At 39.7% G+C, this 208,695-nt stretch overlaps 1 protein-coding gene and 2 long non-coding RNA genes across 13 annotated transcripts; 1 reads left to right on the top strand and 2 right to left on the bottom strand.

Moving 5' to 3' along the window:
* Positions 1-9,800: 9,800 nt before the first annotated feature.
* LOC135305019 (uncharacterized) lies at positions 9,801-16,400 on the bottom strand. The gene is made up of 3 exons (XR_010366295.1): positions 16,039-16,400; positions 11,422-15,436; positions 9,801-10,103 (listed from the first exon to the last, which is right to left on the bottom strand). It is a non-coding gene; the product is annotated as an uncharacterized LOC135305019 (long non-coding RNA).
* A 4,825-nt stretch (positions 16,401-21,225) lies between these two features.
* Positions 21,226-191,223, bottom strand: FBXL7 (F-box and leucine rich repeat protein 7). 11 transcript variants are annotated; one of them, XM_064428119.1, is made up of 4 exons: positions 190,621-191,223; positions 152,176-152,265; positions 28,765-29,376; positions 21,226-24,224 (listed from the first exon to the last, which is right to left on the bottom strand). In XM_064428119.1, the coding sequence occupies exons 1-4, from the start codon at positions 190,655-190,657 to the stop codon at positions 23,488-23,490; spliced, it is 1,476 nt and encodes a 491-aa protein (XP_064284189.1). In that variant the 5' UTR covers positions 190,658-191,223; the 3' UTR covers positions 21,226-23,487. The 11 variants fall into 11 exon arrangements, with proteins under 11 accessions (XP_064284189.1, XP_064284207.1, XP_064284214.1 ...); XM_064428137.1 differs by lacking the exon at positions 190,621-191,223 and adding an exon at positions 169,236-169,262; XM_064428144.1 differs by lacking the exon at positions 190,621-191,223 and adding an exon at positions 168,875-168,912.
* On the top strand, positions 108,241-113,231 carry LOC135288601 (uncharacterized). Its single transcript, XR_010351659.1, has 3 exons — positions 108,241-108,465; positions 111,937-112,073; positions 113,100-113,231. It is a non-coding gene; the product is annotated as an uncharacterized LOC135288601 (long non-coding RNA).
* Positions 191,224-208,695: the final 17,472 nt, after the last annotated feature.

The following is a 208,695-nucleotide window of genomic DNA, read 5'->3' on the forward strand; positions in this document are numbered from 1 at the left end:
TAAGCCTCACAACACTTTCAAAAAACCCTAGTGACTTATCAATTACTAGAAATACCTCTTGTATAAGAGGAGATAAAATAGTGTTCAGGACTGAATTGACTACCTTAAAGAGGACACCAAAAATACATTAAAAAACCAGTAATATTTGGATTTTATGTATCAAAATTAGAAAATAAGTTTTGGTTCTTTACACATTCAGAAATTTGTCAGGTGGGTAATAACATTCCCCCTAGATTTAAGGAGAGACATTTATAATGCACTGTAGAGTGCAACCACAGTCTGTGTTAAAGGTAATGCATACATTAAAAGCAGTCATATGGCAAAAAAAGAAAAAGGAAACACTAGGAAACAGGCCCCTGAGAAGCATAACACCTTTCAAAGATCACCTGCAGATAACAGGAAAAAAGGAATCATTAGCATAATTTCCTCCTGCTGTGTCCAGTCAGCCATCCTGCAGGTTTATAGAAACCCATGAACATCCTCCTGCTTAATGAGTTCCCTCCTGACAGACCAAAGCTATCCTTTCCCCTGGAGCCTCCTCATGTACAAACTCTGGCTGCATCTGACTCTGACATGTCACTATTTGCTCCCTTGCTTTAGAAGCAGTGGGCTTGAGGGCCTGTCCTCTGAACAACAGAAGACCTCTCAGCTGGCCAAAAATTCATAAAAGCCTCACAAAATGACATTTTCAGCAGGAAGCAGCTGGCTGCAGCCAACCACAGAGCTTGTTTGATCACCAGACCAAGCAAAGTGTACTGACCTAGATCCATGCCTGCAAGTCTGTCTGAATGCCAGAATTTGGGATCAGTCATGGGCAGAGGTCAGAAATGGCAGCAAGGTCACCAGAGGAGGAAGAGTTAAGGTGAATGAAAGGGACAATGGTGGCATAGTGACCCGAACGGCTTTCTTCAGTGTCCACTGCTCCTTCCTAGTCCAAAACCTCGCTTTGTCTTACACATGAAACTGGAAAAGGAACTGCCAAACTTCTGAAATCAAAAATTATGTTGAATAATTTATCCAAAGGTCCTGTTTTTCAGGCCTGATCAGCACTAGTTCTTGAGGAAAGAGTACTTCCCTGTTACGACCTGCCACCAGAAGGTGAGAGTAACTCAAGTTCTTGTTAATGGATCCCTTGGGACAGATTAGTGTGATGTGACACTGAGTGCTCAGTGTTAACAAATATATATATACATATATGTTTATTTTAGAACAATTTGATTGCAATGGAAAACAGGTATGTAGTCCTTTTAGTTGTTATTATTTATAGTAATATAGCATATAAAAGCCCAGACACCACATAGGAACCCAAGCAAGAAAGACAGTTTTACCATCGGGCACAAACATACAAACTCCTCTGTGTAGGTGCACAGACACACTTGGATTTGTTTCTCTAATGCAACTGGTCGAAACAAATAGTAGCTTGAGTGTGGTTCAGGGAAAGAAACTCAGTGCCAGCTGCATTTCTCCTGTCCAGAAGCACCCCTAAGTAAAACTCTTCTATGTCTCTAATAAAGAAGGCAATTAAACCCAGAAGAGGCACAAAAAATTTTAGTACAATGTGCTTTGTGCTCCTGATCTACTGGACAAGGACATCTATCATCCAGACACAGACTGGCTCCAGCTGGGTTGTGCAATTTGTTAGACTTTGCTATCTCTTGTCCCAGGCAGATTCAGCTTGTATTCATGAATTTCAGAATGAGTTTTTACACTTTGAAATTGAAGGTTTTCAGTACATGGGCTGACTTTAACAATACATTTCAAGCTACATTCAGTGCACACTGGGGTGGGACATTTGTTCCCACTGAACACATCTGGGCTATTACTCACTCCCAGACATTAAGGTAATTTATCCACATCCCACTTTGCCACTGATGACAGCTTGGCATTCATCCATGAAACAAGAGTATCTGAGAGGCCTGTTCAATATTTATCCTCACATCAAGTGTTTATCACCTTCGTAGGATATTAATTTGGGTATTACATATTTAATAAACCCCCCATTTACTCCAGATGAAAAAAAGGGTACTTCATTTTGTTTATCAATTAAAAGACTTCTTAAAAAATGCAAACACTGTCTCTGTAAGTAACAGCCCCTAATGACCTATCCACCATTTCTAGTCGTTCATAAGGATAAATGAGATTTCCTGTTCTCTTCCCAAATTCTCATGCTTTCTGCAACAGTTTCTAACCTGTCACTCAAGCAAAGCCCTGGGCACCTGATGCCTCACACACTGAAATGTGTATTCTTCACGTGACAGGACAGCCCTAAACTCACCATTTAGGTCAAACTAGCTTTCAGCTCTGCTCTGTCACCCTGCCAGTAGAAATTGTAGGGGTCAGTCTCTTCCCAAGCACCCCCTGGACAGGTTAAATTCCGTAGTTAGGGAGCTGTGTGTCAGCATTTGCCTGCTTCCCCAGCTGACATGAACTCAGCTCATGCCACAGCAACCTCAAGAGCTGGGACAAAAACCATCAGAGACCAGCAGCTGTCCCCTCACGTGCTCTGAAAACACAACCACACACTGCACAGTTCAGCTGACAGGCCTCATTCTTTTGCTACATCTCTCTGTTCTGTGTTTACCTTCTCATCAGCACGCCTTGCTCCTCTTGCCCCAGGCATGGACAGACGTAGTGGCCACGCTAGAAGGGAGAAGGGAGCAGATTTGTTAGAGATAGAAGCTGTACTCTTCTGTGCCCAGGCCCACTGCCTTGTGCTGTCCCTCGCTGCAGCAGCAGCAGTGAGAGCTGTGATGGCTGCAGGGCTGCATCCTCTCACTGCTGCGCTCTGGGAGCCCAAAGCCAGCCCTCCCTCAGGAGAGGCACCGCATGCAAATCCCAGTCCTCTGCGTGCTGCTGGACCTGACTGAGCCACTGCCACCAGCCAGAGACAGGCACACTCTGCAAACAGGGACATACTGAGCTCCTGGCAGTGGGCAGACAGCTTTCTTACCCCATCAGTGACTTCACGCCTAAGGATGCCCAAATATTCCTCACTTGCTCCATGCACAGGCCAGCAAGTGGACAGTGTGAATCCGCTGGTTTGAGAAATCACAGATTAAGGCCAAAGGCCCTTCAGTTGAGTTGGTAAGTGGCCAAGGTAGAGCAGAAAAAACAAAGTTACTAATGGAAAGGGACAGAGACAGGAACTTAGGCTTTCACCCTGGCTCTAGTGAGGACTTTTCACTCACTTTGCTCCTCTGTGCCTGTATTCCCCTCATCCTTTATGTAGTTAGAGTAGACTTTAGATTCTTAGATCTTTTTATTTTTATATACAGCTGCCTCTTTCTGCATACATAGCATATCACAAGGAGCCTCTGCTCTTCAGCAGGGCCTTTTAAAGTCTACCTAAAAAGAACATAATGTAATGTCATATGACAGCATCATCACTCAAAACCGTCTGGATAATACCAAACTTGTACTAAATACAAATACAGAATTTTATGCTGGCTTGAATTAAACTAATTTGATAAATAAAGATATGGTGTAGAAAAAAATGCGCAGATCCAGTAATACAGATTTTCAGTTATACATATTTACAGTTTCAAGGGAAATATTTACAGTAGCACATCTTTTGAAGCTGTGGTTCTAATGCACACATTCAACTGCCATAGTTTTGATTGACAGGGAATTTTGAAAGAAAATATACAACCAGGGATTGAGATTTTGGGGATTGATTTAGCAAGGAGAAAATCCCAAATATTTTTATAGAGCCTTTCTTTATAAGAGGAAGGCATATATCTGAAAAAATGATCATCTGGATCTTGCAAAGAAACTTTAGACCCTGTAGCATGTTAGCTTTAGTTAGCTTGAGCCTCTCTGCTTACATGAAGTCTTTTTCAAACTGAGCTGCCATTTGCTCTTTCTGATTTGTTTTTTCCTTTTGTCCAGTTCAATTCCAATTCTCAGGTGGTTTCACAATGACGGAACAGTTCTACTCAGCCAAAGTGGAAGACAGCCAAAATACCCAGATGAAGAGATTTTCAGATGAGCTGGGGGAAATTCATTATGCTGAAGGTACATCATTATTTTCAGTAGCATTTGGTAAAGTGGAACAGGCAGTAGGTGATTATTAATCATAGAAACATTAGCACTTTGCCTCCTCTATGCAGCCTTTCTTCCTCTGCTTTGGTTTCTCTGAAGTCACACTTGCTCTGGGCTATAAAAGCAAGTTGGGCTAATTTGGGCTAATGTTGTATCTACTGCCTCAGCATCAGCAGTGATGGAGAAGTTTCCTCTGCAAAGTTAAAGCCAGAGATGCTGCTGTTATATAAAAGCAATCAATAATGCTATTTAACCCAGAGCACTGAGACTGCTATAGCACACACAGCAAAAGCATGCCATGATTACATATTTTTTTCCATTCATATTAAAAAAAAAAAAATATATATATATATATATATAGACTAGCTTGGGCTGGAAGGGATCTTAGAGGTCATCTAGTTCTAATCCCACTGCCATGGACAGGGACACCTTTCACTAGGTTGCTCAAAGCCACATCCAGCTTGGCCTTGAACACTCCCAGGGATGGGACATTCACAGTTTTTCTGGGAAATCCATTGACACTTAAAGTCTAACCTTTCCTTGGCCTCATCTGCAAGTTAGATAAGGCAGCTTGATGGTAGCTGGCAAAATAAATACAGAAACCCACCTCTAGGATCCTGAACTCAGAGCCAGACCCTGATTATGAGAAAAGAAGAACAAAAGCATGTAGTGAAAATTTCTCTATGTGCATATTGCAGATCCACCAGCTGGCTGTTGTTTTGAAAGAAGCTAAAAGATTGAAAAACCTAAATGGTGGCATGTACCAGAAAGGCAAAAGTGACAGGACACAACTCTGTCTTATTTAACCCAGATAAGGCTCCTGTGAGGCTTACTTAGAAAAAAAACCCCATGTAAATGTCAGAGAGAGCATCAGTTGACCTTGTTGCAATGAACTTGGATCTTAACAACATTTACCAAGCATTTAACAGCTGCAAAATTGGGACAGTAAAATACTTGTGCTACATCAGCTATACTATGCTTTTTAGGTTGTTTGAACTTACCTACATTCAATCTATAGAAGTCAAGATTATTAGATACAGATTGTAATTGATTTTCTGGTACAGGAATTCTATTCTTTTTTCATGCACAGTGGTCAGAGACTGATTCATCCTGATGGAGCTCACATTTCAGTAGAGGAAGAGACAAACTAGCAGGCAGCAATGTATGACAATGTGATAAGAGATGTGCTGTGACCTTCCTTCCCTGTTGCCATAAACCATTTCAAACAGACCTGTGAACTCCAGGTGGTGTAGAGAGGAGTTTTGCTGCAGATGACAGGAGAATGACTGGAGCACAAAGGAACTCAATTCAGTAATGTTATCTCTGAATCAAAGCTCAAGCTTTGCAGTCTGCAAGCAGATCAAGTTACCTGATGACTAAGGGGTTCCTCATGAAGTCTGGACTGGGTTCCCAGTGTACATGCCCACATTTGTTTATTCCTGAAATCTGAAAAATAAACTAATCTCAATAAACCACAGTATTGAGACACATGCCACAGCCATTGTCTGAAAAGAAGAATTCTGTCATTATTGGCATGACAAGAACCACAGAAGCAGCATCAAGAAGCAGCACCAGGTGATGTGGTCCATAAAGTAAAGGAAAGCATGTGTGTCAAGCTGCTGCATAATGCTGGGCTGGAACAAATGTAGATTTAGACTTTGTCAAATCACAGCAGGATTGTCTCAGTTAAGACATAGAATTAATTCCCTGTAATCAAGAGGAGAAAAGGATATATTTTTTCCCCTGGTGATGCTTCTGGATGGCAGCAGTGTCTCTCTCTCCACTGTAAGAATGAAGCAATAAATAATGATGCAAAGACCTGTAAAAAGACAGCTCCCTTTTCCTCTGCATTCCCCATTTCTGTTTCATTTCAGAAGTAGGCAAAGTGACACCCAATTTGTCCAATAGGTGTTTTCTCCTACAGAGCTGGACATAAATGGATTTGGATGCACAAGAAAGCCCACTGTCTAAATTGCATGCAGTTTGTTCTTAAAAAAAAAATTGAATTATGATGTTGTGCAATGCCCTCTTCACATTAGGTTAATTAAGGCAGTACCACACGGGGATGAGATGTTTTGTGCCCTGAATAAGCAAGGCTGGAAGACTTGGGTCTTGTATCTTCTTGGGATGATCAGTTAGAGATGAAAGATCACAAAGGCAGTGAGTGCTTGTCTGCTGTGACTGAGCTTAGCTTGACAGCTGGCCAGCCTAATGCTAAATGTGCTAATCACGATAAAAGCAGGGTAATTAATCAGAGCACAGCAAGGACATGCCCGTTAACAGTGCTGAAAGCAAGCAGAGGAAACCTTCCCACGTTACAATACATACTTCTCTTCCCTAGAGAGCTTTTGGGATACCTATTATGGAAATGTTTACCTCGGTAAGGCTGAGGGGGAAATGGTGTAGTGACGCTGCTGATGGTGATAGCCTTGAGGTTTTACAAAGGAAGCCAGCAGTCATCTCCACAGAGGGACAACAGCAAAAGGATTTCCTACCTGCTCTGTGATGGGTCTCATAAGGAAACTTACACCAGAAAATACACAGTACAATTCAGAAACCGACCTGCTCTAGCTAGGGAGGACCTTCTCCTATTACAGTCAGAGTGAATTGCATGTGGTTAATAATCAAGAGACACCTTTTGGTCAGATGCAATAATCCATGGAGTTAAAAAGGATTGCTCTTAAGGCGCAAGAGATTCCTGCTAATACTTCAGGTAAAAAGCTACCACATTTTTACATTGACCAAGGCTGCTTACCAGGATTTCATTGTAATTTTTGGTAGAAATACAGTATCTATTTTAAGGAATAAAAAAACTCTTGAAACAAAGGCCTGGAAATCCTCTGTTCAGCATCCATCTCTTGAGTAAGTCACCAAATGGTGAGGAACATCTGGGTGGAAACTCAAGATGTGCTGCAGCCCCTCACACAGCCCCCAGAGCAAACCCTGCCTCGGTCCCTCCATGCACACGTGGAGCTCTGTCCCAGGCACTGGATGAGCAGGAGGAGCAGCATGGCTTCCTAGAAAAGGGGCAGGGATTCTGCCTGCCTCAGTGTTGAGGGCTGGCTGTACTCTGCTGGCACAGCACTGGCTAGGAAAGGATGTGTTTGAAAACCGATCACTCTGTGAGCAACCCATTGTGCTGGTTCTGGGTTTTGCTGCCTGTGGCTGTGTGGACTCTGACATGATAGGTTTGTTGTTTTTCTGACAAAAAAGTTACACAGACTGAGACAGAGCAAATGACAGGACTGTTTCATGTTTCACCACGAGTCAGTGGACCTTGGGCTCTTGCTAAACCATTTGCCAAGCTATAGGAGGATTTCTGTGCGAAGAATCACTGGATTCATAGCCTCTAAGGCCCAAAGGAATCATTTTCACAAGCCAAGAGGGTATCCTTTAAATCCTAGACTGCAAAATGCATGACATGTGTGTGGACCTTGAACAAAATGTTCTCTCTTTTATCAATAAGGAACTGAGCTTGGATCTTCTACAGAAAAAATAAATCCCAGTAAGACCACGCAACAATAATGGTAATGGATGGGATCTTCATTAGCTGATGAGAGAAATAGCAGGTAACAGCTATGGAATGGAAGTCTCTGTCCCCAGAAATAAAACAACACTGTTTTCATAATGGCAGAAGATAACCCAGCTACCTGTGAGCTACATTTCTCCTTTTCTGAACAGAGGGTTTGCACTTAGCCATATGTTAACTCAGAAGATGACAACTCACAGAAAAATGGCATGAGGTAGTAAAAAAAAAAAAAACAAAACAGTAACAGGGAACTGCCTGCTGAATTGTTATGAAGAATTGTGAGAAAATGTTCATTCTGCTAGGCATTTCCAGGAACATCAACATTCAGCTGCTCTCCCGTTGTAAAACTATCTAGGAATGCCAGCTGCCACCTTTGCTAAGTGGTGTTGGAACAGATTCAGCCATGGCAGGGGTCATGTACAGAAAGCATGTTCCTTCTCACAGATACGACACCAAATGCCTGTGCTTTGCATATATGGCAACAGGAAATGTTAAAAAAAAATAGAAGAGTGGTAATGCAGTTGGAAAGAAAGAAGAACAGAATAATTCTGATGCATCATACTTATGCCGGTTATCTGAGTATCACACATGAAATGCTCAGATAACCTGCATAAGTACTGGTTACAGGCAAGCCCTAAAGATGTAGTTACTTAACCTCACAGAAAAGAAAATCCTTACCCCACCAGCATCACTGCTGCAGCCAGGCTTGCTCTGCTCACTACTGGAACATGCACTCAGAGTTAGTTTTCCTGGGTGGGATTTGCAGGCAAGACGTCTTAGCCCAATAGTAATTCCCAGCGCATTTGGAGAGGAGAAGCCCTGAGGCTTTCCTCTTTGTTCCAGAAGGGAAGATGCCCTGGGCAGGGATGGATGCGGGTCCTTTCCCGCAGATGGAGCCCTTGCCCCAGCGAGCAGCCGCTCCTGGGCTGAGCCCCAGCCCGGGGAATTCCGGGCTGCAGCACAGGCGGGTTTCAGCTGCTCCTTCTCTCGGTTTTATCAGACTGAGATTTTATGTTCACTCCGGGATATTTGCAGCAAATGAGCTGGTTTTATTAGCCAGTTCCAGGAGAAGCCAGGATGGTGGGGCACTGTAGAGAGGGCAGCTCAGTACCAGCCTAACAGAGGATCAGGATCACAGGGGGAATTGAAAAGAAGTATCAAAACGAAGATGTCAAGTTACTCTGTTTGCTGGGGCTTTTTGGTTGGTTGGTTGGGTTTTTTTCCCCAGAAAAAAATTCCATTCTGCAGGAATTGTAAAATCTGACGGTGGTTTGGTCCCTTTTCCTGCTGTTGCCTGTAATTAGCCCCTAACCATCCTGCGAGACTCCTTTATGGATAACTCTGTACTTGCCCAGGTGAGAGGAGTGGGGTGTATATGCCATTCATGCAAGCAGGAAAACTGAGTGGTTGATTCCAGCAAGCCATGATTCCTGGAAAAGCCCAACACAAATCTGCAAATGAATTTTTCCCTAAAACACTCCAGGTTTCAAATTTTGCTTTGACCTCAATTAGGAAAAAACAATTTTTAAATGTGCTCACAGAGTAGAGCTATACATCCAAATGAATCACACTAAATCCAGTAAAATGATTCATGCTGATGAACTCCAAATGTTTTATTTGGAAGCTGATATCATTTCACTGAATTGTTTTTAAGTGGTTTTGTTCAAAGAGTGAATGGAGACATTTTTTGGAGGGAAGTTGGTCAGGCTGGTCAGGAGACAGGTCAGACTTGGAAGGAAGGGAACATAATACAGGTTTTATCCAAGCCAAAATGAAAGCTTCAGCATTTAAAAAAAAAAGTTTTAAAATAATTTCAAAAATATTTTGGTTCTGTGACAGTGATCTAATTTCACAATTCACAGGGAATTAAATAGTTTCATCTGAAAAAAAATTTTTCAAGAACAAACCCAGCAATATTTTTGATCCCAAAACACCACATTTTTTGGCTGCCAGTGCAGTAGAGAACTAGATTATAGTACTGAGACAGATGTTATCAATAATAGTAGGCCAAGAAGTAACTACATGTCTCAGTACAAGCGAGTCCTCAGTATTCTGAACCTCATCAGGCTATGAGGGAAAACAAGAGCATTTCCAGGGGAATCCAGAGCAGTGACATTAGGTAATGTCACTACTCAGAGAACATGATGAAGTTAAATGCATGTACTGAATGCACTGCTTTCTCACTGGGTGAGCAATGAGCCCCCACAACTGTAAAACTTTGTATGATGTTTTAAAAATGTTTAATTATGTTACAGAACAACAAACTTCATCCATTTGGAACTGAGCCTCTCAGATTCTCACCCAAACCTTGTCTTGAGTGAATCTGACAAAACCCAGGTACTCCTTTCCTTGAAAAGCCAAAGAATTCCAGCAAACCACTGTATGCCTTCTGTAGCAAAGTTGTTCAGACTGCAAGGATCTGCTCAAGGACCACTGTCTCCAGACAGCAAGTCTTTGGAAGAAGTCTTCCTTGCCCTCAGAGGCGCTGCTTTTCTCAGCAAGACACAGCTGGCAGAAGGTCCTCAGACCAATTCTGCAAGATAAAAGAAATATGCAGAGTCTAATTGTCAAAATTGTCAAATTGTCATTTGACAATTGTCTAATTGTCAAAATTGCAGTGAACACTTATGTGCCATGCAACCAGAACACTTCTTATATCTATTAAATTTGCTATTTGACATTTGTATAATTCTGCATTTTAAATATAAAGAATCTTTTCATAGCTGACATTATTTTTCCTAATGATTCATGAGAATGGACTTTTAAATGCACCATAGCTTTTACCCTTACACTGTTGTGACAATATGCGGCTTTATTTAGGGTAGTATCTATTACTTAAGTGAAATATAAATTTAATCACATTGTTCATTGAGATAATTTAATCTTATTGGAAAGGATGAAGAAAGAAAGATGGGAAATTTGCTCTGCAGAATAAACTCATTAATACCATATTCTTACTCCAGGATAATCTTTCTGCATGGTATGACGATGGAAAAGGCATTTCTAACCTCTTATTTTAATAGGCAGTGTTGTTAGCAATGAGAGCTAATACTGCCTTCAATGAGTATCCTGAACACCGCAAGTCAGCAGAAACATTTATCATTTTCACATGAATTGTTCAACTTGGGTAGTGATCCAGGATGACTCTTCTGCAGTAAAACATTCATGCACAAAACTAAATTAAGTTTATGCTGTCATCAGCTGCCAGATTTTTCCATACAAACCAGCTTTTACTTGCAAAGGGTCTATCAACTGGTTTAGCTACCAGAAAAAAAAAATCATTTGGGAGATAACATTTGGGGGATAGCTTTCAGCATTTAATAGTCTGAAATCATGGAAAGCAAGCTCCTCTTTTATATATGCAATTAATGTTTTATATTAAAATCTTCCTAGTTAGGCCTTTTGAGTCAAAAATTTTAAAAAAAAAAAAAAAAAGAAGGATTTCTGAGAGACCTTGAGGGTATCTCCTAGGTGGAGAGAAAATTTTAAATCAAAATGAAGCAGGTAGGGTGTAAAAGTCATCACAGAAGCAGGAAAAATGAGGTAGGAAAAAAAAACAACTAAGCAAAAATACATAGGAAACAAACAACAGTCAGAACGAAGAAACTATTTAATAGCAAATTCTTTAGTACTGAAAAACAGGCAGCAGTGTAAATTGCCATTACCTTGTAAAACATCACTCAGGAATAGAAACCCACGATAACACTTGCAGCTGCTTAAAGGTAAGTTTATGTCTGAGTGAGCTGCAAACAGATGTTATGCAGCTGCTGGAACCTGCACTGCAGTCCCTGCTTCAAGAACTCAGCTGGGCTTCGGGTTTTCATCCCTCCCTCCCTCTGGTTGCCACTCACCTGGGATGTGCAGAAGAGGAAAGGGAGGAAGGAGGGGACACAAAGACCTCCCGCAGTTCACATGTGGACATCTCCAGCTGTGGGATGAGGTTGGGCTGTCCCACAGCAGGCTCTGGGACAAGCCCTGCAGGTGTTGCCTGACACCCATCGCTTCCAGCACCCGTGGCAAGGCACACTGGGCTGCCCACCATCCCCTGCACGGGGCTGGGCTGTGGAGGAGCCCGGCTCTAACCACCAAGCGTGGCTGGTTCCCTGTGGCCTCCTGCAGCCCTCAGGCCACACCAGGGGCTGTTTCTTCAGCAGCTAAAGGGCAGAACCAAAAGAAGAGCAGGGTTATATCCTGACAACTACTTTAGTATTAGTATGTTCACAGTGATTTCTAGACTGTGACTCTACATCTGTGCTCCTTCAGCTGGGGATGAAACCAGTGGCATGGCTTGAGGTGACTTCACCTTTCAAATCCCAGAGACCTTCAGCAAAGCCCAGGCAGTAAGAGCTAAGATGTCTCAATTTTTTTCTTTTTTAATTTTCCTTTTAAACATCAGAGACATTTTGGTTTTGAAAAGGAAGCCCAAACTGTCTTTTCTTCAAGAATAAATATTTGCACAAAAATTGTGGCAGGCAGCAATACAAAATGATCACATCCTCACATGACACTCATTTCTATGCTTGCTTGCATAGTCAATCATTTGTGGTTCATTTTTTGTGTGTTTGTGGCCCAGTCTGTCTGGCCTTAGCCACGAACATTTTCCCCATAAGTTTCGGAAGCATCTTTGCCCAAGGAAGGGCAACTAAAAGCATTTGAAATGCCTGATGGCATCTGCCTGGCCTCCCTCTGCCCATGCAAATGGGCACAAATCTTCCTCAGGGACTGTCATGCCAACCAGTCCTCCATGGATATCTCAGATACCCTTGTGCATCTCTAATGGCATCCAGCACCGCTGTTTTGTTAACTAAATTGAGCGTTTCTGTGGCATTCACATTCTCTGAAAAAATCCCTTCACCCAGGATTTTTCTCCTGGGAAGCTGAGAAGCCTCAGGGAAAAGGGGAACAATTCTTATTTCATTTGCTTCTCCTCTGTTTTGCTCATGTGGAATGTGTTTGGAGATTGTTCACCCACAGGTGATTGTTTCATTGGATTCCGGTGTGAGTTGTTTTGGCTCATTTGCCAATCAGTGCCAAGTTGTGTTGGGACTCTGGAAAGACTCATGAGTTTTCATTATTATCTTTTTAGCATTCAGTAAATATCCTTTCTCTATTCTTTAGTATAGTATAGTACAGTATTCTTTAACATAATATAGTATTATGAAGTAATAAATTAGCCTTCTGAGAACATGGAGTCAGATTCATCATTCCTCCCTGCCACGAGGGTCCCTGCAAATACAATACCATTGGTGTAACACTTATCCCAAAACTCTGGCCTTCATTAATGTAAATAAAGAATGAATGTAAACCTGCAAATATGTCACAGATCCAAAAAAGCATAGATTACTTCACAGTAACAAGTCTCCCTGCAAACAGCTGCTCCGCACTGATATGAGTTTCCCCAATATGAGTCTACATTTACGTTAATCTTAATGGTGTTATTGGCAGAACTCCTTATTAAAAAAAGAAAGGCAGGCTGAGATTACACAACAAGAAGTAACTATTGATGACCCCAGAGAAGAATCAGAATATAGCTAAATATTACTGGTATTTTTTCTAACTTTTCTTCATGCACTAAATGGGCAAATAAAGCAAAGTTCTTAAAAACATGAAGTATTGCCACCCTGTAGGGAAATTCTGTGGAGAAAATTAAGTGAAGCCCAGGAGTGTTTCAGGTAGTGTCTCAATACTCCAAAGTCAATACAATAATTCTGTATGCACTTTTTTCATTTTCTTGGTATACCATGGGTGACTTCAGTCCTTGTTCAAAGCAAGGACTTGATCCTCTCATACTGCCATAGTTTCTTGTTTTTCTCCATGTTTCTCTAAAAAAAAACTACCAAGGAAAGAGTTAAGTTCTCCAACACTCAGGTTTTGGTTCAATTGTGCATTTACATGGGCGCATTTGGGGCATTTGTCTGAAAACCTGAGTGTACCTTGACATTCAGCCATGAGGAGAACGGACTAATTTTTTCCAATCTTGGCAAGACGAGCACACTTAAATCAAAACAACTTAGTCATATTATGAAAGCTGAGACCCTTGCAAATTTATATTCCTCACTGTGTTTGAGTATTTGTGTGGGCCCAAGGCCAGAAGTAGGCAAAGGGTTTGAAGGAGCAGAGAAAGGTCTCTGTGTTGCTGATTTGGAGATAATTTCTGCCTCCTCCAGATGAGTTTGTGAAACATATGAGCTGGCACTTGGTGACAATACAGTTTCTGTCAAGTGTGTATTCATTAGTTGTGTCCTGCCATCTAGGCATCTAAGGGAGACTTAATTCTGATGCCAAACATCACAGCCAGTTTGACCTGACTGAGTGGTCAACTGCCCTGATACAGCTGCTTTTGTCTGACACATGGCAGACCTTGCTAAAAATGAATGAAGGGACACAGAGATGCTGAGATGCTTAAACTTCTTTGACTGAGCAGAGGCTCTGGGCAAATTCTGGTCTTGATTATAAAGATGCAATCTTACAGAAATCAAGAGGTATCTTGATTTACAGAATTCTCCCTGTAGATGAAAGGGGTGAGAGAGACCTGGAAAATCCGTGTGTCTGTGACCAGCTTCCCAAATTGCAGGAGGTGGAAAGAGCACAAAATGCTTTCCTTCCCCTGCTCTCTCCTAAATGCAGACATGCTCTCATTGCAGCCTGCAGCAAAAGGGCTTAAATATGCAGAGTACCAAGCCCTCAGCAAAATTTCAAGTGCCTACTTCCATGAGAATCAATAGATGAGAATCTTAGCTCCTGAGTGGATTGGGTTTTCCAGTCTGAAGCACAAGGATTTCAGAAAAGGTGAAAAAAATATTTGATTTGGAGAACCTCGAGCAACTCTAAATAAGGGCATTGCAAACAACAAATGAATATGTGTTCTGTGTCAAGGATCTGCTCAGACAGATACCGAAACACGAAAACAGCTGCTGACAAAAAGGTCCATGTAGCTGAACGGTCTGGCTGGCTGTAGCCAAAACCCGACGCCTAGAGAAGCAGAAGAACAGAGCAAGCATATTTTCCCGGCACAGCCTGCCAGGCTCCAAGACTTGGTGCCTCAGGCATTTCCTGAGCCAGAGGTTGTCTGTTGTATTTAATAGCTGCACAGACTTTTCCTCCACAAACTCATCCAGTCTCTTCTTAAATGATGTGAACATTTAGCACCCACAACACCCCACGGCAGGGGTCTAAGGCTTTAAAAAACGGCAAACAAAGAACTGCTCTAATTTGCTGTGGATCTCTTACCTACTGGTTTCACTTGATGTCCCAAACTTCTTTTTTCCCCCACTATTATTCATGGTAAACATTCAGCCCCTTCATCCATTCAGCCATCCACGATTACATGACCTTTGTCACATGTGTCTCCTCTCACCATGGTTAACTCTTTTCCAGACAAAGCATCTTAGCCACACTGGGATGCCAGACACAGAAACCATTCTCAAAACGTTTTTGGTGCCCCCAGCTCCACAGCCTGACAGGTCCTCTTTGTATTTATTAACCCTTTGGATTTCTTGTAGAAAAGCTGTGTTGATTCTTCCCTACAGCCTCATTTATCCATGTGCTCACTTCATGTAATCTTTATGATAATTTCAATTTACCCTTCAGCTTCACAGTACCACATCTGACTCACACAGGAGAAAATACCTTATAAGCAAGAGATTACACATTACTACTTCCAATTCAGTGTTCAGTCCTGAATTCCTTTGCTCTCTTTATTGGGATTTTGATGCAATTTTTCTTTTTCTTTTCTTTTTCTTTTCTTTTTCTTTTTTTTTGGCAGGGAAAGGGGCTGCTTTGTCATGCTCTCAAATCTAACCTGCCAGAGATTTATGAACTCCAAAGTTCAGACTGCAAGGCCGTCTTGTGTCTTCATCAATTTGCCTTACAAAAAAAGTAGACCAGTGCTAAGAAATCAGACACCCCTCTGATCTGAAGATAAGCCAGTCTCAGTGGTTTTGGATGAGGTTCCCCTACAAAGGGTAAATACCAAGCAACTCTAAAAGGCCACTACTTAAAAAACCAAAACTAACAAAAAACACCCTTCCCTTCTCATTTTACAAAAATAAATTTAAGAGCCTGGAGCCTCTCTTAACATGTCTCTGTGTTGCATCTTCAACAACCTCCCCTGAACTTATCAGAACACGGTTGCCTTGGCCTTGTCTCAGCTCCCTTTGCTGCTTCTGAGCAGTCCCTGCTCTGTGCAAACTCTTTGGAGAAAAATCTATCCGGGTTGGATACCAGGAAAGCCCCTTCTCCAAAATGCACATTTCTAGAAGGAGCTCCTGACCCCTTTGTCTCGTTTCTGTCCTGGGTTTATAACAGGGCTCCAACAGTATGGACACCCCATCAAGAAGACTTTCCTCTTGTAACTCCAGCATCTAAGGAATGGCATTGGAGTGACCCATGTGCCAAACCCCTGACATGAGGCCCAGCACACCCCAGGGCACTCCAGAGTCCCTCCTGACTGGCCTGAGCTTCTGTACCTCTCCAGCCTGGATCCACAGGGAAGGACGGCATTTTGTTTTCCTTTCCACATGTGGGATGTTAACAGTGGGGTTGTTGCTTTAGAACTGCAGGTTCCCCTGCACACACAACCGTGCAAGTTCTGGGAATGCCCCAGCAGGAAGAATGTACTGCAGCTAAACATTTGCCAGGTTTTCCACTGCATGTCAGGCTGTTTCAAGCAGATATATTTCTGGGATATTCTCCATCCTAAGAGATCATGTGACCCTGCATGGCTCTGTGATTACTGGCAATTTGCTTGCTTGCTTGAACTTTCCTTTCCTTCTGGTTCTCTGGAAAATGCAGCAGGTCCCACCACAGTGGCACCACTGCTCTCCTGCCTGTGTGAAAGGAGAGCTATTTGTGGTGAGCAAATATCAAGGAATGGAAAAGGGAGAAGCAACCACATTTCAGAGGGAACAATAGCAGGTATTCAGGTTTCAGCACTGAGAGAAGCTGTCAGCATAGCTGGGGAGGTGACAGCACCAGAGATGATACCCTTGGCCACTTCCCACAAAGAGGTGGCTGGTGGGATGGATCTCCAGCATGTCAGCTGCTGAGAGAGAGAGAGGGAGGACAGGAAGTTGTTGGAGATTAAAAAGCAAAACACCAAAAGTTCACAGTCACTTGGGGCACAGATACAGAAAGACTGGGCAATTTCTCTGCTGTTCAGTACAGGAGTACAATGCCAGAGAGTAAAAAAACCCAGTGGTGCTGCCCCAGCAGCGTCACTGAGGTGTGACCTGACCACACACATCATGGTAGATGTGTGCATCAGAAAATCAAGCCAGAAATTTAATGGCTTGATTATGCAGACCACTTTCCCGCAGATGATTCACGTTGTAGTTCCACATCATTTCCTTAAGAAAAAGCATCAGAAAGCATCATATTTACTGACATTTGTGCATGGACTTCCCACCTCCACTGAGAAACATCAGTAAGACTTGGCCACTGAGTAACTAGTAGTCAATCCCCTCAGTTAATCACCTGGATTGCCTGCCAAGTAAATGGCCTTACTCATCCTATTAATACTGAGACATCCATCATTTGAATTACCAGGATTGTGGAGGCAGAATACATCAGACTGTCACAGAAACTCATTCAACCCTATGAGGACAGAAGAAAAAAGATAAGGACATAATGGAGGAAAGGTCATGACTCTATTACCTCAAAGCAGGTGTCATAGTACCAATTTGGTCCTGTCATTGATGCCAGATAAAACAGAAGATGCTTCATGTAGTCAAGGAATAAATCACTACAAATACTGACACTGTTATGGGTGGGTATTTTAAGACCCACAGCAGCCACCACCCATGCAAATGCAGGCTCTGACAGCTGCTATGTCACATACACCATGTGCTAGTCCATTCTATTTCCATGCTGAAATGCAGGTAGTCACTCTGCAGTGTCATGCCACAAAAGACCCATCAACAATGGTGATACCACATGAGATACATGACCATAGAGCAATCAAAGAGAATGTAATTCAAGTCCAGAAATAAGCCCTTGTTTAAGTTCTTGAAAGTATTTTCACAGCATACAACAAACCAGGAACAGAGAAATAGGGCAAAGTTGGGGTGTCAGAAAAATAGAATTGTTTCTAAATTCTTAGAAATGTTTTTGCACTGTCTTGATAAAGTCTTGGGATATATCCTTTATAGGACAAGTGATTAGGATGTGAAAAAACTTGATAATGTTTAAATTAAATGAAATTATAAATTATACATTAGCTACAATTATTTTTCATAGCTAAAAATTCAGTTTTTCCAAAGCTCTGACGTCTGTCTGCTGAGGCAACTGTGTGAATGGAGTATATTGAAGAAGTAACAAAAGATCTCAAGAATAGCCATTTACTTGTTTTTAAAAAAAACTATTTTAAGGGCCATCAAAGATAGACAATGAAACATGAAACTGTTAAAAATATTCATTCCTTTTGGCACAGATCCCTCTCTGCATTCTTTCTCCACTTTGCAAGATGACTTATTCCATTTCTACCATTTGTGTGAGCTTGAGGCTACAGCATGCAATGTTTCTTTAAAAAACTAAGGAAAACTAATCTATTCTAATCCAAAGAACGCAGTAGCTTTAGTGCTAGAAGGAATGGTTAAGATTTCTGTTCTGCATTAAAAGTACCAGAGTAATTTATAAAAGCCTGAGGGGGGGGGGTGGTTATTTGTATTAAAAGATCACTCCTTCTGGTTCCTCTGGTTCTTCCTCCAATGCCTGTTTAGTAACTTTTATATTGGCTTAATATGACATATCTGTGGCCAAATGGATTGTTGAACTCATCATATTTTTAAAATTTGCATTAACAGAGGCTACTTGGAAAATATTTCTATTGACTAGTTTAAATCTCAGTTGTGCCCCTGTGATCATCCAGAGGACAAGGGAATAATGACCTGATGTTTCTATCCAGTTTTCCCAGAAGACAAAGATGGAGGAAAAACCTGCTTGGAATCTGTGTGGCAGGGTGCATGAAAATAAATATCCCTCAGCTATTTCATGGAGAAAATTGATTTAATCTGTTTAATAGCATTCAATAATGCTGTTCAGTCAAACGTATTTTTGTTAGGCTAAGTTTGAATTCTGATGTCTGCTGCCTGGCAGTAACTTCAATCCTTGATTATTATGCCCTTTAACAGTCCACAAAAATGGCATGAGTTTGGGTCCACACTAGTGGCTACACCTTAGCAAAGCTGAGCAGCTGGTGCTGCTGAAATGCAGCTCCAAAGATGAACAGACCTTACAAAACTGCCTTATTTGTTCTTCTCACCAGGCTACTTCACACAAAGGTGTAAAGACAAGTAACAGACGATGCTGACATCTCCCACACATTCATATACTGGTAAAAGCTATACACATCTGCTGGTAAAGACTTTCTGGCCTCAGGGAAAAAAAAATGCATAAAGGTAGATATTGGATGCAGTAGATGCAAAATTACTACTTTATTTTTGGTTTCAACCTTGAGGCATCCTCTCTGAAACAATCTGTAAGCTCTTCTCAGAGCCTGTGCACCCTGCCGCACAGTGTACTGTAGTTAAATGAAGTTCAATTAATTTTATTCATGTTTCTCTTCCTACCCCAAACTTCATTCTTCACTATTAACTTCCTCTGGCCCAACTCTCCCTGCTCAACCAGTCATACAAACCCATCTCTAACCCCAGTCCTAGTTTCTTTGCTGAAAATCATTCAATATCTTGTCATCTCAGTCCCAGTCCCCCTTGCGCAGGAAATCTCCTTCATCCTTCTTGTCCCAGTTCTCAAAACCCCATCTTTCAACCCTGTCCTGACTTTCCAGGCAGCTTCCATGTAATTCAGGTCATTTCCTCCTTCACACTGCCAGAGTGATAAACGCCTCTTAGCTTTGCCAAATCTCGGCCTTGCCAGACTACAAGCTCCAAAAGATCTGAGCATGTCCCTTTTCTCCCTGGTTACAGAGTTGGAGATATTCAAAGACATGTAATGCAGCTAAATTTAGGTGAAACTTACTGGGAGATCAGGAAGACACATCCTTGTCCCAAAGCTGACCTCCTGGCAAGGCTCACGCTTTCACTCTGAAGGCCTTAGAGGAGATGAAGAGCAATGGACCATTTTCAAAGGAAAGGTCACCTGGAGTTTAACATGAGCAAAATGACATTTCCTCCAGCTTTATTTACAGAACCAGATGAACCATTTCAACTAACATTTTCAAAGCCCAGCATGGGAAGTTTCAGCATGAATAGCTAAACTGACAAAATTACAAAAAAACTGAGGGTAGGTTAGTTTCCTGGGGAACCCTGGGGGAAGAGGAGCCATGCACCAACTCTGCCAGGGAACTTTTCCCCTCTAAACTAACCCTGGCAGCTAAGGGGCAGCCAGCCTGCAGTCCAAACAACCACTGTGTTTCTTTTTAATAAGAGTCTGGACCTGCTTCAAGCCTAGTGCTAAAATTAGATATTTTACTAGCTTTTTAATTTTTCAGTTCAAAGTCTAGAAGTTTTGAGAAACCACATAAACCACTACTGAAGGTTTCCGTCTGGACCACGGTTCTGAGTTCAAGACATCCAACAGAAGCTGTTTTGCATTCTGTAGGAAGCCAGATGAGCACAGCTTGAACAGGCAAAAGTGTTGCACTTCTCATCAGTTTCATGACGATAATATGAAAAATACAGTTCTACTTTTTACAAAAGCCAAGGGAAGGATGAATACCTAGACACAGAGTTTTGGCTATAATCACAGTGCACGGTAGTTTAGATGTGCCTTTTCTAAGAGACTCCTCTCCAGAGGACACAAATGATTCCGAAGACATAAACAACATGCCAGCCTGACTGATGTGATTCATTGCTGCCTTCCTTTGATGAGATCACCATATGCTATTGCAGAGCAGAAGAAGCCTTGGTGCCTGAGCCTGAATTTTATGGTTCAAGAATCACCTATGTTTTCACTCAGGAAATTTATAGTCTTTGCTAACCCTAAACTAGAAGACACATCAGTCACACATTGCAACTTTTCCAGCAAACTCAGTTCCACATGCACTGTTTCAGTTTTTTCCAGTGCAGTTTTTTTCCAGTATTTTCTGGTTCTGTCATTTTGGAAGTAGACATAGGAAAAAAGGTTAAAAGTCAAATCAGGCAAGCTGCATCAATAAGTTAAGCTCAAATTGTCTTGAAATAAGTAGCAGTCTCAGAGTACCAACTCAGATCATGTAAGACTATGTACTTAAAAATATTTGGCTTAGAAAAATTACCTTTATTGACTTTCCACCAGTGCCCCCCTGAGAAGGGTTTCTACAGCATGCAAAAGGAAACACTGCTCCAGTAAGTGCTCTATCCTTTCAGTCATTCCATTTTACTTTTCTCATCAAATATGTTAACATGCCTTTAAACCAATGCAGAGGCCCTCCTGAAATTTTTATACATTTTTTTAATATGTTGGTTTTTTCTTTTACTTCCAGTTTCTGATTATGTTTCAGGGTCAAGAAGAACCACATGAGGAAAATCAAATTTTAGAGAGATAGGTGAGGTCATAATCCATAATAATTTTTTTTCCCTCTTTTCACAGTCATTTACCTACCTGATGGGTTGATACACTCAATCACTCACCTATTTTTTGAGTTTTATAAACAGTTAATTTTTTCTTTTTCACTAGCAATTAATCACTTAGTGCAAATGACGCTGCATGCTCATCAGTTACCAATATATTGCTTTATTTCTTGGTAGCAAATTAAGGCTTTATAGTGAGATTTGTACAGTACAGGCCAAATTGAAACATTAGAAACTTTAAAAACCACGTAGCACTATTCACTCACTTCAACATAGCCAGAAAAGTAGCTTTTTTTTTTTTTTAATAAACAATTAAATGTTACTAGTGAGGCCTTATATTTCATGAGTGCAAATGGCTCAAAATCCCACCATCCTCAGGGCTCAACATTTAAATTTCTTGAGGCCATTTTTAGATAAAGGATAAACAGAAAGTATAGCTGGCTCAGATAAAATATACTGTATTACTTGCTGGAGAAGAATCTCTTATTTTAGAAATATGGAAAGGAAAACCAAAATGAAATTAACTGTCCAAGGGATGGGATCACCTCATATTAGTCACTGACCAGTAGCAGTAGCAATGACAAATTCATTTTCCATGGCCCTCTTTGTCTTAGTATAACTTAATTTATAATTCAGAGCTGATGCCATCCTGTATATTAAAAAATCCAAATTTGGAGGAAGATACATAAGTTACAGAAATTTTTGCAGGGGTACGACAAGTTCCCTCTCCAGGGATATGTCCAAACCATTGCCCTTTTTTTTTTTTTTTAATTTGAGAGAGCATTGCTATAAGCATTTCCTCAGCAGTTACGTGTTTTTCTTAGGCATATTGATTTTCACTTCATAGCACTGATTTTATTAGTGTTGTCTGGAGATGATGGAACTACTGCTTATGAAAACCAGACACAGCGCTTCCCTTATGAGACACAGTGTTTGAGCTGAGCATATGAATTCACCTGTCAGTCAGGCGCAGGGGGCCTACCTGAAAATATCATCACCCTTCACCCTTCACGTGTCTGGCTTTCAGATCTGAGCATGACACGTGAAAATGCAGAGGAACAGCTGCCAGAAAATTGTGAAGAAAGTAACCATGAATCAACCACATGCTCTGGGGAAGGAGCCAACGAGATGTGGGACTTCCAAAAACTCCTGTTCATGCAAGAGCAAGAGTGACCATGAGGAGCTCCCAGTGTCACAGGGCAACTCTGCTATTTAATTCTTTGTTGAACACAGCTGCATCTCCAGCCTAAGGGAACACACAGAGCCAAAGTCTCAAAGAATCTAAATCTAATGTGAATAACACTCCAAGGCTCTCTGTCCCTAGGGGTGTTATCTAACATCAGGTCTTTGAAGTCTTGAGATCAGCCATCTATCCTTTGAACTGGAAGGCCACAGAGAAGGGTCAGGTTTCCAAGTGTGTTAAGGCACATACTAGCTTGACCTAAACTCAAGTCCCTGCTTTGCTCAGGGAACATCCACTACAGTGGTGCTGAAAAGGTACAGCAAAGGGACAAAGCCAGACTTTCTGGTGACAGCCACGCAGCACAGCAATTGGGACTGCCCCGTGCAAGCTGCTTCACAATGCCTCAGAGCCTCTCTGCTGTCCTACAGTACTATCTCAGCTTGTTGCAGACTTACAGCAGCTTCTCAGGCTGGCTTGCTGGCTTTTCCTTTTGCCAGGCCACCAATATCTCATTTGTTCTCCTTCACTCAGGTGAATACATCAGTTCTCTACTACCAGAGGATGGTACTATACACGCTGGAGAGGACAAATTTAGAAATGAAGGCAAGTAGCGATGATGCATGAGTGACCTGGAGGTGGGCTTCCCAAGAGAATCCATGCATGGGCACAATCTCCAGATTCACTCAGCAGAAGTGCTCAGCAATGGCCAGCAGGTCTTACTCTGCTTCAAATGGATATGTTTAAGAACATTACCCAGTATCTCCTGAGGGATTACAATGGATGACTATCAGCCATATTGGAAAAAGTTGGGGAACACAGACACAATATTGCATAGTCAGCTTCATGAGCACAGCTAGAATTCAGACGTATTTGACACAGCTTAGTAGCATTTCCAAAGGAGGGATTATGTGCTATTTCCTTTGGAGGCAGCTACTGTAGCCTGGGACAAGATCATGGCTCTTATGGAAATGACACCCCACCGGGGATGCTGAGCACTCATTGCTTTTGCATTAAGGCGGCCTCTCCACGGAGACCCACGGCACCTTAAAAAGTGATCATACAAAAAGCAAACAAAATAGTCTTCTAGAAAACCCCTCACCCATAAGGTACAAGAAAAACTGACTCCCGTGAGCGACAGAAAAGACAGCATTACTGAATATGGGAGCATGTGTTTATACATCAGTGTTTTTAAAACTGCATTGCAATGACAGGTGTGGAGTGTCCCTTCAGAAGAAAGCAGGGTTGGTGTGCTCTATAATACAGCGCTTGCAATGTCGTTTAACGAATCGCAGAGCATCCACAGAGACTTCGCAGTCCTGCACGTTCAACATCTGCAGGTCAAAACAGTTGGCAGCTACAATCTGCAAGCCCTGCCCAGTGATGCTCTCGCAGGATTTCAGGCTCAGGCGCTTTAGGTTGAAGCAGTTGAGGGCTAGAAACTCCAGGCCGGTGTCTGAGACCAGAGGGCACTTGCCAATGTCCAGCGATTTGAGTTTTGTGCAATTCTTGGCGAGGTACTCCACGCCGTGGTCCGTGATGCCCTCGCAGCCCCGCGCGTTGAGGTAGCGCAGCTTGCTGCAGTATTTGGCGATGTATCGGATGCCCACGTCCGTGATGCGGCCGCAGTGAGCGATGCTCAGGTATCGGAGACGCGACTCCAGCTTGGCGATCTCCCGCATGCCGAAGTCGCTGACGAAGCGGCAGTCGCTCACGCTCAGTTCCTTGATGGATGTGCAGTAAATCATCAGGTAGCGCAGACCCTCGTCGGTGATGCGGACGCAGCGGCGCAGGTACAGGTGGGTCAGCTGAGTGCAGTGGGCGGCAATGGTGTGCAGTCCTTCGTCCTCCAGGACGAAGCAGTCTGTCATGTCCAAGTAGCGGATGGAGATTTGCTTCCCGTGCAAGGGAGACAGCTTGATGGAGGCCTCGCGAGTCAGACTGATGCACGTTACTTTGGAGCAGCCTAAGTGGAAAAACACAGTGAGTTTAAGCAAGCAGTAAAAACAAAGCACACTGCAGGACTAGAAAGGTGGATGTGGCGTGCTGGACATGATGAAGGTATCCTCATGTTGCAAGAGTGGAATCATCCTGACTGACTGCTCTGATTTGCTGGGCTGAGTCCCCACACCAGAGGAAACAATAAACTCCATGGAGTCAGTGAGGTTACTTTGAGATTGTGAGCCCTGGAAAGCAACGGACTGGTTTTGTCCATATCCTACATGTAAAATGGTGCTCCTGGGCTTATCTGGGTACAGCCTATGATCTGTTACTGCAATATAAACCCAGTGACAGTCAGAGAAAAGGATACTACATGACAACCAATGCAGTTTTTTGATCAGTCTCGTTGCTGACTGGCTGAATTTGCAAACATCAGAGGCTCTTTCACCATCCAAACTCATTATAGAAAACACAACCCAGCTCCCTTTTCCCTCCTCCCCTGCCCCGAGCATTTGGAGAACAGATGTGAATCCAGGCCCAAGCCTGCAATGTGGGAAGGATGCAAAACTATGGCCCAACTCTGTGCTTGCAGAAGGGTGGAGATTTGGATAACCTAAGGAGGATGGAGCAAACTGGTAGGAGCCAACAGACTAATAAGGGCATACGAGGACACGGACAGACAAAGAAAAGGATTGTGTTCAATGAGAAAGTCTGGCCATGAGTGGAGGTAACTAGACTGGAGGAGAAACACCAGACCTTGCAAGGAAAGACAAAGAACTAGATTAAAGGGAAAAATACACACAGACTTTCCCCATTTTTAACCTCAACTCATTGCATAGTGGAGAGCGAAAGCTTTTTTTGGAAAGTGTGGTTTCTGCTGCACTGCAAACTGGCAGTCTTCGGCTTCTTAGGAAAATTCTTAAACTGTGCCAAGTTTAGCTGGGCACTTTGCATTAGCATAGCTAGAAACAGCTGCAAGAAATGAGAGTCTACCCATTAGTGATTAAGGCCCAACAGTTTTAGCCATAAATGGCTACTCAGAGAATTTCTGCAGGTTATGCTCAAAGAGGTGCCCCCAGGTAGAAATAAAAACACCTTTTCTTTATTGCTGGAACGCTGGCCAAGCAGTATGAAGTGACTCATAAAAAGTGATGACCTTACAGCTCGGTGTATCAGAAACTCTGCAAAATACTGTAGTGTGGAATTAGAGAGCATGATGATGTATGGAGACTGCCTCAAAAACTTACATGACCCAAAGCTATACCACTTGCTATTAGAGGTTGTCATTCAGAGGCTTAGTGGAAGGTATGAACATGCTTCAGTTCTTAAAAGCAAAAAGGAAAAATATCACTTGAGATAACCGTGTGGACTCACACAAATGCTGTAAGAAATGTGGGATATAGACTTGAAACATTTTGCCACCTGCAACTAGATTTCAACATTCATCATTAAAATTTATGCTAGATCTTTAATTTGGATTTCAAATTTAGTTGAACAGATGCAAAGTTTACTTTAGACCTCACACAATTAAATGAGCAAATTGTGCACAGATCATGTGGAAGAAAGACCTTGAAGTAAAACACTCCGTTCAACAAACATCTTAAAACTGATTGCTATTTTGTCTTCATACTGTTTCAGATCCATCGCTCTGGAGCAATCTCTGGAAACACTTTTGCCTTCAGGTAAGTACTATATACACACTCAGTAACACAAAGGATTGTTTTGAAGGGAACCAGAACAATACTAATGGTGTAAAAAATTCACCACTAGTATATTCTTTGAAGTAGGTGATACAAAATGCATGGAAAGAGTTTCACCGAAGAAGCTGGCACCTAGGCAGAGTTATGCTGCACCTGATGTAGCTGCTGCTGTTGCATTTGGCTGAGAAGGTTGCTGGATTAAGAAGTCGGTCTGGATATTTTATATTCTGACGAGAATTCAAATTTAAAACCAGCTTAATGAGAATGATGCATCCACGAGGCCAAGGAGAACATTTTGTCTGCTGAGAGTCCAAGAAGGTTTAATGACTGTAATTAGAAAGTGAACGGGTCAGAAGTCTCTCAGCAGGGCTGGAGTCACATACATCAGTTGTGTGATCATGGTTTTGTCAAGCTCAGCACTGCCATGTCTAGTTACTTTGGCTACACTGTAAAACATTTCATGGGAAGGATATTCAAAACAGTTTCACCAGAAAAATGAGTCCATGCTGATACAGAAGTGACTGATTTTTAGGCAAAATGTCAGGTTCCTGGGTCCGCAACAATCTTCCTGTCCTAAATAATACAAAGTGTAAAAATAAAGCTCTTGTGACAGGATTTTCCATAAAGTATAACTGATTTCTAAAAAGGAGGAGAAACGTCCAAACAGACCGAAAAACATATTGGCTGGAGTATTAGACAATAACTTGCAGTCAAGCTCAACCAACTTCAAGCAATATCTCAGACCTGTCCACAAAGTGGATGCTGACAGTGACAGAACTTATATTGTGGAAAGCTCCTAAAATTAATACAAACATCTGGTTTTGACATTAAAGATTTTGGTACATTTTTGCTGCCAAGTAGCCATCCAAAGGGGAAAAGGATTCAACTAGATGTACAACTGTGAACTGGGATTTAATTAACTAGCAACTAGCATCACCCCCCAACACACACACCCACATCCTCTTGCTCAGTATGGAACCAAACCAGTGGAACACTTCAGTCCCGAGAATTTCCTCAACATGTAGGTGCAAGCCTTGTCCTCAAACTACAGAGAGCAGAATGGGAAAATGAAATCCTCTTTCCAAAACATCCTCCAAAATTACCCACATTACAATGGAAAAAAGTGGACTCAAAACAAGGGCTTGGAGACTGATTATCCTCAATTCATATGGTACATGCAGCAAAAGCTATATGTGAACCCAAACACCCTGACTTCTAAGCATATTCAAAAGCAGGATTTTCCCCTCACATGCTCCAAACAAAAAGAACAACTTAGGAAAAAACAAAATTAAAATTACTTTTCTCTCTCTTTGATGAGACAAAATTGAAGGAATACAGGAATTTTATTCGACCCCTGTACACTTTATACCAAACTGATGAGCTCTTGGGGACAGACACTACCTTCTGGGTATGAGAGTAAGAGGGATGGGAAAACCACAAATGAAGACAGACCCCAAAAGAACCCACTGCAAAACCTGGTATCATCTTTTCCTTTTCCCTGCCTTTGAAAAAGTCACCTTTGTTCTACAGCACATCCATATATAAGAGCTGTGGACCAAAGCATTTTCAACCCCCTACATGCCCCCAGAGTGTGAGCTTCAAAGCTCTAGGTCTAAATCAAATAGCTACCTACATTTTTTCAAGAACACTGGAGATCCTTCAACCCGAATGTGTGATTAACAATCCAGAACTAATGCCAGTGTGTACCAACAACAAGTAATTCATATATAAGGTCACTGTGAATAGACTCCTGTGGAGTTCCATAGACTCCTTATTGCCTTGTGTTTCAGAAAGCAATCACGAAAAGGGCATAATTCTGATTTATTGATATTTGTTATGATGCCTTCCATGACATTCTGTCATCCTAGGAATGGAGTGAGAGAACTGGGTAAATCAGCTTAAAAAAATAAAAAGGCAGAGAAAAGAATGCAAATCAGTGTACTCCAGATAGGTAGCCTTGGAAAAAGCATCTGGTACCAGTGACTCAACAGCTTCACTTTCTATCCCCTGCTGTTTAATCCCGTCTTCATCATTCTTGTTGCCACTGGTGCCTCTGCAATGGCAAGTCTGGTTCGACTGATTTATGATGGCATTAGACTGATAACAGATGAGATCACAAAGTAAATGTTGAGCAGCAAATTTACTTCAGTGCTCTGCTTGGCTGCATCCTTTCCATTAAGTGCCAACCTATTTGCAAGAGGAAATACTGTGCAGCTGACCTTGGGAAAAAAACATCTTGTTTGCCCAGAGCAAGTTTGAAGAAAATTGTCTAAAATATTTCTGCTGATCTAAACAGCTTTAAAAAAAAAAAAGGGGGAAGAAAAGAGAAAAAAGTTCAAGTGCATAAGTCTTGTTAAAATAGCAATGGAAACAAGGGGACCTTGGAGTTTAGCTGGGGATGACAACAGATATTAATACTCAGAAAAAAGGCCTAGCACTTATTCTGAGCTCCTCCTCAAGTCACTTACCAGATTACAGATGTATTGACTACCGATATATAATCTACACATACATGTGTGTGAAAAAGATAAACAAATTTTGCTGAAGTAACTAGGCTTCACCACTTGATGTAGCACTGACCTCAGTGTTGGCCCTTCTATGGCTTTGTGCCAAAATCTGTAATAACTCCTTGTGCCATTTGAACAGGCCACCTCTGCTAGCTCACTTCCTTTGGAAGAGGCCCTGGCCACTCCAGAGATGTTGCTGGCATTAGGGGCACTGAGAGTTTAGTGGTGCCTGTCTCACAGGGGCTCTGCTAGGAGACAGTCATTCCTACTTTGAAAGGCAACACTGAAAGGATAAGCGTGTGCAGTTATGGAGTTTGACAAACTTCAAAAGCACCTGTATTGGAACATTCCCTGTTACCTGACACATCCAGGTGTTCCAGGTTTGGGCACAGTGACACGACATCAAAGACTGCCTCATTGGAGATGTTGTAACAGCCAGACACCTCCAGCCTCCGCAGTTCTGGACAGCACTGGGCAATGGTGTAGAGTCCTCTGTCTGTGAGCCGCCTGCAGCCACTAACAATTACCGTCTCCAACATGAGACATACGTTGGGAGTATCCTGACAAAGCCTCCGGGTCAGCACTTTGAGAGCCCTGTCTACGTTGATTGTCTCGCCAGTCAGGCGAATTGTCCTCCAAAGCCGCGGGTCCCAGGCCAGGTTGTACCAGCGGCGGCACACGCGGGCACAGCGGCACAGCTGGTTGGTGGGCAGGAAGGAGAAGATCTGGATCATGGCGTGGTCAGGCAGCCGGTCTATGTTGGCCTGCTCCTTCTGGTGCTTGGATGCCAGCCGGATGAGAGGATGGGTGAGACGGGTGGGAGGCGGCGAATGGACCATGGCAACGGTTTCCCCAGTGACTGAGGATGAGGACGTCGACGAACCTCTGCCATTTTGGAACCCAGGGGAATTCGGTGGAAATATTAATGCTGGACTGGGTGTGCTGAGCGTTCGCATGCTCAGGTCGGAATCTGGAAGATAGAACACACAATTTCAGTGAGCACTGGACAAAGAGCTCTCTGCATAGCCCAGCACCCTGCTACCCCATTTGCTAATGGAGTATGATGGACTTGAGGTTTGTTGGGGGTTAAGCAGTCACTTCTACCAGTCAGAGTGAGAAAACGTATTTCAAAAGCCATGTGAGCAAAGGAGATGATGCAGTTCTGAGTTCTGAAGAGGAGACAGCAGTGGAAGGATTTTTTTAAAATCCAAGGATTTTTATTCTTTATACTCTTAATTAAACATGGAATTGAATTATTATTATGTTTGAGTCTCAGCCTTTTTTTGGCAGAAAGTAACTGTCCATAACCTTGACAGCTGTGAGCTCTTTGGGGCAGAGAATGCCGCAGTCCTTCATCTCTCAGCTCCTTCAGCCATTCAGCAGGAGGCCAAAAAAGAGCTCTGCTTCCTTCACCAGATCTGGGCAGATGGGAAAAGCTCAATGCATACAATTATTTTCAATGTGTCATCAGAGAAGTTAATATCTCAGTCATGGAAACTGAAACTCAGAAGTTCATCCAAGAGCCCAGTGACTAGTTCTTCATGTGCACACAAAAAACACTCCTTTCCAATGGACTAAAGTGAACTTCAGTTGGAAAAAAAAAAAGCCCAAAAAAGTGACTGATGAAGAAACAGCATGCCCAGAAAGTTGTTGGAGAATTGTTATACAATATTTACATACTTATTTCTAGGCCTATTTGTCACACTGGAAAGCAGTCAACTCAACTCCCCCAAAAAATTTGCTACTTCTTTACCTTCTTTAGTTCATTTTAGTTGCCAAAATCAAGCACAAAAATTGAGATTTTTTTTTTTTGCTACTAAGAAAAGTTACCTTTGCTGTAAGGTTATTTCAACTGTTTTCCCTGTGTGCTGACATTGCCTACAAGTATTTTCCACTCGTCCTCCCAGTTTCTCCATGGAAACCAAGTCAAAGACTGGAAGACAACTAAAATATAACTTTGATAGTCAAGCAAATGCCCTGGACAGTACATTTAGAGGCTCTAAGGATATTTTAGCAGTATGATACACAAGATACAACGAGTGTATGAGGGATGCATGCTGCTGCTGAGCACACTCCCTCCACCTTGGTACTGATCTCAACAGAAACTCTTTATAAAGGAAAGCAGAAATTAATACAGTAACCACAACTTAGTTACCAGCAGAATAACAAGTTTTACAGACAGACAATATTTTCAGAGGGCCATGATTTTCTCCACATCACATGTCCTGCTGTCACATCAATGTTCAGGCCTGTCAGGGAAGTGTACAAAGGCCACCCCTTAAGTAACACTGACTCTGCAGCTGTGTGACTGTGACAGCACAGATAAGGGACAAGCAAGAGACAGCCAGAAATGCATTCCACAAACACGTCCATACCTGGATTGGGCAGAGTTTTTAAATTAAGTACATTTTTGGTGAATTTGATCGTTACACATAAACTTCCCCATGAAGCTTTTACTTAGTCCAGCACAGGCCTGCTCTGATCTCACTACCTACAACAACAGCAACCACAGGCGTGTATTTTCACAGTGTGTCTGCAAGTAAAAGAGGCACAAATATTTAGCTGAAGAACCCAAGACACAAAGTTCAATGGCTTGCTCAAGATCACCTAATTGAGTTGCAGAGACCTCAAAATCATCTTCTCACACCGTGGAGGAAAAACCTATACTACCCAGCTCCTTCCCTCTTCCTCTTCTGCATCTTGTTTTACTTAGAAATTCACTGTTTCAGCAAATGAAAGAACATTTTCCCCAAGGCTTCTGAGTCCATGCTATGGCTATGTGGTCCTAACACAGGGATTTGTGTATTTATAAGCAAGAACAGTATCTTCATGCTGAGTGGGTTTTGCAGACACTCTGCTCCCTTTGAGAGCTCCTAATACCCCCCTGGCAGCTTTTGCAAATAATTGCATCGAAGAGTGTTATTTGGTAAGCATCTGGTATATGCTGGTATTTTTAAAATGAGATTTACAGCTGGAGAGAAAAATCCAACCAGCAGCAGCCAGGCTCCTGCAGACAAGCACTGACTCCACAGGCCTCTTAGGCAACAGTCTCTGAGATTAATTTTTGAAAGGACTTACCATATGTTTGACCTCCTTCACATTATCACCAAAACCAGTGACAGTGCCTGAAGCTAAACATGTGCAGAATATGTGGCAGTCTTTACTTTTTGCTCCTTTTTTTAGATTTTAATACAAGAATGTTTCTAATATAAATGAATATACACTTTTTTTTCCAAGTGCTGGATGTATTTTCTACTACTACTTGTATTTGATATTGTCAATTCCTCTCGTTTTACTTTTTCATTTGCTTTGGGCCTTTTTCTTGGTTGACTGTTGGTTGTTTGTTTTACACAAACCAGAACAAAAAGGAAAACAAAATGATATAAATAAAAAACCACAGAAGAAACACTTGTTTCTATTCCACAAAACAGAACTAAAATCAAAAGCAAAAAGTTAAAATTATTTACATCTGCTTTAAACAATTTTTAGTCCTGTGGGAATGAGTACCTTCTGTAAGACACAGCATATTTGGAAAACATACATTTTTAGTCAGTTATCACTAAAAACACCTTGAAATTTCTGTAGGGTCTTCGTTAGTTCTACAGTCTTCATTAGTTTCCATTTCTACTTAAGCATAAAAAAGCCTTTCATACTCCATGATTTTCCCCCTTCCCCTGCTGAGCAATGCTCCAGGATAATGCGGCTAATCTCCACTACTTTTGGATCAGAAGTGGCATTCCTTCATCACTCCTGGGCACTGTGAATAATCAATACCTTAGACATTCTGGGTGTGTAATGAATACTAATATGTGTTTTTTAACTTAGACTTTGAGCTAAAAAAGGCCTGACCTTCTGTTTTACGTGTATGCTCTGTGCTCTCTGCTCTCTTAATTCTCTCATTAGTATAGCAGTTCCAGATGTGCATCCTGTATTTCCTTTCCCTTCAGTCCTGAAGGTGCATCGTGTAAAACTTGCTCCCTCCATCCTCGGGGCGCGGGCTTCCAGACAGACACATACACATGCACCCTGTGTCCCCACCACAAAGTATTGTGGAAAAAGACCATAGTGGTGTCACTGTGTTTAAAAAAGTGAGTTGTGAACACATTACTGCTCTGTTGAGCCCATAATGCAATATGCTCTCAGACAGGAATTTTGCTGGTAGCTCAGCTGAACTCCACAGAGGTATTTCTGCTTACTGTTCGCTGTACACCCCCTAAGGGGAAACAAAAAATAAAAAAAAAATAGCAGGTGAGTCCAGGAGCCTTACTGCCAGGAAAAACTTGGAAAGCTTTTTGCTAGCATTTAAAACTTCAGCAAAACACTTGGTCTACTGTACATTTTCCAGACTTTTCTAATGTTGTTGGGAGGGGCTTCCTGTAGCACTATCTCAACCTCTAGGAGTTTCCTTAGAATTTTGTTCTTCACCATTTACTGAGTGCTAGCCAACAGGCTGGGGCAGTCTGAGAAAAGAGCAACTTAAAGACCATGTAACATTAATAAACACAAACCTGCAAGTACAAATGAAGTTGCTGATTACAGTTCTCAGTACACATCTTTATACACTCACGCGCCCTATACAAGCATTTATCTTGTAAACACAATTGAAATGTGACTTTAATTTTGGTGATCTTAGAAAGTAAAAGCAAATTAGAAAGCAGCCCTGCACTTCTCTCCCTACAACCTCTTTTGCCCCTTTACCTCCAATCTTCTATGCAAGATACCTTTTATTAAAGCTTTGATCAAACTCTGAAAGTTGTTTGTTGATGTAAGAGAAAATTTCTTAACAATCTTTAAAGAAATCTCAAAAGATGCGTGCCAGAAACAGAACCATAAAAGCTGACACAGAGGGAGAAAATGCACTAGAAGGAGTTTCCTTATTCCACTAGGAATCTGGTTTATTTCAAAGGATTTTTTCTCCCCAGTTTGTTTCCCAATTAATAGATATGTATGGTAACAAAAAACCTTTAAATATATAAGATTTCAGCCAAGATCTAACCTCCATTCCTTCTGGCATCGACAACAATATGATTTCAGAACCAGAGAGAGAAAACAGTGTTGAATTTCCATTACTCCAGTAATGCACACTAACATGGGACACTTGATGTCCAGGTCCCAGCATAGACTTTTTAAGATTGAACCATTTTCCATTATTAAGGCATGACTCCATTCATTCACACCTTCCACTACAATATTGTGAATGAGTCTTTTTTGAAATGAATGCCATAATGAGTTCTAGAAGCTGACAAAATTAAAATGAAAATTTTGCAAATATCAATCAAACTTAAGATTATCTGACAAGTGAAAAGGATCCTCCATGTTGACCTTATGTCACCACTGACATTTTTAGCAAAACTAAGACAAAAAAAAACCAAAACTGTGTTCAAGCTCTGAGAAAGTCAGTATAGGTGAGAAAAATAAAAAGTAATTGTCTCATTTTTGTAAACATTAGCTGCAGAGTAATGTGCACAAAGAAGCATTTACACAGCGTGCCAAAACGTTACTGACTTAGCATCTCTTTAATAAGCATTGTGTAGATATTACATATTTTATTAAGTGCAATATGGGCTATAGACTTCACATTTTTACCATCAACCTCAGGCATGCCAAGTAAGTACTTCTTTTACAGAGACTGGGGGAAAATGGGAACTAAATGGTTGCAGCAGCGACAATCAACAGTGCAAAGGGGAACAGAGGCTTCTACGGGGGATACAAGGTGGGCTGATTCAAGGAGAGACTTGTGAATTTGACAGATTTCAAACATGGCTGTGTGCCCTTGGATGAGGGTAGGAAAGGGAGTTAGCTAGGACAGCAGGCTACAACCCAGCCATTTTCTTTCCAAGGCCCTGGGTATGGACAAAGTTCCATAAAAAGTGCTACCTACAAAAAATTAAAGAGCTCTTCCACATTGCAAACATCTTCACAGGCATTTTTCTCAGGATAAGTTACCCTACTGACCTCGGTTCCTCCCAGTCCCAGGAGGCTGGGAGGAACTGGAGACTCTGAGATAGCAAAGAGGCAGCTGGAACAAAACTCACATGCAAACTTGTGTGGGGCTGCAGCAGTCAAGAATGCCAGAAGGAAAGGGTTGCCCAGTGGAGATAGCTACATGATTTTGCAACCTTTTACAATGAAGAACATACAGAATAAGTTGGATGAGCTCTCTCAAATCTCTCCAAAAACACTAAGTACACCTAAACCATCTCTGACGCGCATGTCTGCCCTGTTTTTAACTGCTAGGGGCAGCTATTACTCAGCTCACTGAGGTGCCTGTTCCAGTGTTGACACTGTATCAAGTTTCTAAGTTTTTTCCTCTTATTTGGCTCATATAAGAAGCTGTTTCTTGCCCCTCTCCTTGTGCTTGTGAAGAATGAGAGGTCTTCACTCTCCCTGTAAGGATTTCTTACATGCATTTGCCTTTCTTTTTATTAGTCATGTTACTAATATTCCCTGTTTCCTCTATCTTTTCCTTTACCTTTTCTCCTATCTGTGTGTTTTTCTCTTGAAGCACAATGCTCTGAACTAAGCACCACGCACCACCCAACCTCACCAGCAGTGGTGAAAGTGGAGTCCTTTGCACCCTATTTCACGGAAACCACATTTTCAACCTTCCAGATTTCAACAGTCCCAAAAGGCTGATGTATTTTCACTATGTGACTCAAGATATTGCTGGGATTCCCATGTGCCATACAGCACCTAGATATTTATTTTCCTCACCTGTGTTTATAGAATCCATTCATCTTCCCTACACCTGTCTGCTTGGTTTTCTCTCTCCTTAATCTACTTTTTCAAGAGTATTTTGAGCACTGAGAAACCTTCTCAGAGTGTTAGTTTCCAATTTTCCAAATACCTTGCAGCTCCAGGGCCATAAATTTTAACCCATTTCTCTAGATATTAGTAATTTTATGCCTCAATTCAATTGAAAAGGATGGTTCCTAGAGAGAAATGGAAAGTCTGCTCACAAAAATTGCAATCCATTGCAGATGAGGCCAGCTCTGTTGGTCAGAGCATGGTGCTGGTAACCATAAAGTTGTGGATTTAAACTCTCTGAGGGCCATTCACTCAAGAGCTGGACTCAATAGTCTTTGTGGGTCCCTTCCAAATCAGCATATTCTGTGATTTCTAAAGGGTTCTTCCTGAAACAGCATCACAGCTGACAAATAGTGATATTCCCTTCAGTACCTACTTTATCTTATAATGATTTTGTTTACTTTGTATTTCACCAGTTTGTTTCCAATACACACATGCAAAAGTCCAAATAAACCTGAGATGGCTTACAGCTACTGCTTCCCTTACACCAGACAGTATTTTTTTGTGCCAAACCAGAAAATTACATGGAAAACTGAGGTCAAAGGAACATGAACACTTTGGCAAAGGTGAAAACTAATTTTTTATCCTGTGAGATCTTGTCAGTCATGCAATTCCTGTGTTAAGAGCAAAGACCTGCAGCAGAGCTTGATTTGTCAGTGTAAGAATAAGCAACCTTGGAGCTCACAAAGTAATCACATCCACATGGTCTTGGAAGGAACAGTTCCACAGAACTTGAAATAACCTTTTATGGTTTTTAAAAACCTGCTTTAGAATGTAATAAGAAACTGTACCTATTGTATAAGACTAGAGGCTTTGTGGAAGAGGGATATGTTAACTAATATCTGTAGCTGTTCATAGCAGTTTCTGTGTAACACTTTACACCTTGGATTATACTGGTGTAGCTTCCCTGAGACGCTGAGCTCCAGTTTTCTTTAGCCTATAAACTCTTCTATACACATTTGGAGACCTGATCTTGCATTCCTGGCATATTCACAATAGATGCCTAAAGTCAAAGAACATTGCAAGTGAAGTAATAATTATAGTTTTATTAAGCAAATAATTCTTCCTTACAATGTATTTGTGGAAAGCTGGAACTAATTTCCCCCCTACTGACTTTGTCCCCTGCCACTTGGCAGGAATTCATTTTATCCCCCTATTTTTGAACGAAGCTAAAAATACAAAGACTGAGGGGGAGGAAAAGCAAAGAAGTAATTCACTATTAATTTAGGAAGTCAGAGCACCTTAATTTAGCCTTCTGTACCACTGATGATACTAGCACATCAGCTCTGAGAAAAGGGTTTCACAGTACAGCATTGCAGGGAAGTATATAGAGATGGATTGGAAGGTGCATTTTTTCCATGTTCTGTAAATATGTATCCCAAAATGAATTCCACACATGCTTAAGTAAAAGCTCTGCTCAAATCTTTCAGTCAGATGCTCTCCCAACTCTTTATGGTATGCCAGGGAGCTCCTCCAGCTGAGCTAGTTTATATTTACATTAGCAAGGAGTGCAGCCCAGAAAGAGGAGTTCTGTGGAGCAAAACTAATATTGCTGAAAACCCAACATCCACAGGCCTGGGAAGTGGCTGTTATTTTTTTGCCAATATTTAATTTAATCCCCAACCCTGAATGCTCAGTAGGGGTTGCCTTTGGTGCTTTAGGTGTACTGCCAGAACATATTTTTTGGCTTTAGTTTTGCTTGAGTGTAACTGGGTTCATACACCTTGTGGTGGTTACTAAAACAGAGTAAGAAGGAGAGGCATTTAAAAAGCAAGCTTTGGACTTGAACAAAAATGCTAATGTAGATAAACTCACTGGTCAGAAAAAGCCCCTGTCTACCTCCTCAAAACCATGAGTTATCATCACCCATCCTATTCCATACCACTCTGAGGAGAGGCATCCTGTGCCCTGCTGGATTTTCAAGGCTGGATTATCAATGGACAAGACACACTGCATTTCATCAGCCCCCATTTTTGGGATTATCACACTTGTGAGGATCCATGCATTGCTCTGAAATGTGCAAACCAAATGTAGTTAAAACAAAAGCAATAATTTTACAAAATGCTTCTAAATAAGCACCTTCAACATATTTCAATATAAAGGTTTAAATAAAACAACAAAAATACAGCAAGTTTGCTTGATTTCAAATCATACTAAAAGTCTGCCATCAGCTCTCTCTCTTCTGGTAAGTTTGACAGCCTCAATTAACCCAGAAACCCCATCCTGGTGTATACAAAAAACCTTCCCAATTTATCCAGAGAATGACTTGTTTCAGTGAAACAGGCTTACAACTATAACCTGCCTTTTCTTTGAATTACTCTAACATGCTCCAAGGTCAAAATTTTGTCAGGTAAAACATTTTTCCATCTGACTAGACAACATCTACATTACTGTGTTCCACTTTTAGAATCCACTATTCTTTATTTTTCATTTAAGACCAAGTTTAAATAAATGTAGAGAAGATGAGTACACACTTCTTGATAGTGGCTCTCAAGCTACACACATAGGGCCAGAATCAGTCACTTACAATAACACTGAGATGGGACAAACACATCCTCCTCTATCTTTGAATGATAAACACTCAATTTGTGTTGATGCAAATGTATCTTTGCAATTTATATAGAAAACTGGAACAACTGCTTAATGGCTCCCAAATCCAGTGAGCTGCTCCAGACAATTGTAGCTGTGCTACTATTTTACCTTCCAAAAATGCGAGAATTTGGAATAAAATATGTATCAGTTTGCATTATTACAAAACTTCAAGACAAGTTGCTGGAATAGATTTATGGAAGAGAAATATTTTCAAAATCCCCAGTTCACGTGGATAAAAACCATGGGGACCTACAGAACTCTGAAATGTAGTTCTGGTAGATGTGCGTGACTCTAAGTGGAAAGTAATATACAAAGCAGAGGAATGTTTACCTCTGGGAAAAGCTGACAATATAATCACTTTGTTGTGTAAGCAAGAGGACTTGCATCCAGTTGGTAGCAAATGCTGCAGTAGACAAATAATTCCCCCAAGAATGGCTGATTCCAGCATATTCACCATAAGCAAATTATTTGTATAAAAGAACATTGTCTCATAATCAACTGTTGGCATTTTAAAAGCATGCGGCTCTCAGAAATTACTGACTTTTAAATTAACAGGGGATCCAGGATTTGACCTTCAAAACTGGAGAAACAAATGCTAAGCAGTATGCTAAACAGAAGAATAAACAGTAATGAGAGATTTAAAGCCATAAAATTGTGCTTCTCTCCTATCATCAAGTTTAGATTACAGAATCACAGAAGGTTGATGGGTTGAAAGAGACTTTAAAGATATCTAGATCCAATCCTCTGGCTGTGGGTGGGACAACTTCTACTAGAACAGATTGCTCAGAGTTCCATCCAACCTGTCTTTGATCACTTCCAGGGATGGGACATCTACAACTTCTCTGGGCAACCTGTTCCATTGCCTCACTACCCTGACAGTAAAGACTTTATTCCATATATGTAATTTAAACCAACTCCTTTTTCACTTTGAAGCCATTTCCCCTTGTCCTGTCTATACACGCTCTTCTAAACAGTCTCTCTCCAGATGTTAATGATGCATTAAATCAATGTAATTTACAATAGTACAAATATGCTTCCTAAAATAAATTCAGGCTCTGAAAACATAGTCTTTGGAAAAGATAAACCTGCAAATTATGGGACAGAGTTGCACACAGCACAAGAAGAGGCCTCTAGATTAAAAATGAAAAGACAAACTCAAAACCCAATTGGTAAAGCCAATCCCAACTCAGCTTGGCTCAGTCCAGGTTGTTATGGATTGTCCATGAGATACCTGCAAGTGCCTGCTTGGTGTCCCAGCTGATGAGTCATATGTCAGAGCAGTAAACACATCCCTCTACCAGCTAAACTACCAGTAAGTGAGTGATAATGAAACAGCAAAAAAAATGCTGCCAACAAACAAGAGAACATAACTTTCATATTAAAAACTGCTTAATAAGTTACCGTGCTCACTCCAAGGTGAGTTGGGTGAGCTGTTTTCAGTCCCCTAGGAGAATCACACTGAGGCAGTAACAGTTTTTCTGACTTTAGAAAGGAGATGTGTTTATTCCCAGACTAATGGTTTTGCAGACTAGGAGCCCTGCCTACATCCATCTGTATGATGCCTATAAATTACAGAAATTCAGTTGAACTGTGCAAAGTGTAACTAAAGGTTGACCTGCAACACCTGCTCCTGATCAGTTCAGATCCATTTACACCTCAGTTTTCAAAGTTTATTTTCTTTTCCAGGAATGAGATTCCTTCAAAAGCACCTGCTAGTATCCTGGCAAGCACTCCCATGTTTTGCGGGCAAATACCTTGTTTCTAGGGTTGCATCCCTCCTCCCTTCTGACACATGGCCAAGCTGAGAAAAACAAAGCTGGTCTCCAGGGCTTTTTAAAGGAATGGTAGAAAACTTCACTTAATCCACATTTTTGCATTTCTTACAAACCCAAAGTGTTGCCACTACATGTACAGACAAAGAAATGCATTCAGCAAAGAGCTGGCCAAAGCCAATTCCCTATCAAATCACCTTTGGGACCTGGGTGAGTGGAACACTCTGGAGAGGATGAAAGCAAAGAAACATGGGCCTCCAAAGCAGAAACCCACAACACCAGCTCAATCTAACTCATCCAGCGTCTCTTCAACAAAGATACATAAACCGAGGCTTTTTCATAATAAACACGTCACGTTATGAGAGCCCTGGAGTGGCAGTGAGCAGTCCCCTCTTGTTACAAACACACACAATACACACACAACAACGCACTGAGCAAGCACGCAGCGCTTACTCAGAACCACAAGGATTAAAATTTTGTTTATGGGAAATTTGGGAGTTAAGCTGGGAAAGAGACATGGCCATTGGCAGCTTTCTTCTACTAGAAGAAACTGGCTCAAGCCCAGCTGCACTATGTTACATGGATTCCTGGCCACCAGTGTGAAGCAGTCCCAGACTGTGTCAAAACAGATGGTACTTACGACTGCAAAAGCATTCAGAGGGCATTAGCCACCCTCTGAAACCCAGCCCTGCCGTCTGAGGTCCCAATTGCTGTGTCTGTGACTTGTGCTGTATAAATTGAAGATTGCTCTTTATACGCAACAGCATACAGTACTCTGACATTTGAGGAGTATCAGATACACATACATGCAAGTAAATAAAAAATTCAGCACTCAGTATTTATGGCAACTTCAATAACTTCCCAGTCTACTGAACACCACAATAAATAACTGCTTTATTGTGCAGAAAATATGAACTGACTGTAATTATTATTTTTGAATTCATTGTGATTTCAATTTACTGAAATGAGATAAACAAAATTATTCACTGACTCTTTCAATGTCACTTCAATTTCATTAAGTAAAAATCAATGTGCAAAAAAAGAAAATGTGAAGTTTATGTCTACACATAATTGCTGAGTTATTATTCAAAGCAAGGACTCTGGCACTATCTAAATTTTTCAGCCTGCTTCATGTTAACCTAAGCTAATTGTTTAAAACATCATCACTAGCTCTATATGGAATTCTTCATTTTTCCTCAGATTTATTATCACCAGCTTATGGCAGTATCTCAGGCTTAAATACAGGACAGCAGCAAAAGCATTCTTGATTTGGAATCAAGAAATATTAGACATCTTGAAAAAGTAAGAGGAAGATGAAGAGAAAGGCCCTTATCTTCACAAAGTCCAAGGAAAATGGGAACCTCCAGGGTTGTCTAATGAATATGTATATATACCTGATGGGAAGGTGGACAGGAAGGGACCTTCTAAATATAATTATTCTGTGTTTACCAATTCAATTGAACTTAACAATGCTCCTCTTTTTGAGGCCCTGCACAGAAGAACAAACCCTGCCTAATTAAAGCAAATCAAACCCTTGTGAAAATGTCATAATAAATGTTCTAATTCCCAAACTCTGAGTGGAAAAGTTAAGTGATCTTGACCTGCACAGCTGGAGATCAAAAAGCATATGCTAATATGTACCATGACCCCCAATGTATGCAGTGAGAGGAGGGAAGTGATGGAAAGGTTACTGTACTTGCAGAGCCACCTAAGAAGGAGCAGTAGCCAAGTTTCACTAAGACACAACAGGGTTAAACAGGGTTAACAAGGGTTAAAAATTTTGACACAGTACACAAACAGATCAAGGCATACGCTGAGTGGGTTAGGATTGATATCTAGAGCTTACTAGGAAGCAGCAAAATTAAAAAAAAACAACAAAACAAACAAAACACAACACTAGATGAATTAATCTATGAAGAAAATTCTACTTTAAGATGTTGTTTACACAAGGTGACTCAAGAGCTTTCCCACCCTTTATCATCAACCAGCACTGATTTGTTAGCCATCCTGGTCTTTCTAAAGCAGGGAAGTAAAACTCTTACTGAAAGAATTTGTCAGGGACATGAAAAATGAAGGAATAACTGATGCTTATTTTCATCATTGGCACGGATACACATTTGGGGCTGAGAAGCAATGTCCTCACTATAGCTTTTTCAAAGTTGTTTCAGTACACACTTTTACAGATATTTTTACTCTGTTCATAAAATACAGACCATTCTCCATTTTGAGACGAAAGAGGGTGAAGTTCACTGCAGTGCACATGGTCCACAGGAGCATATTAAACCCTGCTCATGCAGACTCTGATAAGTGTCCTGAACTTCAGTGAAAATCCTCAAGATTTTTTTTTTCCGCAAAATACAGTGAATATACCAAAGATCCTTGTAACTTACAACTAGAGTTTGAGACTCAGCACTCACTGGCCTCATTTTTGAGACTCCTGAGCAGCACACTCCATTGCCAGTCTTCCTCCTTGCTGCAGAAAAATTAGCATGTCCTCTCCTTTTGACAGAGTTGATGCTACAGCTTTCTTGGCGGGATGCACTATGCTATGCTTGGAGACAAGGACTACCAGAACTACTAAACTGGTACTGAAATCCTAGTGAATTCACCCTCAGACCACCTCCAGCTGAACTGATGCTTATTCTTCTAAGACCTGCTTCAGAAGTAAGGCAGATGGACACAAAACACAGGGAAATGTTATAATCTTTCAGACAGAGAAAAGCACTGTCCAACTGTTGTACTACCATTATTTTTAATGAGTGTAAATACAATGTTGTATTTACAGGATGTGTGATGTAAATTAAGGTAGATGTAATGAGGCTCTGGTTCCAGAAAAGACCTTTAACACCCTGCTACAGTTCCACTAGGTACTGAGGCTTCAGGTGGAGAAATTACAGTAATGACTTACTTCATCATCTCCCTCCTAATTGCACAAGACTTCAAGTAGAACACTGCTGCAAACAACAACAACAAAAATATAAAAATGTATTCCTAGCATTCTTCAGTACAATTTGGAAACATGGAACACGGCCAATAAAGAGAGATCACAAAGTTGCATTTAAAAACTTTTAATGAGAAGGTAAAAAGAATTTTTATTAGGAAACATTTAGAAGCATGTAGTGACTTCACATTTTCCAGCTCACTGAATTTACAAGCAAAGAGGCTGATGCTGTAGTACCTGGATGCCAAGTAGTTCCTAGGATGTGCAGAGTACCAGAGGCTACTGTAAGTTCAGAGCAGCCAGCATCTCACAGGATCACAACTCCCTTCACTACACACCAAAACTGAAATACTGCCAGGTTACTTCACTCTCTTCTCTTCTATTTGTGGCAAAGAGACTTTTATAACATCAGTAATTGGCTGGAAAGCATTGCCCTCATTTCATCATACTAAGTTACACTGCACTCATGCTGTATTCATTACTATTTATAGCATGAACCGTGTATAGGAAAATGACACTGCAAAAGTGTCACTATGAGAAATGCTAAAGAAGTGAGATGAGATTACAAACACTGGGCCACTAATCTCCTCTAATCCAGTTATGGATTTACTTGCTCCATCACTTTAATTCCATTTACAGAACACAAGAACCGTACGCAAGGCACTGATACTACTGGTATTACACACAGTTCCCGAAAATACTTCTGTAGCCCTGAAGGTGATTCAAAAAGTAGTAAAAAATGTTAAAGTTTTCACTATTTAGTATATTATCCAGTCTGGGAGACAGCAAAATCTGTTGCCAATTCCTGAACACCCTGCAGTTTGTGTCTATCACAACACATCCCTCTTGTTCAGTTTGGGGAGACATGACAAAAGGAAGGAAACAGAGGTGGCAAAAGCACTGAAGTAGAACATTTTCAATGACATGAGTGCATGTGGCTGCTTATGTCTACAGAGGTATCTCTATACAATGGCACTGAAGTCCTGCCATTTGAATCTCAGGAATTAAAATCCTCCCTAGGACCATCTCCATAACACAGACAGAGGTCTTTTGTTCTCTACCTGCTGAAATGGGATGTCTGTACATCAACCTGGAGATGGAAAACAAACTGTCCACCAACCTTCTTCTCATGTGACTTTTACAGTACTGGAATTCAGCCACTGCAGAGTCACACTGTGATGTAAGTCATCAAATCCTGGCACAAAAGTATACCTGGCACATACCTTACAGAAAGGTATCTGTTCCCAAGAGTTGAAGAGCAGAGCGCAAGGACAGACTGTACAGCTCACATGGAGCATTACCCCTTCACCATTCCACCTTTAAAAGGAAAGCCCTTACAAAGCTTTGAGTTTACTGAAATGGTGTATCAAAAACACATGCTGCTGAAGTGATATTTTGACTTGCAAGGCTTTTATGTTGAATGGCCTCTGTTATTTAGCAATTCCTATTTCATAAGCTCTGGAAGGCGACAATACATTCCCAAGTGATCTGCTATGTTATAAACCAGCCAGAAACCATTTGAACACCATGAGAAGAAAAGGCTTCAGAGAGGCCACAATGCCTCCAGCCATGAGGGCTGACCATTAGGCAAGGACATCCATCTTTTCCTTGCTCCAAAACACAGGTGGGATGCCTGCTTTGGGACTGAGCCATGGCTCCTGCACACCTCAATGAAGCAGCCACTTCTCTTCATTACCTCCTATATCTACAGCACTTACCAGTGATGCTACTGAGTCTTCTTTACTGACTATAATGAATTTCATGCAAGTGAAGCCATATCTGGAGAACAATTCAGGCAGAATAAGTTATTTTAGCTGAGACTACAGCTGGCAGAGCCTGCCCCTTAGGCAAATTGCCTTGTAACACAACAAAGCTTCATCTGTCTGCAGTACAGTGCAGCAAGCTTGCAAGCCTTTCTCTGAACAGATATTTACTCCTTGAAGGGAATTCAGATTCTTGTTTATTGAAAACCTTCAAACTCTCAAGAGCAAAAAGCAATCTTACCACACTTGAACTGCATTTAGCAGCCTTTCTGTACACAAAGGTACGGGTGAAGGGTGTGATTCTATGCCCTGCCGATGAAGCAGAAGATTACTGAAGAAAACAAAGTGAGATGTAGGAACAGATGGTGATGGCATGGCCTAACCTTGGCAAATGGTCGGAGACACCACCTTTTAAGACAGAAACATGAGTGAATCACTGGTATGTGCAGGTGTAGAAAATGCATAAAATCAGGGTGTGCTTCCCAACACTGATCATACTAAAATGCACAAAACCAGTCACCTTAATAATAAAGAAAATCATCATCACCAGACAGAGCAGCTCCCCAGTCAGAGGAAGGAGCTGCCTGCTTTCAGGCAGGCTGCTGCAGGCAAAGACCCACAGCTCATGGGGTGCACCTGAGTTTGTGGGTGCTGCCTCACCAGCACTGTGTCCCAGGAGATGAGAGCACCCACACCTCCTGCAGGATATGGGTGCACTTCAGATAGGGAAAGGGGGGTGCTGTAATCCACACGTGCCGGCAGAGCATGTGAGTGTACTTGTGGAAGAGAGTGTATAACTTTTGGGGATTAGTTAAATCTGTTTAATATGTTTTCTGTAAGTGCTTATTAACATTAATTCAGTGCTCAGAGTTGTAATTTATCTGTGGCATTACTGGTACTGATCCCAAATGAGCAGTTCATTGACTACTGATTAAATTCACATCAGTATTAAATTGCTTTGATCCTAATTTTAGTTTAAGCTATGTGAACTGAATAGCACTCCACTGCAGCACATGTGATTCATCACTCGCTGCTGTTTGTTTCTGTTATACTTTTAAGGATGAGAAAACTGATTTATATCAGGCGTTGACAAGAATTTCAAAATAAAGCTAGGGATTAAAGAGTGTTGTTTAACCAGCTGCAACAAGCCATTGCTTAGAAAAGGTGTGGACAAACTCCAAAAGCAACCTAGATGTCACTGTGGATTTGTAGAGCACTGGTAGTGCTGCATAGTGGAGCAACACTCCAAGGGAGATGCTAAACACCTGCAATGAGGGATCATGTTCTGTCTTGGCAAGGACTGCAGCTGATTCAGACTCTAGTTTCTCCTGCAGGGAATCACAACCTTGGTATAATCTAATTATCTCTCCATACATATATGTGCATTATTTCCATAAAGAGCTACATTTGGCTGTACCTATAGGCAGTTTACGATAATTACAGATGGACAGAAATGAAACAGCGGCTTTGAATTTTCTTCGTAAGTATGGAAAGTAATGGAAACCACAGAAGTGCTACAGCTGAATAAAAAGCTCACCTTTCATTTATAAAAGTGTGTGCCAGGGAAAACTTAATAATATATACCTAATATAATTAGGAAACCAAATTAAAGGTAATTAAATAATTTAAAACATTTTTTCTAGGAAAAGGTATCAAATTCCTTACGAGTAATATTCTAATCATACGATTAAGCAATAATGATTTTACCCTATTAACTTTCTCTCTTTTCTTGTTTTTTTTTTTGTTAAAATATGTAAGATCAGGAATTAGCATATTGCAATGGAGGAGTATGAAAAAAAGCCACGCACCCAGTGGCACAGTGGTAAGGACTATTTTTAAATTTAGCTTATTATGTTAAAATTGATTAAAAATTAATCAGGCAAGCCACAGAATATAGCTTGACAATAAAGTGCATTTGCAGAGGCTTCATCTGCTTTGTTTAAAATGAAGACACTTCATGATAGCACAGCTCAGAAAACAGATGGGCATAAGCTGTAAACTTTAAGATAAGCTACCAAGATATTGTAGTTTTAAGTTAAGTTTACATTGAAAAGAAAACAGCTTTTAGTGTGTGTCCAGCACATCCTTGGAACTCAACCAGGCAATGGCCCTTCTCACTTTCTGGGAGTAATGCTACCTTGAGCATAGTAATTTATGAGAGACACAGCTGCAGTACAACAAGCTCTTTTCAGACTTGTACCAACTTTTTAATCAAATTCTCGCTTATTAAACACTTACTCTCCTCTTTCAGCAGACTGGTAAAAGAATAGATACAACAGACCATGAGAATGACTTTGGGCTGTACCAGGTCTTCAGGTGAGCTCCAGTGCATCCCATGAGATCATGCATCCTGGGGATGCACCAAAGAAGGAGCACCCGACTGTGGAAAACACGGAGCACGGCCCAGGGCTGGGGACAGCTGCAACTCTGGGAAATATGCTGGGGAATCATTCCCAAATCATGGGAAGCACCATGGTTTCAGACGATATGAGCACTGAGTTGTTGTCAGCTATGATGGTGTAAAAAGTGCTGTTGTTCCTTTTTAGAGAGTGCACTCTTTTCCCTTTTTTACATCCTCTGTTAAAACCCATAATTCCACTGCACAACACACTGTCAAAAATGTCATACAGATAATGATGAGTGGAGCCAGAGGATAAAGCCAGACGTTTATTCTTATGTTATAACCAATATAAACTGGATTAGGAAATTCAGTTTATATTTAATTGTATATTTTAAAATAAGACATAATAACCATTGCACTAACATACAGGGAATTCAGAAGCTATTGGATGTCTTGGCAACCTTGATGTAAATTCATATCCTGCTTCTTTTAAAAGACTGTATCCAAAAGAAACACTGCATCAAATATATTGTTGAGACTTTCCTCAGCACATGTTTTGACATCTAGGCAAATCTTATGAGTCAGGGTGGTTGAGAAGCTCAAGGAACAGACCTGATGCTGCTGCATCTGACAGGTTCACCACTGGGAGAAAGTAAATTGCCTTTCTTCTTTTGACAGCTGAACAGGAGATCTCAGCCACTTGGCTTCATACTCCCCATCCGTACACTCCAAGCTCTCCAGCTTCAGCATGTGGCCAGCCAGGCATGCAGCAGGGCTGAGCAGCCTCCTCTGCAGCTGGCACTGAGGGGTTCCTGCTGACACGGACAGAGCTCTGAAGGAGCTTCAGGGCACTTTGAGACACCCATCATCTCAAAGCAGCTGACAGGCACCTAAACTCCCTCAGTCACCTGAGGCACACTATTACCTGCCCCCTGTGCTCCTCAAAAAAGCACTGGCTGCTTACTTCTGTCACATCTAATTAGTCACCAGGAGTCATTCAGCAGCCTGAGAGCAAGCCCAACCTGGTCACAGAACAGGTCTGCCTCCTTGCAATTGCACATTCTGGTACCAGAGCGTTAAAGGCAAGCGAGGTTCACAGAAAGGCAGAAAATATTCTTTTTTCACACTGGCACAACCACATGGTGCACCAACCTGTGTTAGGCATCCCATGAAGATCATGCAGAATATGACAGACTGCAACACATCTAATATTTGTGCTCACTCAGCCATGCATCTTTGTTTGCCCCGAGGTCCTTCCACTACTCTGAGCATTCAGGTACAGTTGCTGAAATGCAACTGTTGTTTGTTTCCCAGTACCAGTAGTAAAGCCCCTGCAGCCAGGGCCAGGTGTCACTTCTTCACCATCACAGGGAATAGCTGCAGTAGACAAAATCTGAATACACAAAGTGCTCTAGTTCAAGGGGGAAAAAAGTAAAGCAAAAGTAAGCAGACTACAGATGCTCAGGACAGAAGCTAATGCATCATACAACAAAAACTTCATTAACACCTCAAGTTAGAGGTGGGAACAGACTTGAAATACAGCCCTCTGGACACACCACCACACATGCACAGTGTGGAATCACCAGATTCCTGCATGCAACCATGAGAAACCTGGCAATCCTAAGGTTCATTATTTGAAACAGTTTAAATTTTCAGTTCAAGTTTTATTTACCTGTATGACAGAATATATCCAAGCTCAGACATGCTGTGAGGATTCTCCTAGCAAGTCAATAATCACAACGAAAGTCTGTTTAATAGGAATACTGTTTCACATTCATTCATTAACAGTTTGTAAATCTTCTGAAAAAAATTTAAAAAAAAAAGAGAGAGAGAGAGAGAGAGGGAAATCAAAGCAGGTACAAATTAACCAGCCTTCCTTAAGCCATGGAGTCAACTATTGCTAGAGGCTGTGGTAAGGTTAAAGCCTTTATCATTGATTTCTACCACCTGGCAAATACATGACACACTTATGTTTTCTATATACTGTACTATAAACAGACTCTAGATTTAGGCTTTTTAGGTGAACCTTCTACCTGCCAACCCCAAAATATCATGTTGCCCACCACAACAGAGAGCTGCCACTTGCAGGATGGTTTGGTTTTGCCTCCAACTGCTCTCAGTCACAGCACCCTCCCACTCCCAGGGCAGTGCAGAGGAACTCCCAGAGCTCGCTCCTCTTGCAGATATCAGCACTCAGCACAGCCCTGCTAGCAAGGAAACTTGGCAGAGGCTCACAAAATACACAACGTAACAATCAAGGGCCTTGTTGAGTTGGACCTTTTATTGAACACAACTCTGGCCCTTGTCTCCTCTCTCTGTTTATAAGGCTTACCAAGTATATAAACTATTGCTCTTAAATTATGAGGACCCACATTTATGAGAGCAATTATCCTTTGTTTGTTTAGAAAAGCTATTTGTCTTTCTCCTGTCTTTTACATGCCTCCCTGCCTCCTTTGCCCAAAATAAAGCAAAATGTTTGGATTTTTATTTGAGGGTGGGCTCCATCTGAAGTTCACTTAATAGAGGAAATCTCTTCTATAACTATTGGATGGGGGAAGGAGCTGGAAGAGGAGATCAAGCCTTGCTTCAATTCAGATGAAAGTTAGGCAAGGGAATTGTCTGGAGGAATAGATAGTTTTTGCTCTTATACATCTATAAAACTAATTATGAAGTTGAGGTGGCTTGGCTTTAAAAATATAATTTAAAACTCACAGTACACATCAGGTAGTAAGTACCTTGCTGTCACTGTGCACTCTAGAGGAGGGTAGGGTTTGAACATTGGTCAGGCCCTTCCACAGCCTGTTCAGATGAGATGAAAAGTAAAAACCCACTGCTGGGGCTTTAAGACCACCATGTTATCTCTGGAAAATGGATTAAACTGTATCTTCCAAAAGTCTAAAATATGTCTTTGTAAGACTGCTCTATTCAGAACCAATACTGCCAATGAGACACGTTTGAGCTCTGTGAGCGAGCACACTTGGCTGCCTGACAGTGCTTCCCAGAGAGCTGTCAAGTACCAAGCATAGATGGACTTCCTTTAACAGTTTCAGAAAAATGATCCCACATATCAGCTCTGTCATTCCTGTAGCTCCAACTAGAATCTAAGACCTGAACAGCCCGGGGGCCTGCAGCCAGGCAGCTATTACCCTGAGGACCTCTGTTCTTCCTTCCTCTCCAGAATTTGCAACACGTGCCCTCTGCTAGCAAAGGCAACACCCAGACTGAGCCTTTGAAATCATGGAAAAGAAAGCTTTCTTGCCTGGAAACCACAGCAGCAGTAGGGAAAGGAAACAGGCATGTGATGTAGCTCCACCTTTCCTCAGGCACACACCTCCTCACTGTGAGTAACACTGAAACTCTTCTGTTGTAAGAAATGCCCCCAGTAGGGGAAATCCTCCAGGGTTCTTTCCAGTGTGAAACCATACAGGTCCTTCTGAGAGATGAGGATGGGACAGATCTAGAGCAGCTGAGCTTCATCTTGGAGAATAATTGAAAAAAAATTTGAAAAGGATGATATTTTTGAAACAAGTGCTGCAGAACTGTCCGCAGAAGAGAACACAGGGCTGGCAGGTGCAAGGAAGGATGCACATGGGCAGAGTCATTGCACAACCTACAGCTGCTACAGAACAGAAGTGAGCACAGAAAAACCTTCCAGGAAAGTGGCTGTTGTTTTGTTCAACAAAGGTGATCAGAAGATACTTCAGAAGTGAAGTGCATTTTCTAATTTAGGGATTCTTAACCCTCTGACAGGAAAAGCACTTTGTCTAAAGTTCAGTGGTTGTTCTGCTCTCCAGGTACAAGGCACCCACCCCCTTAGGTGACTTTTATTAACTGAAATTCAATGTTTCACTGCAGAAAGCAGATGCACCAGAGACTTGCAGGCTGAAAGTACATTTTTCTGTTTACCAACAAGTCACCAACACTCCCCATCACAGCTTCCGTATCTAGATATGATGAGAAGGGATCTTTAAATGGGACTCATCAACACTTACAGAGTTATAATAGGAGGTTATTTTTCATGTTGCAGGATGTATTACACTCTCAACAATGCAGCTCTGAAATAAAATCACAAGTTTCTGTTCTTGTAGAACCTACTTTCAAGGTTAAATGAACACAGTTATCTTTAGGCAGAAATATGAAATACTATAGAATCACAGAACTATTTAGGTTGGAAAAGACCTCTCTAGGATCATCAAGTTCAAGCACAAACCTAACACTGTCAAGTCCACTACTAAACCATGTCTCCAAGTACCACATCTACATGTCTTTTAAATCCTCCAGGGATGGGGACTCCACTTCCCTGTGCAGCCTGTTCCACTGACTGACAACCCTTTTGATGGAGAAATTTTTTCTAAACCTCCTCTGGTGCAACTTCAGACCATTTCCTTTTGTCCATTCACTGGTTGCCAGAGAGAAGAGACTGATCCCCACCTAGTTACAACCTCCTTTCAGGCAGTTGTAGAGAGTAATAAGAGAGAAATCCCTTTCTCCAGTCTAAACACCCCCTAGCTCCCTCAGCCATTCCTAAGACTCATTCTCTTAATTATTTATAAAAGGCATAAATATGAGCTCATGCAAGAGTGAAATGCCATTCTATGTCCCAGAAGCAGATTTTTTTCTCTTAAATTCTTTTTTTGTTTTGTGTTTTAATTTTTGTTGTTGTTGTTTTAAACCATCAACAGCCATTTTTAGTAAGGTTGTTGCATGTCCTAAATATGAATTTTATAGAAAGCTTTTGCTGTAAAAGAGTTGTCTGATTTGATTAATAGTCATCTTGAACAGGAGATATTTGCATAATGCAAATACATATTGGATACAGATCTGGCTCACAGCAGGTCTATTGTGCTGCAGAGACTAACCTGGAACTGTTCCTACTGATACTGCTTTAAAGAATCCTGGACTGCCAAGTGTGGATACCAACATCTCCTTCTGCAGGTTTTAAGCTATCCAGCTGGAGAGGGGAATTTACCCAAGTTCCACCAGATACCGATGAAGAGGAGAAACCACCTAATTTCTGAGCTGTATAACTTGGCCTTTCAGTCAGAAAGCCTCTAAACTCTATTACATGGCTCAGATTGCACACTTAGAGAACTCAGAATAGAAGACCAAAATATGGAAAAAACTAAGGTTACTTGTTAGCTGGCAAACAAAACCACTGCAAGCAGCAGCCTCAATGAAAAAGAAAAGTACCAAAGGACAGAGGAAGATCTGTTGGCTATAGTTCACTTGTGTTTCCAGAAGATAATTAATGTCTGCATTGAACGTCTCGAAAGAAACCCTGCAGCCAAAACAAGCGTGAAGGTCTCAAAGGTGAACTCCTTATTTTTCAGAACGGGAAACAAAGTAGGAGTTATCAGTCACTTGTCATTCATGGAAAGATCCAGAGAGTTTGATAGGCTCACATGTAATCTAGACCATGTGTTTAATAGGAAAACAATAAGTATGATGGTTGATAGATTAAATTATTCAAGGAGCTGGAGAACTGGAGAAAAGTCTTAATTGCACTCTGCTATTGGACATCACATTGTCAAATAATTTAATCTAGGTACAAATAAAACTCATTTGGATAAACTTTTCACAAAATTAGGCAATTTTCCACATAAAGTGAAAGAGTTTGAGCTGACCATAACTATTGACAAGTAAGATCTTAGGATTGCAATAGACAGTTACACACCATAGTTCCAAGTATACATAGTCTCAAACAAAAAAAAGAAGGGCAAAATGAAAACTCTCACAAAGGAATAAAGAACAGGAAAAGAGCAATATTACCACAGAGGAAAAAAAAAAACAATTCAAGTTCTGCATGCAGTCCTGGTCTCCTCCTCTCAAACACTTTACTATAAGCAGAAGCAGTTCAGAGGAGGATGTTGAGGACAAGCAAAAATAAGAAACACTTTTTGAATGGCAAACATTCTTCAGCCAGAAGAAGAGACAATTGAAAAAGAATATGATGGAGACCTATACAGTCACAAGAGGCTTAAAAAAGCTATACCTCACTTATTTTCTTGCACAAGAGAACAGATGATAGAAATCAAACTAACCATTGACAGGCTCAAACCAAACAGACACGAGAGGGCAATGATCTGTAGCTGGAGGACAGCAGCATCCTATCAAATCACCTAGAAATCATAGAAATCACCTCCTATCATATTCATAATGCTTATAGTTCTTATCCAGCTCCATCAGCATTTAAAATCTCACTCCTTCCTCTCCCATGTGGATTTTTAAATCCTGTAAGAGTGCCATATAAGCACTTCCAATAAATATAGGACTGAAAACACATTATATTGCAAAGTGTTAAGAGCCGCCATCTCTTCCATATAGAGTATTGCAAACATGATTGAAATTGATGAGTGTTTTCAAGCCCTAAGGCTGACTGGAAGGTGCAATTAAATGCCTCCTTTTATAAGAACAGCTGGAGCCAAATGATGGTTAAAAACTGGTGAGGGCCAGAAGTCAAGAAAGTAAGCTGTGAACCAGGTCAAGAAAAGGTTAAGTTGCAAACAGGCAGTCTGGCACTGATGACTAAAAAATTAATGTGGGGCCAATTGCTTAAGTGTGTAAATATTAGACTTCCAAATAAACATGTCTGAATATAAGGGAAGGAAAAAACACAGCAGAAGATGGGCATTTTCTGTCAATAGCCTTGCAAAGGTAACGTAGACCTAGGTAACACACACAGGAGCAGCAATTTAACTCAAAAGAATTGGGTGCTGTGCATAAGCAAGCCCCTCAGCTTGCTAATACCATAACACTCTGCAAGTCTCTCTACAACTCCCCAATAAGACCTGAGATAATTCTAAGTGATTCTATGATAACTGCCTTCTTGAAGTTCACAGAACCATGAGAATAATTCTAAGTTTTGAAATTTTGAAAACAACCTTCCCAGTTCCCATAAAATGGACAATGGCTCAAGCTAGCAATACTGCAAGTAACTTTTGAGTTTTGCAAAGTTTGACAGCATTTTGTCATCAGTTGGTTTTGGTTTTGGTTTTTTGGTTTTTTTTTTACATTTCAGTCAAATACCACCTGTAAAACCTCATAGAGAAGAGCTGTGATCTACACCTGACCACCTGTAGTATTATACATGAATTCTGGTTATAAAAAGAAAAAAAATTATTTCCCCAGAAGGTCCTACAGGACAAAAACATCCAGAAAATGGTTGGTATTTGGCAATACTTCTATTGAAATCTAGTCAAGGAAGAAAGGAGAAAACTTTCCCAGCTATCCAAATCTCAAGATGGTAAACAGAACCATAGCAGGTATATGGCAAGAAAAGACATTTAATACTATCAGGATCAAAAAGCTATTGCTTGTTTTTGTCAGAGATAAAAAAAGTAATACAAAAGAAATAGCTCCCCTCTTCAGGGAGCTATTTTTGCCTCTCATGCCCTCTCAGGGCATGAGAGGCAACAGAAGCTGAGGAACAGGCTCACACAAGTAGCTCATTTACAGAAATCCCACCCTGGGAATGCCTGATGTGCATAAAGCAATCCATTTCCAGTGAATGAAGCAGCAAAAGCTGCAGTTGTCTCCCAAAGGAAAGGGAACAGGGTACTGGTGTGGGAAGGAAGAGTGATCCTCAGTGTTCGCGCACAGTTTACAGATAACCATGCAGTGGCATTTTCCCCAAATATATTTTTCCTCCATCAGCATCTCTCCATTCATGCACAGACCTGGGCTTCTGCAGTAATTAGAGACACCCCTGTAAGGCCCAGAATGGCATGGAAAGGCTCCCAGGCAATTCTGTGGCTTGAAGTGATCTGTATTGCACACACCAAACAGTGTCCAGCCAAAGCGTGATTAATCCTCCTCGAGTATTCTTCTGCCACTGGGTCCTTTATTCACAAGTAATTACAACATCAAGCAGCCCTAAGAAGGGCCCAAGTGCAGCAGCAAGCAGCTTTTTCTGCTTCCCAGCTGTGAGTGCTGCTTTGGATCAGAGCTGGGTTGCTAATAAGCAGCATAAGGGCTGAGGGTGTGCCGGGAGCCAGGGGAGTGCATGCCTGCACAAATGCTTTCATGCTTCCAGGAAGGAAGAAGTCAACTTGAAGTGAAGCTTCAGTGAATTGTTCCTGCTGACCTTCCAGACTGCCCTAATTTTGCCAGTGCAAAAAGGTCACCTTTGCAACAACGAGCAACTCTATCAAAATCATTATTTTAACAGCAGTGTTGAGAACACAGAAGGTCTATAATTAATAAAACAAGGAAACTCCACCAAGGTGTTTTTAAAGGGTTTGGTTAGAGGAAGAAGGTAAGAAAACAACTTAATGAAAAAGCAGCAAAACAAAAGACTTAATGCAGAGAGTTCACTGGAGTTCAGTTGTCATATATTTAATACATTTTTTTCAACACTATTGCTGTTTCTAAAATAGTCTGCTGCACCTCAGGAACAATGAAGAGGCACATAAATAAGCTAAGAGCTAGGTTCCCTTAGGGTATTTGAAAAGGAACAGGTATCATCTGACAACTTTATTACAGGTTTTGAAGTGAAATAAACACCTGTAGGGAACAGCAAGAGCATTAAGAAACAGGGAAGTGAACCAAGCAGGAACAAAGACATTCATGACAGTATCAGGACAGGAATTACAAATATATTTCAATGCTTAGTCTGAATTACTAGATACACAGTATTTGTAGTAAGGGGGCACTTTGCCACAACAAGTAAAAATCACCAAAACCCACTCCCTTCAATGATTTGTATAATAAATTATCAGTGAGGCAAATCACCATGGTTGGGCTGACAACTGTAGTGTTACCAACACTCAAAGAACAGCTGTACATTGAAGAAAGACCTTTGCTGCTGTCAGGGGAGGTATACTGAGCATGAAAATATTAATCAACTTATCTGTAGTAAAAAATAAAAGTAGCTTTACTGAATCCTATTTTTTTCTCATGCAAACCTTCTGAAGAAAAGCTTCTCCACCATGACTTTAAGAGCTGTGGTGTCCAGCCTGCAGAGGCATTCAGCTCCCTAGCAGAGCAGGCAGAACCTAGCCAGCCCCATCCTGTAGGTTGGCCCTTCTTAGTTTCAAGGGTGGATGTAACCCATGCAGTCCTACATGTGATAGCAAATATCACGGCCAACACACCAGAAGTATAAGCACAGAAGGATCTAGAATATATCTTTATCTACCTCAGAGAAGAATGTCACAAGTTTACCTGCCATTAATTAATTACAGAAAAAAAAAAAAATCAGTGCTGAGAAGTTCCCTCTCATCTCTGAGTCACTCTTTTCCTTTAGCCCCATCCCTTCAGTTTAAGGCACTGGTCATCTTTATTCTGCATAGCTATTTATAAATAGTTCTCCATTCAGTCTGTTTATCGTGGCTTGCTTCATTGGACTAGTTTCATCTTTTAAGCTTCATGCTACTTCTTCTGGCAGTTCTGAAAGACTGCTGTCTACTTGACCACCCAGTTTAAATTCCTATGCAAGAGAGTACCCTAATGGTGTGCTTATTAATAAAACTCTGCTCAGTACTATTTGATTTCCATCCCTTCTTCTCCGTGACCATCCCTTCTTCTTCAGTACATCTTCTGAAAGATCTCACACTAAGCAGTTCTTGCCTATTGTCTTCATTTTCTGTAGTGTTTTCCACAATATTCGTCACTTTTCATAGCACCACTAAGACCTCTGCTTCAGAATATTTATGTGAGATGCTTACCATACCTTTAGTTCCTGGTTGAGAATGGATTATGGAATAGTAAGCAACACTGTCTAATTTCTTTTGAGGGTTACAGATGCTGAATGCCATTGTTACTGCTGTAGTGTTATCTCTTTCTTTGTGCAGCAGGTAGGTCATCAAGCTTCTCTCATGCTCTCCCCCAATTTCTGAGGTAGTTTCTGCTACCTCATGCAAAGTCCTATCCTCCTTTTAGCATTTATAATTTTAATTCTTCTCTGAATCCAGGCCTCCTAGCTCATGGAGACTAACCAATTCACAATTCAGGGAAAGATGTTACTCTCCATCATTAGCAATCCCTCAGATCGAAAGGAGATTTGTACTGCTGCTTTATATTCTCCCTCCTCTACACTCTAATAGGCTTTTTATAGCCTCCATCACCTTTGCACATTCAGGAAAGAAACAGCACATAACAGACTGGAGAAACAAAAATACTGAAGAAAAAAGCAGATGCTTCCCCAGCTTATGCTTTTAACAGCTCTACAAACCCTGGAATGGCTTGAGTGAAATTATGAACCAGTTTTAAATGAATGAAAAATGAAAAAAAATTATGAAGGGGGAAAAAAGCCACCCTAAAACACTCTCAGTCTGGAAAACATTTTCCTTGTCAGACAAAAAAAGAAAGAAAAACAAAGACAAAAGGTGTGTGACTGAAGTGCTGGATTCAAAATCAAAAGCTGTATCTAACCAAGACACTCCACACAATGCCATGCCAGCTCCTGGAGTCTGACTCTTCTGCATACCTCTTAGCAGTAAGAGATGGTGATACACAACAATTCTGGTCAGCTCTATTCTTATTTTAATAATGTCTTTGAAGAGGCATGCTTAGAGTTTTAGGTGTCAGCATCAAAATATATTTTTTTAACAAGTCATTGTATAAAAGAAAGAAAATATGGAAGAATCAAGAGCTTGAAGTTGAGAAGAGCTAATTTTTTTTTTAAGAATAAAACCCAGGAACCTAGAAGTAGAACCTCAAAAACTTATCAACAGCTCAAAATTTAGACGTTGTGTTGCTTTATATGATGCATCTTCAAATAATTCAGACTCAAGCTTTATGCGATAACCTAAAAGAAGTATTTATATAGAAATATTTAGTAAGTTTTTAAAATTTTTATATATTTGCACAAGAGCAACCCAATGCCAATGTAAACATGTTTTAATCTGGATCTCAATATTTGTACTTCCAAATTGTTCAAATTCCGTTATTTACATACATATTGCAGAGCATTCTGAAAGCATCGCTGTACTAAAGAGTGGCAAAACTATCCTATTGTCACTCTATTTTGATATGACTATGACGTTTTCCTGAACTTAAGCCTTCGCTCCAATACAGGAACTTTTCATCTTCATAAAAATGCAGTTGAGGAGAGGAAAGGACTCTAACACATAATTGCCTTAATCCAGCTAGACCAGCATTTAAAATCTTATATATTTTACTTAAACAAAATGTAAGTGACTCTAGGGAAAGCAGCATTAATAAACATGATCATATAAACTTTGCAGTGAAAATTCAATTTTACCTTTAATAGCGTCTCTCAAACAGTAAACTTTATTATAAGACCAACAACTTAATCATATCCTAACACCAGAATCAGGTGTTTCATTTTCAATTTTTAGTGTTTATTCAATTGCTTCTTGGAATATTTCATGCCCTAAATAAGACAGAAAATGCCAATGAAAATGTCAGATTCTGCTGGAAGCTGGACTGATGCCTCCACTCTCCTCAGTTCCAGGGGAATAGTTCTTGACCAAGGAAAGCATTCCTCTTTGGTTACTGCAAGATTCCATATCTGAATGCAAGAGATGAAATACTAAAATTTGTCCAGAATGCTATTCTAAAACTTGGGTTAGTGGCAATTTCAGAGTCACACTGCTCTGAGATGATGGCACAAATTATGTCCAATGGCAAAAAGAAAACTATTGTGGTACAACCTGATCATAGATTTTATATTTCTTTGGCTGCTTTAAGTCTTCAAAATGCTCTGCACTTTTCTCCTACACACTATCACACCCAGGACTTATTCCTAGTATTTCCACTGAAATTTCCAGAAATGCTCTGAGGCATTTTCCTCCTTGCCCTCATCACAGCATTTGCAGCACACAAATAAGCACAGCCTGGCTTGTCCCTTAAGTATACTTTCTGTTTAAAGACACTATTGTTCTTTACATGCAAATATATAATTTGCCAGACACTAATTTCTTTCTCAAGCCATAATGTCTTTAGCATATTTAAAGGCAACTCCACAAACTTTATATGCTAGGCTAGCGCATCATTAACTTTTTCAGGGATGCTATTTACATCCCTTTCCTAAGAACACATGGAAGAGCTTTTGCCCATTTGGAAATTCTGTGTGGAGCCAAGCTTTCCACACTTAGTGGAAGCTCTCAGGTTTCTGGGAGCCTCCAGTTCTGCATGCTCAGTTTGAGTGATTACACCCAGACTTGCCATAAACAGTTGCTTCAGCTTCTGCAGTGGGGCATGGGGAAGAGAATGAGTGTATCCATAATCTGCTCTGACATTGCAACGTTTCCATCAACATGTGAAAAAACAGAAATCTTGACTTTCAACTGGAACTTTGTGTAGCTGAAGAGTGTAATGAAAGACAGCAACTCAAGGTCGGCAAGCGCAGTTTGAAGACAACTTTGCTGCAAAAGCAAAAAGAACTCCCCTGCCCTTACAGAGTCCAGGCTGATCATGAGCACTACATATAAAGGACAAGAGAGAAGAGGTGTTCCAGTTCTGTATGGTTAAGATTTTGCCAAAATACATAAATACTGGAAGCTGATGTTTATATGCAAGGTTAATCTTCGCAGTTCTATGGATTGTCATTAAATAACTGTGGACAAGAAACTCAGAGGGAACATCATTTTATTACTGCATCTTCTGCACTTTTGTCTCTCTACTTGTTCTAGAAGTGTTGAAAAAGAGTCTTACAGACTGACATTGGTGCAGCTGCACCCATCAGCCTGCCCTAAATTCTGTACCTATCCTATAGAAAATCTAATTTATGTGCAAAGATGCATGGTGGCTATAAAATACGTACATTTTTGTAATGTCATAAAATTATCCTTTCATGTACATTTCACCCAAGCACAACAACTACTGAAAATTTTTAATTACTATAATGAATTTTTTACTTATAAAGGGGAAAAATGCAAATCAACTGCATCCTCCTTCTCTAAAAGCTAAACAGTTCTAAAAGCAGGCAAAATACAATTCTTTGTGCACAAGATCTTGTATTGAGGGGCTGATCTTGCAAGTATACAGCACAGGCACAAGCCAACTCTTTGCACATCCTCTGGAAAGAAAAACATTAAATTCCTCCACTCCATTACCTGAGTTTCTGGATGACTCAGACATATGTTTCCAGTGCTTCCAATAACTCGACAGGCTTGCAGGTTTCTGCATTCTTTTAAGATTAGGAAAACCATATGACAAGTTGAAGGAATTGCAACAGCATTGCTTTGGGACACATGGGGACAGAAAGGCTCTCCAGAAACAGGAGCATTAAGGAACGGAAAGTAATTACTCTAAGAGAAAGCAACTCTGTAGGATTCAACCCAAGCTCCAAGGGACAGAGGAGGTGAAATGTTCCAGGGGATTTCTCGCTATTTGCAGAACACTTAATTACTTCAAGGACAGCTTGTTTCTGCTCTTCTGGATGCTGCAAACCTGTCACACCCCAGGACAGATTTACAAGATGTATTTCCTTCAGTGCCCAGCCAGATGCAGGAGGTTCCACCCTGTCAGCTGGCTTGATTTGACTCCACATGTAACCCCATCTTCCCCAGGACTGCCGAAATGCTGCGGTGGTTGGAGTCTCCCACTGTGTGACAGCCCTGCACGGCTCGCGCAGCTGCGCCCAGCCTCTCCACAGCCTGGCTCTGCTCACGCCTGGGGAAGGCAGCACCACAGTCTCTTCTCTTGCGTGCCAGAAGACATGGATCGGTGAACCCCAGGTGGGATGTGCTGTGCAGCAGCCAAAACGAGGCCAGTTTTAAGAGGCCAAAAGCAGCCCTTTGAAGCGTCAATAGATGTAATGCTCTGCATCATGTCACAGTTTTCTGCCATGAATCACAAGGAAACCCAAGGTTTGCTGCAGAAAGATGAGGTCCGTAACTCTGCTGTCACGAGCTCAAGCAAGCTATGACAGCCATTGTGCCTTCCTCATGAGGGAGACATGCTGCAGTTGGGATATACGAAGGAAGAATGAGAAAAGACACAAGACACAACTCAAACACCTGAAGAGACCTTTGGAAAGCAAACTTATGACAATGAAACTGTTAACATGAGGGTACTTGCGGACATCTGGCAAAGGCTTTCCAGTGCTTAACCTCTGCTTTCAAAAACAGAATATGCAGACACTGGGAAAGAGATGAAGGTATAGGTTTTGAACCACTCTCAGCCTCTGCAGGCCTGTTAGATATATGAAATAATATATTTTTCTTCCCCAGCAAATGTCTTTTAAATGAATAGTGTAGAGCCACTGCAAACTATCCACAGGGAGAAATACCTAAGTAGTCATTCTGTTGCCATGTATCCACTCCAGACTCCTCACTACTCACAGAAAAATTCAATTGTTTAGTGAGTTTAGATGACTGTTAGAAGGAATAATTTCTGCCATCTTTTTCTTAATCTTAATAAAGTCTTTTCCCTCTTGCCTCCTTCTCATTTTAGTATAAAATATATTCCCATGCTAAATGTGACTACAAAGAAAATTACATGATTTACAACAGAATTCAAGTCACACTCATAATCTTTAAATTCTGTTTCTTGAAACTTGGTATATAAAATCCCAATTGCTTCTGAGAATTAAGAGAAAATGTACATAAAAAAGCTCAGTACAAAATGCTTAAATCCAATCGTATTTAGCAAGCACATGTTCTACACTGTTGAATGCGTTCCAGAATGAAGCTTCGCATTATTTCCAAATAATCTTCACATTATTTCCAAATAATCTTTACTGTCCTATAAAGCACTCCATTGTATGAACTTTTTGGATTGGACACGTAAGCAGATAACATAGACATATTTATTTAATGCTGCAACTGAAGCCAGGCCTGTATTCAGTATAAAACTTACCCCAAGGATCAAGGATTGACAAATGCCTAGGTCAATGAAATGAGAAAATGGGGCAAAATACTGGGAATCCTGGGTAAACTGGACCTGAAGGCACCCACCCTGCAAGGCACAGGATGTACCAAACTATATCTTAACACAATTCTTCCAACTCTGAATGGAGCTTCAAGACATGAAATCACATTTTGTCCTGTTACTGACAGGTCAATCTCACCAGCCTTCCTTAAAGATGCTGCAGAATAATGCAGGACCTGTGCCAAACAGTTCTGCATGTTTGGTGCTGTGAAGAAGGCTCTGTTGCATCCATTGTCCTTTTCTTGGTCAATAAGACCAACTAACTTTAGGTACAGCATCATCAGATCAAAAAGAAGAAAGCAAAAAAAAGTGGATGTTCCACCCTCAAGTCCATCAAACAACTGAACTACCTGTGTGCAAAAATGGGGGCTACTACCCTGTCATTCAAGCGCTCCATCAGTCTTCTGCCTATAGTGTGGTGTAAGGCACAACCCACCTGGGTCAGATTAGTTCCTGTTCTTTATGAGAGGTAAGTCACATGCTTGATCACTGCTAAGGGTACCTGGAATGCTACTTCATAAATCAAAGTACCTAGCTTGCTTATTTATCACAAAGAGTGACATTTTACCTTCCTGTTAAGCAGAAGACAGAAAAGCACCTATGTGCATTGTATTGCTAAAAAAAATGGCCTAAATTTGCTCATGAAAGTACTGGCACAGTCCCTACACAACCCAAAGGAGGTGGTGGCCAAGCAGAAGCAGATTGGACATCTGACCCCTGACTGGCAAAGTAGTGATGTACCACCAGTTCACTTCAGCTAAGTCCAACTACAACAAACAATCCTGGCCTCAAACCTTTCCCCATCTCTAACAACACTTTGAATCAAGCCTTTGGTTTGCTATATTCATACATCAGAAATCTATTAATGCTTTTAAACTTTATGTGTCAAAAAGGAACTAAACACCTCCTGGGCTAACATTTTTTTCCAAAACACTTTTGTGTTTTACCATGACACTAAATCCCACTTGCAACACAATCAGAAACATGACAAGAGCAGAGGCTTGCACCTCCCAAAAAGCAGTACATGTCATCTAGTGGGCAAAATGCCCTCTGGGAAACTGGGGTAGGAAACCCCAGCCAGTAGATGTCTGAATGAACACACAGTTGATAAAGGCCAAAAATATCCAATTTCCAGAGGGAAAAAAACCCCAAACAACCTAGTGATTGCTCAGTCTGGAGAGAAGCTGGAAATAAAAATTCATATGTGTTCCACTGGACACCAAAACAAAAAGCAAAAATACCCCTACAGACTCAACAGGAACAATGATCTTAAGGTATTTCCAACTCCTTCTCCCTCTTCCAGAAAGCCTCTCCACAATCCACAGGCAGTATAGATTTCAGGTAGTGCTGTTTAACATACAGCTCTGTATTTGTCCACTTCCCCTCCTACTTTAGTCACTCATCACTCCTGCTGTCAGGTGGCTGGACCAACAAGCTCTAGCTACACTCCAAACAGTTAAAATGTTAATGAAGTGTGAAGACTGCTACAGGCTATTTTGGATCTACAGAACAGCTTGTGCATCTAGAAACATGTATTCCTCCCACCCATTAATATTATTTGCTCCAAAAATTAAAATTATTTGCTCCTCACCAATCCCTCCTGTGAAACTTCCAGCACACTGCCCACAGAAATGTGGGTGCTGCAAAGCTGCATCAGGAAGACACTGCTCAGTGTCGCCCTCCAAGCCAGCAGCAGCCTCACCTCCATTTGCTGACAGGGACTTCTAATTGTTTTCCATCCCTGACTACTTAGCGCTGCCAGGCAGGCCCTGCTCAGCTCCATGTACTTTACTTGAGCAATGCTATGATTCATCCTGCACAAGGTCTTTAAGTAATGTGGGTTATTTTCCATGCTTGTATTGACATTAAAAATTTCTCAATTGTATTTCCTTTCACAGACCCCAAGCTGTTTATTAGGGCATCAAGTATCATCAGTGTCCTCCAGGCTGGTGGTGCTCTTGGCTAACCATACTGATCAGACCATGGCCAAACTGTGACTGAACTGTCAAATAAGTCAGTGGTAAGAAAGATTTTAAATCCTGTTGGGAGATACAGCTTATCCAAAAAATGCAATAAATATGGGGTTTATTTTTATCTTTTTTAATGTATTATGTGGTTGCTTAGTTTCACTTAAACTTTTAAAAAACAATTTGGTGGTTTAAGGAAAGAAAAACTGATGTATTCTGCCAATTCTCCCTCATTCATCTATTTCCTTGTTCTATTGGGTTCCAAGTGTCTGTTTCACTTGTTAACAATTAAGCTCAGAATTTCTATGTTTTTAGATGCCTATGCACTGAGGTAGTATCCACATACACCAGGAGAGAGTGAATTGTACTGTGACAGCAAGTGAGGCAGTTCCCAGCTGGCAAAACTCATATAAGCCATTTCTCAGGTGCTGCAAGTCTTTCAAGGCCCAAATGAGGTAAAGTTGAGGTGCTGCCCCTGATCCAACTCAGGAACTTGAGATCTGACCTTCGCTCACCTCTGTCCTGGAGTCTGTGCAGTGCAGGTGCGAGTGAGTGCAACTGCCTGTTCCAGCTGGTCAAAACCAAAAATGTTTCTAAAAGGTGTAAATGAAATTAAGTGCTGCCTGCAGTTGCCTTCACGTGGAACATGAAAACATCACATACCAGCATGCTCTCTGATATGTAGGAAAAAACACTGATTTTAATTCTGAAAGTTCCCTGTCTCTGTCATCACACAAGGTATCAGGTGTTGAAAGGGGCCTCATAAAGATTCAAGATCCATTACCTCTCATATATTGTAACACCCTTCTTGGGATGCCCATGTAATACAATCCAGTAAGGAAGCCCTGCAAATATCCTTACATGACACATACATGACAAGCATCTTTTACATACACAAATTCAGGGTATCTGCTGTTCAACTAGAAGGCAATTGCAAAGGTACTAAGTTTTTATCCCTGTTTTGTGGGGGGAAAAGTATATAGCCCAATATTATCATCTTCCATGAATAACCCCAACAGAGTTGTGGTTTGTTAAGTGGATAAGGAAACACCAGGCAGGAAGAAAACACTGTCTCTATTGGCACTAACATAAACTCAGCTAGCATACCACTCTGTTCTGCAGTGCACAACACAAATTGTATGGAAAAACTGGCGAGTTCAGTAAGAGCCACAAGAATGATTAAAACTTATTTCAGTAGACTAGGAAATTCAAGCAGCTGAGGATATTTATCTTACCAAGGCGGTCCAGGATAACTGCTTGTAAGTGCCAGTAGGAAAAGATAGATTTGATTGATAGATTTAAGACCACTCAACTTTGGATATAAAACGTATAATTATGTATAACATTTGGAAATTGCAGTAGACATTCTTATTGGGAAAAAAAAATTATAAGAAAACCCCATAAAATCCAATGAAGCTCTGGAACAACTTATGAGATTGATTCCCTCTAGTCATTTCTTGTAGCTGATTTTGAGAGTTCTAAAAACTGTTAGAATTCTAAAACTGTTTAAAACTCTAAAACAGTCTTGTGCTCTTACATAAGGAAGTAAAGGTGTGTGTTTCCTGTCCATGCACTCATTACAGACCCTTCTGCAGTGAGAAATTACTAAATTCATAGAAACTTGAAAGATATTTTGCAACCTCTTCAAAGAGTTATTCTTATTTTAGAATTACTACCAGTGAGGTCTGGAAGTAATTAACATTATGCTGATATTCTGTTTCAACTTTTTAAGAAAAATTATTCTGCCACCATCTTTCCAACCACTTAAGCAATGTCCCTGAGTAACTACAAAGAATGAAAGAGGAATGACAGAGAGGGGAAAAGAAAGCAATATATTATTATTCAACTGCCAAATGCAAGAGCTAGCATACAAGGAGGGCATCTCCCATTTAATTTATTAGCTTTAAAAAAAAAAAAAAGGAATGAGTGCTATTTAATTTGCATTATAGTTCAGTAACACTTGGAGCATTTGGTTGCAGGGGCCAAAACATTCCTAACAGATCACAGAATCATTAAATCATTTAGGTTGGAAATGGCCTCCAAAATCATTAAAAGTCCAAGTTTTGACCTGATAACGCCAAGCCTACTAAACCATATAATGGAATGCAATGTCTGTCAGTTTTTAGAACACTTCCAGGGATGGTGACTTCATTACTTCCCTGGGCAGCCTGTTCCACTGCTTAACTACACTTTCAGTGAATAAATTTTTCAGAATACTCTATCTAAACCTCCCCTGGCACAGTTTGAGGCCATTTCCCCTTGTCCTGTTACTTAGCTGCCTGGGAGAAGAGACTGACCCCCACCTCACCACAACATCTATTCAGGTATGTGTAGAGGGCAATAATGCCTCCCCTGAGCCTCCTTTTCTGCAGACAGAACAACACTACTACCTTCAGATGCTCCCCAAAGAACTTATGTTCCAGACCCTTTGCCAGCTCTGCTGCCCTTCTCTGGACAGGCTCCAGCACCTCAAGGTCTGTCATGTAGTGAGGAGCCCAGAAAGGAGCAGAGGATTTCAAGTGTGCCCTCACCAGTGCCAAGTACAGAGGAACAATCACTGCCCTGGTCTGCTGGCCACATCATTGCTGGTGCAGGCCAGGGTGCCATTGACCTTCTTGCCCACCTGGGCACACGCTTGCTCCTGTTCAGCTGCTGTCAACCAGCACCCCCAGGTCCTTTGCCACTGGGCTACTTTCCAGCCACTCTTTGCCTAGGGTTGCTGTGACAGAAACCAGCACTTCACCTTGTTCAACCTCATACCACTGGCCTCAACCCATCACTCCAGCCTGTTCAGAACTCTCTGCAGGGCCTTCCTGCTCTCCAGCAGATCAACACTCCCATCCAACTTGGTGTTGTCTGTGAGCTTACTGAAGGTGAAACTCAATACCCTTGTCCAGATCATGGATAAAGGGTATTAGACAGTATAGCACTGGCCCCAGAAGTGGAAAACACCCTTGGTGACTGGCCACCAACTGGATATAATTCCATTAATCCCACCTCTCTGAGCTCAGCCATCCAGCCTGTTTTTCACGCAGCAAAGAACATGCCAGCTGCTCTTCAGCCAATATGCATCCTCTCATCTCACTGTGCAGAGCTCTGCCTTCCCCTCTGTGAGTGCAGGGTTGCCATTCTGGAATATCTGAAGAGCTGTGGCTGCTCACACACCCTACACTCCCCCAGGGCCATCACTCACACACAGAAAAGGGGGCTGTTCTTCTGGACTGTCCTCCTTCAACCACGCCACAGCCGGCCAATGGGCTCCCTCATCCACGGTCTGAGATGTCACTGTGATGTGTGTGTGGCACAGGACCAGCTCACCACAGCCTCTGGCAGGGAAGGGAATCATACCGCTGCTAAAAGAGGTTTCCTAGGGGCTGGGCAGCTCCCAACAGGGTGCCCCTGCCACAGCATAAATCCCTGAGCAAATGCAGCAACTCCAGTCCCTACAGCACATGACTGCTGAAAGGAAGCTATTGTCACATGGTACCTCATCAGTCTCCTGTCAGATCTTAACAGAATATCCTGGCAAAACCCAGAGGGGTCACCAACAGCCCAGAGAGCTGATTTTTATTATATTTATTTATATGTATTGATATTGTTAAATTATTAAATATATAAATACATTATTACATGTCTGTAAAACATGTTTTATTAATTATTGTCACAAAAGTTACTGAAAAGGAATAGACAAATACCTAATTACCTTCTAGTTCTTGAACTAGTTGGCCTTTAAATCTAGTTTGTGTGAGGTTTTTCTGGCTCTTTAATCAAGTGTGAAGTTTTATTTTAAATTATATTTATAACATATAATGCATGATAAAATTATAATATAATAAACATATCAAATATTACAGTTGCAGTATTATACAAAACATATTCCTTATAAAATATAAAAATAAGATCCACGGGACTTCCTTTACAGCAACAAATTTATTAATTACAGTACCCAAGATATCAAATTAACCTAATGAAAATTTTGAAATCTAATTATGACAGAAAGGAGCATGGGGAAAAACAGTGAAAATGCTTTGCACAATGCACATTCCCTGACAGGCTGCAACTGCTGCTTCCATTCTTCCCAACACCTGGGGAAAGCACCCAGCCTGGGACCCCTTTCCACTCTGGGGAGCTTTGCTCAGGTACAAGAAAGGACTCAGCATCACTCAGCAAGGCTGGCTGTGATGAAGGCACTGAAGGCACTCACAGTCACATGAACTAAAAGGAGACTCCACTCATGCCGTGCAAAGCCAGAAGGAGCCATGTGAAGCCAGCTCCCTGCCAGAACAACATGGCCCACAACCCAGCACCACTGACTGAGCAAAGCAGGAGTCTGGAAGAGACTAGAGAGGCTGAGCATACTGCTGGCTAGTCACTGGCTTAGAGTTCCACTTGTTAATTTACTTGTAGGAATCCAGAAGGGAAAAGCAGGCTCATGTGTAAAGGCATGAACCATCTGCATGTGGAAATTACTTCACCTACTCAGAATCCAGGGGACAGATTGAAGAATCCAAACTTTAAAAAAAAAAAAAAAAGAAAGAAAAAATAAGACTATGAAATAATCTGGCAACTTTCTGCTCAGGAAAGAGCTGGGGGAAACATATCCCTGCTGATTATGTGTCTAATAGTTCCAAAAGCTGTGCTCTGTATCAAACAAATCTGTACAGCACAAGCCTGTTTGCAAAAGGGAGGGCAGGTCTTTAATTGACCACTTTCAGAATGATGTAAGAGTTTTACAAAGGACCAAGAAAAAAGAAATAACACGCAGCCCAATTCATGAAATTAAGACCTTGCAGCTCAATAATATAAAAATATCCATGCTGTTAAAGCCTAGGCCTGTTCCTGTGCCACAGAACTTACATGTGCCAAAGTTTGAGACTGTATGTGATACTGTAGAGCCATGTCAGGAAAAAAAATTGTGCCACCAAACCCAAAAATATGACAAGAACAATGGATGTTTCCCTATTATTGCCCAAGAGACTGCTGTGTTAAGGAAATTACTGACCAAGGTCAAAGGCATCAGAATTTACTCTGATAGGATAATCAGCAAAAAGCCAGAAACATTTATTCTAATCCCAGATCTGATAAAGCCCACTTGGCATTTAAATAGCTTGATTAGCATTATACTGTCTAAAGCCTGGTGACAAATCAGAATTTATATCATATATATATATATGAATATATATATATGTTTATCTAGATTTGCCTTAGAAGTCAGCCATAAACATCTAGCGTTTGAAGATATAAGAGGTTAATTTTTTTCTCCCACTGACTTAAAATACTATAAAATACAGAAACTCAATGTCTCCAAGAAAAGTATGCGATAAAAGAAAGACAAGTTTTTGTGAGTTTAAACTTCAGCTTTTTCCATATTTTAACAAGATATAAAAATATTCTCTAAATATAGTGGTCTGAAAATAATTTTTTATATTTTCTAATTTTGATAATGTACTAGAGCATAAAGCAATAAAATCCATATAGATTTTTCAGAACAAAACCAATTTTGTGTGTTGCAAGTATTGTTAAAAATTTTTTTCTAGTGTGGTTAGAAACTTATTTACATTTGCTTCCCAAATTAAAGCAAGATGTGGGGAAGCATCAGCACTTTGTGCTGCCCCTCGGTTCAAAGGGAGCAGCATTCTCCAACAGGGAAGGGGTCTATCAGTGGGAACAGCACTTCAGAGGAACATGTGGTTTGCTCCTGAGCAGGATGAGAAGGCCTCAGGGCTTAGGAAGACGAAGACAAAGACAACAAAGATGAAGACGAAGAAGAAGGAGAAGAAGATGAAGAAGATGAAGAAGCCCTGCTCACCTCAGTGTGCTGCTCATACTCACACCACATGTCTGGGCACTATCAGCAGTGCAAATACACCTGACTAGGGAAGAAGCAACTGGGCCTTTTGCACACAAAGGCACACCCAAAATCCTTTCAAATCAACAAGCAGTTGTTTCCTACAGCCCCTGGAGTATCAGCAAGTTGCCAACGTCAGTCGATCAACGGACCTGCTGTTCTGCTCCAGGTGGATTCTGGTCAGCTGGAATGAGATGGCAGATTTTAATCTGGATCCCTAAATCAGCTGGCAGGGAAGCACAACCCACAGTGTTACAGCAACTGAGTTGATATTCTTTCCTTGGTGCTACTACCAAGTTGCAAAACAAAAATAATAAAAATATCAAAGTAAAAGCTGTATTTTTGTGCCCTGCTCCTGATGTACACTTTTTGATGTTGGTAACTACAGACTTGACCCAGGGGCTGTCCAAGCCACAAGGTGGGATGGTGCATTTGGTGCAGTGCAGCAGTATTGCCAAGTATGTAAGCGGAGTAAATGTGTACTCCCAGCTCCCCTCACCTCTGCAGGTCCCACAGTTTTGGATGTGTTTTGGGAGACCAGCTGTTTCAAACAAATTTCAGAACCAGTCTGTGAGTAGCAGTCACCAGCTGGATCAAATGTAACCATCTACCTGTATGTGGGCACTGCTGCAAAGAAAGGCTGCTGTGATGGAATGAAACAAAGGAACTTCAGCAGGAAGGCTCCAGACTAAGCTGAAATAATGAGCAGAAAGATTTGTATGTCTGTTCATCATCAGATCTTTGATGAATGAGCACCAAAATCTCCATGTTTTGAATATTTCCATGAGCAAGCCAGCAGTTAAACTATGCTAAATGAAGTGACTCCAGTTACGAGTTCTATTAAATATTTTTTGTCTACTGTATTTTAAGCAAGTCCTGAAAAAACAGGAAAAATCCTGTTCTTTTCATACTTAATGTTAAATATATTTTAAATGGCATCCAGAAAAAAAAAGTTAAAAGCCTTGTAACAACCAGCACAACTTTTCATTTAACAACTTTCTGTAGTCTTGGGGACAACTGTTTCTAAAACCAGATGAACAAAGGGGGATTAGTCCTTTATTTTAAGAACAAAGGCAGTGTAATCTAGTCATTAAATATCTGATGGTGCAGTTTAATGACATGTGAAGAAGTGCCTTGGCACAGCCTGGGGAACATGTGCTAGCAAGAGCACAGATTCCCATGTTGCTGTGATGGAAATAAAAGCCATGCCAGGCCACTAAGGCACTTGAAAAAATTAAGCCTGTAGCAACAGAGATCAGATAGCTGAATATCCTAAATTACAAAATCTACTTTAGCAATAATTACATTTGTGATAAGTTTTTAGAAAAAAAAAAAAAACAACAACAACAAAAAAAACCACAAAACCAAAACAAGGCAAAGATATGTCATAAATGCACAGCAAAATCATAGATCTTTCCCTCCAACTTAGTGTTATCTGAATTAATGCAAATGGGGGATATATGGGGAAAAAAAAGTTATTGTTAGTCTAATGCACAGAGTGGTGCCTACAGGCTCAGTTCTGCAACATTATATTATGTAACACTTGAAATGCTAATATTTGGATACTTAAAAATGTGAGCAAGAAAACAAAGAAAGTAGGTACTGGTCCCTGAACCAGAGGTGAAGCTTCTATTTAATTAGAAAGATCTGAAGGAAATCTTCTAATCTCTGACCATGCAGTTGTACTTTCTATTGCAGTTGAGTGATCATGCAAGCAAAAATTTGGTGATGTACTAAAATCAACTACCTTCAATAACTCTGTATGTGCACACACAGAGAGATATTCATGTTTAGTAAATGAGAAAACACTGAAATGCAGAAATATATTGATGACGAAGCAGGGGGCAATAACTATTTGCTTGCTAAGAGCCAGCATTCCCCAGAAGACTAATTTCCCACATTGAAACCTGCCTAAACACAAATGACCACCTGTATCTGAAATACACTGCTACTGTCTAATTGCAGCCTTTTATAATATTCTGCTTCCCTTCTCTGTGTTAGATATTTAAAGTACATCCAAGCAAAGAACTTGGAAAGGTTTTACATACAGAAAAATCACCGCATCCAACAGTCATTTAAGCCACGACAGTAAAATTACCCCCAATACTAGAACTATCACTGATGTAATTTTTACTTTTTTTTCTTTTTAGTTAGCCACAAGAGGGAGTCAATAGTACTTGAATGCCAGCACCACACCCTCCCCCCACCAAAGAACCAAGACATGATGTTTAAAAAAAAAGTTTAAATATAACACATTCTAAAGATCCCAGTGAGATAGTTTGTATGCACTTCAGGGAAATTAGGAGCTCGAGAGTAAATAGCAAGCTTCAGTTTCTTTGTATGTGAATTCATATTCACTTATTCGTACATGAATTTGAGGGTGAAAAGAATGTCTATAATGCATAACACAATGATCCAGAGAGCACTTGATGAGATGTTTCGGTCACTTCACAGCACCATCCCACTCACAGCCTTCAGCAGTGGTACCAATGGTTCGAATTACCCTGCTCTGAGCCCTCGTGGCCTTTGCCACTGGCTCCCAGGACCTGTGCACACAAAAGCCATCCCTGACCTGTGTGACACCGAGAGCCTGGCACAGAGTAATGCACTTGTGCTCAGCCCCTAAGATGTAAAAGCTGTGTGTGCTTGTCTGGGCACAACCAGGCAGGCAGGCAGGCAGGCCCAAGCAGGAAATTCTGCTTTTTGAATTGCATAAAGAGCAGGGGGCCACTCTAAAAGGCAGGCCGAGACACCTCAAAAAACTTCACAGTTCACTCTCTCCACACCTTCACAGTCTGAGCAACCTGGAAACTGACTGTAGATCCAGTATTCACCTCTATAAAATAGCAATATGCTGTAAGAAATTAAAATTAATTGAATGAAAATCATATCTGCTCCTTTTTTTGCAGGTAAGGTCAGGATAGAAGTACTTGACTTTTTAGCCTTTTTGCCACCTCTTTTTCTTGTATTTTGCCTTACAAATCATGCTTAATTAGTGGTAATTTGCCTTATTAAAATAATTTTAATCCTCACTAAAAAGATTTTAATTCTGTGGATGGCTGCTTTAAGCTGGAAACAATACTCAAACAAAGTCAAAGATACAGCATATTCTTTTCTTCCTAATTTGCATACATAAACCTAGATTTGTTCTGTCCATTCCTACATTTACTTAGGAGCTCATAAAACAGAGAACCACATTAAAAATATCAGCCTTTGTTTCAGTGTCCCTTCTTCATTTCTTACACTTTGCTTTTCCCATATCCTATCTCCCCCACTACATATGTGAGGCAGCTAAAAAAATCCCACCACTCTTATTATGAAGTGTATTTATATCTATATAATTTTAAAAAAAATACTTTCTCAGGATGTCTTGTAATCTCATTTCATGTTCATGTCTTGCATTTCTATTCAGATGTTCATTTTTGTCCTATGAGTATGTAAATAACTACTACTGACACAAGCACTAAAGATGAGTTTGCTTTAAATGTGCCGAAAAACCCAAATGGAGAAACTAAACAACCTCTCATGCACACAAAATAAACAAAAACCTGTTGAGAGTTTCTGCTGGCTGAGGCAATAGAAGAATCTCATCACTAATAAAGTTCACAGTACCCAAAATATTCTGGACATAATTGGTACTTTGAATTTTCTACTAGCCTGGTGATTTATGATATCAGATGCTTTTAAGTCCAGATCCCATTGAAAGTCTGCTTTTATAATCGTGATTTTTGTTGTGAAACTTCCTAAGTTCTCCCAGCTACAATGAGACTACAACAGAAGCCTTTAAAAAGTAAAGATTTATCATCACTGAGAAGTTGCCACAGAAGATCTCTCTCCACAGAAGGCCACACGACAAAGGCCACAACAAGCCTTAGGAGGCCAGTGAAGAGAACAGTTGGGATTGGAGCATACCTTGGAGCATCCACTGCATTTAGAAAGTCCATGACATCCTACTGAAATAGGAGAGGACCAAACAGGTATGAGGCAAGATGCAGGTAGCACCCTTTCCATCTACATTTTTCCCACTAGGCTTGTTTCAGATCTGATCAGCAGCTGAACTAGGAAACAGGCTACCAGCACTAAAGGGGTTCTCTATCACCAGAGTTTAACCCTCTGGGGATGAACTTAACTACTCATAAGTGCATTCCTAACACTTAAAGATGAAGACTACAAGAAATACTACGAAGTCTTACACTTCATGACATCAAATGTTCTACTACCTCAGCAAGGAACAGTTTTTGCCCCAGATCACAGCCAGGCATACATACTGGGCACATTCTCCCTCTCTTTCTCAGAGCCACTGGAACATGTCAAGGCTGGGGATAAACAAGCACTCCTCGCTGGGGACAGAAAATCCTTTTACTCATGTGTCTGCATACTGCTCTCTGCTTTTACAGTCATTACAGCTCAAAGACAATTCCAGTTCCATATCCTGGGATCCTGGAGAGCACACACTGCAACAGACAGCACAACCAGTGGGAGAGTCAACTCACTGTGCTGTCCTGGAAAATCTGCCCTTAGTTATCTCTCCCATTTCCCCTGTGATCTGAAATAATACCCCAAAAGACTACAACTACTGGTGTCTTTGTGTCTCATATAGAAGATAAGTGATGAGCATTGTCCTCTTCTTCAGGGCCCCAGTGCAAGGCAGTAGAACCTAAATCAGTTTAGACAAAGGGTAGGACCATGTGGGCACAATGCAGAAAGCAGGCCACTCATTTTAGCTGCCCAGCTCGCTTAGAGCTCAATGCAACTTTGAATTTTTGCATGGCTAAGAAGCTGAAACCACATAAACCCATCAAGTTTTACATGTTTCCATCCACAAAGAAAAAACTGACCTAGATTCTCTCATTCTTAGATTCCCTCACAGTTCTGGCCAGGCTTTCAGGGGGTTACTAACCTTGGCTGAGTTAAGGGTTTATAATGAAACACTAAAACACAAGTACGTTTGAGTTGATTTGGATTTTCTTATGGATGTTTTGGATGGCTGTAATGCTACAGTCAACTCAGATATTCTGGGAACTTTTAATCCAAAAATTGCTGCTTGGAAAAAAAAAAATCCCATGATTACAATAAATTAAAATCAATCATTATTTTGGGCTCGATTCTCCACTTCACCATTCCAACACAGCATCTGGTTTAAAACCAGGCTCCTGAACTTGCAGTGGATGTACCTTGGTTTTATATCCTCTTACTACAATAACGAAAATAAACCATTTGTGAAAAAATTTAATTGCAACTTCAAAAGAAGCAAAAATATAAGGTGACACACATGAACAAGATGAGTAAAGAAGTAAAATAGTAAAAGAAAAGTCAGAAAAAATAAAGCCAGAAATTCAACATCAAAAGTAGTGAAACAGGACTCTAACAATATGAAAGACAGCATCTTTGAGCTTGTGAGATGATCCACTGCCTTGAGACACATATGAAGATACACCATTAAGGTGAGGCTCAATGACTTCTTAGTTAATTTGGTAATTTGGCTAAGAACTTCATCCTCAAAAAAGTTTAAGCAATGACAGACCTCCACTGCCAATCCTAAGTTCTGGCAGAAGTTGACACACTTACCTGAGGTAGTGGCAATGCAAAGCAGCACCTTTAACATGCTGCTAAAGCAGTACAGGCCCTTCTCGGAGACTCAGAGTACTTGACATTGAGAGTATGAAGGCAAATGAAAACTACCATGAAGACACCATGCCGCAGGCTAAGTAACAATGGAAGTATTTTGAACACTTGAAGTTTTTTCATACTTTCTTTGATGGGCTGTCAGTTCTGTCAGCATGTAGCAGAGACTGATTTTTTTTTTTTAGCCAGAAGGACTTCAGGTAAGGATACAGTAGGACAGAGGGAGAAAAAAAAAAAAGAGGTGAATGATGCTGACAAAACACGCTAACTCTGAAGTTCTTCAGAAATCAGACTGATGTCTGCTACAATCTTCAAAGCCTTTTTGTGCTTACTTGAATTCTTCTTAAGAAAGCAATATTCTTTCTCCTAAAAAAACCCTAAACCCAGTTTTCCATGTTAATCTCCCCCAGAATGAAGTTGAAAAAAGTAGTTCTACAACAGGAATAAAATACTCTATACTATGCAAATACTGTGCATACCTTAACAATAGAGAGTTCAGAGATGCCTGTTTTCACTTACAAACAGGGACATGGTAATTATTTGTTAATTTTGTCTGCACTTTATTGAAATAGTTATGAAAGGAGGAAGAAGAAGCATGCCTCAAGCTTTGCCAATATCCAAACAAAACAAACAGCAGCAGGGTTTGTTTTCACTTAAGTTTCATTATAGCTCATATATAGAGAATTAGTGCAACTTAAAACTGGTTTGTATTTAAACCCATGTGTATGACAAGACTAGCCAACATGCTCATTCTCTAGTGGAAAAGTTTTATTCCTGCCATTGTTTCCTTGTGCAATGTGTTTTCATATATTCTGGGAATCTTTTTCCTAAAGCAAAAGTATATCTTAACAAATTAACAGAGCTGAACCAAAAGCCCAAAGAAATCTGAACCTCCAGGAGTTTGCAACTACCTTTACAATTCTACGGCTAATGCTCCTCCACTTTGATATCTGACCTTGGATAAAGGTAGAAAGAGAACATCAGTTACTCAATGCAAGCAAAACAACCTTGGCGAGGCTTTGGCAACACTGAAAGCCAAAGACACAGCCAGGAAGGAGCAAGCTATTTTCCCCCAAGTCAGTAGAGGTTACTCAACTGAAAGCTCTTGCTATTCCTCATGCTTCTTGTGCAGTTTGGCAGCTGAGCCATTTCCTTAATAGCCATTTCCTTAATTCGTGTTAAGGCTCACTGCAGGCCACCAACATGTACAACCTTAATGACAACCAGCAAGAGAAAATATTTAAATTCAGCAAAAGACACCAACTGTAGGTATCTCAGAGGCAAACAGCTCCCAGCTAATACGTGACTGGTGCATCACATAACATACCTATGAGAGCTTGGAAGATATCTAGAAAAGATAACAGAAGATAATATCTCCCAGGCATAGATAATCTCTCTTAGTCCTACATGAGGATTCAAGGTGTTCAGTCATTTAAGGGGGGTGTTCTGCACTTCAAAAAAGCAGCTTAGAAAGAAAGAGCATTACACCTATTAGCTAATGAACACATTTCACACAATTCATGATGGAAAATGCATGCTTAAACACTATGTTTCAATTCTTTGTTACCTGCTCTAGTTGCATGATCATTCCAGTTTTACATTATCCAGAGGAAAATGCTAAGGAGTAAGGTGTATGGAAGGGCAATTAAGCTTCCAATTGGCAGAGGGAGTGACAGATTTTCTTACTGAAATGGAAAATAGAGGCAAGCTCTCCTGAGTCAGTTTTCTACGTGCACATGTTGTGGTTTAGGAATGGTATTCCCCAATTTAGTGTTCCCAAAGCACGCTCAGTTTGCTTGTTTCTTGCTTCCCTTCCCACTCCCACTATGTCAGGATGGAGAGGAGAATGGGAGGCACAAAAGGTAAAGATCATGGGTTGAGATAAGAACAATTTCCTGGAAACAGCAATGAGATAAGAAATGTACACTAACAGCAACAACTTTAATAACACAGAATACAAGAGAAACAAGGACAGTATATTCAAAATTACTCAAGAACTTTTAAAACCAGTCAACTGGTCTTAAACTTTTAAATCAGAACTTTTAAATCAGTCAAGAAGCCTCTATAAATCAATCATAACCTCAGGTAATCTGACTTGACAAGGAATCAGAGGACAGCTCACAACAGTTTAACTTTAAAATGTTCAATGGTATTTATACTATAAATTTATTATTGAGCCATTCAACAAATATTAGATCTGTGTCCCCATGGTTTTCATGCCAATTTTCAAAGCAAGCAAAATACTCCTCCATCTTTTTCCAGACTCTGGTCATCTTTCCATCAGAAACCAGACAGGAGACAGCACAGCCAACTAATACAGTAAGCAACATGTGACACTAATTGTCACCTGCTGGTTGTGATGAAAGTTGTGACTTTTGGCCTACAATGCAAAAGGCTCCATGATTCAACAGCATTCCTACAGCATTTGCTTCCTGCCTGACTGATTAGCTTGAAAAGAAAAGCAACAGCAATCTGAGAAGGACCTTCCATGGGCAGAGCTGACCATGAGATTTTCACCATACACATGCTGCAAAAAGAGGCCTTCCAGATGGGAAGCAACAGATATGCTATGAAGTAGATGGATATCAGAACAGACGTGAAAGTGTAAAAGTGTAAAAACAAAAGAATCTATCAAAATTGCCAGAATGCAATGCTTTCACAATGCTTTTCAGAGATGGGAAATAAAAAATAATAAAATTAGTAGGAGTCTTAAGGACAACTGGAAGCAAAACACTGTCAAAAATATTACTTAGAGCCCTGGCACTTAAAACATTAAGAACAAAACCATCACTTTCAAGATACTAATAAACCCTTAAGAGAAAGCAAACTCCAACTAAAGAAGTATGCAGGTGATATTCTCTAGATCAGCATGTGCCATTACAGCCTATAAACATTTGGGAAAAGCAATTAGGTCAAATTTGTTCCAGCTTATTTAATCTCTAAACAGAGAAGCTTATCTTTTCAAGCCAAGACTAAAGAAAAAAGAGTGTCTTCAACCTAATAGGTCAAATGTAAACAGGTTTAAAATTGAACCACTTCTAAGGTATTAGAAAGTACACTATCCACATGACTCTTCACACTCCTCTTCCTCATCTGGAAGAAGTCCAGACCTGCCTCTAAGTGTCCTGCCCTAGTTTTGTCCCTACCCCTACCCAAAGCAACCACTGCTTAACTGAGTACATGTAATCAATTTACTTGGCAGGGCTAATAACACTCAGTGCTATCACTGTGACTGAAAAAGAAGCTGAGAGCTGTGTGTTGTTTGGAGAGCCTTAGATAGCAAGATTCTTTCTTGGGAACTGAATGATCAGTCTGCTACTAATACTGCTTCCAGCCCTACTCCAGCTGCTCCTTTAACATTCAATTCTTCTCTACAAGTTTCTGCAGTTTTACCAATGTGTGAATTAAAAGCTGTCCTGCTTGAAGGTCTTCCAAATATTTGTATTTATATGTTGTTTCTTGCCGTCAGTCTCCTTCATTAAAATCTAGAAAACACCCACCCCAAACCCCAAACCAAACAAACACAACACCTCCAACCAAAAATCTCACAATGTCCCTCTCCCATGCCACCCACTCAAACAGTTACTGCAATAAATACTAAAAGAGAATCAAAGCACATAAGCTATTGGTGACAGGAACTAAAAAAGTATTTCACAAAGAAATTTACTGATCTGAATGACAGAAGAGACAAGGTAGTTTTTGGACTGAATTTTAGCCAGAAACTTTCTCTCTGTAACTTTGTACAGCCTGGTGTACAAATACTGGGGTCATACTATTGCTCCCAGAGATTCAAAGCCTGCAATTTCATGCCTGCTGAGCTCATTGAACAGCACAAGCCTTGAGATGCCAAATCCCTTCTGTAAAGAAATGAAGGATCTCAGATTTTTCCTGAATGGTCACTGTACCCTCAGTCTATTGCTGGATAACACCTTCTATTCCCCCTTCATTAACAAATGGTATGACTTGGCATCCCAGCAAATCTGCTGGCTTCAGCTGTGCTACAAGAATGCAAGCTGTATGCAAATAGCCCAATTATTTTACTCTGTCCATTACATCTAAACTAACCTGAATAAGGACTGATCAATTACAATTTATTTCAGACATTTTTATTTCAGAGGTCTTCTTCTGTTTCCAATCAAGATTTTACATTAGAGCTGTCCTTTCATTCCACAAATACACAAGAGTAAAACTTTTTTTCACTTAACTTCAAAGAGCTGAAAGCTTACTAGGAATTATCTAGACCATCAACTGAATCTGCAAACTTCCATTTGAATTATGTGAAAATATCAGGTGATGTTAAACTACAGCTATTTTTATGACTATGTCACTGAATGCACCTTTTGGTAGAGCTCCTTCTGGGGTAGTCAGTACTACACAAGTAGTGGAAATAGTGATGGAAAGTTGGGCAGTAGGAGTTAACTTCTGCTACTGAGGAAACAGCAGCAGAGCCCTGCATGCTCATCAAACAGCCAATTCAAAGGCACAAAGTGAGGTTAACCCACCTTACTTAGTATGGCCAGAAGATTCCATCTCTATCCCATCTCTACTCTTCCATTAAAGTAGCTGTAGGCAGCAATACAATCTCCCCCAGACTGTTCCAAAAGCAAAACAAGCTCTGTCCCCTCAGCCTCTGGTTACAGGTAAGTGCTGGAGTCCTCAACCTTCTTTGAGGATGTTTCATTTGACTGACTTCATTAGGTCAATGTGTTTCATGCTCTGGAGAGCTCAAACCAAGCACAGTAGAGCGAGTGTGGCTTCACAGGTGCCAAAGAGAAAGGACTAATTCCCTCAGTTTGTTGACCACACTCACTAATGCAGCCCAGCCTCAGGCCATTTTTTCCAGCCAGTTGATATTCCCCCTGCCATCAAGGAGAACACATATTCCAGTTAGTTTGGTATTATCCATAAACTTTCTGAGAACACACTCTATACCATCCACCTGTGTTATTAATTTGGATTTTAAACAGTGTTGGCCCAGTATCAGTGCCCGAGGGATACCAGAGGTAATTGGCTGTTAGCTGAAATTTTTGCAGCTGTTAACCTGCTGATTCATATTGTAACCAATAATCTCACTTCTGAAATGCATTTTATAGTGTGAAAAAATAATTTTTAAAAAGTTAATTAAAACCTTCTTTATGAAAACACTTCCCAACCTTTATCCTCAGAGTCTTGTTTCCTTGAAGTACAAGTCCATGTGGCACAAGTTCAGGACTTCACATTGCTGGACCAGGAAGCACCTCATACTCTCAGTGATGCCACAGTTCAAAGAAATATTTACACCAAGAGCTGCCTGGAGCTGCTTTGCCAGAATTGCAAGCTTTAGTACTGTCTGTAAAGCTTTCCACAGAGAGATGGACATCTTGTCCTAGCTTCAGCTGGGATAGAATTCATTTTTCTCCAGGTAGCTGATAAAATGATGTTTTTTGGATTAAGGGTGAGAATAATGCTGATAACACACTGATGTTTCAGTTGTTGCTGAGTACTCCTCACCCTAATTCAAGGACTTCTCAGTGACTCAGGCTCTGCCAGTGAGCAGGTGCACAGGAGGCCAGGAGGGAGCATGGCCAGGACAGCTGAACTGAACTGGTCAAAGGGATATTTGTACCATAGAGCATCGTGTCCAGTGTATAAACTGGGCGAATTTGGCCTGCTGTGGGATGGGAATCTGTCAGTGGGTGATGAGCATGGTATTCTGAATCACTAGTCTTTCTTTGGTTTTACTACATTTTTTTTTTAACTTCAGTTATTATACTGTTCTTAATCCAGAGGTTTTATCTTTTTCTAGTTCTGTCCCCCAGTCCACCATGGAGGAAGGGGAGCATTGTGAGGAGCCGTGCGGTTCCTAGCTCCTGTCTGGTCTTAAACCAGACAACGGGTTCACAGTCATCCCTCAAAATCATTGCTGTATGTAAGATGGAATCCTGACTGTCCAGATTCCCAGCTGAAGCTTGCATTTTCTCCACAAGAAGAATGCTGCATATGCAGAATTTCTGCTCTCAGTTCCATTTGTCATGGAACATTGCTTGGGAGACCTATAAGTGATGTCAAGTATGAGAGTTCTTCCTGAGAATAAACTGATTTAATAATGCTTGAGTTTTTAATCTTCAAAAATTGACAGACCATGCCCGCAGGGAGTAGAAAGAGCTTATGAATTTCCTGGTTAGAATGCAAAGCCATTCCACTTCAGCATTAAATTAAATTTCCTAATCTAACCCCTCATATACTTATCCTGCTTGAGAGCTTCTTGATGGGATCAAAAGTTATTAACTTTGATTATTATTTGTAGTGGATGTTTCTACAGAAATACACTTCTACCATGTACAAACCACATTAGTTTCAGAATTTGTGCTATTAGCAAACACTGCTTCAAAGTGCAAAGAACAACTTCTTTGCAGGCCTTCTTTAAGAGGCCTGTGCCTCCAGGAGCAGGAGCACATGAAATGTGTTTGTCTTCAGGGTTCTGGGGGCTGTGAAACAGCAGAAGGAAGCTGCAAGGAAGACAGCTGTCCCTGGAGAGTCTGTCACCTTTCAGCAGTCAGCAACCATTGTTTTGATCTGAAAAATAGACGTGGGCATCACCAAAGCTCCTGGTGGCACTGAAACAGCTCGAGGCTCAGCTTTGCTGTGCAGAGCTGCAGCTCCTGGGCAGCACAGAGCACGATGGCTCAGCTCTGCTGTGGCTCTGCGTCTGCAGCCCCACTGCAAACCCCCGGAATGTCAAACACACATACATGTCCCTGCTGAGGCACTTAGAGGTGTTTTTCCTGCAAGCTGCTCTTTCTGTTCTGGATACTGAGAAGTCACAGAAAACTTGTTTAATCAGCAGCATATTCTTCTTCTTCACACTGGGAGAAAAACATCTCTTCAAAGAAGTTTTCCTGAAAACCGAGACTGGCCTTACTCCAGGAGAGACTGGATTTGGGTTGCTGTCTCAGACAAACTTTAGTAACTGAACCTCTGGCCATTTCAAAACCAGATGCTCTGCTGTACCTCTGCTTCCCCAGACACATGCACACCTATTAAAAGTTTTGTTTCCAACAAGTCAGCATTTTCAAAGAAAAAAGCTCTGATCAGAAAGATGGTCAGTTTCAACAGACAGAATAGTGCCTTTGACATCCATCTCTGAAAATATTAGGCTGTTTAAGTGCACTATCATCCCTCATGAAACTTCAAGTGATTAAAGGGAATGGAAAAACTAGAACCTGGTCCAGCTTGCTGACATGCCTTTCCAGACATCCTCTCTGGAATCAAGATGCTCGGCTTTATCCTCATCCATGCCTTTGAGTTAAGCCCTAGGATCAAGTACCATAACTTTGCATCCAAATCTTGTATTGTTAATCCCATCCACAAGGCAAGTGTCATTACAGTGTGAACCACCTGCTCTCTTTCGTCTCCAGTTTCACAGTATATCACTGACAAGTCTTACTGATGAAATTTCATAGCAATTAACATAGAAAATATTATAGAAAATATAGACAATTAACATAGAAAATGTGTGTGCGTGTAATATTTATTTTAAACATACATATATGTTTGCACACAGTTTAAAAAAATCACTGCAGAAACAGGAAGAGAGGAAAACATAATTCACAACATTTTTAAAGGGCATGGACTGAAGCAGTGTGAGACTGGATTACACAGAAGACTTTGATTTCATTACCTCTGTCAGTCTGTGCCATGGCAGATGTGGAGAGGGCAATGGAAACACTCTGTGCAAGCAGCTTAAGCCCACTGCCTGCTATAAACAGATGGACTGTGGCAACCACCTGACTTCCATGAAAATAGTGACTGACAGAAAAATAGAACTTAGGAAAAAATTAAAATTAAAGTTAAAAATAAAAAAGCCCCACACCTCTGAAGCACTATAGGAAGACCTGGCCCAAGCAGAAACACCAGCCCAAACTTACCAGAGAACTCAAGAAAACTTGAGACCTTCAGTGTAGGAGCAGAGGCATGACATGCTTTGTGAAGCCAGAGAGAAGGCAGAGCAATACATGCTTCTCACCAACAGTGCCCAAAATGCTTAATGCAAGCATTAAGGATCAGGTTTAGATATAGTCCTACTTTCTCTTCTTACTCACAACTATCTTATAGGCAAGTATTCTTACACTCACCTGACATTACACTAAGTTCATATCTTTCACCACAAACATTTTTTATTCATTGCTTTATTTTCATCCTACCTGCTGGTAGGTGACACTTAAAATACACTAAGCTGATAAACCTATTTACTGCACATTTAGCTAAAAGAAGTTTGCAAGCTCTTTTACAGCTCTGAAGGAGATATGACCATATTTCTGCACTCACAGGAGAATATAGGATCTGTAATATATCACCAACTGCTTCTATGGCCTCAACTGTCCCTTTCATTGTCTGGGAGATGAATATCAGACTTCTATAATAAGTTACACTAACAGCACATCTTGCTGCTACTCAATGGAAGAATTTTCCCTCTCATGTGTACCAGATTTCTAATTAAAGAAAATAAATTTTCTGCTTTGCTTAAAATATGCATTTAGCATGCAACAGTCACGCGAACATTGTTAACTGACTTAATAAATACACCAGTGCCTAATTCCCTCATCTCCTCAGATCCTTATTGTCTCCTGCAAGCAAGCAACACCTGCCATGACTCTCCATGACTTCCACAGCAATGCACAGCATCAGACATCTCACAGGCTCGAGCATTTTAAAGAGCTTAACAAGGTTTTATATAATGAGGTTATTGAGGAATGTTCTTTCCATGGAGAGAAGTTATTCCTTGTCTGAAAACAGCTTTGTGTTGTTAATTAATGTTTTATTGCCTCTGAGGGTCATCTCACATTCTTTTCTGTTCATTCACATGAGAGAAGGAGCTGCAGTAGTTCTGAATGCCAAGATGCCTCTAGACCTCAGTGGGGAAAAGACCCTGTGAGGATCTAGGAATGGAAAGGACACATCCAGCACCACTAGCAGAAGGATGCTGCAGTGAGAAACTATGTGTGGCTTTTCTACATAAGTCTGCACGTGGGTGCAAATTATGGCCACACAAAACACACACTTCTCTGTGCTACCTGAGATCAGTCATCCCGTAAAGCAGATGACTACATTGCAGGCAAATCCAGAGGTGACTGCATCTCAGGGAATGCAGCATGGGAACAGCACACCATGCCCACAAAATTAAGAGACATGGCAGGCTAGAGGTCAGGATGCCTTGCTTTTATTTCGGGATGTTGAAGATTTTTCTTAGAAACTATTGACAGAAGTTGCAGAAGAGAAGCAGGATCCTGTAACAGACTTTACAGAAGATTAGAAGGAAAGAACAATAGCTTAGGGAGAACAGAAGAACTGTTTTGTCTGATGCTGTGCCAAGCTTGTGTTAAATAACAAAACAGTGTCCTAAAAGAATTTGTTAATATGGCAACGAGTCTCTCTTGGACTGATGAAAGATAAGGCTATGCAAAGCATTGCTAATCTGTTGGAGCACCAGTTTCTGCTACTCAAGTTAAAGCTATAGATTTTGGCTGCTGGAAGACCTGCTCATTTGCCAGTGAGCTGGCAGTAGTCCTTGCTATGCTGTAAGTTCAGCCAAGCAACTTTCATATCTTTTCAGAGGACCAGACCTTTCTAAAGTCACAAATAATTATTTCCAGTAGTTTCAGCCTCCCAAACAAAGAAACAAAAAATTACTAATTACCTACAGAAGTCAAGATATATCTTATTAAGATCACACATTTTTTTTCAGAAGAGCTCTCAACTTCTTCTAATCCCACTAAATCCCAAGCAAGCAATTAAACACATTCCTTATTGAAGTTCCCTTTGTCCCATAAGTCATCCATCCATAGCTACCCTTCAGGTATTTATGTTACTATATGGCACCTCTTAGTGCAGTAGATAAACATAGACCCTGGCCCAGAAAATTTATCCTCTTATTTTAGCCAAGACACAATGAAGGGAGAGGGGGAAGAATAATTGGGAATGTGAAAATGAAGCTATACGATCATGAAAGGCAGTAAGGTCATGAATGGTAGAAGACTGCCAAAGAATTTGGAGAAGAATGCTGCTTTACACAATATATTGTGGTATTCTAGTTTGAAAAGATGAACACCATTTTGGTATGCCACAGATGAGAAATAGGCATGCATTCCTTAGCTGGATTACAGTGACTTCACTTTATGGATCAAAACAAAGAGAAAATCCTAGCTTGAGTGAAGATATGCAGTTAAATCAGTGCCATGAAAAGATGCATTCTAAGTTTCCATGAACTGTCAAGAAAATGGATTAAATACAACTTCAGAGCAGTGCCTAATGAAAGATTTTTACATGCTATTGCTTTCCATGATCTTCAACATATGGTTATTGAAAATCAGATTGCTTTGTTCCTTTCCTATAACACAGATTTATGATTATGTTTGTTTTCCTTTCTCTTCTAGAGCAAAACTTTCAATGCAAAAAGTCATGAAAGAAGAATCTTGCCATCAGAGTGTTACACGCTCCAAGCAGCAACTCCCTCCTCTCCTGCAAGCATCCCAGGACAGCTTGTACTTATCTCAATCACCAGTGTACATATGCAGCTCAAACCAAGGCTGTGAGAAACTTGGCAACATTTACCTTCACAGGCTTGTCACTCCCAGAATTTTGTTTCTTTTTGACCTGTATTACAACAGAAAAGAAGCAGCCAGAAATGCCTAATTTTGACTTAAGGGTCACAAAGATGTGAAAACGAAAATTTTGTATGGTTAAGGTGAGAGCCTGACTGAGACACAGATCCTGTAAGATCATTTTGGAGAAATGAGGATCTTCTGCTCCTAAGCCAAGTTTCAGATTAGAATTGGATACCAGACTGAAGTTTGTGTTCAGTCTCCTGTCTGCAGCTCCATTCCAGTGCAAGGAGAGACAAAAAAACAGTACTACCACATTTAAGTAACTTTAGCAAACTTTGGGTCTCTCATGTTTATAGCTTATGAAATAAAGCTAGAAACCAAAAAAGTTTTTTATTTTTCCCCATCACATTTCATTTTCTTCAGTTTTCACAGAACTGTTTCTTCTTTCACAGAGTATTCTGAGTTGGAAGAGACTCGGGACAAAGATAAATATAGGATTTCAGTTCTTACACTTGTAAACTTTCAGTGCTGTTGCATGACCTTCAAAACTTTAACAAACCAAAGAAATTAAATAAAGGAAAAGGAATATAAAATTGCAGTCAGCATTTTACAGAACCACTCCTATCACAGGTCACTAAATGCTCTTAAAACTTTCCAAGAAAGGAGAGTTTCTGGGAAAACATTGAGAAATAACAAACCTGGGCCTCAAATAAAAACAACAGTACTTGATTAAGATTAATCAATGCAGATATCTCAATGTTTGTCATCTGCATGCAAAAGAATAGGGAACTATAAACAGGGCTAGGAAGGAAATATGATAGGATGAAAAGAAGCATAAAACCAAGGAGCTCCTATCCTAAACTGTCCCTCTATGAAAAGAGAGAAAGTGCTTTAAAGCAGAAGTGTGTGTATGTGAATTCCTGCTACATCTGCTGCAGTGTGCAGACACTTGGGGATCTGCCATCAAAAATAAAATGAGCAGTTTGCCAGCAACATACCAAACATTAGTGGTCTTTTACATAGCTACAGGTTTTGCTCACAACGGTGTTGCCAAATGACAGCAGGGTTTTGTTCAAACACTTGCTTCACTTTTGCATTGCAGAACAACTGCCTGCTGAGCTATTGAAAATCACTCTGATAAATATCCGATAAATACGTCCCTTATAGGCATACAGAAAACCCACAGGGTTTCAGTCATTAGTATGTCACTATAGGGCCTTTAATCACACACTCACTTGTCAAAACAGTTACTGTGTCAAAAGCAGAAAGAAAATGCTATGGTTTCTTGCAACCTAATACTAACCAACACAAAACTGGAGTAAAGAGTTCCACAGTAACGCTCAAAGTGTGCTAAAAAAGCAAACTTCCAATCTAGAAGCTCATGAACTTCATTGCTTTGTTTTGGTTATCATTTTACAAGCCACAGACTCTCAGATTAACTACGATCTGTTTGTTTCCATGTGGTTGAGCTTTACAGGATCACTTTAAAATACTAAAAATTGGAGAAGTAAAATGCCTGGAGCTAGCCTAGCTTAAGAGGAACACAATACCACCCCTCACCTATCCATGACTATATCACAGTTCAAGTGAAAGCGGATGAACCTTTCCATCAATACACACAAAGCAGAAAAACACGTGCCCTGTTTTTCTTCTGCAGTCAGCTAAACAACAGTATAACCTTGTTAAATTGGTGCTTAGGATCATGATAAGGTCAGAAGAGAGGGAAGAAGATCAGCATCCATGTGCAATGAGCATTCAGTTATGAAATGTTAATGGTCTTCTGAAAATCACTAACAAAGAAAACTCAAGGCCAGTTCAGCCTACAGACAAGGTTCATTAGTTCACATCCAAACTAAAAGAAGTTGGCAGGACAAAATATCAGCATCTTGCCCTTGTCATTTCTAAGACAGTTGGAAGTAAAATCTTTGCCATAATGCAGTGTAAAATGATCCAAACAATTATTCTTTCCAAGTACTGCTCAGACTAGTCAGTTGTCAAAAACTGAATCAAATAAAATCAGCAACAAAGCCCCTCCCAAGAAACTCAGCTGTAGGAGAGTCTCTTTCAGAATTACTAGAAAGTCTATAGTGTTTGCTTGTATTATAACAACTTTTTTCACTTACCCAAACAAGGCTGCAACTGCTTTTCACATCTGAGTTTCAGCAGGTAAGATAACCTCTGATGAGTCACCAAATTTTGCTGTCCTTGAAATGAAATTCAACTGTGGCTGGGGAAGTAAAGGATCAAAAAGTGAAGTTCAAAGGAAAAAAAACCAACTTTGAAAACTTGGAAACAAATAGCAGTGATGTTTGAGAGTTGGTTCACTGCTCTCAGACTGACTAGGTTGGGTTTTTTGGTCTGTGCCCTGAGGACCATTCTCTTCTCTCTTCGTGCATCTCTTCCAGACATCTGGATCTCTCATGAAAAGGACAATGCTTGTCAGTGCTGGAGTTGAATTCACGTGGGCCTATGACCATCCTATCAAGTTTGTCACTTCCCATGCTTTTGCCAAAACAGCGGCCACTTACATAGCACTGCTGAGGCACCTGCTGTTTAGAGCATCACTTTTCCCACCAAACACTTCAGGAGAACATACACGCACTGCATGACCAGCCTCATGCTCCCATGGCATAGTCCATACCAGAGGTGTTTCTGGACCAGATTAAAAATTAATGTTGAAAAACGTTGATCCCTCCTGGCCAACCTCCCAGTTAATATACTGGGCATAATGTTCTGTGGTATGGAATATCTCTTCAGCCAGTTTGGGTCAGCTATCCTGGCCAAGCTCTTTCACAGCTTTTTGCCTACCCAAGGGCAGAGCCTGAGACACCAAAAAGTCCTTGGCTTAGAGTAAGAACTGCTCAGCAACAACTAAAACTTCAGCGATATTAGTGATAACATTGATAAGATCACTGATAAGATCAGTGTTATCAACATTTTTCTCATTCTAAATCTGAAACACAACACTGTACCAGCTACTAAGAAAAAATGAACTCTACCCCAGATGAAACTAGGACAGTGTCAAATTCAGTCACCTAAATTCACATTCCTGTTTCAGTCAGGAATTCAGCATTGCTGAAGGGTTGCCCAGTCTCTCCAGGCAGTAACAGAGCCAGACAAGGAGAGGACTGTCCTGTTGTCTCCTCCAGTCTGTAGGAAAACTGCCAAGAAGTCTACACAAAGTGACTCTGCCTCTCTTGAACAGTCAGCAGGGCCGATGGCATGGACCAGCCACTCTTAAGCTAATGGGAGAAGTGACACCAGAACGTTTTATTTATCTGTATCTCCAGCAGCCCAGCAAAGCAACAGCTGACATATGAAGATATCAGACACTTGGGCCTCCTGCTTTTGAAGGGAACTTAATCTATACCTCATGACTTCTGCTTAGAGAAAACAGCACCAACAGGTATATCCATCATCACTTGGCTGATCGCAACCCAAGAGGGACTGACTAGGACTCTCTGGCAGTCTGGGCATAAGCCAGCCACATAAGCTCCTTCATTTTCCTCTACAGTGGTTGCTGCTTGCCAGCTGGGCTGCAGATTGCATCTCAGTAAAATGAGAAGCCATCCTGCTCCCTACTCTTCCTTCTGATATGTTTTATTTCAGAAGACCTTTCCTTTTCACACTTCACTATCTTAAGGATAGATTTGTGAATCTCTACCTTGAATTCCTTTTGCAAAAAAAAAAAAAAAATTCTTTTGGGTTTTCAGACTACTTCCTAGAAGGGGTCCAATTCTTCTGTTTACAGGTTTACAGTGTTTCAATATAAATTTCAGCATAAATTTTCTCCCTGTCTTGGCTACTTTGTTTCCTTCTGGAGCCTGCCATCAGTTACCTAAAAAGATTCACATCTTTATTGCATTTGCCAGGAATATTCAGGTAAGGCAGCATGTAAAGATTAGGGAGTCCAAGTTCACTTCTCCAAAACCTAGGAAGAGCAGCTTATCTAAATTGATGGGGTGGGGGGTGGGGTGGAGAGCAAGAGAAAACTGAAGTCACAGGAATTGGAACATTGGAAAAATTGTTCTGAAAGGTTTTACATTTAAAAAAGTTAATTTTTTTTAGTGCAGCAGGCACGTAAAATTATGCAACTCTATTTCAAGGCACAGCATTGATCAGCTGCAGCTTCCATAAAACCCAGTGTTGCCAATAAGTCATTCTCTAATTACTGTTTCAATTTCCAAAGAACTTCTCCCTGTGCAATGGTAGGAACTGTTTGTGACACTTGAACAAAGGGTGTTGGTAAAACTTTTTTACATAAAATGGGCTAAGTTATTGATGCTCTCAGTAAAGTTCTTCTTTGAATACTTCTTTGATGAGGTACACCATCATTGTGTGCAAGGAGGCATATCCATTTGGCAGGTTTTCCTCTGGAAATTCATGTCTCCATTATCATGCCATTATAACATTGACTCTCCTATGTCCGTTATGCCCATTTCTGGGTCTTGTAGATATAATTCTCATTTACTCACCATCAAAATGAATATTTTCTCTTTCTACTGTTAGAGAAACCAATAAGGGGGAACAACCATGTTTCTAGCTTGGCAATGCAAGACCAGTTACAATATCCAGTATGTTTGACAACATTTACAAGGAAAAAAAAAGCCACCCTTATTTCCTAAACCTACTAAAGCAATATTTTCTGTCTCGTAATTAAATATTCCTCATTCTTCTCACTGTAGAAGTGGTAAAGTCCAGTTTCACCAAGAAATAAATGATGACTGCAGACTGCCCATAAAGTTATCATTCCCCATGAAATAATATTTTTCTTATGCTTTCAATATAGTACATCTCCAGAAACAAAACACTTCTTACCAAGCTATGCAAACCATTCAATAAAATCTAGTTTGTGCCAAAAGGCAGACTCCTAACAGCTTTGAAATACAGGCTCTGCTGAAGTTCGTATTACCTGTTGGGCAGTTGATTCAAGGCACAAGTGATCTCATCTAGAAAGGGAAGTATCTATATGCAAATAATACAAGTGTTTGCACAAGAAACTACAGAACAATTATTTCATCATTTATATCATATGATATATATTTGTGTGCATGTACCTATCAATATGTACATTAAGAGTAATATTGATTTACATCTTGCTAATACAAGCTCTGGCTCAACACCAGGCAATGCTACTGACAGCAGAATAAGGCACAGTAAGAGTCCAAATGGCAATGCTAGGGTGTAATTTCTGTAAATGCTTCCTCCAATATGTAGACCAATAGTGAACTTGCAATCCCACTGCTTGCAGGTGATCTTAGAAGTCACCGTAACACAATTACCTCTCTCCACACTGCTCAAGCCTGCTACAGAGCCCTTTGAACAGAGATGGTAAGGGAGGATATGCTAAGTGTGATATGAAGCGGGGGGGGGGGGGGAAGGTGTCTGGCCACTCCTTTTCTGAGTTGCGCTGACCCAATACAACTAGATTTGACATTTGAGGTATTTTGTTCCATCGATACATTTCAAAGTGGATTTTCCAAGAAAAGGCTTCATAACTTAATTTACTTAAGCAGAACCTGCCTCCCAGAAAGGATGAATTTGTACTATTTAGTCTACTTTGGCAACTCATTAAATATTTTCTAACGATGTATTCTGTTCCTAACAAGTGACTAAAGGGCTCTCAGTCTGCCAGAGGAATGTACACACACAAAGATGTGGTGGCTCCTCCTCTGCTAGGATTTAATGGTTCTAAAAACGGAACTGTAGCACAGCCTGAAAAAAACAAAACAGTTTCCACTGCTAGATTACTCTAGCATCAGCTTCCACTGAAATATCTACACCAACTGAATTTGCAGTTTTAGCATTAAGTATCTTCTCCAGCCATCAGTAAAACAAGAAGAAACAAAAATGCAAACTGCAGAAGCCACTTCCAGCAGATAAACTCCTTGCTAGCACTCTCCTGCCTGCTGCTAAGTCAGCCTTCTATCTAGAGGAAAGACCTTTGTGATTTTTTTTCCTGCTTTAGTATTATGCTGGAAACAATGGCCTTTTTGTTCTATGGCAAGACTACAGGAGCCGAAGCTCCACGCACAATTGTGTGATCATTGCACGGCCCCGTGTCCCAACCTTTGCGAAACACGGCAGGCACAAAGCTATCCAGCTGACTAATGAGAGGATCCAAGGGAAACAATGAACAAAATTGTCACTTCCAACAATGCAGAAGGCCACTTCAGCATTCCCACAACCTCTTGCCAATTTTTTCTTTCCTTGTGCGATTTCCTACATCAAATAACTACTGTCAGTTTTGACCGCTTAAATGATTAATTATTCTGATAAATATTCTTAAGAGAAATGAGAACAGTGACCGAGACCGGGAACATTTATTTGCCATAATAATCATAACTTTATGTCCCTGAACATGAAGGAACGTCTGAGACACTGAGCAGTTTATTCCCAAGGCCCCAAAACCCAGATGCTGCCCTGCTTGGCATCTTGGGGTAGGTCCAACATACAAAAGCCCAGCTCCAGGTCATGTAGTCCCCATGGAGGATGCCTGTGTGACAAAACTGACCTATAAGCCAGGGCAGAAGTATCATTCCAGAAGTGGAGACACTTTTCTGGAACTCTTTTTCTTTTTGCCTGGTTACATTACAACTACAACCTTCTGGGTGCACAGCAGTAGAGGCTGTGCAAATTTTCAACTGGTTTACAGCTATGCCTCTTGTCTGCAGCATCAAAGAATTTCAGTTTGCTGCCTCACCCCGCCACACTAGCAGATATAATAGTTATGTTCTGGGCTTGTGTTTTGTGTTTTCAGTGGGTCAGAGACACATAAGCAAGTAGGAAATTTTCATTGTGTTCATTGATAAAAGTATACTGTTCCACTTGGAAAACAGTAAAAGGAGAACCAGATGATGTCCACCCTCAGACCACTTTTCACTATCTCTGCAATTCTGCAGAGCAGACATTGGAGTAGGGCTCCTAGCAGCTCTTTGCATTCCTACTTGTTAGGAGCCCTACTTCTTCACTTTGCAAGAATAACCTCCTCACCATGCTTAGTGGTAAAACTGTTCACCACAATTACAAGCCTTATCCGAAAAGTGCATCTGTTACTTAGAGATAATTCCATTATTTAGTCATGGTCTGTTTTGCACATGACTACCAATCACACTAAACCCTGCATATTCCTTTCAGCAAAGCCAAACAGATTAAATGGCCAATGAGAACCCCAAATATAGTATGAAAAAGTGGCTTGCTTCAACTCACACTGCTCAGATTTGATGGCTCAGATCCTTAGGATCCAAAGTAGTCTCTAAATCAAATGCTGGGGAAAAGAAGATTCATCCTAAACTGAGTACAGTTCTCACCCAACCTCAGTCTCCCAGCCTTTTGAACTCCACATGGTATACATAATTTCTGCGGGCTGAGGGTGATGGGTATGCTTCTTCTATCACCTTGGAGGGAAAAAACCCCAAACAAAAAAAAAACCACCACCCTAAAACAAAAACAAAATGAAAAAAAACCCCAAAAAAACAAACAAAAAAAAAAAACAACCCAGCTAGTATTCTGGTATTTCCTTTGCAACTAATTTCTTTCCATTGTAGTACTCCTGCCATGCAAGACACTGGCAGAATTTTTTGAGGTAAAAAAACCTCATTCCATATTCAGGAGGAGTTCCTTAACTTTCTTCAAATTATAAATGTCCTGTTATACATTTGCTCAACTACACATAGACTTTGACCCACCTGACAAAACTAACAAACAGAAAAAATCACCCAAATATTGTTAAAGAAAAAATGGCAATATAATATATTCCAAGTTATTCTAGAATACTACACAATATATTTTAATGAGTTAGAATAATAGATATTGTGATAATATAGTGATATATCAGGATGATAATGAAATTTTAAAATACTTTGGTTTTAAAATTTAACATCCAGAAATTCTCCAGAGCCCCATCCAACCTGACCTTTAATGTTTCCAGGGATGGGGAATCCACCACCTCTTTGGGAAACCTATGACAGTGTTCCACCACCTTCACAGTAAACAACTTCTTCCTTCTAGCTAGTCTAAATCTACCCACCTTTAGTTTGAAACCATTACCCCTTGTCCTAATAAAACAGGCCCTTCTAAAGAGTCCCATCAGAGAGAAGATGCACACGTGGATGTAGAGATGGACGTGACAGGAAGCAGGAGGTGGCATGAACTGCATCCCAAGTCTAAGGATGTCAGTTTGCAGAGTCCTTCACCCACCAGCAGGTATCACATCTTCATTTTGTGTCAGTATTTTAATGAAGTCTAAATATCGCATGTAACTGTTGCCAACAGAGTTGGCAGTGGAAGCTGCAGTGTCCTTTGTACAAGGACTATTAAGTCCGTTTAACTGCTGCCTGCTAAAGAAAAATTTAGATTCCTTATATCTTCCCATGTAAGTCAAATGTCAACATATCAAAAAAAGCTAGAAAGGCTTTCCAGTTTCACCAAAACTTCATGTTCCACACTGGCACTCAAAGATGACAGAAAGGTTTACGAAAACCCAAAAGTTGTAAGATTAGAGAAGGAACAGATGAAAAAAAATGGAGTATACTAAATATGATCTTTCACTTCAGGATCTTCTCCCCTTCTGACTACCCCTGGGTTACAGCAGTCATTTTACAAGGCTGTGACTGCTAGAGATGTTCTGCAAAGTATTTGTAGTGCTGGTGATGTTAGCCTGTGCTGATACCAGGGGATACACCAAACAGCATAAAACTGTCCTGACAATTCATGACATACTTTCATTTGTACTATCCAATTGCAAGGGTTTCTCTCAGGCTTATCAGCCTAAGTGGTTTGACTGTTCTGCATTGGATCCCTGAGCACACCAGCTGTAGCACTTAACCACTGCAGTCTAATAGACAAAGCAATAGAAGGGAGTTGGCAGGCAAAAACAAAAATGTGATTTTATGGGCTAGCATATACCCACAAAAACAGTGGTGGAACACAAGCCCAATCAATATAGGACCATAGGGACCCCTGTTTATGTAACGTGAAGCCAGAACACATTAAACTCTTAAGTTCTTTCCAGTGTTAGAGGTTTGCAGCATGCTTTGCACAGACTTTGGAACAGTATCTCATTTACTTTGCCAGCAAAAACATTACAGATGGAACTGTCAGATCTTCTTGTTTAGTGGCGCCTGCTTTTCGAACATGTGACTCTTTTAAATAACAACTGTCACTCATCAGATAAGCTCAATGTGTTTTCCAGCACCTGCAAAAATGCTTTGAGGACAAAGAATAGATTTCAACAACTGACAAACTACAAAGTGCCCTTCAAAAAGCCATTCTAGGTTGTTTTAAACTTCATGTTTTTCACTGCTATAGTTCTGGTTTATTGTATATTTGTAGGATCTGCCGCTGCAAGGACCTGTTGTAGATTTGCTGATGACTTACACCCATTTTGCTATTTCTTCATTTTTTCACAGTTGAACAAACAGTGGGCATGTAGGTAAGCTCATCCTAGAGAAAAATTTGGTGTGTATATGGTGTAAAAATGGCTAACAGCAAGTTTAAGACTCCTGTCCAAGAAGTCTCATTCATAATTTATTTCCTCATACCAGTCAGGATTCAAAGAAGGCTTAAGGATACTTTCAGTCATGTCAGTAGGAATAGAAGAAATCCAGCACAAGGTGTATTTGAAAGGCAGCCTTGGAAGCAGGACAACGTGAATTTTCACTGGGATCAAATCCCAAAACCAAATGCTGAAAAAGAGTTCAAACTCAGAGTCTGGCTCCTGCTACTTTTCTCACTTGTCCTTAGGAGTGATGACTAAAAATCATTACTATAGTGTATTGCATAAAGCAATAACAATAATTTGTTTAAGTACAATGTTATTTTAAAAACCCCAAAAAACCAAAAAAAATCAAACATCCTAAAAAACAAATTTCATAGAAAAAGAACACTTTATTATTTCATAATGAAGAAACCATAAAAGAATGCTGCAGAGAAGGAGTTACTAAACACAGCACAACCAAGTTTTTGGGGATCTCACAAAATTGCCTGGGAAGTTGCAGAAAATCACTGCTACCAAATAAAATCAGCCAACAATTAATTTTAGACCATAAACTTTCCATTACAGAAACATCAGTAACAAATGCTGTAAAAATGTCCCTCTCAAGAAAACTTAGCAAAGCTGTAGTTAATCAGAATACCAGGAAGGAAAAAAGCTAACTTGGAAGACTAACACTGGCACAACCCTTGCTGATAAAAAGGAAGAAGCAGGAAGCAGACAGCTCTTGTGATATGGCTTAAGCCATACATATACAAAGACTTAAAGATCTACAAGCAGAAAAGTTAGTATGAAGAAGATAGATACATCACACAAGCAAAATAGTAGCATTTATAGAAGGGCTTGGTCATAACAGGAATTTTGGGGGTTTTGTGATTTAGTTGGTTGTTCCTGTGGAAGGCATGTTTTTGCTAATTTTGTCTGGTTGAACTACAAGAAAGTATTTCACAGCTCCTGTTTCACTACAGGTGCAGAATCAAGATGGGAAACTGTACTTTTCTTGTAAATCTAGAAGCATTTGAAGAAGGCCATTAAAAAAGGTGAATATTACAAGGTAATTCCTTTAAAAGCTTTTCTAATGTCAACCTATATTGACTGTCCATACTAAATTTAGGGAAGGATATTAAAAAAATGATGTTACTTGCTCAGGCATTTCAATCTCTCCATGTTCAGTCTAGACTCTGATGCATTAGGAAAAATATTACCATTTGCCCAAACCCCCAATGGCAATTGCTACAGTCATTATTAGAAGCAACTAAAATAAATTTAATACCATCCACTTCTCTCAAAAGAGGTAGTGTTTAGCAACATAGACCTGAAATCTACTCAACAAATGTAGTTTTCATACGTCTTTTCTAACTCTAGTATTCAAAGAAAACTGTATCAACATGTTTCTGTAACAGATAATGATTTAATAGGAAGCAACTGCTGACAGGGTTCATTAGATGCTTACATCTAATTAACTACACACACTAGTCAACACTTTGCTCAAGCACTCAGTATTAATCTGAGTTGCTGGCTAATAAGGTCCTATATGCACATATATCCACATTTATATAAACATGTGGTGTTAAATATGATACTGTCACTCTCCTTTAAGAGAAGAGCTTAAGTTTGTCAGTTCACTCCATGTTTCTTGCAGATGTGTTTGAATAAGTGGTTTCTACCATATTGTTGGGGGGGACCTTTATTCCTAGGGGTAGTTGTTTGTTTTGTTTTTTTAAGACTGTTCATTCCATCAAGATAATGTAGAGAAACTCTGTTCTGTGGAAAATACTTATGACAACCTAAACAGAAAGAGACTGATCGATTCTACAGCAATAAGGCAGCAACAGCTCAATCACAAATCACCTGTTACTCACCCTGAATGATGGTTTTCCATTCTAATCTTTAACCAGCAGCACAAAGTATTTGCTTTCTTGCAATACTGCATTGCATGAACTCAGAGCGTCCTTGCTTCCCCTGAGGTTAAATGTAACATGCACCTGGCTGACAAAAGATAGTCAGAGGAGATTTCTATAAGATTTCAATTTCAATTAACTGAATTTAAAATGTTAAACTATGCTGCCTTTACTTTTTATAATGGAAGTTGGAAAGTTTCAGTAACTCACAAAGCATTTCCTGAAGGCCCAAAACACTGAAGCTTTATCAATTATGAGATCTGTCGGATCTAAAACGTTCATGAACGCTGCAGTTTGACAATGTGGCAAGTGAGTGATTACATGTCCAAGAAGGCACACTACAGCAGCTGCTCTGCCAAGTCCTAAGGTCCTAAAAGTATTACTCAAAATGCCATGGGAGGCTGATGCTCTTAGGCAACCAAGTGCTCATTTTGCTCTGAGGACACAAACATAGGGTAAGGTCACAGAAGAGGAAGGAAGGACAGCATAAACCTATTCCTTTAGCTGCACAAAAGGCAGCAGAGGCAGTGAAAATGGGAAAAATACTCAAAGCCATGGCTGAAGTCTGTCAACCAAGAGGCTCAGAGTTATCCTGCTGATGATCAGAACAGGAATTAACCATGAATATTGGCTAGTTTCTGCAATTGCCTTCCTTAAAGAACACTACATTTCTAAACTGCTCCTGTGCCAAAGTTGCTCTGATAAAAGTATGGGTTTGAGGGTGGGCTTTATGTGTGGGTTTTTTGCTCCTTTGTATTTTTTTTTTTTTTGGGGGGGGGGGTTGTTTGTTTTCAGCTAAATTAGTAGGTTTGGTGGGGATTTCTTTGTTGTTGTTTTGAGTCTTGGAAGACAGACCTATAGTCAGGAAGAAAAGTAAGGAGTCTTAGGGTCAGTCCAGATAATACTTAATAAAAAACACTGAGAAAGCCCCACTCTTTTGTGAGAAAACAGAAATTAAAGTGTGTTTGCAAATTGTCATCACAGCACACATTTCTGTGGGTATGAACAAAGCCTAACATCCTATGACAGATTTAAATTTTCATCCTCTTTCCTATGTGAAAGGCAGTAGCAAAGCTATCCCTTTAAGTACAGAGGTCATTCCTGGGGTGTGGGTATGTTTCCATATATGCAAATAATAGATTTTTCACCCATGGAAAAGGACACATGTAGTATTCAATTTTTGCTTCATTAGTTTTTCCTTCTTTTCTCCTGTTCTCATGAATCACTTCCTGACTGCCTCACTGAGTCAAAAGAAGACAGGCAGATATGTTAATCATCTGACTTCCACAAAACTAACTCAGTGGAATGTTTGGGTTCGGTATTTTTTCCTTTATAAATGGTCTGAGAATCATTGAATCACTGATACCTGGGTTACCCTGTTCTGTGTCAAAAGAAGGACAGAAAACTGTACTTTCAGCATGTGTGTTTACATGAGACATTGGCAAGACAGAGATGCTCTAATTCCTCTTCCCTCCCTTTCTGGTCTCAAGTCTTGGCCACTGCCTGATAAAAAACATATGAAAGAAGCAATGCAACAAGAAAAAAATTTCACATTCCAAGCATTAACATCACATATGCTGAGCACCAGACTCAATTATAGTTTTAAAATTCATTACAGATGCAGCTCAAACCAAATGGGTGCAAGATGTACAGTCAGATATGAATTTACAGACAAGTGTTAGGAAATAGCTGGCAGAGGACTGGCAATGTTGCTTGCATTTTGCCAACCCAAATCTTCTCCCCTTTCTCTCCACCCCTCTCTCCCTTTAGGAGTTTTGGCAGCTGTGTCTCAATCTCTTCAAATTACTCTTCTAATTGGGTGTTTCCATGGAAACAGTCTAGAAGACCCAGTACCTCTCCATTAAAGAACTATAAAAACAAGAGGTGTACCATGAGAAAACAAAAAGGATGAGGAATAATATAATGGAAAAAGTTCTTACCAACAATAAGGAACTGTACAGCCTTTAAACAGTTTAACAGCACAAGGCAAACCAGGACCACAGTGATGCTGCCAAGTTACCACACAACCAGCCGTGACTGTGCGAGGATGGCTTTTGTCTGGAACAGCGAGCATTGTGCTGTTTTTCACATAAAATCTCTCCAGGCCTCGATTGCCTGTGCCAGTGGCCTGATACAGTCTGTGTCTGATCATATTTCTCTATAACCCAAGATAAAATTCTCTTGCAACTTCATCCTCTGCAACTTCGACAGCCAGTGCATTTAGCATGATCTCAGAAGGGAGATTTCCTGATCCAGTAGAGCATTTCAAGGGGAAGAGCAGAGAATGCCAGTGCACCTAGACTGTGCACCATTCCTCAATAAACTTGCATAGATTAGCTCTTTGATTGGTCTATTTTGTATACTCCTGTGGGTTTTGCAAATTGTTGGGAAAGGTTACTGAATTCAGCCCCCAACCAGAAGTGGCTGAGTATGCTCTGGTGATGACCACCAAGAAGCTGCAGCACCACACCAAGAAAACAGGAGGTGCTGATACCCAACAAGGGACTAAAAGATGGAGCAGATGCTCCATCCTATGCCTGCCTTCTGCAGGGCAAGAGCTGGCATTGTTCAGCCTCTTAAGGAATGCAGTGAGTTGACCTTGGCTGTGTGCCAGGTGCTCACTAAAGACACTCTATCACTTGTCCTTAACAGGGCAAGGGAGAGAAAATCTCATCAAAGGCTCATGGGTTGAGATAAGGGCAGGGAGAAGAGCTCACTCACCAACCAGTGTCATGGGCAAAACAGACTTGACTTGAAGAAATCAGCTTAAGTAATTACCAATCAGAGTAGGATAATGCAAAATGAAACCAAATCTTAAAAAACACCTTCCCCCCAAGCCCTCTTTTTCCTGGGCTCAACTTCACTCCTGATTTTTCTACCTCCAGATCTCCAGCAGCACAGGGAGATGTGTTTCAGTCATTTCATCATCCATTGTCTCTGTCATTGGTTTCTTCTCAGGGGGAGGACTCCTCACACTCCTCCTCTGCTTCACTCTGGGTTCTCTTCCATGGGAAACATCCTCCACAAATTTTTGGAACACTTTCTCCCTTTCCTTTACTGGTGTCTGCAGGGGTGTTTCTCTCACATCTTCTCATTTGTCTCTCCTGGCTGATGTTGTGCTGTAACTTTTTCCCCTTTGTAAATATGTTATCCTAGAGGTGCTTCCACTGCCACTGATGTGCTCGGCCTTGGCCAGCGGTGGCTCTGTTTTGAAGCTGGCTGGCACTGGCTCTGTGGGACATGGTGGAAGCTTCTGGTGGTCCTCAAAGAACCACCCCAATAGCCACTGGCTACCGAAACCTGACCACACAACACAGTACAAGGAGTAATCACTTCACAAAATTTAGACTTAATTTAGCACTATCCTGTCCTTGATATTGAAAAAAAAAAGTCTGTTACAAAATCCTACATCTCAGCAATGTCAGGTCACTGACGCTGATCGCCCAGCCCACCACTTTAGCCCATGATGAGTGGGGGAAATCAGCGACAGACCTTCCATCACTTCAGATGCAAAAGTCTATTGCGAATCAATTAAAATGCACTGCCTACTAGTAAAGGAATTTCATAGCAGCCTCAACTGCAAAAGAAAGTAAATTCAAGATTTAATGAATATAAAGTTAGTTGTTGAATAACTTTTTCAAAAGTGCTGCTAGAAATAGAGGGCATCACCAGCAGCTGCTACTCAGCTGTGTGAGGCAACAGAAGCCTGTAACTGCACTGGAGTAACAAAGAAGAATTTGTCGATATATTCAGGGAGGGTTAGTGAAGAATTACACTCGTATTCCAAGCAAGTCAGTAATTTATGGTGCCTTCTTAAAAAGGAGCATATTCATTTCCAGCAATAAACAAATAAAGATAGAATGTACTAAATCCTTGACATTAACAAGTGGTGCTTAGCACTAATCAGAGATTTTTAACCTTGAAAAATAAATCTGAAATCCAGTGATAGTTTTATGCTATGGTAGCAGAGAGGAGTGAAACAATGAAGTACTTTTGTTCAAGATCATGTTTCAGGTTGGTTTTTGGTAGAAAATCTTGTTGGAAAGCTGCATTGAAGACTGCTGTACTTATCAATCTACTGGTTTTTAAACAATATGGTAGTTAACCTAATCTGATCTCTCTGTTGCCAGGGCCTAAGAGCTGAAACACAGGTCAAGGCAGACAACAATAGGTCATGAAGGAAATAAAACATTAAAAAAGCAGTACATTGGCATGAGGAGTTTATTCTTCACCCCCATGCTACTCCACCTTTCCCAAACAATTCCCTTAAAGAGGACAGTGAAATTTGACATGTGATCAGAGTTGATAACCCACCCCATAATTACAGTGCTGTCCACACCACTTTTTTTCTAAACTATAACCTACACCTCCTTCCACCCCCACAAAGTTTCTCTACTACATTCAGAAATATAGCAACAGGGGTATTTGGTAGTTTTTGTGGGATCCCCCTACTTAGATGAACACCAGTTTGTCTCCCTGAAGGGACACTGATCCTTGTCTGCCTGAGATGCACTAATTGTGACACTTGCCCTGGCAGCAGAAAGCAGCATCCTTTAGATACATCTGGCAAGCAGAAATCCCACACAAGAGGTATGAGAACCTAGGAACAAAATTTTTTTTAATCTCCTTTTGGAGTACATATGATAATAAATCCATGCATAAACAGAGGTATTTATAAGAATACTAATCTGCCACCTCAGCCCTTCAGCCACTCTTGACTGGGGAGAGGCTTACTTATATGATAGCCTTTTGAAGAAGAAATGCACGGAGTGATTAGGGGAACAAAAATAACTTAAGTGGCCTTTTACTCAAGGCCTGCATACTCACCAATCATGTTAGGGAAAAGATTCACCACATTTCAAGACAGAGAGAACTTTCAAAATTAGGAAAGACTTCTTTTATTCCCCAACTAAATACATTATGTGTGATCAGACAAGTTCATCTTCTATAACAGTGCTAGAAGGAGCCCTTATTTTCATCAGTTTCTTGATCACTCGTCCTAATTTCCCCAGTGTACTGACAACTCAAGTTCCTAACATCTGGAGTTCTTGCCTTCATACTGCAATCTATTTGGCAAGAAAAAAGCTGAAAACAAAACCCCAAACAAGACATATATTCATTTTTAAAGTAATTATATTATTCCTTTAGGTCTGATAATATTCTCCTTCAATGCTCAGGAAAATCAGTGGCAAAAAAAGTATGTATCAAGGAAAAAAATCTTCTGGTTTTCATTAACATGAGGGAAAACACCTGGAATTTCAATAGAATTAAGAAAAATATCCATTTCCTTCAAACAGATATGAAAAAAACATGTTACTTGAGAAGCAGAGAGTGATGCCGACTGATTCCTTACTTGAACTGACTTTTAATAGCCTGTAAGCTTGCTGCTGAGCAGGGCAACATGATTTCATGAAGCTTTGAGCAGTCTCACAAAGATGAGAGAAACAACAGGAGCACACAATGCTCAGAGCACACATAAAGTGAAGCCTTCCAGGACTCCCACTCAGGCAGAGGGCCAAAGTCATACCTAGATACAACACTGAGTAGGCTACTGATTTACTACAAAGTCAACTGGGTTCACTGTCTAGAAAAACGAATGTTTGCATGCACATTCCAGAAAATATGAGCTATTTCCAATGTAGAAAACAGTCCCCATATTACCCAAGTCTCATTTACACACAATAGAAGTAATTTTTGCTGCCCCCCGTGCTGGACAGCTGCAGTATATCATTGCCATTTTCCATCTCAACCCTAGACAGAAAGCAGAAATACTTCTGGTGCGTGCTCAGTTACAATTATTTTAAAAGGAGAGAAAAGAAAATTACCTACATAATAAATTAATGCTGCACATTACTCAGCAGCACAGTGAAACAAAGGAGAGGAAATGGAAGAATCATGTTCCTTCCAACACTGCTGCAAAATGCTACCTGTCATAACACTCCCTCCATATGCACCTTCTGCTGTTCCTGCCCAGAACAATATGGGACAGTTTTCAATTCCATGATTTTGAGGGAGAACTATAGCTACATACCGACTGACCCTACTTCCCTGTTTGTATCGTCTGCAGTTATGGACTTTACATTTTCTTGTGACATCTCTGCACATCTTCTCACTTCCTTGAGAAAAAAAAAAAAAAAAAAAAAAACCAACAAAAAACCAAATAGGGGGAACAAGCAACAGAAAGGAAAAAGTTCCATTTGTCCAGGCTACTTCTCATTAAGCCAACAGGCAGCCCCTTGGACAATGCCAAATTTGGAATAGGATTTCAGACCACTTGGTGCATCTTCACAATATTCCCAAACAAGTAATTAATTCTGGTCTATTGTTTAAGACACAGTTAATATTCTTAGACATCTTGCAACGGGTGAGATGTTTTTAGCAAATATTTAATAAACAAGTTAACAGGGAAATTAAATGAATACATGTAAATTTTAAACACTGAATTTTATGGTGTATTGAAGGTAGTTTGATTATCAAGTCTAGCTAATTAGCAGGGCTGCTTTTAAACTGCAACAAAGTTTGACAGCCCCTGCCTTGTTAAGTGCCAGAAGTCATTTGATTAACAGCTCTTGTGCACTGAGTTGTATTATATTTATACAAGAGACTTGAAGAGCACTGGATGTGCTACACAGTATGTTTATTTGTTCCTAAAATGCATTGATGACATACTGTGTGCATCCCAAGTCCTATATAATTATCGTTCACAGAAGTGTGATAATCCAGCCTGGCTAAGATCAAAAGAATTTGAGCTTTATAGTAAGTGTGGCTATTGCTGAGGCAATGCACATGAAGAGAAATAAATACCATGTATTACCAACTCAGATTTCAGGTCAGATACATACCATTGCATTTCTTTTACACCAACTAATGCAATTATCAATAACAAACTTTTAAGTAAGCTTTTTTTAATCACATGAAATTGCACCTAAGGTGGTATTAAAAAATAATAAAATTCTCACTGCAATTGTTCCATGGGTTTATAATGCCTGGAAGTATTGTGGACACATCAAACCAGACACAGCACCTTCCATGGACCATTTTTACACCACTACAAATGCAGGCATATTCCCACTGAGACATGGCAACCTACACTCCTCAAATCACACACCTGAGCAGTCCTGGATACATGCAAGTAAAATCTACCCACAGCTGTACTTGACATTCAGAATTTCGCTCTGGATAAAAGAATCCTTTGCTCTCCTAAACGGTATAGGAATTGGTTTTCATATTCTGATAATCTCAGGAGCAGAATGGTAAAAAACAAGGCATTGGTGAAGAAGTAAACAAACCCCATTATTACCTGCAGGCTTTCTATCAACTTCTTTGCTTTTTTGTTATTTCCTTTCATTGCTGACCTTTTGATTCCTTCCTTTCTGGCCAGCCCATGACAGTTTAAGCCATACACTTATCCCACTCTTCTGTTAAGCTAAAAATACAAGTGAGTACTTCACCACAGTGACAAGAACAGAGAACAAAACAAAAACACGTGTACATAAGCAGGCTAAGAAGAATCTGCCATTTAAAAATTAATTCCCAGTTCCACATACATTTTCCTTGTTGGCTGGTGGCAAAACTCACCCACAAGAATGGGTGAACAGTTGGATAGTTATTTTATCTTGGGCTCCTGCAGGCATGATCACCGGTGCTGGCAATGCTACAAGGTTTACTCAGCACAGGGTTATTTGGTGGTATTTAGTAATTATTTGCTTTACAGAAAGAAAACAAAGCCTATAACCAGGGGATAACATACCAAAACCTTAGCTAGGCCACAAACGATCACTGAACTCATGTAGTTTATCCTAAATCACAACAAAATTGCTTAGATTTCACTAGGATTTTTACAGGAAGGATTGTTCCTGTAGGCAGAATGGGCATTGAGGTTGGACAGGGCTTAACCAGCAGCATCCCCAGAGGAAAGGTTGTGAGAACAGTTGCAGCAGCACTTGTGTCCAACGCTAAATATCAAGCTTGAAGCTCATATAAATAATTGATGGAAATGGGTGGAGGAATTTCCTATTAGAGAATTTTACAGAGAACCAGAGTATTTTCTTAAAACAATTGCAATTTTAAAGTTTGCAATTGTGTGTGTGTAGAACAGTGTCATTTCAATCCTCTAAGCAACTTTGAATGACTCAGCCTGGTACCTTGTGCAACAAGTTGTTGCCAAACATCTGAAAGGACTATGTGCTTTCCAAGAGAATGAAAAATGGCTGGGCAGGGTAGGGATGAAAAGATTCCTTCATTTCTCCAGAAGGAACTGAAGAACAACCTCAAGCACATGGTGCCTTATCAAATCCAATTTAATATTCTTTTAGTAAGGAAGGTGTCCATTTATCTGACTAGCAGCAAATACCAACCAGCACCTGCCATACTTTAAGTGATTCCTCTAAGTCTTGCATAGGCAGAAGTATGTTTTGTTCTCTCCTTACAAAAAAAAAACCACTTTCTGCAGTGTCAGTGAAAATATCATAATATTTTTGAAGCCAGCTGGCTTTGTCTGACTGATGGCATCACAGAGTGTAATTGCTGAATTTATATTTATCTCATGCTTCATCTTTACTTACTTGCTATCGATTTCTCATCTTAAACCAGCTACAGAACTACAGAATTTAACTACAGATTAAAACTCTCAAGGGTTAATACTAAGATCAATACAGTTCAACAACTTCACTTAGGACTTGGGTGATGGGAATGAGTCTGCCTTACGGTAGTGCTGGTCATGGCCCAACTTTAGCTGAGTTTGGAAGAATTGAACATCTGTACTTGGTATGTAAATATGACTATAATTCAGTCACTTTTCTCCACAAATACTGGACAGCTGAGCTTGAAACTCATGCCCAGTGTATGGTAAGACTCTGCTGAAAACCCCAGTGAATCTGCACCTGCTCACAAAGCTCTCTGGCAGTATAGATACCTGGAACAGTGATACTCCATCTACACTAGGGCCAACAACCTCCTAGAGCCGCTCAAGGAAAAGTGAGATGGGATGAGTCAGCCTGGAAAGAGAGTTTGAAAAGGTACAAACTCAGTTTGAAAAGGTACAAACAATGTCACAGTGAGAGAACTACTTAAAGGCAGTAAATGGAGCAGGAGGGCTGGCTCTGTTTCAGAAGTGCTTAAACTCAGGAAGCTATCCCACATGAGGAGTGCCCTGGAGGGAAGGAAGTCTTGGAGAAAGGACCACAGATTTCCTTGAAAGATGACATCTAGGTATCTGCTTGGAATACAGAAGGGTGCTATTAAGAAATAAGAAAACATCAAAGGAGAAAACACTGGTCTAGAAGCACAGGAATAAGACAGAAGCTGAAATCAAATATAACTAGACATTGAAAGGTTAAAGCATCTTGTAAGAAGTTCTTCAGCTATATTGAAAATAAAAAGAAATGAAAAAATAATATCACAAGCAGTAGAGACATTATCCAGAAATAAAGGTAGATGAAGATCATTTGAGAGTGACAGAGTGTTGCTGAAGAACAAATAGGCATTTTGGCCTAGCATAGTTTTAGGCTTTGACTGAATGAAATATTCTGCATCCTTAGAGAAATAAAGCTTCAAAATAATTTCCCACAGAAATGAAGGAGAGGGGACAAAGTGCTTACAAAAGGGCTCAGCAAGTTAATGAAAAGGATTGCACAAGGCAGTTGCTCACAGAGCAGAGAAGCTGGTCCCAGTATTCTGAGACATCCCTTCAATTCTTTTGTTGTCCTTCAGAAAAAGCCAGTAAAATCCTTGCCCACCTTTTTTACAAGAGTCAGTATAACATTCATATACTGTAATTATTTGCAAACCCTTTTTAACCTTTTAAGTGTCATTTCATCACTAAGTGAAAAAAAAATCCAGCTGAAGAAGTAAGTGTTGGTGCTAAAGAACAAAAATCTTAAAACATTGCTCTACAAAGCCTTTTCTCTTCTAAATATAGTTAATCCATATCCAAAACTGGATTGAACTGTATGGGAATAAATCAAGGTTCTAAAATCCCAAATTACTGTACAAGTGAAGAGACACTGAAAGCATTTCTTCCATCCCTAATGACTTTGGTCCCAGTTCTGAGATGTGATCAAGGCACAGTTTGTTGAAGTGTATCAATGTTAAAACAGATTTAGAGAAGAATGGCTGGAAAAGCTTCAGTGCAAGAACTTTATCAACACGTGATTCTCTTGAAATTAGTGTCTTTGAGACAACTGTATAATGGCCAATCATTTGCCCAATTTTAGGAAGTGAAGATTTAGGAATCTCCAACAATAGTTGAAGATTTTCAGAAATACATGACCCTTTTTTTCATTATGAAATTAATGCTTTTTCTTGCATCATATATTAGGAAAACAGTATTAAAAGTGAAAATTCTGACTAGCAAATGAAAATATTTTCCTGTTTGGAGTAGTGTAATAATGTAAACTATCTTTTCATTTAGAGCAAATATTGATCTCTGTCTCATTCTATCATCTATATTTCTAGACTTAATAAAATCCCACATTTTTCTAAACTTGTATTATGCCTCATCTCCTGGCAAAAAGTTAGAAGTTTGCTTTTATAAAAAAGCTGACTAGATGTATTAGAACGGGAATATAAGCTAAACAAAGGGAAGATCTCTCCCCTCAGTTAAAGAACAAATTTGACTCTTAGTTAGACACAGACTTAAATTAGTAAACCCAATACAGAATTTAGAAAAAAGCAGAAATCAAGTAAGTCTTCGGGAATGTATCACTTTTTCTATGCTACAAGGCATATGTAGTTATGATGCAAGTTTAGGGGCAGGAAAAGCTGTGTTTAGGGATTTGCAGCATGTATGCACAGGGTTTTCTTTTCAACTGCTGGGGTGTAAAGTAACAAAAACGGAACAACGTAACTGAAGCCTCCATAAATTAAACACTATTCTAAACTGCAATTAAATTGTTCCTTGCTACCAGTTTAATAGTCCCTCCTTGGTTTCATCTTCAGCTTTCTGTGGCTTACATTCCTTACTGGAATACGTCAATCTGTATAAACCACAGCGAGAATTGTTAAAAATGTGGTGTCTAGGCAGCTGCATATACCCAGCCAACAGCAATCAAAAGCATTGAAAAAACAATTAAATTTTCTTCTGCATGTATGTTCTAAAAGAACAACAGAGCAGTCAAATTAAGTAAATCTGTCTGCTGGAAATATTAAGGCTGATTTTGGGTACATGAACACCATGGTGTAAACTGGCATCACCCTTCAGTCCTGATCAACTGAGCAGATGGGAAAGAGCAGGAACACTGTTGTGGGCTCCTGGGACATTGGCTTTGGGAAAGGGTTAAGTTCTTGAGGAGCTGCCAGGTGCCACAGCTGAATGAGCATGGCACCCCATGATATCACAAAGCTAATGCACAGGCAGCTGGGGAGAAGGGCTGGGAAGGATGAGCTTCTGAGCAGCCAAACTCTATTGTTTCCAGGACCTCGTGCTGCATTTAAAATGCAAGCAGGGTGAATACTAGCAACAGCAGGGTGAATACTACCCCTTTTTAAGTGCTGCTAGGACAAAACCATAGGAGAGCATTGACAGAGGTCTTTGGCAGAAGCTGCAGTGAGCCTGGATGCCTTTGCAGAAAAAGGAGGCAAGCGGTGGGGTAAGGCCTAGAAGGGGTGAACAAAGCTGACAAAGCCAAGCAATAGCAATGGAGTGATTGCTGAGGAAATTCTCCATGCTTCCTTAACTGCAGGAGAAACATGTCCCCTAGATATTCAACACCTACTTACCTGACAGGAAAGCACCAGGCAATTCAATGTTTGTTTTGAAAGTTCATCAAAAGATTGTTTCTTGCAGTGCACAAAACATCTTCTTGTGTGACACTACTGAACTCCTCCATCAATCTGGGGCAAAAAATGTTGAATAGTTTGTCCATTCCCAAAGGGTAGTGATTTTTTGGTCGTACTCCACCCAGGCTAGTAACACACACCAGAAGGGTCAATCCTGGAGATTCATATGACCACATCTCCCTTACTTCCAAGCTCTGGACTCCCTGATACCAGACTGACATTGAAAAATTGGAATAAGTCTGTCAGGAGGGCCCCGATGTCATCAGGTTACCAGAGCACTGACCTGTGAGGATAGGCTGAGGGACCTGGACAAGAAACAGCTGAGGAAGTGGCAGGAGAAAAGGGCTAAGAGCAGTTTCCCAATCCTACAAGAAGGTTGTCATGAAAAGTGATTTAATGTGAACAAAGCATCCCAATCATGCTGTGGGATCAAAAAAAAAAAAAAGACTGAGGTCTCTATGACCCCGATGGATTCTACCATTTATGCTGCATTAGTTAATTAATCCAAAGGCTTCTTATCAGCAGAGGTGTTAATGAGAATATCCCTCTCATCTGCTTTTATTAACAAAGTCAGGGAACTACTACCTCATGCATGCAGCACTAGACTCTACTCCTGCCCCTACTGAATACTGGGGTCCACAAGATATTGCCTGTAACACACCTCATACTGCAAGGGATAAAGCATCCATGAAGGAAGTGCACACACAAGATTTAAGTAAAAAGTCATTAAGGACAAGTCTACACTCTGGATTTTAACAAGGAACACAAACAGTGTTCACGAAATGCATCTGGATGCATTCTTACTGTCACAATGAAAGTGTTGTCTTTTGGGGACAGCACAATATTTTACTTTTACTGGATATGAGGGAGGGAAAAATATTCAAACCAAAGACTTTGAAAAGATTGCTAAATCCACAATTTTCCATTTCCATAATTTGCAATGTTTGAACAGCCACTACAGTTTGGGAGCTATCTGGATAAATGACTCACTTCTGGAGTATTCCAGCTTTCACTGATCTCCCAGAAAGATGTCTGAACAAATGAAAATGCTTTAGCAAGTTTATCTGCAGCCAGAAAATCTCACACTAGTAATTCAATTTTATTGTAAGTGTCAAGATACTGCTAATGTAAATGGACCTTGTCCCTTGGCTCAAAGAAGCAATATATCTCAATTTTTGAGAAGACTTCAACTTGCCATACCCAAAAATATTAATTAATAGAAATTCAAACAGCTGACATGGCCCAGCATTACAGTGACCACATTCCCACTGGTGCCTTCTAGAACCCCAACAGGACTTTTGGAATCAGGGTTCTGAAAGCCAGTAGCCAGATTTTTATTCTGCAAAAGAACTGGAGTTGCACTTCCAAGTGCAGATCTGAGTGGCAAAAACTTTTTCTGCCATGATTGCATTTGTGGAGTTTAATACTCTATAGCTGAAAGTCTAAAGTAACATTTAGCTATTCTGTAAGGTGACAACATGTCTTTATTTCAGAGCTGCCTACTCTGTGCACAAAAACATTCAAAAAGCACTACTTCCATCATGTGGGAGAGAGAAGGAAGCTTTCAATCATTTGCAGATTCAAGTTACTGCAGATAGTTAAGCACCTGATTTATGTGTACAGGCGATGTTTGCCCATACACATTACGGTAGAAGGACTTCACATTTGTTTTTTGTGGCTCCAATTTTGCTTCAACAAGTCAATTGTGGGTGGAAGTAACCAAATAGCATGTAAGATGCCAAGTAGAGGCCTCTGCAAACTTGGCCCACAGTGTGCATACTTGTTAGCCTTAAGTTTGCTGTTCTCATTTTAATCCCCTGTGCTACTCACATCTGCAAATTGTTTAGCACATTTAAGTTCTTCATTTATCCTCTTACAACCCAGTCTGCTTTCCTACAATATTTTATTATCAAATTTGTGGAGCTGCTGTTGTTTCACTTCGAATTCAAATTAAGTTAGATAGTAAATGATGCTGATCTTTAAGCAGTGGCCATGAAGAAGGTGCAGGTATCAGTAGCAGCATGCTGCTTATTTAAAATACTGCTGCCAGAAATGAGAGGGCAAATTTGAAAGGGAATTAAATGCAGACAGATATTTTAACTCCATCATATCTCAAATCACACTATTTTATCCCTGCAGATTACATCATGATGGACAAATCTTATATGCTAGTGAGATGTTAATTACCCAAATAATTTATGATACTTAAACCTTCAGGTTCTTTCCGATCACAAAATGCATGACTTGGTATGTTCTGTACCAAATTTCCTGGGACACACAAGGTATCTTTTTTTTCTTATGATCATTTGACCTGCCCATTAGTGGATGGAATTATTAACACATTGAAATACTTACAATATACTAATTTTTCCCTTGCAGAAAGGAGCAAAGGATAAGGGGATATTACTACAATATGGACAATATCATTTTTCTGGAAAAAATCGTAAAAAACTATCTAGTCAAAAGCCACAAAAACATTAAATAAACAAAAGAGAGAAGCTTAGAAGCACCTCCCCACTTTACCTACCAAAACAGTAGATAAAGAAAAAGGACAAAAAAAATATAAAGGGTCTGATATACAATGAAACAAAAAGAATCATTCCTCACTTCAGATTTCAATGAGTTGCACATTTCCAGACAGCTGTTCTGTTTCAAACAAACAGACAGGGTCTGCCTCAGGATATGAAAGCTTTCTATCAGTATCTTTTTGGCTAGATAGGGGTAATTTGGCATGGAGTACCTATATCTGTATATCCTAATGAACTAGGATTATGTCTCCTATTATACCAGGAAAAAAAAAAAAGAAAAAAAGAGAAAAAAATTCACCAAATATACAAAAAAATCTCCACCTCACAACAAATAAAAATAACCCTAACAATGAACTCCACACACGAAGAAACAAAAAAAGCCAAGTCACCAACCCTCAAACTTTTAGGAAATAAATTCATTTTTTAAATTAAAAAAATGCTACAGGTAACTTTATTGGCACAGTGCAGCATTGTTCTTAGAGAGTCTTGCCTTGCAGTGGAAGTTTCTCTTGCCTTGCAGATTTGATTTCCAGCTCCTAGATGAATTGCAAAAATTAGTCCCATGAGGTTCTGGGTAATTCACTTGGCTCCCACTGCTCTTCCAGCCCTTCCAGGACTGCAGTCCGTCCAAGGCAAGCACAAAAACCCAAGCATATTTGCCATTTGATGTGCTATGTAAGCAAATAACATGTCTTTCTTCTGGAAAGAGATGCAAGTCTGACAACTTATTTCATGCTGCTTAATTTATTTCAGACCTGAACAGCTAAATGACTTAATCGGTCTCAGCAGTTGACCACTGTGATTTGATGGCCACATATGCTCAAACCCCGAGGGAAAAAGAATGCTTGAGTTAGCATGGCAGCCACAACTTTTAAATGCACAAACAACAGGTGAGAACACAAAATCATCTGGTTACCCAAGACAGGCAGCTGCAGACATAGAAAACATGGGACAGCTGCTTCCAGTTGGTAGTGTTGACTGTTAGAAAACTAGTTATCATCAAAAACTTAACATGTTTGCAATATATATCCCCAGGAATACATCTGGAAAGGCACAGAGGGATCTTAATTTCCCTTAGAAACAAAATTCCATCATAATTCAGCTTATCTGTAACAGATGCTCATTCTGGAAAAAAAAAAAAAAAAAAACAAAAACAAACAAAATAACAAAAAACCAAAAGCAGTCCACCATGGGATTCCTCATCAAAATTCAACTATAAGCTTTGAATAAAAAAGTGATAATCATGTGTAATTCATAGCATCTTGGGACTAGATATTAGCCACTCAAACAATACAGAAGAACATGCTGCTCAACGCAGATGCCAGCTGAGTACTGACACCAGACAAGGAACCTGGGAATTTGAATTCAGATTAAAAATCTGTGCTTTAAGACTTGAATTCTGAACTCCTCTCTTTCCATGAAAAACACATGCTACTTATCAGAAAAATGTTCATATCTGACAAAAAGAACAGTAGCTAACCAGTTGAAGAGTTACTAATTGATGTCTGAGAAAGAGAAAGCAGTTTAGGTATAGAAAACAAATTGCTGCAAATTTACTATAAGACTTCTTATTCTATATTTGCTCAAACCAACTCTCCAATACTGAATTATAGATCTATTTTTTTCTCCTGAAGAGTAAAAGAAAATATGAAACTGGAAAAAGATTTTAAAAGATTCACCAACAGGGTTTAAAATAACCAGTAATAGCAGAGAGTGAACAAATGGCTTAAATATGGTAACATGATGGAGAGATAATTTTTTGTCAGCCATGAAGTGTAGTTTGACATGAGTGTTATTGCTGGCAATAGACACCCATAAATAGGATCATCAAGAGCATGCTCATGTGCCAGGAGTCATTGCCAATTTAACAAATTCAGCCCTTGTTTCTTCCCCACTTCCCTTACTATATTCAACAGCTCTGAAGAAGAAACACAGCTTTGAATTCTAACTAGCTGCAATGTATTTGGAGAGCACCTTCCTTAAACCTCCTCAAGCACAAGGCAAGTAAAAAAGCCCAAGTCCGTCTTTTCAGAATGGAATTTATTTCAATTTCACCCATCCAACTCCACAGTTCCATCTCTCATCAGGTAAAGCAATATTAACATGGAACTTGGGATATTATTTCAACTACAGAGCTGTCAAAGTCCAGTGTTTACCTGCTGCACAAGGACACCAACTTCACCTGAGCTACATGTAAAATTACAGGCAAGAGAACAGAACCAGAACACCTCAAATAGAAATCAGAGAAACTCCCCTAAAGGCCATGAGGGTCAAAAATATGAATGGGAATCCTTCCTTCCAGTTCCCTTCCTGTATTTCTATGATGTTTTGTCTGGGTGTGCCAAGCACATTTAGCTTTTGATGTGTCAAAACAGAGAGAGTTTCTTCTAGGATAAATAAAAACACGGGTAGCGGGAGTTGGAACAAATCTGAGAACAGTAGGTGCTTTTTAAACCATGAGTTAATTCTGTATAGAAGCAACACAATCAAGTTAGAACTTTCAAAGCAATCTAAAGTCATTAAACAATCAAATCCTGCAATGAAACAAGGCCTCAGGTGAATTATTGTCATCATCTGACCTTTAAGGAGATTAATTGCAAGTTTAACACGTGTAAAGATGTTTTTATAGCATTTAAGAAGCAGGGGCAAAAATTTGAAGTGATGCATGAGTTTACAAATACGTATCAAGGACTTAACTTTTGGCATAGATAAGTGAACCAAATACTTTGAAACTCAATGCCAAGCCTAACAGCTGACCAATTTAGCTGTAAAGGCACTTTGGACTTCTTTTACCTGAACTTATGGCTGAGTAGCCAATACTGAAAAGAAATATCTTAGCATAAGGGAACCATTGATCATAACAATATTTGCTAGGTTATAAAAATACGATTATACTGACATAAGCCTGTTCTAAATCAACACTAAGTGTTGGGGTTTAATACTATTTATGCAGCAAATATACTCACTGAGAATTATGATCTACTTTGTTTATGCTCGTTTTGAATGCTTTTCTCCTCAAATGATTTACAGTTCCATTTTTTCTTCCAAGGCTCAGTTCCTAGAATTCTTAAACTGCTCCAACTCAGCCGCTTCCAGATCATCCATTAGTTGTTTGAATAAAGTTGTGGATTTACAATGCACACTCAGCATTCCTATCACTGACTCACGTTCTCATCGGCAAGCAAGTTCTGACCAGTAACAATTTCACCCCAAAACTGAGCCCTGTGCTACCTGTACAAGGCACCTTGCCAGCATGCACATCGGCACCAACTGGGCACCCAATTTTAACCCAGGAGCCACTTTAAGACTTTTTTGGAGATTCCAACATTTAGTCACGCCTAGTCCTCCACTCCTCAAGCATCCAGTCTCCTTGAAATCTCATATCAGTTGGACAATACCAGGAATGCAGGTAATACTTCTGCTTTTCCTCACATTTCCTCCTGCCTTACATAAAATATCTCCCGACTTAAGGCAGCTTTGCAAATTCCATTCCTCCTAGAGCAAGGAAGAACTGGGAAACACAATGCACACTTAACCTGAGAGAGACTAAATTAGAACATGCTAGTTGTCTCCATGTTAACACTGGAAACACATCCATTTTTCCCAATATAGAGCCAAGGCATCTACAGAAGGGTCTCAGAAGTCTGAGTATTGCTCTTCAGATCTTTGAATCTCCACAAACCAGAAAGACTGCTATCTAACATTGATAAATACAATCTGAAATATTACCACCTTTAAATAGCACTGAAAAGGACTCCATGGTACTGCTGTCTTGAGTGGCTATCACAATGGAGCAGATTGAAAGAGCAACACTTAAATGTTCATGTGTACATCACAGGTTCTATAAGGAAACAAAAAAAAAAGACCAAAAAAAACAACAAACCCAAAAACAACCCTGATAGAATCACTACTCTTTTTCCTCCAATCTCTTTATGCTGTTTCCTATGGAGTTCTTCACTAATGTATGCAGAATATCTAACTATTGCTATAAATTCAGGTGCTAGTTTGCCATACTTTTAGTTTGTTAAAGATATGGTGAAGTTCAAACAGTTGCTTTTAAATTAACTTTTGTAATTTGCAGCAATTTCTATTGCCTGTTTTCTTACATTTAAGTTTTATATTTAGTGTAAGAGAAAATTATGATGTATGTTATAGTAATATAAGAAATACTTAGGCTTGCACATAGGCTCCATCACTTGAAGATGTGATAGGTGGATTTGAACTATAATTATAAAAGTTCACTGATCACCCAATATTTCAAAGAGAGATCCCTCTTAAATCTTGCATGGTTAGAATGATCACAAAATGTAAAGAAACACCAGGAAATAAAAATAGGAAAGTGTAGATTGGTGCCATTGCTCCCAGACACGAGCAAGCTATGGTGTTAACACATCCATTCAATTTGCTTGAATGTCTGAATCCCCACACAATCCTCCTGCAAGCACAGTGTGTGGTTAGCTTTAAAATGGACCAGTCTTTGCTTCTCATATACATATCACTCATCTGATCATAGAGCTTAAATGTGAATTGCACCATTTTTTTCTAAACAATTCCCTTAAGATTCATGCCATTCACATTACTAATAGGCATACTCATTTTACTCCTCAGTTTCTTGCTGGTATGTTAGGCCTAGTAGCTTCTTAAAAGTTAACCATAACAATACTCTCCAAATTTAAATTCCTTCAAGTTCAGTCAATATTCAAGTCTTAAAAACAAACAAACAATCCAAAATCAAAAATTAAAAAGCAAACAAAAAAGGAGAGTTTTTCCCCATTATTTTACTACCTCAACGTGACTAAAACAAGTGTCCTACATCATTATGCTATATCCACTTTGTATAAATGCAAATAAGTCCATTAGATAAAAGGCATGTGTGTGTGTGTGTGTGTGTGTGTGTGTGAGTGAGTGAAATCAGGCCCATCAGTCACTACGCAGCTTACACACACAGAAATATGCTAGCAATGCACTGCTCAGCCACTTCAAAACACAGCAAAACAAACTGCATCAGCTGCTGAACACATACTGATAGCAGGGAAATTCCTGAGTTAAGAAAGCAATGCACACCAACTCCTTCTTCTGCCTGTAATGCCTCTGAGAACAAACTGCATATCATTGCTAAATAAATCACAGCTCATTACCAAGTCATATAATTTGCCTTCATGAGAAACAATCCAAAATCAATCAAACAATCCAAAAATGTCATGTACTAGTAAGAATAATTCTCTGTGACTAACATTACCTTTGTTCTTACTTCTAGAGGCTCCCCTCTAATATTTATTTCACACTCTCATTACACTCCTAGCAAATGCTCAGATACATCTTAATTCCTGCAGAGTGAGTGCCATCAATTAGTGTAAAGGTCAAATTTTGCTCTCTCACCAAGGTAATGCCTTAGAAGCCCCGAGTTACACTGAGAATCAGCCAGTCTGCCAGCTGTGCTACTGGAGCAAAAGTATCTGCCAATTCTTGAGCAGGTATGTGCTCTCCACATAAAGAACCATGGCTCTTGAAGCCAGAGGATTATGTTTAGATAGCTTCTATACTACTTACACTACAGAACATTTTCTCAGGCAGACTGTATATGGTCAGGGAGCATTATCTGGCTCATGCACATTTAGTAATGTAGGTCCCCACATTAAGACAAAAAGAATTTTTGTTAGAAGCAGCACTAGGCAAAACTAATGAATTTAGGAGCACATTTCATTTCAAGTAGGATTGAACCCTCCATCACAGGTTTTTGTGAGGTTAGTGCCTGATACAACAGTTTCTACAAAATACTGAACATTACTCTGCAAGCAGAGGGTGAGATAGGATTTCACAACTTCCAGCTGGTATTAGAGAAAAAACAATAGCAAGAGTCACTGAGCTTTTCATTGTTTCTAGCTAGCCCTGCCAAATCAATCCCAATTGTTTAAGATTGTTGTCTTCTTTATCCAAGATAATACTTCAGCTTATTAATACACAAAATCTTCAACTATTTATTCTGCTAAAAGCACAGGCAGATTTCATTTCTTAAAGACCTGAAACTGCTTTGGTCTCTGCTGTCATACTCAGAAAACCGAACCTTTGTATTGTGCACCACCAGAGAACTGCATCAATGATAATAATCCAAACAGCATTTTTCCTACACACACAAGTTTCTCCACGCTTTTAGGAAACACATCCTGGTAACTTCCCACCAGAAAGGATAAAGATAGGTTCCAAGCCATCCAAAATTTTCCACACAGGAAAAATTTTACATAAAGTATTTCATTTACTAAAACAATATTGTTCATTTAAATCATTTACTAGTTGTACAGCTAAGACATCAAAACTCATGCGTAAACCCTGAGTCAGCTGGGAGCTTTCATCTCCATGGCCTGTTTTGAAATCCGGTATGAGATGAGTGCTGATAAATAAAATTTGTCACAAGGCATTTTTGCCATGTAGTTTTGCATCACTGAAATAATTTTTCCATCCTACACTCCTTGACAGTTGTATTAAATCTGATGAATATGACCATTTCCACTACACTGTCCGATTCTAGTGAAACGTGAGTTTTCAGTGGTTCAAAAACTGGAGCTGTCAAATACAATTTAAAACTGCACTCAAACAATGACACGACATTATTTCAGTATTTCAAAGATATTTTAAAATAAGACTCCTTAATAAAATATCCACTCTTTGCATGAGCAATGTCCCATTAGAACCCCCCCTAGATAATAACTTATATTCTTAAAAGAATTTTTAAGAAGTCTCAGATTTCAAACTCTGAATTGAGCTAAAGACCCAGAGGCAAAGTGCAGGTTTAATTTACTGTAAGAGATTCTCATACTTTTAATCAGTATGTTATCTGGAGAGAGAACCGGTGACTTAGAGACTAAAAAGCCCTTGACTTCCAAAAACCTACCGTTGTGTCAAGTCTCTCAGTATCACCTAAGAAGGAGGCAAGAGCAGAATAGCTTATTGTTCCATGTCAGAGCTGCTCAAAATTTTTACTTCTCCTGCCATGCATGTTTCCTCCTTACTGAATCTATTCTGAATAGGAAGCACAATTCATGTGGACAAAGTAATTGCTTAATTATTGCAGCCTGCTTACCATCCAAAGCAAACTAATCCAAAAGAAATCAGAGGAAAACAGAAAGCAACTGACTGCATCTCATGAGCCAGAGCATTGAAAACAGTGGAAAAAAACAAATAGGATCATGATCAAAAGATATTTTTTCTAGTAGCAGTGCCACAGAATTAATAAAATGTTTAAAGGAAACTTTCAGATTAGCATTTTGTAGTTTGTGCTCGTGTCTTCTGCTTCCGTTCCTCCCTCATCTTACTCTGTGGCAATGTCTGTCTGGTAAAAACCTTAGCAAGCACAGATGTGTACTCTTTAAAACTAACACAATGGATGAAATTTTATTCCTAGACAACCTGAGTATGGCAATAATAGTTGCTAGTGGTCTTCTACAAGACTTTGAACGCAGCAGGACATATCAGGAGCAGCATCTTTAGTTCCATCCTCGAAGAGAATCTCCATTCGACCAATACTGCCCACTGAGGGCCAAATGGGAATACAATTCTTTTGTGTGAGGTGCTCTACCCACTCACCATTTTTGGCCAGTAGCAGTCTGGGCTAAATTTGAACTGCTGTTTTAAAGACAGAGCTAAAACCACCCAAAACACAGCTGAGTTTACTTTTTCTTCAGTTCATGTTAAACAAGAAAGATAAGTCCTGAACTCTATGATTTAATGTGCAGCACTACTCTGCACATGTGTCAGATGCTTGTACCTCCTCTCAGGATTTGGACAGATTTACTTAATATTCTTTACAAGTGCTGCTGCTTGCAGACTCATTCTCATTTAACAGTTAATTGAAGTTTCTAAAAAGAAGCAGCATGCTAAGTAATTCTCCATTCTCTTATCACACACATAGGTTTAAGCATTTCAAAGAGTCAACTCTGCAAACTGAACTAGTCTGAACATGAAGCTTCATTTGTTTTTTGTTGTACAGCCTTCAGAAAAGGCTGAGTAAGTTAACATTATTCTCCAAGCAATACTTGTGAAATTCCTTTGAAAGCCATAATCAATGGCTGCCAATTAAATACATTTCTGCCAAAAATTCATTATTTCACTAATATAAAAAAAAAAAATTGGTAGGATGTGCCATATTAATACATCTTTCACACAATACTTTAACTCTGTGATACTTCAGGATGAGAATAAAAGTAACTATTGAAAAACACTGTCCTCCTTTAAAGCAATGCTACCACCAACACGCACATGGCACAATACCTACCTGTTCTGTTTCAAAGCAGTCCCTACACCAAGGCATTTCCATCTTTGCTGCCTGAAATAAATTACAATAACAATGTAACACTGGACCTTCTCACTCCAAACTCCTTCCCCAGAATGGGACAAGAGGAATTCCCCTCTTCAGTGTGAGGGATCACCAGGTAGTACTGGTTTTGGAGCAAGGCTCCCAGTGGAAGTCTCAGTCTGAAATGGACCCACTTCTGTGGAGAGTGGGAAGATTTGAAGAAACCAGGCAAATGGTATTTGACCTTTGCTCTTAAAACAAGCAGAAAAAAACCCCAAAAGCCTGAAACTCACTGGGTGGCACATGTAGACCCTTTTTACAAAGCTTTGTTTTTCTCCTTCAGTAATGCTTGAACAGTCAGAGAAAGCAACATGCAAGAAGGAAGTTTTATTGTTCAACTATCCAGCACTGCATGCTCCCTGGGGGCTTCCTCTCAGATTATCTTGTTGTGCTTAGCTGGGCACAATATGTTTCTGTAAAATATTTCACTACACTTGAAAAAAAAGCCTTAACAGCAGTCTCAGGAAAAATCACCACGAATAAACATCATGCTGCTTTTCCTAAAAAGTAGCAGATATGAAAGGAACTTGATTGGCAATGTCTGAAATACCCCATCACCTGCTAGACTGGCAGTACTTGTGTCAAACACAGCAAGAACCTCCAAGCACTCTGTAGTTATCCAGCATTGAGATAATTATTACTGATAGATTATGTCAGTGCAACCAATAAACTAAGTTTATTTGAAACTTCTGTTTACATACAACCCCTAAGGTACTCTCATTTTGAAGAGATTGCTCAAAAATGGTGTCAGCACAGCTTCAGCATTGAGATACATCTTCAAGCAGGACTTCTCTGACCTGACCAAATAAAATAACTTATCCACAAATGCAAGCAATATTTGTAGAATCCCTATGCGATCTTATAACAAGAGTCATTATTTTTCCATACTTGCAAAAGAGAATTGATATTTATTTTAAATACTTAAATGCATCCTCCCTCTTTTTGTCTGCAGGAAAAGCCCATTATTTTCACAGCTGAAAGCAATAATTCCTAAATGGGAAAACATTTCCAAACAAGAAACTTCTGATTATCACCAAGCTGTTTAGTTTTGTTTGGGTTTTTTTTTGTTCCCCTCCTCCACAAACAACTATCTGCAAAGAGGGTGGAATTCAGGTGTGTGTAAGAACACACATTTACAGGCAATAAGCTCTTCAAAGCATGTATGGTTTCTCCAAAAAGCACTATTAATACAGTTCACATTTGGCACAAGTGTGCTTAGAACAGGAAAAGTCTTTTTCTCCTAGCATTTGGGAGAGGAATGTGAACATCTTTCAGTCTTACCTATTGGATCATAGCAATGATCATATTTTTCTTCATAGAAGACACAAATCTGAGGCTAGTTTCTGCAGAACCATATTTCCCCTAAATGTTCTTAAAGGCTGAATTCTGCTAACTGAAAAGATTAGTGCTGGTTTCATACAGGCTCTTCCCCTCTGCCAGTCCCAAGGCTGTTCTTACAAGCAACCACCAAGCAGTAATCATGCAGCCAAAGATAACCTGGAATAAGCCAAATCTCTTCTCACAATCTTGTGCCTACATAGATGTACATATTTAGAACCTCATTCATATCAGAGCAATAGCAAACGATTCCTGCACTAGTCTATTACCACTGAAATTCCTGAAAACTTGGACAAGATGTATCAGAGGCAAAGGCCTGAAGGATGGAAGCAAATTTGATAGAGCACAGAATGTCATAAAATATAGATCCATTAGTATCATGGGAAAACCAGAATACATGCAGCTGTCCAGAAAATAACCAGGAGGTTATACTAATTACAGTCCTTTTCTCTGCTTGACATTTCACTACAATACAATGACTACTTTTTCAGCTGCTGGTAGGATTTATACTAGATTTTCCTAATTTGAGCCGAATGATAGCAAAATGAATTAGGAGACTTGCTTTTCCACCAGGTGTCAGAGAAGAACACAACTCCATTTTCACAAAAGACATTCCAGGCAGATTACAGATGTTTACAGATGCAGCCAGCTAGAAAAACAGAATGGGCTTCTAGAAGGAAGAGATAAAAATAGTGGAAAGATTCCCCGCCCACCCCAAAAACATCATAGCAAGTTGGTGGACTACGTCCTTGTGTGTTAAGTCCTAGAGGACATAATGTTCTCACAAGTGGCAGAATTGACTCTGAGAAAAAATGCAGGTTACTATTTTTCTGTCAGCTCAATTTTATGACTAATACTAACACCTACAAGTCATGCCTGGTTGAAATCTTTCAGTGTTTTTATCCCTTTTCCCTCATTGTCATAAAATGGTTATTATACAAGGGTATATATCATTTTACATTAACAGTAGGAAAAGTGATGTCTCTGGACTAATATCTACAGTACATTCTTTATCAGATAAGAAGTAATTTCCTACAAATACAGCCTTCACAGAGGAAATTGTCCAAACAAAGTTGACAATATAACTCAAGAGTTGCTATTATGGAGAAAGTCTAATTTCTCAGCTTTATCCAAAACAAATCCACCCAGAATGAAATTTCACAAACTGGATTCTTAAGACACCAGCACACACTTCCAGACCATTGACTAGGTTCATGGCTTTAATTCTACAGACAAAAGAAGGTATTTCAAAAGCTCAACCACAAACGCTTCTCCTCAATACCTCTAACTATTAGTAAGAAAAGCCTGGTGACCCTCCATTCTGAAGTACACCCATTTAGAAATTCATACCCATGGCAAGTGGCCACAAAGAAAATAAACAGATTCACACTGGATGTGAATTCCCTCTGCAGCTGGCACAAGGACACATCACCACTGGAGAGAGAACATTCCATTTTTCAACATCTACAGACATCTGGGGTTTTATTGTGGCTAAGAAAGTGCAAGTTTATGTGGAGTATGCTTAGATCTACCACAAAAAAAATTAAAAAGAAAAAAAAATAAAGTTATACTGCAGAACTTGGACAATTGAGACAATAGTTTAACTCAGCGGTACCCCATAGAAACCCAGAGAATTGGCACCTCCAAAAGAATCCAAGTAAAACCATGGTTGTGAGGTAATGCTATGCTTGTCCTTTCTCCAAGAAATCTGGCTCCACATATCTTCCCAAACTCCTGCACAAAGAAAGATGGATGAAGAAGGAGAGGCGAGGAGCAGGAACATCACAGAGAAAAGACTGGCTCTGATCAAGCACCGGTCTTGACTTTAAAAGTTAAAAGTAGTCTTTGTCCTGGAATGTTAGGTCACAGTTAACTGTCTGCTCAAGGTGGCTGTTTTTCAGGGGTAGAAGGAGTTTGGTGTTGGAGACTAACACAGAGATTAAAACCCCTCTCTTTCATAAATTTTCTCAAAGCCTCACCATGCAGGATAATGAAGAAGAGCATAAACTTGCAGACTGGAGGCAGGAAAAAACATGGGTGAGTTAGGTATGCACAAAAAATGAAATTAATTTCTGTAGGTATAAGATGGAATGCAGACAAGAACAAATTTTGGAGTTTTAAGGATCCAAAAAGGGCACAACTGAGTACAGTAAACATGTAAGATTTATGGGAGGGGAAAAACAGAGGCATGAAGACAGAAAAAATAATGTTACATTCTAATTCTCAACACCAAGCCTAAATACCTGAAAGCTGGGATGTGCTTGTCAGAGAGAATGTTTAGTGTTGATGTGAATGGCAAGGGGAAGGCAATTCAACATGTGGAGCCACTCAATAGCTTTTACACAGTTACTTGTCTTTTCCACCCTTGGTGCTCTGTGCAGAACCTAGCAGAATTCATTTCAGCCCATTTACAAGCAAGTTACTAGCTAGAGGACACATCCTAACTGGGTTAGGATAAAAGACTCTGGGAGAATTACATGTAAATCTCCTCCAGTACACCCTATAACAAATTCTCTGTAGGTTTTTGGAGCTCAGCAGGAGCAGCTCTGCTCTCTTCAGCCTCATATTCTTGAGTCCTGAAGGTGATCATCACTCCTTTTCTTTCCCTGCATACTAAGCAGGCAAAGAGGTTTTCCAGTGAGTATCTAGGTATACCTTTTGTGGCACAATTATAGCGGTACACTTACACACCCGCAAAGAAACACCCTGCTGCAGACAAGGTTGCTGATGCACAACAGCCCACCTGAGACATAACCATTAAATGGGATGCTCCCACACAAGGGTTGACCCATCAACTGAGCAGGTTTGATTAAACCTGTGTCAGCAATTCCATACTTTACACTGAGCCAAGAGACCTGTACCTATCATAGAACCATAGAACACGCTGAATTGGGACTGTTAAGATCATTGAATTCAATTCCTGGCCCTGCACAGGACACCCCAAGAATCAGACCATGTGCCTGACAGCATTGTCCAAATGCTTCTTGAATTCTGTGAACTATGCCAGGCTTGGTGCCGTGACCATTTCCCTGGGGAGCCTGTCCCAGTGCTCAATCACCCTCTGGGTGAAAAAATCTTTTCTAAGCCTCCCCTGACTCAGTTTCAGGCCATTTCCTTGTGTCCTCTCACTGGTCACCACAGAAGAGATCAGGGTCTCCCCCTCCTCTTCCCTTTGTGAGGACGTTGAGTGAGAACAGCGAGTTCTCCCCTCAGCCTCCTTTTCTCCAGGCTGAACACACCAAGTGACCTCAATTGCTCCCCCTCCAGACTTCCACCATCCTCATGGCCCTCCTTTGGATGCTCCCTAATGGCTTTATACCCTTCTTATTGACTGTATTTCTCTCAACAGACAGCCCTGAAAATAAAAATGCAGAAAGCTAACTCACAGCAAGAGATTTGAAGTACAGGTGTTAAGTTTTTAATTGATTAGCAGTTTTTCATTTGCAGGGTGGAGGGCAGGAATTAAGGCAAGATGATTTTAATATTAGTTCAGGAATTGCATTTTCTGTTTTGCACCTTTACATACTTCCAGATTTGGACAAGACAATAGTGCTTTTAGCAGCTACTTCCTTAGCCTGAAGTCTGACCTAATCTTACCTAAGGTCTGTAACTTTGACAAAAGAAAGAAATTACTGTAAAGTAATTAACATTGGAGAAAAAAGTTTTCACATTCCAGTTAGGAAAGGAGAGACCAGAAAAAGAACACAGCAGATCAAATTCATGGTTTTACACAAGACACCCTCATAGCAAGAAGTCACTTAGTGTAACACACTGTGACCATCTTTTGCAAGGTAATTATGAAGCACTGGGACAGGTTGCCCAGGAAAGCGGTGGAGTCATCATCCCTGGAGGTGTTTTAAAAGACTTAGGGGCCTAGGGACACAGTTTAGTGGTGGACTTGGAAGTGCTGGGTTAAATGGTTGGACTCAATGATTTTAAAGGTCTTTTTTAAATGAAACAATTCCATGATTTAAAGGTAAAATGAAGAGTGGAGTTTTCCTACCACAGCTTAATGACTGGGAGGGGAAAGGGGATGGACTTCAAAACCCAAACACAAAGGCACAGTTGTGCATTGCTCTCCCTAAGCCAGTGTATTTTTTGAAGTGAACGCATCTTCGTTTCAGATCTGCAAACAAAAGGCCCCATACAGGACATAGAGTGAGATTTCAGCTAACATACATCAACAGTGCACATACAGGTGCTGACAGGGTTAATCCCATCACATCAGCCATAGGATCTACTTTGCATGTGTCTTCAGTTATGGATATATGTAGCAACCAGTTTTGTTTTCTTTTTCAGTTTCCAGGAATCAGTTGCCTCAACGGGTAGCTAGCTGATAACATGCAAAAGCCAGTAATTATACTCAGTCATTAATAAGTTAAGTCTTCAGTGTTAGTAAAACTATCCAAATTTTTAGTCTTTTTCTGTTTCTGAACTACCAAGAAAATCCAAATACCTTGAAAATTTAACCTATTAAATACTCCTTTGACAGGGAGTGCACTGTATTCAATTAAAATTTTTTTCTTGGTTAAAACCAGAATTGTATTCAGAGCCTACTCAAAACAGCTTTTTCATATTTAATAATTACTTAACAACCAATTTTTTGTCTTTGGACTTAAGTTTTGAAACCTCTAATCTCAATCAAGTAAATATTATGGGGAGGAAAGCTTTCTTTGTATTTCACTAAAGAAAATACATTCCAAATTCAACTCTGCATTCTGCATCTGTACCATAAACCTGATGTAAGCATATTTAGTCACCAATAAAAATGTTACAGTGCAACAGTTCCTCACTGTATCATGATACTAATGAATAACACATTATCTTCCGTGGAGAAAAAGAGAAACTACTTTTTTCCTTGAGAGATTTTTAGCAATCATTTCTCACAAAGTGATTTTATATTAATTGTAATATCATAGAATAAAAAAAAATTGCCTGTATGGATCCCCTCAGTTATTCTCTTAAATTAAGGAGATTTATTACTTAACAGTTTGAAACTACTGCTTATTGATCCATGAGTGAATATACATAGAAAAGTAAGTTTTAAGCCATTTTTTGGCATTTATTAAGTCAAATTAATAAACAGTGTAATATCATATTCAAGGTCTCTGCATTTATTTTTGAACTTGCTAAAATAATGTTATTATTTGAAACATTTAGATGTCGTGGAGAATGACTTTGATTTGAAAATAAACAAAGATACCCAAGTTTATAGGTAACTACACATTTTATTATACTGGTGTCCCACAATCTTTAAGTTGCTTCCCAGTTTAATGTAAAGGAAATAATTGGCATTAATGATTTAAGGTTTTTTAAGTATTCTTTCCTAAGAGTTGTTTGTGAACTAAATGAAGTCAGTAATATTATCACAATGCATTTAAACCAAATGAAGGTGCCTTACATTTGCCTAATTAAGAGTAATAGACAATCTCAACATTCAGTTTAAGCCTAAGTTATACAGTGCTATGCAAATGAGTCTCCCCTTCTTCTGCCTTTGACTGAGTCCTTCAAAAGAAACATTTGGCCTCAGATTTTAACAAAAACAGCTAAATCTTCACAGTCAATTTGATACTTCATTTTTCAGAAAGAAATTCTCATACCCTCTCTTCCACTTCCCTCCAGTAGAATCTTCACAAGGAATGACACCTGGCACCCAAAAATGATGCTGTTCCCCTTCCTCTGCTCCCCAAACTCTACCTGCCATGTTTGCTGATACGTCATTTGCTCATAACCTTCTTGTTAAGAAGATTTAAGAAGATTTAAACTCTGGGTTGTCATCCCTCCAGGGCTGGAAGCTAGGGAAGAGTAAAGGGGGGAAAGGCCTTTGCCATCCACAGCTATGAATTTTTACAGGACTGGCCACTGGAGCTAAAAGCTGACAAATTTACCTTGCTGGGTAAAGCAGTAATATAAAGGTAGGGAAAGACCACAAAGGTTATCTAGCAAGACAGAATACTGGAATTAAGGAAAAGTATCTCATATCTACCTCAGTGTCCTTAGGCAGCTTACTGTAAAAGCCTAGGTCCTCTCCAATTATCTTAAGGAACAATTATAAGGATAAATGTTGCTTAATTTTAGGGACCTCATGATGGATGGGCAAAGAACCAAAATATAACATGTTCAGGTAATATGTAAAAAAAATCCACATTCTCTCTTGAAAGATGTAATGTTTTCCAAACTAGCTTGTATTCACAGAATTCTAAAAGCAGGCATCCACATTTTGTATGAAACAGCGCTGTTGCTGATGCTTAAACTCTTGTTAAATCTCTCCCATTTTATAGCTAATCACATTTTTATAGCAGGCATGAAGCACTCTACAAGGCCCTTGCTGAGCTGTTCTTGTAAATCAAAACCTTATTCCATCTTTCTGCTTGCTGGCAGCAGAGCAAGGTTACTTTTACCATTTATGGTTATAAAACACATCCAACTTTTTCCCCCCTTCAGTTGCTGCCTTTTTTCCACTATTCTTTCCTTCTCTGTCTCACTCCAAGAAAGATATTCCAAGTTCAGCTAAACAACTTCAGAACTCATCTATAACCTTTTTCTTGTCTCCCAAGTACACTTACAACCTCATGAAAACATCTAATGAGAAGACAGTGAAACATTAGTACAGTATTTAGGTCAAGAGCCTCCTTCCAACCTCAAGTGGCATGAAACAAACAAAAACCACACAAGAACAGCAGGAGCTCAGAAGCTCTTTATGATAAGTTATCTCTATATGGCCCATACGTATATCAGATCACAAAATAAGGCCTAGATCAGACTGGGGGTACTCGGAATGATACTTTAACACTGATAGGAATATTAAGTTCAAGAGCTGAGAGCAAGAAGAATGAAGAAATACAGTTAAATATTACTATTTGACCCACCTATACGCAGCCACCACATTCAGCAATAAAGCGAAATTAAGAATGGGAGAAGAAAATTCCTAGATTTAGATACACTGTCCAATTACATCCACCCCTCCTGGCACGTAGGGTATTAAACTGAAACAGCCTCTATTTACAACGACCACAGACTGAAACACCAGATTCAGTTTCTTGTCAGGTCTGGTTCCATTTTTTCCCCCCTCCAACTTGGAGCCGGAGCATCCTGCCACAGAAAGAGGACACTGCCCTTTCACACGCCTCCGCAGGGCACATTATCAACACAGCTCTGTAGGAAGCCATATCGCAAGGAAGAACAAGGATGTACATTGGAAACTCCTGCATTTTCAGCTAGAAAGGACTCCAGCCCACAGTGCATATGGGAGCAGTCAGCACACATGAAAATCATTACAGGGATGTTATTACAGGAGAAAACATGTCCAGTTACAAAAGCAAAGCAACTCTGCTGCTTAGAAATGCAGTTTTTTTTCAATGGACATGAAATCTACAGTGCTTCAGAAAGATATAGATATGTTTATGGACTAAATGAGATTTATGTGAACATCAAGAACAACCTCTGTCTGGTCTCAGATCACCCTTTAAGAGTGTCAGCCTATTGTTTAAAATTTGTTCAAAAGAAATTTAAGCATAGCACATTCTCACATATAACTCCTACAGTCATCTTAGCCAGGGATTTGCACCACAGAGAAATCAGAACTGACAAATTACTGACCTTTAAACTTAACATTTCCTGATTTTTATAGATTAAATGAACAAACTACAGAAATGGTGATGTGCATGTGTACAGAAAAAGGCTTCCTAAGGAGATTATTCCCACATTAACTGGGTGGCTCATGACAACAAGCTGGTTTGTGGACCCACAGCACTCCGTTCTTTTTGTTCCATTCTGCCTCAAGCAGAAATCTGCAAGCAATCGGTAAAAATGATGCAACTACCTGCTTATCAAGGGGGTTTGGTTCTTCAGATTTTTGGAAGTATGCCTTAAATAGTGCTGTTCACTTAAAAGATGTTTGATTTTGTACATAATTTATGGTATATATTCTATGCAGATGTGAGCATAAACTGTTGTTACAATTTTCCACCTGGATATTCACAGTGACTGTACTGATTAATGGCTCCATAACTATTACATCATTCTTGACTTCATCCCTTTTAGTTAAGCATATTTCATGAACAATGGAACAGAGGGTAATCAAAGGAAATCAGTTTTCAAGGTCCAAAGTTTTTGACACACAGACCACCTGCATGAGGTGCTCAAAATATCTTTGCATCCTGAACTCAAGGGCAGGATGAGGAAGCATTTGGAGTAAGAGCAGGTTGCTGGACACTGGGGAAATGGAAGCACATAGTGAGAGAAAGGGAGGGAGAGGAGCCATGCAAAACCTTGCTCTGCTTGCACAAGTTGCTTTCCATTTTCCTGAACCAAGCTGGATAAGGCACCAAGAAGTGAGGCCTCCTTTCACCCAGAAAGGGAGTCCCTGGGGAAGAGCTGCAAAGAACAATGCCTGTGAAGGCACCTTCATGATTGTATTCTCTTCTTCATAATTTTCTTGCAGAACTTAACACTATTGCTAAAACCAAAGTCACTACAACCATCTCCTTCCTGTTCACTGGCTTTCCCACACAGAGGTCCTCACAGCTGCTACCTTTATTTTCCTGCCAGGGACAAAAGGTAGAACATCCACTGAATCACAAGAACTCTAGAAATTAGGTTGCCTGCAAGTACTTTCTGATAAGAAACTTCAGCAGAGACATCCTCTCTCATACTTAACATAATTAACTGCAGATGAATGCCTTTGAGAGCTCATGAACAAAGGCAGAGAAGAAACTTGCTATAACCTTTCAGCTCCATAGTTCCCCTATCCCAAATCAAGCATGGGTTGTTTATTCTTCAAAAGCAAAGGTCAGATGAAAACTTCATGGTTAAGATGAATAAATATCTGCAGTAACATTATTAAGTCAGTGGAGATCCCCTGGATTTGCACAAAAAATCTGGCTCATTGTATTCCAAACTGCTAAAATGTGGTTGACATCATAACACAGTAGCTGAAAGATTTGAAGAAATCTACTTGCATGCATTTTTCTGCGCAAAAAGAGCAGAAGGTTAGATTCAAATCCTACTGTCAACATGGCAAGGGTCAACATTAATATTTTCTTCTTATGTAATGAATTGTCAGATCTCAGCTATGCTGCTGTCCTATTATCTCCTGGGAGGAAGGATAAATTGGTTAATACAGTTCTTTCCAAAAAAAGCCTTCAAAAGCAGAAACATCTGGTATGTTCATTAGTCACTATTTGGCCTGAGTTCAGTAGTAAGGCAAACTACAAACCCCATTCCCTTTCTCTTACCTAGAGAGGTCACAGTAAATGGGAGCCTAGGTTTACGGAAATCATCGCTAATTGGAAGGAAGATGGCTGTGAAGCTCACAGATACACTTTGTTTCCTGTTCTCAGCAGCAAAAAAATACATTCACACACACTATCATCTAATGGCCATAGGAAGTCATATGATTTACAGGAGACACAGAGATTCAGGTAGGCAAAATATTTTTAAATGTGGCATTAAAAAAACCCAGAATATATCTATATATTTAAATTTAAAGTATGCTAAGAGTTAAGCTCAAAAATCTAAGCCTACAGCCACATGAAAAGTGGAAAGAGTTATAGAAATTAAGCAGTGTGAATTAGCCTGAAACAAAGCCAAGAGCTGAATGCAGATACCAGAAGTTTGGGTTTAACTCTTCTGGTCAGTTGCCTGTGCAACTAGACTGAGCAATATTGGAACCACACCCTTGTTTTTACATTTAAGAATATGTATGGTTCAACCCTTATTCAAGCCTGCTGGAATCTGAAAATAAACATCAGAACCTTATCAGTTTTTCTCCCAGGCTGGACTATACTTAACAGCAGCCATGTACAAGACAAAATAGTAGTTTTTAACTCATCATTCAAGAGAGAGAAGTAAAAATAACATGCATGAGGCACACTGTCCAAACAGCTGTATGATGAGATTATTAATGGAATAGTTTAATCATAGCAAAATCCACAATACGAGTGTGCTGTTGTGATGCTCAGTATTCTTACACCAGGAGTCTACAGACATCCCCTACCAAAGTCCCTAAAACTGTGGGCCATCTTTCTGTATGCACATAATGTGTTTTCACACCTGATTTAAGGTAAAAGTTACAGTTAAACATAGGACACCTGACAATGTCATAATTACATAGCTTTTAGGTCATCACTTCACCTCTAACAACCCTTAGGCAGCTGGAAAGTTTTTTACATGCAACCTGTCCCAAAGCTGTCTTGGCACATAAGAAAGGCAGGGAAATGCTGCTCTATCCAAAATATGCTGTGAGCACTACATCTGAAATATTGGTGCCACAATTAGAGTGACCACGGGAAATAAACAGTAAGTCTTTGAATAAGCATTGTCTGGTCTTAATATCAACTAAGACAGAAAAGGTCCAAAAAGATTTTTTATAATTCTTAAACGTGACAAAGGCAAGCTACAATTTTACAGACTTTCTTAATTATAGGAAATAATGGGTTCATAACCATGACTACTGTTTCAACTTAGGTAATATACCACTTTTAAGTTTATTTTAAAGAAATTCAACCTTAAAAAACTTTTTAGACTATGGTCTTGCATTGAAACCTGTTTGTTTCAACAATTATTGGCCACCTTCTGATCCACTACACAGACCTCTGCTGTTCAAGCAAGCAGAGAATTAAAAAACAGCAGTGGAGGGAACAGACTGAGCAGAGGGATGATGGGTTACCACTGGGTTTCAGAGGCATTTACAAACAAAAGGCACTAGCCATGTACCTCCTACCCCGTCCCACTCTTCCTGACCAAGCAAGGTTTTTCACCACTCAGACTTTTATCTTCCCCCTTCAGATACCTGTCAGGCTTAATTTTCATTCTTATGGGTGGCTTAAGAACAAACACTTCCTCATCCAGTGTCTGCTTCTAACTTTTTAGCATTTGGAGGTTGGGGATGTGAATGTAGAAAGGGTGGGATTTTTGTGTTGGTTTTTTTACTTCTTCACAGGCTGTTCATCCTTGCTTGCTTATTTTCTCCACTTTTTCAGTCCAAACCACAGCATCTGTGCAAGCAATAAGAGGGATGACACTGGGAAAACCAGGAAAGAGTTTCTTGGTCAGCTCCAATACTCCTGAAAATGATCTTAGGTTGTGTTCATGGTGACACTGAAGGTTTTAAATACAAAACTCTCATTAAATACAGATGAGCTGAATGTCCCAGGGTTTACAACTCAACATAATTTGGATCAGGCACACAAGGGTACAGGATTCTGACAAAAATTAGCCTAACTCAAGCTAGAGACTCTGTATTCCACACCTACAGAAATAAACAATACAAATTAAGTAAAAATAATATTGTAGTTACACTAGAATTAAGATTGAGGAAATTATTATCTCAATCTTAAGAAGTAGTTAATATGCTGAAAAAGGCTAAAAAAAGTTAAATATCAACAGCACATGCTACAGACACACCAAGAAGTGATGTAGTTAAAGTTTCGTGATCCTTTTGTACAGGTATTGTGCAGGTTATCTTTATGGTTGAGCAGCTTCAACACACACATTTAAGAGCATTGCTTCAGACTGTAAGAAACTCCTCTGTTCCTCTTCGAAGGTCTAAAATTTTATTTTATACTATTATAAGATCACCACATATTTAAGGGGGGAGGAAGAGTGGGATGAACAGCACAATCTCTTTTTATACCTGAATTATTTCAAAAATGCTTCACTTTTTCCATTTGTAAATGAAGTTTAGTTTAATCTCATTACTTTTTTATATCTAGCCTCTTGGTTTCTAGTAGCACTAGCAATTTCAAAACTAGATAACAGCTATACTTTTTCAGACAGTAATATTAATAAAATTGCTAAATAATTCTCTAGACTGAAAAATTGAAGGACATCTCTTTATGGTTTTCATGATCTCTTTTTTCTTTAAAATAAGCTTGTTATGTTTACCTTCAGGGATCTTCAATATTTACTATGCATAATCTGCATTACTGACTAATTTCACTTTGAGGAAATAAAATTTTCAGCTTTTGCTGTTGTTGTTTGTTTTTCATTCTTCCTGGCAACCATGCTGTTACTTGCCTATAGCATCAATGTGAAAAGGGAGAAACCATATCTGGAAAATACCCTAAGCCTACAGTCTTAGTAGTTCACTGGGAAAACTGAGATGTTTTGATAGAGCAGCTAAGTACATTTTATTAACTGAGGTGAGGACTCTAACAGGGTACCTCCTAACCTTCACATCTATAACAAATAGTGATACCTTTTATTTACAGATATTTGCTCTAGCAAAATATTTAATTAATTTACTATGGATCACACTTCCAACAAAATTCCTGAACAAGTTTCATATGCTTCACCTCCTTCCCACGTACAGGAAGGATAACATGTTTTATCTCACATATTCCTACAAAGGATATTCTACGTCTCCCCGTGTGAACTTTTGCTAGATTTTCCTGTTGTTTTACTGCCTATAAAAGTTGACCCTACAACAAAACAGTCAGATTAAAAGAAGGTTTCCAGAAGACACTTTACAAAACCTCTTGGACATTTGAAAAATCTACCTTGGCAATTGCATCCTCAGAGATACTTTTCCAGCCTGTGCAGCAATTCAAATCCTGGTTTTCTTTAGGCTACTGTTCTCTAAAGGGAAAACCCAGTACTTTGTAGTAAAACTGAAACGATTTTATCTTTCACATCAGCAAGCAGAGTTCTGCTCTGTGTGAATACACTCAATTCCTAAATGACAATCCATTTTCAATATACAGATTGAAACCAGCACTAGGAAAAAATACTCATTTGTGAACAAGTCCAACATGAGAGCAGACAAAGGAGAGTCTGCAAAAGGTCATAAATAGTTCCTTTTGACTTTTAGTTCTTTTATTTCACAGCAGTGTTAGCTGTTAGTTACGAGTGTATGTACAAGACTTAATTATCAGTCTTAAGTATCAGTCCTACACATATCCAGGCCAATCTTTGTTTCCTTCATGACTCAGCAGAGGCACCAGAACCTAGCACAGGCTAGTTCAATGCTCATAGTAACATTATTAAAATCAAATTCTCTCATCTGCACCAAGCACGGACAAGATCTCAATCCTTTCTCTTTGCAATAATTTTGTTCTGTATTCCAAGACACACTTGTGTCCTCTTCCTTTCCCAACCTTATATTAGGAAATAAAGATATTTCAGTTGACCTTTACAGGTCAGGTTTTCTGAACACAGGTTCAATCTTGTATTGCCTTGAAATTACTCAAATCATTACACTTGTAATGAAGTACATTCATAAACCCTCAAAACAGCTACCAAGATGTTTCTTAAAGATAAACACAGCTTAAAATACAAAGTACTTGAAATTCGATCTAGCAAGGAGCTTGTATTACTGTACTTAAATGCTTTGCAAACTGAAGGAAGGCATTTGAAATGCCAATGTGAAAGAACTCTGAAATAGCTTCATCTATATGAAGTTGACTTTTTAAGACACTGTAGTACTTTTTGCCACCTCTATACAAAATAGCAGCTTTTACTTTAAGTACCACAAGTTTTATGGTGTCAGCCAGGATGGCTGGGCTGAGCTGGGTCCCTTCTTGCTTACCAGTATGACTGAAATGTCACCTAAGAGCTGCAGGACGCAGACTTCATGGATCACAAAGGCACTTGCCTCTTGTGATACCCAACAGACCACATACATCTGAGAACGGAAATACCTTTAGAAAGCCCCATGGTGTTAGAAAGTGCAGCACCAGACAAACGAAGCTATTTCGCTCAAGTTTGTTTTGGCAGGTTTTCAGCTCTCTAGTCTATCCTTGCCTTGTATTCACACACAAGACTTGGAACAATTCCACTTATCAAGTCTACCTAGGTGGAGCATTAAGTTGGCCTCTAAAATAAGACAGGGACAAAAGGGAAAAGTAACAGAATTCAATACTGTTAACAATTTTCTCACTCTAGTTTTATGTAGGCAGGACAAAAAAATGTAGGGCAGACGCTGGGGGGTGGAAATCACATGAAATCTGAAGTTACAAAAAACTACTTTTCAAGCCATGCTACCTGACATAAGGCAATGTTAGCCAAACATGAAAACTTACTCTTGTAAAAAAAAGGTCATCATAATATCTCAGAATAATTTTCAATAAAGCTAGAAAAGAGCTATATACTTATTTCCTTCGTCTAAATCAGACAGTCGCTAGTGCTTCACGTAAGACTGACGAGTTTCCGGTTCTGCACATATAAAACATTATATTTTTATATATTAATAAAATGGCTATAATTACACACATATCATATATCCAGCATACATCTGCTAATGGAATTATGAAATTACTCTGTGTTTCAAGCAAAAGCCACACTTCACCTTACACTGTCTTTCAAGGGAAGCTACATTTTTACAATACCAATACCCGCATTAGATATTACCAGGAAAGAGTCACTAAACACATACACTTGGGCACCTACTCACATAAGAAAAGCTTCCCAATTGCTGAACTTCTATAGCAAATTTAAGAAAAATTAAAAAGCTGTGGCTAGTCCCTATCCTGCACTGAACTTGAATAATGAAAGTAACATCCTTACTCTATTTTGGAATTTAACTTGGACAAAATTCAGCTTCCATATTATTCTCAGGCATTTCAGTAAACCATAACCAAGATCAGTTTTAATTAAGTTAATAGATTATGAAAAATAACTACCTAAAATCATACAAATCCTTTTTATTAGGGCCTGCATTTGGCTTCTAGAATCCGGTTTAGCTTGGCAGACACTTCTACCTACCAAATGGCAAAAGTAAGAATAAAAAAGCAATGAGAAAGCATTGCCACTGGAATGACATCTAATATCTTAAAAACTGTCTCCACTAATAAATATATTTTGCAATAATTTCAATGGTGTAATGTACCAACCTTTAAGGAAGAAATTGTATTCTTATGATAATGAAATTCCCAAAGCAATTTTGTTGAGCATTTTGAAGTATGCCATCATTCCTGCTCTATTTTCTGTGTGTTTCATAGCTATCAAATAGGGCCCATGCTCTAAGTCAGTCTTGTGCTTCAAGCTTTTGAAGACGAATACAATTTAAGTCAGAGCCTTGATTCAGAGTATCAAACTGATGGATATTTGTTTATTAAAATTATAAATAAGTCTTTTACATATAGAACAAACCAAAGTACAGATAAATGAGTCATTAATAACACAACTTAGCATACACCATTTAAACAAACAAAAAAAGCCCTCACTATTTCACATCTTGTTACAGTTTGCCTTCATGGCAGGCAGCCATCCTGCATCATTTGTGGGTGAGGAAATGGACTGAAATGATAAATGACAGGAGTGGTTTCTAAGAGTTACAAATTCCTCGATTCTCCCCAGAACAGTGCCTTTTTTCAGTGGGGATGTCATTACATCAGAAGTTTATACCTGAGGGTTCAGAACTTTTACTATCAATATTGAAAAAAAAAAACAAACAAACAAAAAAAAAAAAAAAAAAACCACCAAAACAAAAAAAAAACCCACCACAAAAAAAACCACACAAAAAAAACCCCACAAACAAACAAAAAAAAAAAACCAAAAAACCACTTATTATCAGCAGCCTTAAGTTCATGACTGCACTCTGTACTTCATGGAAAAGTTTCAAGATCTGCAGATCAACCATTTGACATTCACAGTACATTACTTCAGCTCTGTTAACCACTTTGGCAAGGAGTCCTTGTACAGTCATCAAGAAGTTCAGAAAATAATTCTTACCCTTTCCCTTCTAGGTCCACACTATGTGCTTGATTAATGACTGACAAGTTTCTCCAGTAACACAAATTGACATATTTAGCAGGGAAGCTATAGAAAATTATTTGCCTATCAGTAGAAATTAAGCATAGGATTTGTACAAAGATTAAGCTTATGAAAGATGGGACAGATAATTTATAATTTGCAGCAAGACAACACACCAGTAACTTCCTACAACAAGAGGTCTTCTCTAAAAAGCTTTACTAACTCCAAAAGTCTCATCTTGGACAACAGGGAATAAGTAGTAGCAAAGTCTCAATAACAGATAGCATTGCAAGACTGCAAGCAGATGCTTTTCCCTGTGTTAGCAGGATAAAAAGAGCACATTTGCAATACCTGAACTTGTCTACTTCTGGTGTAGTCAAGGTTTTTCACCCAGAACAAGTCAAGATTAAGCTACTCAGTTACAGCTTTACTTCTCAAAACAATTTAAACAGACATTTAAACTATCCAAGACAGAAGTTTAATTGCTCCTAATAATTTAAAAGCTTCAGAACAAGCAGCAGGTAGATCAAGATGATCACTGACAGCATCCTATATTAGATTTATGATGCTGAAGCCTTTTTATGCCTATAGGAAAAACAGACAAGGTTTTTAGTTCCTTCTTGTGCACAATATTTGGTAAAGAATAGTTATGATCGTTACTCCAGCAATCAAGCCTACTTTTCTGCTTGTGGAAGTAGATTAATTTATGACTGCCATTGCTCACTGAGGAATTTCTTTCTCAATAACTGTATAATATGGGATATAATTTCATTCCAAGAGAGGCTACCAAAATACAAAGGCTACAGCTCCATTAAAAAAAAAAAAGAAAGAAAAAGGAAAAAAGGAGAAAAACAGACAAACATAAAAAAATTAAAGAAAGGCCTAAATGGAAAACCCAAAACCTGGAAAAGAAGAGAAAAAAACATTTTTTTTTAATGGAATTGCATTCAAGTCTACTTTGCAGTTGCACAAAGTTCTGCCAAGCAATTCCATTTCATTTTCATGTCCTGCAGGCAATACTACTTTCATCCATGTTTTCCATTTGAAAATGGACTAGGTATAACCAGTAGGCTTTCAAAAAAAGCCATCAGCGACTACTTTATACCTCCAACTCTCATACCATCTGAGAGAGCTGGCATCAAATCCTTCAGGATTACTGATGATTTCTCCTGCTGTCCAGCTGAAACCCAGCAGTACCACAGAACTGAGCATTGTCCTAAACCAGTCCTCTCAGCAGAGGTCAACAGACAGTAGGTCTCCAAACCCAACCTTCACACTGTCCAAAGCTGAAGACTCCAGAGCTCTGCTTGCTCTCAGCAAAGCAGTTTTGACTGCATGAAATGAAGCACATGCACAGCTGTGAGGGCTCCAGAGAAACTAGTGACTTGTTTGCCTTTAGTCCTATGAATGCAAACTGCCATGACTGCCCTATGGTTCTACAGTCAACCATGGCTCAGCAAAGCCATTTGTCAAGCTACCAGGAAAAAAATTAAGGTCTTCACACTAAGCGACTCCAGCCCAGATAAGCAATGCAACAGAACAGGGCTGTGAATACCAAGTGGCTTCTGCCTCCCACATGACCAACAGTCCCTCTCAACCTCAACACGTAAACTTTAGTGCAGCCATACTTTATACATCCTTGGAGAGGATTAATTTAATTTTGATTTCCTCTTGGTGTTTGCTTTGGAAGTTTGCAGCTTGAGCAACATATATACGACCAAAGTTTGGCAGCAAGAAGCCCGTAACTATGATGTATATCATTTCAGCCTGGCGAGCATATTCAGAAAAATAAGCTGGCAGTGAGGACAGCTTCATTTCACATTCAGAAATAGTGTAGGAATAAGATATTTCCAGGAGGTAAATTTAAGAGGGATGGAGTCTGATATCATCCATGTGACTGAAGGAACACAGTGCTCAGCAAAACAAGCTTTGATCATGACAGAGGAGGTGGCAGACATGCCATCTTTAAAGGCCTTTCCATCATCCAACAGGTTTCTAGTGTGCTGGTTACTGGTACCTTCCAAAGCTTGCCAGAGCAGTGGTGAAAGCAGGGCTGGGCAAAGAGGTATAATTGACACAGGATAGCACACAGAAAACTAAGAGTTTTGCTGATCCAATTGCATGTTTGAGCATAATAGATTGATGAAAACAGTAAGTATTTTCTAAAATACTTTCCAATGAGAGGAATAGTAATGAACTCTGAACCATTCTATTTCCAACTTAAGTGTCAGTTAAACATTACAAATTTCAGTCTCAACTTTTATTCCAACAGCTGTCCATCACAAAAGTTAAAAGCATGTATGAGATGCTATTCTAGATACATAATATTCTGTTCCAAGTAATCATAAAATGCTTTTATGATAACACTTTCCAATTTATAACACATTTGGTGCACAATAGAAAACAGCTTCTACTGCATTCCAGCTAAATACAAGGACTTTCTTTTTTAGCTTATGCATGCTGTTTCTATATAGCTGAAATGCATTTGCTCAGCTGAGTTGTCTGGTACCTCCCTGCACTCATAAGCTCCAATTTATGAGTGAAGAAGGCATTATTGTCTGGAGCAAAAGAATCCATCAGTCTTGACACAGACCTTGTTTCAAGGATTTTCTAGCACACAAGGCTTCATCACTGTGAACAAACCCAAAATTATCCAACATCGCAACCTATTACTGTTTCAATAGTCTTGTAGCATTTAGATTTCCATGCACCTAGAATTGAGAGGGTTCCTTTCATTAGACCTCTCTATGAGTCTGTTAAAATTATGTTGCTGCTTCCCCCAGAAGCTTTCTGTAGAGACACAAGTGCTGGAATGCAATGGCCTACATTTTCCTTAATGTCTTGCTATCATTGCTTAGCAGTGTGTTATCCCTACAGATGAAACCTAAACCTTCCTTTTTAGTATACCATACAAAGCTTTATACACCATAAAAGCTTTATTTTAAACTTTGGCTTACTACCTTCACTATCTTTTAACATCACTGCTCCCTTTTCCCAATCTAAATTCAGAGCCTTTAGTTTGAGCAGTCCCTTCCCTCCCCAAAATTCAGTTTCGTATTTCTGTGATAGGGAACCAAAATAATTTGTTTAGCAGAAATTGAAAAATAATTTAAAACATAGTCCATTCAGACTCATTCACAAGCTCAATGCCAGAGTTAATTACAACTGTTCCATTAAAACTAAAAAATTAGACAGATGAATAGGAGTTATCAGGTTCAACTCCACAGTCAAAAGTTCACAAAAGAAAAGGAAAAAAAAAAAAAAAAGCAAAAAGGAGGGGGGGATAAAACCTGTTTAAAATCAGTGTCAGTTTCCTACACAATATTTCACCCAGGTCCAAGATCCAGCATGCAATGTTCAAATACCAATAATAAGACTATGTATTTCAACACCTATATATAAACTTTTATTTTTTTCTTTTAAGCCTTTGCCATCAAGTGATTCATGGTTTGAATACGGCTATCTGAAGACTATCATATTTTGGATGTGTAAGACAACAACATTTACAAGATGGTGCAACATAGTTAAACACCTGGTTTTCCCTGGCCTTCTTCTGTCAGCCTACAATTCTTTCCTCGAGGAAAAAGAGAAAATTATGTTTTTTCAACTACTTCCAGATGTTAAATGGCAATGGCTCTGACCAGGATACCTGAAGCTTCAAAAGCTCCAGCTAACTTGTACATCCACATTAAGTAGAATAATATTAAGTGCATCTGGCATGGTAAGGCATCAAGTCACACTTCCAGAGCTCCTGCCCCCTGACAAACTGGGGGCAGGAGTGTCCTTCATCTGGATCAAATTAACACAGACATGATGTACAAATGAGGACTTAAAGCCAGCATGTCAATAAAACAGCACAGGAGCCTAAACACTTCCAAGCCCAGAAGACGACCTAATTCTGAGCTGAACACACCATTACCAGACCACAAAGCTTGCCCACAAAACTGGGTCAAAATTGAAAAGAGCACAGTCCAAGGAGTAGCAAATTTTTTCCATTGATATTTGAACCACATTAGTATTAAAAAATACTCAAAAGTCAAAACAAAATTGATGTTACTTGTTTAATTTTCAAGAAGGAACCAAGGCAACAAAACCCTTCCAGCTTTTCAGTAAACATGCACACACCACAAACTACTGCAGTACAGTGTTAATGAGGTGAGGACTGATGATGTGTTCGCGGTTTAGCATCCTCCCATGCCAAATTTCTTGAAAATTCCAATACACACACAGATGGGAAGAGTTGAAGCTCATCCAAATCTTGAATTTAGTTTCCTGGACACTAGTAAATGAAACAAACAGAAATAAATAACCCTCCAACATGTAAATAGCACCCGAGCACCTAAAATACACACACTTTTCTTGCAACAGAGAAATGTGTCAAGACATAAATGGAGACCAGTATCATTGACAGCCATGCATTTCATACCAAAGATGATCTTGTCCTCAGGTTAAAAGGAGCTGAAAAACATGCCTCAGATTTTTCACTTAAGTTTTAACTATTTTCTTTTCATAGAGGCTTTGCGTAATGATTGATCACTAGCTCCAGTTTATCTCACTATTCTAGTGTGAGTCTTTTTAAGAACAGTTCAAGCTGTTTTTGATGGGTAACTTCTTGATGGGACATATCCATACGTTCAATGAAGCTCGCACATCAACTGAACTCCTTCAAAGCTTTGAATAAGTATGTCTTCTCTTAGGACTTGAAATTGGAGACACTTGCTCTTGAATTTAGTGTAAAAGTCTAATTCAATCCAAGACCATAAGCAACATTTTCAGAATGGTATGTCAACTATTTTTTAGAACCACAGTCACGATCCCAAGATAAATATAATTAAATTTTACATCAAGTTTATGATTAGTCTTTTGGATTAAGGAAGTCTATCTGGTTACACAAGTAGCATCAGATTCCAAAAATTTACTGTGATTACATTTGCTGTTAACTAAACCATCTACTACAAAATGCTTGTTTCTCTGGCATGCACTGGCTAACCATTCAAGCAAAGTCACAATTTCCACAAAGGGGCCCAAAGGAAACACTTTGTCTTTTCTACAGTATCTGAGACTTACAGTATCTTAACTTTACAAGCATAATATATCATATTGAGCAATAGACAGTAGAATACAAAGGTTTGGTCACTCGTACCATATTCTTTTTTTTTTAATGACTTTGCAGATACTGTTTTTCAGTTTCTTTTGCAAAGTTTTACTCTTTGTAGTTCCAGCTACATTCCTTTTTTCTCCTATTAGGCAAATTAAGTTTTTGTTTAGTTAGGGTTTTATTATTCTTCCTTCAAAAACAGTACAGAACATTTAAACATGGTTGCTTCAATTTAGAATCAGGAAATGGTCAAATGTTCACAGCATATTGTCCTTCTACACTTATCTTATTTCCAAGATACAAGAGAAAAGATCTTTTTCTTGGACAAGGATATATAAGGAGTTGATCTAATATTTTGTGTTCTGATTTTGGTGAATTTGCAGGTTTGAAATTCAAGCAGAATTTTAGCAGCTACAATTCTGAGTTAAAGTACAAATGAAGGATACTAAATTACTCTAATAGTCTGGGCATTAACTTGATATCAAATTCAAGGGGCTACACCGGTCTTTGCCTTAGGGCTCTGTTCATATCAAAACTGGAATAATCAATAACAAAAATCAGAACATGAGATAAATTACATCAGTTCTGAGCCTTGTTTTTTCTGTTCACAGCATTTGCCAGCTAACTGAAAATGGACATCTATCAATAATCATGACATAGTTTCTCACAACCAAATCTCATGTTTGTTTCAGAAACTTCAGAGTCTTCTCCTTGTTAACAATATTTTAAAAACTAGTATTGTTTCAGCAACAAAAAAAAAAAGTAGGTGGGGGATATTTTGTGAATTGTTTTGAGTTTGGGGTTTTTTTATGCCATATACAAGCACACATTCTAAACAGAATTAAAAATATGTGAAAGCATTAACACATCAAGATGAGAAGATACTAATTCTTCATTCACATAGTTATTTAATATGACTGGTGAAATCTGAACCAGTGACTGAATGTCAGTGCTGCTATTTTGAACTGGATACACTTTCATTGGGAGTGACATTCTCAGCATAGTCTAGCAAACATTCACGTTTCACTAAATGCTACAGGATTAATTAGACAGTGGCAGAAGTGATCTTTATGAAACATGGATGGAAGCAGATTTATTATTCATCTAATGTCATTTCAGAAGAAAGAAAAATAAATATTCATTGATAGCTTTTTCTTTTCCAAAACCAAATTTGTTAAGTAGTCTGCCAAATTAACAGTGCAAATTTAACAGAAAATTAACCTACTGACGTCAGACTTTTTTATTGGAACACAGAAAGGCATATTCAGAATATTGTGACTTTTCGCCAGGTCCAGAATAGCCTCCCATTGAAACCAGGCACATCAGCTTCCTGATCATCAGCTTCACATGTTTTACATGGCAAAAGCTTCCAAAAGACAAACTGAGGCTGGAGGAAAAAATCCATAATATAACTGAGGTACAAGGGCATTAAAAGAAATTTGAGAAAGTTAGCTCTACAGGAACAGCAAAGGGAAAATACACTCACAGGTAAAATCAGACTGAGCTGCAATTTTGCCTCAGAATACAAGAAGTTACTAAAGTCTTGTTTTTAAAGTGAAAGAAAAAGGAAGAGTAAGAGAGCATCTTCAGAAAGCAAAGTTCAAGCTAATGGTTTTTTCCAGCCCACAATAAAGAAGGGTCAATAGTTTTCCAAGATCGAGCTCAAAAAATACAGTCCAATTATAATTTTATCATTTAGACTACATGTGTGCCTGTTCTATAAGGAAAACTACCACAGAAGTCTCTCCTGGGCCAAGGTAAATGACTGCTCTGAACAGTGAACAGTTACTGAACTTCTGGGTGCCACACTAAGTTTTTATTGCTCAAATGGAAGCTCAAACTCTATTTGACAAGGCTTACAAATGTTTATCTTATGGGGTGGAGGTGGGAAATGTGGGTGTATCTAATAAAGAAATAATCAATGTTTACATATGCCTACATGTAAATATAAATATTCATATTAAGCAAGTGTCACACGTGGAAAAAAGAATTTATTCCAACTGCCCACATCCTTGAGATTTCTTACTGTCTTTCAGGGATTCCCACACAGCATTATTTACCTACAATGAGCAAGGTAAAAAACTTTCCACAAACCATGAGTACCTCACAGTGCTGTAAAATTCCAGTCTCTTTGATATACAGGATAGAAATAGAAAAACTATCCAAGGTGTTAGGGAAAACTAAAAGCACTATAGATTAGATTAGGCACTGGTAAACCCCAAAACATAGTTATGATAACTGTGATAAAAATTGACAATGGAGATTTATGATGTATCCAAGTCACTGCAAGCTGCATGCTGGACTGCAGTCATTCAGTAAAGCCATCAAGCTTCTTCCCACCCACACATTCACATGTCCAAGGCAGCACAAACACACCACAAGTAGGTGACATGCCTATGAAAAGTCTCCATACTTCACTTTGTGGGAGGGTAACTCAAACTAGCTGATCTAAATTGACTACAGGGTCTTGCAAACAAGCATTTATAATGCATGTCTAAAGGGACCCTGCCTGCCTTCTGGCAAACCGTGTACACCCAAGAGGACAGAGTAAGGAAGGAAAAACCTCCTAGCTCAGTACAGATGACAGGTTACTATGGGCACTTGTCTTTCTCTATCCAAAAAAAAAAAAAACCCACCCCCCCCCCCCCAAAAAAAAAAAACCAAAAAAAACCACAAACAAACAACAAAAAAAAACACATCACAATTTTACTTTGAGGTTCAAGAGTTACAAACTCCCAAATCCATCATCAAAGCTCAAGATGAAAACTATCCTTAAACAGAAAAGTACCACAACGGTCAGTCAGTGACCAGGTACACCACCACACCACAAGTTCTATGTCCAGGTGTGGCTGATCAAGGCTAGAGGAACACATAAATGGCAAATCATATTATATTCATGTTCACAACTTCTCCTTATACTTCCAGCCTAGTCTGATGTAACTGCCTAAACCAAAGATGTCCCAGCAGTCAGAATTAACAGGAGCATAGGAATTACCATTATCTATCTTGAACTGCCATTTTCATCAGCTGACACCAGTACATACTTCTCAAGGGAAATCTGGAAATGCTGGCAGAATTGAGGAGATGCCAACCTTGAGAAAGACACAGTAGCAGGAACTATGGTACAATAGTCAGAAGATAAATACAGAATGGCTCAGCAACTCCAAGCAGACATTTCTCAAGCATGCTGCTAGTTTTGGCACTGCTGGTGGTATCAGTCTTAAAATTACACAGTCATTCGAAAAACTGACATTAAAAGATAAGATATAGCAACATAAGTCAGGATATTTTGTGCAATAAATTTAAAATAAATTTTACAGCATCTTAACAGGGATTGTGAAGTTATAGTAAAAAAATTGCTGTTCCAATTTTATTTCATTATTTCAATCAAGAACTAGAACTAATCTGAAGCAAGTTGCTTGTCTCAGTTCATAAATTCTGAAAAATGGATAAACCTGACATTTAAATATGCACTATCAGGTTGTATATATTCTTCAAGAAGTCTTAGGAGACAGTCTAACATTCAAGAAGGATGGGATTTTGACTAACAAATGCTGGGCATTCTTCATATCCTTTGAGATGACTTCACTTTTCAGAGAAGGAAACTACTTTAGACAGCTAACTGTTTGTTCTGTTACTGCCTATGATAAGTGTCAGAACCTCCGTGTGATAACAGTATTTAAGGAATTTGGTACAGTATTTTACCTAAAGAATTACATTTTGGATTTTGGATTCCTTAAAATCAGATTTACAGGTAATTGAATAAACTGCAATCACTCCTACCAAGCATCAGACCCTACTTGGAAAAGCTAATGCCAGGTTTTTAAATTGGGATCATTTCTCTTTAACTGTACTGTAAGTGCATTTGCTCTGGTGGGTCTCACATTTCAGGCAGCAGATCAAATAAGACTGCAGTTTCATGTACCATTCCAATTTGTTCTTGGTATTGTTTGGGCAAGTTTTAAACATTTGGCTATAGCATTTCAGTACAAATTAGCCAGGATAACGTAAGGTTTCAATTTGCAGGTTTAACCTTGCCAGTGTCTCAGCTACTTTTGCCTTGTATATGAACTCGAATTTAAATGCTGATTGTAATGGTATTCTTGTAATTAGCAGAACAGTTCTGCAGGAATACTGCCTATTAGATAGCAAAAGCATATCAAGATGTGGTTAAGTACAAAAAACCAGCACTTAAGAGCAAGCTCTATACTACTTTGTACCTTCACACACTGCTTGAGGTGATTATATTTGTGTATGCATTCAGATATGTTGGTTAGAGGAACTTAAATAGTGAGTTCTGTTTATTCGGCCAAACTGTTTACAGTTTTGGATTTATTAGCTGTCATGCCTCTCAGCCCCCTCTTACTCCTCCTCAATCTTTTTGGCTTGAAATGATTCTGTTTTGGCACATTCTGCAATGCAACATTTCACTTTTCTAGAAAACTCCCCTGCTAGAAAAGTAACACAAAACCCCAGGAAACTTACCTAGTCTCCAGTTTCACTACCAACTCAAAACAGCCACAGTTCATACAAAGCCAACTGAATCTCTGCCCAGTTCCAAGCAAGCAGGGGCAAATTTAGGCATTGATATCAATGCAGACACACAAATTTAGGCATTGATATCAATGCAGACAGCCTGCTTTGACAGAACTTCAATAGTAGAACCAAGAGCCCAAATACCCAATAAGAGGCTGCAAAGACACAAGGATAGATATGAAAAGGAAGATAATTGCCATCAAAAGAATAGGAATTATGTACATATTCACATTCATCCAGAAAGAACACTTGAAGGTTTTAATTTCTGATACTAGGTTAATAAACTTCTAACGTTAAAGAGAAAATGAAAAGAAAAATGGTAAAGAACTGAAGAAGAAAAAGATTTCTTAACAGGTAAAGAACTCTTTCTCCCAAAGGGATCATCAAGAAAGCCTGGGTAAAAAACTGCATCTCTTTTCAGCAATAGTCTTTTGCCACAACACCTAAGTGTCTCAAAAAGGTACACAAATGACTTAAAAGCTTCAATGGAACATTGATATACCAAATGTAGCTACCTACCTATTTATGTCAACCTTAATACACAGAAATTATGTCTCTTTGCAAACTGGTTCTCTGAGTTTTTTATTTCCCCTTAAAAAATAATCAGATTGCAACTCACCTAAATCTCAGTTTGAGCTGATTCTGCATCAGGAGCTGTTTAAAAGGCAAAGAGCATTCTGTAGCAACAAACCAACTCCATATTCCCAAATGTTTTGATACTGTCCATCAGAGTCCACAATGCAAGAACTTCTCTTAAATTCATTGAATACATTAATAATTACTCAGAGATCCAAAAGATACCGCATGTTTTAAAAGAATGTGGTTATGAAGCCAAAATAAATTAAACTAATTACAGCCTCCCAGAAAGTATCCTATAAAAAGTACTTTGTTCTCTCACTTGAAAGGTGAAATGAGAGGAATGTAACCCAAAGAAATGTGTGTTCAAGAAATGCCACTTAATATATTCCCATGTAGAGCAGTGGTAAATGTTTTCTGATATTGAAGTCAATTTTCTTCTGGAAAAAGAAAGTTTTCTTTATAAAAGCTTCAGTGGCCAGGTCCCACGAAAAAGTATGGCCAACGGCACCAAACACAGATCAACCAAGCCATCATCTCGCACAGGGTACAGTAGAACTTTTACATGAGTAATTGAAGCATAACATGTTTGCAAAGTGCTACATTTTCACACAGCTGCCCTCCTCAAGATGGTTTGATGGAGGAAATGACTTCTAAGAAATGCAATTGTTCCCACTAGGCTGCTCTGAGAGTCATTGAATCATTTAGGTTAGAAAAGACCATTGAGATCATTAAGTCCAACTGTAATCCCAGCACTGTCAAGTCCAGCAGAAATACTACAAAACCCAAATAAAACAGGAAGGAAGATGCAGCTGTGGAAGGGAGGGCTCTTCTTGTACACACCTAAACTGCAGAAGAAATACCTCTTGTGTCAAGATACATAAAACAGCTACTGTCGAAACAAATTTATTTGATCTCCACACTAAACACACATTGCAGCGTACTCTAGAATTGTCAGAGTACTGCAAAAGTAGAAACAAAGTAAAATACTTAGTCTTTGAAGGTCCCTAGAAGTCAACTAAAAGCAAAAAATTTGGACTTCTTCAAAATACAGCAGCTGGCTTTACCATGTTTTCACAAAACTCAAAATACTAAGATTTAATGGGATATATTCAGAGGTACTTCAGCACTGAGCCCTTCTGCTAAAGTAGTGTTCTACTTCAGACCTAATCCTTCAATTCGATTTTACAGAAACTGAGAAATAAATTAGAACTTCTAAATTGAGTTCATACATGAGCTGTCAATTTAAAGCTGCCTCTGGATTACATCTTAATGGTGCTATACATGAAGTGCAAACAGTATTGACTTTTTTATTTGAAAAACAGTCAGTCAATTTAATACAAAGCGTGCAGCTCGGACATAACATTCCACACTTTGCAGGTAAATTGGAAGAAAACTCCCTGACCAAGGTAAGCCTATACAAAAACAGTCATTCAGTCTAATATTCTAAATCAAGTTTCAGACAATAATATTCCAGCTGAGACTATGTCTAGCAAATTGCATTTAAATGGCCCACAAAAATCCATTTAGTCTTTCACTTGCCAAAGATCAACGGGGGGTAGTAAAAACTCATGTGATCTCACGTTTCCAACTATAATTGATTGATAGGGTAAAGAATTGCAGACAATGTCTGAGACTGGAAAGAAAGTAAAAGGCAGTGCATATTCAGAGTTAAAGAAAACTGTATCCTCAGGAGACAGTGTGGAGGCATCTGTGTGCATGCATACCCACAGGCTACCAGGCTTCCTTCTGAGCCCAGCCAAACCAACAGGTCTCTCCAGCCTGTGATTTACACAGAGAACCAGACATCTGGGTTTTGCCACCTTCCCTTCACTGAAGTACACAAAGAGCCACTGGACTCCAGTTTCAGCACTTCTGCACTCCTCTCCAGAGCATCACTGGTATGTCAAAGTCCGAATTTAGGAAGCTGCACAGTCTGCCAGGTACTGCCTGCTTTCCTCTACCCAGCAAAAACAGTAGTGGCTACCTCTCTGATGCATTACTGAGTGAAGCTTGTTCAGCTAAGGATACCAGCACACACTGTCATTGTCTGTAATTGTCTGTCCCTTCCACCCAGACACATTCAATAGCATGACCAACATTTTATCTGTCCGAAACATAAAATATTCCACAACTCTAGAGATGCTCTAAATCCACAATGTGAGGAAAGGTACCTCCTTTTTGGTACCTAAATTTTGGCCCTAATTGCACCACCCATGCCCATCAAGAGAGTTAAATGATGTTGCCTTAATAGGACATGTAGGACTGGAACAACAGAAGCCATTTCAAGCATCTTGTAACTTAGTTCTGGTACCCATTCTGTAGAGAAACATCACATTTCTGAAACCTGACTGATAAGGTGGTTGCAGTCATCAGGACTGCAGCAATCAAACCACATGAAGAATGTGGTTTGATTGCTTAAACTGATGGGAAGATAACACCTGCTGTCAGATACCTCCTGAGGTGCTCTGCTCTTCCAAGCAAGAATCCTGCTTGACATCTTTTTGCAGTTCTTGGGAATATGTAGCTGCCTAAGTAGTTCTTTATGTGACTGCTTCTCTGCTGTAGAGTACCAGAGATAAGATGGATCATTCCCACAAATGTCCTTTCTAGTTGTTTCAAGGCATTCATTCCATTGATTCAGCTTCAAGAAGTGTTGTGTCACCTGTCTTACAGAAACAGAAAACAAGCTGTGTAGAACTGGAAAGAATTAGGTCTGTTTAAAAAGCTGGAAAGCAGAAGCTGTGAAAGGCCTTCAGCCCCAAATAGGTATTATGTTCTTCATATACTGGGCACTCAGGAATGCAGCTGGCAATAGAAATTCAGAGGATGCAAATAAACTGTCTGACACTTAATCAGGATCACTTCCCATGGCAATGAAGGTGAAGAAGAGATCACCTGCAATGTTTCGTAGTTCTTCCCACACCAAACCTAGCTGCATAGAGCTCACCACACAACACATGGCTCCTTCACAGAACAACACACAGTGCTGTGAATTTACAATATAGGCAGAATTGGAGCACTCTGTCACTGCAGTAAACAGCCTCTAGTGAAAATAAAGATACCCTCTGTGCTGGGCAGACACAATCGTACCATGGCAAGCAAATACTACAGTGGATTAGGTAAATTTAACTAAAAGTTTAAAAAACATTATGCAATCACCCCAAAACATGTAAATGCCACTGCTTGTACAGCATCTAACACAATCAGACTCCTGTTCTTAGCTGGCCCCTAGGCATTACTCTGTAACTGAATGGTACAGGAACATTCAGCACTCTGTAAGAACAGAACTCAAGTCATCTTGTGGAAGGCATGAGTCTTTATTACCAGCTGAATCCTCCTTCAGTGTATGTCTACTGTTCATGGGGAAAAGAGGCAGCATTAGTAAAATATCTAGGCACAGAAGTTGATAAATGTGCCTTCAGTAACAGCACCAGTTTCTACAGCACTTGTTTCGCTCCAGCTACTTCCATATCTCTAGTCTCACTTGCCTTCACAGAATTCTTATGCTCTCTGGTTATGACATTCAAAATATCTGCCAGATTATGCAGCAATCCACATTAAGGTAATTTCTATTAAACTGGTCTACATTAGTAATTCTTCAGGAGAAAGAAATGGTAAGAAAGTAGCAATAGCACAGGCTGAGGAAGAAGCTACTTCCGAATCTGTTGTCAAAATAAGTATTTGTCAAATCACACTATTCCAGGGCACAGAAGAATTAGGCTAACAACTGAAATTGCCTACAAGTACAGAATACACAATTACATTGCTCTGAACTGTGACTTCGCATGTGAGCTCATAAAGACATAATTTTACTACAGCAACTACTGGCTTGCATTTAAGCCTTCCTCGCTAATGAATTAATTAGCTGCAAAGTAGTGGTGAAGACTTCAAGGTCAACATTCATATTCACTGTCTCAATAAAGGGCTAAATTTAGACCATAAATCATAGAGATTAGTTCAGGACTATTTTGCATTATCTTATTTTAATCCAAGGGAAAAAATGCTTTACAGACTGAAGTAGAAAAGAAATTCAGAGCAATTATTAAGTATTGACTTCAGAGTTTCCACTATTCTTTTGTGGTTTCTTGTCTTTTTCATTCCTGGCTGTCATAAAAAACATAGGTTTCCTAAATTTTTTTTGTGTCCTTATAATTCACCTCTTTCAGATACCTCAAATCTTTTGAAGCTAAGGTTTAGAGAAACAAAGTCTTGTATTCAACTAATAATTAACTATTTATTTGTTTGTTGTTACATTTATTGTCTGGACTAAAAAGCACAGATTCTAAACCAGTATTTCTTATGATTCATAAGTGCCAGATATTCATTCTTGGTATGGAATTACGCATGCCCAAAACCAGAACTCTAGTGATTTACGTGGTCATTTGTTACTTACATGAACTGCTTTTACTGAACAGATTCTACAGTCATAGACTTGCCACACTAGAACTATTCAAAAGATCAATTTCCTTTAACCATAAGAAATAAAATAAACTGAAAGCAATCAGAGCTTGTAACTTAATTTGTAGTGACAGAAGTGTAAGAAATCAGACTTATAACTCGATTACTACCAAGTAAAACCAAATCATTATGACAGTTAAACAGAAATACTAGTTAAGGCATATAAATGTACAATTTTTACAAATCCTTATAGCTTACATCATTAAACTATATATAGTTATTTCCTGTCAGCCTTAAAAGACACAATTATAAAAACTAGGGCAAATAGACTTCCATTTAACAGAGCACACCTGCTCTCATGTTAGCAGTCAGAACGGAAGAATCAGCATTTGTCTGTTCACAGACCAGTTAGTATAACATTGTACTGATACTGACAGACATGCCACCTCCTTCCCCTGGACATCAAAAATCCAGCCCTCGATGATGACATACTCCAGTAACTGAGGTGAGGCATACTGACCTAATTGAATCTGTCAGGTTAGCATGTCCACAGCTACATGTCTATAAAACTTGTCTCAAACAACTCACATTTTCATGGTGTTCACAGAACATGAAGAGAATTTTGACTGATATTTGACCTAAACTGTATGTCAAAAAGCTTCCATCAAGCATATCCTTCAAATATAACTGCAAAATAATATCACATAAAACCTTAAGTACAAAAAGCCTTTGCTGCAAAAAATGGCATTAAAATACATAAAAAATTACTCCTAACTCTCTACATTTGGGTTCTGCAGAAGTACTTAAATCCTTTGTCACAAATTCAAATCAGACAGTACCACTGGTAGATGTGAAAACTGTTTAAAGGAGAACTGCTTTTGGATTTCTAGCAGACCAATGCTACTCTACACAGAAGGAAGGAGGAGGAGAGTTTTTCTTCTGAAAACTGCTAGGATTCTGCTGGGGGGCCTGACCTGGGTAATGAGTACCAGCTGCCTACCTTCACTGGTAGCTGCATTCTTCTGGGCTTTGGTGGGTGTGTGATCCGTACTTGAACTCACGTCGGATGAGATGCTTGAGCTGCCCTTGCCTGCAAAAGGAGAAGGAGGTGGAAAGGGAGGGAGGGAGTGGGGGAGGAGAGAGAAGAAACATGAGTTCAAACGCTGAAATAGAAAGACCTTCAATATCTGAACCTGGAACAATTCCAGAAAGCTTTAAACGAGGTTTAAAGCAGCTGATGTTCATTTTGTACACACCAGAATAGGAATTCACTGCACTGTAACTTCTAGCATGTGCATCTTCACATGTATTAAGGCTGCAAATAGTCTCTTATGCCACAGGGCCTCTCACTACATATTTGCAAAGCTCTGTTGAAAATTAAGTGTTTGTGACTAAAAACATTAGGGGAAATTATATGTTCAGTTTACTCACTCAAATGCCTCTAACACAGATCAAGAAAAACGGTTACATTCAAAATATGTTAAATGAGATTAGATTTCTGTCTTATGTGTTCACATCATGTATTCAAGTCATTTGGTCACGTGAAAATGAAAGCAAGGTATCTGTTTTCTCCTTCACCATACTCACTGCATGATGTAATACACCATTTCAAAATTAACTTCTCACTAACGGTGGAGGGGTTTTAACTGTAAATCATAACCTATGAATGTTTCTTCTCTTATTTTCTTTCTTAAAAGCTTTTCCTTATTTTCCTGCATTACTGTCTTCAGACATATTTGCAGGACGTCAAATTCTAGATACAAGTTACAAACAAAAGAAATCCAAATACATATTAAAAATTAACCTATATAGATACTACAGAAGAACAGTTTGCTATACAAAAACTGTCTTTTTGTTTTCCTGTGAGGATCAAAGGAGTCACTTCTGTTTCCCTTCACTCATTTTACTCAATCTCAGTAATTACTAACAGGCAATACTGCTCTACTCTGCAGCAGGAACCAGACCAACCACCCAATGGGCAGTAAGTGGGATAATTCTAGAGAGAAGACATACAGTGAATAGTGTTACATTTTAAGTTCCCTATCCCTACAAACACTGTATCACTGAAGCCTTTAAGACCTATTTATTTTTTTGACCAAAATTAATCTGTATGCAGAAAGCTAGCTGACACCAAGTTTCTGTCACTTGAGCAAACCCATAATCACAGGAATGTTAGCAAGAGACTTTTCTGATCTGTTATTTCAATCAAGCATTCCTTGGGGTTCTGGGTTACAGTACGCCTGGTTTTCATAACATTTAGATGTAAGGGAGAGGTCTGCTTTTTAAAGGTGCCACAACAGAACAAGGATTTAAGTTTTAATGGGAAACAACTGGAGAATGTGCAAATGTAGGTTGTTTCACAACCAAGGTACTGCCACTTAATCTGTCAGCCAGCTCTAGAGAATAATCCTCCACAAAAAGTTGCTTAAATTAACACGCTTAGATTTAAGATATTATTATGAATTTAACTGGAGTGAAAAGATATTAAAATGGCCAGAAGAAAATAAAAAAATAAATGGCTAAAGCTAGTAGCTGGGCAGGGTGAAGAGAAAGAAAAAAGTGTATTTCCAGTGATTCAATAACTGGTTTTTACATTCCTTTACGAAGTTAAGCAAAACCAAGAAGCAGCACGTCCAGAATATCTTCAATTGCTCTCAAGCTGTGACATGAGTTGGAGTAATAGACTGGTCTTTCTAGAAATTACTGCCCCAAAATAATTCTATAGTTAAGGCAACAAGGTTTGTGGTAGCAGAAAGGCAGAAGATAAAAGGGAAAGGCAGATGATAAATGCTCTGTCCCAAGAGGAGGCCAAAAAACAAGAAACACCTGTAGCAGCTGATAATCAAATCACTACTGACAGGTACTGAAAGGTATTTAGATGGTATTGCCACTACCAGCAACTCCTTACATATCAAAAACTGCAACTGCAGAGGTAGAAAAAATTCTAAGGGATATCAGCACTCCTTAACAGATTAATAGAAAGAAAACAAAACTAAACAGACTAACTGGAAAAATTATTTCCTCCAAGCAAATAAACAGGATTTCCTCTAAAACAGAATTTATCTTTTGGGGGGGAAGGGAAGAGGGAAAGGAAGTCAGTGATACCAAATAACAGCAGAGTTGCAAGATGGTCATATCTGCAATGGGTTGTTTTCACAAAGTGAATGCTTCCCAGGCTCCATATTTCCCCATTAACAATAGCAGTTCTGTTTACTGCCAATATAAGCCCACCTCAAAGAGCATAACCAAAATATTTTACCCACCGGAAGCTACTAATTGTCAGTACACACAGTAGCAACATATTTACAATTGCACACTTCTGTTGGAATTGGGAAATGCCTGATGTAAGTGTACATATTTCTCATTTAAATCTTATTTAAATCTACTTTAACTTTAAAATATTTTAATGCCTTTCAAGAATATAAAACTAGAAATTAAGAAACCCAACCACCACAGTTGCTGCTTTGGTTTGGTACAGTTCTGCCTGTAATTTTTGTATGGAGTTTTCTCTAACTGCATACAGCCTCAAAACTAGCCTTTTCCCTTATTGCCAACACTGAAACTCTCCACTCAGATAAGGGGAAAGCAGGAGGTACTTTCTAGTAATTTTCAAGGTGTTTCAAATAGGCTAGCTGACACTATATATCTTTTCTTTGGGTTTTTTTTTTTTTCTCCAGTGGAAAACAAAGCTTCAAGTAGGCTAGATTTTTACTGCAGACTCATGTACTCATGCCAGAGCTAAAACATAACAGTATTTAAGTATTCTCCAAAGAGGAAAGGCTAGGAGAGCAGCAGCTGTTCAGCCTGGAGATCATAGTTGGCCTCTTCTCCCAAGCAAGAAGTGACAGACAAGAGGAAACGGCAAGTTGTGCCAGGGGAGGTTTGGGTTCGATACGAGGAAAAATTGTCTGCACTAAAAGGGTGTTCAGGCATTGGAACAGGCTGCTCAGAGAAGTGGTGGAGTCACCATCCCTGGTGGTATTTAAAAGACATGTAGATGTGGCGTTTGGGGACGTGGTTTAGTGATGGACTTGGCAGCGCTGGCTTCACAGTTGGACTTGATTGTAAGGGTCTTTTCCAACCTAAACGATTACATGGAATATTAGAATCACAGAAATTCAAAGACTGCTGATTTCCCTAATGCCACAGGGAAAAGTTAAAGCACAGAATAACACTGGTTTCCAGAGACCAGTTCCTCTCCAATTTAAAAAGTGCACTGAGAAAGTCATTGCACATAAATTTACCCTGACAAGGGTTCTAATGCAATGACAACCAGAAGGATCAAACAGAGGGCAATATTGCAAAGACTACAGCAGTAATGACTGTATTTGATCCTCTGCTTAAACAAATTAAAGGCCTGCCAAAAGCTTCCCTAACATGACTTGCAATCATCTAGCATTTCCTTCATACAGTCAACAGTTCTTTATTTCTAAACCAGAAGCTGCAATCCAAAAGAAAGGAAACTGCACTATGGTAGTATGCAAATATAATAGAAGAAATCAACTTGCTTAGAATACAACATAATTCATACTGGGAGTGAATGTAGAATGTACTTCACAACACCTGCAAAGAATCACACAGCCACACAGTTGCAATTCAAATAATGTCTCTGACCTGCTTCTGAAGAAGCAAAAGTAGGGATTTTTTTTTCCATCTACTAGTGCCAAAATCTTACAATAGTCGTAGGAATAAGATTCCAGCTATCTAAGCTAGTATGCTATTTCTTGCAGATTACATTTTGATCCTGCTGGAAAGAAAGCTAGAATCAGCTAAACATGTAACAGATACTTCTCCTCAACATTGTCTTCAGGCCTTTTTAACCCACAGAACTTTTTCAGCCATAAACATCTTTCCACTCAGTAGCCCTACAGCCTTATTGAATTTACCTTGTCTCTTTTTGATTTATGACTATTAAAATCATGTGTTTAATTTTCTTTTAATCATACACATGCCTATAATTACTACAACATTATGTTTGTTTTATAAAAGTGTTTGCTATCTTCAGTTTTGCAAACTTTGGATTCTGCCAGTCACACTCACTGCTGACAACTATCAAAGACATCCCAAGTCAGTCAGGACTGAAGCAATGCAATTTAAACTCCCATGGGAAAGCACAGTCTATAACTGTATGACACTGAAAAACTATTTTTGGAACCACATATGCAAAGCCTGTCCTAGTCTGAACAGCAGTGAGTCCCCTTCACTTGCTCTGGAACAATTTTACTAGGTTTTTATGCAGAACATTTGTTTGGATTGTGGTGTATGAGCATTTGCAAGCTGTATTTTACACATCATTCTAAGATTTCATAAAGACAGGCTGACCTGATCATTGTTTCTTATGCGTCACCACGGAAAATAATAGCATTACTTCTCTTGACATCAAGTTTTTATGTGATGATCTCTTTCCTCAGCAGGCAGTGACAGGTACCTCAGGAATTAAATGGATAGTAGGGTCAAATCCACTGCTTACCATGCTGAAGTGAAACATTAGATAAAATGCCAAAACAGAAAAATAAAATAATAATTTAGGAAAAGAGAGCAGAAAACAATTAAGTGCAGAATATCCATTAATCTTTTTAACTGTCCAAAAGTGTTATATTACAATGACTTTGATGTAAAGAAGTCCGAAAATTTTGTTTACTTAAGCCACCAATTCTTATCCAAATTACATTATTCAAATTAAACATCTCAACATGAAAGTGCATATGTTCATGGTTTTCCTACCAGATGATCATTACTTTCTCTTTTATATCTTCAGAGAAGTTCTTTTAAAATCAAATACATGCCAACCACATCAAGAAGAGATCCAGAAAAAAATATCAATCCAAACCTCAAAACATCAGGGATCATTCAACAGGAAAGAAAAATCTCTTTTCCTTCTCTTATTTCCATGACACACATTATGCTGGTCCAAGTCACCAAAACCTCAAGCGTATCTCTTTACAATCTGCCCCTCCAAAGACTGCAGACTCCCAGTATGTTTCCAAGTATTCCCATAGAAATCAGCAGCTTAGTGCAGTTCTTTGGCTCTGGGGATATAAAGCATGCTTTAAAGATTCAATACATCAATTCATTTATCCAAAGTGCAAGAAAAGTTGGACTAGACACTTTGGACAATCATTCTCCTTGAACTTTACATTTGTACCAAAGGAAATTATATGTCATAAAACCGGTTTCCATCTCTTAATTCTTAAGTGCTGACCAAACTACCACTGTTTCAACACTGAAGTTACCTACCTACAAGCACTGTTACTCACTGAACTGCTTTCAGGATGAAGTATGTTCATTTACAGATCCACATAGTCCTTCTGGCCTAAAATCTTAAGAGTATGGCTCTTAAGCTTTCTGTTTTGTTTTCCAAATTAAAACACATGCCAATACAACAAGCAAGCTCCAAATTTCATTCCATCCAACATTTGTCAGGATACGATAAAATAACTTGTGCAGCAATCTGCACAAACTTCAATCCCAAGGACATGAAATAAACTGAGTGGTTCACAGGAAGCAAGTTGAAGTTTGAAGTGTTTGCAGATATGTGCTAGCACTGGTACTTTGGGACAATATTTCTTAAAACTTTCACCAGTGGAATCTCCACAAGCATTTTTACATTACTTTTTTTATTTTTAATCCACAACTCCAGCTTCCAGGATCGTGAAATTTGGCTGTGAAATCTGGCATAACTTAGCTATGAAACAGTACACTTAGTTCCGCAGCATTTCTGCAAGTTTTAAGCTAAATTTCAATCCAGGTCTCACAGGCCAATTTGGCCAGTTTTGTTCTTCCAGTCAGTGCCTGCCTCACCTTCTCAAGTACCACAGCACACGACAAAACCTCCTGCAAACGCCAGCAGGCTGCACTAATATATCTCTGGTAGGGAGCAAGTCACCTTATGGTTTTTATTTCTTTTAGGAACCTTTTCCAGGGGCAGGTACCAACCAGCTCCACTGGCCATGAGCCCCTCAGAGCAGGGAAACCCTGAGGCTCAGCCCCTTAGTGTCACCTTTTTGAGGCAGTGTTACAACCAGATACAAGAAGCCACTTGAAGGCAATAAGCATTATTTAATTGTGATGTAAATATGGCTGTGGAAGTTCTGCAGCCAGCAAGACATGATAGTTTATCCACTATACTGCAAAATGCTTAAGAACATTAGAGTGCAGGTGGGGGATTGAATTTTTCAGAACTGTTTAGCAGATTTATGTTTGTTACCACCAAGGAAAGACTTCAGAACATCTGGATTAAAATCACGAAGCTTAAATAAGATTGGTTGCATAGTCATAGATTCTAATTCCTGTGCTAGAAGCCTACTGGGTTTGTAGTCAGGACATCTTCAACTCTCATCCAGATGCTAAATAACTCACTATGAGTTTAGAATACTAAAGGCTTCATTTAATGAAGTCTTCAAGTGGACTCATCTAATCTAATGACTAAACAGAGGCAGGACATGTAATGCCTCCTCTATGTAACAGATGAAAATATCTTTTCTAGATAGAATGCCTTTTTGAGAGAACTTCAGCACTCACTGATGTGGTTTGTAAACCAAGAACCTTTATATGGGACTATGAAGGTCACCCTAATTTTTGAAGACAGTACATGTCTGCTTTATCAAAGGATTTCACCATACAGAGTGACAAACAACACGCAAGACTGCTAGGTTTATAAAGAATCAATAATGCATCAAACTACTTTGAGACCTTTCTTCACACCTGCTAAGCAGCTTGCATGCCAGAAGGTAATGCTTATTTCCAGCCAAACTTTGCACCCACTCCAAGGTTAAGGTCTACTTTTCAAATACACAATGATAGAACCCCATGAACTGTTTAGTCTAGGCTGCCTGAGAAAGAAAGAATGCAAGTACTTTGCTTATTTGAACTCAAAGTGAGAAAACAAGATGAGAAATCTTTAACAACCCTTTTTATTGCTTAGCAGGACTAGCATGCCTCTCAACTAAGTATTAAAATGCTATCTTCCACTGAAAGGGCTCAGCCTATTTCAAAAATGGTTCCCACTCAGTAACCTTCTACTTTGCCAAGGGAACAGGGAAACAAAACTTTGGCCGTCCTAACAATCACAGAATTTTCTTAGAAAACATTCATTCATTCAATATATATATATTTCCATTAAAGTTGCCAGCCAATCACCACCATGTTTTAAGATGGGCATCCACTCAAGATACAATGTTCTCAAATTTATTACCTAATATTAACTCTACTATTTTAATCCAACAGCCAAAAAAATTATTAAACCAACACAAGAAACAAACACGATTTAGTCAAAACCAAATCCTTTTTCTGGTTTTATACTTTCACTGAAAAAGTCACTTCATTGGCAAATTCACCACTAATGGCTACTTCAATTTTGGTTTTTTCACAGCCCTACTGTAATTTAAGCAAAAGGCTAATCCCTTGCATTCAGAAAAGGCAACGACTATCCAGTTCAATACCAAATATAAATTGGTAGAGACTTTATTTGCACTTTATTGCATGAGAGGATGAACTCCAGTATAGATTCTGAAGTGGCTGCAACCTGTTACTGCATTGGAACACATCTGACATTTGGTATACGTCTGAATTTCATAATATAGTTCAATAGTACAAAATCAAACCCACCAAACACATTTGTCTTTCACAATAATACCATTAACACTTAAGATCTATATTTAGATTTTCACAAACAACTAGTTCCAAGATCTAAACAAAAATATTAATTTCAAACTTAACACTATTAATTTCACTGCTCAGTCAGCTACAGTGGAAGCAGAAGATACCCCCAGGTGGAAGTGGCTGCTGTGGCAGTGCTGGGGGAGCAGCTTTTTTGGTGTAGTACATAGTAACACCACAAAAATCAACCTCACAGTATCTCCCAAATTTTCAGCTTGACTATTGACAGCTGTTTAAGTCAGAGTTAATGGTAAACAGTCGAGGAAGGGAAAAACCTTTATCAAGACATCATACCCAGTACTCTGGTATCAGTGCACACTGTGAAAAGTGATACAAAAATCTTTGACATGAGAATACAGATCTGACAGCCTAAGATGACTTCTTTACTTAAAGAAGAACAAAAGAACCTGACAGCTAAGGAAAAGCAGACAAGGATCACTCTACTCTTTTAGATAAGCACAGTTACTTCCAGCTTTTCTCTGCTGATGGATACAGGGAGGGGAGGAGGGGGAAAGGGAAGTGGCTGACTCAAGGATGCAAGTAGAAGGAGACTTTGAAAAACAGTGGGATTACAAAAACTGAATGAAACTGATTTGTGAAAAAGACATATAGTGACAGAGAGTGGTATCTTAGAGGCAACTAACAGGAGAGAACCTACAAACTTGAGGAATATCCCTACTTTTTTAACTGACGATCAAGTTTGGCAAAAGGACAAGCCTCATACTACTAGCGGGTTCGGAAATGAAACGCATCAGCACATAACTGAGTCAAACACAATTAAGAGAATGAAAGAAGCCATACTTACAAAAGAAATCAAACTAAGGCTTCACACAATACATTTGGCAATCAGTTTTAGATTTCTTCTTCCTTTTTCTCTGAATTCTATGAAATGCAAAGTTCTAATGTTGCACTAACCACAGATGTCTGGCAATGATTGCACTGAAAAGTAAAAAAAAAAAAAAAAAAAAAAAAAAAGAGCCAAACCACAAAACAAAAAGACCCAGTACCTGTCTGATTTTTTTAAAACACAAGTATAACATATTTTCATATAATAGAAAATTCCATTATTCCTATTGAAAACTCTCCATAGTTTCAATTACATAAATTAATCTTCTAGTTTCAACTCTGTACCGAGACTGTACACACTACTGTAATTTGCCACTGCAGTCACTGCCCGAACACAGTAAAATTAATCCAAAACAAGAGAGAGGCTCATCTATCCCCAGAATATGAGTAGAATAGTAATTCTCCATAGAGGTACTGTGTTTTCAGTGCCAATTCAGCGTTTTCATTCCTTCTGCACCATTATCTATATTTCAGCTCTCTTTCACAAAAAGAACCCTTCCTGTCAGAAAACATGAAAACATGGCATGGAAACTCTGAGAAGAGTTAAATATAAATTTATCTCCCTCAAGGCATTACAATTTCTTCAGCTATTTCAATTGCAGCGTACGATCCAAGGTATCCCAACAAACCAGCAACAAAAAAAAGACACTTTCTTAGTTTGCCCGGCAGCCTTCACCAGGGCCATGTTATTTACAACTGACACAGGTTTTCAGTGGGAGAATAACACAAATAAGGAAAAAGCCAAATGTAACTCATATCTACCCTGCTGCTAATTCAGTATTTAATTTTGAAATGCTTTTCTTTCTTATTATTTAGTAGTATGCATGCCACTGTCATAAAGATTGCTTGGTTACAGTTTGAGAATTAAAAAACTACTTCTGAAGTATATCCATAAAGCTCTAATTCAACTGAGTATTCCTGAAAAAAAATAAAATAAATAAAAAGGCACCGCTTTCAAAAGTGTTGTAGCTAATGTCTTTGTGAAAAGACATGCTTCATCCCCCTTTTTTCCCCAGCAGAACGGACAATAAGTAGTTGTGCTCTTTGGTATAACTCATTCTTGCAGTATTCAGTATTAGCATCTCGTTACAGGAAAAAATGAATACTGAAACTAGAGTACATCTCCAGCAGAAGAAAAGAGAGCAGAAACAACATAAACAGTGTATGTCAATGACCACGACACATGACAGCTCAAAAAGATCTCTTGCTCATGATGTTCCTGTTTGGATGGCAACCAAACAAAAAACCACCACAAAATCCACAACCAAACAACCATTATTGAGCTTTGTAATGACTGAGGTGACTCAAAAGTTGAGAGAAAGCGCATAAAGTGGTACAATGCAATGGTAATTATTATAGAAGAAACAGCTTATTATACAAAAACTGCTGTCAATAGTCAGATTGGTGACATAAGAAGGAAACTAGAAATCCAAATGGGGGTGTCAGACAGGCTGAGGCTAATGGCAAACACTGACCAGGCTCTGTGGTCAACAGGATAAGGTCCAAGCACACTATCTACAAGATACTCTGTTTCTCTCCTTGCATAAACTTCGACTCAATTACACATTTTAATGGCTTTTTTATCATCCTGAAACCAGCTAAGCTACCCATGCAGTGTCATGTGAAGATGGCTGGCTCTATGTAAGGATCAGCCCCTAACTCCTCTTTACTCTGAAAGATGGGCCTGATGAACCAAACTGAACTGAGAAACGCCCAGGACAGCAGCCTTTGTTGGCAGACCTGTTAGGCAAGAGTAGCCAAACATAAGTGAATACCTTTGCCATTGAACAACACAACTCAACTCTTCCCAGTTCTTTCAGCCTCTCTGGTTAGCTTCATTTTGCTGAAAGCAGTCACCACCACTAACTCATTTCTGTGAAAACTGTTCCAACCCCTTGACCACAATCTTCTGACAAGAAACATTCTATTGTGGAGTAGAGATGTTCAACAATTTAGCCATTTGGGATTTAGTTTGCATCTTCCTGCATTTGCTCCAACCTGTCTGATGATTTCTAGCAAGTAAGCCAAATAAAATTTACAATCCCATTAGTACACTTTTGCTAGCAGACAAAGCAAGTCTGGACTTTTATGCGCAGAAGTAAGAGCATGGAGCAGAGTAGTTGTGTCCTGGGAACTGACAACAGTTGTGCATTTCCTCCCACTCCCTCCTCTTTGAAAATCTGTCTAGTTCCATTTGGCACCTTTCATACCCAAGAACTTCCTTAACTACTAAGCATCTACTTTTGTAGTTGTAGGCAAGAGCAAGCTGCATTTTACTTCCAGGGAAGCCTATCGTTTACATGATCCGGAGGGAAACACCTGCATCTCTCTGGTCTTGGCATGTCCATGGCTGCATACCAGATCAAAACACAGTTGATGTCCAAGAGCCACAGGTGCAGGAAGCTTGCTCCAGTGCTCATTTCCACAATATCCTCTTAAAAGGACAGCTTATCCTTGGCTAACTACACTTGCTAACTACACTTAAGAGAGCTGCTAATGACTCATATGATTCTTTTTCAGACATACGTTTTAACTAGATGCCACTGTCAAACTTCAGTTTGAGAAATACACCATGCCAGGCCAAGAACCTGATTTACTCATCTTAAAATTTAGTCTTCAAAAACTATCTGTACCATGACAACATGAGCAAGACTGCTGGTCCAACCCAAGCTAGAAGTTTTGCTGATTTATCTCATTCTCCACTATGCTGTTCAGGGTAAAGTCTGTGAGCTAAACCATTGTTCTACACAAAAAGGGCCTTCAGAAGGTTGAGATACTCCTGTACCAGTTCATTAGTACATAGTGCAAAATGTAACCGAAATGCAAAAGTAATTCCATGTTTCAGGGAATTTTTGCAAATTAATACTGAAACCCAATCGCTCTACTGAAACAGACTTCTTCAAAACTAAACAACATGCTGAAACTAATACTGAAGCAGTGATTTCTCATGTGATTAAGTATCATGTGTTATTTCCTTGGGTACTCCTTAGCTTTAGATTTCCTTTAATGAAGGTAACATTTTTTAAAACATAGGTACAAACCCAACAGCAGCAGGAAGGCCACTGCAGTCCTAGACCAGCCTGGAATAAGCAACCCCACTAACACTGTCCAGGGAGCAGACATCAGAGGCATTTTATGAAACAGGCTGATTTTTCCACTTGTGCCAATAAGCACATGTTCATCCACTACCAGAGGGCCTGAGAGAAGGCAGGAATGCTTAAAATCATCCTGTTTTTCCACTGCTTGTCATAAACCCTGTCAAAAGAAGTCATTAGAAAGTACTTGCTCAAAACATAAGCAGTGGCAGTGTGTACAGAATGGAAAGACAAAGGCAGAAGTGAAAAACACAAAAGAAACTTGTCCTATAGGTCAGAAAACAAGTAGGAATATATCTGAAATGCTGGGCAGCAGAGGTGAAATTGTATAAATATTTTCTAAAATACCTCCTATGCTTCCAGTAGTAACAGCTATCCATACTACTGAATGATTATACTACATGTCTGAAATAAAAATCAATAGCTACCAAAACAAAATTGCTATAGGAAAGTAAGAGTTCAAGACAGATTCCTGCTGCGATTCCAGCATAGCACAACTACTAATTCATAATTTAGCAAAAAGAATAAATGCTATTTGAACATCCATGCTGTCTTGAAAACTCAGAGGTACCTGATTTCTACATATAAATGCACACACAGAGATACATACAGTCAAGAAATGCAAGAGTGTGTCCATTTTTAACATCACTTCAGAAATCCAAGTTGTACAATGCAAGAAGTGCACCAGTATTACTACTGATTTGAAATTCATAGTCTGGGTTTCAGATGTTAGCAAACACCTGAAGGCAAACTTTCTCAATGGTTACTACTTAATCTGCAGTGTTCTGACTTTTTCTTTTGCAATACAGCACACTTTTCTCTGAAGTATAAAACACTCTTATTTGAGCTGAAACCCAACTTCAGAAAGCATCACTACAAAATCTGAAGCTGCAGACAGAGGCATCTATTAATGACAAATATATTTACTAAGTCAGTCCACTCACAAATAACAAAATAAACTTTGAATCTTATAAAGTATTTTAAAATATACATAATTATGTAAGAATGTTTGCCAAAGTGGTTTTGGCACACAAAGGCAGAGACGGATACTGAGCATGTGTCCACTGTTCTAGGTCAGACAGAAAGTTTGATCCATCTCAGAGCTCCACTGACAATGCCCAACAGCAGATGCCTTTTTGGTACAGTTACATCTCACTCTGAAGAAAAGCACACCTCTCAAAAAGGACTTCTATCACACCATTTTCATTTGCTCTTACCTTTAAAAGCACGTACCAACCATTAGTAAATATATGTTTGAAAAGGAACTTTTTTCTTTGAGGAAACAATCACATAAAACTTGATCTGTCGCCATAGTGACCTTTCACTATGTAAGACTATTTCTATTTCAAAGGGATGAATCTCAGCCTCAGTTGTCATTATCCCACTCCACTAGCTTGCAACAGTGCAGAATAACCTTTCTTAAGCACTTTCACAGTCCCCCTTTCCAGAACAGGCACCACTGATACACAACACCTTTAAAAATCAAGACAATGAAAACTACGTACAGGCAGTACCTGACATAAGGGAGGTACTGTTGGCTTGAGATTTATTCACTATTTACCATATCCTGTCCTGCCAACTAAAAACAAAACAGCCAAACAACTCTTCCTTCACAGCCTTCCATTCATCTACTCTCTAGCAACATCCACAGGCACTTTCCCAAGGTACTCTTCAAGCTCATGAAATCTCTAAGTCCTCTTTTAGTCTCTCAGATGAAGCTCTCCGTGATTTAAGTAGTCTACTGGTAGGTAGGCAAATATCTACCAAAACAACTAGTATCAAATACTAGTTGTTTCCTCAAATCTGCTGTTCTATATTTGTCTGACTCTTTCAACAAGAAGATAAGCTCTGGAGGACTGGAATTTTATACTACTGCTGCAATCCAGCAGGAAGAACAACCAACATTTCAATTCTGGAAGTCTGCAGGGAAAGCTGTTTCTCCTATTCCTGGCAAGTGCAAGCAGTTAATATTCTAATTTTCACTGGAAAAACCAGCAGAGAATAAAAAGTCTTCAACTTGATGAAGTACCCACCACAGTGGGTAAAACAAACTGCCAAGTGACATATAACAGGATCCCTGCAAAGGAATGCAGGGTCATGACACACACGATCTTCCACAATGATTTATTCTTTTTAAAAAGTTGTAAAAAATCAGGGAATGAAGTAGGTGGTCATGTCACTCTTCATCCAACAACTCTGCACTGATACAGTGCACTGAAGTAGACAAACTTTCATAACATTGCAAAAACCCACACAAGTATCAGTAACTGATGGATGACTGAGCTGTGCTTGAAAGTGGCTACTTGCTCCTTCTGCACAGGCAGGAGGAAAAGATGCAGCTCACTGAAAACCTTACAGTTCTGCAGATGAGCTTGTTTGCTCCCCATCTGTTCAACCCCTTTTGGTCTCTGCTCAAACTGGAAGAATACCCTCCGGAGAGTGCGATCCCCAGGGTGCATCAGGTTTCTGATGCACGCTGAATGCTGGGTCAGAGCTTGCCTGTGGAGAATGTTTTAATTACATCATGCTGGAATTTGGCAGGAGTCCTGGCATTTAATTAAACAGCCATTTTTTGAAGCAAAGCTCACAGCAGAGCAGACAGAGAGACACAGAGGCCTGACGATGTGCTTCATAGCAGCACTTCCCCTATGGCCCAGTGCCTACTCTGTAAGCACCCCCGACCTACCAGGAACACAACATTTCACATCATCAGATGCCTAAAATCAGGCTAAATGGGGTGGTCTACACCCAGGAGTACGAAAACCACTCACATTTTCCAAGAACAGTGAAAACCATTGTAGACTGAATTCAGGCACATAAAAGCCAATATTAGGAAAAGATGATTTGGGTTCTTCCTAATTGCTTTCCCCCATAAAGAAAGGTCCACAGAGTAGCCATGCCACCATATTTCCCCAGACACTTACAAATATAAGGCCCAACAGGAAGATAAAGAAAAGCAAGCATGATGGTCAGCATTTTTAGGTATTTTTACCTAGAAAGTAACTTTTTCCTGATGTTACAGAGAAAGGCCAGCACCATTTTAACAGTTTGAACAACTCTTACTTTAAAATAGAATCCCCTCCTCTGCTGCCAGGTCCAAAAGATAATTTTAAAACTATATTTCTGGGATCAAGCATTCTAACTTCTAGTTTCAGTAGTTTTTATTTTTTTTTAATCTCTCAGGGATTTGTAACAGTCTGAACATTTGAAAAAGAACCAAGGATGACTCCCCAGTAGCACATCTGTTCTACCTCTGGGAAACAAGACCCATTCCTAGTTCCACAGTCCTGAACAAAAGAGCCTAAAAGGTAGCCTAATGTGTAAAAAACCATTCCCAATATCTCCAAGCATTCCAGTGGCAATTTTCTACAGGTTTTCTGGTTTAGAGAAATATTGCCATTCTGGCCCTCTAAATAGGATATTTTATGCAGATTCTAGTATTATTTCATTGAAAACACTTTCCCTGATGTACAGTAGACTTTCCCCTACCTCCATGCTATGTCATGCTAACAATCCACGGCCAGTTTAGCAATACACTCTTGATCCCTTCTCCTCAGCTAGCTCAAATCAATGAGATGCCTAATAAAAGTTTTATTGTCGTGGTCTCTTTCCTGCACTAGTCAGTATTTTGCACCAGTGAGTTCATGCCATTTCTACTTTTACCACCTCACAAAGTTCTGTCAACATGCTCTGTTAGGGTCCTTTTGCAGTAAGGATGTTTCCCATCATTACACACATTGCTGGTTCATCTAGTTCAAAGTCAATAATGAAAATGTTAGACAAAACAGGTCTCTTAGGAAACATCACCAGTAATACCACCATTGTTGCAATCCCCTCTTGAAAACACCTTACTATGTGCTCTTCACATCAGCCAAAGCTTTGTTCACCTCAAGACATCTCATCTCAGGAGACAGCTTTGCCAGGTCTACTGGCAGTAGGGGAAAAGGAGGTGAGGCAGCCAAGAGCTGCAGCGAGCCTGCAGGTATTGTCCAGTAGAAGACATCACCCTTTGGATGAAGTAACTGCTTTCTGAAGCATTAAACAAACAACACAAGGCAGAGCTGCCTCTCATTAACGAACTAAAACTGGTGTATGCTTGGATTTGATAAAGTTTTACATTAAAATTTGACTTGAGCAAGTTTGAAAACCTAACCCAGCAGCACCACGTCCAACATAATGACAACTATTACCACAAGCATCAAAAAACCTTACAGCTTCCTGTCTGTGAACTGTCAAATATTAAACTTTCTTTGATAGTATTTGGAGAAAAAAGTAAGACACCAAACATGTGACAAATCCATTTTCAAAGGTCTCTTCTCCCTTTAAAAATTCCTTGAAAAAAAAAAATAGAGCAGTTGCCACCAAGACCAAGCTAATCACCCTAAAAAAAAAACAAAAAAAAAAAAACAACAAAAAAACAAAAAAACCACCCCAAGCAAATCCCAACAACTAAAAGAACACCCACAAACCAATAATAGCAATAACTAGCAATAACACCTGCAGCTAAAATAATTGAAATGCTATGAAATTCAAACTACTTGCCTTAAGGCTAACCCATATTTTTACTAATACCTGATCATAGTATACAAGCCCTGTAAAGCCTCAAATATATCAAAAATGGCCATGAGAAGCCATTAAATTGAGCAGTTTCCAAAGCACCTTATAGGGAAGATGGACTTGGGTTGGACTGTCAAGCCTACTGCATGCTCAAACAAATATTTATGGGAATTTGGAAGCTTTTAAAAGTTTCTCTACTGTACACAATATCTGCAGCATAAATTGTTCTCATGACAAGGATATATTTTTCTAAAACATGGCAGCAAACACTAAATTTCAAATTTAATCTGATGTGACACACCAGATTTTAGGTTCTTATATGTGTAGTCATTTTAACTCTGAAGAAACAGACATTTTTAACAAGTAGATGCTAAAATTCTCCACAAAAATCCTCACTACCTCCAGGCTGCAAAATTCATATGACTGTAATGATTTCAAAACACTGCTGAAGACACCTTGGAAGCTGGTATGTATTATGAATGCAATTACTCCTGTCACAATTAATATGTTCCTGGGTCATCAGGCCAGTAATTTCCATTCTACCTAAGCAAGAGGGAAAGGGTGTCCTGATGACCTTCCGCAAACACTTGTTTCTGTACACCACATTTTGGATGAGGCTTCTGGAAACTCTTTCCACCAAAGACCACTGCTAACCTGCTACACATAGAGTAGAGAGAAGTACTGTGTCAGGCAGGGCAGGAAACATCTGAATTGAACAGAGAACCACACGTGCTTATACAAAAACCTACACCACTTAGGGCCCGCAAGGCAGAGGTGTCAGATCTCATCTCAGAAAGTTCTTCCTCTCAATCTCCTTCCATCAAAAAATTATTTAATTACGCATGTTCTAATGAACAATCTGCATTGTTTGGGTACCAGCTATAATCTTTTGGGTTGTACTTACAGCTATGTCAGAATTCTTAAAGAACCACAGAAAGTTCTAACTACAACCTGACTTCATAATGGGTTACAGTATTCTTAATGTCACACATTCCCCAGCTGGCTTACAAACCCACTCAGAACCAGTCACAATGACTGTCTGCATTCCAATGCCAAATTTTATTTTTAAGAATATATATGCTTATATTTCTTTCATTTCAAAGGTTTAAGATTTTCTTTAAAGGATAGCATCTTTAACTTTTTAATTGGGTTACTATATGGAAATTATAGTGAGAATTAGTATTACTAACACTTTACATATCCTTAGGAGACCAGAAACACTTTTCACAGAAACAAAAAGTGTTAAAATTAATGCTAAGTGTTCTCTGCAACTGTCCTGACTGCCTTTAGAAAAACATACTCCTAAGATGCAGCTCTTCATTTTATTTGTAAATACAGGGGTCCAGGTAGTTATCCATATCACCACAGAAACATATAAACATCAAGATTGGAAAAGACCTTAAAGATCATCAGCTCCAACCATGAACCTCACACTGCCAAGCCTAATACTAAATCATAACCCCAAATCCAACATCTACACATCTTTAAAATACCTCCAGGGATGGAGACTCAACCACTTCCCTGGGTACCCTATTCCAGGGCTCGACAATTCTTTCTGTGAAGAAATTTTGCCCAATATCCAATCTAAACCTCCCCTGGCACAACTTGAGGTTATTTGCTCTCATCCTATCACTTGTTACTTGGGAGAAGACACCAACACCAACCTTACTCCACCCTCCTTTCAGGCACTTGTAGAGAGTGGTAAGGTACCCCCAAACCTGCTTTTCTTGAGACTGAACAACCCCAGCTCCCTCAGCTGTTCCTCATAAGACTTGTGCTCCTTTCACCAGCTGTTTCCCTTTTCTGGAGCCTCTCCACTACCTCAATGTCTTTCTTGTTGTGAGGGACCCAAAACTCAACACAGGATTCAAGGTGTGCCCTCACCAGTGGCGGGAGCAGGACGATCACTGTCCTGTCCTTGCCCTGTCCTGCTGGTCACTCTATTGACGATACAGGCCAGGGTGCCACTGGACTTCCTGGCCACCTTGAGAAAAAAATCATATTAAAAAAAGAAGCAATCATGATAACTAGATAACATTTGATGAGTTGGTCAGTTGCACAACTGAATAAACAAATCCCTAGGAATGACAACAAATTACTATCAGGACTTCACACAGACTGCTGTCAACTTGAATAGCAGAAGTCTTAAAATGACTAGAAGGACTGCTTAAGCTTCTGGGTCCTGTGCTTGCCTGTAGATGACTTGGACAAGAACATCAACAGAAACAGAAAACTCATAACAAAAGCAAGCCTCCAAGCAAGGACCCTCTAACAGAAGCCATAACTAAGCAGAAAACAAAACAAAAAATTATATGCTTTGCTTTTAACACTAGCAGAATATTTACCTTGTTTTCCTCAGGAAGTCCAAATGCACTCTTGAAAAAAGTTCTGAAGACCTAGCCACACTGCTACATCTAATTTAGGCTGTCATTTTCTACATTCTGTAGAATCACAGAATATCCTGATCTGAAAGGAACCCACAAGGATCATCAGTCTGTCTCCTGGCCCTGCAGAAGTCCCCTTTAGAATCACACCATGTGCTTGACTATTGCCCAAATTCTTCTTGAACTCTGTCAGGCTGGTGCTGGGACCACTTCCCTGGGGAACTGCTCCAGTGCCCAAACACCCCCTGGGGGAAGAATCTTTTCCTAATATACAATCTACACCTCCCCTGACACAACTTCAAGCCAGTCCTTTGGATCCTGTCACTGGTCAGCATAGAGAAGAGATCAGTGTCTGCCCATCCTCTGCCCCTTATGAGGAAGTTGTAACTGCAATGAGATCTCCCTTTAACCTCCTCCAGGCTGAACAAACCAAGTGACCTCAGCCACTCCTCTAATTGTTTCTTAACAATTTTGTATATGAAGCAAGAACCACATCTTACTATTACTTTTTTGGAACTAACCCTGGCAATTCTCATAACAGCTTTTATTAAAACTTTATTTTCTATATGAATCAATCAGTGACTGGTAAGTCACGCAAGTACTTTAGCTTTTAATAAAGACATGGCATTTAATTAAAAAGTAGTTGAATTGCTTCTGTATTTCCAGAATGACAAAATCAATAGTATACCTAAAATTCATTGCATGTAGATTATAAGCTTCTCAGGCCTAAGTTTCCTCTCTGTTTACCCTGAACAAGTTTCTTCCCATTTGAATCACCTTTTAGAGTTGTTTGCCAATTTGAGATGAACAGTCAGTGTTTCCAGATCCAAGTTGCTCCATTTAATCCAGAGCATCTAGCAGATTCCCTCATGTGGGAAGCAGAGCCATATTGCCTGTGGGTATCTGACATCCAGCTATCAGAAGCTCTTCATGCCAGGAGACAAACACAAACAAATGGGCTGATAACAAGAATTCTTCTTGAGAAAGAGCAGCAGATGCTGTCAGTAAGTAAAGAAACTAAAATATTTAGAGTACTTAGCGTTGTTCTTTTAAGAGCATAGACCAGAAGACAGCAACAGTCCTCATTACGACTAAAGAGAAATATAACCTAAAGAACAAGTCAGAAGAAATCATACCATTAAGACCAGATATTTGTTTAGATTTGGAGCACCCTACCTTGTGATGGGAAAGGCCCTCAGTGTGTATTAGTCCTCTACTGCAGGAAATGCTCACCATACAAAAACCAATATTCAGGAAAAAAAAGGCCTAAGCAGGATTAGATAATTACAAACAGAGACAAGCAAGTTAGGCAGCTTTGAGCCACAGCTGTTGTCAAGATACAAAATCTGCTTTTTGCAGGATTCTGCCAATAATCACAGACAGTAAATGTGTCCATTTGCCTGTCTTCTATCCTTACGGAAGAGGAAACAGACACCACAATTCTATTCTTTTTTTAAACCCCTGGAATAGCTTCAAGTCCATAAAGGAATTCTGCACAAGTTATTTGAAATTCACAGACCAGACCAACTTTAGAAATTTGCTGAAGAAGCAATGACAATTAGCAATGGAATTTCCTCCTGTGCAAAGCTTCTGCATGGATGAGGATCACAGTTTAGACAATTATACCAGCAACAAAAGGGTTCTCCAGTGGTACCTTACCTGATCTGAGGGAACTATTACAGACTAAATTTGAAAATGCCCTTTCCTCTGCATAAACCAAACTAAAACTAAGGGGGCTTACAGCTGTACCCAGCAGGCAGATTGGCTTTCCCTCTAGGTTCACCCTCCGTTTAAAAGGTACTCTCATTGTTCTGAAATAGAGACTTCCAGAAGAACAAGGATACTTTCTACATGCAAACAGATGCTTAGACTCACTGTCATTCTCAGTGAGAGTTTCCCCAATTGGACCCACCAAGTCCAAGTCAGGGCTTGGAGCCACAGTACAGGGTGATATAAGCAAAGTATTTCAGAAAAAGCTATTTCAGGGTAAGACGAACTCAAACAATGATATGCTTCAAAGCTTTTACTGTAAATATAAACCCCTTCCCTTATTGAGAACTATTAAAAACAGATGAACAATAAAAATGCTTATGCAGGAAAAATAAAAAGCTTGGAAAAAGCGCAGCTTTATTTCTTATGGTCTGTAAATCCAATAGTTAGAGATGTACTATACATGTGACAAAACTCCATTTCCAAAACCCTAGAATGGTCTTTCATAGTTCACTGCAAATTCATGGAGCTTCGATTAATTTTGTCATTATGAGAGGAGTAGATCACACAAGTAGGTTAATACACTGTCACTCAGCAAAGCTGCACTACTGGAAGAGGGCTAGAAAAGCAGCTCTATCTTTCCAACAGTCCACCCATCAAATCAAAAGGCTATGAGAATAGGGTTTGTTGAGATTGGGAAAGAGAAGGCTTTGGGGTAACCCAGGTGAAGCCTTTCAGTGCCTGAGGGGAGCTCCCAAGAAAGATGGAGAGGGATTTTTACAAAAGCATGTAGTAGCAGGACAAGGGTGAATTGTTTCAGACTGAGAGCAAGTTTAGGTTAGATATTAGGAAGAAATTCTTTGTGTGGGTGGTGAGGCTGCCCAGAGAAGCTGTGGATGCCCCATCCCTGGAAGTATTCAAGGACAAATTGGATGGAGCTGTGAGCAATCTGGTGAGCAAAAGGTGTCCCTGCTCATGGCAGTGGTGTTGGAACTAGATGATCTTTAAGGTCCCTTCCAATCCAGGCCATTCTGTGACTAAGCAGCAAGGAAAAAAAATTCTCTCTTAATGCAACTTCTCATATTGCTGCTGCTGCTCTGAGGCTCAACCACAAGGTGTCAGAAACAAATGTTTTTAGCTAAACTATAGTGATGAATGATCACAATTTGCAGGATTTCATTTCTAAACACAAAATATGACTGCAGCTTTTCACTTCTACTGACAACTGTAGTCAAGAGAACTGTAGTATTTCAAATAAGGAGCAATGAAGACCTAACAAGAAAAGAGCACCCACTTATCTCTTATTCTTGCTTCAGATACCAGTCACACTTCTAGAATGTACAATTCTAACTTATAGGTTCTGTCTCTTAGCTCTTCACATAATTCCATAAAACTATTCGTTGCTCATAAGCCATGAAGGGTCACCAGGCTACAGGGGTCTCGTTTCAGCCAGTTCATGTATTTTAGGTTCTACGCAAAGGTACTCCCAGGAGTGTCTTTAGAGAAAGCAATCTTTTTTTCTGATTCCTACTTCTCCCACTGCTGATTGCTGCCATAGAGATTTTAATTCAAATCATGGGGGACACACAGAAATACTGTGCAAACCCTGGGTTGTCAGCCTGGAGAGATGATCATCACCTACACAAACAATGCACAACATTTCTTGGGATAAAAGCAAAGGATTAGGATTTAACTCAATGACATAAATACAACAGCACAACATGAAGAGTCCCTTTCCAATGAGAACCCATACGAAAAAGTACTGCTCTGAAAGACAAACCCTCAGCTTCCATGGTACAGAGGAAGGTAAGCAGCCCCGAAGCAGCACATTCTCACAGGTCAGGAACACATCTTGGCTTAGCAGAAGGCATGACAATGAATCCCAAGGAATCAATCACCATTTAAGTTTAGCATCAACCAAAAATAAAAATGTTCAAGTCTAAATAGCATTTTTACATTACACGTGTGCAAACAATATTTTAAGATAAAGGTAGTACTTTGCTATGAATGAGGCATAAAGTACTTTGGAACAATTCATCTTATTGTTATTAAACATTCAAAGAAATTGCAATTCTAGTTTGTTTACTATGGCCAAATGCCCAGATTTAATTTTTTTTTTCACAGATCTGTTTAACCTAAAAATTAGACAGTCTAAGCTGCAAGAAAGCAGAAGGCTGAAAATGCAAAGATATTTGCCTTGAGGTGAGAGGACTTGCAAACCTGGTAGGTTACTTGTCTTTATAGCAACGTAGGAGAACTTTTGCCAAGATTTTAGATTCCCAATAAGTTGGGATAGTACAACATTATTCACCATTTTACAGCAATTTCCGCACTTAGAATATCTGTTCTTAGCATCCTCCACTTTCATCTGCAACTCTAACTAGCAAAAGAAAATAATGACCATTTATTTTAAGTGAAAGTGAGAGAAAATTCTGCCTACAAGTTTTCCTGCTGCTCTGGTACCTTCTTGAGAACTCACCTACAGATTATGGAGATTTGGGGTAAGAGAAATGTTTTTCCCTTCTCTAGCACTGAAACTCTAATTTCATTTCCCCTCAGTTGTTCTAGAATGAAGGAGCCTTGATCCAGTTCTGACACTAGATTTATGAGGAATGTGCACCACAGACCCAGTGGGCAGCAAAGCCCAGTTCTGTAACTCCTAAATTTTCCTTTGCTTCAGAGGAGTTTGCTGGCTGCTGTAATTTAGTTGGCCTTTCCTATTTCCTGTGCCTCTCACAGACAATAAACAGAAATATTCCAGACATTACTTTTTGTCTGGATCCCAAGAAGCATTTTCAAAACAACAAAAGTACTTGCAGTGCCCACTCTCCCACACTTCTCCTCAAAATCACACAGCAGAAGAGAAATACTCAAGAGACAGCCGCGCCATGAAGCAAAGGAAGAATAACCTCTTAGCCACTTCATAATTTACTCAAAAGTGATTAGGAGGTGTAACGGAAAATTCTTCAGGATGCTAAAAACTTCTACACAGTCTGAATGACACCAATGCAGAAAAAAGTACTACCTGAGCTGCACAGAGTCAAGCAGCTGCTGCCACCAACCAACCATCTGCACATGGGAGCACACCCAAGGCTTTACTGGCTTTGCACAGTTACTGAACTATAAGGAACTGTTGTCAGATTTTACAAGAGGGCAGCAGGCAACTGGATTTACTGACTGTAAGGATCTAAGGATCAGAGAATCAGACAACTGATGCTCACCTCTCAGATCACATTAAGATGAATCCAGATTAATTTTAGACTGGAGTTTGCTTTCAGCTGCAGAGAAACAATTTGAGAGGCAGCTCCTGAAGGAGTGATACCAGATTTGACCCAAAATTACGAACAAATTCCTTTGGCAGCTTCTAGATTGATTCCTTACCTGTTCTGTTTATAACTTCATTTAAACATTCAAAGCCCTACCTGGAACAATGGTAGCATCTTTCTTACCTATTCTTAATTGTTTCCAACATAGTCACAGAGCTTACATAGTAGTTTAGACAGCAAGATAGCACAGGAAGTAATTCAAGTGGCAAACTCCCTTTAAAATACTTTTGAAAACCATTGTGCCACTTATCTAAATGGGGTTATCTATCTATACAGTGTTACCTGATCATAAATCCATTATCCTTCAGAAAAAAAATCCTTGTTTAAGTGGCAAAGCAATGACAAAACATAAGATAGGGAGAGTCGTTCATTTACTCTTCATGACTGGCGTAATCTCTTCAGAGATGTTTTCTCATGTCTAGTGTAAAAAAAGAGTAAACCTTCAAGAAAAAAAAACAAAACAAAAAAACAGTGATACTCTTTCCAACTTCCTTGGCAATCACTGAAGGATCATCTGATATGCCAGGCCCTTGAGATGCCTTGGACTATTGCCAAACAGGAAAGAATATTAAGCTACTGTACTTCTTTTTACCTATTGCACAAGAGAAAAAGCCAAGTCAGTCCTTTATTGAATGGAAGACAGCAACAAATCTGTTAAAGTTCATCAAAGCTGAACATCATTGCACATTGTGGAGCTGTGATTGCTCCACTTCACAGCAGTTACTCTGCCACTGCTCAGATGCAGTATCCCTGTCTCCTCCAACACTAAACATTCCACCAAAAATTCCTAGGGGAATACCCAGCTTATTGCAGCTGTTACTCAGCAAACTAAGAACACATTACACCAATAAAAGAATTTTAATTCACCAGCTTTCCAGAGGGCACAGCCCTGCTGAAGGGTAGGGTTGTCACATTTCACTGGGTCAGGTCAATGCACCACATTAATATATATTGACACCAAGCATTAGTGTTATGGTAAATTGTTTATAAAATATGCAATTAGTTGATTTCTGGTCTGCTGGAAACCAGAATTATCAGGGCTCAGCTGACGCATTTCAGAAGATAGCCAGGATTTAATGACTTTCCTGGCTAACTAATGTGGCTAGACAGTCTCAAGGAAAGTACAGTGGTCTGGTTTCCAATCTCCCTAACACATTTCATTCTTGCATTATTTGTGCTTGGTTTTTTGCATCTTTTTCTAAAGTACATTGTCCTTATCTGAATATTGCATTTCAAATTTAAAAAGTTAAAAAATACAGTTCAATTCCTCAGATGAAATTTTCAGAAATAAGCTGTCCTTTTTAGATCACAAAAATCAGTGCTGGTTACACAACACTGAAAATCATAGCCTTAACTCTTCAAAGCCATTTCACTAGAACTAAATTGAAAAACTCTTTGAGGATTCTCATTGGAATTCTAGAGCTTAAAATTTTAGAAATTCCATTAACCTAGCACATATAATAAGAAGAACTAGAGGCTCAAACAATGTTGTAGATACCTTTTTTTTTAAAGACAGACTACACAGTGAAACAAAAAGGTCAAAGTATTAACAACACTGTGTAGTATGAATATACATTTCCAGTACAGAAATTAAAATTAAGGCCTGTTGCCTTAGTAAATGTTTTGTTCAGGTCTTTTTATTCTCATCATACATTTTTGATTTCTGCAAAGCTGTATTATTACTTGTGTGCAGTCTGGGTATCACTAACAAAGAACTTCAGCTCTCCGGCATACAAATGCAAAGCCAACATACAAGAATTAACATATTAAGATTTTTTTAAAAAAACTTTTCGTGGCTTCATCATGAAAGACGACTTAAAAAAAATATTAAGTCCTTATTAAAACACCCTTTTTTAAAAAGCAGTAGCTCTTGTTCCAAAGGAAAGAGGCTCAGCTACAGTACAAGATAAGGTTCTTCTCTCAAAACTGAAGCAAACTCAGTTTTGGTATTGCTGTAGAACAGAATAGCAGAGAAGAATTCGTGTAATTCACTATTCCTCCACCATTCTCTATCATCCAAAAATACACCATTAGGAACATCTAGTTCACAGATAACTCACTAGTGAAACAGATTTGCTTATTATCCCTAAAGTATTGATTTTTATTTTTATTTTTTTTAATTTAAGCCAAGTTTCTATTGGGTACCTGATAAACATCTCTTCTATGGCCCAGGAAAAAACACACACCTTTCCACTGCAGCTCCACCTCTTTGGACTTTCAGCTCTAAGACTCAAGACTCTAGAATATGTAATTGAGTTTATAATGGGAGTTTTTTTCCTGAAACTGCCTGTGGTCAAGTCTACAAAAAAGAAAGTTTTACATCAGTCCTACTGATTTTACAGGGATTTTGTTCACACTTCATACCCATCAGCAGGCATCTACAGGGTTAAAGCAAGATTGTGTGACGATCCTTCTTCCCCCACGTGCATAGTTAAAGATCTGACCTTGGCTTGAAAATACATCCTGAATCAACAGAACCCTTCACAATTTGTCTTATATTTTCTCAAAACCATGGCTGGCTATCATGAGCAACAAGGCTGTTATCAGTATGACTCAATTAACAAAAAGCCCAGGCTCTGTGTTCTACCTACCACTTTTCTTTCAGTCAAGTGCCAATACCTCAGTTAGGATGAAAATTGAAGAAAACATGGGTAGGAATAATTGACGCTTAAAAGGCACAAACCACACAACCACTGACAGCAAACTGCTGTGTGAAAGGCTCCTGTGTCTGACTAGACTTGTTCTGGTTTAGACTCTAATCCTGGGGAAGCTGAACTTCACTTTCTAGGAATGTTTTTGCTCAAGTAGGGACTTAATGAAGAAACCCTACACTTCAGTGACAGACATGGCAAGGCAAAGGGCAGCAGGAGATCTTATCCACAGAAGGGCAAGAATTTGTTTTCCATAGAAAATGAGGCCTGGCAAAACGAAAGCAGGAAACCCAGAATGGAACAGATCTGCAACATTCAGTGTGTTCTACTTCTGCTGCCAAATCCTGTGGTCAAAAAAAAAAAAAGGTAAGTGATAAGGATGTTCAATTCCACTTCATTACCATTTCCATTACACATGCTATGGAAACATGTCCCATTATAAAGATGCTGGGCAGTCATTACAGTTCAGCTCTTGCAGAGACAAATACAACTTGCCATACTATCTACTTTCATGATGAAAAGCAAATTACACCGTTATCAAAGACCTAAATCAAAACAACATTTGAATCAATAAATTCCTGGACAAGCAAAGAGAAACTAGTCCTTCCCCTTATTCAGAGTTTCTGTGCAACCTCTCAATAAATTGTAAGCCAATTCAAAGTTGAATTATTTTTTAGATACAAGAAAAGCGCTTAAATAGAGCCTTTTAAAACCAGGGTTAAAGCAGGAAAAATTAGTAATTGTTTTAGGGAGAGGAAGTCTCACATTCACCTTTGTTCCACTAGTTCCTGGCAAGAGAAATAAATACTCACCACAAGCATTTGTGTTTTTCCATAAAGACAACCACGCAGGGTAACAAAAGGTACACCCACAGGGGAGTAAAGAGCAATAATTTCCCAAGAGAAATGAAGACATAAGCAAAATATTCTGCTCCTGCTTAACTGAGTGCCAAAGAAAATTTTAGACTGGACTATGCTGTCTAGTCTATACATACAAATGGAAAGAAAAACAGTTTTAAAAAGTCACCCCTAAAATTTCATGTTGGAACATTTTGACTCATGCACTGTGGCTATAGTTCTGATACCACAGAACCTTCTACCTTTCTAGAAAGTTACCCCCCCTCCCATACAGAATAAATGTTCAAGAAATAGAGCATTAACAGGTGAATTACCCTAGAGGTAGCTTTTTTGGTACTAAAATCAAAATGCAAATTCAACTGCCAAGTAGCATCACACATAGCAATGCCCAAAACCCATTGTATTGTATATACCTTTAGTTTTAAATAGAATACTCTAAACTGAGAAGCATCTACTGGCGCTTCAGAAGATTAAAATTACCCACGTTGTCTGGTAGTGAGTGCTTCACAAAGGAAATTTAAGACGATTTGATCATTTCACATATGAAAAATAAGGCATTTCATCTAAACTTGAATATTAACCTTCCATAACTAAAATGGGGGATTTAACTCATCTTTGATTCCATCCTAGAACACATGGAAAGAAGCAAACCTTTACACCAGTAGAATAAGGATTACTGACAAGGATTTTTACCAGTCATGGCTACATCAATTTGAATACGGCAGAAGTGATTTTTTCTTATTATTATTACCACAACTTACTTAATTAAAGTAACAATCTTAATTGTCTAGGAGAGCACAAAAATGTTATTCTGGGCTAGCTGTTCCTCCTGAAGCAAGCAAAACTCCATGGAAGAAGCTTTTATGAAAAGCACAGACCATTGCTGCTGCCAGAAACAGCAACAAAAATCACAGAGCCAGATTCTACCACCACAACTCTTGGGAGTATTCTTCTTATTTCATCTGTTCTCTGCCAAGAGAAAGTGTAGTCATCAAGAAACTGCGAGTTTCTTTATCCAGTAGAAATGAAGACTTTTAGCATAAATATATAAGGTAAAAATAAATTATAGCTGAAAAACTCCAAACCAGCTGTAGACACAAGTTTACAGAGTACTGTTTAGAGATACTCAACTACTGTAATACAGTGTTCACACTTGCCAGAACTTGCTACAGCTGAACTCTATTGCTTCTGAAAGCCCAGTAGTAGCTTTTCTAAACATAAGGAACCAGTAGAAGTACAGGAAGATTGAGCAAGGGAACATTTAACCAAACTGGACACACACAAATCCATAAGATCTGATGGAGTGCACTGGTCATGGCTGTGTGGTCTGGCCAAGGTCAATCAATTACTGCAGGAAGGTCATGGTGATCAGGAGAGGTTCATGAGAACTGGACAAAAGCAAAACACGCCCCTGTCTCTAGAACAGTTTGGAGGACAATCTTGAGAGCCACACGCTGGTCAGCCTCACCTCAATCCAGGACAAGTGACAGAGCTTCCTGGAAAATACTTCCAAGCCAAGAAGGCGATGGGAAGTCATTATCAGGGATTTACAAGTAGAAGTAATTCTTGCCCAACCTGACAGACATCAATAAGGAAATGACTGGCACTAGGGGAATACACGAGTGGTTTATCCTGACTTCAGCAACTTCCCAACTTTTGTTTTCCGTAGCACCTTCACAGACATATGGATGAAGCACAGTCTAGCTAAGTGGACAGTGAAACAAACTGAAAACTGACTAACTTTCATAAAGATAGACCAGGCAGAAAGATACTCAGAGCTAGAACACTTTACTCTGGAGTTGAAGGGACTCAGACAAAATCTTATCATTGTATATAAATACCTGGACAAGGGAGAGAGTGGAGTAAAGAACACAGAATCTTCTCAGTGAGAGCCATTGAACAGACAAGAGGCAAGAGTCACAAATTAATATATAAGATTTCCATTTAAACACTAAAGCTTTTTTTTCTTCTTTTAAAACCTGCAGGTGACTGAGCACTGGAACAGACTGTTCAAGGGCACTGTAATATCCTCAGGGGCATTGTCATATCTTCATCTTTGGAGGTGCTAAGAAATATGATGGCACAATATTCTGTGTAACCTGCTCTACTTGGCTTCATTTTGAGCAGCAGGTTGGATTAGAGATCTCCAGAGGTGTCATTTCCAATCTTTGGATTTGTGTACTTCAGGTCCTGTAGACATTAAAATATGGCAAAGGGTTGATTGGAAAAGGCTGTAATGTAATTTTACAGTCTGTACACAACCCCACTAACAGTCTAGTATACCAAAACAATAAAAATTCCACAGCTAGAGGCTCTGGAGTAAGAGCACCCATGTTCTCAAACCACACTAAAAATAGATGAGGACCTTCAGGCTTGTTGGCTACAAAAGAGGACAGCCACTCATGAACCTGAGAAGGATAGTCAGCTGCTAGATATTCTTGATGCAGAAGAGCCTACACTTAGCTACAACTTGATGCTAGCATGGCTAACTGGAATTGAAATCCTGCTGCTACAGGCTTTTCTCATACCTCTTTAGTATATCCTGAAGTTCCAAAAATTCTAAAAGCTCAAGTTGTACATCAACAATTTTCACCACATAATTAAGCAATAGCTTACTGTTTCCACAACCTTATTTGAAAAAAGGTTAAGCATGACCACAGCTGGAGTACTGCATCTGGTTCTGGAGACCATAGCACAGGAAAGCCATGGACCTGTTGGAACAAGTCCAGAGGAGGACCACAAAAATTTATCAGGGTGCTGGAGTACATCTTTTATGAGGACAGGCTGAAAAAGTTGGGTCTGTTTAGCCTGGAGACGAGAAGACTCCTGTAAGACCTTACTGCAACCTTTCCATACTTAAAGAGAGCTTATAAGATGGGGACAGACTTTCTAGTAGGCCTGTTGTGATAGCACAAGGGGTACTGGTTTTAAACTAAAAGATTTAGACCGGATATCAGGAAAAATTATTTTACAGTGACAGTAGTGAAACACTGGAACAAGTTGTACAGTAAGGCGGTGGATACCCCATCCATACATAAAATGGTCAGGTTGGAAGGTGCTGTGAGCAACCTGAAGCTCATTGCAGGGGGATTGAGCTACATGGCATTTAAAAGGTCCCTTCCAATCCAAACTACTCCACAATTCCATGTTGATGCCACAAGCAGCTTACTTATAAAGTGTAAAAGAAAAGGCAAATGAAAAACTGGAATAGAAATACATTTTACTAGGTACTACAGAAAAAACCCAAAAACATCTGTTGAGTACATCTGTTGGTGATCAGCTGTTGACCTTGCTATCTTGCACTCCAGTGATGAAGAAGATCAAGTACTGCCATCACTTCACCAGGGACAAAATAGTACAAGAGCCACAAGCACCATAAGAAACTCTCAAATAAATGTACTTTGTCTTCATCTGTTTCCACAATAGCCTTATTATCTCTCAAGGATAGGATTTAAACAAAATACTCACCCTGAGTAATTATAACACAAGAAAAAATTTCCCAGTTTCTCTTCTCTGTGCAGCCACTTACACAGAAAGAGGATTTTGTGCAATCTGGCAACAAAATAGCATCTGAGCCTTAAATAGATGGCATGCTTCTCCAATATGCGTGCAGTCATACAAACAATAAAAGACTGGACTCCCCACCAGCTGACAAGACTACACTTGTCATGTGACAACTAGACTTGATACAAATTCTATTTTTACTGTGAAACAAGGCTGTGTGACTTGATTAAAAGAGGTTCTTCCTAATTAACTATCATTGAAATTATGTCAGTGGTTTTGCAGTCCTCTTTCTTTCTCAAAAAAAAAAAAAAAAGACAGCTAACCTCATAATTGCTCCTTTTATAATACCATCTGCGAATTTCTTTTGGTTTTCTTTTTGCAGGAGCAAAGAAGGAAATTGAGGAAGATAATTTTTAAAGTAGATTCACTGAAAAGAGTATTAAATCACCTTCCTCCAAGCTAATGCTGCTTGAAAAGACTTCAATATAGCATTACTGCAACTATTATACACATTTGTACACAAATCGCTCAGGAAGAAAAGTGCCACGTGATTTCGGATGTTGATTTGACAAATTTATGTGTTGCAGACAGGAATTTCCTGATCCAAAACATGGGCATGAAAAAGAGCTTCCTGTTGCTCACTTTACTCCAAGGGTAGAAAAGGGTAAAAAATCCCCGAGATACAACAATTTTTTCCCCCATTTACTTAAGGCAGAGATCACAAAAGTATGTAGGGCAAAGAGACCTATTTTGGCAACAAATTACTTTTGTTGTGTTTGGATACTGGCACAGAGTTGGAAACTTTTCCTTAAATACCTGCTCGGACACAGCCAACTCAAGTACAACATCAAGATGGTAACAACTCCTTTATGCTTCAACTCCTTTAAGAGGTCTCACACAAACCTGTTCTCAATGCCATGTTGGTGCTAGAAGGCACACAAGTAGATTTGGAACTAAAATGAGAGGTATGATCAGAGAGAACTAACAGCTTTTTTCCCTCTCAAGGTCAGCTACAACACTATGAGTTCTCAACCTAAATGGTACTTGAATAATGAAGTCCTGCAGCTCACCTATCCCATCACAAGCTGCACATCTATACACATGGAAAGTGTTGCATATTTCTTCTTCTCATCAACAAAAACCAGGTTTTATTGGGAGCCCACCACCTGTTTTTCAGCTTTTGAAGGTCAGTACTCCTTAATGAAATAGTTGCCCTGATTTAGCAAAGCACATGTCCTGTATTAAAAAATAGGGCATAGCTAACTATGAAATGAAGAGCAGAAATAAACCACTTGTGCATTTCAGCCTTCAAATGTCATCCACTGCCTTCTGCCAATCACTTTCCTAACACAAACAAGACACACGAAGGAGCAAACCAATTCCTAGTTAGGAATTGTTCACACAAGTAAGGAATCTAGAAGTGGCCAAAGGACTGAAACTGCCAGAAAACCAAGTTTGCTGAGGAGTTTTTTGGGGTTAGCGGTTTAGACTTAAAACTGCTCGCCAAATTCGGACTATATGTTGATTTTTGGTTTTTTCCCCTCACAAGGAATGATATAGTATCCACTTCAGTTTGGATTTTATGAAGTCCAGTTTGGTAGAAGGATGTTCAAATTCAGTTTACAAAAGTTACCAAAGCAGTCTTGTCTCCTTCCATGCCTTTGGTGAGTGGGCAAAAGAAGCATAAGGATATGCAAGTCCTGGACTCCTACTACCTTAGCTGAGACAGGTCTGCTGGAAGCTTTCCATGTCATGCATCCCCAGCTTCAAAGTTTATTCAGACCTCTGACTGGCACCCAGTTAACTTTTTTTTTTTTAATTAATCAGAAGAGCATCCAGTTAATCTTGCACCATGCAAAGCTATCTAGTCAAAGACAACTCCCTAGAGTACAGTTAGTTAGCTAGTATCTACTAAAAAAAAAAATCCTCCATTGTCCCAGAAGCATTTTATGAAAGAATAACATTTTAAGAAATAACATGGATGTTTCTCCCACAAATCTGTAGCTGTGTGCATGTGTATAAACACACATTTACATTACACAAAGGCTAGTCATTTTTTTAGAAAAGAAAATTCTGTTTTATGGAAAACTGACAGCAGCAGAGCAGCTCAGTTAAGTGCTGTGTCCGACCCTCCTCCTGCCCCTGCCATGTGATCTAGACAATAACATGCAACATAAGCACTGAGCTTAGAGCAAATTTACTTTTTGGAGACAAATTGAGTAAACATAAAATACACACAATCATTTTGCATTGCTCAGTTGACAGTTACATAAAAAATGAACATCATAAGCAGCATTTTTGAAGATTACTTTTGGTTAAGAGCAGTTGGCCACTGTCAGACTGCAAATTCCCTTTTAAAAAAACAACACTGCTTGAAGGACTGACATTGGAATACTGCTATACTTCCAGTCCCAAATTTGTTGTTAGGAGGCAAGTCTCATCTCTCTGAAGGTAGCTGAGTGGAATTCAGCCACAGGTAAAATGCAAGAACTGACACTGGTCAAGCACCAAAAAGCAGAACACAATCATATAAGTAAGTGCAATGCCAAAAGCACTATTAAGCAGCACCTTAATGTTCACAGTAGTCACATGGATGTTAAGGCTAAGAAAATAAACAAAAAAACCGCCCATCAGAACAGTAAAGTAAGACAGCAGTGAGTGTGATGTACTAAACTTCATGTTTAACAGGTCAAATAGATATGTGTAAATGCAACTCAGGCATCAAAACAAGCGGAGGAAAAAAATGTACAGCCTAGGAGCTTTTGAGTACCCAACTTGATGAGACTCTTCACTTGACTCTGGGAACCGCATGGTAGAAAATAATAAATACCAGAAAGAAAAACTGTCATTGCTTCTGAAGATGCAGTACACAGGGAAGACACCTCAGAGGGGTGTCACAATTTTGTAATTAAATAATGTAGTAAAAGCTACTTTATTGCCTTTTCCACCCCTTACCCTCATTAAAATTTCCCACGAGGCTTCACAGATTCTAACCACCAATATAAATAATTGGTAAATGATTATGATTCAACTCTTTAAACAAAAGAGCACAAGACTACCATGTTATACACTTTTTCACAGCTGACATACGCACTGCATGTGAAGTAAATCCAGCACCACTTTGTGAAGAAAGAAATCCAAAGATATGGCAAAATCTATAGGTCATCAATGCCAGAACTTTTGGATGAACAAGATTTCCATACACAACCTCAGTTCTGTCAGAACACGTACCATCACCAAATGAGCAGAGATTTATTTTGAGCATTCACAATGAGTTGGTGTCCAACAGCACCTTCAAGAAAAAGTCTGAAAGCCTGGCAGACCTTGACCAAGTTTCCCAGCTGAAGGGACAGATTTGAGAGAGTAACGTCCTCCAAAATGAACACAGACTGACCCATTTCTCCATAGGCCTACATGCTGGTAATTCCTGGGAAGTTTTAGCTACTGTACACCTGGTCACACATCATAATTAACAACACCTTTGTGCTGTACTTTGTAGCAACTGTATCTCTTGAGAAAGGTAGATTTCTGTGCTGGTGCTTACTTGAGCAGAACACTGGGATATACGCAGGAATTCTCCCTCCAAGTGGTTTGTGAATAGAAAACATGACAAATAAAAGTCTGAAGAAGGAACATTCTCAAACTAAGAACAGAGTAAAAGTTATTCCTAAAGAGTTTACATTAAAATCTTCCCACATATAAATATTCAGATTCAAAAAGAAAAAGTTTGTCAGCAAGGCTTATGATTCAGAAAGGATGCTGATTTCCTTGTCTAAGGGGCTGTTCCACCTATTTCTTGCATAGTTTCCTCTATTTTTTCCCTGCCATCCTCTGTTCTCTACAGAACCAGCAGGCTCCTGTGTTACACCAAGTCTTTCATAATACATTTCAGCTGGTCAAGTGGAGCTCATTGTCACCAATCCTCTCTAGACCAGTTTCTGGATGGAGAAAGTGCAGGAGATGCCCAAAGAAAGTTTTATCCACAACTGCAGGATTCTGGACAGTTGACTTATTAAAAATACATTCCTTCATCTGGTCTGAACATCGGTATTGTCAAAATTTTGTACCATTATTTAGATCTTCTCAAATTTGACTGGTTCTCAGGTCTCAGTTTAATGAAGAAGTCACTTGTGAAGAAAACATGTTGAAAATTTATTTTGCAAAGCAGCAATTTCACCTCAGTGCCACAGCTTCCTTTCATATGCAATAACACAGATTATTCCTCCAACTCCTATCACAAAGCCAATTCCCTTGTACTACAGAAGCCTGCAGTTTTAAAGTCCTTCCCTCGAGGATGAGAAACTGCCTCAGGTGGTATGAGGGACAGCATCCAGTTAACTTCTTCCCAAAGGTCCCATGCCAACAGCTGGCACTACCATCAGTACCCACCTAGCCTCATGCCCAGCACAGAAGGTTTTTCTGGGCAGAAACATTAAAGAAACACTGCCAAGTGTTTCAACTTGGCAATAGTTAAAGAACAACATCCTTCAATTCAGTCCCTCACCTGTGATGATGAGTAGTGTCTTGTTTGGTCAGCTGCTACAGCATTACATTTTAAGGCAGGTCCTTAAACAGAACACCTGACCTTTGACAGCTTCAACAACAAAAGGCTGCTCTGTCCACTGTCAGATACAAGGCCTCCTCTTATTTAAAAACCAAGCAAGGAGCTAAATAAGTGAAAGTAGAATGATTTATCCCCATGGCAAGAAAGTCAAAGACAGCAGAAAGAGTCTTGCTAGGGTAACTGATGATTTCCATCAGTTTATCTGTGTAGGCAAAAGCCCTACAAGTTCTGCTCCATCATAAAGCAGATTTCTTGCTCCAGTGATCTATTAGCATCAGTAGCACTGTTCAAACACAACTGCTGGAACACATTCAGAAAGACTCATCTCAAGCTTTAACACGTCAGTCTGAATCTACTGCATACTACAACAAATCTCAAGCTCCTGAGATCTCAAACTCCACATATTTCCATCTGCCTTAAAAAAATTATTGCAAAAATTCAACTGAAAACTAGGAAAGAAATCTTGTATTTAATATTTTACATTTAAAAATAGGTAAATTCGTACAAAGTTATTAATTTATCTATATTAATTTATTATAATTTCTTAAATTATCATTGTGTTCATATGCCAAAAAACATGACATGATTTTTCAGGTAAGCAATTTTATCTACATTTAAGCTTCACCCAGAGCAAGTTTTAGTCTTAGAAAAATAAATTAATGGAAAACAAACACATTAATGGCACTGTCAATTATACACCAGACTCTATATTCTGATTTAGACTCCTCAAACATGTAACTGTCCAGTGCATCTTAACATGACAATTGTAGCTTCTGATAAAATCACATTCCATAAAGCCTTGGCCAACCAAATAAATAAAGGCAGTCCAGTGTAGTTTATGTGATCAGTCACAAACACTTAGGTTCCTGAGATTATTGCATACACAGCACAGATGTGAATTTCAAAAAAAGTTTATTACTGGTAGTGTAACAATGTAGCAATCCATGTAACACCCAATTTCCTGGTCATAAAAGGTCTCTATTTTAGAAGCGGTATCTTGAGCAAGAGTTATCCTTGCCCTAATGTATTTGTTCAACATCGAGATGAGATCCAATTTGGGCAAATTAATGAAGCTCTGCAGCTCCATAGCAGATAAGAAGGAAAGCTGTGTGAAAAAAACCTAGCCATTTTAAAAATCATTTGCAGTTGTCTTCCTGAAATCCCACCTAAAATATCAGCAAGCAGTAAATGGTAAAACACCTTTCAAGAAGCTCAGCTAACAAAGCTACTGTTCTCCACCCTTAAAATGACATACCATAGTGCAGCATCAACCTACAAAGCACAATAGGCTAAAAACTGTGTACCACAGATGCCACTCAATGAACTTCCAAATGGATATTCAGGTTGCTCTTAAAGTATACAGAAAATGTTGTTACCCCCCACCTGGGAGCACAATCACATCCTACTGAAAAGGAACTTTTTACAACAATTAAGTGGTTCATTTGCCAAAGGCACCAAAAGCCCCAGTAGATTACGGGGGGGGGGGGGGGGGGGGGAAGTCTCTCTTTATCAGGTTTAGATTTATTCTCCTCTGTATCACTCAGTAAACAAAACTAGTATGAGAGTTTCTCCAAGTTTCTCAGTAACTTATGATGTTCACATAATATCATCATAACATGATGATGTATGTAGAAGTTACCAGGAAACATGATCTATGAGGCACATTGATGATGATGTTTTGGTCATAGGGCTTGGGGATTTTTTAGACTAATTTTAACTTTAAACCACTATTCTACCTAATTCTCAAGACAGGTAATGGTCTGCACTGCAAAGATTAATTTGCCACATGTAGTCTGCACCCCCAGGATCCAATCTCCACTCTGAATGAAGGAGAGAGGTGAACTAAGAACACCCAATCCTGCTGTACCTCACAGTGCCTATCAGGTCCTTCTGGAACAGTTAATCTCCCCTTCAGTGAGAGCTGCAAAAGACTCTGTGTCAGCCACATCCCTCCCCAAAAACTGTCCATTTATTGAAGCAATAATACTCCTCTGAATTCACAAGAAAAATCAGGCACGCATCCACACCTTCCATTGAGGTAAACACCTCCCAGCAGCATGACCAGAACCATCAACCATGACCCTTTCAACTCTGCTGAAAAACTAAGATTTCCCCTTTCAGAAGGAAACCAAAGAGACTTTGATTGCAACTTCCGGACTCACACCATTTATGCAGGAGTTTTTCTAGTGATGGTATCAATTGACTGAAACCCCACGACAGGAAGAATATCTTTATCTTAAAGCATCTGACTTCATCAACTCTTCAAAAAGCAGAGCTCATTTGGCAATAAATGAAAGGAACGGCAGAATATGCTCTAGAAGTGGCGTCTTTCCCCTTCCCTTTACACAATCTTCATGCATATTTTGGATGCAAGAGGTGTATTCTTTGGCAGTTGCCGTCTGAACTCGCAAAGAGCAGACCTCAAAATCATCTCCCTCGCTCCACCTACAAACGCTCAACAATAAAAAGGGGGTGGTGGTGATCCTACACAGCCGCCCAATATGCCAAGGGGAAGGCATACATCCTACAGAGTTGCCTAAATACTTGGAGGGCAATTCATATAGAAGGCAGCTAGAAGTTAAAGAAAGCTTACAACTAGCTGGCAGGAAGACAAACTTTCTGTACTTGCCATTGGTTTGCCTGACACCAGCTGACTGTTCCAGTAGTCCTTCACACCAGAAGCAAAGCAGCTGAAATTCATCCCTGATGCAGCTCCAGCGAGACTAATAGGTTTCCACAAGAACGAATCAGGCCCTGTATATCTAAAACCAAGCCCACTAAAGTTTCACTGAAGCGAAATTGCAGGAGTACAATCTATGGATAACAGCTGGAGAACATTAACTCTCCCCCCAACCCTTGCCGGAGTTAATTTTTTTCTTTCTGTTCAGACAGGAAGCAGTCATATAGCATACTGCATAATATAAGGATCCTGGGATATAAAGACGAGTAGAAAAGGATTACAAAGAGCGCTCTACAACTTTTTAGCGAAGTTAACACTGCCGTAACCCCCGAGCTGCCTTCGAACAGCAAGCCGCGTCGCTGCCTCGACATCACGAGCTGAGACAGCATTTAAACTCCTTTAGTTTAAACCCAGCGAAAAAATAAAATAAAATAAAATAAATAAAAGTTAAGGGTGTTTTTAAGGGGCGCAGCGGGAGACTGTGTCGCGGATCCGGGCGGGAGCCGTCCCGGCTGGAGAGAGGAGGATCCCGCCCGGCGCCCCCAGCCCGGTCACCCCTCCCCGGCCGGGACCCCCGCTGCTCCAGCACCCCTCCTGCCGCCCCCCGGCTCACCCTCGCTGCCGTACTGCTTGCCATTGTTCGCGCCCATCCTGCCGCCTTCATGCTCGTCGCCGCTTTCCCACGCCGCCGCTCAGCATCTCTGCCGCGGGGCGCCCAGCGGCCGCGGCTGGCGGGGTGCAGCGGGAAGAGCCCCCAAAAGCGCTCACGGCGACATGCCCGAAGCAGCCTTGCAACTTCCTCCGCTTCTTCTCGGGTGGCCGACACCCTCCCTTCCACACCTCGCCAAAAAAAAAAAAAAAAAAAAAAGGGGCAAAAAAACCAAAAAAACAAACAAACAAAAAAACCACCCAAGAACAACAAAATCTGTAAAAGAGAAAGAATCAAAAATGCGATGTATCGGTGCGCCCACCCCGCCCCGGTTTCCAGCCGGGGTGTCCGGGCCAGGATAGGCGGCTCCAGTTATAATCCACAAGCAGGACGGGCGGGACGGCCTCCGGGCGCTGGCTCCACCGCCCCGCGGCTGGCGCTCGGCTCCTCCGATACTTCAGCGCCGCTCCGCCTTCCTCCTCTCCTCCTCCTCCTCGCAGCCCTGCCGCTGCCGCCGCCTCCCCCGGGAGGCCGCCGCCAGCCACTTGTTGCCCGGGGCGGGAGCAGAGGGAGCCTCGGCCGCAGACTTTTGTTAGCGGCAGGCGCCTCCTCCCGGCGCCCAGCGCCGCCGGGCCGGGGAGGGAGGGGATGGGATGGGATGGAGGGAGGATGGAGCCCGCAGCCGGCCCCGGCCCTTAAAGACACAGCGCCCGGCACGGGGGCTCCCCCGGCCGCTGTCCCAGCGCGGCGGGATGGCTGCGGGGGCTGCTCGCAGAGACCCGCCCGGGGCGGCCCTGCCCCGGTGTCCTTCCGAGCGCAGGACGGGGTCTCTGCGGTCAGCGCCTTCGCCGCACCCCCGACCCCGCGCAGCTCAGCCGGGGGCTGACAGAAAGGCTCCGTGTGTAGGAGGGAGCCGCGCAGCGGGGACGCTTACTCCTCGTTCGCTCCCGCTGCTCCGGAGTTCGAGCTGTTTTCTCCTTGCAAATGGTATTCCCGCAGTCACTCAGTTCCAGGGAATCACTGCTGGCCTTTGCTGCCGCATCGAAGAAAAAATATCGAAATGTTGAACATCCCCCAAATTTGTTCTTCAGGGATATGCTATAGGGATATATCTCATCTCTTGGGATGAGATGCTTCTATTTAATTCAGCTGTCTTAAAAAATCAGTTTCTGCTTCTTTCACCTCAAAAGATAGACTCTTACGCCACTGGGACTGTCAGGGATAGTGGACGTCGTTAACAGGGTAGGTGCCTTTCCCGAGTGCAGCCCACCCAAACAGCAGCATTGGGAAGTAAGGATTTCACTACTGCATGAGAGCCCAAATCACCTCTGCCTGGAAAAAGGGGCTGGATAACAAGAGATGCTGTCAAATGGGACTGAGGATATACTGCGTGTGACCAGGTTAATACGAAAACTGCCAGTCTCAGGAGGGTACCTGCCATAGTGGGCTAGCTAAGAATATCAACTCAGTTTGCTCCACACAACTGTTACCTAGATTAAGTGGTAATTGGGTATTACCAAAGGCTTTTTGGGTAACAATCAGGTTTCAAAGAAGTGAGAAAGAAGGATGAAAACTTGTGATATGTGCAGAGAGAGACCAGAGCAGGCAGTCCTGGTTTGGTGCTGGTATCTCACCTCTGCCTTGGCCTGATGGTGCTGGCTCTGTCTGGTGGCAGGTTGGGTGTACCAAGCAGGGATCCCCAGCCCAGGTGTGCAGGGGGTCTTGTGGCATGTCTGTTAGCACAGGGAGCAGCACAGGAACATGTAGCTGTACCTGAAGCATGGTACTCGGGTACCTGCAGGGCAGGTGGGGCAACAGAGGGACCCACACTCCCAGAAGAGGAATGTCAGCTTGTGGCCCACACAGCCTGGGGAGTGGCATGCCCAAAGCAATGCATGTTTGAGACTAGGAGTCTTTAGGATTAGTTTTAAAGTTCTTTACTAACATTTTGCAAGTGTCTGTGGTTGGTGTTTATGTGTTGTACTGCTCATACTGGCCCCAGCATAGAGCTCACTGATTGCTAGGTCAACATGTCCCTGTTAAAAAGACAAAACCACTTTAATTCTGATTTGATTAAAACCATGAGTTCACCCTTCACCACACTATGATGTTATGTATGAAAAAGCCTGTCTTCTAAACATATCACAACACCCACAAGATAATTACTGCACATACAGATAATTCTGAGCTAATTATATATTTGTCAACTTATACAAATGGTATATGAAACGGCAGAGGCAAAAGTATCAACACTGTCAGGACTACAGAAAAAGTGCCTAAAACCTGAAGTTTTAAGGATGGGTGCATTTTTAATTTTTTTTTAAGTGTATTTTCATTAAGAGGTGGGTGGGCTAATTATCAGAAGCTGAAGGTGCCAGCAGCACAGATGACTGACAAGTAATCAGGCAATGCTTTTGAGGCCCTGATCCCATCAGATACCCACCATTAACTTTCTCCTTGTAAAAACATTTTTATCCTGATTCAATACTGGACACTACAATACAATGCTACACACACCCTTCAATTCTCAGAAATCAATGAAGGTCTAAGAAAATAGGGTGCCTTCTGGGGTCAGACTCATCAAGTGACCAGCCTTGGTCCTTTGAAACAAAATATGAATCAGTCAAAAAATATAGATTTCTGTAATCAAAGGTTAATTTCTAAGCATTAATATGAAACAAACTTAGTACTGTGCCAAAGCAGGCAGATCTTGACACAAGCATCTGCTTTTAGCATCCTCTACTTTCTCTTTTGAGAGTTACCTGTTCGGGGCAGGGCAGGGGATAGGGGGAGCAATCTGCCTTCTGTAAAAGGTTGTAGGGCAAGGTTGATATCTGCTCACATATAAGCTCACAGGCTGCCAACAAACACATACATCCAAGTACTTTTTTTTCCTGTTGTGTGGCTTGTGGGGTTTGAAACACATACCCCAAACACTTGTTAGGAACTCTACCTATGCAGAATAGGATGCTAATGAAAAAATATAGGGTCTTCTACAGCTTTCTACAGCCCACCTTTGTCACTCAAACCCTCAGACCCAGACAGGGCCAGCACACCCAGCCATACCATCCTCCCCACCCGTGCTGCAGGCCAGCGCTAGTCCCCAGCTGTGGGAAAGCTGTCAACAAAACCAGCAAAAACAACACATGTCCCTGCTCCATGTGCAGCACAGCTGTGCTTAATTCCAGCCTGAAATGCAGCCATGGGAGTACCCACTGCAAATGACTCCTGAGGCAGCTTCAGCTCCTCATGTCACACCGTGTGCTCCGCATCCCGTGGCAGTGTGGGCCACAGGAGCAGGGAAGCCAATGATCCCACTTCTAACTACTAGAAAGCTGTGCAACCTTTTTGGCATATGAGAGAGAAATTTCTCAGCCTGGCTGGAAACATCACGTCACATAGACCCAAACACAGAGCTGTATGTAAATAATTTTACATCATTCAGAAATTATGAATTCACTCCTTGAAAGCAAGTTTCCCTCCAAATTCAGCATCTGATGCACCATAATTGAAATTGCTCCCTTTGCCGTGGGGTAATTTTGCTTATCAAAACCAGCATAGGCTGGTGCTTCGTGAGACAGGAACCTCAGCTGTTGAGGTAGCCCTGTAACAAATAAAGATATTAGACAGACATATTACCACTCTGTCAAGTTTATGATATAAATCCCAGGAATACTCCCCCATGACCAGAACCAAAAGGGAAGAAAAACAAAAATAATAAACAAAAAACCCAAACAACAAAACAAAACAAAGCCCAAACAAACAGGCAAAACAAACAAAACAAAATACACAAGCAAGCAAACAAAAAACACCCAGGGAAAAAAAGTCTAGTGAGGAAAGAAGGTGTTGGTCTAGGAAATTTGAACACAGGTTTCTGATGAAGGACTGAATATTGCTGCTGCACATCATGTTACACTCTTTCTATAGGAGAATGAGGCAGAGGACAAGGCACAAACAGTAAAGTACCAAACTAATTTTGTTATAAAGACATAAAACTCTCACCAGAAACGTATCCATCACAGATTATACTGCTGACAGTGGGTAACTGTTTCATGCAAGGCATGTAGGACACTCAAACTTGGAGCTTCATAAGCCCAAAAACATCAACAGGAGCAAAGCTGGGAAATGCTAGTTTGAAGAGGCTCTGCAAGTTCCAACTAGGACTGAGTCATCTTATAGCCCTTCAGTATTTACCAAACACTGAGTTCATTGTGGGATTTGCTGTGGCACCCTGGGAGGCCTATTATGTTCAGACATATGGTTTGGGACTTAGTCCCCTTACGGTGCCTGCACATGAGGCTTAAGATATTTTCTTTCAACAATTTCAGAAAAGTTTCACTCATTCCCGGCAAAATTTGGTAGTAGTATTTTTTTCTTTTTTTATTCCTTGTCTTCCATATCTTATACATTGTACCTATTCAACTTGAACTATATGGTTTATTTATATATAAATACAGTGGAAAGGTAGGAGTCTCTTGGCTGTGACTGACTTAAGCTGTCTGAACCGTATCATATAGCTTCTATGTGGAGCTGTTTACAATAACCCTTTAAGACACTTCCACCTTCAAAATGGTGCCAAGAATCTGAAAGCACATCAGCTCTGCCATCTTTTCAATGATCCAAAGTGCTTTCTGTAAGGACAAGAGGATGAGATGGAGTACTATCAAATGCTGGTTTTGCAAGACAAAAAGATTTGTTGTTCCACATAAAATGTACCTTCCTATGCTTTCCTTGCTCATAAGGAGACATCAATGCATTTTTATTAGACTTGTATCCTATCCCAGCAAGATGAACTTAGAAATTGTTGGAGCTGAGGTAAATTAAGAAAGCTATGGGCCAAAATGTTTCTATTTGGATGTGTTGCTACAATAATTTCTCAGAATGTTTGTATTACATCTGTATTCATTATGGGCCTCCATAATGAGGCCCATAATGTGGTACATTACATGTCTCATGATGTACCATTTTTTTACTTCATGAACAAAACCACAGCAATTTTTGAAGAAGTAGCCAAATAAAGGGTTCTGAATAAAGAAAATAAAATTTTAAAAATTGAAAGCAGCAGAACTATTTCCATAAAGTATCATCACAGCAATTCCAGGGTTAAATAACTTGGCATTGAAATTTTTGCCACAGTTGTTTCAGTATGGTTTTTTTCCTTCAGTTTTAGTTTAAGCTTTCATTTTTGAAAGAAAGGATGAACAAATATTAAAAACTTCCGGCTACTTCAAAGTGGCCTTATGTCAAGGTTCAATTTAAAAGCCATTTGTATTTCAGGTCTTAAAATTCCAGCAGCAAATCTAAGATTAGTTTCCTATTTGGTAAAATAAGTTTTGATTTTTCCTACCTTCCTTTCCTTTCCTTCCTTGAACATTTTAAGCATTTCATTTCACAATTTGAATTTAAATAAAATGTTAAAAAATGCAATATCCTTTTAATGACAGCAGAAGCCAAGTGATATTTTTTAAATTAAGTCTACTTTTACATCACCGTGTTCATAGGGCTGCATATATTTTGTGATTGCTTCATGATAATATCTGTGTTGACTGCTTTTGGGCATTGTAAAGGGAAAAAGAATCCAAAAGAAATTTGACTAATATGTTGCTGGCAACTTAAAACCATTATCAAAAGCATATTGTTTCATTAACTAGAAAATGATCCATTAATGCTATGTACCTCCTAAAGAAAGAAAAAATCTAGATTATCTTCATCATTACAGACAAAAGTTATGGCCTCATATCCCTGTGACCTGAAAGTATGTGCCATTTCCTCATTATTATCATTATGAGTGGCTTGATTTACATGGCTAAAATGCTGCAGGATCTAAGGATAGCTCAGATTGTATTTTACGGGGCAGCTTTAGTAGAGCCTGTTCTCCTGGCTGAGAACTCTCTCAGCATCCACTTGCGTGAGGTCAGGCTGCTCCAGCCAAGCAAAGGCTCTGGTCCCACAATGACTTCAATAGGTCTGGTTGAAATGCACTAAATTAAGGTGGTGCTCAAGTTCTAGGACATTTTGGATAATATCAGTTTATGTTCTGATAGGTTTGTCTGATGGGATCACAGAACAGATGGAGTACAGTCAATTCTATTAAATGAAGATCCAGCTTTATTTAAAACTTCTTTCAGAACTTCAACTAATTCAAACCTTTAAAAGTTTTTTTAACCAACCTGAAATTTTAAGATATTTTTGCTGATTTTTTTTCAGTTTTACAGAAGAAACTCCTCACTTATATGTGATTTTCCCTTCTTCCAACAACAAAAGCAATAAATAAAGTTCAGACTGTGTTGAAACATGTTTTACATTACATGTAAAATCTGTTGAAAAGAACAGTGAGTTTGAAAAGCCAAGTTCCTAAGTCTCAAGTGTTAGAAAGCACAGGAATGAAGACGGTGTATAGCTCCAGAACCACCATCCTGAATTCCCCTGCCTTGTCCGCAGTACACCTTCCACCACAGACAAACATGAGGCCTTCAGCCAACACTGCAAAACCACTTCAGTCCCAGGAGCACTTTGCAATTATGTAAATTGTGGCATTTTAATGCACAGGCACAATGAGACATAGTAGGACTGTAGAAGCAAAATTAATTCTGGCATTTCACAACTAATGTCTGACCTTGCAATTTTAAAGTAGAGGTTTTCCTTGGATTTAAAAAACAGTGTTGGCTGGTGTGTTCTCCAAAAACTGAACAAAGAATGAACTTAAGATACATTGCCTCATTGCATTGACATCTCTAGCAATGATTTTCAAGGTTGGAAGCCTGAACTCTGCTAAATAGGATGCTGTTAGTTGGACTAAGAGAAGTAATGATGGAAACATAAGACTTTCCAAGCACCATGGTTGTTTCTATGCTTCTCCTCGGAAAGAATCGTGGTCTTCTTTCTTGGTGTGGCCAGGTTTCCTTCCAGTCACAGACAGAGCAGGGTGAGGATTGTGCCCAGGTTGCTCATAGCAGACTTTCACACTGTGGACACTCCCTACGCAGGAATGTGGACAAACTCTGGAAACTCTGTCTAGAAACAGCCTGCAGGAATCAACACTGGGGAAAGACAAAGCATTTTTTTATTGATGCGTATCTTCTCAAGAAGCAGCAGGTGTTGCAGCTTTTTCTGACCATTGCATCTCCATAAGTGCTGTTTCTTCTGCTTTGATCACTACCACACAAACAGTGCCACTCCACATGCACATCAAAGCCTCATTTCATATCCTTTCTTCCCATCTGTTTAGTTGTAGTCGCAGCTTCTCCTGCTCCATGTATGCCAGACACATCACTCAACAAAGCTCCCTCTCACCCCTTAGCCTTCCCTCCCTTCCTCCTGCCTCTACTGTCTTGCCTCCCAAACTGGTAACCAGTACACTCTTGCATTTCCACAGAATTTTTCTCCCCAGCACTTATCTCCAATAACTTTCTTCTACATTCAAGTCCTTGTGAGCATTCCTGGAATCAGTTTTTTTCTGGTGTGTCACCACTGCTGCTGCCAGTTCCATTCTTCTGCCTCAGTTCCATTCTTCTGCCTCAGACTGATGTTAATGCAAAACATTCTAAGAAAATTCAAAGTGGCTCTTGAATTGTTCAGCCCTCATGAGCTCCCTCCCAGTTCTTCTTTTCATAAGAAGAGGCAGTGAAATTTAGCCACGTGAAAGGGAGTTTCATCATGTTGCAATCAGAAGGTTTTGTTGTGTTTCAGAACTTTCTCAGACATCACACCTGAGCTGTCCAGCCTGCAGCCAAAATGCCTCATTTTCCCTTGGTGGTGTCATTCCCTGCACAGCGAACCTGGATTTCCTTCCAAGCTTGGATTGGCTTTCAATGAAGAATTCACAGACAGATCTGTACAAGATTTAGTGAGGAAAAAAATGTCTCTCTGCTGACCCTAGATCTCCTCACACGCCTGGCAGGATCATATCTCGCCCAGTCACTGGGTCACGCAACTCACAGATGGAGCTGAATGAGGTTTCTTCTGAGGCAGCTTACACCCAGTGAGAGCAAGCTGTGTGTCCCTTCTCCCAAAGGCAAAGCCAGCAAATGGTGACTCTATTGTCACTAACACCAATCCCACTGTCAGCATATCCTGCACTCTTAACCAAGAACCAGAACTTGGTTTGTAAACAGCACTGTGCTATGCTGAAAAAAAATAGGTGCATGAAGAAGCATGCACAAGAAACTCTTTCAGTGCTGCAGGCTGGACTACTATGCCACAGTGAAGGAAAAGTGCATTTCTCTGTAAACATCAGCATTTAGGTGTTGAAACAAAGCTAAGGTGTGAACATCAGCTGTGAACTTGGAGAGGACACCCATGGCAGCTGTCTGGATGCAAAGAAACAGTTCAAGCACCAGCCCAGGAGGAGCATGTGTACTTCCCCTTGCACAGCAGGACAGTCTTGTTTGTGTGCTCTGCTAGGAGGTTTCTCACATAAGAGACCAAGATTCTCTGCCTATGGCAAATGCTCCAGTGGATGGCAAATGTCCCAGCAGAGTGATTCTAGCATGCAGTGCATCATGTTCAGGGAAAAGGTCCCCTGCCTTCTCCAGTTTTCATTCCCCCACAGACAGCTTGCCTTATGCCATATTGTCATGGTTTAGGAATGATATTCCCCAATGTAGCATTCCCACTAGAAGACCCCAAACCATGCACTGCTCACTCACTCTTTCTTCTCCCTCCCCGTGGAGTGCTGGAGAGGAGACCTGGAGACATGAAAGGCAAAGATCATGGGCTAAGATGAGAACAATTTACTGGAAAGAGCAACGAGATAAGAAACCAGCAATAACAGCAACAGCATTAATAACAGTGCACAAGAGGCAAGTGATTCACATGAGAGCTCACCACAAGGAACACAAATCTACCCCCACACCTCCCTTTACGTGACCAGAAGGGACCCCTTCCCCACTACAGCCCCTGAAGGTGACATGAGGTGGTAGAGAATAACCTCAGTGTCCTGGCCATCTCCCCTCTTGACTACTGCCAGGAAAAATTGATCCTTACCTAGCCAGAACCAAGACACTTAGTAATTGCCTATGACTAATTTGGGAATTTGCTGCAAGGACAGTGTCCACATGTAAAGCCAGCACGCATTAATTATTATTAATTAGCATGCATTTAATATTACAATAAATTTTATGACATATCATCCAGCAGGCTAATTTCTGGCTCAACTAAATGAACTACTTCTGGAAAACAAAGTATCATTGCTTCCTTTTTGACATTCAGATCTACTATTCTGAAAATTTTTGCTCATACATATTAAATCTCTCGTGCATGTCCTTTGCAGTTAAGAGAATATCATACAGGTCTTACGACAAAGTGAGCCAACAGCTGAAGCATTATTTTTCAATTTGACTTTCATTGATACTTCCATTTTATGAGACTCTGTCCTACACCACACTTCCCACTCCCTGATGGCTCCAGGAGGACTCTACCCATTTCATTATCACAAAACCTTGTTCAGAGGAACAATTGATGATAAGGCAGAGTGCAACCTACCACCTAAGCTTTAGCTTCAGCATATCACAGCCACAGAATAGATTTTAGGCTCTAGATTTTTACAACAGAGAGACACCATATTCATGGAAAGTTTCCAAAGCGATGGAGCTCATCTGAGGTTTTCCTAAATGTGGGAAAGTGGACAGCAAAGTTTCCAGTTCTCCTTGCATTAAGCTTTAAGAAGGTCCAGACCATCTGGTTTTACCCCAAGTAGATCAGTGGTTGACAATATATCCCTGCCTTTCTTAAATTCCTCTTCAAAATTACTATCAGTCTTCAACACAAAGACGGCTTTATATCTATACTTATGTCATTTTCTGCACGGTATGCATTTGGTTTAGGGCAGAGATTCTTCAATATTTCATCACATGGATCATCTTTCAATATGGATTGACTGTTACCTCCTACACCTTAGAAGCAGCTAAAGCAACTGCTGAATCAAAGGTAAACAGCCAACAGTAGTAGCTTTTTGCATGGATACTTTCCCTTTTACTACACTAAAACCTGGTAACAAGCACATGCTGTGTGTGGTACAAGCCTGGGCACTCGGCCATGGCCTGACCTTCATCTCTGAAGGTCTCAGCAGTCTGTGCAGCTCTCCCTGTGATGGCTCCACACTTCATTCTTTGCCCAATCAGGCATATTTAGGCTGATGGCCAGAATTCAACTTGGTAAGGCAAGTGTCTAGTGCACAGTGACCTTACTCAAATGCTGGTGAATGTCCTGGATCAACAAAAACCATTAAGACACAATTTTTCTGGAAGTTTTCTACCATCAACAAGGGTAAACAGAATACAAAGTTGTATTCTAAAAGACAGGCTTTCGTGACTTTTGTCCTGTTGCTTCCCCTTTCATTGGGAAGGATCAAGTTAAAGAGTCCAAGGAACTTAAGGCATTTCTAAATCCATTTCTTGGCACTAATGAACTTTAGTGACCAGGTTCAAAATGGTAGTAATAAATTAATGAATAATTCAAAACCACTTATAGAAGTCACCCTCAGCAATTTCCTTTCACATCCCATGTACTGAACAGTGAAGACAGCTGCAATGGTTGGCTTTATCAGGACATTAAAGCTGTTACAAGGGTTTAAAAGATAAGAATAGCAGCACACACAATTTCAAGTAGAAGTTACATTATACATGGTGATATCAAGCCAGTGTTCTCATGAAAGCATTCATTTAGTGAGTTTAATGAGAGCAATTTGTCAACAATTTCACACACCATTTGCCTGGAATTCTCCAATGCAGGATTTCACTGCAGGCTCCTCCCCCCCAAATAAAGTGCACGTTGTATACAGTTCTGCCTATCATTAATCATCTTTTCAGCGCTGCAAGTTCAATGCTGCTTTCCCAGTAGGAATCCAAGGGAGCAACATAGCCAGAAGAGGGAAAAGTCATGGGAAAAGAAGAATATAAATGTTCACTTCACCAAAACAAAATACAAAAGCAAAACTCCCAAACCCTAGTAGGGCTGTCCTTGTCTGTCCACAGTACCTGCTTCTAACAGCAACTTCTGGAGCTCTTCTTTTTCCTTGAGCTGAGTGTATGACTATCAAATCCAAATTGTGCTTTTTTCACTTTAAAAGTTCAAAGCAGAGGAGAGGTTAAGAGTATCAGTTAATTTAAAATATGAAAAAGTATTTACAAAAATTACAAAAAAAGTCAAACCACTTCCTGCTCTCATACTGTCAACAGCTTCTGGAATTGTTGCATTTTGTTTTTCAACTATATCCAATTCAAAGATAACCCTTTCTAAAAAAAACCCAACAAACCATGTATTTATTGAAACTTTATCTGCAAAAAGCGTGACTTAATAAATAACAACTGAAGAAGTCATTAATGTTGATTGTCATGCATTTTTCTCCTAACCAAGATGACTGAAGGAAAAGCATATGGAAACTAATTAAAAAGACCAGGAGTGAGGTTTGCTGGAAGTAACTGATACTGTTGGTAAATCTGGGACTTATAAATTATTCTCTTCTATGAAGGAAGAGAGGCAGATGTTTCTGCTATTTCAGCAAGGAGCTAGGGGAGAGCAAGTAAAAATGAAAAGAAAATTCAATAGAAGAACAATGAACCTGTAAATACACAATCCAACTGGTATGGCACACTTCCTTCTTTTCTCTGATGCTCACAGTAAGTTTGAAAGCTTTGAGAAGTGGAGAAGGAATCCCCTGACATGATCTTATTGAAAAAAATTCAAGATACTAACTTCATCTATAGCTTACTTCATCTTACGTGGACTTGTGCAATAGGAATGTAGGCAAAAGAAAGTATTAAGTTTACTTTTGAATATCTGAACTTTTAAAGATATGTAGGAAGAATTGCCAGTTCTGCAATATGTTTTATGTTATGCTTAAACAATATTGAAAACCTGAAATTAAGTAAAAGGGAAATAGGTGGGGCTGTAAGTTTATACCCAACATAGGATCCCTCCCTCTCGCAGGAAAGGCACTTTAGGAAGGTTGTGAGAAGACAGTGGAGGACAGGGGGAGCTGTACTGAGCATGTCTAAAGGGGCAAGACGGCTCAAACTACAAAGCATTTCCACAAAGTGCTGCTGTCATCTGCATTTTCAACCCACCAGTTCTCTGTTTCACTAACTGTGCCAGAGGCATCTGAAAGGAACAAGTTGTTTTCTGAAGTGCTGCAAATCAAGATTTTACTATTTTGACTTTCAGCAATTATCTGTAAAAGGTTAAATGAAATGTGGGCTTTCATATATGCATAACTGCATGTATATGACAAACAGAAACCACTCCTTTTAGATTTTTTCTGTATCTGTTTAAAGCTATGTGTATTCTTCTGAAAAATTATCCACCTACCTATCTTTCAACATTAAAAAAAAAAATCAAAAATTTCCACAAATATCTGATACTGCTTCTGAAAGAATTAAGATGTTCCATATCAGCTGCTGTTATCCTACAGGCTTTCAAGAGATTGTCCTTCATGGGGGAAAAAAGATAAATTTCTACAGAAAGGTCAGGGATATATTTTGTTTAAAATTAACATTCTAAACATTTTAATTTTTTTTTCCTTCCTGGAAGCTGTTGAAGAGTTGTCAGTAGTTGGCAAGAAATAAAAAAAAATTAAAAAAAAAAAAAAAAAAAAAAAACCAAAAAAAAACCACTTGCTTCCCTGACCTCAGGTGTCCATGTATGAACCTGTCCAGATTAGTCAAAAAGAAGCTATTGCAGAAAATACACATGTTGAGGGGTTTTCTTATGTCTGTCTACTGTCTAGATTTAATCTTTTTTCTGGCTGCAGTAATACACGGTAAGCTACCATCACCAGTCTCAAATTTAGGAAAGTAATTAGAAACTTCAGAACTGAGCTTTGAAAATGCACCTCTGGCCATGGTTTAAATTATGGTTACAGTCAGAAAGATCCTATAAAAAATGACATGAAGATGATGTAATATTGTCAGCCACAAAAAGTTCTATTTGCTCAATTAGCAAGGTCAGGTTAAAAGGCTTTTTCTTTTTCTTTTACTTCCATGCCACAAAATCCAGTGTTGCTGAAGAGCTCCAGAGTGCATTTCTGTGTCATAGAATCACAGAATCATTTAGGTTGGAAAAGACCTAAAGATCATCAAGTCCAGCTGTTAACTCAGCACTGCGAAGTCCATCACTAAACCACATTCCCAAGCACCACATGCTCCTAAATGCCTTTTAAATATTTCCAGGGATGATGACTACACAGTTTCCCTGGGTAGCTGTTCTGCTGGACAAGTCTTTCTGTGAAGAATTTTTTTCTACTATCCAATCTAAATCTCTCCTGGCACAACTTGAGGCCATTTCATCCTATCCTGTCACTTGTTACCCGAGAGAAGAGACCAGTGCTTACCCCACTCCACCCTCCCTTCAGGCAGTTGTAGGAAGCAATAAGGTCACCCCTGAGCCTCCACTGCTCCAGGCTAAACATCCCCAGCTCTCTCAGCCGCTCCTCAATGGACTTGTGTGCCAAACCCTTCACCAGCTCTGTTGCCTTTCTCTGGACATGCTCCAGCACCTCAGTGTCCTTCCTGAACTGAGTGGCCCCAAACTGGACACAGAACTCAAGGTGTGGCCTCACCAGTGTCAGATAGAGGGGGGCAATCACTGCCCTGGTCCTGCTGGCCACATAATTGCTGATGAAATCCAGGATGCCCCTGGCCTTTTTGGCCAGCTGAGCAGCTCCTGGCTCATGTCCAGCCAACTGTTCACCAGCACCCCCAGGTGCTGTTCCAATGGGCAGCTTTCCCACTACCCAAGTGCAGGACCCAGAACTCTGCCTTGTTGAACCTCATATAACAGTCCTTGGTCCATCAATCCAGGCTGTCCAGATTCCTTTGCAGAGCAACAGGCCCTACAGGACAAGAAAGGCTGATTCAACATTTTGCAGGTAAAGACATCCTGTGGACACTCAAGAGCCACCTGAAAAACTCTGGAAGCCTTAGGCCATACGAGTCTTTTATCACCAGAAACTTCTGCATAATCAAACCCTTCTCAAAGCAGAATCTGTGAGAGCCCCAGGAAATTCCAGTGGCTGTCTCAACAACAGGTTCTCCTGCACACAAACCGTGGACACTCAGGGGAGTAGAAGCAGAATCTCCATGGAACTGGCTTCACCCATAGGTGAAAATGCACATCCTCCACAGGTATGCCTATGGAGGATAATTCTTAACCCTTGTTGTGAACACTGGATCAAATAATTCCTCTTTGAAAAGTACAGATTATATATATACATATACATACATATACATATATATATATATATTACATATAGCAGGAGTACTCATCGTAATTTCATCCCTGTTATATAGCTACTCCTACATCCTACACCGCACATCTTTCTACCAAAGGCTGTGATCCTGACCTGAAATTAGCTATAGGCATGTGTAAAACATGTTGCTTAAATACTAAAACTTAGACAACCAAAGATGAGAATATATCAGTTTACTTAATACTTTAACTACTTTAACAGTGAAATATAGAGACCATCTTAAGGACACATCACATGGAAGAAAGTGGATAAAAGGCTACAAGGATGCTTTTAACTCCATGCAGTCCCAGGTAGATAGCCAAAAGTCTACAGGTATGCACAAGAAAATTCTATCTCCACCCTCTTCAAAGTGCTTCAAAGCTACTTTTTTTAAAGTGATCATGTGCAGGAACCAAAACCCTCTAGAAAGAAAATCAGAAAGGTAGGCTCATGTCTCTCTCTGATGTAAAATCATACTATATCTCATGCCATCTTTGTTGACACAGGAAATTGTGGAGACAGAAAGCATTGTCAGATTCAGAAATGCAAATTTATGGACAGTAGGTCCATAAACAGAGAGGCAACAGGAGGGAATGCACTCTGTGACATCCCTAATCCAATTGTGGATCCAGTGCAATTTATTGGGAATCGACCAGGGACAATGACTAAGGTTGCACAATCTCATTAAAGGGCAACTATAGCTATCCTTGCTGCTGGAGAGGAAGTGTACTGGGAAACACAGCTGGTCTGATTTTGTGGAGCATTTAGAGAATCTATGTCCTTCTTCATAGCCACTTAAAATCTCTACTGCTTGCAACTACGTCAGGAATCTGTGTGATATTCAGCAGACATGCCTCAAAACTATTGAAGTCTGTGTTCATGTTTTCTGTACTGGATAGAGATGTGTTAACATTGATATAATGGGCAGCCCTAGAGTTATTTCATTATTTCAAAAGTCTGAAGAAAAATAGCATTGTAGTTTTGTGTTCTTTTATCCAACTCCTGTCTGCAATGATGGTGAAGTCAGGCACCAGTCTACTGCTTAAATCTAGAATCTCAGCCTTGTCCACCCCCACATTGCTGTTCCCTAATGCATATTTGTGACAAACTTGGAACAACATCTGACCTTTGAGGCCTCTATCCACTTCCCTGCTGCCTGCCAACAAATTCTGGCTAACACTTAAAGAAGATATCTCACCACTGACCTGGCACTGTGAGTTATCAGCCCACAGTGAGGCCCCTGCAGTTTAGTAAAACAGTGCCCCAATACCCCAGGATTCCTAACCCCACACAATCATACCCCATGTAATAGTGCAACTGAGCTTTATTATTGCATCATTATTAATTTGAAGTACATGTACTCTTTTGCCTTCAAAAACAAAAGAAAATGTCTGAATTCTAACAGAAAAGGGCAAGGGAATACAAATAAATCAGGAGTAACAGGCACGAGCTTTCTAAAAGTGCTTTATCCTTTCAGATGAGTTGGTGGAGGCAAAGTGACTGGTCTTACAAGTCATCTTAGGACTTGCTACACTGACACCTAGATAGGTGTACTTTTTCATATTTGGGATGGCTGTCCCAGCTTCAAGCTTTTCTGAAGAAGTTACTAAAACTTTGGAAACTCTATATCTTTACACAAGACATTTATGAAGTTCTTGTAAAATTTAGAAGCTCTCACAAGAAAAAAACCCAGGCATGTTTAACAAATTACAGTAGGACTGGGTGCTTAAGTAGGTACCATTGATTTTAGGCTATGTCACTGCAAGGTTTGGAAAGAAGAAACTTAGGTCATTTTCCTACAGAAATCTCAAGGTTAGTGAGAGTCTCAGATGGTCACTTGGCAAAGGCAGGGATTATGTGAACTGTGCTGGGCCCATGTTTATCTAATCCAATTGCAAGACTTCTGATGATGAAGAGAATTCTCCAATACTTCCACATGCTTGCCATGAGAAACCTTTTCCTAATATCAAACTTGAATCTTCCTTGCTTTACCTGACCAGATTTTGCTCTACCCACCATGGACACAAAGTGCTCACATATATGACCACAGATATCCTACCTCCTCCCTATGTCTCTGAGATGAAGGAAGCCACTTCATTATGTCCTTCACTGTGATAAATACTGTTAAGAGCCCTGATCATCCTTGTAAGTGGTCTCGGATTTCCTCTCCCTAAGCTGCAAGTGTCTCTAAGCCCAGCACTCAGAGCAAGGCACAACATCCCAGTTAAAACCTTACCAGAACTGACTGTCCTGCTCAGTGCTGGGGCTCCTTCGCACACAGCCACCGCTCCATTCCCCCTTGGATTGGGAGCTTTGCTGTCTGGGCAGCAGCTCTACATTGTTGATTTATGTCCAGCTTTTTGACCCATCAACAGGCTCTGCATACAGGCACAGGCAGCTGTATTCTCTTGCCTGTTTAAGTTGCTGCAGCCTCAATGGAACTGATAAATAGACTGCCGTAGATTTATAGTCAGTGACCAGATGACTCAAAATTGCACAGACTTCACTTTTATTTCTTCTTTACTTTATCAACAGACTCAAACTCCACAGGGTGTATAAATTCCACAAACTCTTTTCTTTTTGGACTTTGGAAGAGTGCAGGTCAGGCAGTGGGGGTCCTCTGTACAGGACATTGCTTATCCCTACATGTGCTCGTGCTCAAAAAAACAGTTTGCGTTCCCTCAGGAATATACAGTTTATACATAAATACCTCTTTCTTATTTGGAAATAATCTCCTCAATCTTGAATTTCAAGAGGATTTCAGCTACTCAAGACTAAACATGGATCTCGGTTATGAAGATAATTTGCCACACAAAGCAACGTGCAGTAGAAGACCGGGAAGAAAAGTTGGTCTGCCTCATACTGAGTGACTTCAGATTTACACACCTGGAGCTTAAATTCCCAAACCCAGCAAATTAGCACAGGAAAAGCATTGGGACAACAAAGTTTCTAGGAAACTATTAACAGTTGTCCGGTAGATAGGAACAAGCATGGAAGAAATGCTTTTAGGAAGATCAAAAAACTCTCTGAGAGCAAAAAACTACCAAAGAAAGTAAAGGAAAAAAATAAGTATATCTGAAAAAAAGTGATATTACAAAAAATATAAGGCCAGGTTTTTAAGTTACTCTTTTAATAATTAAAACAGTATTTTTGTAATATATAAATAGGAAAAAATTAACTGTTTCCAATATTCTACACTCTTTGAAATTAAGAAAAGGAAAAAGTAAAAATATTCTAGACTAGACATCAGATATTGATTCACTGGGCTATACTGATTCATTGATGGAAGTGTCAGCAATACATCTCAGAAAGGGAGCCAAAAGCATAAGGGATAGTTCAGCTAATGGGGTGTTGCTGTTAGAAAACTAAGAATTTATGTAAATCAACCCCAGACTTCACTGTGTAGGGAGAGAGGGGAATTTGAACATTACCACGCGAAATGATGTGGTCCTACCACATACTTGAGCTTGTTCGGTTTACTGTAATACCCGATCTGCCAGTATTAATTTCTTAATGAAAAACTTACATCTGGGAAACTACATCAGCATCAAAGTGACAAAACCCGCATCCTGCTTAAATTTCATTCACTTGAATGACATACCCATGGAAAATCACTGCAAAGCAAATCAGAGTCACAAGAGAAGCAGACAAGAGAAAAGTGCTTTTCTTATTAAAACTAAAAGCATGTCTTTTTTTCCAAACAAGCCAGGCAAGTATATTTGCTACAACATACTGAATTAGAAAAAAAAAACCAACACAACAACAAAACAAAACCGAAATAAGTACACACAAAAACTCCCAAACAAACAACAAAC

This window comes from Passer domesticus, chromosome 1, assembly GCF_036417665.1.
Source record: "Passer domesticus isolate bPasDom1 chromosome 1, bPasDom1.hap1, whole genome shotgun sequence".
In the NCBI taxonomy this organism is placed as follows: Eukaryota; Metazoa; Chordata; class Aves; order Passeriformes; family Passeridae; genus Passer; species Passer domesticus.

Coding starts and splice junctions, on each gene's coding strand:
- FBXL7 (XM_064428119.1), bottom strand. CDS start 190,657: ATGGGCGCGAACAATGGCAAGCAGTACGGCAGCGAGG. Junction 152,266..190,620: donor CAAGCAGTACGGCAGCGAGG/GTGAGCCGGGGG, acceptor CTCCTTTTGCAG/GCAAGGGCAGCTCAAGCATC. Junction 24,225..28,764: donor GGAACACCTGGATGTGTCAG/GTAACAGGGAAT, acceptor TTTTCCACTTAG/GCTGCTCCAAAGTAACGTGC.